Source organism: Urocitellus parryii, chromosome 3 (assembly GCF_045843805.1).
Source record: "Urocitellus parryii isolate mUroPar1 chromosome 3, mUroPar1.hap1, whole genome shotgun sequence".
In the NCBI taxonomy this organism is placed as follows: domain Eukaryota; kingdom Metazoa; phylum Chordata; class Mammalia; order Rodentia; family Sciuridae; genus Urocitellus; species Urocitellus parryii.
Window position 1 is genome coordinate 200,666,210 of NC_135533.1, and position 243,793 is coordinate 200,910,002.

At 43.2% G+C, this 243,793-nt stretch overlaps 1 protein-coding gene and 1 non-coding gene across 5 annotated transcripts; both read left to right on the forward strand.

The window, feature by feature from the left end:
* The first annotated feature begins 103,659 nt into the window (after nucleotides 1–103,659).
* Lars2 (leucyl-tRNA synthetase 2, mitochondrial) lies at nucleotides 103,660–243,301 on the forward strand. Of its 4 annotated transcripts, XM_077796292.1 has the most exons (22): nucleotides 103,660–103,746; nucleotides 105,449–105,529; nucleotides 108,091–108,345; nucleotides 114,688–114,816; nucleotides 130,528–130,619; nucleotides 132,947–133,007; nucleotides 158,255–158,344; nucleotides 167,389–167,532; nucleotides 177,793–177,900; nucleotides 179,968–180,127; nucleotides 189,612–189,716; nucleotides 192,743–192,858; nucleotides 195,869–196,152; nucleotides 198,830–198,928; nucleotides 201,706–201,843; nucleotides 214,883–214,983; nucleotides 218,242–218,424; nucleotides 220,094–220,263; nucleotides 222,157–222,234; nucleotides 225,159–225,270; nucleotides 235,321–235,448; nucleotides 239,232–243,301. In XM_077796292.1, exons 3-22 carry the CDS (start codon nucleotides 108,112–108,114, stop codon nucleotides 239,409–239,411), a joined length of 2,712 nt encoding a protein of 903 aa, XP_077652418.1. In that variant the 5' UTR covers nucleotides 103,660–103,746; nucleotides 105,449–105,529; nucleotides 108,091–108,111; the 3' UTR covers nucleotides 239,412–243,301. The 4 variants fall into 4 exon arrangements, with proteins under 4 accessions (XP_077652418.1, XP_026245703.2, XP_077652420.1 ...); XM_026389918.2 differs by lacking the exon at nucleotides 105,449–105,529; XM_077796293.1 differs by lacking the exons at nucleotides 103,660–103,746; nucleotides 105,449–105,529 and adding an exon at nucleotides 106,093–106,143.
* On the forward strand, nucleotides 158,881–158,952 carry Trnaa-agc (transfer RNA alanine (anticodon AGC)). The gene has a single exon. It is a non-coding gene; the product is annotated as a tRNA-Ala (tRNA).
* Nucleotides 243,302–243,793: the final 492 nt, after the last annotated feature.

The window sequence follows — 243,793 nt, forward strand, 5'->3', positions numbered from 1 at the left end:
CTTAACAAGCTCCAGACTCCAGAAGATCCTGGGCCAGTGAGGGCTTGGGTCTGGAAGATACCAGGTTGTCGGGAAGTACACCATTTGCCAACAAGCTGTATGGCCTGGGGCCCAGTACTTACCATTTCAAGCATTAGACTTCTCAGCTGTAAAATGGGAATTATACAAGGTTCTGTTGTCTGGATCTTGAGTGTCCCCCAAAGGCCCATGTGTTAAAGTCTTGGTCCCCAGTTTGGTACTATTGGGAGGTATAGAACCTTTAAGAGGTGGGGTCTACTGGAAGGTCTTTAGGTCATTGGGGGTGTGCCTTTGAAAGGGGTTGTGGGGCTCTGTTCTTTTTCTTTTTCTCTCTTTTGCTTCCTAGCCATGAGAGAAGTGGTTTTGCTCTGCCAAATGAACTTACTATGATGTGCTGCCTCACCACAGGTCCAAAAGCAACAGGCCAACGGATCATGAACTGGAACCTCTGAAACCATGAATCAAAATAAAACTTTGCTCTTTGTAAATCGATTATCTCAGCCATTTGTCATAGTAATGGAAAGCTGACTAATGCAGTGGGCACTCACTCCATTGAATTATGAGGATTGAATGAGTTAACATCTTTAAAGCTTTTGGAACTATACATGACACATAGTAGTGTTAAATAAGTGTTCAATGAACAAATAAATAAATCCACTAGGTCCCTGAAGAGCTATAGGAACTTCTGGAGACTTCTGTCGTTGGCCACTAGGACTCAGGGCCCTGCTCCTCATTCATCCTCCTCCCCTGGTAGGATTGAGGCTGACTCAACACCACATTCTGGTTAAGGGGCTGGGATTGTTGTCCCCTCTCTCTCTTCTGCCCATTTCTGCCATCAGTGTGATCTAGTCGGGTCACGCTTCCTGGTAACTGGGCTTCCTGCAGCTCCTCAGACAGTATCAGAACTCCAAGTGTGGCTACCTGCTTGAAGGTATGGCCAGACCACCTGGGCCTGCTGGGCCCTGTCCCTGCATCTGCCATCCAGGCTGTACCCTCAATGACAGCCTACACCTTGATTGTGCCTGGGTTTGCTCTGCCCACTGCACTTTGGAGATGCATGTCACCAGACAAGAATCCAGTGCTACCCTGGGGCTGAGACCCTCTGCTGAGCATGGCTATCCCCTTTGGCTGGCCAATGACCAGGGGAGGGAGGTGTGGGTGGGAGGAGTGAGACCTCTCCTGAAGATGAGCCCCTGTGGAGATCTAGATGAATGACACCCAGAGATGTCTTGAGAGCTGCCCATTTGTGACAAGCTTTTGAGTAATAGTGATGGAAAGAAAACACATTACAAAGCCTCCTGTGGGCAAATCAGAGAGGCTACCATGTCCCACATTCCACCAAACGCCAGACCATCTCACTGTCCACAAAGACTTACAGTCCTAGAGGGGGCATTTCCAGAGCCAGCCGGTGAAGCTTCTGAACTCTCCCAACTGTGGCCTTCTCCTTTCTTAAATGTGCACACCTGAAATTTTGTTTTAAGCTTCCACATGTCAAGTTGCTTTATTTTATAGGCTAACTAGATTGTGACTGCCTGAGTACAGTGTTAAGAAGGATTCTGAGGAATTGGAACACTTGTACATTGTTGTAAACATAAAGGGTAAAACGATGCAGCTGTTATGGAAGACAGTGTGGTAGTTCCTCAAACAAAAAATAGAAACTACCATATGATCCAGCAATCCCACTCCTGGAGATACATCTATGTCTATAATCTATATTTATATAAAGAATTGAAGGCAGAATCTCAAAGAGATAGCTCAACTCCTCATGCAACATTGTTCACAATAGCCAAGACATGGAAAAAACCCAGAGGTCTATCTACAGACAAATGGATAATGTGTTATATATATGAAATGGAATATTTGTGTTTTCAGCCTTTAAGTGGAAGGCAATTCTTTTTCACCCATGCCTGTTCATCCATGCAACATCCATGCCACAACATGGGTGAACCTGGAAGGCATCATGCTAAGTGAAATGAATCAGAACAAAGACTGCATGATCCCACTTATTTGAGGCATTTAAAGTAGACTCATCAAGGCAGAAAATAGAACAGTAGTTTCCAGGGGGAGGGGGAGGGGGAGGGGGAGGGGGAGGGGAAGATGGAAAGTTATTCAATGGATATAAAGTTTCAGATACAAACGACGAATAGGTTCTAGAGATCTGCTACACAGCAGAGTGCTGATAGTTAACAATGTACTAATGTACACCTAAAAATTTGTTAGGAGGATGAATCACCAACAAACTTTTGGAGGGGATGGATATGCTTATAACTTTGATTGGGATTATGGTATCAAGGGTTGTGTGAGCACAGGTCCAAACTCATCAAATCATACACATTAAAAATATGCGATTATTTGTCTATCAGTTATTCCTCAATAAAGCTAGAAAAGAAAAAAAATGGGGTGGGAGGATTCCCGGGCTGTCTCTGTTGTAGCTCTTACAGACAAAGGAATAATCATGGGAAGCAGCAGTGGTTTTGTGTGTCCTACCTCCCTTCTCCACTTTCACTCTCCCCTGGAAAAGATGTCCCTTCTCTTGGGTCCATGCTGCTCACTCACTCCCTACTGTGTGGTGGGGCTACCTGTTACAGCACCTGGCCCCTGGCTCAATGATAGATAGATGAGCCAGGTCTAGCCAATCATGGGGCTTCAACCACACAGCCCCGCTGATTTGTTGAGGGGACAAGCATGTGACTCAAGCCAGCCAATCAGAGAACTTCCTTCAGTGAGCATGTGACTCAAGCCAGCCAATCAGAGACCTTCCTTCAGTGAGGCCAGAAGCAAGAAGGCTGCTCTTTCCTCTGGAATCACTAGCTGGGGATGAAGTAAGGCTGGAGTATTCTGTATCTCTGCACACCTTTTCCCCACCCCATTCCCTTTCTTCCTTTCCTTCCACACAGAAAGCCTATTTGCAGGAAGGGAAAAGGCCAACAGCAGGAGCTGAGACGTGCAGAAAGGCCTGACATCATCATCTGAAACCCTAGATCCAGCTGGACTTGACGCCAGTCTCTCCCCTATTGTGATCAGATTTTGAGCTTAAAAATGCAATCTCACTTATGCTAGCTTGAATTGAACCTAGTGTATCTGCAACCAAATACATGCAGATGTGAGAAAGAAAGTTGACAGCAGCAACTCCATTGTGGGACTCAGAATCCATCTTGTGCTGTGAACTTGCTGACATGCCCAGAGAAGGAACTTACTAAGAAGGAACATCCTGAGGATTGTATAAACTGAATTCTTTCCTAGTAGCAGTGATACGGTTTGAGCTGCTCTGTGCAGGACCAATGAATTAGAGAAGTAAATTTATCCAATTGTTGTTGTTGTGTGTATGTGGTGTGTGTTCCTGGGGATGGAACCAGGGCCTTCTGCGTGTTAGGCAAATGCTGTACCACTGAGCTGCACTCCCAGCATCAAACATAATTCTTGACAACTTCCCCCCTCCCCCCAATAACCACTGAAACTTCCTCCTTTTACTGAAACATTCTGCTTTCTACTAGAATCTGGGCTTCCTGGGTTGCCATTTCAAGACACCGCACTATCACCTTTGTGTGAAACAGATTGTCTGAGCCTGTCTGGATAATGCAGCAGCTATCTAGTTGTCCCTCAAAATGTCTCCACCTCTAACACAGCTTTGTCTTACTTATCTTGTGGTACTGGGAATTAAATCCAAGGACTTGCATCTTCGAGGCAAGTATTCTACCACTGAGCTACATCTCCAATTCTTTTATGTTTTATTTGAGACAAGAACTTGCTAAATTTCCCAGGCCGGCCTGGAACTTATGATCCTCCTGCCTCAGCCCCTAGTAGCTGGGATAACGGGTGTGTACCACCATGTCTGACTCTAACATGGCTTGAATCTTAACTAACCCTACTTCCTCTGCTGACACCCCCAGATGTTGCCAGCTGTACTCTTTGAACTCTCTAAAAGCAGGAATGCAATCATATTCATAAATGTCCTGGAGAACCTGCTGGATCTCAGGCGAAGTCTCTGTTCTCTGTGGTCCTTACCATTGAATCGAATCCATGAACTTTCATGCAGCTGGATTCCAAGGTCAGAATCACAAAAGGTTTTAGCTCTGGGATATTTATGATATGTTGTTAATGATTGGGAAAAACTAAAACAAACCAAATATCCACAAATAGGCAGATGGTTAAAGAAGCGTAGGCATATTCACATTATGAAATGGTGCATAGCCATTACAATGATATTGACAGAATTTTCTGATGAGCATAGTATTGAAACCACCAAGTAGAATTTAGCCCCTTACAGTGTCCAGAAGTAGTCTAGAACTGGAGGATGTGAAATTGTATAATATTTGCTGACAGGTTCTGAGCCTCAGAGGGTGCATTGCGTAGGCCTTGCAATTTTACTGAAACTCCTTCAATATATACTTTAGGGTGTCTCAGTGCTCTCACTCCCTCCTGTCTTTTCCCACTCAGCCATGGCCTCCCAATCTTCACTCCTTCCTCTGGATTTGCTCAAGTAATCTCCAAAGGTTTCCTTTCAGGCATGAGCAGCCATCTAGTCCTCTCCCCTGCTCCTAACCCCACTTCAATCTGCAAATCCCTGGGCCAGGGTCATCCAGGTAACCAGACCCTTCCTCCTTATAAGGTATGTGAGCCCCTGATATTACATATAACTCTAGTGCAGTGATAAAAATATATATATATATATATATTAAAGGTAGTTGAGCTTTGGGTTTTGCTGCTGGAACATATCCTTTGAGGTCCCTCCACCTCCCTGCAAATGACTTCTCAGTCTTTAACTGCAGCAGAATCCCCTGGAGGCCCCAAAGCTCAGCTGCTCCTCCCAGCCCAGGGCTTCCTGATCCAGCAGGTCTTGTGGGATCTGAGAATTTGCATCTCTAACAAAGTCCATGGAGGTGGCTCCCAGTGAGGCTAATGCCCTTGGTCTGGGGACCACACTTGGAGAAACACTGGCTTGGCAGATTTCTTCCCAACCAAAAAAGACCCTTCTTATATGCCCTTTAATGGATAAATGGATAAAGAAAACGTGGGACATATACACAATGGAATATTACTTGTCCATAAAGAAGAATAAAATTATGGCATTTGTCAGTAAATGGATGGAAATGGAGACTATTATGTTAAATGAAATAAGCCAATCTCAAAAAAACAAAGGCAGAATATCCTCTCTGATATGCAGAGGCTAACTCACAATGGAGGGGGAGGGAGAATAGAAGTTCATTGTGTTTGACAAAGGGGAATGAAGAGAAGGGAGAGGGAATAGGAATGGGAAAGATAGTGGAATGAAGGAATATAACTTTCCAATATTCACCTATGAATGCATTACCAGTGTAACTCCTCATCATGTACAACCACAAGAATGGGAAGTTAAACTCCATGTATGCACAATATGTCAAAATACATTCTACTGTCATAGAATGACATAAAAAGAACAAATAAAAAGTTTTTTTAAAAAAGAACATTTAAAAAGACCCTCCTTGTGTAGAGAATACCATTTTCTCCATGTTGTCACATATTATTATCATCCTTGGAAGACAAACAAAAGTTACATAAAAATACTCATGCCTGGGGGGGGTCTGCTTCCTATTTTCTCCAGACAAATAGAGAAGGGGATCCCAGACCACGCCTGCTGGGATTGCTTAACTGAAATGGCTCATAGACAATCTCTAGCAATTAAACAGGGCAATCTTCAAAACAAGAAGGTGCCAATGTTAGGAGCAGCTTTGGGCTTGTAGGAGCGGCCTCAGAGGCTGGGTTGGGGGAGTTAGGCCCGTCAGCACGGTGGCAGCTGTAGTCAGTTACCACTGTGCAGAGCAGGTCAGAGAGGACCAAGGACACAGCTGGCTGAGCCATGCTTGCCCCGAAGGTCTTGCTCTTTGTTGGGGGGACTAGTATGTTGCAAATATGAAGTCAAACTTGGACTCAGGTTGGGCACTGGAGGAAAAGGCAGGGGGTGTTGGCAATGTCCTGGAGATAGTAGCTGAGTCCTTGATTGTGAGTGTGTTATCCACTTCTTGGTGGTGTCTCACTGGTTAAAAAAGAAGGCGGCGCGGGGGGTGGGGGCTGTACTTAATGATGTTCTCTGCTTCATAAGATTCCACAGTCAATGGGTGGAATCCAAAGGGTCTTGGGTGATGTCATTTCCCTTTTCAGTTAGGATGGTCTTTTGTAGAGATGGGGCTGGGGGTGATCTGGGGAAGGAGGAACAGCTCAGATTTCATCATCACTTGGGCCCATAACCATATCTTGGTGTGTTTTGCAGCCTCTTCATGATAATGAGGGATGAGCAGACAGAGATCCAACACCCTGTGCTGGGTCCCTGAGTGCTCCTTTTCCTTTGACAAGTGTGAGCCAGGTGTGGGGGGAGCAAAGGTGTGGAGACAGGAGGCATACTTGGTTTCCAGATGTTGGGATGCCCAGCACAACTGACCTCACTTGGTCTCAGCTGATTGCGTGGTTGACAGGTGGGTGGGAAGACTGTCAGTAGCTTTCACTTTGCTGGTCTTTCTGTGAGTGGCAGCCCTGGCCTTTTAAAATGGTGGAAGATTGTGAGGGTGAAGTGTGTGTGTGTGGAGGGGGCGGCTTATTTGGGAGGAGATGGAACAACACTGTGGTCTGTGTGCATAAGAAATATGGCCTCTTCCAGGAGTCAGACTTGGGACTTGGCACTGGTGGGAATTTGGAGGTCATGAGTGTAGTTTCCCCAGATTCTCTAATCAGACCTGTTCCAGGGCATCAGGGACAAGTCTGACTCTAGGGGCTGCTGGCTGTGGTGGCTTCTGGCCGCGTGCTTTGTCAGGCCAGGGCCAGTGAGGCTGGCTCCCAATCTTGGGAGTCAGACCCAGTTACCCAGGTTTTTCTCCTTCTCCTTTACCTTGTCCCTCTTCTCTGCTATCTTGGGATTGTCTTGGCTGACAGCTAGATGAGCGGCTTCACACCTCATTGAAAAGTCACCACAGTAATTACCAGATCATTAACAGGGGATTTTGAAAAGGCACTTCAAAGGCTCTCTCCTGGAATTGCTGAGACAGGTGTAGAAGTCTATCTGGATGAAGGGTAGCAAGTTTAAAGGGAAGTTGGGGATGGAGGGGTAGGTGTTAATTAAACTGGGCTGAGCAGCAGCAGAGATAGGAAACCTTTTGATCCGGGGACATGTGTAACAAATCACACAGTGGTGAGGAGGCCATTTTCAGACAAATTTCAAGAGGCACTGACTTCCCTGCTCCTCTTGTACCTAATTGAAGAATTTGACCTAAATCTTAGGTCAAAACACGTGCACACCTATTCTGGCAAGAATAAATATAGATCATCTGGCACCAGGGGCTTCAGGATTAAATTTACTAGTGAAGGTTTATAAAGTGACATAACTGCAAATGAAATGTTGAAATGGCTAGAGTTGGGGTGGGTGCTTAGACTTTATCAAAATTCTTACAGGAAGGAAGATTGACAAATGGTTACATCACAAGTAGCAGATGGTTAGATTGCTACCCACAAAAGACACCTCTGTACCGTAACTTAGCATTAGTTGTGGCATCTTGACACAAACATTGTTTGCATGGATATATACCCTTTCCCTATTCCAGGACCTTGTATTTAGAGATCCTTGTCCACTTGCAATTGATTTCCAGGAAGCAACAGACCCCCATTCAGTTCTTTATCTTTCTGGTATTGGATGGGTCCCTGGATTTCATCTTTAGCTGCATATCAGAATCATCTGTGATGCTTTTGGGGACTGACTTCAACACTCACCCAATTCATGTGGAATCAGTGTCTCTGGGGACAAAGACCTGGCATCTGTATTTTAAAATCCTTATCAAGATGATTCTGGTGTTTAGGAATTACAGGAAACTGAAAATATATTTTGTGAGGGTTTGTTTGTTTGTTTTGTTTTGTTTGGGGGAGAGTTATTTTGCACATTCCAAGATACTTCAGAGGACAACTGCTTTAAAACAACTGCCCGGCTGTGGGACTTCAAAAGACCTGATTTGCAAGACATTTTTTCTAGATTCCAGACAGGAAATGCGAGGTCATCCCAGTTGCCTCCATCACCAAGTCCCACCATCTCAAAGCTTTGGGTAGACTTCCAGGCTCAGTTTAGCAGAGCCTGGGGACTTTACAAGGACTTCTCTGCCCTCAGCCTGGCCAGATCCTTTACACCATCACTGTCCCTTGTGCTATAAAAGCAAAGCATGCATCCCTAGACTTCCCTCCTCATCCAGCTTACCTCTTAGGGATATTGGAGACCCACCCACAGGGTGCCCAGACCTCCAGGTTGAAAGAGAAAATGGAGAGATTGATTGAGGGAGGGAGAGGAGATAACCCTGGAGTGTCTCATTGCTGTGGCTTCAACATTAAAATCAAATAGCCAGAGATCACATTCTGCAGGCAAAAGCCAATGATATGCAAATTTCAGGCAAATCATATGCAAGTAACACATGTGACTCTGCCCTGGCTGGTGCCTACTTCATTGTGTCTCTTTGAAGCAGGCAAGTAGAGATAATTGGTAAAATGAATTCCAGGTGTAGTGGCCACAGGGCAAGAGAGGACATGGTGGATTCTTAACCCCCAGCTGTATGCTAGGAAGTGTGATCTACGTCATTTGCCCCAGTAGCATTTACTGAGTGGCTGCTGTGTGCCTGGCTCGGTAATGGGGACAGGGAGATAAATGAGAAGCAGTGCACCCCCTCAGGGACTCAGATGCATCAAGACCCAACAGGTTGACAGAAGGGGTGAACAGGAGCTTGGAAAGGCAACGAGGGTGACGTGAACAGGTGCTACGGAGCAGGTGCAGGCCCTCCTTCTAAATCAGACTGGGCCATCAAGACGCTTCCTGGAGGCAGTGAGCCTGGGCTTCTTTGAAGAACGAATAAGAGCTTGGCATGGTGGCGCACACCTGTAATCCCAGTGGCTCTCGAGCCTGAGACAGGAGGATTGTGAGTTCAAATCCAGCCTCAGCAAAAGCAATGTGTTGAACAACTCAGTGAGACCCTATCTCTAAATAAAAAACAAAACAAGGGCTTGGGACTGTGGCTCAGTGGTAGCGCACTTGCCTGCGGGTGGGAGGCACTGGGTTTGATTCTCAGCACCCCATATAAATAAATAAAATAAAAGATCTATCCACAATTATGAAAAAAATTAAAACCAAACAAAACCATAGGGCTGAGATGTGGCTCAGTAGTTGAGTGCCCCTGAGTTCAATCCCCATTATCCACTCCCCCCGGCAAAAAAAAGAATGAATAAGAGAGTGGACCTTCAGTGAGAAGAAGGAGGCTCAGGGCTTAATAAGTGGATTAATAAGTGGATTATGGTGGCAAGGGGAGGGTATGAGGTGAGGGCCGAGGAGAAGGGGCTGATGAGACTCCAGCTGGATCCTCAGGGCCTTGCAGCACTAAGTCCAGAAGGTGGAGTTTGATCCTGAAAAGTGAGATGTAGGCCACTGAGGAATGGGATAGTGTGGGGCAGGGGCTGGAGTGGGTCCTGAGGAGGCAAAGCACCCAGACAGAGGGACAGACCAGGCAATGGTGGGAAAGACAAGGGCGTGGACATCATGGGGCCCCAAAGTTGTGGAACTCTGATGACTCAGCGGTGGAGGTGACGGTGACGGAGGCATCCTGGAGGACTAGCAGGGTGGGAAGCACGCAGGTGGGACAGCACTTCTGTTTGGATGCCCCTGGGTGTCCAAGAAGCCACATCCAAGACCCAACATTCTTCACTCTGTCTTAAGGCAGGTTCTCCAGGAGTGAGTGGTTTATATGAAGGCAGAGGTTTTCTTATGGGGGAGTGGGACGAGAAGGAGACCCAGCAGAGTATAATCTCAGGCAGAGTCACGGGGACGGTGGCCTTGGCCTGATTCCACAGGAGGCCTGGATCTAAGTGACATCTGAAAATGGGTTCCCATTCAAGGACAGGGTACTGAGGTTTCACACTGCCACTCATGTCCACCGAGAGCCTCAGGTAGCCCCCGCTGGGAGTGAAAAAGAAAGCAGCAGGCACTTTCAGGGCTCATTGCATGACGACAAAGACTCGTGGTTTGAAAGTGGTCCTCCCCAAAAGAGCAGAAGCAAAAGCCCATGAGTGGTGGAGAGGGCTACAGAGACACAGCCATCCGGAGGCATCTGCGCTGACTACATGATGTCCTCAGCCCTCCAGACTGATCTGCAGAGTGGGGGCACCCATGTTTTGCAGACAAGGGCATGAAGTTCAGAGGGGTTAGATAGCTTTCCCACAGTCACACAGCCAGAGTGGTGGTGATGCTTGGAACCCAGGGATTATGGATTTTCGCTCAGCCCAATGCATCACACAGAAGTCAGTTAACATACAATCGTCTAGAGTCTGGTCAAACCAATCCTATCTACTGTTTTAAGCAACCCTGTGAGCTATTTCCATTCCCAATTTGTAGGCAAAGAAGCAGAGTCTCCTGGTCAGAGACACAGGTTAGTAGACAGAAGACCTGAGACTTGAGTCCAAGCCCATCTGGCTCCTAGTCCTATCCACAGACCATCATCTATAGCCCTGGGTCTCCCAGGTGGGGCCACCATTCTATGTACTGCCCCAGATTATGCTGAAAAAAAAATGTGTGGAGCAAGGTCAGGAGAGGTGTTTTAGATTTGTTGAAGGTCTGTTAATGTCCTTTGGCAAGAAGATGGAAAGACCCAGAGACAGCTCTGTTGTGCAGACCGCCTTGGCCTCCACCCCAGCTTCAATCCGCAGAGAGAGGGCTGGGTGCTGTCAGCTCTGTTGCTCAAGGTTCCTGAAAGGGTAATTTGGCAAACAATGCGAAGAAGCTAGTTGTGGTAATAAATTACCATCTGAAATGGAATTATTTTTATCACTCTCAGTGTTCTGGGGCCCTGAAGAATGCAGCAAACAAAGGCAGGTTGAGTAGGATATTCTGTCTGTGTGGGCCAAGGCACAGATGGAATGGTGTATGCGTGTGTACACGTGTGTGTATGTGTGTGTGTGTGTGTGTGTGTGTGTGTGTGTGTGTGTGTGTGTCTCAATCCCTGCCTGCTCCTCAGCTGGATGGTATGCATCTATGTGGGCAAAAGGCCCATGCACCTCAGGAGGTCTCACAGAGGTTTGAGATGCTACATTTTCTCTGGAGAAACACCTGTCAGGGTGCAGCAGGAGGAATTGACATCAGGGAGACAGTGAGAGTATCAGAGGATGTCCTAAGAGCCCATGGTTAGTCTGGATCCGAGAGAAATCTGCTGGGGAGTCTGAGTTTCAAATTCTTCTCTCACGGATGACCAGGAAGGCCCTATCATAGAAGCATACCCTTGTTTGAGGAGAGCACATTGCAGAGCACTTCAACTTAGGTAGCTGATGCGATTTTCAAGCTTTCGACGGCAGCTCTCATTCTCAGAACCGAGCCTGCCTGTGCTAATGGCACCCAGGTAAAGAGAACAGAACATGACCACCTCACCCCTACCTTCAGAAACCCCTCCTGCCTCCTTCCAGTGGCTCCTCACCAGGGTTACCCTCTCCTGACTTGTGACAGCATAGAATGGCTTTGTTTGCTTTTGTGCATCATAGAAAAGAAATCATGCAGATGCATTTTGAAAGAATGATTGTAGGCTGAGTCCTGTGAAGCCAATGTGAGGTCTGCAATACTTAAAGCAATCTTGGTGATTGGATTACTGTACCTGAATCCAACCCTTGGGAGTACTAAGATGTCTTAATACTGAGCGCATCTTTCAGGACTGGGCATTCAGTTGAACAACATGTGGCTGGCAAAGCCCTCGGGAGGAATCACCAGCACAGGGCTATCTTGAATTTCTTTTTTGCCTGAGGTCACTGGTTCACATCCATAGATGTACATTGGAACCCCGCTCCCCGGGAGATTTAGAAAATACTGATGCAGGACCCTAGGGGCCCCAAGGGTTTGACTTTAGATCATTTTGTCCTTCTATGTTCTAAGAGTTGACCTATAGGGTTTGGTAATCTGGGTAGAGAGGGTTCAGGATTAAAAAGGCCTGCTGATGCTCAGATGAGGGAAAAATCAAGTAGTACACCTGCTGCCAAAATGCCGAGTCAAGCCAGACCTAGGGCTCACATCCCTCCTCCCCAGCTCTTCTATGACAGCCCAAGACTCACTGGACTGGAGATTGTTCTGGTGGATGATGGGAGTAGGCTGAGGAAGAAAAAGGTAAAAGCTAGAGAAAATTGTGTGGTTGTGGGAAAATTGTTCAATATTTCTAAGTATTGATTTTTTTAATCTATAAAGTGGGGAGTAATAATAATACCAGTAATAATACCAAACCCATAGGATTTCTGGGAATAGAAATTAGGTAAAGTTCTTAAGCCATTGAGCATAGTAGTAGGCACATGGTAAGCGCTCAGTAGAACATGTGCTCAGTAGAACAACATCGTTACTAGCCAGCGTTACAAACTGCTGCAGATGGCATAGTGCCTTTTATAGCCCTCAATTAAAATGTGCCCATTTGAACATGGCCAGAGAAGCAGTAAGTGACATCCCTCAATATTCTTTGAGGCAGATGGACCTCTGTTTTCCGTAATCTGCTCAAGGACCTTCAGGGGCCATAGTCATAGAAAATAATTTCTGGACAGTGTAACTGCAAACTATGCCTATGCCTGCTTCAAAACACAGGTGAAAAGAGAGAAATGTTGGTGGCCCCTTGCTGGCCCACCCCAAACCTGCAAATTGGAGGGGAGGAATAGTTCTCATGAAAAATAACAAGTCTCTTCCATCAACACAGAGAAAGGTAATGAATTCCAGCAGAACTCAAGGTTTTGTAGAATTGTGAAACAAAGAAGAAAAACTTCTCAACAACTGAAAATTTGAGTAACAGCTCCAATGTCTTCTTGGATTTGGATGAAACCAGGGTAAGTGGATCAAGAGCAGAAATGTCTATAGGGAAGGCAAGGTCACCCACTCACACTCTTTGGGCTAGCATCCAAGGTTAGCTGCATGATGTTACAAACCATTTCCTTTGGGCCTGTCACCGTCAATCACATAGCTTTTCTATTTCACAGAACTTTCAAAGACCATTTAGTTCTTTCACTTCCAATTCATAATCACCCTGTATGTGAAATCCTTGGTAGGATGGGTGTCATTTAACAGATATATTGTAGACCAGATCTTCATTTCTTCCTTTTAAAGAAAACCTCAGTTTTGTTTCCATATATGTCTCTTTCTGCCTCTGGTGGCTCAGAGAGGGGACCTATCTGCAGCTTCAAGGGTAGATCCTGACTTGATCACCTCAATCCTTCCCCAGTGATTGGTTGAAGAATGGACCTGTGACTCAGTTTTGGCCAATGGAATATGAGAGGAAGTTTGCTGGATGCCTCTAAAAGTTTTCTGTGTTTCTAAGAGAGTCAGTCTGGAAAATTCTGAGTCTGGCTTTGGCTCTTGGAACTGCTATTATAATCTTGCTACTAAACAGATAACACAACCAATTGAGATATCAGAGTGGAGCAATGGAAAGAACCTGGGTCCGGAGTAACACTGCTGAGCTGCAAAGTATACTGAATGCTGCCCAACCTCTAGACCCCCCAGCTGTGTGAACGAATGTTTTTCAGGATGGCTTGGAATTTTCTGTTGCTTAAAACCTAAAGCAGTGCATTATGGGTATTCTAGGACTCACAGGTTAAGTGAATGCTCATGGTCACTAGATGGAAAGTGGAGGAGAGCAGAGGGAAACCCATGTTTGCTCACCCGCTGTTCAGCTCTCTGTGTTCCTCCATCCCAAAGTGACAATTTTACCTTTCTGAAATCAACCGCAGGATTTACCATCATGGAATGGTGGTAAATCCTGGCATTGGACGAGTGATCCTCCTGCCTCTCCCTCTGCCGTCTTTGCTGGGACATCTGTCCCACCCCTTTTCTCAGCCCAAGCGTCCCACCTTCCAATTTCTGCTTCCTCCAACTCCTGCAGAATCAGCCCGTCTGTGCTTGTGACATTGTGCATTGATTTCTTCTGCAAGATGATTTATTGCAAGGTGATTTTACCCTTCATTCATAGAATACTTAAATCATTAAGGAATGTTTCCTCACTACCAAGTCCAGAGGTTGGTAATTCCAGAGCCAGTTCAGCCACTCTGTCCGCATCAAGGACGCTGGTCCTTTCCTGCCTTGAACATTCCCTGCCATGCTGTGTACACGGGCTGTGTCTACTCGTCATTTAAAGGTGGTTTCTTTTGCCTCAACCATCACGACATCACACAGTGAGGTCCAGAAGCCAGAAAAGAAAGGGGGAAAAATCCTCACACCTTTCTCTTGCTTTTATTTTTTCAGAGACGACATCTGTCTTCCAAATTACCCATTAATTTGCCCAAGATCACCGGGCTGAGGAAATAGTAAAGTACGTATTCAAATGGGGACAGTCCAACTCTAGACTGTCCAATAGAATTATAATGCAAACCACAAAGGAACTTTGAATTTTTGGTATCCACACTTAAAAAGTTAAAAGCAGCAGAAGAAATCGATGTTTTACTTTACTCCATGTAACCAAAAGACTATTTCTACGTATGATTGATATGTTATTAATGAGATATTTTACATTTTTCTATACTAAGTCTTTGAAATCCAGTGTGAATTTTATGCTTGCAGAGTATCTCAATTTGGCCACTAAAATTTCACCGGAAATATGTGATCTATATTTGGATTTCATACCGTGCACGAGAAAACATAAATTCGCATGCCCAGATCATTTCCAACAGGCTCCAACTTTCTCAGTAACAGAATTAAGTAATAGTGTTTTAATTTGCATTTAAGTTAATGAAACTCAAATAAAACTAAATATTCATGTCCAACGTCAAGCTAGCTAGGTTTCAGATGCTCAGAAGTCACATGTGGTTCATGGCTGCTGTGTTGAGCAGTGTGAGGACATTCTGGATACTTAAGCTCATCTTTATGGCACCGTGTTAATATGTGGTGCAGAGTGTACACTACAAGACTACAAGATTCACCTTGTAGCCACAGGTGAATCACCCTAATTTCTCTCTTTTTGGGAGGGGCACCCAGTAGACCACTGAGCCACATCCCTATTTTGTATTTTATTTAGAGACAGGGTCTCACTGAGTTGCTTAGCCCCTTGCTTTTGCTGAGGCTGGCATTGGACGAGTGATCCTCGAGGCTGCCTCAGCCTCCCGAGCTGCTGGGATTACAGTCACGCACCACCACACCCAGCACCCTAATTTCTCTCAGTCCTCCATTTACTCATCTGTCATGGAATGGAGTTTGATCTAAAACATCTCTTCCAGTTCTCAGATGCTGCCTTCTTTCTCTCTTCTGAAAGAGGAAGAACGACTTTTATCAAAGTCCTGAGCATACAAGGCATATTAAAATTCTTGTCTGCACTGGGTTTTCCTAGTTGTAACACGCCTTTGGGACACTGGTAGGAATGCAGCGGCCGCAGGCAAGGAGGGATGCCACAGTTTTAGAAGCACTGCTACTCCATTGCTCTGCTTAAATCCACCTGGACTTACATACCTAGATTCTATTGCTGGGTAGCAGATCACCCCCCAAACATGGTGTGTTATGTGACCATTTATTATGACACTCATGGATTCTGTGGGTCAGGAATTGGAGCAGGACTTAGAAAGTACTAGTTTCTCCATGCTGTCTTAGAGCCTCACAGGCAGACTCCAAGGCTGGGGTGACCTGACTGGCAGGAGCTGCCATTGCTGCAGGCCCAGTCAGTCACTCCTGTGTCTGGTGGTTGAGCCCTTAGGGGGGCTGTTGCCAGAACTCCTACAGGTGGCCTCTCCAGGTGGCCAGGCCTCCTCTTAACACTGCATGGGTTCCAGGACCAAGTGTCCCACAAGAGAAAGTCAGGCAGAGGTCTTTTCTAACCCTGCCTCAGTGATCAGACGTGTCATTTTCACCCCATTCTCTTTTACCAGGTCATCTGAAAGGACTTCTCAAGTTCCATATGAGGAGAAAGCAACTCTACCCCAATGGAGGAATGACAAGGTTCTGCAGGAGCATGTGGACCTCAAAATATTGCCGCAGCTGTGTTGGTAAATGCAATCGGCCACTTACCTCCTCTGCAGTCCCCTGAAATGTCTGCTCTTGGAAAAAAAACGACTGAAGCAAGTGTCTCCCTGATCACTTTGTGCCATGCTAAAGGAGCTGGGTTGGAGGAGCACAATTCTTCCGCTGCCCTATAGATTGACCATGACTTGTCACAGCAGGGGAGAGACCCATGTGCATTAGCATATGCCATGGAAGGGTCTGTGGGGCAAAGGGTGGGGGACCAAATATTAGGGACAAGACTTAATTGGAATCCTACATTATCTCTGAGAGGATGAGAAACCTCAAAAACTTTCATCCCAGTTCTGGTATTCTAAGACTTTGGTAAACACTGGAATGATAATGACGAGGAGAGAAAGGAGAGGAAGTTTCTCAGAGAGGAAAGGTAGAACCTATATGAAAGTAGAGGCTGCATTACATTAAGACCTGCAGGAGAGAAGAAACTTTGGGGACAGAGCACCATTGGTCATTGACTGTGTGAGGAGCAGTTCTGAATTTTAGCCAGAATCCACTTCCCTGAGTTATGCTGCTGATGCTAAGACGTTCCCAGGAACCCAGAAATCCCTCAAAATAGTTCAGGTCCAGATTATGGGCCGTTATATTTCATTCCAGAGCTAGCTCCCTAGGACATTAAACTAGCCAGCCATCAGCAAAAGTAAGGCATCCTATCTTAAAGTCAAGCAGCCAGAGTGTTTTCTGGGCAAGTTTTCCTCTTGGCAGTTAAGTCAGAGGAGCTTTAATGGAGATAAGTGTTCTGTGTCTTGCTCTGTGACTCTGGAAAACTGGAGAGGAGCTCCACAGGTATAACATCTGGATCCTGGGCTTCTGTAAAAGACACTGCAGGGCTGACAGCACAACCTGGAACTTCTGTTTTCTGAAAACTCCCTCCTCCAACAGGGAGGCAGCATATTTGTGCCAACTGAGGTGCCACTCGAGTAGCCACGGTAGGTTGGACCAGAAGCTACAGGATTCACACTCCCTCTCAAGGAGGGATTAGGATGCTCAGTCTTGGCTATTTTCTGTGCCAAGGATGATCAGCCAAACAACACCTGGGTAGCTGGGCTGCCATAGTGCCCAGTTCCAGAACATCTCCAAGACCATCTCTGACAGTTTTGTGGACCAGGAATTGGGAGAGCAGCTGGTCGGATGGTTCTGGCTCTGTGTCTTTCATGAGATTCCAGACAGGGATCAGCCAGGACTGAGGCCATCCGAAGGCTCTGGTCATAGGTACAACTTGGTAATGGATATTGGTTGGGAGGTCTCCATGCCTCTCCACTTGGTTGCTGGAGTATCCCCCACCACACAGCGTGTTTGGCTTCCCCAGAGCAAGGGATCCCAGAGACCAAAGAGCTTTTATGACCTCGCCTCAAAAATCACACCCATCAGGCAGGTGTGAGTAGCAGGAGTGAGGCTCCCATTTGGGAGGCTGGCTACCATAGCTCCTTACATTTGCACATATCCCATGATTTATCAGGATCCTTGATATATACCCATCTCCTCTAGATACTCAGAACAGCCCTGGCCCCTGCTTGTCTGTCTTCAGTCCTTCTATTTCTATCTACCTACTGTGCCTCCCAGGCCCAGCTCCTCAGTCTTCTAATTTCCTTACACACTGTGTATTTTCTCATACAGATGTTCCCCTTCCGTAAATGCTCTTCCTAATCTAGAATGCTCTTCTACTATCTCTTTGCCCAATGAATCCTTTCTCTTCTTGGGAGCTCTGCTTTAGACACCATGGTCTTGGTCTTTGGTCATGAGATTGCCATAGAGCCCTTCCTGACCCTCCGTGTCTGGTTTAAATGTCCTTCCTCTGGCTCCCCGACTTCCCTCATGGGTATGACTTAAAGATTCTGATATCTACTTCCTTGACCCGAATGCCAGTGCCAGAGGTGGTCTCAGTACCACCCCCAGCCTCTGACACAGGGCTTGATATGTTTGTCAGTTGACTGTATTAATGGGCTAGGTGAGCATCATTATTCCTATTATACAGAGGCAGAGGACAATAACATTCAGTCTGAGTCATGGTCAGTGTATGACAGAGCTGAGTCTAAGCCCAGATCACACCAACCCCCAGCACCCCCGAGGATACCAGAAACACGTCGCCAAGCAAATTTGCTGCAAAACCATTACTGCTTTGATCTTTGGTACCCTGACAGCTGTGTCCCCAATCTTTCCAGCTTGGACTTGCCAGGTTTCTGGGCCCATGGCAGAAGAAACCTGGTAATTAGCCTTTTTAAATTCATTTGCCTGTGAACCTCCCAAGGGGAGAATATGTACATGTTTTGTTGAGACACAGAGACTCAAGCTCTATTCCCATTGTTAAGACCCCTCCAAAACCTAAATATTGCTCTTCATTAAGAAACAAGGCCTAGGTATTAGGGGACAGTGGCAGGAGGATGTGGGGACAACAGGCTGCCATGAGAAGACGGGAAGATGGCAGTTCCGTCTGTTGCCAGCCTTTTTTGGATCCCACTTAGAGCCATGACAAATAGTTTTCTTTTTGTCATCTGCGAAATTACTTCACTCAGGGAAAAGGAAAAAAAAAAAAAAAAACCAAACAACTAGAACAAACCTGACAGCCAGACAATGGGATCACCCTATGGCCTTGGCCTTAGCGGCTGCTTTTAACAGGTGTTGAACCCATACATGGAACCCACAGACTTCCCAGAGTGGACACTTCCAGCTGCGTGTCTCTAAGCCAGGGGGAGCTGGGAAGGGAGGCAGGGCTGGATCAACCAGAGCTGGGCCTGAGAGACAGTAACCAAGCAACAGGCCCAACTTGCTCTGAAGGGCAGGGCGGCCAGGAGCTTGGGGTGGGATGGCAGTCAGAAGGCAAGACAGTGGCCATCGAAGCAGGGAAAGAGAGAGGTCCCTGCTCAGGGAGCTGAAAGGTCCAGCAATACAAGAGGAAAGTGCACCTGGTTATTAGAGATGAGCAATGCAGACAGTCAGGCACGGGGATTTATGAATTTAACAGCAACCAAATGATATGGAAGCCAGATCCCTCTCTACAGAGGAGCTTCCCAGACACTTCCTTTTAAGGATAAAGTTATTTTAATACTCAATAAATAACACATGAGAACGCTTAACAAAAGAAACTGTCCATGTGGCTTCTAAACATATGAGGCAGCCCTCAATGTTTTTAGTCACCGGAGAAATAAAAAATTAAAATACCATTTCATGCTACTGGGATGGCTAAAATCAGAACAACGCTGGGGTTGGTGAACATGTGGAACGATTGCTGGTGGGAATGCAAGATGGTGCGACCACTTGAGGAAACGGTTGAACAGTTTCTCATGAAATCAAACTTATGTACAGCTTCCTTATGATCCATTAATTCCATTCTTAGATCTCCACTCAACAGAGGCGGAAGCACAGGCCCATGAAGCGATTTGTATATGAATGTTCATGAACAACTTTATTCAGAATAATCCTGAGCTGAGAACAATCCACATGTCCATACAGGAAAATGGCTAAGTCCTTTTTCCACCAGGGAAATATACTCTGCAATGTATAATGAACTAATAGGATATGCAAAAGGATGAATGAATTTCACAGACACTAAGCTGAGTCTAGGAAACCAGATCACAGGAATCCCTATTCACTTTGATGCCGTCCAAGAATAATCAAACGTTAATCCATGGTGGTTGGAAGATGGTTGGCGGATGAGGATGATGACTTGGAGGTGACATGGCAGAACTTGCCAGGAGGCTGAAAATGTTCTATGCTTCATTTTGGGTGATGGTTCGAGGGTTGTAGATATTTGTCAAAATCCATCAAGCTGAACAACCAAGATCACTACCCTTTGCTGTGTCCTAATTATGCCTTGATTTAAAAATTAATAAGACGTGGGCACACAGGAGTCTCTAGGTCTACAATGGCAAAAACAAAGCTCACATTCAGCTACTTCCACTTCTGCTCTTGTGGCACACTGTGAACTGATTTCAACATTCTGTGCCCCTGAGCTTCAGTGAGACTTAAAATACATCACAATGTAAGCCCGGCACAGTGGCACACGCCTATCATCTCAGCAACTCAGGAGGCTGTGGTAGGAGGATCCCAAGTTTCAGGCAAGCCTCAGTGACTTAGTGAGACCCTGTCTTGAAATACAAAATGGAAAGTGCTAGGGATGTGGCTCAGTGGTGAAGTTCCCCTGGGTTCAATCCCCAGCGCCAAAGCAAAACCAAACCAGTGTAGCTTTCTAAGCAACCCTATCAATGCACAGATCTGTTTGGAGTCAAAGCCAATGAGACTTACTACAGCTACTCTGACCTTCAACCTGTTTCTCTGGTTTGGTGAGGCCTGGGGGAGTTCAAGCTATCCATTAAAAAAAAAAATCCATTACAGAAAATTTTTTCAATAATTCAAAATCCTGTTCCACAATTACTACCTCTAAAACCCATTTAAATGTGCCTTCCTTCTTTTATGTTGTCATAGGCATAATTTAACATCGTGTGGGTCCTGATTTCACTACTCTTAAGTATTTTTCTGAATTACTTATTAGTTTTCTTATTTCTTCTTTATTTTAATGGTGGTATAATTCTCTGAGCAGCCATACTATCAATGACTGACTCTTCCCTGTGATTTCAACTACTCCTGCTTCTATTTCATTTATACATTTTGGGGGGGCTGGTTTTGGGTTATGCGCTATGGTTAACCTTCATTGAGCACCTGCATATGTAGGCACTTGATAAATATTTTATTTACTCTTTAAAACCACCCTATAGATAGCTACAACTTAGGTCTTACACATAGGGAAACTCTTACTTATGGTGGCTTGCTTAGGTGGGACATTTTATGATATTATATTGTGAGTTCATAAGGGATGAGACTTTCCCTGAGGGAACTTTATGAGGCCTGGGCTGAGGATGCATGCTTGACTGGCAGGAGTTTTGGGAACTGCAGACCTAGATTCCTTTTCTATTTGGGGGGGGGGTATCAGAGATTGAACTCAGGGGCATTGGACCACTGAGCCACATCCCCAGCCCTATTTTGTATTTTATTTAGAGACAGGGTCTCACTGAGTTGCTAGGTGCCTTGCCTTTGCTGAGGCTGGCTTTGAAATCACAATCCTCCTGCCTCAGTCTCCCAAGCTGCTGGGATTACAGGCCTGCGCCGTTATATCTGGCCACCTGGATTCCTTTAAATTAAGTTCTCATTTTGGAAATTTGGGGTATATTTCAGTGTACATTCACCTCATACCTATAGGAAGATAAGCCAATGACCTTGAAATCTCAAGGGAAGCATTTTTCTTTTTCTCCTCTCTCCTTCACCAGAATTGACTCTGAGTCACTGTTTCTTATAGTCAGCCTCTGGTAGACAGAATTTTTTCTACTTCACCTGTTTTCTCAAGATGTAACCCCTTTTGAATCCTAAATTTATGCAAGGTTTTGCTGCTCCAGATCTGTGTTACTGCTTAGGTGTAAGGCTTGATATTTGTCCCTGATCCCCTGTCCCTTCAATCTGCTGGCCTGTAGAGTAACTGTAGGCCAATTATCTCTAAAGAAAACCCCAAGTTATATGGTACTTTTGGGTTCTTATCTACCTTCAAAGACTGATGTTTCTATTGATTTTCCAAATCACAGATTTATTTTCTTGCAGACTATTTTATTGCCATAAGAGAGATAGTGTCTGCATGCATGTGTATGTGTATCTAGAATATTAAAATATTTTTTAGCTAAAAGGTTTCAGGATGTTTCAATTTTTGTCTTTTTGGGGCATTCCAATTTTCTTTTTGTTGGTTCATCTCTGTGTATGATATTATTATTCTCTAACTGCATTAATACCTTTGTAATTTTCCTTTGCATCATTATGATTATGATAGCAATTTGGTTTTGAACCTTATATCTTCTGTTTATTATTGTTTATCTTTATTAATTCCTTAATTGTCGCGACCCCTTGCCCGCAAGGAAGACGCAACTCAGGAATCTTCTCTCAGCAGTTTATTCAGGTCCTTGATACTTTTTCTTCTCTCCCCTGGATGCCCCTCCCAGCCTTAATAAAGCACCTCAAGCCCCAATGCGAAGCTGCCACGTGGACTTTTCTCACAGGGTACCAAGTCACAGCGTGCCAACTCATTCTGATAAGGAGTTGTTTGTCACAGACTACAGGGGAAACCAGCGCCATCTTGTAATGGCGGCCACAGTTCACAGAAACGGCTCACCACACTTAATGGTCTTGTTTTGGTCCTCAATTTGTTTTCTTCATTCTGGGAGATCTATTTCGATTCAGTCAATGGATTTATCAACTCACCTTTCAGTTCTTGTCTTATTGACTTCATGTCTCATTAGAAGTAGCAACCCATGTGAAATTTTCTTCTGTTCTTGAGTTGTGTTTTCTGTTAGAATGTGTTCCTCAGCTATCTCTGGTGTGCCTTGTTCTTGACTTTCTGTTTGTTTATTATGATATGTTTTCACAGTTACCATGATGTTCCCATTGATTTGATCATGTGCATAGAGCTACATCCACACAGACTGTATTCTATGAGAAGTTTCCTGTTGGAACTTAAAATTGTTGATGGTGAACACTCCTCCCATGATTAGAAGAGATACAAAATGGAAATAAAGACTTTATGACTTTCAGGTCCTAGATGGGGAGCAGCATACTTTGAGGCCACACACAGAGGTCAGATAGGGCAAGCAGAGAGAGAGAAAGAAAGGGAGGGAGGGAGGGAAAGGAACTTTGGGGACAAGGCTTCTATTGGATCCAAAACATTATCCAAATAGGTTTCTCATGAAGAATTTAAATGAACGGACTTAAGCAAGCAGATGTGAGTTCCAAGAGGTCACAGTGATAGTCACTGCGTAGTCCACAGGTGGTGTTGGGGATAGTGGGGACCGAACAAGTGGCATCCATCCAACTGTCCTGCAGGGAAGTGGTCCACATCAAGGAACCGGAGGAAACTGCAGCTGGGGGTGTTGAACTGGAAACTGTGTCAAAGGTGACTGAACCCTGGTTCCAATATGAGATAGTGCATGTTCTCTCTGCTTTTCTGGAAACTGAGAGCCTGGGGTGAGGACAAGTGTCCTATTTCACTGTGGAGTCCTGAAGCCCTTGCTTTTATCTGAGAAATCATCTCCCCAGTTTTAGGAGAGAAATTCTCTCTCAGTGACTGAGAAGCCCCTCTTCTCTCTCTCTCCCACTTCCCACCCAAACAGAAAGAGGAAAAGAGAATGTCGCTTCTCTCCAGAGGGGACTCTGAGAATTCTCAGGATTGTTGTCCCGCCAGAGCCAGGAGTGGGAGGGATGGATGACATCTTCTGAGTTACTTTTCCCTCTGTCCCCACTTCTTGAATTCTTGGATTCAAAAATTCATTAAATTATATACCCTTGCCTGACTCCTATTGGTAAATATTCCTGATATATATATATATATATATATATATTTTCACTGTTTTTGACCTTTCCCTGGGAGTGAAGACAGCTTCTGTGATCCTGCTTCTCTTTGCCAACCTGCCCAGACTCACGCTTTCTATATTCCAGAATTCTCTCAAATGTCCTGTTTGCTGGAAGGTACCATTCTCACCTCCCAGGACATTTGTCGTTTCATTCCTCACACACACAAACACACACACCACAGACACACACAAGCCTCTTGCTACTTTTCAATGCAATATTAAGCGGAAGGTAGGGGACATGTCTTGGTCTCCATCTTGAGTTCAAAGTCTTTTGGCTTTTCTTGGGGGTTGAGACATTAAGGGATCGTGGGAGGACCACAGTAGCACTCTGTAGATAACACTGTCCCTCCTGTTATTCAGCATCCTTTGATACCCTCAGGACACGTCCCTCTCAGAGCTACTGGTATACCACAGTCCTTCCCAGTATTAATCAAGGAGGCAACAATGTAATCTATGTTTCCTTTCCTTCTTTTCTTTGGATACCAAGAAATTAAGATACATGTTTCATTTCTCAGAAGAAGCTTTCTGCATTCTAGGATTTTTTTCTATTATCATTACTTTTTTGTGACTAAGATTCAATATTTTATGCTTTTTTTTTGGGGGGGGGGAAGGTAGTTTTCGCTTGTTGCTACTAAACAAATCTAAAATATATGATATATGAGGACTATTTTCCCCCTTTTAAATTGTCACACCTCCTGCAGCACATAACATACTATGTCCCTGAATATTTATTGAATAAACCAGCACACACGGAAGAAGGAGTTTGCTGTTTCTTCTTTATTAGTAATGTTTGATTTTAAGCTTATGACAAGAAAGATCATAAAGATTTCTGGACTGGGTAGATGTTAAAAGGTTTGCCTTCAGCCCTCTCTTTATAACAACTACTAGCAGTCTTGAGCAAGTTACCTATCCAATCTGGATCTCAGTTTCTTTGTCTATATTTCAGCCATCCATCCATCCGTTCATTCATTCATGCACTCACTTACTCAACAGACATCTTGTACATCCCTACAGCATCCCATCTCAGCTTTGAAACTCTAATAATTTAGCACACGTTGGTGTAGTTCATCCTCATAACAATCTTTTGAATTTCCAATTTAAAGATGGGGGATACTGAGTCCTAGACAGATTATGCAACCTGGCCAGGATCCCTTAACCCCAAGTTCAGTACACTTTGCCAAGAACTGGAGGGGTGTATCTGTTTAAAGCTTACTCACGGTTCCCAGCAAGAGGCTGGGCACCCAGAACAGGCTGAGCATTTGTTTGCTAAGAAAAGATCTTTTCTTTAAGATCTCATCAAAAGAAAGAATTACCTGAGTCTGACTTCCTAATGAGGTTCACAGGACTTGAGAAAAGCAAATGCATTTCCATTGGCTGACTATATTTAAAGAGGCAACAACTTCTCCTTACAGAGCTGAACAGTGTTTGTGCCTCTTGAACAAAAGAGCTGTGTAAACTAAAATGCACAGGAGTAGTTGCCTGGCCACTCTTCTGCTGCCACGGGTCTGCTTGCACCCTTGGTGGAGCAGCTGGAGAACAGGAGAAACACGAGCCACGTTGCTCCAGCCTCTGGGATTCAGGTTTAGTCTGTCGCACAGCACTAGCTGATTCTTTCCCCCAAACAGGTCCAGGCTAAATATAATGAAGATGCCCTATGGCACATCTTGCCAATCTTGCAGGTGAGTCATAGACCTTCCCTTAAGGTCGCTCCGGGGATACAGGAGGCAAAACCATGCTATTTAAAATAGCTACCATGCTGGAATCTGATAGCCCAGGTGGATTTAATGAGCCCACTTGGGTCCTCCAGAGACTCATAGAAGCATGAGTTGAGCCTGGGTGGGTGGGTTTGCTCTGGATCCCCTCTGAGCCACAAGAGGCTTGCTAACACTCACACAGGAAGCTAGGCAAGGGGTCAGAGCAGCAGGAAGGTAGCCCCAACCCATGCACTTGTTCTGTTCTGCAGAGTCTTCTTCCTCTGACAACCCCAGAAGCACACAGCCCAAGATAGGGACTGACTGGGGACTCTCCAGGTGAAACCAGTATTAAATAAGTTAATATGTAAAAAATTTTGCAGCTATATTGCATACATATTTGCTGTTATAATTTTCCTTTCTGATTCATACTGAAAACTCCCCTAAGGGAGTGAGAGACCAAGGGGGGTCTAAATGGTGCAGAGAAGAAGCTGAAAAAGCATGTTGGTTCAGCTCAAGTCTAACTCAGTCTGATCCCCTGGGGAGCTCAGAAGCACTAGTTGTTCTGCTGCAGGTAAAGACTTTAGCTTTTTGACCCCATAGCAGTCATCCCTGGCTGTGGACTTCCCCTGGGGCTTTTTTGAGTGAGGGGAGGGCAAATCTGTGCAGATGTGATCAGCTGGGAGCCAGTGGTAGTTGACACTCACTGGGACACCGGTATGCTGGCCAGGTAAAGAGGAGCTAGTTGGACACCAGCTATATCTACCACCAATACCATTTCTAATGTGTCTTGGAGACCAAAGTGATGTCAAGCTAATCATTCATAGCAAATCATCATTTTCTATCTATCCCAAAGACAGGAAGAAGCCAAGAATGGCATCTACTCATTTGACTTGCTGTACATCTGATTTTTGCACTGTGCAAACCCCATGACTGAGGAGGGAGCAAAGCAAAAATGCACTGACTCATTCCTCCCCCTTTCACACTGAGCTCCTACTGTCCCTGCTCCCTCTCACAGGGTATATGTCCCAGGTTGCTCCCTTGCCCACATTCAGGTCAGTCACAATTGCCTTGGCTATGGTCAGAGGTCTGCCCAATAGCACAATGCTTTCCCCATGTCCAGGCTTAATATTACTCCAGACCAAGTTCAAACCCAGTCACCTACTCCCTGAGCACTACAGCCCAGCAGCAGCCATAGTTGAAGAAAGAAGTAGCCCTTGACCATGGCATTGATGCAGTAATATAAACCACTTTATGTTAATGCTCACAAAGAGAAGGATCCCATATGCCAAGCCCTGTTCTAATTGTGATTTACTTAACTGCATTTACTTAGTGGAGCATTCAAGTATCAATTAAGGCATATTTGGCCATCATTAATTCTCTGGGTTGCAGATAGTGTAAACAATAAGGAAGAATCCTAGTTTACATAACAAGGAGTCTAGAAGTCAGACAGCTCAAACTGACATCAGTTACTGCATCTAACTCTAAAGCCAGATTACCTAGTTTAACACATATGCCCCCTCTGAGGTCCTCACCATCCTATTCTAATACCCTATTACCCATGGAAGAAATCATAAAAAACAGAAAGGGAACAGGTAAGGGGAAAAAGAACTGTAAAACATACATACATGGTAAAAAATATGGATAGATATTAGCCTCATTCCCCCCCCCCACCTCCACTTTGCCTTAGTTGGTTTTTATGACCTCCATCCTTTCATGGAACTTACTGTATGTTCCCCCTCTCTTTGGGGAACCACAGCTGGACAGAGTTCTTGATCCAGGGAGATGCTTCAAACGGTGCTTTGAGGAGTCAGCCTTTGGTGCTCCTACTTGAGTGGAGTCATCACAGACTTCTATTAACGTTTCTGTTTTTAAACCTGGGACCTGACACAACCAGGTGTTATGTTACCCTCCCTATCATGTGGGTGCCATTGCTCCCAGCCCCTTTTATATAACAGCATCTGTCACCATACCCTCCCTCTTACCCTCTTTATGCCTGTTCATCATATGGCATGGAGATACAGAGATGGACGGGAGGCAGCCTGTTTTTAATATAATGAAATTATTCTTTTGTCTCTTTTCTAAGGTCTTAGCCCTTGATGCCAGCAGAAATAACGTGTCAGTCAGGATTCCAGCAGGGAAACAGAATTCAACTCATTTGATTTAAATGAAGAGACTTCACTGAGGCACCACATATAGAAGTGTGGGCAGGATTAAGGGAATTAACAAAGGGTGTGGAGGCACCCGGAAGCCAACAAAGAGCTGGAAGCCATTACCAGCCCTAGGTTTGAGAGGATATGAGGAGGAAATGGTGCTAGCTGAACCCAATGAGTAAGGAGCGGAGCTGAAAGCACCCAATGGTAGCTATACAGTTACAGGAAGAAGTAGCCCTTGACAAAAATGCAATTCTAAGCAGGTGGTGTATGGAAAAAAAAAACCAAAACATCCTGCTCATCCCTCTGCCCTGCACTTACCTGTGATGCTGATATAACAGAAAATGACTGACCTGGCAATCACAGGAAGTATGGGTCTGGGGGAAGAAACACAAGAGAACCAACAAAAACAGGAAATAAAAGCATTGGCCAACGCTAATATGAAATACTAAGAGCCACCATCCCACTTTACCTACTGGCTCCCCAGACTGGTGTATTCTGTCTGTGGGAGACCCTGAGCCTTAAACCGGTCTCTAGTTCAGAGCATGAACTCATTCTATAGGACAGCAGCTCAACCTTAAATGGGTGTTTTTCTTAGAAAATGCAATCACTGCATTTTGTCAGCTACTCTAACCCTCTGAAACCCAGTGGATGCCCTGTTTTTTTTGTGTGTTTTTTTAAAATCTCATTTCCTTACTTTTTTCACTCTGAAATAAATTCCTTGCAGAGATACAATGCAGAATGGGAATATGGTGATGATGGACATGTGCTTGAAAGACATATGGCAGCCACAGAAAGCTAAGTCAAATCTGGAGTATAACTAAGGAAGAACAAACCCCAGTCCCCTTCAAGACGAAAAGGGACCAAAGGGACCAATATAAAGCATCTGCCACCAGGTAGCTGACTATTCTCCTGCAGTAGGTGCTAAACAGGTGCTCAGTAATGGCCTTTGCTGCCGGCAAATTGGGGAAATAGTAATCGCAGATTGCTTGATACGGAAGAGTCTCTGTTAGAGATGTGCATAATCTCTGAGCTACATTGTTCAAGAGTCCACTTGGTTGGCAGAAATGATTGGCATCAACAGTCAGATTGTCCATCTCATGTTTGAAAGTACTTCACAGAAGGAGCCTTTTTCTGAATATTTACACATTGGCTCCTACTGTCCATGCTCTGTCTCACAGGGTATATGTCCCAGGTTGCTCCCTTGCCCACATTCAGGTCGTTCACAATTGCCTTGGCTATGGTCAGATTTTATATAACTAATCCAATGTTATCTATCACATGTTCATATCATTCTTACAGTCCTGTTCACATACCTCCTTCCCAAATTTCCTTTAATACCAATTCTCCAATAGTGTCTCATTAAATGTCTTCTCTTGGTTGAAAAAAAAATATGGAACATAGTGTGCATGCAAGAGAGCAGCTTTTTACAGATAGCATCGGCCTTCCTGAATTCCCAGCATGCATGAGAGAAAGCCAGTGTTCTTATTTTACCTAGAAATTCTGGACTGGACTCGTTCCCACTGTTCCCTTGGCTTGGACGAGGTTCTTGAGAATGGAGAGGGGAATTTCAGGGACACACTGTTTTATTGTTCTCTTTTCTCCAAGGATGATACACTCATCAATGGAATTCTTAATATTTTGGCAAAGGCTGTCTTTGGGTACATATTTTAATCACATGGGGACTTTGGGAAAATACTGATTTCCAGGCTCTGTGCACCAATATTCTGATTTAACTGGACTCATGGGGGACCTTGGCATCAGTATTCTGGAAAAGCTCCTTCGGCCATGCTAATGAGCAGCCAGGTTTGAGAGGTGCCGTTCTACCTCCTGCTGTGGAATTTCTGGAACTTCGTTTCATGTTGGCTGCCATTAAATCTAGGATTTGGTTAGCTAATCAATTAGAACTGCAGCCACCTGTCGAGAAAGCATATTACACACAGAATCTGGTTACTCCTACTCATAAATCCAGCTCTCACTAAAGTATGTTCCTCCCTCCTTGGTTTAGCATCTTGAGAATCAGTTTCCATACACACCTCCATGCTTATTTCTGGCACAAACTAGCAAGTACTTGCAATTCTTTATATATATATATATATACTTTCTTTCTAGGTGTGGCTTTGTATTGGGCCCTCTGTGATGACTGGGGTCTGATTCTAGGCTTTGAAGCTCTTAAGACAGGGGCAGTGGCAGGGATGGGGGGAGTTTGAAAGATATGGCTGTCCTCAGCAAAGTCACTACTGTGAGTGAGGCATTACAGGGCCTCAGGCAAAGCAAGGAGAGCTTCTTGGAACAGGGCTGGAGTGGGTACTGTTATAACACAAGTGGATTCGTGGGGCTTGGAGCCTCTTCTTAAACTGCTCAGTGTAGCTGGAAGCATCCAGTTTATCCCCACAGGCCTCGAATCCCTCATTCTTACCATACCATAGATGGCTGCACCACTAGATCCCTCCTGAGCTTTGCCTTCAATGTGTACTTTATTCCAGGTCAGTTCATACCCACTAGGGCATTCTTTAATACTAGATCTGTTCCTGATCTAGTGTTGTGATTGGGATGTAAGGCGTCCCCCCAGAAGCTCACATATGAAACACTGCAAGAAGTTTCAGAGGAGAAATGATTGGGTTGTGAGAGCCTGAACCCAATCAGTGAATTAATCCCCCGATAGGAATTAACTGATCGGTAACTGAGGTGGTAGGGTGCCGCTGGAGGAGGTGGGAATTAGGCATGGTCATGGGGTATATGTTTTGTATCTGGAGGGTAGAGTCTGTCTTTCTCTCTGTGCTTCCTGATCACCATGTAAGCTACTTCCCTCTGCCACACTCTTCTGCCATGGAGGATGGAGCTGGTTGTCCATGGATTGAGACCTCTGAAACTGCACGAGGCCTCAAACTCTTCCTCCTCTACAGTTGTTCTTGTGGGTCATTTAGTCACAGCGGTGAAAACGCTGACTAAAACACCTAGCATTAGAAGTGAACACCACTCCTTTCCACCAGGTCAGATAACCAGGCCAATGCCCCCACAGGTTAGATGGCCGGCAATGACTTCTGATCCCAATCTTGTGATGTTAGGTGTCTCATGGTGGGAAGCAGATTCTAGGTAGGAGTTTAGTAAGAAGATCTCGTCTAGCTCACAGAAGTGTTGTGAGGTTGGAGACCCATACTCAAGGCTAAGCTTCCAGAATCACCCTGCAGAAATGACCTGGTGGAGACACCCCCACCTCTGGCTGAAAAGAACCCCACTGACGCCCCTTCACCCCAGGAAGTGACCTTGCCATCACTGTTGACCTTGAAAGTCAGAAATTTTTAAAATTAATTTATTTAAATTAATAGATATACATGACAACAAAATGCATTTTGATTCATTGAACACAACTGCAGCACAATTTTACATTTCTGTGATGGCACATGATGTAGTGTCGCACCCTATGTACAGTCATACATGTACCTAGGGTAATGATGTCCATCTCATTCCACCATCTTTCCTGCCCCCATGCCCCCTTCCTATCCTCCCTCCCCTTTGCCCAATCAATGTTCTTCCATTTTCCCATGCCTCCTCCCTCCCCATTATGGATCAGCATCCATTTATCAGAGAGAACATTCGGCCCTTTGTTTTTGGGGGATTGGCTTACTTTACTTAGCATGATATGCTCTATGAAAATGCCATAATTTTATTCTCTTTTAATGCTGAGTATTATTCCATTGTGTATATATACCACACTTTCTTTATCCATTAATCTATTGAAGGGCATTTAGGTTGCTTCCACAGTTTAGCTATTGTGAATTGAGCCACTATGAACATTGGTGTGGCTGTGTTACTAGAGTATGCTGATTTTAAGTCCTTTGGGTATAGACCAGGGAGTGGGATAGCTGGGTCAAATGGTGGTTCCATTCCAAGGAATCTTCATACTGCTTTCCAGATTGGTTGCACCAATTTGCAGTACCACCAGAAAAAAGTCAGAAACTTTGGCCACTACCCTGCAGAAGGTTCTAGATGCAGTCTCTTTGAGGTTGTTCATTTCTGAAATCTCACACAGATAAGTCTCAGAATTAGAAAATAGGTCATATGCCTGTGTTCCAGCAGCACAGGAGGATGGGGAACCAAGTTTTTTGGGTCCTACCCTGGATGGGTAGAATTAACAAGGTTGATACATGAGACTGAGTTCAAGAAATTGGCATATGTGATTGCATGCCTGAACCCGTAGGACAGTTCAGCAAGCTAGAAACTTTTAGGTAAGAACTATGGCTGAAGTCTTGATGCAGAACTTTTTCTTCCTCTGAGAAAATTTAGTTTTTCTCTTAAGAATTTTCTGTGGATTAGATAATCCTGCTTGAATCAACTGATGGTAGATGTTTACAAAATATACAGAACTCATCCACAGCAATACTTAGAGGAGTATTTGCATAACTAGGTACTACAGCTGACCACATTGACACATAAACTATCCACATAGCTGGTTATTTCCCAAAGTTAGCAATGGTGTCCAAAAGGGAAGCCAGAGGCATGGCTAGTGTTTAACCAAATACTCCAAACTCATGGCTAAAGACAATGCTGCTGCTGGATATGGCAGTTTCTATTACGACTTGGCCAATGATTTGTTAAGCCCTAACTCTGCAAGAAAGGCCTGTCACATTATCTCAATTAATCTTTTCAATAATCCCATAGAGTGTTCAAATTGTTTCTGTGTTATTAATAAGGGATGCAAGGCTCAGAAAGGTTCATTTGTGGTCCCAATACAAGTGAGATCCACTCTACCAGAGTTTAAAGCTTATTGCTGTCCCCACCCTGAATGGTGTCTCCCCATATGTCATGTGAAGCCTCTTTGGTAATTTAGCAAGTTCTCAATACTGAGCAGGGAAGGAAGGAAATGGTTTAAAACAGTGAGTCTCAAGCTTTAATGCAGATCAGTGTTGCCTGGTGAGGTCATTAAAGCACTGATTTCTGATTTAATCTTTCTCCCAGTAAAGATTTTGACCTAGGCTGGGTGTGGTAGCATATGCCTGTCATCCCAGCAGCTTGTGAGGCTGAGGCAGGAGGATATTGAGTTCAAAACCAGCCTCAGCAACTCAGAGGGGCCCTAAGCAACTCAGCAAGAACCTGTCTCTAAATTAAAAAAAAAAAAAAAAGTGCTGGGGTTGTGGCTCAGTAGTTCAGTGCCCCTGGGTTCAGTTCCCAGATGATTTTGGCTTAGTGGGTGAGGCCTCTTAGAGGCAGAGGCCTGAGATTCTGAATTTTCAACAAACTCCCAGATGATGCTGATGTTGCTGCCCCTGGACCAGAATTTGCATAGCAGTTGGATAAAGAACTTCGTGTGTAATGTGAGCATTTCTCCCCAGTGACACTGTTAAGGGCGACACCTGTCAACAGCAAAAAGGCTGACAGGAGCGGCCTCCTCCCCTGCCTCAGGCTGACAGGGAACTGATCAGAAGTCAGAGGGTGAACAAGGAAGAGGAGACACGACAAGGACAGCTTGCTAATCTCTTCGTCAAAGAATGGTCGGCTGTCAGAGAGGGGAGAAAACAGATTTTCAGTTTTGTGAGTCTTTCTGCAAGCCAGCTCCTTGTTCTGAGGACCCCTCCCTGGTCAGAGAAGAGTTGACCCAGCCCCACTTTCCCCACTGCAGAAACGCACGGCAGATCAGCTCTCAGAGGAGAGAGAATGGGCTCAGTGCAAAGAGAAAGGTCAAAGCCTCCTCCGTTATGTTCTGTAAACTGTAAGTGGGGGCTAATTTCCACTTCCGTCCCTGATCTCCCAGTTCACAGACTGTTCTTTCTTACACACAATACTCTTTTGCAATCTTTCTACCTTGATCTGATTTCAGTTTTTACCTCCCACATTTCTGCACAGTGTCCTCTAACCCTTTAGTGGCTATACAGGGCACTCCATGGTTCTTCCAATTCTGAAAGGGGAGGTGAGCTAGGACAGCAGAGGCTGAGCTGTGGACCACAGGAGAGAGGGAAGGAGGCCATCAAGGGAACCTGAGAAGGGGTACCAGGGTCCCTGTGGACACAAAGTTCCAGACTAACTCATGTCTGTGTTTCAGAATTGACTCCAATCACACCACAAAGCTTTATTCTGTCAGTGGGGAGGAAGCCTAAAGAAGAGAACTCATTCTGGACTCTCAGATTCCTGCACATGAAATCTTCCAAACTGGAAAAACTCCAGTTTTTCTCAAAGGACTTTTAATGACCAGGCTCCCCAATGTCCTCATCCTCATGGCTCTGAGAGTCCACGCTTTTCAGACTCAGACCCTTGACTTGGCCCGTGCACAGTACCCAAAATGAGGAAGAGCCTTATCACGGCTGCTCCCAGTCTCAGTCTTTGGCAAGGTTCATAAATTGGTCTGGATGAGTCCCAGATCCTGATTGATATTGGCCATTCTTTTCACAAAGACAGATCACAGGAACGTGAGCCCTCCATCGCCAGGTGTCACAAGTTTGCTTTACCATCTGTATTTGTCTGCTAGGATTGCCACAACAAACCCCATCTTGTTGGGTGGCTTATACAACAGAAATTCATTGCTCATAGATCTGAAGGCTGGAAGTACCAGATGCAGGTCTGGCAGAGTTGGTCTGTGCTGAGGGCTCTCTTTCAAGCTTGCAGATGGGAGCCTCCCTGCTCTATTGACACATGGCCTTTTCTTGGGGTATTTACCAGAGTTGGGCTGGTGTGGGGATGACAGCCCCTCCAGTGGGTCTTCCAATAAGGTCACTAATTCTATTGTGTTATGGCGCCACCCTTGTGACTACATTTCACCTAATTACTTCCTTTCTTTAGGGTACTGGGGATGGAACACAGGGCACTTTAAACATAGGGCACTCTACCATTGAGCTACATTCCAGTTATTTTTATGTTTTATTTTGAGACAGAGTCTCACAAAGTTGCTAAGAGTCTTACTAGCTTGCTGAGAATCTCACTAAGTTTTTTCTGAGTCTGGCATGGAACTTGAGATCCTCCTGCCTCAGCCTCCTGAGTCTCTGGGATTACAGGCATGCTCCACCATGCCTGGCCCTAATTACTTTCTTAAAGACTTTATCTACATAGCCACAATGTGGGTTAGGCTTCCAGTGCATGGAATTTTCCCCCTTAACACTCTGATCAAATAAACCACATTATTTTATTGATTCAAAGAGTGGTCCATGAACCCCTAGTTCAGATTCTCAACAGAAGGTTTTTGAGGGGGATACAAATATTTGGTCTATAACACCATCCATAGACAAGAAAGTACATGCACCATCTGACAGTTATTCCACAAAGCCTGCCAGAAATTGTTGAATTTCAAACATGTGAAGGGCATATATAAAGCATACACACTCTCTTTCTCCCATCCTTTGCCTAAAGCAGACATTGCTAATCAAACAGCATTTTCTCCACTGATCCAGGATGCAGCCTTAACTGAGCTTCAGGCAGCTGCTACCAATTGGCTGGTGTTGGCATCTACATTGCAAATCTTTCATGTGTAAGTGATAGAAACACCACTTACACTGACTTAAGTATAGAGGGGACTTTACTGGCTCCTATAACTAGGAACTCAAATGACATGATTAGTACCTCAAATACCACCATCTATGACTCTTCTCTCTGATGGCAAAGATGATTAACAGCTGCTGCAGGCTTTACCAGCTAAGCAACATCACTGGAAACGGTGGGATACATTTTCAGAATTTTCTGACAGCCTCCCTGGCTTTCTGGTTGGCCTGGCTCAGGTCTCATGGGCCTTCTTGGGTCATGTGCCTACAGCTGAACCAATTAAGAGGCCAGGGGCATGTAGCACTCCCATTGGCCACACTTGGGCCACATGGCCAACTAGGATGAGTCCCACTTGAGTCAATGATGAAGCAAGGATGCAGGACGAGTTCCAAAAGGAACTATGGAGTGAAGATTCCAGAGGAAGGGCAAGGGAGTCTTGGCCACCTAAACAAATTCAAGCTCTAGTGGCTAGCAAAGGGCCACCCCAGTGTTGGAGCCCTCTGATAAGCATGGGTCCCCACACAGTGGGGAGCCATAGCAGGGACCCCAGACCTGTTGCATATAGAATGGGATCTGGAAAGCTCTGGTTCTCCTCTGCCATTCCTACTACTTGTACCTCTCCCGTTAGAGTATTGGCAGGGCACCTGCCCAGCCTCTATCTCAGAAGCATTCCATGGCCCCGTGTGCTCTTTCCCTGCTCTCACATTTTGAAGGTGAAACCCAGTATTCACCCCAAATTTCTTATTGCTCATCTCTGTCCACTTCATCATTGTATACCAAACCTCATAAATAATAATAATAATAATATAAAAAAAATGACTAGCCCTTACAACCAGGGTTCCAATCAGCAGAAGTTCCTGTGTTCCGGAAACGGGGACATGAGGGTTCAAATACTGGCTCTGTCATCTACCAACATTATAGCCTTGATCAAGTTTTTCTATGCATTGTCTTCTTATTCGTAAAATGGGGATGTTAATTAGAGATCATTGTGAAGATGAAGTGAATATTCATGTATGAAAGTCACTTGGTAGAGTTGAGAAGACACAGTAAATTATTAATCGGTTATAATTAGAATCATGATAATCCCTAGCTCCATTTCCTTGAAGCTCAGAAAAAAAACAATGGGAGAATAAGACTGGGGGTTATGAGAGGTTTTGGGGGAGAAGGTGAAAAACTAAGGCAGGATTATATCAGATTCAGGGCTTACAATACTGAATTAGCATCAAAGCAAAACGTCTTTCTTTAGGTGGAATGAAGAATTCATGAATTTCCGGGATTGTTCCAAGTAGACATATATTGCTTTGTTTGCCCAGAATAGCATTTTCTTCTTTCTCCTGAGAAATGCCCTATGTCCTAATCAAAGGTGCTTTGATTAGGAGCTGCCATATTGGAATATGACTCAGCTTCCCTAACCAGATTGATCTGAATTGGGTATTAGAACCAATCTGGGCCAATAAAATAAGGATTTTGGCAATGAAGAGAGAGAGAGAGAGAGAGAGAGAGAGAGAGAGAGAGAGAGAGAGAATCTGTTTGCAGAGGTGCATTTGGAGGATAATCCAATGGCCCAGTTCTGTACACAAGGAGAAACAGGAAATGAAGAAAGAGATAGAGACCAAAGGTGGAGAGAAATCTGACAGGACTCAAATCATATTTCTCTAGCCTGACTGCTAAGGCAGCAGGATATGTATGGAATTGATAATGGGGCTGGAGAGAAATAGAGAGACACAGAGAGAGCATTTGCACACATCCATGATGGTAGCTGACCCACATTAAATAATGTCAATTTAATCCCGAGTGTACAAACAAAGCTTTAAAAATTAAAAGAGAGAAGTTTCCCGTGTGAACTCTGCCATTCTTTTCATTTCTTTTTCTGTTCCCTCAATCCTTCTTCCCCTTCACCCTGCGTGTGCTTTTTTAAAGTCTCCAGGCTAGAGTTCCAATATTCCCTTAAGCCATCTCTCTCCTCGCATTGAGCTCAACTTCTCTATAGGAGGAGTTTACAAGGTCATCTTCATGAAAGGTGGGGGAACGGGAGTGAGGGATGCAAGCGTGTTTCACAGCATGATTAGGAGCTTTATTTGGGGTGTTCTATGTTGGTGTGATTTTCTCCAAATGTAGCCTCTCTCCCTTGGTGTTCCCACTAATGCAAGCTAAGGGGGGAAAGGCTTTACCTCCTTCAGTCTTTTGTGTTTTGTAAATATGGGCTTCTCAGGCTTTGGCTAGATATTAATTGATGTTCCCTGGCCCTTTTAGTAAGGGTGATGGTGAATGCTCATTCCACTCCAGTGTCCCCACCATGAGAGCTACAGTTGGTTGCCTCAATAGTTATCCTTGAAGCAGGCAAACTTACCAAGGCAAACACTGGCCTGGTTTGCCTAGAGACAAATCCAGTCTCAATATTGGAAAAGTCTCAGGGCTGGGGCTGGGGCTCAGCGGTAGTGCACTTACCTAGCATGTGTTCAATTGGGTTCAATTCTCAGCACCAAATATAAATAAAAAAATAAAGGTCTATCAACAACTAAAAAAAAAAAAAGTCTCTTCTTCCATGAGCACAAGAGGCATGGCCCTGGTATAAATATTCCAAGGAGCTTTAATATTTTCTTCCCTGAAGAGTTGCCAAAATGGCTTTGCTATCAGCCACCCGCATGGGTGATACCAGCTTGGATTAGAGTCTTCTTTTTTTTGCGGGGGCGGGTAAAGGGGCTTTAACCCAGTGGTGTTTAATCACTGAGCCACATCTCCAGCCCTTTTTAAAATATTTTATTTACAGATAGGGTCTTGCTGAGTTGCTTTGGGCCTCATTAAGTTGTTGGGGCTGGCTTTGAACTCCTGATCCTCCTGCCTCAGCCTCCTGAGCCGCCGGGATTACAAGCATGTGCCACTGTGCCCAGCTTAGAGTCTTCTTGATTCTAGTTCATTCTGATACAGTAGCTGATTCAAAAGATCTGCCTATCTATCTTTCTATATATGCATATGTATGTATATGTATACGTGTGTATTATTTATTTATTTATCCTTCATGACTTCTTATTTATGATGATATTGGTGGACAAATCATAAATAACCATCATCTCTTTCTCCTATCATCTGCTTTTTTTCTGCTTTGCCTCTGCTTTTGTTTCCAAACTCATCTTTGTTGTTTGACCTTTTCTTTGTGATTGTTGTGTATCTATTATAATTATGAAGTGGATAATTGGTGTTCGATTCTTGGGAAATTCCCACCAGAGAAGATTAAGAAATTTAAGGTCTGCCCTCCCCATCTCACCATGGAGCTTTGGTGCTGTTTGCATCAGTAGAGTTGTAGTCATAAAGGACTAAACAGCCCAGATTAATGCTTCAAACGGCTTCTATGTGGGTGGGCAAGGCAATTAAAAACTAGACATGCTCAAGTCTTTTAGCAGATGTCTAGGTGATAAAAGTGCTGTCGACACATTGAAGCAGAATTCTGCTAGCTTTTGTGGGAACCACACAATTCTGATGTCCGCCAAGGAAATTCTCATCTTCTCATCAAGTCTAATGTCAGACTGGAAAGGGGTATTAGTAGGAGTGGGAGAATAACAAGAGAACAAAGACAGCAGGTGGCTTTGTATTTAAAGGACAGCCAAAGAGATACCCACTTAAGTTGGGATTATGCTAACAGAACTTCTTAAACCAAAATTTCTAGATGGAAAATAGAAATGGGTTACTGTAGGATGTCTCCAAAGGCCTTCTTCAAACACTTTGAGGATCCTTCAGAACTCTCAGCCTGCAGCTTGGACTCATTCATTGTCATTGCCCTTTATGCAATTGAGCCTCTTTTCTGAACAGAGATGCTGCTGTGAGTTTCATGGATACCCTTTTACCTTGCCCAACAGTAGGCATCACGGTCTCCATTAGGCAGATGTTGAGAGTGGGTCTCACCAAAGTTCAGAAGTATGACCAAAATTACCCGGCTTCCAGAGTCAAGATTCCAATCTAGGACTGAGAACCAATTCCAATGCCGTGGAGGTATTTGACATTTCCATTTCCTTTCCATAACTTTGTGTTTGGAGCCTCCAAGCTCTTCTCCTCTAGGTGTTTGTAACATACTTAATAAGTCATTGCGAACAATAGTCACTCCACTGTACCCTAATGTGACCAGTACATATTATGTACATGTATTGAAATATCATGCAGTACTTCAAAATATGTGTGATTTTTACATTAGTAACTTTACAAAAAACATTTAAGGAAATGGAAATGTTAACTGCCCTGACTTGATCATTATACATTGTGTACATGTATTTAAATGGCATACTTACTCCTCCAAAAATACATATATACAATTAAACTAATGATTTTTTAAAAAACCCTTCATGTTCCCATCTTACCCACTTGTGGAGGGCCATTGTGCAGACACCAACGTCCTTCCTCAGGGGACTGACTTTTAGTGCTCCTGAATCTTTTAGGCTCTGGGAGCTAGAGAGGAGTTGGAATTCTCATACCCATATGTGCCACCCTCACCACCAGGCCATGAAGCAGCTCTGCTGGTCCCTCGAGCCTCCCTGAAGCATTGCTTTCTGAGGAAGTTTCAATTTCTGATTCTGTCACCACACCCAGGACCAAGACTGGCCCAAGAGCTGAGCAGAGAACAAACCCTATTCCATGTACTTCCTTTAACTCATCTCTCTACTCCTCTCACCCAACCCCCAGATCCTTCCTTCAATAGGCATCCAAGAAGGACTTCATACATATCAGCTAATTTAAATGGATAACTTAGGCACCTTGAAATGTCAGTTTATTCTTAACTAAGATACCTCTTAACCCCCTCCATGCACACACAAAGATAAACATTTGTTTCTGTGTTTTACCAAATTGTATGTATAGTTTTAGATTCCTTTTCCACTAAACATTGTATTGTGAACATTTCCCATATAATTAAATATTCTGTAAAAACATTTTTTACTAGTTGTATAACTTTTTAATCTCATGGTTAAATTATTATAATTTATTTAATAATTCCCCATGACAGTATATTTAGCCTTTTCTAATATCTAGTTATTACTCCAATGAACATTCTCTGGACATTTTCCATAAGATGAGATTCTTAGCAAGAACCACTACATGTAAGGATATGACCATTTTAGAGTACTTTAACAAATATTGTCAAATAGATTTCCAGAATGATTGCACCAATTTATAACCCAAAAAGAAATAAAGGAGTCCAAGGATTGGAAGTAGAGCTTAGTGTAAAGTAGTTTCCTAGCATTCTTGAGGCCCTGGGTTAATCCCCAGCACTGCAAAGCAAGCAAGCAGAGTCCAGCCTTGACATTGACTTTGAAAAAAATCTTTATCAATTTTATATGCAAAAGTGGTATCTTGATGTTGTTTTCATTTGTGTTGATGAATGAAAATATAATAAACCCTTTTGTGTTCCCACTTGAAAAAGCTATTCTGCAACTGATGAACATCAACATCACTTTTTCATGTCTCTGTTTTGTGGAAAACCTATATAAATTGAATGGTGCCATTTGTGTATTGTTCTTTACCTCACCCTGGTTTTGTAGGGAAGATCTGGGTGGAGCAGCTGGTGACACTACATAGCTGTTTTTCAGGAGAGCTGCTCCAGTGGACTCAACAGCCAAGTGACAACTCTAACATACCTCCAATTCCTAGGACCAAGACCTCTTCTGTGTAGCTTCAGTAGCCAATGAACATTAGCTGATCCTATCTTCTATGACTCTTAATTTCAGAAGATTCATACTGAATGGTGACAGCAACTTGCATTATTCCTGTCTCTATCTCCACTTTTTTCCTGTATCACAGGGAGGACCAGGGTGAGATATATGGTGAAGAATGAGTTCTCCAATTCCTACCCCCTCACCCAGCTCCTTAGAGCAGAGATTCTTCCCAGTAGAGAGTTGAAACAAGTCTCAAACCTAGCAACATTCTGCCCCAGCCTAAAGGCTTGACTTTGACTGAATCAAACAGTAATGGTGCATGTCCTCAGGCATCCTTGAAAATAGTAGACCAATTTGCTAGCAATCTGTGGAGGCTAATAACTGGGTGTGATACCATAGGTATAGACCCAGCCTAAATTTTATGGGGAGGTCAGAGAAAGAGATAGTCAAATAGAGCCTAGCTAAAACCATAATCACCTCTAGTGATCAAGAAGAAAATGTGCATGCCCAAGGCTATGCTTTTTGAAGAGCAACACCAGTGTGTGGAGGATGTAGACTTCACTGAACCAATCCAGTTAAGAAACTATACAAATAAGCAATTAACAGTCAGCTCTGGGGGAAGGAAGATCAGCATTTGGAGTTGACATGTTTTCTAAAATGTTCAGTTTTAAACAAGTAGTTGTCAGACCCGCCAAGAAACAGAAAACTGTGACCTGTATATACACAAGGTGGAAAAATGCAGGCACTAGACATGTCTTTGAGGGGACCCAGATGTTGGACTTAGCAGATAAAGATTTCAAAGCATCTATTGAACATATACTCAAAGATCTAAAGAAAATCATGCTTAAAGAATTAAGAAAAGGTATTATTACAATGTCTCCTCAAATAGAAAATATCAGCAAGGCTATAGAAAAGAATTTTTAAAAAAGGAACCAAATGAAAACTTTAGAGTTAAAAAGTGCAGTGACTTAAATGAAAAATTCAATAGCAGAGATCAACAATAGATTCAAGATACATAAAAATTAATCAGTCAACTTGAATATATATTGATAGAGACTCTGCAACCTCAAATATTGAAAGAGAAAGACAAAGGGAAAATCTTGAATGCAACAAGAGAGAACAACTCATTATGTATAAGTCACTCCAATAAGACTAACATGAATTTGTAATCAGAAACAACAGAGATCAAAGACAGTAAAATGATATACTCAGAATTCTGAAAGAGAAATCTGTGAATCAAGTACCTTTGCAAAACAAAGGGGAAAAAGCTAAAATAAAAGCATTCCAAGATAAACAAAAGCTGAGAGAAATTGCTGCTAGCAGGCCCACTTTACAAGAAATACTAAAGGTTCTTCAGGCTGAAAGCAAGTGATACTAGACAGTAATTGAAATCCACACAAGGAAAACAAGGAGTCTGGTAAATGTAATTATGTATGTAAATGCCTCATTTAAAAAAAACAGTATAATTTATTGTTTCTTCTACTATTCCATAAAGCAATGTTTTGCATAATTGCATTGCTGGATCCTTGCATAAAGAAATATAAGCTGGGCATATGCATATAGAGCCATCAACTTGGGAAGCTGAGGCAGGAGGATCAATTGAATCCATGAATACAAGACCATTTTGGGCAACATAGCAAGACTCTATCTCTAAATATATACATATATTGTATATATTATTATGTATGTACTAGGCATATTATAACATATGCATGTTATCTATACATGTGTAGTATGTCATAATACATTACATTAATATATTACACAAGATATATTGTATACTATAAATTACATATCATATATATTGTATGATACAGATGTAAATATGCTCATACTAACAATAGCAGTGCACATAAATGGCTTAAACAATCCAGTCGGAAGTCAGAGATAGTCAGAGATATTGCGTTTTTAAAAGGATCCGCCTATCTGTTCCCTATAGGAGACACACTTTGGATTCAGAGACATCAGTAAAATAAAGAGATAGAACATGCAAACAGCAATTAAAGCCGACATGGCTAGATAAGTATCAGACAAAATATTTCCTAGGATTAGATAAGGACTATAATGGTAATAGGGAAGATACAACAATTATGAACACATAGGTACATAACAACAGAAACCTAAATCCAAATTAACAGAATTGAAGAAACAGGACATTCAACAATAATATTTGGAAACCTCAATACCCCATTTGCAATAATGAACAGAACAACTAGGCAGAAGAGCATCGAGGATATAAGTCTTGAACAGCACTACAAATATGGGGTCCAACAGACATCTGTAGAACATTCCACCCAGGATATGCATTGTTCTCAAGCACAGGTGAAACATTTCCCAGGTTAAAGCACATGCTCCCCAATAAGACAAATTTCATTAGATTTAAAAGAATGAAATCATACAAAGTATGTTCTCAGCCACATTGTCAATCCCATTTTCTACCTATTCTCACATTACATCTTGACTCTCCCAAACATAGACCCTGTCCTCCCCTGGGCATCCTGGGTGGCTTTTCACACCTTAGTGTATTTGCTTATATACTGCTCTGTCTGCTGTGGTGGATCTCCCCTCCTGCTCTGTTTTCCCCCTACCTTTAGCACTTATGAGCCCACTCAGCCTTCATCTCTTCCCCGAAACCCTAGTTAATTCACAACTCTTTTGTGTTATAACCACACATTTTACACATTTCTCATTGTATGAATTATGTTGTAACCATCTATATACCAGTTCTTCCTGGTGGACTGCAGGTTCTTCTAAGACAGGGACCCTTTCTTATTTACTACAGTACTCTAGACATTAAATATTCATTGAACTGAACCATATGATCAGTATAGCTCTGTTCCTCTTGAACCAGAAAAAGCATCAAAGACAAGGTAAATTAATGCTTTGGTATATACTGGAAAGAGTTAAAGTTGGCATACTATAAAGATACCTTGCACACCCATGTTTATCACAGCCCAGTTCCCAATAGCTAAGTCACAGAATCAGCCAATTTTAGGACAAACAAATGAGGTATATAAACACAATAGAGTATTATTCAGTCATTAAGAAAAATGAAATAATGTCATTTGCAGGAAAATGGATGGCACTGGAGATTATCATGTTAAGTGAAATAAGCGAGACTCTAAGACAGTTATTACAGTTTTCCCCTCATATGTGGAATCTAGAGGGGCAGAGGGTGAGGGAAGATGACACCAAAGTAGAAAAGAGACCATTAGATAAGAGGAAGAGGATGGAGGGGGAGGGCAAAGGAGGGGAGGGGATGAACAACGTGTTATATGCATGTACAGATGTGCCACAATGTAACCCCTTATTCTATATCACTAAAATGCTCCAACAAAAAAGGAGAGAACGGTAGGTTAGCACATTGCAACTATGAGGTTACAAATTGGACACTAACTGGCCATGATTGTTGGCAACTCAATATCCCTGACCATCAGCTTCCTAACCTGGAAAAGGGGGTGATAATAGCAATCCCCAAAGAGCTGTTGTGAGGACTACACTGTGCATCAGTGTCTTTGACTCAGTAGCATTTGGGGAAAAGAATGAGATGCTTAAATGAGAGGCAAAGTCGACCCACAGAGTCTGCATGCCCACATGGTGTTGTAAAAACCTCTAATAAATGCAGTTGCTCTTTGGAGCCACGAAGGCCAAGGACAATAGAAGCCTGGTAGCAACCAATGCTACATTGTGTAGACTGAGATCATATCTATGACCAGGCATTTCTTGAAGCACCTCCCATATTACTCATCTACCTTCACTGCAAGCCTATAAAGTACATAACCTATTATAATTATCCTATTTTCTGATGAATAAGTAGAAATGAGCCTAACTGTGTGATGCATAAACTGAAACGCAGAGATGGGAAGTGGGTTGCTAGGGTAACACTGGAAATGGTGGTAGAGCAGAGCCCAGGCATCATGACTCCAGAGTCTAGGGCCTTAACAATTAAGCCAGTTAAGCAAGTTGAGCAGCTTCTCTGTGTCACAGACTGAACTGGGTGTTTTCCATAGACATATTGGCTCATTCAACACCATTTCTAACATCTTGCTTCAGTACCTTCCTATATGGCAAAGTCTGGAAAGCGATCGCAGTATAAGTTCCATGTGCCAGATGCTCTTGTGTGAGACTTTTATTTAGAATTGAGTTACCAGAATAGAAGAGCAGGGTGCAAGACATCCATTCTGCTGGCACACCTTGGGCAAGAGGTGACATGGTTCTGGGAGTCAGCAAGTGGCAGCCTCTTGACCCTGTAATTCCCCCATTAGGAGCAGCTCTTTAGTGGTCCAGTTCAGCAATATGGTTTTAGTAGCTGTTCATGGAAGCCCAGCCCAGATTTAATTGGTCAGTTTTCTATTGTTCTTAATAAATTCCTCAGCTAGAACAGATTCTACTGTCTGCCATCAAATATTCATTAATACACATAGGTTCCTTTCTCATGGGTCCAGAGCAATGGAGTTGGCCCACCATAGACTTAATCTCCGAAACTGAGCCCAAATAAGTTCTCTCTCCTCTTAAGTTGTTCTGTTTTGGATATTTTGGTCACAGCAACAAAAAGCTAATACTCTCTGTCAACAGTGGAACAGAGGAAGGTGAATGGCACTGGAGATGGGAGTCATACTGCTGGCTCATCACTGGCTTTATGGTTTCTGAATGAGATGTGTCACTCAGCCTCGATTTCCCCCTCAGTAGAATGAACGGATTAGATGGGCCACATCCACCATTGTTCTAACTTTGAATGAGACTTTGACTATGCTACTTGCCTTGATTATACTTATGTCTAGAGCAGGAATTTAAAAAAAAATTATCCTTTTTTCAAAAGACAGATTACCTGGAACACCAATATATTATACAGAGAGAAAGAGAGCTTCTCTGGTTGGAGGCAAGAGAGGAGATGGGAGCCCAGTCTCCTTGGCTTGCTGGTGTGCTATCCCAATTTTCTGGGGTGGCCCCTATAGGGTGTCCTGGGACCTTAGGTCCCTGTAAAGCATACTTGGAAAGCAGATGCTTAACCCACAATGGATGCCCCCAAATGTGAGTGCTTGCATCTCCCCAGGTAACCTCTGGTTTCATTATTTTACTCCTTCTTCCATTGAATCTTACCGAGTACCTATTTAGGGAGTAGGAAAGTGTAACAGGCAGGTGGTGCCAGAACCTGGGTGTAAGTCTTGAATCTGCTATTTAATCACCAACAGATTGGATTTTGTGTACGTTCTTTATGTCTATTTCAGTTTTCTCCTAGAATACGGGAAAATGATGACACTTCTCACCAGCTTGCTCTACCTGCTTCCTCAAGTTATCTTTCTCCTTAGCTCAGAACACCTCATACTATAGCATCTAATTTATTCACTCATCCTGCTTAGAGTCCATCTCCTCCATCAGAATGTCAACTGTACCAGAGCAGCTTCTTCTTTGTTCACGGAAATGGTAGCATGAAGGACTCCTTTTTCTTTTTTCCAGTGGGTAGAGGGCACTCAAAGATGTCCTCTCTGAGGCAAAACTGTTCCAGCTAAGCCAGGCACAGAGGTGCAATGCTCCAGGCAGGGGGAGCAGTGTGTGGGCCCTCAAGGAAAGAAAGAAGGTGAAGGGATCTGAAGGAAGACCAATGGGGCTGGCACCCATTCAGGGAAGGAAACAGAGACAGGAAACAGTCGGAGAGCTACAGAACCCCATAATCACCAGAGGGCTGAGTCTGCTCAACAAGGGGTCCAACGATTTGATTTAAGCAGAGGAGGACATGGTCATGTTCACAAGACCTTCTGGCTGCTGTGTGGAGAGCGAGCTGGAAGGGAAGAGGGAAGCAGCTTAGAGGCAGCAGTTCCCAAGCTGTGCCATGCTCCTTCTGTCACCCTTCTCTCTGCCATTTGTTTTTCCACAAGTTTTGAATTGCTTAGGCATAACTTTTTTTCTTAATGTTTACTATTGGAGTTCTAGGGCTTGATCTTGAAACTTCGGGCTTTTCTAACTGCTGAATGCTCATCATAAAGAAAGAAAAATGTTGCCTCCTCCCCTGCAGCAGCAGAAAAGCAGACACTATTCCACATCCTAAAACCGACTTTGAAAATGCTATTGCTAACAAAGTATTTTCTAAGATGCCTAGATTTGGAAGATGGATGCCCTGCCCTATAAGTAAGTTTGACTTTTAGCTTCTAAAATGTTTATATTTCTAATCAACTGACTTAGTAGATAAGATTTAAAAATGACTGCTTTATTTCTAAAAGCAATAGGGACCTGGGTATGGTGGCACACACCTGTACTCTCAGCAACTTGGGAAGCTGAGGCAGGAGGATGGCAAGTTCAAGGCAATCCTCAGTCATTTAGCAAGACCCTGTCTAAAAAAATCAAAAGGGATGGGGATGTAGCTGAGTGGTAGAGTGCCTCTGAGTTCAATCTCTAATACCACACACACACACACACACACAGACACACACAATCACACACACACACACACAGAGATTTTAAAATAAAAATAAAAAAGAAAAGCAATCGGCACTGAGTTTTTTTTTTTCTTAAACCTAGAGAAGCATATTAACTCTCCCCTCATTTTTCTTTATAAGAAAAATATAACACTTCTAGTTCTTATTTAAATAGAGTTTGGTACTTTCTATTGTTGAACCAAGGAGATTCCTAGGGCGCTTTTGCAAAAGCAGATGAGAGGTGCTACAGGTTTGGGGGTGGAGAGGATGAGAGAACTGGGAATTGGCTGGAATCAAGACAGATTTTAGAAGCAGAACTGATAGGACTTGGGAAAAAACTGAACTGAGCGTGGGAGGTGAGTGGGCAGTGAGGGATGATTCCCAGGTTCTTTGCATGAACAACATGGAACAATGCCCAGAATGACCCTTTGGAAATTTGTGTATCCCACAATCAGTGATATCAAGACACTCTTTATGCAAAATTTCACTCCTCAGAGGCCTCTGGGTGAAACTTAAAGGTCATTGGCTGAGTCTGCATGGCACTAAAGGAGATGGGGGTGGGTGAGGGTGACACAGCATCTCGGTGACTCAGGAGGTGGATTTTCCTCCACAGATGTCTCTGATGATGGATTGGGAAATGAATGGAGGCAGAACTCCCTTCCAGAGGCTCCAAAAAGGAGGAGTTTTGCTGGAGCTCCATTCAGTTGTCTCCTCTGAATGCTGGGAACTGGGGGTGGCATGAGGGTGGGGGAATATTTCACATGACATGGAAACTGTGACATCAGATTATTTGGGGGAAAAGTAAGAACAGGGCTGAACAGCCTAAGAGAAATGAATTCTCCTTGAAAGACTAAATATACAAACAGATAATGGCCAGACCATATGTAAAAATAGAACTTGGGCTCACAATCTGCAACCACCAGTTCAGGAAGTTATACCACAGCCCCTGTGACAATCAGCCCCGAATAGCTGGGACTTAATAACTGTCAGCTCCTCTAATTTGTGTCTTCCTTCCAAATTAGAACCAACCATGAAAAGCCAAATATGTGCCCCTAATCAAAAGGATGCACCACTTCTAGTTAGATTGCCCCAAGAGACCTCCATGCCAACCCCATTCAGTCAGGACACACCCAAAGCCTTCCCTTTGGTCCACTAACAAGCTTCCCAACCCCTCTGTCTGCCTTTGAGTCTCTATCAAATGCGGGTAGTGGTAACTGATTCCTTTGCTATTGCAAGCTCTGAGTAAATAGCCTTTATTTGCTTTCATTGTGTGTTCTTCATTTATTCCACACCTGGCCCCATTTGGGCCCTCATCAAAGCTACCTTGCTGGGGACTTGTGGAGGTGGAAGGCAGATGTTGGCCTTGAGCTCTATTTATCAGGCTGACTCTCCATCAGAGGCTATGTGGCAACATCTGGCAATCAGTAAAAACCTGCTCAGCATAGTACAGAAGGATGACAAATAGTAGGAGGGCTGTCTGCTGGGACAGGCTCCAAGAAACAGCTGTTTAAAGGTGTGTGTGCACACATGTGCTTTCCTGAAATCATTTGCTTTCTTTGTGGAAAGCAACCCCATATGGCTATGGGTATACTCCTAGTTGGAGCTATATGCATGGCTGCTTGGTTATGTTCTTCTCAGAGAACATGCAGAGTATGTGCATGGCCATTGGAAAATGAGTCTCAATCTGGCATTATCACTCTGTGGGACTTTGGACCAGTCGTTGGACTTGCTGGGTCTGAATTCTCTCATGCTTATTTCTATGCTGAAGTGTTGATCTAAGCGTGGTTCTTACTTCAGGTGCATGTGAGGTTCCTGGAGAACATGCTAAGCATTCCAATTTCTGGACTCTACCTCAGAATTAATGAACAGATCTTCTGGCAATGGGCTGGGAATCGGCATGACTGGCTCCCCAGATGACTTGTCTGCCCATTCAATTTTGAGAACTTCAGAGTTACTGCATCTTAGGTACACGAGAGATTATAATAATGATCAAGACCCAAGGCCCCTCCTCACTGAGGACTTAGGTACGAATACACCCAAGGCAAAACAAGCAGCAATAAACACAGAAATTGATAACCAAGTGCTGTGGATGAGATGGATTCCAGCCTGGGAACTCTGAAAAGGTGGCATTCCAGGAGGAGGTACAATTTCATTAATCATGCAGATTTGAGGAAAGACACAGAGGGGGCATCAAGCACAAAGATACTTTCTCTGTTAGCTTTTGCTGCCTAAAAAATTATCCCAATACTTTGTGCTTAAAAGACCCACTATTTATTAGGTACCTAAGTCCATGGGCCAATTGGGTGGTTCCATGGATTTGGACCAGGTATGACTACTGATTTCTTTATTTTTCTTCTTCTTCCTTCCTTCTTCTACCTCCTCCTTCTTTTCTCTCCTCTTCCTCCTTTCCCCTCCTCCTCCTCCTCCTCCTTCTCTTCCTTCTCCTCCTTTTTCTTTACTGGGGATTGAATCCAGAGGCTCTCTACCACTGAGCTACACCCTCAGCCCTTTTGATTTCTGAGACAGGGTCTCATTTAGGGCCTTGCTAAGTTGCTATGGTTGGCTTCAAACTTGTGATCCTCCTGCCTCGGTGTCCATAGCTGGGATTATAGGACTGTGTCTCCATGCCTGGCTGTATGGCTGGTTTCAACCTGACTTACTGAAGCCAGCTGGCAGGTCAGCTGGTGATTGGCAAGTCTAGAATGGGTAGACACCTCATTCACACCTCCAGGGTGGGTGACTTTTAACTGGGGTGATTGGGAATCCAAACCATGTGGTCATCCAGCAGAGTAGCCTGGGCTTCTGCACATGGTGGAAGCAGAGTTCCAAGAGTCAGAGAAGATCTTGCAAGGTTTCTTGATACCTAGGCTTTGAACTTACACATCATCACTTTTCTTGGTCAAAGCAAGTCATGGGCTAGAGCAGATTTTAGGTGTAGACAAATAGCCTCCTTGTCTTGCTGGGTCAAGATGCAAAATATGGTAGCTATCTTGGAAATGTACCACAGACCCTAAAGCAGGAAAATGCTGTGCAGTTTCCCAGAACACAGGAGAACAAGATATTGGTGGCAGCAATGAGAGACCTGAGAGCTATGACTGTGTCCAAAGCCTCACTGTAACTGGCTCTCTCCTTTAACTATTGAACACACAGAGGGAGGGGGCAGCTCCGTCAGAGGCCTGCTGGGAGAAGGGCATCCTAGAGGGGAGGAATGATTTTATCATTGACAAAGTTTAGAATCACCAATGCCGGGATTCTTTGAAAAACTCGACCAACTTTTAGCCAGTCTTATTTTTTTTCATTTTAAATTCCCTACAGAGTTGGTCCTTGTTGCTGGCTCCCAAAGCAGACCCTGTCTACAGAGCCTCCCTTGGTTCACTACTGTCAAAAGCAAGTCCCAATCCACAGATGGGAGCCCTTCCTGGAGAGCTGATATTAGGGAAGATGAAGGGTTTTTTGTTTTTGTTTTTTCCCTTCTTTAGTGAAAGAAACATAAATTCAATGCTGATTACAGGTCACTGATTACAGTTACATAAAGTTCGTCCAGGTGTCAGCTGCTCATGGGATGAACAGTATTATCTCTTTCATGGATCAGAAACCTGAGGGGCCCAGGGGCTTGCCCAAGGGCATCCAGCTAAGGAGAAAGAAACCTGGGGTTTGACTTGGAATAGGTGAATCTGGAGAAAGGGAGGTGTCTCTGTCCCACGGACCATTTGAGGAAATGGGAGCCCCTGTAGATGTGGTTTGTGGTGCTGAGTTGATACTGTGGAAAGCCTGGCCTCAAGTAGGGGAGGCAGATGCACAGTTAACAGCCTGCCCTGGGGAGAGCAGTGGTCCTGGCTTATAGTGTTTGCTGGTTACTGTGATGTAAATGCCCCCATCGTGGCCCATCTCATACTGTCCACGTGATGCCCCTGAATGAAGCTGAGCCTGCTGCAGCCCACTGGCCGAGGGGTGTGAGTTAAGAAGTGAGCCTGACGCCCCAGCAGGAATGAGGCGATGCTCCTGGCTGACGGTGGCCTCCAGCTGGTTCAGAGTGCCCAGAAGTCTCCAGCAGCCTGCACAGTCCTATGGCTTCTCGGTTACCCCTTTCTGAAGAGTTTGAACCACTGCAGCTAAGAAGCCCTGGCAGGGTATGGGGGAAAGAGGGGAGAGTGTTTCTTCTTATCCTCTACCTCAGAAGGAAAAGCATCCAAGATCCTGAAAAGTCTGAGTTTTAAAAAGAACTGGTTTCAAGATGGTGGAAAGGGAGGCAGGTCTGATGGAGGAGCCTGAGGAGGATGAGTTCCCGGGTTTCTGGGGCCCAGGAGGAGAAGGGGAGAGACAGGCAGCTAGAAGTAAAGGGAACCTCTGTTTTTGCTGTGTTTTCTTAGGCTCTGAATGTGTCTGAAACCCTGTCATCACAGGGTCAGTTGCATGAACTGTCTTCTTATTTCCTGTATTTTTGAGGTTCCTGGCATTTCTGGCCTTGTTGACTGAGGAGACCCTGCTCTTCCTAGGGCTACCCAATTCTTTTTTAAAAATATTTTTTAATTATACACAATACCTTTATTTATTTATTTTTTTTTTTGTGGTGCTGAGGATCGAACCCAGGGCCTCGCACGTGCTATGCGAGCGCTCTACCACTGAGCCACAACCCTAGCCCCTAATCAATTCTTAAAGCTCTCAGAGTTCCCAGAGTACAGCTTTCATGTGTAAACTAACCATCCCAGAGCCCTGGATTTATTATTACCCCTGTCCTAATCAACCGAGGAACCAAGTACCAGACAACTAGGGTCAGCTCCTCTGCCCCAAAGCCCACCGGGATGACTGGATCTCTCTAACCCCAAGCTGTTTACCCTCTCACGCCCGGCCTTACCCACAGAGGCCTCAGTGAGGCTCTGGCCCAGAACTTTCCTTCATTATTTGCTTTTGACTCAAGAATGACCTGACTTGAGGGGTAGTGAGGTGGCCCCAGGCCTAATGAGGGCTGTACAGGACCCTGGTGTAAGAAGTGTGATCCCCGGGGCTGTGAGGTCCAGGAGTCCCACCACAGTCCCAGGACTGGGCTTGGTCAGGGCCGAGGTGGGGACCACAACAGCCCCCTCTCCCTCCACACCCTGATGAAAGTATGTTGGGGTGGGGTGGGGCCCAACAAATCCTGTCTGACACAGGCTCAGTTGCTCAGCCTCCTCTGATAGCCTTAGTCCTGGTCTGTCTGGGAGCTGTGCTTAGACTAGGATCACTCCAAAGTCCAGGGGGCAGCTGATCCTCCGGGACCCCCGGGCACAGCAGACAGGACTGTAGATACTAAAAGGCGTGGTTCCAGTCGTTGACTTCACCGTTTAGCCTCAATGCCCCACACCCCACTCCATTTTCTCTCAAGGCCTCCTCACACGAGAACATTTTGTTCAATATACTCCCACGCACTGCTCCCTGTGCAGCGTGTTCCTGCCACTTAGCTCGTCACCAGGTCCCCTCCCTGGCATTGAGACAGAGGCAGAGTGAATGTCGTGTCAGCATCACTGGAGTGGGGGATGCAGTCCACAGGCTGCAGGACCCACGGTGGGCAGGTGTCTGAAAGATGCAGAAAGCTCCTCCCTATCCTTGCAGCCCTGCCCTGTCCTTAGAGTGGCTGCTCTGGAAAAGAGAAAGAGGCTTACCTGAGGATCCCTGTTCTATTCATTTCCTCCTTGTTCCCCAATAATTGACCAGGAGATGAAGATGAGCTCTGCCTCTGAGAAGGAGCCAGATGCTTCCAAAGGATTGTGGCTGCTGCTAACAGTGGGCCTGTTTGTCCTACAAAGCCTCCGTCCGATTGTCCCCAGTGCAGGTGGCAGCTGGTGTGATGGGACCCTAATTGGAAGAGGATCCTGTGACCTCCAAACCAATTAAATGATTTCTCCAGAGCTGGAAACAGCTGGTGTGGTCCAAGCCTGTGATTGCTCTGGGAAACAGGTGATTTTATTTTTTTTTTTCCTCCCACAGAAGTCATCTCTGCGATCTTAGGAGGTATTGACTGTGGGTGCTGTTCAGGTCCAGAAAATTGGCCTCAGGAGGAGCAAGAAGAGTGACATTAGCAACTTGGCTTTTTCAACAGCGGCTCTAATGAGGCAGAGCTGGATTGTTGGGTGAATCGTTGCTTCCAACTCTCAGAAAAGTGGTCCACGCTAGAAATAGAAGGTACCTGGGACACATTTCTTTCATGCAGAGGATTGGGGGTGGGGAGAATCGTGTTTGAAACCTAAACCGTGTCACTGGAACTGCATTGGAAAGCATCCCTTGAGAATATTTTGGGCAATAGAACTGATCCGAATCTTGACTGTAGCCATGATCACACAATTCTATCCATCCGTCAAAACTCACAAAGCTGTAAACATCAAAGGGTCAATTTTACTATCTGTAAATTATTCCTAATTTTAAACACACACAAAACACACAAACACAGTGGTCCGGAGCCAGTGACCCCAGTGTGGTCTGAGGTGAACCCTATGTCCCGCCCATACCTCCCAAGATTCCCTCGTGGACTTTTTAAAAAACAGAGAGAAGGAGTTAGAAGCACCAACATAGAACTATGAAAGCTCAGAGAGTAGATGTCCAGGCCACACCCAAAGGATGCAGTCAGGATCTTGGGATTTTTAATTGCCTCTGCCCCTTGGTAATAGATTGAGGCTGCTGCCATGAATTTAAGATGCTTAGTCTCTTCCCTCCTTCACCATATGGTCCTTGAGAACAGTGTCACTCTCTCCCCTGCCATATCTACCCTCAACCTTTCGTCTATCCCCACCCTTGCCCACAGAGGCTGGGATTCTCATGGTAACATTACAATAGGCTCCTCTCTCTCCCACACAGGGGTCAACCTGGAAGTGTGGCCCTGGGCTTTGACTGCCTCCTGCCACCCCTCCCTCATTCCCTGGGAATGTGTGTGTGTGTGTGTGTGTCCACAGAGGAAGGAGCATGGAACTTGGAACTGAGCTCTGCTCCAGCCCCTCCGGTGGGTGAGACTCCTTGATGTTGCTGGGTTGGAAGCAAATCACTAAGCCTCTTTGGTTTCTCTTCGGCGGGATGCGGGGAGTTGGATAAGAAACCTCCTAAGGACTCATTGTGGAGCACTTGAGCATTCAAGCCCTACTTAATATGTTTTACTGACAGCTCCCCAGAGGATGGGACCTCATGACTTTCATCTTTTGATTTCCTACAGGAAGCTCTGCGGTGTTCACACATGAATGCCCAATCGCTGTTTGCCAAATGAGTTATTAGTAAATCCATTTCTCACGGGAAAAAGAACCAAGGTATTGTGAGGCTGCTAGGGGTGAGCAGGAATGGGAGGGGGGGTAACGACAGAGGAAAGTGACTATAAAAAGACCCTGATTGGCAACTGACCCAGAGACGTCCATACCATCATACAACTCTATAAGGACATAAATCACCCTCTCCTGTGTGGGTGGGCTACAGAAAAAAGCCCGTCTTAGGAAGGTGGGCAGATTACTTGGAGTCACCAAAGGGTACCACTGGTCTTCCCCGAATTTCAGAAGGAGGCCCTGCACTCACTCCTGTGGTTTTACGGACATATGCTATATTTTCAAGGCAGTGCAGGTGCCCACAAGCTCCTCCTGCAAATGGTCAGCAGCTACACAACCTCCAGGCCCCAAAGAGGCGTGGCTACCTGCCCGTTTCACACCACTGCAGCTCCCACTCCCTCCTAATGCAAGCTTGAAACCTAACCACAGAGGCATGTTTCAGTCCCCAGCTGTCTGCCCACCCTCTCTCTGAGTTATATCTCACTTTTTTCTTGCCTTTCTCTTGCCTTGCTGTAAACCCACTCTCATTGCTGTCCCTGCCTCGCTGAGCAATGGCCCTAGTCTTAGGCATTCCACTCAAGGACCAAGGACCGCTCCGCAGCCGATTCGCAAACTCTGAAAACACTATGCCCCGCTTCCCAGGAAGAAGCAGTGGGTTCACTCAGAGCCCAGCGCAGGCCTCTGGAACAGCAGTTGGCTCCCCTGGACCATTTCTAACATGGCTGTATTTCTAAATGCTTCTGTCCTAATGGAAACTCTGGCTGTGACTATGCCCACTCACAGAAAGACAGACGGTGGCCCTGCCCTCCCCTGCGTTCTGTCCCTGGCACCAACACTGAATTATTCCATTCCCTGTGTAGCATTGATGGGGCCTGAGGTTGTCCCCTCTGGAGGGGAAAATTAGGAGGCACAGCAGAGAGCTATTTTGCAAAGCTTTCCTGGAATTGATTTGGCTAGGGGACATTAATTTTTAAAGTATCCCTTCTTGAACATTGGCAAAGCAGACAGACTGCCAAAAAAAAAAAAAAATAGCTAGGATAGGGACACCTTCCTTCTGCCTTTTAGATTCCCCGGGAGACTGCACATCTCTTAAAGGCATCGTGATTCCCCCTGTGATTCAGGAAGTGAGCTGTACCTGGCATAGCTACCCATTCTGCACCTGTGTTGGCTCCTTGGACTGCCGTCTGGTCATCGCAGTTCCAGAGGGTGAAAGTTAAAAATCAAGTGTCCCATGCTTTTTCTTTTCTATCTCTCTCTTCTTCCCTCACTCCCTCCCTCTCTTTCTTTCTGAACCAAGGGAGGATTCTCTCCCTTGAATCCTTCTCAAGAATTCTGAATTCTTCCTATCTTCTGGTGGTCACAGGCAGTCCTTGGCAGTCTTGACATCATGCCAGCCTGCATGATATGGCCATCATCTGTGTGTTTGTGTCTCTTCGTCCACATGACTTTCTTAGCAAAGAATATAAGATTTAGCCAGGTGTAGTGGTGCATGCCTGTAATCCCAGCGGCTGGGAAAGCTGAGGCAGGAGGATGGCGAGTTCAAAGCCAACCTCAGCAACAGCGAGGCCCTAAGCAACTCAGTGAGACCCTGTCGCTAAATAAAATACAAAATAATTTGGGGATGTGGCTTAGTGGTCAGTGCCCCTGAGTTCAATCCCTGGTACAAAAAATAAAAATAAAAATGAATACAGATTTAGACTTAGGGCTCAGGCTAATCCAGGATGGTTTCATCTGGGCTAACTACATCTATAAAGATCCTATTTTCCAAATAGGGTCCAAGTTGACCTAACTGGGAGTGGGGTCCCATTCAACCTCACACTGTCATCCTGCGATTCACTCACTCCAGGTCTGTGGAGGCTCTTGGCACCACATAGAGGTTATGTTGGAATCACAGTGAGGCACATTGCTTGCCATGAGTGACTCCATCTTGTGGGAACATTTTGTGGGAAGCGGCACAGGGGGAAAGGGTTATGTCAGGTTAAGGACGTCGCTGCCCACAGCCAAGATTTATCGAAGTTCGGCAAATAGAACATCCCAGAAAGATAGAATACTGCTCCAGAGAGAAAGTTTGTTAGACACAAAATATTAACATATTGTACTAAACCTTAGGGACGATGATTACCAGTTAGTTATTTTTGTCCTTCCACCCTCCAACAGAAGTTTTTGAATCAAATAACAGAAGTTAGTGAGATAAAATTGGCCACTTTATTGGGAAATTCTGGGCCTTGGACCAAAAGTTTCTACTGTTAATTAGAAACAGACACACCCACAACCTCCCCTGGGACCAGGATGGAGTCGGATGACGTCAGTGCGGTGGAGAGAAGCTGGTGTAGTGGTGGTGGGGTCTCCTCCATCTTCCTCTGGCCAGCCTCGTGCCTCCTGTCCCACCATATTGTGAGTCTTGGGAAGAACACACTTGTGCAAGCAGCTAAAAAAAACTGATGTTTCCTTGATGGGTACCAACGGAAGGTGTAGCAAATCTAAATTGATTTTAGGTAGGGTAGGTCCTGACAGGTATATTACGTAAAATGGATAAGAAAAATATGCTAGTTTGAAGTTGTGCAGAAATCTTTTCATGCTGGAGAACTTAATGTGATGGCTTCTCTGGGTATCTCTAATATGGATCACAGTCCTGCAGTGGGTGCAGGTCAGGGAGCTGCAATCTGTCCTGTGGCCGAGGGAGACAAAACATCAATCCATCAGATCTCCTACACCATCTCCACTGTGTCTTTCAGAGCCGGCTCTTCATCAGGACAGGACAAAGGTATAGATGCTTCATTGAAAACTGCCTTTCCCGAGTCATCTAGGATGACTCTCTAACCTGATTGTCCCTTGTCACACTGGTTTTTGGAACCAATGATCAGTTTCTTTATAGATAATGTCCTGCATTTTGTGAGATTGTTTCTTTATAGAGACAGTGTATTCCTCTTTCATGCAAACTGAAGTTGGGACTCAAGTCTTGATTCGATTCATTTTTTTTTGGGGGGGGGAAGAATACAAAATTTTTTAAATGATCTTTTTCTGATAACAAAACTAATTCAAATTCATTGTAGGAAATTTTAAAGCACGCGTACTCGAGCGCTCACACACACACACATACACACTAAAAATAGCCCATAATCCTATGATCCCAAGGAAAACTATGTTCAGTGAATTTCTTCCCAGTCTTTTCTTCTCTGCATGTATATAAAGAGAGAATGGCCAAAGAATGAATAAATATTCTTTTTAAGAACAAAATTCTGACTCTCATAGTTTCTCTGTGGCATAAGAGTGTGTGTGTTCTATCCATTGTTTGACCAGTTTTCCTACTGTAAGTTGTTTGAGTAATTCCCAATTTTTGCTCTAAAGATACAGATTGTATACACTGATGACAAACATCAATGTATACAACCTTATCTATCTTTTTTTACAAATGGAAATACTGGTCCAGTATAACGCATGAGACTTTCGATTCACATTGATAAAATGCCATTATTGTATAAACTGGTGCAGCTACTAGCCATGGACGAGCTCCTTTTACCAAAGCTTCACCATTTTACCAAAACTTCACCAAACCAGGATTTGCTTTAAAAAATTTATAAGAGATGAAAACATAATGGTGTCCAATTTTAGTTTTCATACCTGACTATTTAAGGAATCAGAGCAAACTTCCATATGTTCATTAGATGTGTTTCTTTTTAGTCTGATCTATAGATCTTGTTGATTTGTGGAATCTTAACCATAAAAGAAGAGTAAATCTGCGTAGAGGCATGGCACTGAGAAAGCTCTTGGCATGGTGCTTGGCACAGGTGAGATGCACACTGTCCTTGCAGAGGTCCAATCAGGGGATCTCAGTAACCCCCCAGGACATGTTCCCTCCTGCAATCACAGGGGCTCTGTAATCAACCCCCAGGATGAAGCTTGGCGCTCCTCCTGACCTTGCCTCCCCACCTCCCACTCCATTCTTTCCTCTCACTCCAGCTGTTCCTCCTGGGCTCAGACCCATCTGGATTTGCCTCTTGGCTGAATTGCAGATGAGCTGCCCATGTACACTGGCCTGATCTGCAAAGGTGCACCCAGCCCTGCCCTGAAATCACGGTCAGTATTAGATGCCTGGCTGAGACGACGTCACTTCTGAAAACAGCAGAGGGTGGGAGCTGGGGTGGGAAAGGAGGGAGGTGCTGATCTAAGGCACAAGGACATCCTGGGCAGCCCAGTAATATCCCACCAGGATACTTTTTAAAATTCTGTAATGGGAAGTAGAGAGAAAGTCATTTTCTATTTTAAAAAAAATAGCATGCCGAGAGAGCATTTTTTCCCCTCTGTGTTCCCAGAGTGGTTTCTCTACAGCTTTCTTCTGAGGTTTCTACACCGCAGTCACTGCCAACTTGTCTGTCTCCTCCAATCAGACTGTGAGTGCCAGGAAGATGGAGGACACTTTCCCTGTTTATCTTACAGTCTCTGTCGCCCTGTGCAGTATCTGGCACCTAGAACGTTCTGGAATGAATCACTGACTCTCTTTCTGTAAAAGGCTAGAGTCGTCAGAAGGCTCGAAGGAAAGAGCAAGAAACCCAGACATTACTGACGTCAGGTCCCTTCAGACATGGATGCGCTGCTCTTGATGGCTGTCCATCTGCAAACAGCAGAGTGAAGTCCAGGGACCCCCGTATCTCCAGCTGTTCCCAGGTCTTCACCTCCGCATCCCAAGTCACATGCAGCTCATCTTGTCATGGATACAGCACTTCAGCTCAGAGAAAGAGAGAGACAAAGAAAGATGGGAGGGCAACTAGGGAGGGCCACCGAGCTGCCCTGGTGGCCACCAGGAACAGGGAATTAGATTCAAAGCAAAGAATATGTAGGTGGAGGGGGCTTTGGAGAGGGCGTTGGGCTAGCTTGACAGCCTGATCTGGTTCCTCCCCACCCACCTGCAAGTTTTAAATCATTTAAGCTCTCTTCATAGTAAATGTTCTCCAAAGAAAACAGTCTTGTCAGAAACCCACGGTAGACAAAGAGAGAAATAGAAATCAATCACTTCCCTCTTTATTTTCACTCCTGGCCCCCAAGTTGGAAAAATACTCTCCCCATATCTGGGCTCTTCCCCGGATAGAGTCAGCTGCTAGGAATAGGTTCAGGAACATGCCCACCATCACAGTCCAGACCGGAACAATTCCCTCACCCTAAGAAATCGCCCTGCCTCAGTGGAGCTGTTCCCTCCCCCACCAGACTCAGGCGCCTCTGATCTGCTTTCTGCCATTAGAGTTTCTAGAATATCACATAAATGTACTCATGTAACACATCATCTTTTGTGTTTGATCTCTTTGACTTGGGCATTTTATTTTGGAGATTCATCTGTGTTCCATAGATTGCTATCTTTTCCCTTTTTATTGCCAAGTGGTATTCCATTATGTGCATATGTACAAGTTAAATTTGAATATTTATTTTTAAACTGAAAATAAATTATGTTGTAAAATAAATAATTTCTGTTTAAATTTATTAAAAACATAAAAACTATATATCAATGGGATACCAAGTGATGTTTCAATAATGCATACATTATATAATATTTAAATCAGGGTAAACATCTAACTCTTCAGACATTTATCATTTCTTTTTAGTGAAAAGATTCAAAATCTCTTTATCAAGGGGAGAAGTGCTGGGGAGTGATATCGGACAAATTATGTTGTTATTTGGGTGCATGCATGGATATGTAACAAATCCATCATTATATGCAACTATAATGCACCAATAAAAATGTGGAAAAAATAAACCTATTAAAATAAAAATAAATCACTTTTTCTAGTTTTTTAAAAAATGTATAGTACACTATTATTCTCTGTAATTTGCAATTTATTGGATAATTCACCAATTGATGGAGACTTGGGCTCTTCCCAGTTGGGGGGGGGGTGACTATTTCAGATGTTTGGCCATTTGTATATCTTCCTCAATGAAATGTCTGTTCAAATATTCTACTTATTTTACTGCTGGATTGTTTTTTTTATTATTAAATTATATTATGCTAAATTTTTGCCAACTGAATTTTCCCTATGCCCAGTCTGAGAAATAAATATCTGATTTCTGACTTACCTGCTTTATAGTACTTAAAGAGACAGATTTAATAAGAATAAAATTCAAAATATGTCCCCAGGCAAGTCTCGCTGACCTTCACAAAGTTATCTCCAATTAATTTTATGCATTTAAAAACCACACACACACAAAGTGTGTGAGTCTGAGCCCTAAACCTGGTCAACATGACTTCTGTTTCCCTTTTTCAAGAACAAACACATAACAATTACCTGTGTAGGAAAAACCCTAGTAGTCACTGACAGCTACTTTTTCTTGTGTCAACAAATCTGACCAACCACTACCAAATCCCTCAGCTTCTTGGCACACTCATGGGTCAATGCTGCAAGTGAGACAATTCTTAGCTGCAAGAAATTTATACCTTGGCTTACATTCCTGGAGTTTCTGATCCTAACAGAGTCCTACACATTCCAGAGGACTTTTCTGTACAGGTCATCTCTGCCTCTGTGTTTCATCCAAATCCCTACATGACAGGACGCAGAATAAACTTCGTAAGGTTGATAACTTAATAGAAGTTCCCATCCGCAGGCTGCTTACTGTGTGCCTGACCCTGGGGACTTTGAGTTCACTGCCTCACTTTAGTCTTCACATAAACCCTGACCCTGAGAAGGGGCTGCTAATACTGTTCCCACTCACAGATGTGGAAGCTGAGGGTTAAAGAGAAGTAACTGACCATTCCAAGATCCTGCAGCTGGCGCAGGACCAGAGTTCAACCACCAGACTTCCCCCCCAGAACTGCTGACCACCGTGGGGCACTATCTCTCATTCTGTGTATCACCATTGCATAATCTATTCAGCCAGACATGGCGGTGCTTACACGGTAGCCTCTGGTGATGGGCGCATGGGTTGGGCTCTCCTCGCTTTATTTGCCCTCACTGTATTTGGAGAGTTGGAAAACTGACCCTGCATTTCCCAGTCTGCCTGGCTGCAGATCTGGAGGTGACTGAGGTTCTGCGGGTGAGCTGCTTCCATACAGTTTAGAAAAGATCCGTGAGTTAAATTGTGTCCCCTAGAAGGATATGTTGAAGTTCTAAAGTTGAATGCCCAGGGATGTGACCTTGTTTAGAAATAGGGTTTTTGCAGACGTCGTCAAGTTAAAATGAGATCCTAGGGTGGACTTCCCTCTCATATGACTGGTCTCTTTATAGGAAGAGGAAAATGCCCAGGGAAGACACATGGGGACAGTGCCATGTGATGACAGGGGCAGAGTTCAGAGCAATGTGCTGTAAATCAAGGAATGCCGTGAATTGGTGGCCACCCTCACACTAGCAAGAGGCAGGGAAGGTTTCTACCCAGAGTCTCTGAGGGTCTCAAGACAGCCTTGTGGTGACCTTGACTTCAGAGGTCTAGCCTCCCAAACTGTGAAGGAATCATCCCCTATTGTTTCAGGTCACCCAGTTGGTGGTACTTCGTTTTGGAAGGCACAGGAAAGAATCCAGGAGGTGGCATGGGACAGAAAGGGTGACGGTCAAGCTGCAATAGGTCTGAGCAACTGCAGGAGCCAGTTCCAGCTGCTGTCATTACAGCTTCATGGCAACAGTGACCTGACTCAACCACAGGATCTGGAAACCTCCAATCTAGCACTGGCCTCTGGACTCCACTTCCCCACTGCTTCTAATGACTTGTGTGCACGCCCACTTCCCTGTATTAGATCCTTTTCGGCTCTGTTTCCTGTACTGAACCCTGACTGACACACACACTCACGCTACTAAATGTCTGGAAGACTTAAAAGAGAAGAGTCTCATACAGAAGTCCAGGTGAGCTGAAATAGAAACGCAGACGTGGGGCGGAGGATGTCATTCCTGCCCTGACCTGCCGCTCTCCCCTCTCTGATCTCCAGGTGAAGCGTCCTTGCCTCCCTCTGACAGACTGTAGACAGACTGCATTTTTATTTTCCAGAGCTCATACCCTAATCGTGCCCTCACCTCAGTTTGGTTTGCAACCTGGGTCAGCTTGTTCTTCTGTTAACCTGTTCACTCTGGAAACTATGTCGTTCAAAATCCTGCGCTAGCCGGATGCAGGATGCAGTGGTGGCGGCACATCTGTAATCCCAGTGGCTCAGGAGGCTGAGGCAGGAGGATTGTGAGTTCAAAGCCAGCCTCAGCAACTTAGCGAGGTCCTCAGCAATTTAGCAAGACTTGTCTTAAAATAAAAACTGTTGGGAAAGTTGGCTCAGTGGTTAAGCACCCCTGGGTTCCATCCCCAGTATCAAAACCACCACCAACAAATTCTATCCTTTGTGCAGTTTTAAGTTCCATTTGGCCAAAATGGAAGTTCTACATGATCTGAGAGGTAGAAGCAAAGCAGCAACTCCGAAGGTTGTGGTTGGGGCAGAAGTACAAGAAAGGGACTGGGGGCACACTCCCGTCTGCCCCGATGTCCCAGTTCTCCCCACCAGTGCCAGACCCACTGGCCACACTGCCCAGTCATGCTTTACTGTGAACTCCGCTGTGTGGTTCACACTTTACAATGGCAAATCCCTTCTCTCGATGCCCTATTTTTCCTTGTGTCCTAAGACGAAGGGCTCCCTCTGCTTGGAATCCCTGCATTTTTACCTTTTTCGGGGCTTCATACCCTTCCTCCTGGAAACAGGATGCAAGAAGGTAGATTTAGTTCCAAGCCGTCATCTTTCCTCTCTTGGCTTCATGTGATTAATGTGGCTGTGACCCTTGTCATATTTTGAGGTCAGAAGCTGAGTGACAGAGGACAGGCAGGAATTTAAGGGTCATTATTATTGGCAGTAGGATCCACGGGGGGAAGATCACGGGGCTAATTAATGCAGGTTCTGCATCTCAAGATGCCAAGAAAGCACAAAAAGATTAGAGGGTTGAGAACCACCCCCCCCACACACACACACATACACACTGAGAATCATCTCACCTCCTCATTATCTTTCTTGTGAGTTGCTGTTTTTATCAGGGGATGGAATCAGGAGTCTGATGATGGAAAAGGGCTGAATCAGAAAGGGTTTCTATCCAATGCTATCATTTATCGTCAGGAAAATAACCTATATGGACTCTTACAAAGGATTTCTTCTTTGAGCTGGACCTGAGTCACGTTGCCTTACCACGAGTGGACATTAGCAGGGAAGAGGCTGGTCATGTTGTCAGGATTCCAGAGCCAAGTCACCCTCTATCTTCATGGCATTGTCCCCAAACCCCTGGGGAGGAAACAGGAATGACAGATGGCCTTGTGACTAGGCCCTGACACATTTTATCAGTCATTTTTCATGCACCTCTTTGGACTCTAAATTGCATGCATTTTAATGGAGTGTGTGACTAAACTGGCCACGACCCCTGGATGAGGACAAACTGTTTGGGCTCACCAAAGAGACAGGGTCTGACTGGAGAACTCACTTGTCAGGCTTGGGTCATCTGTCCTCAAAGAGATTCCTGGACTATGGAAATCCTTTCTGGATACCAAATTTATTTACCTATTTGGGAATCCTTGGAAATACTCGCAGTAGCAATGGCCACACATCTGTCTCCACCTGCAATCTGTCTCCACCATCCCTTCTCACCCTTGGTGTCCATGACTCAGGGAAGAACCACGTCTCTCCCAGCTCCAGGAAGGCTTGGGCTTGCTTCGTGCACAATCCACTTGACTGCTGGCATTATCCTCGGGAGACAGAATCTGTAATTATACCAGTCACTCTGCTGGGTAGACCTGGAGTATCCCCATGATTAGTGGAAAAGATTTACTCAAAACACAAGATGGCTCATTTTCTAGTTGGGTGTACGAGCAAAACACTGTAGAATCATAGCCCCCACTCTTCCAGCTGAAATGCCTCGGCAGCCTTCCTTTTGTTCCCAGGCCATTGAAAGCAGCAGGGATGTCTCCTTAGAATCCAGCAGAAAATTTAGGATGGTGGAGGGCAGTCCTTAGAGGCCTTTTGGGGGTGGGGGTGGGGTACCAGGGATTGAACTCAGGGGCACTCAACCCCTGAGCCACATCCCCAGCCCTATTTTGTATTTTATTTAGAGACAGGGTCTCACTGAGTTGCTTAGAGCCTCACTTTTGCTGAAGCTGGCTTTGAATTTGCAATCCTCCTGCCTCAGCCTCCTGAGCTGCGGGGGATTACAGGCATGCACCACCATGCCCAGCCTTCTTTTCTTTTCCCCCTCAAAAATTCTTAAAATATCTAATTTCCAAAGTCATTTTATATGAGTTCAGAATACAAGTTGGAAATTACAGGAAAAAAAATATGTAAAATAGACTAAAAGTTCTCCATAATCTCATCCAGCCACAGATACCACTGACTGGCATTTTAAAATATCTATTTCCATCTTTTTTCAGTATGTGTGTGTGCACATGTGTATGGATACATGTGTATATCCTCACCTGTGTATATTCCCACCTGTGATCTGGCTTGCAGTGCCAGCTCCTCCACCAGTGAGCTACTAAGTCTTGGTTCTGCTGGGCACAGCCCGTCCAGGCCTGGTACCAAGGCATGCTGTGAGAACCTGCTCTATGCAAAGTGCTGCCCCTAAAATTTTAATGAAAGCATGGGCCTGTTGCCGAGCACCTCAAAATCTATAAGGAGACAAACACCATTTCCTAAAGCATGTCCTCGCTCTCATGGTGGGAAGCCAGGAAATTCATGGAAAGACTTCCACAGTGATTCCTGGAGGGGAGAGTGAGGGCAGGGACCTGTTGTTGAGGTGACCTCCAAGGCTGACCAGCAGCCCAGCTCTCAGTACCTGAGAAGAGTTGTGGATCTTCTCGGGGTCCACCTGGACAGCTCAGGGCAGTGGTGGCATTTAGAATTAGGTGATAGAAGTACCATGGGTCTGAGCGATCCATCTGTTGCCATGGTACCCAGACAGCAGGAGGGGACCAGCAAGAGACAGCATCCGCTGTGTCTTCTGCCCCTTCGGCAGGAGGCAAATTATCAGGGGAGGGCCAGCCCCAGGTAGGAGTCAGGGCCCAAATCCAACCCAGGGAGACATTCCTGGCCACAGTCAGGTCTCATACTTGAGGACTCTGGAAAGCTGAGCTTCGTGTGTGTGACAAGGATGCTCAGGGCTCACCGTGCCACACTGCCAGTCATGGCTGGGCTGCTCTCCTTAGAGCTCACAACAGAGTGAGACAGCTCCCCTCCTTCATCCATGAATCCTACTTACCTCACTGAGGAGCTATGCAGATGACAGGAAGCGGAAATATGGAAATGCTTGGAACCGCTGAAAGTAGTCAGCCAACAAAAAGTGTCTAAAGGGGCACTTGTGTCTGCAAAATGTAGGTCATCTTCGTTAATGCATGGCTCTTAGAAATTGAACCTGGTCCCTTCCAGGTGGGTGGCTGAGCTGGGTCCTCTGTTGTCAGGGAAGTGCTACTGTCAGGGAAGCATCTGGTGGCCATATGTTCCTGTTAGTAAGGGTCATGACGGTGGCCCCCAGACACTTCTTCCAGGTAGGCTGGAGGCCAAGAACCTCAGGTACACTGTCTCACAGGTACACAGTCTCCACCCTCTAAAACAGGTAAGGAAACGAGACTCAGAGAAGCCAGGCTCCTAGGCCACTTGGTTACTGAGGGGCAAAGTCCAGACTCAAACCCGGAGCAGTCTGACCACAAATGGCTCCCTTAGCTGTGATGCGGGACTGTGTCCAAGTGTGACACACGGAGCTCCCTTCCACCTGGGAACAACCCAAAACTTAAAAATCCCTCAGGCTCATTTGGGTTCCTCTTATTCAGGGAAAAGTGTTCCTGGGCCTGGAGAAGTGGTAACTAGAGAGGTAGAGGGTGGGTTCTGTTTCCATCCATTCTGCAGATACCTGCAATTCTAGTCCCACTTCAGCCCCACCCATGGCTCCCAGGAGAGCTCTGTCCTGGCCCAGAACCTGCCATGCATTCAGCGCTCCACCAGCACACACTGCATAGAGGCTGCAGACCTTCCCATCCAGTGGCCAAGCTGGTTCTCATTCTATGCCCTAAGTCCTTGCTCCACCGAAAGCCATCTACAGCCTGCCTCTGTCCCTCTGATTCCCTTTGCTTATGACATCCTTCCTACCAGGCATGCACCTCTGCACACCCTGTCACCAAGCAGAGCCCAAACTCTTCCTCCTGAACAAAACTTGCCACAGGACTGATCTCTTGCACACCATCCTTGGCACACCTGTCCAGCCCATCCCTCCAGAAGAGCCTCTCTCTTCTCACTCTTCCCCTCCACCCTCCCACTTCCAAGGTCACTGTGACCATTTCCTCCTTGTAAAGAACTGGGCTTTGGTACTATTGTATTGTCACAGGAAGTGGGAAATTATCGAGACGCTGCATTTTTGCCACCATGTTTGCAGAATAAAACTAACACTCGGCATATTTTAGTCCTAGCTTCTTTTAAAAATAAGATCATATGTTCCAAGACTAATTTTTATATACGCATTAAGAAATTTCTCATGAGCCCGCGTGGTTACCATCCCCGCTTTCCTGTAAGAGCTATAAAGTCCAACTCTCTGTGCTTCAGGCTTACTCCCTGCCGGACACACAGCCTCATGGAGATATCTCCAAACATATGCCAGGGCCTGTCTCTGTAAAGAGATCTAAGTCAAAGCAATGAGAATAACACCCAGGCTCCCTTCATTCATCCACTCACTCATTCACCAGACATTTGCTGAGCATCTACTACTACATGCCAGGCACTGTTGTGGGGACTCAGCTCTGAATGGATGTTCTGTCCAGGGAGCCAGAGAGGAGCAAGCAGGTGAGTGAGCAGACAGATGGCTCTGGGAGGAAGGAGATGCAGAGAGCAATAGAGTCAGGGACACAGAACCAGGAGCCCGGAGCCCAGTGCTGTGGAGTGAAGAGGTCTTGCTGCGAGACCCTGGACAGAGATCGGAAGGAGTCAGGAGCCCATGATGTGCTCCAATAGAGGGATGCACAGAAGCAGAGGCCCTGGAGTGGGCGGGTGCTCTGAAAGCCAGGCACACTAGAAAGCGGTGAACCAGGTAGAGAGAGGGCCTCAGCGCAGGCCAGGAGAGCAGCAGACCACCAGAACCTGGCAGATGACTTGAAGCGTCTTTGGCTTCTGTCCACCTGAGCCACTGGAGGATGATTGCTGTCTCCCCCCATACTAGGGTTTGAACCCATGGTGGTCATGTTTTAATTTATACTTTTAAAAAATGTCTCTTGCAGCCCAGTGAGGTGGCACACACCTGTAATCCCAGTAGCTTGGGAGGCTGAGGCAGGAGGATCATGAGGTCAAAGGCAGCCTCAGCAAAAGTGAGGCACTTAGCAACTCAGTGAGACCCTGACTCTAAATAAAATACAAAATAGGGCTGGGGATGTGGCTTAGTGGTTAAGTGCCCCTGAGTTCAATTCCCGGTTTCCCCACCCCAAATTCCTCTTGCTGTTTGGTGGAGAGCAGACTTGGGGGGGCAGGGACACAAATAAAGATAGGAAATCCAGTTTGGAGGCTATTGGTGCAGTGCTACCTGCATTATAGGGACATCTTGAAGGTCCAGCTGGCAGGATTTCCTGAGAACTTGGATGTGAGGTATCAGAGAAGAAGGGGCCGCACCGGTGATGCAAAAATAATTTTCAAAGTGCCCTGATGCATGCATTTACACTGAAGTCTAGGGTAACCCCTGGGAGGGAAGGGTAGGCAGGGCATCTCTTTATAGATAGGGAAACTGGGGCCCAGGGTGTGAAGGGGCTCATCACACATTGCAGGTTGTAAGAGGTTGCCTAGGGATCAGAATGGAGTTTTCCCAGGGCCAGGTACCTTGCCTCATTGCCTTGCTTTCTGTTTTGAAAGAGCCCCGGAAGCAGGGCTGTGCAGGACAGAGAGGGAGGAGAAGAGGTTTCACAGGGGCCAGCGAGTAGGACTGAGCACACCAGAGCAAGTGCTGAGGAGGTGGGGGGCATGGCTGGAGGTTGTCTCTGCAGCCCCCACCACACTCTGCAAACGTCCTTCCCCATCCATTGAGGGACCACAGATGAGTGCTGTCTATTCCATCATCTCCCCCTGACACTAGACAGTGAAGTAGATTGTGCCTGTGATCACTCATGACTTCCATTCCAGAAGCTTCTCCATGGTGGCACAGCAGCACAGTTGTCCATGGAAGCCCTGCTGATCTCGGAACAAACGGGGAAGCCTCGACCTTTGGAGGTAACCCAGGGAGCAAATGGGATACACCTGATACCTGATGGAGTCCCCTGATGCTGGCCAATGCTAACAGGCTTCAGACATCTTGTCACCCTGCTCCTCAGGCAGAATTCTGCCTGGAAACAGAATCCAGCCCTTAGGGTTCAGAGACTTCAGTGATGGGGCTGTTTAGAGAGTGTGGGCAGGTTAAGGAAACCCAGAGTTCACCCACAGTCAGGGCTGCTGCCACTTCTGGTCCTGAAGACTCCAGAGAAGAAAAGATATTCTCAGAGACCCGAGAAAACTGGCACCATGAGGAGGGAGCCACCCGACAGGAGCTGAGATCATGGGGCCACCACCGTGGTCCGAGTCACGACCCAACAGAGAAGACCTCTCTGTCTTCTGTCTCCTCCTCTGTGCCAGTGCCTCCCGTGGGCCGACTCTCAGAATCCAGAGGCAAAGGGACCCCTGGCATTGCCGTCCTCAGGCCTCCTGGTGCCCACGCAGAGCAGAGAACAGAGGAGGGGAGAGGTGGAGACGGCATGACCAGCACACCCAGAGATGCCGTCGCCCTGGGAGAGACATGTACTTAAAACCACGTCGATTATTCATTACTGCTTCCCATAGGACCTGTGCTTAAGTTGCAGCTGGAGAAAATCAACTTCTCTGCAAAGAACATCCTGGTAAGAATGATGATTAGGTACTAAAAACCAGACACTGTGAGATCCAGATTCTGGAGGGCTTTCCAAAACAGAATTAAGCTGTCACTGGGCTTCAGATGTTGGTGATCTTCCAGGAGGCACAGGCACAAAAGCTGCCAGACTCTTGAAGTCATTCCTAGCTTCAATATTAGCATAGATGGGTCAGTGTTTTCCAAAATGGCTTGTATTATTTCTATATTTCTATAATGGAAATTGATGTCATCTAGCAAATTGATGTCTTCCAGCAAGTCATCTACTAGAGTATAAACTGAGACTGCTCTGCAAATCTTTTCAGGGAAGGCACATCTTGATAATCGGGATGGAGTAGATGGGTCTTCAAGTCCCTATAAATTCCAAATAATTAAGATGTTTTAAGACCAAAAGGAGCTGACACCATGGCACAAGGCTGTAATCCCAGCGACTTGGGTGGCTGAAGCAGGAGGATCACAAGTTCAAAGCCAGCCTCAGCAAAAGCGAGGCACTAAGCAACTCAATGAGACTCTGTCTCCAAATAAAATACAAAAATGGGGATGTGACTCAGGGTTGAGTGCCCCTGAGTTCAATCCCTGGTAGCCCCTCAAAACCAAACAAACAAAAGGAGCTGGCACCATGGCACATGCCAGTGACTCAGGAGGCTGAGGCAGGAGGATCACAAGTCCAAGGCCAGCCTCAGCAATTTAGTGAGACTCTGTCTCAAAATAAAAATATGAATGAATGAATAAATAAATAAATAAATAAATAAATAAAAGAACTGGGGATGTAGTTCAGTAGTAAAGCACCCCTGGAAGAAAAAGAAGGAGAAGGAGGAGGAGGAGGAGGTGGAGGAGGAGGAGGAGAAGGAGGAGAAGGTGGAGGAGGAGGAGGAGAAGGAGGAGGAGGTGGAGGAGGAGGAGGAGGAGGTGGAGGAGGAGGAGGAGGAGGGAGAGAAGGGAGAGAGAGAGAAAAAAAAAACACCAAAAGGAATTTATTGCATGCTATGAATACATTGTCTTATTAGTTTAAAATATAATTTTTAAGCATAATCCTTTTTTAATTCCTTTTTCCCCCCAACTAAAATCTAGGTTCCCACAAGAGACCAGCTGGCCTTTGGATTTGAGCAGAATTTGCAACCGATTATAAAGTCAAAGATCAATGTCTAACAAAGATCAAGTCAGCCTGGAAATCTTGTCTTTTTGTGAGCCGCGTAGGCAGCTTTCCTGATAACGTGCCCTTGCTCTCTGCTGGCATTTTGAAGGTGTTCTGCATCTGAAAAGCGCCTGCAATCTGATTTTCCTCTCAAGGCTCAGGCAGGGTGCAGGAGCACTTTCCATCTGTCCTTTCTAGACTGGTTCACCAACTCTGGACTCATTTCGCAGATCCAGAGCAAGATGGGTTCCAGTGCTTCCAGAGGTGCATCATCTTTAGCTTTCCATCTCCTCTGCCTTCTCCCTATTTCTACAGCACAGTATTTCTATCTTCTCACTCATTTTTCAAATTTCTCCTGTGACAAGCATTATTTTAAGAAAAATGAAGTTTTTCTTTTTTTTTGTTTGTTCATTTTAGTTATACATGACAGTAGAGTGTGTTTTGACATATCATACATACATGGAGTACAACTTCCCATTCTTGTGGTTGTACATCATGTGGAGTTACACTGGTCGTGTGTTCATATATGAACACAGGAAAGTTATGTCCAATTCATTCTACTGTCTTTCCTATTTCCATCCCCCCTTCCTCCCATTACCCCCCTGTCCAATATAATGAACCTCCACTCCCCACCTCCCCCACCCCCCCACCCAAGCCTATTGTGAGTCAACATCTGCACATCAGAGAGAACATTCAGGCTTTGGTTTTGGGGGATTGGCTTATTTCACTTAGCATGATAGTCTCCAGTTCCATCCATTTACCTGCAAATACCATACTCTTCTTTATGGATGAGTAATATTCCGTTGTGTATATACCACATTTCCTTTATCCATTCATCTATTGAAGAGCACCTAGGTTGGTTCCATAGTTAGCTACTGTGAATTGAGCTGCTGTGAACATTGATGTGGCCGAGTCATAGGCTGCTGTTTTTAAGTCCTTTGGGCATACCACGAGGAGTGGGATAACTGGGTCAAATGATGTTTCCATTTGAAGTTTTCTAAGGAATCTCCACACTGCTTTCCAGAGTGGTTGCACCAATTTGCAGTCCCACCAGCAATGTATGAGTATACCTTTCTCCCCACATCCTCACCAACATCAATTATTACTTGATAATTGCCATTCTTACTGAAGTGAGATGAAAATCTCGGTGTAGTTTTAATTTGAATAAGATAAGATTTTCAATTATAAGAGTTTGCACTCCAGTTCCTTCTAAGGAGGGAGGATTTGGGGTTGACGGATCAGCTGGGCACAAGGAGGAAACGGCCCTTCTCCCTAGTGCTATTCAGTTGGTGGCAAGTCCCAGGACTTACCAAAAGACAGGAAAGATGGACCTAGGACCAGCATCTCAGGGCACTCACTTTTTACCAAAACACTCAGCCGGACCCCCTTTCCAGGCCACCTATGCTTCTTCAGGTTCCCTGGCAGCACCACTACTGGTTAGCCCCAGGCCCTTGGATCTACTGACCCCAACTCTAGAATCAAGAGCCCAGCACTTCCCATGAAAGCCATGTGATGATATAAAAAACATACTTTCCTAACAGCAGATGTCTGAAGTCTTCCTAGGGAAGCCAGCCTCTAAAAAATACCCAGATGAACTTAGTGAGGGCAGAGGGGAGAGTCTCCAGGGGAAGAACCCAAGGGGATGGATGGTTGAAGGAATGGATTGTGCTCCGAGAGGAGAAAGGAGGCCAAGGCAGAGGGAAGACCTGGGGAGAGAGAAACCAGACAGCCACTGAGAGGTGGGTCCCAGGCCCCAGGCTAAAGAGAATGTCTAAGAGCAAGATGCCCAGTGGCAACTATGAGTGTGAAACCCTTCTACACATCCCACCCTTCTCCCAACACACACACACACACACACACACACACACACACACACACACACGGATATAATACATTCACTAATGCCTTGAGCTCTTTTTTTTTTTTTTTTTTTTTTTTTGGTGAATGGTCTCAGTCTCCTACCTGGGGTGAGATGCAGAGGCAGATCAAGATTTCACAGAACCTAAAGCTCATGCATTGGTGAGATCTCCATCAAAGAAAAAGAATATAAAAATGTCAAACCTGGGCACAGCTTACAAAAACAATATGACTTTGCTGAGGCCTCCCATCCGTGAGTGGCCCTCGAGTGACAGCCTCATTATCTTCCCATAAATCTTCCTCTGAACCAATATGACCAGGGGAAAGCCAGGCCCCACCTGGAAATTCTCAGGAATCTCAGAAGGGGGCTTTGGGCTGTCACGCTCCGTGCGCTGGGGGAGTTCGAGCCAAGCTGACCTGGACCGTCGGGCCTGGCTGGGTACAAGTGACAGCTGGCTCATCATCATTTTCCCAATCTCAACAGCAAAGGATTATCTCCGTGGAAAGACCCAGGAGAAGGAGAAGCTAAGCAGCCATTGCCATGCTGGGAGGGTAACTCTGAGAATTCATGTTTACAGAGGGGCTGACAGCAAGATGACCGGAGGCCTGCAGGGTGACATCGGCCTGCTTTTTAGCAGCTCTTACTGTCTTATTGGAAAATTGCTATGGAGAGATCCCCTGCCCTCTCCTCCCTCCAGCACACATGGTCAGATCTTTGCTCCACTCTGATTACCCTCGTTTCGGAGTTCAGGAAAAAAGCTAATCAGAGGGCTAACATCGCACAAGCTACTTCAAGTGCAATCTAGACTCCAGCCGGTTGAAGGGAGTCATCGGGTGTGTGATTGTAAGGAAGCATTTCCAAGTAATTAAGGTGGGAAGGTGCGGGCTCAGTATCCAGGAATGGGAGAGTGGCTGGGGGGTGGTCTGGAGAAAGGGGGACACAGCTCATCTTGATCAGATCCCTCTGCACACCAGCTCACCAGGACAGCCAGCTTCTTTCATTCTGACCACATGTCCAGCAGTGTTTCCTACAATTCTTGAGAATACCCACCGTCTGAGATGGGTGTATTAGTTCCCCACTGCTGCTGTAACAAACTATCACAGATTTAGTGGCTTAAAACAACACAAATTATTTTTCTTAACATCCTGGATATCAGAAGGGAACATGAGTCTCTCTGGGCTTAAAGCATCAGCAGGGCTGTGTCCCCTCTGGAGGCTCCAAGGGAGAATTTGTTTTCTCACCCTTTCCAGCTTCCAGAAGCCACCCGCATTCCTCTGGAAAGCCATCCTGCAAGTGGGCGACATCATGTTCCTGTGGCACGTGCTCTCCTGCCTTCCTCTTCCACGTTTAGGGGCCCTTGTGATTAGGTTCATCCCACTGGAATCATCTGGAATAATCTCTTTGAAGTCAGCTGATTAGCGACCTTGGCTCCTCTTTGCCCTAGAGTCTCACATACTCACATGTCCGGGGGATTCGGGGATTAGGATGTGGACACTTTTAGGGTTGTTATTCTGCTTGTTATGATACTGGCAGTGAGTTACTGTCTCATCTTCCTGGAAGGTAGAGTTAAACTAGCCTCTCCTGGGACACTTGTTGGCCCCTTGACCTGGAAAGCAAGGAGAAGCCTTGATTGACTGTCCCTGCAGAGCCTCTCCAGAGGACAGGGTGGGATTCCCCAAAGGAGAGCCCAATAAAGGATAATGGAAATGGATGCCAGCAACATCACCCCTGCACATCTTACACAGCCTCCCCAATCCAGGCCCCTCCTCCAAAACATTGGCATTCCCAGATTCCTTCTATTTTTAGTGCAAAATTCAATTTTTAACTATTGCCATGAATTGATATAATTAAGAAAAAATAAAACAAGAAAAAGGAAGGCTTCATGCTTCTTGTGCTTACGAGAGGGAAATACTTTATTTATGTTTCATTACAGAGCCCACCAAGTTTGGTCCAGATGGAACTTTTTTTTTTTATATTTTTTAGTTGCCAATGGACCTTTATTTAATTTATTTATATGCAGTGCTGAGGATTGAACCCAATGCCTCACAAATGCTTGGCAAAAGCTCTACCACTGAGCCACAACCCCAGCCCCCAGATGGAACTGTTAACATAGCAGCTTCTTGTGGAGTCAATCTGGAGAAAAAGGAACTAGAATGTGCTTGGCTGTGACAAAGGTCAATCTGGCTTAGCTCCTTACTTTATGATCTGAGAGGTTAAGTGACCTACTCAAGGTCATGCAGCAATGCAGAGGCAGTACCAGTACCAACTCCTTCCAGTGAACAACCTTGCTCTGTAGGGTTGCAAGTGCCTTATAGAGAGTAGGGCCTTCCCTTATCTGTCAGGCACAGCTTTGCCCCCATCATGGAGGAGGCTGCAGATGGCAGCAATATGGATTGTGCAATATGGTGCAATATGGAGTGTGCAATGGGCCCATGGAGCTGGGTTAACTGCGCATGGGGTTTGCACACAGGCAAGCTAGAGCCAAGCTGGGGGGTCCCAAGTCAGACCCACTGTCTTCACAGTCAGTGTCTCTTATGGTTTAAAAAAGGAGAGAAAGAGATAGAAAAGAGGAACCCCTCCAGTCTCTAATCTTACTAAACAGGGCAAATCCTTTGTTGTTATAGAATCAAACCCAAATCTGTCTTACAAAAGACCAAAGGAAGAGACAAAGTTTGGTACATTCTTTTTTCCTTAAACACTTGAAAGGGAAAGGATTTCATTCTTTAGCAGGAGAAATAAGTAAAATAAGTATCCCTCTAACATCAAGAATTCAGAAGCATGGCTTGTCCCCAGGTACCCAGAACCAGAGGGCTGGTGGGCGTGTTTCAGAGTATGGTTGACAGGTCATTTGGGCAGAGTCCCTGAGCCCCACCTACAACCCTTGAGCTTAACTGTCTTGCTCCAAAGTAGAGGGAATCTAAACCTGATCTCTAGGCTGTCCTTTCTTTCCCAGGTCACAGAGTCCACCAAATGTCACAGACTGGGGCTTATACCTAAGACTGGCTACTTAAGGCACCATGTCCATCAACTGATACTAATGGGTAGAGACAGTGCTGAGACTCCAATGAGACCAACCAGTGTCCTTTCCTGGAATTGCAAGGGCTTTGGGAGAAAGGTGGACCCCCTCACGGTGGTTTCAATACAAGCCCCACAAATTCTTTGTGACACTCCACCCTTAGAACGATAGCCTGTGTAGCCCACCGGGCTCTTCTTGAATCTGGGCGGAATTGTAACTGCTTGGACGGCAGAATATGATGGAAGTCAAATCATTTGACATTTGAGGCTCCAGTCTTAAAGATCTTGTGGCCTCTACTTTGCTGAAACACTCGCTCTCAGAGCCCTAAAGCCCTGAACCACGGGCTGAAGGAGGGAGGGAAAGAGACCTTAAGTCATTTGTCATGCTGTTCATGGTGACAGACATAGAGTGAATAAGCACTTAGGTGAAACCAGCCCTCGGCTACTTGAGTCTTCCCAACTGTCGGCTCTTAAGGGCATGTACGCCCCTAGCCCCTACAGGAATATTTTGGAGCCCTAGTGCTCGGTGTGATCAGTGTGACTGGTATGATCCTGTTTGAAGATGCAGCCTTAAGAACATAAGGGTTAGATTAGATCAGAAGAGTAGGGCCCTCATTTCCTATTGGTATGCAATTCAGACCATAGCATTTGTTATGCAGTAATAGGTCAAGAACACTCCCTTCCAGAACGTGGGTACTGAGAACCATTAGGGACCTTGAGTTGCCAAATATGCTATCAACGAAGAAGTGGAAAGTAAGAAAGAGCCGGCCTAGGAAATAAGCTGGCAGGGAGATAGTGAGAGAGAAAAGGAAAGATCCAATCCTATTGGAAGGTACCATTCAAACCTTTGGATCAAGCTGGACCAAATCTCCCCCTCGACTCTTCGGTTACAGGAGTCTATAAATTCCTTTATTTGGGGAAAAAAATGTTGTTGTTGTAGATGGACAGAATGCCTTTATTTTATTTGTTTATTTTGTGTGGTGCTAAGGATCAAACCCAGTGCCTGACACATGCTAGGCAAGTGCTCTGCCACAGTTACAGCCCCAACCCAAAAAAAATTCCTTTTAAAAATTAAGCCAGTGTGATTGGCTTATGTCCCCTGGGATTGTGACTAGGACAAAGAGATAAGAAGGATAAAAAGGAGCAGTAAAGAAATGGAAGATGGGGCTGGGAAATGGCCCAGGGGGAGAGCCATTGCCTAGCCTTTGTAAGGCCCTGAGTTCAATCCCCAGCACTGAAAAAAAGAAATGGAAAATGGGGAAACAGAACAGACACATCCCATTTTCCACATAAATGTAAATGCTATGTATAGCAGATACTGTTGGTTGCCTACTTAACACCCATCTCCATCCTTCTCCTTCCTTAACAGAACCTTTGCCAATGATTCAGGGGAAGGTGATTCCATTAAATTCAGAGTGGTTCCAAGCTAATCAAATTGTCTCATACCCCTTGCCAGGCTTAGGAGGAAGTCTGCCTCCAGTAAGATGTGAGGGGCAATCTCTGGGAGGAGCCATTGCAAAAAGCTTCCTTCTTTCCACAAGGAGATTTCCAGGTGAGTTGGGCCTCTCCACATCTGAACAATACTGATCAGAATGTGAAATCCAATGTATTAGTCAGCTTTTTGTCCCTGTGACAAAATATCCCAAAATAGGATACGTGTGAAGAAAAAAGGTCTATTTAACTCAATTTGGGAGGCTCAAAGGCATGTGCCTTCATTGACTCAGCTCTGGTGAGGACCTCATGAAAAATGGTGGCCAGTTGAGCCTGTGGAAAAGAGGATCACAATTAGAGCCATGGAACATGATAAGGAACAATGAGAAAGGCTGGCCTTCTTTTTAAAAAACCTTCTCTGAAGACCTCCCAAGGGGTCACTTGTGACCTATTTATACACCACAATGACCTAAAAGCTTCTCACTAGCCTCACCTCTTAAAAGATTCCACCACCTCCCAGTAGCATCACCCTGGGGATCAAGTTCCCAGTACATGAACCTTTGGTGGGGTTGGGGGGGAAATAAAGCATGTTCAAACCATAGCACCTGAATGGCCGGCCACAGCACCATGTGACCACAAGGCAATTCTGAACAGGATAGCTAGCAGAAAAGGAACCTGAACCTCTGATGATATCAGTCTGCTGATGGAACCCTACTCAAGACCACCTCTGGTGACTAATCAGTCTGAACTGGGATTTCCAGTTGCTTACAGCCCTAATATTGCAGAACCGGAGGAAAGCTCACTCACCATCTTATTTTACTGAGAAAGGAATGAATGACCAGAGGGATAGCTGGGTGTTCAGGTCACACAGCTAACTATGGCAGCATGAGAAACTTTCCTCCCTTCTTTTAACACAGGCCTCATCCCATCACACCACTGGTTTTAGAATCTTCCCAGTTATGGTAATCCCCCATCTCCACTTATACTCCCACCATCAGCCCAATCAGTACCTTGGGAAGTTCATCTGATTTGCATCCAACCAGCAATATTCTCTACCAAGCGGCCTGCGCAGTGGTTTCATTAATGAGGTTCTAGGCATAAAGTTAGTTAGACGAGATCGAAATAAAAACACAAGACTCAATTACCTTAATTCTATTGCTAGGTCCGAGACGGCTCCCCTCTCTGGTTCGCTCCTCTAGCCGCCCAGCAGGGCAGCAAGGATTACTCAGGGCTAGCAGGAGAGAGAGAGCGAGCACGCCGGGGAGTAGCCTTTTATTAGGGAACCAGAGATTCAGGGGAGAATTCCATCCAATGAAGGTTGAGGGGGGGCTGCACTCCAAGGTCAGGGTCAGCGATTGGGTCCCCGGGGTCAGTGGTCAGGCACACCCCCACACGGATGGGCTCTCTCATCAGGAGAGGGACGGGAAAAACTTCGACATTTGCCAAAGTGCCTCAGACCCTTAACGGGAGGCACCCGATCACGTGTGAGAATGGCGTCCCACAATATTCCATCTTTAAGCAATTAGGAGTCGGAAGATTTCATCTCTGGAGCCTTCCTACACTCTGTGATGTACCTCTATAAACCTTTCCTGATTATGTGACCAATACTGGTGGCTGCAGAGATCTCTGGAATCAACATCCTGTGGGGTTTCCGTGGGAGCTGTGGCTGTCCATAGCATCCATTCTGCATTTGGCTAATTATCTCCATGTGATTGTCAGATTAATGTCACCTGGGCCAGAAGATCTGTTTTTTTTTTTTTTTTTTTTTTTTTTTTTGCTTAAGGGAGAAACAAACAAACAAAACAAAAACCCTCTGGAAATGCCCATTGACTGTGAACTTGGAAACAGCCAGCCTGACTCCTAAAAGTGAGGGATCCACTGTGGTGAGGCCAGAACACAGCCTCATGGTCAATGCCAACAACAGCTTGAACAAGGGCGCTTGCGGATGAGTTAGGAGGAGTCATCTGCTTCCCTCTCACAACACACTTACCCACATCCATACACAAACTCCAAAGTGTGTGAAAGCAGTGGGCTTCTGATTATGGTACCCTCTGTCATGGAGGACCACTGTCAAGAAGAATTCAGGCTGGGAGAGTCAGGTGCTGGAGAAGCTACTTCCATCTTGGACATGAGAACTATTGGAGTCACCCAAGGTCAGACCTTCAGCTCAGATGCATAGGCAGAAACTTTCCAGCACCCAGGCAGGGGGTCCTTCCCTCCGAAAAATTCCTCAAAGGAACTTGTGCTGATGGTAAAGGCACAACCTGTCACTTACTTGGCCAGACATATCAACGCTGATCTGTGCATTAGAAGCACCCAACAGATGCTCTCAGATAGAATTTTCCCTTGAGGCCAATGAAGAGGGACAAGGTCCTCAGGTAGTACCCCGTGGAAAGGACTGGGGCATCGTGGACCCTTGTGACCCAGGAGCCTGTTTCCCTGATTGGCTGGGTATACGGTGTGGGCATACGACATAACAGGAGCAGAGGATGTAAGTGACTATTTGAGTTTGGATCTTAAATGTCCCCCAAAGGTTCATAGGCCTCGTCTCTAGTCTGGGGCATTGGGGGGGGTGGTTGATGGAACCCTTAGGAGGTGGAGTCTAATGGAGGCAAGTTAGGTCACTGGGGCATTGAGGGCACTGAGACCCTGGACTCTTTTCTCTCTCTTTGTTTCCTGCCATGAAGTAAGTAGTCTTCCTGCCATGATGTACTATATGCCCCAGACCCCACGCAACCAGGTCAAGTGACTATGAATTGACATCCCTCAAACCATGATCCAGAAGAAATCTTTCCTCCTTTAAGGTGACTTTTATAAAGGATTTTGTCATAATGACAGAAAGCTAACATAGCAACCCTGTATGAGATGGGATTGTGTGTTTGTGTGCATGTGTGTGTGTAACTTGCATAAAGGAACCTATAGGGATTTGTGTATTCCTGAATATGGAAAATGCCTGGTGCTTGAGGCGGGGGATCCCTAAAGGAGCCCAGGGCCACGGGTTGATAGAAACAGAATGTGAGCTAGATAATGTGACTTTTAATCGCTACACTAGAAATAAATGAAACCCCTGAAATCCATTTTAAAAATATACTGTCATTGTCATTTCAATATATAACCTATATAAAATCACAAATAAGATAGTCTACATTTTTTTTCTCCTTATTAAGTTTTCAAAATCTGGCGGATGCTTTGCACTTTACAGCAACGTCTCAGTTTGAACATGTCGAGTGTTCAATAGTCACTGTGTGGCTTATGGACAGTGCAGGTCTGCAGACTCAAATTTGGAACCCCTGATCTTTCTTTCCAACTTTATGACATTGAGAAAATGATTTTTCTGTTCTGAGCCTCGCTGTTTCCATCTATGCAATGCTGTTCACAATAGCCCACCTCACGACAGGTGTTTTACTTACTTAGTTTCTTTCTAATCCAAACTGGGTTCTTGTTCCCTCTCACAGTCATGAGAACAATTAAAAAAAAAAGGGCCAATTATGCAGTGAAAGAATGTTTATTGTTTGGCTTGAGAATAAGGAAAAGCCCAGAGAAATAACTTGCAAATTAGCTTCTCACCTGAACAAAGGATGAAGGTTCTTTTAAGAGAAGAAATCTTAAGAGTAGTTTTGATTTGCATTTCTCTAATTACTAGAGATATTGAACATTTTTTCATATATTTGTGGATCAAATGTATATCTCCTGAGAAATGTTTGTTCTGCTCCTTAGCCCATTTATTGATTGGGTTGTTTGTGTTTTGGTGTTAAGTTTTTTGAGTCCTCTATATATCCTGGAGATGAAGATTTCATCTCACACCAGTCAGAGTGGCAGTTATCAAAATACAGACAACAATAAATGTTGGCGAAGATGTGGGGGAAAAGGCACACTCATTCATTCCTGGTGGGACCACAAATTGGTGCAACCACTCTGGAAAGCAGTATGGAAATTCCTTAGAAAACTTGGAATGGAACCACTATTTGACTCAGCTATCCCACTCCTGGTCTGTATCCTAAGGACTTAAAATCAGCATACCAGAGTAATGCAGCCACATCAATGTTTATAGCAGCTCAATTCACAACAGCTAAACTGTGGAAGCAACCTAAATGCCCTTCAATAGATGAATGGATAAAGAAACTGGTATATGTATACAATGAAATATCACTCAGCATTACAAGAGAATAAAATTATGACTTTTGCAGGTAAATGGATGGAGTTGGTGAATATCATGCTAAATGAAGTAAGCCAATCCCAAAGCTGAATGTTCTCTCTGATAAGTGGATGCTGATCCATAAGGCAGGGGGAAAAATGGAAGAACTTTTATGGGGCAAAGGGGAGGGAAGGATGGTGAGGGGAGAATGGTGGAATGAGATGGACATATTACCCTAGGTACATGTATGACTGCACAAATGGTGCAACACTGCATTGTGTACAACCATAGAAAAGTAAAATTGTGCTGCATTTGTGTACAATGAATCAAAATGCATTATGCTGTCATATATACCTAATTAAAAGAAATATAAAAAAAAAAGAGTAAGGTGAGGCCCGGTGCTGTGGCGCAGTGGTACAAAATAGTGCTGGAGATGTGGCTCAGTAGTCGAGTACCCCTGAGTTCAGTCTCCAGTACCCCTCACCCCCCCAAAGAAAGAGTAAGGGAAGAAAAATCTATTGCCAAAGGATACTTTCACTGATTAAAAAAAAAAAAAAGAATAAGGGGAGAAAGTAGAGGATGTTGTTAGTTAAAAAGCAGGACTATCCATGACTTCTTGGGGAAGAGGTTGTCTCTCCTGGAACTGAGGGCTTGCTTTTTTTCCATGCTTGCATGGGTTAGTTTCAGTCTGGGTCAGAAGTGGATCAGATTTAGAATGCACTGGCAGGTGGGAATTTTATTAGGGTCATATATTACAATGAGATGATAATTAGTCTGGGGTGAGTAGCAGGACCACACTGTGGCCTTTATGACTAGAACCCGTTCCACCTGGTTCCATTTGGCAGCCACTGAGTTCCCAGATGTTGCATGGCTGGCTAGGTGGGTATCAAGTCTGGAACAGAGCATTAGTTAGCAGAAAGAATTGTTTCTCAGGGTTTGAGAGAGTGTTTGTCCAATGACAAGTGTCTAGCATGTTACTTGGAATCTAAGGGGACCCACAGGTGCTATTGGACTGGCTTGTACAATAGTGTGTGGAAGACAATTCATACAGGACCACAAGAACCCATTGTCAAATATTCAGGAAATTTTGCAAATTGGTGCCAAAGTATTGGTCCCTTGAAATCCGCCATCGCGGGAGTACATTTACACCATGGAAATTGGCAAACACATCAGGCTCCATCACTCCAGAAAGAGGATTGTCAAGCCTTCATGTGCACACCACTGAACTTGGGGACGTGTGTGTGTGTGTGTGTGTGTGTGTGTGTGTGTGTGTGTGTGTGTGTCTGGAGGGGAAAATGTGGGCAAGAGGCTGCTTTCCTGGCTGACTTTCCCTCACCAGGCCTCCTTGTCTCCTTGAAGTATGCCGTTTAGTAATAGCCCCTTCCCATTACTCTCACCCACTTCCAGAGGCCCCGGAAGTAAAGGCAGGCCTAGGGGCTCCTCCACAAGCCCTGTCATCTGGCTTCCTGAATTTCCAGGGATTTCTTGAAGACATATCCCAAATCATTTGCATGGAAAGAAAAACCAACCCATCTGGGTGACTCTGGAAACATTGCTGAGAACTGCAGGTGTCAAAGGATTTGGGGCTGGAAATTTCCAGGCCTCCTCTTCTTTTCTTTCACTGTTGACAGCATTGAGTGTATATCTTGCTCTTAAAACGAGTCCTGCCCACTGGGCCAGTCTGGAGATGGAGACTCTCAGATTCCAGCCCAGCCCAGAGGATTGTCCCTTCCTTCTCCACCCTACTCTGCTCCTGACCTACTCTCTATGCATCCTGTTTCCTCTAGGCTCCAAGGTGTTTTTTTCCACCCCAAAGATATTGCTTGATTATTCTTACCCATAAGAACTCATAAAGGAACCCCCACCTCCTACCTAACTTCTCCAGGAACTCTGGCTCTGATGTTGGCCATTGACTGATGGGACAGGGAGACCTCAAAGAAGCTGAAGAGTTTTTCCTAAAGGGGCTTTGAAGTATGTTATATCTGCCATCATTGATTTTAAAAATGCCCAAACTAGAGCTGATCATATTCTGGTTTGTCTTCAGACCAAATAAATCTTTCACCTTTTAACAAATTAGAGCTTGTTAGAACGCGGAAAACTACTCCATGCCAAACTCAGAAACTTTCAGAGAGAACAGACTGTTCTGGTCAATTTGCTCCACACCCTGAATTCTCTTCCATTCCAGACCCATTTGTCTCTGGGTGTCTCTCCCTTGCCCAGTTCCTTAAGGATCATTATTAGCATCTGAACAAAGTCCTGAGAATGACATTCTTTTTTGGGGGGTGGAGGGGCAAACCGGAGTTGAACTCAGGCGCACTTGACCACGGAGCCACATCCCCAGCCCTATTTTGAATTTTATTTAGAGACAGGGTCTCACTAAGTTCTTAGTGCCTTGCTTTTGCTGAGGCTAGCTTTGAACTTACAATCCTCCTTCCTTAACCTCCTGAGCTGCTGGGATTACAGTTGTGTGTGACCGCATCTGGCTGAGAATGACATTCTATCAGTGCTTCTATCCCCTTTGGGACCATTCTGACAATGACTTCTGATGTGGAAATGATGTTTTAAATGTAAACTTCTTAACTATGAAAATAGTTTCACTGAAAAAAAAATTTTAAATGGAGAAAAGGGGAAAAATCCACTCATAATTCTTCCACCCTAACACAACTCCTGCCATTGTACTAGGATCTTCTTTTGCATTCTCTATGAATACATTTTTTTCCCCTAATGTCCTGATGTTTGCTTTGGCCTACTTTTCCCAAATAGCAGAGACTAAGACAATGATTTTTGTGCAGGAATTTTTCATCAGAAATGTGATTCCAGCCAGGTATAGTGGCGCACGCCTATAATCCCAGCAGCTCAGGAGGCTGAGACAGGAGGATCACAAGTTCAAAGCTAGCCTCAGCAAAAGTGAGGCCCTAAGCAACTCAGTGAAACCCTGTCTGTAAATAAAATACAAAATAAGGCTGGGGATGTGGCTCAGTGGATGAAAAAAAAAAAGAAAAAAAAAGAAATGTGATTCCAGGGAGCAAGAATGAGACATGAGGAAACAAAGAGCACAAAGATGTATGATGGAGTAGACTGAAGCTGAATGACACCAGGTACTGGCTCTGGAACCATCTGGGGAGCCATATGAAGATCTCCAAGGGAGGAGAGAGAAAGTGGCATTTTCCATTGGCTGTCAATCCCCATCACTCAAAGGCTTGCCCTGTAGAGTGTTAATTCCCCACTCACTGGGTTTCCCTTCCTGGTGCTGAGGGGGTTCCTCTAGGCCACAGGCAATGGTATCAATAGAGAAGCCCCTGGGGCAAGAGGCAAGGGGCATGGGGTGTAGATCAGGCTACCCCTGGGGAAAGGTGATTGGAGTTGACGCAGTTTCAGTTTCCCTGGTAGTGACTAAGGGACAGATGGAGCCAGGAGGACCTGAAGAGCTGTCCCACACAGTCATCATGATGCACGTGTAATATTATCCCTGCTTTTCCCACTGAAAATTATATATTTTACATATGGATCAATAGTTCTCATGATTTTTAAATTATGAATTATGGTTGCTTAGTAATTTTCTAATGAAGTGGAGAGAAGATTGTGTGTGTGTGTGTGTGTGTGTGTGTGTGTGTGTGTGAGTGGTATCCAGGGTCTTGCATATGCTAGGCAAGTGCTCTGCCACTAAGCTGCATTGCCAGCCCTATTCAAAATTTTATTTTGAGACAGGGTCTTACTAAGTTGCCTAGGCTGGCCTTGAGTTTGTGATCCTCCTCCTCAGCTTCCCAAGTAGCTGGAATTACGGGCATGCACCATCACACCTGAATAAGAAGCACATTTTGAATGTACCTGATTTCTGAACATTGTGAGCTTTCCCTGCCAAACCAATAATAAGTAGGTTCTCTGAAGTGACCTCTGAAGGGTCACTTTATACCATTGTGATTTAGAAGAAAGTGCTATTTCCTCACCCCAAGTGGGCTGTGGGAGGACATTGATTGCCTTACTAAACACATCTGCTTCTATTTCGAATACCTGTGGAACACACTGATTGGAAATTAAAAGAAATAATGATTTCAGGGTTCTAAATATCCATCCCTTTTCCTTCTCCCCACTGGCACTATTTTGTAGGATTGTTTCAAATCCTACAAAGATAAAGAGAGGTTTAAAGGGCTGGAGCTGTAGCTCAGTGATAAAGCACTTGACTCGCATGTGTGAGGTGCTGGGTTTGATCCTCAGCACGGACATAAAAATAAATAAAGATACTGTGTGTCATTCTACAACTAAATAAATGTGTTTTTAAAAAGGTATAAGATTCCAATTCTCTCTATATACTCATCCATTCGACAAATATTTATTAAGTACCTGTCTATGTTAAGTATGACAGCAGAGTCTAGGCACCAGGATATAAAGGACCATCTCTGTCTTCAGGGGATACAGGCATGTAAACAACTAAATATGGTCATGACAAACCTATGATAGGAAACGTGGGGCACAGGAGGGTAAAAGGAGGTCTGACATTCATTCATTCATTGTATTATTTATTGCTGCACAAATTACCCCAATACTTAGCCGCCTAAAACAACAAGTGTTATCTCACACAGTGTTAGCAGGTCAGGAATTTGGGAGTGGTTTGGCTAGGTCGTTCTGGCTCTGGGTTTCTCATGCTATTGAGACAAGATGCCAGCCAGAATGCAGAATGCTTGACTGGGACTCCAGGATCTGCTTAAAAATGGCTCCTTTCAGTGACTGTCAGCAGGAGGGTTCCATTTCTCACCAAAATAAATAAGGAGAAGGGACAGTTCTTCTCCACAGTAAAACTCCAACTAATAAATGTATAAGTAATGATGGCTTCAAGAAATCAGCATCAGGCAAACAGCACAGTAGTAACTTATCAGAAATCATCACCAATGGATGTGAATCCATGGGTGTCCTTGTGATATGGCAGCTACCTGTCCCAAAGCTGGTGATTCCAGAAAATGAGGCTGAAGTCACAATGCTTTTTATGATCTAGCCTCAGAGTACACACGCTATCACTTCCACCATATCATATTAGTTTCACAAGACAATTCAATAGAGGGAGCAACTCCCCAGCGTGTGAGGCAGGAACTGGAGATCACTGCGGCCATCTTGGAGGCTGACTACTACCCTGAGTAATGGACTTGCCTAGAGCCTGGCACTCTGCTTAGGACCAGAAATACCAACACAGTTGTTAGTAATTGAGTTCAGGGAACAAGTCTTTGTTTAAGTCTTTATCTCCAGTGTCTGGAACACAGAAAGTCTCAATAGATGCTTATTGATTTGTCAAATGCAAGCAAAATGTAGCATGTAGGTTCGAATCACAATTCTTCTTCCCCGCCTGGGTGCTTTCATAATAAACTTTTTTCTAACCCCAAAGTCAGTTTCTGTTGCTTACAACCAAGACTCTACTTTGTGTACAACCAGAGAAATGAAAAATTGTGCTCCATTTGTGTACTATGAACTGAAATGCATTCTGCTGTCAGGTACAAAAAATTAGAGCAAATTTTTAAAAGGGCTTTGACAAAAAATTATTCATTTCAAATGAAAAACATGTAACCAAGCAGACCTCACCTTAAGCAAGGTATCAAAGACAACATCACCAGGAGTCAAACATATCGAGATCAGGTATCCCTGATGTAATTCACAATACGACTTCTGTTGTATCCCTTTCCAAAAAGCATTACCTCAACCTAATCATGAGAAAATCTCAGATAAACCCAGACTGAGGAGAATTCTACCCAGTACCTGAAACAGGACTTGTCAGAGTGGCACAGTCATAAAAGACCAGCAAGATTGAAGAGGTGTCTTAGATGAAAGGAGACTCAGGAAACAAGACAGTGACATGCAATGTGAGATCCGGGACTGGACCCTGAGCGAGGTAAAGGACACAAGTGGAAAATCCCCACCAGCGAGATGGGGATTAATAAAACCATGAACACGCCCTGCGGCCTTCTGTGCATCCACCCCACACCCTCAGCACCCCCTCCACCATTACGTGCTGGGGAGGGTGGTGTGGCCAGTGCTGATCAGCCAGAGCACTGAAAGAATCTCAGGGGAGTGTGTCAGGGAGAAAAAGCGAAGCTAGTAAACAGGAGTTAAGCTGGTAAAATCAGAATATGTGCAGGTCAGGCGGAGTTTGCAGAAAGTAGGAGGGAGAATGGAGAGGAGGAAGGAGATGTTATCAGAAGGGAGAAAACCTCCAGAAAATGTCAGATTTTTACATTCTTGCTACCAGAAAGGAGGGCAGCAGAACCCAGTGGGTGTTTCACCAAACAGGGTTAAGGTTTCAGTCAAGGATGGACTTCCTGCCTCCTCTCTGGGTTGCCCTGACAACCTCCTCCTTCTGGTATTGACATTAGAGTGAGAGAAGGAAAATCAAGCAAATGAAGAAATCAGTAATTAGAGGTGGAACCAGCTGTGGTCTGGCTCTTTTCATCTTGGAGGAGGGTGTGGGGAGGAGTTGGGAGCAGCAGGGGGCTCTGGGGCTGGTGTTGCAGAGGCCTGAGGACTGGAGGTACAGAACGGGTTTTCAGGACAATTGGCGAACTTGAATTTGCTTGCTAGGGATATCTGAGGCCTCTCTTCAAATTCCTGGGTGCAGTCAGTGGTGTCAATTAAATCTCAGTGGCTCTATATCCTCATTGTCTCGCCTGCTGTCTTTGAAGTAGTCCAAGATGTTCAGAGAGAAACCCCCAGAATCCCAGGTTCATGAAGTGGGGGCTGCTCATTCTTCCCGGTGGACTCAGCTTGGGGCTTCCCTCTCTCCTTTTCCATCACCCAGAAGGGTTAGGACCACCCTAGGAGGGGATAGGAATAGCAGAGAGAGTCAGCAATAGTTACTACTCTTTTTTTCCCCCTGCAGATGGGGAAACTGAAACTGAGATGTTAAGTAACTCCCTAAAGTGACAAAACCAAGAGATGGTCAGGATTCAAAGCTAAGACTGAGCAATTCAAACAATTTACTTGGTAATGACCTCCCTCTGTAAAATAGAGCAGCGGTTCTCAAAATGTAGCTTGCATTAGAATCCCCTGGAAGAATTTTTGATTTGGTAGCTACAGGGTTTGGTTAGAGAATTTGCATTTCTAACAAGTTTCCAGATGTGAGACCACACTTTGAGAACTACCTACATAAAGCAAGCCATTAAATCTTTGGACCGCTAGTATGTTCTTTGTAAAACAAGATATAGTTTAGGCTAACTGGACCCAAAATGAGGATCCCTACATTTTTTTTTTCAGAGATACCTTAGCCACAAGACAGGGATAAGGAGTTTGAGGGAAGTTGGATGTGGTGGCACACACCTGTAACTCCAGCAACTTGGGAGACTGAGACAGGATTATCACAAAGTTTGAAATCAGCCTCAGCCACTGAGCGAGACCCTATCTCAAAATAAAAAAAAAATAAAAAGGATTGGGGATAGAGCTCAAAGTGTCCCTGGGTTCAATCCCCAACAAAATAAAAAAATAAATAAAGTTTGAGTGAGTTCCAGACCCTGTTCCTGACTCCTGACTTCAGGCAAAGTAAATCCTTTTGGATCTCTTCATATGTTAGGATTCCATGTGAGATTTTATTGGGAAAGAAGTTTCTGCTATAAAACATAAAACCAAGAATTATAAACAACTGAACTAAAAGATGTTAGAATACTGTTTGTTTCTGTTATTATCTCTTTATCTATGAAAACTATTTTAATGTAGCTCATGCTTTTGTGGGTGAGGAATTTGGGCAGGGCTCCACTAGTCAGGTCTGTGACTCATGGTGCCCAGGAAGGTTTTCAGTGTGGTCCTCAGCAGGTGCCTGGGCTGGTCTGGGGGGGGGGGTCTGAGATGGCTTTGGGGCGGGGGTCATGTTTGGATCCTTGCTGGGGTGGTTGGATGACTGGGATCAGCAGTGACAGTTAACTGGAGCATCTGTAGGTGGCCTCTTCAGCACAGTGGTCTTCGGGGTGATTAGAATGCAGCGTGCTTCCAGTCCACAGTAAGTGTTCCAAGAGACAGAGAGTAGAAAGCCCCAGTCTCTTAAGGCCCAGGTCCAGGGTCACCTTGCTGTCTTCTATTTGTCAACATGGTCAACAGAGCTCTCCTCCCAGGTTTTTTTTTTTTTTTTTTTTTTTGTATCCAGGATTGAACCCAGGGGTGCTTACCACTGAGCCACATCCCCAGCCCTATTTTGTATTTTATTTAGAGACTGGGTCTCGCTGAGTTGCTCAGTGCCTCGCCATTGCTGAGGCTGGCTTTGAACTTGATCCTCCTGCCTCAGCCTCCTGAACCACTGGGATTACAAGCATGTGCCACCACACTCACTTCCTCCCAGATTTAAGGGGAGAGGAGATGATGGTGGAAGGTGTGTTGTGGCCATTTTTGAACTGCACCTGGGAAGCCACATCCACACCCAACCTTATTTAGATGATGAGATTTACTCCTCAAGCCTGATACGGGAGAGGGATGAGCCTTTTGGGAGTGAGTGTATTTTGCATGTGAGGAAAATATAAATAACTGAGGTTGGAGGATGGGTTGCAATATGTCATAGAACCTATGAAGTCCCGTCTCCTTGCCAGAGGAAGCTCAGGCAGTCCCAGGAAGAAGCCCATGGAGAGAAACTAGGCCAGCTGAGATCCAGCCCTCAGCCAGCTCAGACTGGCCGGGCATCACAGTGAGCCCACTTAGAAGGTTTGGCTCCTCCTGCCCCAGTTGGACTCCCTTGCTAATACCACGTGGAGGAACATGACATGACATGAGGCACTGTGATGGTTAATTTTAAGCGTTAACTTTGGGTCCTGGTGTCTAGATATTTGGTCAAACATTATTCTACTGTGTGCATGTACAAACAGGTAACAGCAAATCTCACCATTATGTACAATGATAATGTACCAATAAAAAAATATGGAAAAATTATTTTAGCTATTTCTTGTGAAGGCACTTTAGATGAGGTTAACATTTAAATCAGTGGACTTTCAGAAAAGCAGATTACCCTCTGTAATGTTGGGGATGGGCCTCATCCAATTAGTTGAAGTTCTTAAGAGAAAAAGACTGGCAGGGGAACAAAGGTAACAAGTGTAGAAGAAGGGTGAATGGACATGATCAATGCACAATATATGCATGTATGGAAATATCATAGTAAATTCCCTTAATCTGCACAGTTCATAGGTGTCAGCAATTCATAATAGCTAAGCCATGGAGCCAATCTAGGTACCCTTTGACAGATGAATGAATACAGAAAATGTAGTATGTATATACAACGGAGTATTACTCAACCATTAAGAAGAATGACTTTATGACATTTGCCAGTAAATGGAAGAATCTGGAGACTATGTGAAAAAAGCCAATCCCCCAAATCCAAAGGTTGAATGTTTTCACTGATATATGGAAGTTAATCCACAATAAGTGTGTGTGGGGGGGGGCGGAGAATAGAAGATCAACAGATTAGACAAAAGGGAATAGAGGGATGGTGGAGGGATGGAAAAATAAAAATAATATAAAAAATCTGACATGATTTTTCTAGGTACATGTATGAGAACACCTCAGTGAGTCCCACCATCATGTACATCCGCAAGAATGGTGTCCTAATTAGAATAAGATATATTCCATGCTTGTCTAATTATATCAAAATAGATTCTACTGTCATGTATAACTAAATAGAACCAGTTTAAAAAAATGAGTTGATACTTTAGAAAATGGAAAAAGCCCAACCTCCCTGAGTAAGAGGGAAATCCGCCAGCAGACTGCTTTTGAAATTGAACTTCAACTTTTCCCTGGATCTCCAGCCTACTCGCTTGTCCTGCAAATTTTGGACTCCACAGACATGTGAGCCAATCCCTTAAAATCTCTATCTCGAGTCCTGATTAATACTGGAAGCTAGGCAGCACCCCTAGGGTAAACTCCACAGAATGCTAGTTTCCAATGAATGATAATAAGTCCTCAGCTATTAAAAAAAAAAAAAAAAAAAAAAAAAGGAAGGCTGCAGATGTAGCTCAGTGCTAGAGCACTTGCCTAGCCTGTGTGAGGCCCTGGGTTCCACCTCCAGCACCTTAAAAAAAAAATAGGGCAAGATATTAGTGTATAGCAGTACAATCTATCACAGTAATATAGTCCCCCTCAATAATTGTACAAGATAAAAACCCAATTCCATGGCCAATCATGTTTGGGATGCCCTTCGTTAAATGCTGTGTGAAAGCTCTCTGTGAGGCCAAGTTGGTCATGGATGTCTTTCTGTATAGCACATCTGGCACCTCAAGGAAGGCAGGGCCAGGCTTATTTTCAGCTTCATGACACTGAATATTCTGTTGGGAAAGTGGTCACCTTGGTTCATGGCCCCTTTTCTGCAGGTCTCCTTTCTAGGTCTCTTTGGGAAGCGGCTGAATTGCTTTGGCTTGGTTTATCAGAGCAGCCCTGCTGCCCCAGGGAAGCCTCCCCGGGCTAGGAACAGGACAGCCTTCCCCAGCTCCTGAGGCTTGGCCTTTCTGCAGGGGAGTTCAGACCCCTTGGTTATTCTAGAGCAAAACCAATGAATTATTTACAAGCTGTCTTCTGACAGAGAGTGTTAATGAGATGCTGGTGCATACATTAGTGTAATTTCAATGCAATTCCTGGAGACTTCTGCTCATGGAGACTCTTGGTGGGGCAAGGGGCCTGAAGATGTCTCAGCCAGCTCTTCATGACTAGAGAAGCCAGAGGACTCCACAGACTTCGCTACCCATCTTTTTTTTTTCTTAATCCTTATCATTTGCTCAATATTTTAGATACTATAAAATGAAGTAAAACTTCAACATCCAGTATTTTTGCTTAAATATAAATGTACTATTATTTGACTTTTAAGGTTACAATAGAAGTATTTTGTGAAAGTACAACTAATCATGCTTCCTTTTTTATAATAATATTTCCTATTATTTTATAATAATATTAAATTTGACAATGCATTTTTATGAATTGGTATAATATCACAAAAATATAATATTTAATGAAACTATTAATTTTATATGTTTATTTTATGGAGATGGTGCTTAGAACAATACAAGATGTTGGGACACGGTTGGATGGATTGAATTGAAGAGATGATCTTCGACTAGCACAAGTCAGTCCAAATCTTGGTTATTTTGATTGGGATTAGTCGTTGTCTTCAGATCTGTTGAGCAGAGTTAATATGGTGAAAAAAAATGGTAAACACTCTTAAAAAAAAATCCCTTCCACCAGGCACTTTGGCAGTCTCCATTCCATGAACAGTCGCCTAATGTCAGACTATTTAAAAAGATTTATTAAAATAGGATCAACAGGACCAACCTCTACTTGGGAAAATTATTGTCAGCATTTTTTCTTTTCTTTTTACTGTTTGGGCTTAGAAGTGATTCACTTACATTTGGTTTCTCTCCCTCCCTCCCTCCCTTCCTCCTTTCCTTTTCCCTTTTTAAAATTTCATTATTCAAGCTCCCCATTCATTCAGATGGGCCTTCCCCTCCAACACTTCACAGAACAAGGAAGCACTGGGAAGGAAATTAGTGCTAATGTACCTTGGCTTGACTTCTGCATTGCTTTGATTTTGCTGCTGACTCTGCCAGCTCTGTTGCACCAGCCATATCTGTTAGCTCTTTGCTGCTGACAGCATTGCTCCTGGGTCATAGGCATGAATATAGACATTTGACAAGCAGAAGTTGAACCGAGACAAGGACCCTGCCCCAGCCCATGCTTTGTAGATGAGTGAGGACCGACCAAGGAGAAGGGTGTTGAATGGGCTTCTCTCTGCAACTTGTCATCCCGAATGATCTGGCACCTTTGCTCGAAGTACACACTGCAGGCCTTGCCTGCCTCACTCACACAGAAGGGGCAGCCCCACATGGAATACCAGGGCTGGCCATATTGGGAGCTCCCATTGTGCCAGGCACTGCACCGACTGCTCCATATATGTTCTCTTGGTCCCCACCTGATGAGGATGGAAAGAAGAAACTGCTCACTATCTCTCAGTGCAACCCAAGACCCGGCCTGTGATGGGGGCTCTATAAGGAGGGCTGTTAACATCCTTCTCCTCCTTCTGGCAACAGAGTGGACCAGATTTAAATGGCTACATACCAGTCCCATTGATGATGGACAGCATCACGGTGGTCATCTGCTGTTTTCAACCCCTTGTGGGCTCTAGAATGGCATTTCCCTTCCCTGGACTGAGGGCCAGGAGAGTCAAAGCTCATTTCCTACCCCGTGTCATGGAACTGTCTCTTCCTCAACTCTGCCCGTCTTTTCCTTCTAGTTCTTCTCCTCCTTCCATTCTTTTTTTTTAGTTGGTTTTTTTTTTTTTTAGTTGTCATTGGATCTTTATTTATTATATGTGGTGCTAAGGATCGAACCCTGTGCCTCTCACATGCTAGGCAAGTGCTCTACCACTGAGCCGAGACCTCAGCCCCCCATTCTTTCTCCTCTTCTATTTCTTCCTCCTTTTCTTGTCTTCCTCCCCCACCTTCTCTCTTTTTTTTCTTCTCCTTCTTTGACCAGGCATTGGACTAAGCTCAAGTTCTCTTTTCTCCTTCCCTTCCTTCCCTCCTTGTTTCTTGGGCTCCAGGTAAAGAACTGAGATGCTAATGATGGTGACAGTGATTTTGTACCTGTTATTGTTCCAGTCACTTCTTCTCCTTGATTCTTATCTCTCCATCCCCTGTGAAAAGGAGATCACTCAGCTTATTGAAGGGCAATCACTATTAGGAAGAGAAAAGCTGGTTTGTCTTATAGATTTAGAAACTATGTCTGGGGGGTGGGGGGGGAGCAGGGAGGACAAAAGGGTAAAAAAAAAAAGAAACTATGGGATATGAGAAGGAAGAGAAGAGACTAGAAAGAAGGGACTTCAGTGATCCTTAGATATGAATTCTGAAGGGTAATTAGTTAGAGGCAAGAAAAAGTACAGCCATATTTGATACTGTCCTCTCTATCTGAGATGTTTGTCATCAGCCACTGGGAAGCCACAGACAGGTAAGGGACACGCCAGAGCCCTTCCAGCCACTGAAAATTATCATGGGGAATTGCGTTATTGTTATTATTAATTGATATCAACTGGCCAGATCCCAAACATCTGGCACTGGTTACATTCTTTGCACACCCAATCTCTACACCCCACAAATTAAGCAGAGTAGGAAACTGAGACCTGTGAGTTCTGTATTTGTCATTTGGGACGGACCATTGGAAGTAACCAGATCTTTGGAAGTAACTTTGTTGACCTCTGTGTATGAAATTATTGCTGATTGAGGATCAGAGGAGTGTGATAATGGATTGCATTAATTTATAGACTACTTGGAAGACAAGATACATGCACACAAATTCAGAGGCTAATTAGCTCTACAAGAATACAAGAGGTGCCAAAAGGTGGTATGACTGAATGCCAAATCATTGGTGGAAATATAAGAGCTACAAGATCTTAGGGAAATTTATTCGTTAAAATTGAAGATATCACCAAAGAATGGGGAATATATATTTAATATCCTTGGGGGAAAAAAAGTGTGTCAACTATAGCCCCTTCTGAGACTAACAATAATGAATTCTGAATATCTTTAGGTCAAATGTAACTCAGTATTGTTTTATAAATTTGGTATATCTTCAAATAGGATTATCTTTTTCTAGAAGCAATCACAAGGCCTAAGGAGATTTGCGGCAATGGAAAGGATTTTCTCCTCCCCTGTAATAAACAGATTATAAGCTTAATCCCAAAGTCTGTTTCTGTGTCCAAGAATAATTGTGATGTGAGTCACTCAGTGAGTTTTTTTTTCCTATACACTCAAAAACTATAAAGCATTTGGGGGAAAATAACCAAAAGTTTTAAAAGTTAATGAAAGAGGTAACTTTCAGTAGTGGGTCCTTTCTTTAGTATCAGGCTCTCAGTAAAACACGATTTGATTTCTGTACCCTCAAGGTCCAAAGGCTTTGTAACAAATTTCAGAAGGGCACTCATTCCCATTTTCTTAATTACTGACCTCTGGGACTTTAGATTTATAAAAGTCACCGTGAGTCTTTGGACCCAGAGATGCCAGTCTTAACCTTCAGGTCAGTAAGAACCAAGGTGAAGACACGGTTCATCCAAGCCCTGAGTTTATTTCCTAAGAAGAAAGGTAATAGCTAGTAGGAAACTGTTTTTTTTTAGTCAGTGCCTTACAGTGATGGTTTGAAGAAGCTGAGGCTTGACTTGAAGAGAACCAGGACAGATGATCTTTGGAACAAGAAAGAAAGTGTCCCTTTCATCTTTGCCTTTGCCTGTGCAGGGGGCAGGCTGGCCAGGTGGGATGATGGCCAGTTGACAGGTGTGTTGCTTTCTTTTTCAGCACATGTTTCACTCGTCTTCAACAAGAAGGTATGTGCAGCAGCAGGAAGGGAGGCAGCCTGGTGCTAGTGGTTAGAACAGAGGCTCTGGAGCCACACTGCCAGGGTTCAAATCCCAGTTCTAGCACTTAGTAGCTGTGCTCCCTTGAACAATCTTTTAAATCTCCATGTCCCAGCCAACTGACTCCACCCAGAGTATGAGCTCTTGATGACACGATGTGTCCTTAGAAGGACGGAGTCTCTTAGTTGCTACATATAATCAGTAGTCTCTTGTGGTTCATTGTAGTCACGATCTATAAAGTCACCTCAACTCTGAATTAGCAGACTCTCAGCCACTTTTCCTAGGGATACACAAGGCTAGGGTCCCATGAGCCTCTGCTCGTAACGTTTTTGTCAATCAATCAGTTCATAACCTTCTTTTCTGCATGTTTCTGTCTCAGAACACCTTTTTAGTATGTGCTGTTGATTTGTTCACGGTTGGCAACAGCTCTGTGCATTTAGATTCCTTCTCATGTTGCAGAACACCAGACTGCACTTCAGCGCTAAGCTTGGGAACCATTTTAAATGGCAAAAATCACTGACAGATACCGAAAAAATGTGAAAACCATGACACTGAATATACCACAGAAAGGACACTTTACAGTATAAGAGCTGAAATGAAGAAGTAGAGCGTCACCTTGTTCAGCTTCTGCTGAGAATATACACATCGGGGAACTCTTCTTTCATTTCTTCGTTCATGTCAGGAAATCACCCCGAGAACACCATGAATACTATCAATTTGGGGGGTCATGCATCATTTTAGCAACTGGAGAAATTCTCAAAGACATCATCTTTGACTAATGAGAATCAATGGTACTTCTATTTTAAAAGATTGCATTTAAAAGACAGGTACCGAATACTACTGAATGGTGAAGAGAGAGTCTGTTGCGACAGTCCAGATCAAGGTGGGGGACAAAAGCCAGAATTGGAAGATTGTTATAGGTGCAGAAGGCAGTGGAGGAATACAGAAGATATTTGAGGGAATAGTTAACACAACTTGGAGACCAGTTCTGCATGGAAACTGGAGAAACGCAGAGACTTTGTTAGTTGGGTACATGGGTATAGAGGTATATTTTTTTTATTTCGATAAACCGAAAACTCAAGTGAAGTGGCTTGGACAATTAAGAGATGGCATCAGCTCCTCTGCCTGGGAAATCAAGGGGCAATTTGGATCTCAGGCAGGGCTTGATCCAGCATACCCTTTCACGGTGCCAAGTCCCAACTCCTCTATCAGCTTCTTTCTTCCAACTTTAGCAGTCTCCCCATTGTGGCTCTGGAATGGTAGCTTCTGGGGGTTTTATTCCCACACAACAGGAGAGAGAATCCAGAATCTATTATTCCCAGCAGAGGTCCTGTACTGTACTTGGATTGCTCTGGCTTTGGTCACTGTGACTAGCTGAACTGTTGCCATGTTCAGGGGTCGGAATGAGCTCATTGATTGAAGCCAGACCTTAGACCTGGAGGTAGAGGTCAAGTCCACAGATTAAATGACTCAGAGTCGGGTAAAGGAAAGTTCAGGAGCAGCAATCAAGAAAAATGGAAGAATAGATGATAAGCCTATCTCCACCTTGAATCATTTGATTATTATAGATATGGTATTTTAATAGAAAAAAAAACACTTCTGCTCATTTAGTAGCATGAATTTGGGGGGCTTGGCTTCATCTCTTCAAAATGAAAGACTGAAAATTGTTCCCAGAAGATCTGAATCAATGTCTGCAATGTGACAGCTCAGGTAGGGATTTCTAGCCAAGCATGCCAGGGATCTGTTTTTGGAATGGTCGTAAAAGCGTGGAAATTAATATCCAGTTGGGATTTATTTACGACTCTGGCATTTCTAGGTTGTTTCTAGTGAGTTCGCCTTGCCTAGTGAGGTAAGAAGGGAGGAATGATCTTGCTTTTACACTCAAGGTAAGAATTGTCAAGGTGACAGAGACTCCCACTCCTGAAGATGTTTGTCACAGGTTTTATACTATAAGAGTGCAGAGAAGAAGCAGGAAAGGAAGGAAACTGAACAGAGAGGAGAGAAGTGACACTTGTACCACTTCAAATGACACTCCTGATGTTAAGGGAGGCCAAACAGAACTCAACAAATTGGCCATTAAAATTTTTATAGTACTACCTGTTGAGAGCTGTCCGTGGGCTGTGTTGCATTGTAGCCTAGAGAGGGGATAAGGCTGGCATTGAGGACTTCCTTTGGCACCCCCACAGGGATAGATCGCCTGATGCAGGTGAACTTCCCCCTCACACTCTGCCAAAGATCCCACACAGCACCTGAGATGGATGTGAGCTACCGAGATGCCAAGCAACCTGCTGACGGCAAGACATCACAAGCAAGACTCCACCCTTGAAGCCTTATCCCTGCCTTTGATGTACCCCCTTAAATAAACCACTGGGGCCATCGTTCCTTTGTCTAGTTTCAGCATCCATGTGGACTAGATCTATCAGGGGCTCTGCTTTATGAAAATATATTTGTGACTATTTGTGTTTTGTTCTTCATTAATTATTTGAAACATTAAGTTTCCAGGTGGCTCACACCCTCCTCGGCAGGAAGAAGAACCCTCCAATGAGACACAGGCCAACACCCTAATTCTTCCAGAATGTCTAACCTTTAGCATGTTCCAATAGGAAGAGGGTGAAGAGGTGGCAGGGTAGGGGAACAGATAACCTGAGAAGATGTTTGGAAGGAAACAGCGTGTGTGTCTGTGTGTGTGTGTGTGTGTGTGTGTGTGTGAGAGAGAGAGAGAGAGAGAGAGAGAGAGAGAGAGAGAGAGAGAGGGAGAAACTTGAAGGATCAGGTCCCATAATAAGGAAGACACAGAGATGGGGAGAAAGGCAAGGCACCCAGGCAGTGAGGAGAAGTAGGGAGGCAAAGACCCGAGCTTGAGTCTCCCTGAGGTCAGGGAGCCTGACCTTGTCGGTGTCCACCCACTTCCCGATCTGGGGCATGGCTGGAATGAAAACCAAGGCAGAGGAGGCAACCAGAGAAGGACAACAGGAAAGTGGAGGGGGACACACGAGGGTGGGAGGAGTGGTTCCTGTTGAAGATGAAGTGCCCGAGAAGAAACAGGAGTAAACGTGTTGGAAGGTTTTCCAAGTGTCCACTGCTATAGAAACCTCTTAGGCTATGTAAAGAAAGGCAATGCTATTATTTTTGAGAAAGGGCTGAGCCTAGAGTTAAAATAATAATAATAATAATAATAATAATAATAATAATAATAAACACTTTTTGTCTTTTAATCATGAAAGCATCTCTGTTGCCAAAATCTTCAATGTCTTAATACAGAGAATAAAATAGTAAGTTCATGAGCTTCCAGTTCCTTTGAAATGCACAGACAAAGATGCAACCTTCACTCTGGTGGTAGCTCGGCTAAAATGAAAACTCAGGAGAGACACTCTGCAAAATACCTGACCAGTCCTCATTAGAAGTGTCCAGGTCATGAAGGGCAAGTGAAGATGGAGGAGCTGTCCCAGACCAGAGGTGACAAAGGACAGGTAATAACCAATGAAAGGTGGCCCCTGGACTGGATCCTGGACCAGATGATAGAAGGAAACAGTATATTTGTCTTTTTCGGAGAAACCAATTATCTCGAAATGTAGCAGCTTACAAACTCTACATATGTATCATGTCTCACGGTTTCTGGGAATGGCTGAGCTGGTAGTTCTGCCTAGGGTCCTTCATCAAGTTTTGGTCAAACTGTCAGCTGGGGTTGCTTGCAGTGTTTGAAGACTGAATGTGATTGGAGGGTTCCTCACCTTACAGCTCTCTCCATAGGGTAACTCCTGGCAAGGCCACCCTCCCCGACCCATGTAAATGATGCAAGATGGGGAAGGGGAATGCAAGATGGAAGCTATAATACCTTTTTATAATCTACTCTAGAAAATAACATTCCATTACTTTTGCTTGATTCTATCGTCATACCAACAGCCTACAGTACAATGTAGGAAGGATTGATACAAGTATTTGGATACTAGTAGGTGGGGCTCATTGGAGGTTATCTTGGATGTGGGAAACCACATACACACAAAAACTACTTAAAACTTACTTATTTATACTGGGGATCAAACCCAGGGGTACTTTATCACTTCGTTTTTAAAAATCTTTTGGGACAGGGCCTGGCATGGTGGCGCACACCTGTAATCCCAGCAGCTTGGGAGGCTGAGGCAGGAGGATCACAAGTTCAAAGCCAGTCTCAGCAACAGTGAGGTGCTAAGCAACTCAGGGAGACCTTGTCTCTAAATAAAATACAAAACAGGGCTGGAGATGTGGCTCAGTGGTTGAGTGCCCCTGAGTTCAATCCCTTGTAGCAAAAAAGAAGGAAAAGAAAAGAAAAGAAAAGAAAAAGAAAGAAAGAAAGAAAGAAAGAAAGAAAGAAAGAAAGAAAGAAAGAAAGAAAGAAAGAAAGAAAGAAAGAAAAAATTGGGACAGGGTCTTGCTAAATTGCTGAGGCTATCTCCAAACTGGTGATCCTCCTGCCTCAGCTGCCTGAGTACTAGGATTACAGGTGTGAATGTACCACCACATCTGGCCAGATTGGCGATTTCAAAGTTACTTTCCTTCTAAGGCAGGGACAGAGAAAAAGAACACTAGGAAAATAACTGATCAGTTAACATCAGGTTATTTCAGGTTGTTTCTTTTGTGTAAGGATTAAAGCACAGGGAACTTGATTATCATTCCAATTTGGGCCTGTTTGGGAAATTTGCCTGTTACTTCTCTAATCCTGATTTCTCAGAAGGTCAGATAAATAGCTTAGTTTCAGTTTAGTGATGTGGAACTTTAGTGTGACTCCACTTCGATTTTAAGCCTGCTCTGTTGGGGCCTCGTGTAGGAGTTTTGTCCAAACAATAGCCTCTTGTGACTCATATTTAACAACAGGAACACACTCCCTATGGAAGCTGCAGAAGATCTGTTTTCTTTTCTTTTCTTTCTTTTTATTTTTGGCCAGACTGGGGATTGAATCTAGGGTCTTGTACATGATCGTTATGTGCTCCCACTGAGCTACACCCCCAGTTCTTCTTAAAATTTATTTTGAGACAGAGTCTCACTAAATTGCTGAGGTTGGCCTGGATCTGTGATCTTCCTCCCTCAGCCTCTGGAATAGCTGGGATTCTAGGACGGGGCCACCATACCCAGTTTCTTTTGTTTTTAAAATTGTGATAAACTACATAAACATGTGATTTACTTTCTTAACCATTTTTAAGAATACAGTTCAGTGACATTAATTGTATTCGAATTATTATAGAAATATCACCACTATCCATTCCTGGAACTTTATGCCTTCCCCGACTGAAATTCTGTACCTGTTAAAAACAAACAAAAAAGCTGCCCAGTCATTCCCAGTTCTTCCACCCTCTAGCAACTTCCATTCTAATTTAAGATCTACAAACTTGACTGCTCTAAGTACCTTATATGAGAGGAATCTTAGAATACTTTTCCTTGGGTGCCTTAGCATTAGATTCATCCATGCTGTGGCACATGTCAGAATTTCTTCCCCTTTTAAGGCTGAATCATAGTCCATTCTATGTATATACCACGTTTTGTTTATCTGTTCATCGGCTGATGAACACATGGGGTTGCTTGCACCTTTTGACTCTTGTGAATAGTGCTAGTAGGACCATAGTGTACAAACGTCTTTTTGCAATCCTGCTTTCAATTCTTTTAAGTGTACATGGAAAGCAGAGCTGCTGGACTATATGGGAGAATCTGTGTGCTTGCCTTTTTCATCTCTTAGAGCAATACTCCTTGTCTTCCTTGGCTCATGCTCTCTTCCTTCATCTTCTAAGCCAGCAACATAGTGTCTTGTGTCAGTGGTCACATTGCCTCTTCTTCTGTCTCAAATTTCCCTCTGGCTACCTTTTATAAGAACATTTTGGCCAGATGTGGTGGTGCACATCTGCAATCCCAGCAAACTGGGAGGCTGAGGCAGAAGGATTACAAGTTCAAAGCCAGCCTCAGCAACTTAGCAAGGCCCTAAGCAATTTTGCAAGATCCTGTCTCAAAATAAAATAAAAATAAAAGGGCTGAGGATGCAGCTTAGTGGTTAAACATTTATGGGTTTAATCCCAGTAAACCCCTCTTCACAACCCCCCCCCCCCAAAAAAAAAAGTGCTTGTTGAGCTGGGGAAGTATTTCAGTGGTAGAACATGTGCCTAACATTTTCATGGCTCTGGGTTCTATCTCCCAGTACCAGGAAAGAAAAAAAAAAAAAAAGACACTTGTGATTACATTGCATTCAGGGCTACCAGTACAATCTCCACCTAAAGATCTCTAATTTAATCACATGTACAAAAACTTTTGGGGGGCATATAAGGTAACATTCACAGGTTCTAAGGAATAGAACCTGGGTTTCTTTGGGGGTCATTCTTCAGCCCCATATAAGCTACTAAAAGAGTAAAAGAAACACAGATACCATAAAGGAAAGGCCCATTCAATCCCATTGTCCCTAGGAAAAAAAAGTAGTTTGAGACATTTATTTTTTTTCTGTATTTCCTTCCATACTTATTTCATATTGTTAAAAAGGTATGACATTCTATATAATCCAGCAACTTGTCTCTTTCATTTAATAATGTATCCTTGCAGCAAGCTCCTTAACAGTGAAAGAATTTACTTCAATGCTTCTGTCTTGTTTGATGTAAAAACAGCAACTTTTCTATAAGGCAAATGACTTTTAGAAAAATTCCACTTGAAATAATCTTCTAGAAATGTCAATGTTAACTTTAATCCATAAGAAGAAAATGCTTTTGAACCAGAATAAGGGTAGAGGTTGTGTTTTGGGTACAATAGAGATAGGGGCAACTCTAGTTAAGTATAGATGCATGCCTTATGTGTGGCAGGTTAATATGCCAGTCAATTCCATAGTATCAGCTTAAATTAAGTATCCCATGTTGTAGGATAGAGAGATCAACAGACCTGGATTGGAATCCTGGCTCTGCCATTAACTAGATATATGACCTTAGGCAAGTTGTGTCTGATCTTTGGGTCTTAGAATCATCATCTTTGAAGTAAGAGGATTGGACTAGAAATTCTACTTATAATCTCTAATTCTTCTATTTGGTCAGAGCACTATTCTGGTAGGCACCATGACCTTGAGCAAGACAGCTCCACTGGGCCTCAGTTTATACATCCTTAAAATGAGCAGGTTGGACTCCAATTTTCTTGGGCAGGTTTTTCAATATCTTTTCTAATTTTTACATTCTAGAACAGGAACCCTCAAACTTGAATGTGACTGAAATCACTTGTGGATCTTGTTAAATACTGACTTTGATGGTCTGGGGTACAGGCTGACAGCCCAATTTTTAGTAAGTTCCTAGGTGAGGCTGCTGCTGATCTGGAGCCCACTTTTGGAGTAATAAAGTATATAGGTGTTGAACTGTCAGGAAACTTGATAAGCCTGGAAAGGGGCAAAAGAGATGACTGTGTATCCCTTGGCTGGAGTGTAGGTTGAAGTCTTTGACTACAAAAAGAAACTATCTTTTTCTTGACTTCCTAATGACTATTGTTCATTTTAAGAATAGAAGCAAAGATATAGAATATAGATAATAATGAGCCCATAGGGGTGGCACACTCCTGTAATCCCAGCAGCTCTGGAGGCCTAGTCAGGAGGATCGTGAGTTCAAAGCCAGCCTCAGCAAAAGTGAAGTGTGTACAATGAATCAAAATGCATTCTACTGTCATATGTACCTAATTAAAAGGAAAAAAAAAATAGTGTAAGGTGAGGTTAGGCATGGTGGCAGAGCGGCTGGGGAGACTCAGGCAGGAAGATTGCAAGTTCAAAGCCAGCCTCAACAATTGCTTGGCCCTAAGCAACTCAGTGAGACCCTGTCTCAAAATAGAATACAAAAATAGGGCTGGGGATGTGGCTCAGTGGTTGAGTGCCCCTGAATTCAATCCCCAGTATAATAATAATAATAATAGTAATGGGATGAATTTTGGCTGATAAAGGTACAAATGATTTCAGAAAAAGATGGTTCTGGAACATTATTTTTTTTTCTTGAACTATAGGATATCAACCATTTTGCATGATTAGCAACTTAATTTCAGTATCCCTGATTGCCAGTGTGTATGTGTGTGTGTGTGTGTGTGTGTGTGTGTGCGTGTGTGTTTTCGGTTTCCAAATTCTCCTTTCAACAGATTTTTTCCTTTTTGAAAAGTATACTTTCACACCATCGGTTCTTGGCAATTCATCACTCATTGATTTATTACAAGCAAGAAATATTTGCTGGTGTGCATGCAGTAGCTTGGTGGGTTTGGATACAATAATTTCTCCAGAGGAAGATGGTTGGTCAGGTATCCTGCTTTCACACCTCCCCTCCCATTTACTGGGTGAGAAAAGTATTTTGCCCCTAATCTGGTTTTGGCCAGCAATTCCCCTCCCAGGATTAGAAGATCAGAGAATACTGAAGAAGAAGATGCCTCCGGGATCAGGAGGTGGAGACCTGCCCAAGTCCAGTAGACGGTTGTTGCTAAACTAGAGTTTTAACCCAGGTCTCCAGATTATCCCAGCGCTTTTCGCCACCTGATGCTTTGTTTATACTGGTGTCAATAACCTAAGGATTTTCACGCCATCTGCTGCATTGCCCCCCTGGAACTGGGGATTGAACCCAATCGCCCTCTATCATTGAGTCCTCTAGCATTCTACACCCCAGTCCTTTTTATTTTTTTGAGACAGGGTCTCATTAAACTGCCCAAACAGGTTTGGAACTTGGTGATCTTCCGGCCCCGGCTACATTGTAATAATTTGACCCGCAAACAAGAGGCACGGCCGGTGGGCGGGGCAACCGCCAGACGCCCCGCCCGCATGCTGCTGGGAGCCGCCCACAGGCCAAGCTCCTTGTCCCAGGCCCCGCCCGCCTGTCCGTGTCTGCGACGGCCTCGACCGATAAAGTTGTTGTTCTGCCAAGATGGCGGCGCCCATGGTGACTGACGGGGCCGTGTGTGTCTAAAGGTTTGAGAAACGAGGCATAGAGGAGCTGCAGGCCAGAGCCTGTGAGCAGGTAAATCCCTGCCGGAGCTCAGCGGGACGAGAGACAGGCCCGATTGATATTCTCATCCCGGATCGGGAGATTCCGTTTTGCTGGGGCAAGAAGGAAAGGTGGGGGCTGGGTTACGTGGTCCTGAAACCTTGCAGTTTCCGAACTGGAAAAGTCTTTGAGATCCTAGTCTTCTGACGCTTTAAGCCTTGGATCCCGTTGCTCTGGACCCCTTCCCAGAGAAAACGCACATCTTCACATGGTTATATACTCGAAATTCCTCTCTCTGCAGCTTCTCTACCTTGGTTCATTCCTGGCTCTTTACCTCTGGACCGGATTGGGGCTTGGATCCAGTCAGAGATAATTCATTGCATCTTTGGGGCTCACAGGTCATTGCCACAGCATGTTAGAACCTGAAGCTCCTTAAAAATCATCTGGGTCCACATCTTTAGCTTATAGAGAGGGAAGATGAAGTTCCAGATAGGAAACAAGTTGCCTGAGGTCACACAGGGAACTAGCTGCAAAACACAAGCATGTCTTTTTAAAACTTAGTTTCATTAAGAGGAATTTTCCCAGAGACTTGCTTGCACTTTATTTTGGGTGTAAAGAAATGCCTTCCTGTAATTCTCCCATGTGGCTGTTTCTTTTTATCTTCTACTCTTCTAGGTTTCTCTGTCTGTGTGATCATTATTTTGAGTACAGTTCTCAGATCCCTTCTATTCTCAGAAACTTCAACCTCAAGCTCCAAGTTAGATGAGGTCAGGACTGAGAAGGATGGAGTAGCAGGAATTGTTGCTTTGAAAGGAGGGAGAAGACAAGATCACAAACAAGTGAAGGAACTGGATGAGCTAGAGTTAGGGAAGATAAAAGCCAATTTGAACATAAGCATAGAACATGAGCTACACCTTTCACATTCATTGTATCCACATAGTTCTCTGATACAATTGTGGCTCCTTGATATCAGGAAGAGGCAGTACCCATTAGGCCTTCCATGGAGAGATATTTGAAATGACCTAGAACAGGGCCTGGGAAGTAAAGGAAGGGAATAAGGCAGAGACCCAGGAAGTTCTGTAAAAATCAGAGCCATGAGTACAGACTGGTTCCTAGTGAGTCCTGGTAGTGTGTAATAATCTGAGAATGGTATGGGGACCTCTAAGATAAAGGGTGTGACTTTATTTTTGCATGCTGGGGATGGAAGCCAGAGCCAGGCATATGCTAGGCAAACACCATAACACTGAGCTACTTCCCCAGCCCCAAAACTTAAACAGTATTTCCTGTGCATCTTTGTTCTTTAGTGCTGGGTATTGACCCCAGGGCCTCACAAATGCTGAGGGGGGGTGCTCTACCACTGAACCATACCCCTATCCCTTGGACTTTTATTCTTAAAAGTGTGTGTGTGTGTGTGTGTGTGTGTGTGTGTGTGTGTGTGGTGAGGTATCAAATTCAGGACCTTGGGCATGCTCAGCAGTTGTTCTACTACTGAGCTATACCTCCAGCCCATACCTTTGCCCTTTTTTAACATTAGGTTTTGAGTGTTTCTCTTCTCATGTGAACTTTTTGTAGTGTTAGATAACCTTGTATGATTGTAGTTTTGGTCTTTCAGAATTGTTTGCCCTCTAGTAATTTTGTTCAGATTTTTTTTTTTTTTTTTTGGTACTAGGAATTAAATCCAGGAGTGCTCTGCCTCTGAGCTATACTCCCAACCCTTTTTATTTTTCACTTTCAGACTAAATCTCACTAAGTTGTCCAGCCTGGCCTCCAACTTGAGATCCTCCTGCCTTAATCTCCTGAGCTGCTGGGATGACAGGTGTGCACCACTGTGCCTGGCTCATGACATTTTGATATACAGACATTATTACATTTTTAGAGCTATGTTTATTAATATTTTCCTTTGTGAAATTTTCCATTGTTTTTATGATCAGGATAGAACATTGTGTGCCTTGTAAAAGTTTATTAAATACTCATCTGTTTTTATCTTGTTTTATGTTTAAGAAAAACATTCTTTATCTGGGATTTACTCCAGTGTATGATTTGAGGTGGCGCTCCAGTTCGAAAGTTGCCCCCATTCATTGAATAACCTTTCATTTTCTAATCAGTTTGTGCTTTTTTCTTTATAAACTTCAAATTCATTTATATACCCAGTTATGTTTCAGGATTCTTTGGTCCATTGATTTATGCAAAGGAGAGGTTATTAGGGAGCCGGTATTATATAAAGTTTATTCTTATGTAGACAGGGAGTTGTACTCTGTATTGCTTATGATTTGTTGTATAGAATAAGTAAGTTCTAGAGACAGGATTAGAATTTTGAGTGAAGGAATGCCCTTCATGTTACTCCTATTGGTGATCTGTCTATTCTCATATTTCATTCATCACGATGGCTAACCAGCAATGAAACCAAAACCTTGTCAGATTGCAGTTCAGGTCAGTTTGTGTTTTTATGATTTTGTTACTTTTCATTCTTTCTGTTTGTGAGGACAGCCCAGAACACTCTCCTTACATAAAAGACAGGTATCTATGTGCCTTCTGTTAAACAGACATTGTTTGACTTACGAAAGTATGGAAATGCTGACTTAGCAAGAAAACCATAAACTCTATGACGCCTCTAGATAATTCTAATTATATAGAAACCTAAACCCTAAAAATAAAATGTAACAGATGTCATTATACAAAGTCTATGTACATTAGGTTGGTTATATAGAATTGCTAATATTTAACCAGTTTCATGTGGTTCACCCTAATGCCTATAGTCCCATCTACATATTGTAATATAGTCAAACCCAGTTGATAGGGAGAATTTTTTTCAGTCTGTCTTTGATTTCATCCCTAAAAAAGCAAGAGGTGTTAAATGCAGTGAGAATTGGTATGTCAAGAGCTTTGGCAGATAAACTGGTAAAGTGCCAACACTGCGATGCCATTTTATGTGAGTGTGAATCCCACTTTTATAAACCTTTAATGACCCTCCTGGCAACATTTGTGATCCAGTATCTTTGTGGAACAGGCCAAACTCTAGAAGCTATGGAAAGAATTTTGAGAGAATCAGAATTAACATCAGTTTGGAGTACCAACTTTGTTTTTCTTTTGTTAAGACCTATTTTCGTCTGTTGTTTTTCCCCGCCCTCACCCTAGCAGCTCTCCAAAGCTATTATGCAAGAAGGCAGAAAGTGTAGGGTATTTACTGGTCCATCTTAAATATTCGATGAAATTGTACCTCAACCCTTTAAACAGCAGTAAAAACAGAAAGAAACTTCTTCAATGAGGTCATTTCCAGAATTTGCTTAGGGAGGAAACCAGTGACACACTAAAGTTAAATTTTGAATTACAAACATATTCTGGTGGGTCCAATATATGGGTTGTATTCTAAAATGTTACATAGTACTCCCCACTGCGACACATTATGTTTATTTGTTGGTTTCTTTTCCAGTATATAATTGCCCTGAAAGAAAGGACTTCATTTGCTTTTGTTTTTTTTTTGCCATGCTGAGGGTTGAACCTAAGTCCTCCTGCAAGCTAAGCACATGCTCCGCCACTGAGCTGCACCCGCAGCCTGGGACTATTTTTTTGTTGTTGAAGTTGTTCCCAGCTGTATCCATTAGGTCCATAGGCACTGAATAAATAAATATTTGGTAAATGAATGAAGAATCAAATGAATAAATAATTTTCTAAATAATGAGGATTCCTGGTAATAAAGTCTATTTAACTTAGAATATGTATGAAGGGGCTGGGGTTGTGGCTCAGTGGTAGAGTGCTTGCCTTGCATGTGCGGGACCCTGTGTTTGATCCTCATCACCACATAAAAAAATAAATAAGTGAAATAAAGGTATTGTGTCCAACTACAACTAAAAAAAAAGAAGAAGAAGAAGAATATGTATGAAAAAAAAATGCTATAAATAGCTTAGAATCTCTGCTTCTTCTAGATTTGTGTTCAGATCTCTTCTGCTCTTTGAGCCTTGGGCCAAGGCAGATGTGCTTAGAGTTCTGCTGAGGCCAGGAGAGGAGGCAAGTGAAGCCTGCTGGACAGATCTTGGGCTGGCAGAGAAGGAAGGGAGGGAGGAGGCACCATTGCCTTCCTGTAATCTGTAATCTGTGAGGTTGTGCAGGAGCTGGCCCAGGCAGCAGGCTCCCTTTCTTCCTATAGGTTATTTGTGTCTTTGGTGTTTGGGGGCATGAATCACTTTTATATTTTCCATTCAGGAATTTGTATGAGCTGAATTGAACTTCTAAAATATTCTTTTCGGGAAAAAACAAATGAAGAAGAAGAGGAGAAAGCAAGTGAGCAGGCAGGAAACACAGGGCTGTGCTGATAGGAAAGAAGATCCTTTGGGAAGGTTCTAGGCAGCTTGTGAGCTTGTCTTCTGTCCTCTTTTTCAGTGCCTTCCTGTGTTCTGAAGAATGGCTCCTGCTTGGCAGAGACTGGGTTTATATGCTTCTCTTCTGAGAAGGCAGCTAAAGGGTGGGCCAGACATCATCAAATGGGAAAGGCGAGTAATTCCAGAATGTACCAGAAGTATTTACAGTGCCACTGGGAAATGGACGAAAGAATATACATTGCAGACAAGAAAGGATGTTGAGGAATGGTGGCATCAACGAATAAAAGAACAGGCCTCCAAAATTTCAGAAGCTGATGTGAGTACTGGGCTGGGGGCATAAAGCAGAGGGCATAGGGACTTGGATTCTATGGTCAGACTGCCTGGCTTCTGTGTTCTTATCTAAAACAAGCAGCAGTGTTCACCTGCTTGCTGGGTGGAATGTGAGGAATAAATGAGATGAACCAAGGATAATGCTTAGAAGAGTTCCCAGCGTGTGCGTGTGTACGGGGCAATATTGTCCACAAGGTGCATGGCAGACAGCACCACACCAGGCATTCGGGAGTAGCATTTGTCAGGGGAAACTCATCAAAACAAGAGCATCAACAGGTTTGGGGTCCTTCGTGGTTCTTTGTGGGCAGCACACAGAGATCTAGCAGCCAGATGTAAGGCTCCAGAAGAGGAGCCTGGACCCCTCAAAGGAGCATGTGTTGAACAGGATCTGCCCCTCCCCTGGCATGACCTTGGCCTCCAATCCTGTTCTCTCACTTCATCATGGTTTGGGTGGGGAGGGTCCCAGCCTTCTTCCTATGTGATCTGTAAGGCAAGTGAAGGCTGCTGGACAGATCTTTGGCTGGCAGAGAGAAGGGAGGGAGGAGGCACCATTGCCTTCCTGTAATCTGTGAGGGATTACAGGCATGTGCCATCTTGCAGAAGCGGTCAAAGAGTTAGTGGACCCTTGGCTTCTGGTCCACATGTACCAACTTGATACTCTGCCAGAATTGGTTGTGTTAAGTACTTGGCAATGGCTGATTTCCATGGAGAGCTCTTTGCTCCTCCTCTGGGAGGCCAGCCCATTGGGAAGGAGTCTTAGACATATTGATCCTTTCTTCTTGATATTGGTCAGAATGACAAATGGGAGATAATGATTTGTTACATGATATATTTAAGGGTTTATTATTATTATTTAGTTGTAGATGGACACAATATGTTTATTTATTTGTTTTTAAGTGGTGCTGAGGATCACACCCAGTCCCTCATGTAAGCGAGGCAAGTGCTCTACCACTAAGCTACAACCCCAATCTGATCAGAGAAATGCACTGTAAGAGTTTTACTCTTAAATTCTGACTGTCCCTTTGTATTATTAATAGTCAAATAGTCCTGCTGTGTTGAATTAGTGATTAGGTCCCAGGCAAGCCGTTGAATGTGGCTATGCCAGGCACACTCCATGAACTTGGCTTTCCCACCACCTGGTTCCCACCCTGTCACACTCCTCCTTGTGAGATGGATGCTTAAGAAAAACGGACTTGAGGAGGGGAGCTACTGTGTTCACCTGATAGATGATTTTGGCACTGGGTAGGAAGAAAATCTAAAATCAAGAGAGGTGTAGCATATAACAAAATGAAATGATAAAAAGATAGGCTTGAATTTAATGCATTATTTTACAGTAAAAGCTTGACTTTTACCTCATTAGGAAGTGAAAAGCTTTTGGGTCAACATGACCAGACTAACATAACTAAGTGTGTTTTAGACTCTAGGGAGCAGTTTAGTTCTGAACAAGTAAAATAAGATTTACTTTTTTTTTTTCCGTTTCAGTTTAGATTATAATTTAGTGACTTCTAAACATTTTGAAGTTGTAGCTTACTGCCTTTGTGACGTCTCATTCATCTTAAGCATATAATTTTTAAAAAATATTAAATGGAAGAAAATAAACTATGGTTTGATATTGTGGGAAATGGCCTAAAGGATATTGTGTGGGACCCTGTGGGTACCATGTCAGGAAGAGGGAAGTAGAGAGTGCACCCAGTGAGGACCTGAGGGGTTGTCACACTGCACATCCCAAGAAGTGATTTCTTATGATCTAGGGCTATCATTTTACCTCCTTGATTCTCAAGCTCTTTGCATTGTTTATCTCACAGAATTGTTTTGAAAATGAAATAAGAAAATGTGTCTGACCACATTTTACAAACTGAAGTGTTATATAAATAAAAGATACAAGAACATGTAGTTTATCTTTATCAGGAGCTGAGACTCTGATTGGGTGCTGGGGGATTTTTGAAGCATTTATATATAGTCAGTCTCCTTGTGGTATTGGGTACATTTGAAATCCACCCCAGTGAGTCAGATGTCTTATCATCTCATCCTAATCACCATTTAAAAAAGAATTGCCATTTGATGAGCTCTTTACCATGTGCCAGGTGCCATCTTTCCATCAATTATTTCATTTTAATCCTGGAACAACCCTGAGTGTAGGTATTGTTCTTCTCATTTGGGGAGTAAGAGAGCCAAAGCTCAGTTGTCATTTGCCAAGATGCACAGCTAGCCTATGGCAGGGCTAGGATTCCAACCCAGGCCTGTTGCATTCCTGAGTTTGTGCTTTTACTTAGAACTTTCTTTTTCTTTTTTCTTTTTGGTACCAGAGATTGAACCCAGGGGTGCTTAACCACTGAGCCACATCCCCAGCCTGTTTTATATTTTATTTTGAGACAAGGTCTCATTGAGTTGCTTAGGGCCTCACTAAGTTGCTGAGGCTGGCTTTGAACTTGTGATCCTCCTGCCTCAGCCTCCCATGCCACTGGGATTACAAGCATGTGCTACCGCACCCAGCTGCTTGGAACTTTCTTTTGCCTCTCTTTTGATTAACAGGTAACAAACTGAGCCCAGAAAGGCACAGGAATTTGTCTAAGGCCTTACAGCTGGTAGCTAAGCTAGGATAACAGCTAGGGCCCTGCACTCCTGTGGGGTGCTCCTTTGATTCTGCCACCCTCTAGTCTTAGCTATAGCTTCAGAGCATGAGCCACACAGAGGCAGACGTCATCTTTTGAAGTCAGAAGCTGACAAAAATAATAGGACCCAGTTATAAAAATCCTCCTCTCCCCAATGCTTATAATCTTAATTTCTCTTAAAGGCTTAAATTTTTAGACTTTTATATAATTTTGAAAATTTCCCTTTCAATCAGATTTCTGCTTAATCATAACCAAGCCCCATAACTTCTCCTTTCCACCCCCAGATGATAGAACTCATTTCATTGTCATAGAGGAAAATGACTTAATTCAAATAGAAAAGCAAAAGGCAGAGAGGCAGGCAGTAGGCTGAATACATTTATTGCAATAAACAAAAATATTTATGAATATTAAAGACTTGCTAGCAATCCTTCTCTGTACATCTTTTATAAGTTTGGAGTTTGACTTAGTTTGATTTTGCTACTAATTAAATCTTCATTGAACAAACAGGAGATGCTAGAGAAGAAGATGTATATGGAAAATGTTTGAGGCAAGATTGTTAAATAAGGGTAATGTAACAAAGTAAATATTAGTATAATAAAATAAGGTAATTATAAATAAGGAAAATGTTTTAGGAAAAACTAGAAATAGCATATGTCAACAAATAACATTCTATTTCTTTCATTCCCAAAGAACTCTAACAAGGTATTTTCCCATATCCCTAAAAATTGAAAGACAATAGGCCTCATCCATTGCAGGAAAGAATAAGATTTTAAGCCAGGTGTGGTGGCGTATACCTGTAATCCCAGTGGCTGAGGAGGCTGAGGCAGGAGGATTATGAGTTTAATAAGCCAGCCTCAACAAAAGTGAGGCACTAAGCAACTCAATGAGACCCTGTCCCTAAATAAAAATACAAAATAGGGCTGGGGATGTGGTTCAGGGGTCGAGTGTTCCTGAGTTCAATCTCCAGTACCAAAAAAAAAAAAAAAAATTTTGAAAAAATGAAGAGTTTTCTTGCTTTGATTTTTGCATTAAGTTAAAGAATGAGTTGTTGCCTCTCCCTTGAGGGACTTGTTTATAAGCTGAGAGGATTTTCTGTCACCTGTTATGTTTGCCTGGTGCCGTGGATAGAAACCTGGGGCTCTGTGTGATAGGCACACGCTCCACCCCTGAGCCACATCCCCAGCCCCACTCCCCTTCTTAATACCTGAATTCCCACTGACCCCTGAATCTCAGCTCTCACACTCCTGAGTTTTTTGTAATGAAAGGGCATGACCTGTATCCTGCTTACCACCCCGTTTGGTTGTCATTTCAGCAGTTTTAGATGATTTTCTAGATTTTCCAGATGCCTTATTTGTTCTCTTCCTCCTCTTCCTCCAGGCAGTATTCCTTACCTTGGTAACTTCTAAAGGATAGTCAGTGCAAGGAGATGTTCCATTTTAGTTGTTTTTTCCACATATTAGCACTTCTGTTAAAGTTTTTTGCCTTCTTTGTTGAAGGAAGTCAAAGAACTTGGCAAGAACTGGGTGCTGTGGTGCATACCTGCAATCCTAGCTGATCCCAGTCTCTAGGGAGGCTGAGGCAGGAGGATCCCAAATTTGAGGGCAGCCTCAGCAATTTAGTGAGATCCTGTTTGTTTTAGTTAGCTTTTTTGTTGCTGTGACTAAGAGACCTGACAAAAACAATGTAGAGGAGGGAAAGTTATTTGGGACTCGTGGTTTCAGAGGTTCTGTCCATTGGTGGCTGACTCCATAGCTCTGTGCCTGAGTTGAGGCATGGAAGAGAAAAGCAGTTCAGGACATGGCAACAAGGAAACAGAGAGCTCTTGCTCACCAGGAACAAAATGTAAACCCCAAAGTCACACCTGCAGTGACCTACCTCCCCTAGCCACACCCTTTCTGCCTGCAGTTATCTCTTAGTGGATTAATCCAGTGATTAAGTTAAGGCTCTCGCCACCCAATCATTTCACTTCTGAAAATTCTTGCATTGTCTCACACATGAGCTTTTAGGGGACACCTCATATCTAAACCATAAAATGCCTTAAATAAACTGGACTGGGGATGTAGCTCAGGGGTGAATTGCCCTTGGATTTTATCTCCAGAACTGCAAAAAATGGAGAAAGGGCCGAGGATGAAGCTGGAGGGTAGCATGCCCCTGGGTTCAACCCCCAGTGCCACCAAAAATAGAAAAAAAAGGAAAGACAAGAACTTGGCAAGAGCCTGATTTCTTGTGTCTTCTACTCACCTGAGTTCAGTTGGCTCTGTCCGTTGTCAGTTATGCATGTGCTTGGCAAACAATATTTTAAAACCATTCTCCTATACCTGTACACAAGAAAGGTTATGAATATTCTGTTTTTCCTTTGTTTCTATTACTTTGGGGAAAACAAAGCCTCAAAGAAGTCTTGCAATCCTCTAGGAAGAGACTAAGGACCAAAAGGGAGACCTAGAAGGCAGAGAGAAACCCAACAGAGGTGGCAGCAGATGGCCCCCTTCAGTGACCAACAGAAGCAGTTCCTGTTGCTTTTCCTTTTGTCTGGGGACCTCCCACCCCTAACACACACCCTGGGAGGGTTTAAGGAAAGCCTCCCATTACCCAGACAGGATTTGTAAAGTTTTTCTGGGGGAAAATGCCCTTTGGTAAAAAGTGTTCCCACAGAGGCCAACAAAACATTTATCCAATGGTTATTAAACTCCTGTTGGGAGGCTGGAGAGGTGGAGAAAGATGATTAAATCTGTCCTTGGGCTGGGGTGGAACTCAGTGGTGGAGCACTTGCCTAGTATGCACAGGGCCCCAGTTTCCATCCAGAGGACACACAGACACAAACAAACAAACAAAAATGAAACCACAGTATTTGCCCTTGAACAACAGGTTCCCCTAAGAAGGTTCCCCTAAGAAGAATCAATTCAGTGACTCCCACCTTTCCCTTGGAGCGTTTTTTCCTCATGTGTACAGATCCTTGACAACATTTACCATTTTACCAATGCAATAGCCCAGGTACCAAAAGTCAGTGACCCAGTAAAAACCACCTGCTCTGTCTTCACTCTGTTTAGGCCAATGTACAGATTTCCTGTGTTTCTCATGATCTTGGTGCTTTGGAAGCTGGAGAGTCCCATAATTCTGTCTGTCATCCCTGGAAAATAGCAACCTTTAGCCTTTGTTGGTTAAGATTTTTCTCATGACTTTCTACTTCAATTTTTTTCTATTGAAAGATAAGCTCACAATACAGTGGGGAAATTCAGGATCCAAACTGGTATTCATGATCCTGCTCTTAATGTTGAATGCAGCCAAAGGGAATTTAGGAAGGGGCTCCATTTTTAGAGATGTCTCATCTGTGTAATTCACCTATTGTTTCCTTGAATCATATGGATATATATGTTAGAGCTTCATTTGGAAAAACAGTTCTTTATGACCTAGATAGAAGCTGTCTTAAAAAAAAAAGAAGTTTTTAGAAGAGAAAAAACAAAATTAAAAATATATACAGGTAATTAGTACTTTGAGGTTGTTCAGTGTTATTTTGGACATTTTTTAGCTTAAACCAGGGCTTTGAATTTTGGTTTTTAATGTTTTTGTCAATTTACATAACGAGAAGAGTTATTCAAAGGAAATTTTTTAAATGTTAAATTGATACCTTGAATAAAGTGCCAAAGTATTATTGCATGCAGAGTTCCCAGAAAATGCTTAATAAATACTCATTGTCCTCCTTTGTTATTCTTTCCTAGAAGTCAAAGCCCAAGTTTTATGTGCTTTCCATGTTCCCTTATCCTTCTGGCAAGCTGCATATGGGCCACGTGCGTGTCTACACTATCAGTGACACCATCGCACGGTTCCAGAAGATGAGAGGAATGCAGGTAAGGAAAGATGCCTGCTGAGACAGCCCTCTTCTGCCCACTCAGGACAAGAGTGTAGTGGCATGTGCTCAAGATAAATGATGACAGCCAACTTTAGTTATGATTAGAATGACTTTGAGGATTGAATTGAAAAGCTTGGTGTTTCCTTTTATGCATAGAAGACATCATAATCAAGCACCTACATTAATTGGGAAGACAGCCATGAATTGCATGTTGCGCTAAGGGTGCAGATACAAATGTGGGTAACCCTCATGTCTTCCCAGAAGGAGTCACCCCATCCATAAATAATCATTATATAGGGGAATGAAACCCACAATAGAAAAATGAATCAAATCCTGTGTGTAGTCAATTTTCTAGCACTTTGACAAATATCTGAGATCATCAACTTATAGAGAAGAAAAGGTTTATTTTGGTCGTGACTTTAGAGTTTCGTTCTTACCATCAGGTGGACCCACTGCTTTTAGACCTCTGCTGCAGATGGCAAATGGTGGGCAGCACATGGCACAGCATGGTTCATCTCATGGGCCAGGAAGTGAAACATAGGAAGGAAAGGGTCTGGGTCTCACTGTCCCCTTCAAGGGAACACCCTCAGCCCCTGAAGACCTCTCACTAGGCCCTACCTCTTAAAGGTTCCATCAGCTCCCAATACCACTAATATATGGGCCTTTGGGTGACATTTAAGATGCAAACTAGAGCATGCTGTGAATGGCATATGGGGCCACGAGAGAGATTTTTCCCTTTATGTTAGATGTTTTTACATTCTCTAATGAGCAAGCATTTATTTTATAATGGGAAAAAATAAAATTTTATAAGAAAATATATTTGGAAAATATTATTTGGGGAATTGGGAAAGCTCTGATAAAGAGGAAACTTCTGACATGAATCTTAAAGGGCAAGGTGAAATTTATCAGGAGAGAGGAGGACAAACGCCCTTCTGTGGCTGATGTAGGTCGGTCCTATTTACCCCACTGCCCACTAGCCTAGAACCTGCTCTTTACTCTTTAGCAAGACATCAACTATAAGATGGGGTGATAGTAACCAAATTATCTTTTAACCACCTATGGAAAGAGGCAAGATGGAGGAGGAGCTGAGAGCTTGGACCATTGAAATAGACCCCCAGGATTCAAATGCCAGTGCAAACTTTGACTAGTTAATTAACCTCTTCAAGACCTAGTTTTCTCTCATCTTTAAAATGAGGATAAAATTGTACCTGCCCTATTGGCCATGACTAGGGACCACAGTATGTTACCAATAAATATTGGCAGTTGCCATCTGTGGGCAGGATCCTACTCACATCAGATCCTGAAAGCTGGTAGTATACATCCCTATTCGATTTTGTTTTTAGTCATCTGGGTAGTTTGAAATCCACTATGGTGGGAGTATTTACACCTTGGAAATCAGCAAATCTACAAATGAGTGCTTTTCCCCCTGAAAGCCAGTTGTTCAACATTTACTGGCTCTCCACTGGTGTTTGCTGTTATTAACTTGTCAGGGTCTATACAGGTGTTATCTGCCACCTCCCAGTTTTTTTATAAAGCTTTTTTTCTTTAGAGAGGTAAGTGCATCTTATGTCATAATTAGTTTGAAGGTTTTTGCTGAACTAAAATTGACAGCAAGAAGTATTCCTTAAAAATGAGGTCAAGTTGTGATGTGTCTGTCGAGGAGTTAATAGCTATATACTGCCAAACTTAGAGATTTGCATTCTGTCTCAGATGGTCAAAAGATTTATGGTTATATCACATGTTATTTTTCCCTCATATTGCTTGCCATTATTTCTGTGGTTTGTTAGAAAGAGACAGGTCAGAATGAATTGGCTTTTTTACTAAAATAAAATTTCTTTTCTTCCTTCCTTCCTTCCTTCCTTCCTTCCTTCCTTCCTCCCTTCCCTCCCTTTGTTCCTTTCTTTCTTCCATCCTTCCTTGACTGGAGATGGAACCTAGGGCCTTGCAGATGCTAGGCAAATACACTATTGCTAAGCCACGCCCCTAGTCCCTTAAAATTCAGTTCCTTAACTAACAGTGATCCTTCAACTAGATTTGTCTTGCTGTTATTGTTATTATTACTTATGCCAACTTATTTTGAACAATTAGTGAGTGCAGGCAAATTGTTGAAGGTTAAGTATTTGCAGCAAAGCATAAGCATTGATGATAGGGAACGGGGAAGGTTGAGGGTTTATATGTGGGATTCTAATTCCTTTGAATGAGATGAGATGCTGCAGAAGAAGCTCATGATAGAGCCCTAGGCCCAGAGGAGCTGGATCCTTCCAGGCAGCTCAGACTCAAAAGACAAGTGTTAAATGGTGTCTTCCTGCCATCGCTGAAGTTCACAGTCAGGCTGGACCCAGGAATTGGACATTTTTTGAATGGTGTTATACCACTTTCCCGCTGTGTGATCCTGTTTAGTCATTTAGTGTTTCTGAATCCCACTTTGCGCATTTTAAAAATAGGGATGGACCAGGGCTGTAGCTCAGTAGTAGAATGCTGTCTAGCATGTGCAAGGCGCTTGATCCCCAGCATGAAAAAAAAGAAAAAGAAAAAAGAAAGAAAGAGAAGAAGAAAGGAATGAAAAGGAAAGAGGAAAATAATGATAACAATAATTCCTCCCTCTAGGGTTGTTGGAAGGGTTAAATGAGATGGTGCACGTATGGTGCTTATATTTAGCACATAATCCTTTATTAAGTGATAGCTGTAATTATTATTTATACTGATCTAATTTACTCTGAGCTGCTCAGGAAAGTGATTCACTACCATTTAATAAATGAATCCCCGCTCTCTTCTGCGTGGTGTCTGCTGCACAAAGCTGCCCTCTGAGAAGCAGCTTGACTGCATATTCTTGTTTACAGTTCATAGTGTCTGTGCTCAGCCTGGATCTGGGCCTTATTCTTGAAGTCACTATTTGTTATTTGGTTTAAGTATCTTAGGCTATGTGATCAGCAGACTCCTAGGTTTTTTGTTTTCTGTTCATCGATTTAGTTGTTCTGTTTTAAGATGACAAGCTGTCCTTTGGAGATGTCCTTTTAAGTTACATTGCAATTAATTTCTTGCTAATTTTCATACTTCATGTTAAGTCAGAGCATTCCATATGTAACCAGCAAACTTGGTCAGGCTGTTTTTAAGTGATGTGGAAAGGGGGTGGGGAAAAGAAAAAAGGAAAAAAAAAAACAAAACCTCACCTCAGTTTAACTGTCAACCATATGAAAGAAGACTTATTCAACTTCCCTGACATTTTCAAATCCTACCCAGTGTCTGGACAAGTCCTTGAATCACTTGGACTTGAACTCAAGTTGAGCTTAATGATCCTCACTCTAAAGAGGGCAGGAATATCTAATCTGGGACTGCCAAACAGGATCTGAAATGTGTATTGATTAATTCATCAATAAATGGTCAATGAACACCAGTTTTATTCTAAACCCTTGATTTTCTACTCTATTAAATAGAAACACTGGAATTTTAGGTTGAAAATCAGGCAGTAGGCCTATGAAAAATGTAGCCAACTCTGCCCTATTAATTTGTTAGTTTGTTGGCTTGCTTTGTTCTTGAATGAAGATGTGTGAAGTACTTCTAAGACACACCAAGAACAGCATTATGGGAAGTATAATGTGGAGTACCTCATGTAGTGAGTCTTTCTGGCCACAGTGACCTCTGCAGAAGTGTCCCCTGTCCTCATCTTCCTCAGCCTCGGCGATATGCAATTGGTGGCACGTTTCTTCCTTGAACCATTCTGTTCTCTTGGCATCAGACTCTACTCTCTGAGTTTTCTTCTTGTATCTTGGCTTCTTCCTCCCAACTTACTCCACAATTTCCCCCATTTCATTCCGTCTTTGCATACTCACAGTCAGGTTCAGGAAGTTCTCTTTTATTACTAACTTGCTAAGAATTTTTATCATGAATGTTGATTTTCATCAAATGCCCTTTCTTATCCATTAATGTGGTATATTATCTTAATTTACTTTTAACAATAGTAAACCATTCTTGAGAAACATTACCTTTTTTCCATGATTTAAAGATGTTTAGGGGCTGGGGTTGTGGCTCAGCAGTAGAGTACTAGCCTAGCACACACGAGGCCCTGGGTTCGATCCTCAGCACCACATAAAAATAAACAAATGAAATGGAGATATTGTGTCCAATTACAACTAAAAATAAATAAATATTTTAAAAGATGTTTATATTGTTATATTCAATTTGCTAATTTCCCTGTGTACATGAGAAATATTGATCTGACATTTTCTTGGGAATTAAGATTATGCTGGCTTCATAAAACAAGCTATGGAATTTTCCCCTCTTTCTAGGCAACATAGAGGGGAGTCCTGGGGATTAAGCCCACAGCCTTATGCGTACTAGGTAGACATTCTATCACTGACCCACAACCCGAGCCCTTTTTATTTTATTTTGAGACAGGGTGTTGGTATGTCACCCAAGCTGGCTTTAAACTTTGAGATTCTCCTGCCTCAGCCTACTGAGCAGCTGGGGTTACAGGCATGCATCACTTTGACCTACAAAGTCTTCCCTTCTTCCTATTTTCTGAAAGTGGTATATGTTATTATTATTTCTTTCTTAATTGTTTGTTAGCATTCATGAGTGATGCTGTCTGGGCCTAGAGTTTTCTTTGGGGCAAGTTTTAAAATTACAAATTCTATTTCTCTAATAGGACTATTTAGATTGTCTATTTCTTTCTATGTCAGTATTAAGATTCTGTGTTTTTCAAGGAATTTGGCCACCCTGCCTCAGATTCTGTTCTGGAGCACTTCATCTTTTTTTCTCTACTTACTTTCCCAGGTAGTCTCATCTGTTCCTTTTATTTCAATGTGATACTTTTAAAACTATGGACATTTCCAACATAGAAGTATTCAGGTCCACAGATACTCAAACCTACCATCCTAATGTAACATATAGTACCATTTAATCCTGTTAGCCTCAATACTTTAAAAAAAAGTATTCAGCTGTTCCTCTCAACAGTCACATTCCCATCCTTCACTGCTAAGTAACCACTCTCCCAAGGCTTTGACTATATTTTCATGTGTTCACTCTATATATTGTTTAAGGATACACACACATACCACACACACATTTACATGCAGTTTTGTATTTTTAATTTAATATAGAAGGTATCTGATTCGTATTTACATACATTTTTACTCACTAGTTCCAGATTTATCCTTTCTGTGGCTCTAGAGTTAGTTCATCCATTTTGGGTGCTATTTGACAATATTTAATTAACCATTTTCACATTGATTTTCAAGTTGTTTCCCAAGGATGTTCAGTGAACACCCTTGTGCTGGACCTGTCAGCCTGTGGAAGTGGCCTCAGCATTACTCCATCCCACCCAATTGCTTTCCAAAGTCTTGGTGATTTATATGTCCATTAGCAAAGAGTGATATATATATTTTTTCTGTTATATATCCTTGACAACAAATAGTAGTGTTGACTTTTTAATCTCTGCTATTAGTATATAGGAATTAGCAACCAACTGTGTTTGTTTGTTTGTTTGGTGCTGGGGATTGAACCCAGAATGCCAACGGAACTATACCCCCAGTTTTCACTTGTGCTTTTAGTTTATACTTTCCTGATTATCGTCTGTGGGAGACTGAGATGTTTTTCTTGTTTATTGTCTATGTAAGCTTCCTCTTCCCTGATTGGCTTGCTCACGTTATTTCTAAATTCCTCTTGCATTGTGTGTCTTCTTCCTATTGCTCTATAGGAGTTTTTATATAGTCTGGATTATTGATTCCTTGTTAGCTGAATGTAGTATCAATATCTTCTTTCAGTCTGTGGTTTGTCTTTGCATTTTGTGAGGCTGGCCAGACTATGGATCATAGTTTAGCTTTGAGAATGGGCAAGAATGATGACTCAAAGTTCAAGGTAGCTTTTTCTGTGGTTTCTTCCCATAGCAACTAATAGATTGTACAAGAAGAATGAGATCAGAGTGCAATTAACTACCCTCGCCCCTAGTGACCTTCTGTGCCTTCACAAACATGCCTGAAAGCTGGGATCATCTCAGTTCCCCCAGTGAGAGATGAGTCCCCCATCCTGCCGCACCACCCAAGAGTGAAAGAGAACTAGGGTGTGACTCTGAGCTGTTGGGTCCCAGTGGTCCCGCACTCAAGCATGCTGTCATGCCTCATTAAAAGGCAACTCTGTCACTTGAGAAGCTATGTTATTTGGGCTCAGATTTCAGCCTTTGGTATTTTTACCGTGCCAGCAATGGAGCAGTCTTTCTTGTCTCCGCCAGTAACCAGGAAGCACCCGTGCCACTCTCCCTAATTGCATCCCTCCTCTCTACTACCCTTAAACTATGTCCTGCATGCTTCATATAAATATTTTTAACAGAATCCAGAGTTGTTCACTGCTTCAGTTTTCTTTTTGCAATGATCCTACCTGACCTGTCCTCCTAGGCCTTCTGAATCCACAACCCCTAACTAAGTACAAACTCGTCTCAAAATAGAGGAACGTCCTTGTTCTCACTTCTGTGGTTTTTACCCGTGTTTCTCCTTCATGGAGAACCTCTCACTGTCCTCTGTAAGCAAGCCTCATCATTCTTCAAGGTCCCTTAAATTTATACTTCTACCATCAATTTATACTTCAATTCTCCAGCTCACATTTATCAAGAAGTACACTTACAGTCACTTTTATCAAGAAGTACACTAAACTCACTTTAGCTAAGTCCCTGTGTTCTCCATGTGTTGTTTTTATCTGTCCAATAGTATATTGTAAGCTTCACAGGGGCAGGAAAGGTCTCTCTAACTCTTTTTGTGTTTAATGCACGTCAAGTGTTAATGGTGACGGGGACCATCATTTTTGGTATATCTGCACCCTATGGGGTCCTTTTGCTGTGGAGTTCACAGTTTGGTAAGCCTCAACCATTTTTGAGTTGATGGAGTCCCTGGATATTCTTTAAAGCATACAACTTCTTTATTTAAGTCTAGAATAAGTTCTAGAATAAGTGTTTATTACTCAAATATAATTTTTTTTTCAAATTTGAAAACTCTCAAATGCCCATGACAAAGTCTTTGGGCTCATGTATGGCAAATAATGAATGAAAAGTTAAAACTCTGTGGGGTGCAGTGGCACACACCTGCTGGAGAGGCTGAGGGAGGAGGGTCACAAGTTTGAGGCCAGTAAAGAAAGACCTGTTTTAAAATTAAACAAAAAAATAAAAAGGGCGAGGGATGTAGCTCAGTGGTGGAGTGCTTGCTTAGCATGTGCGGGGCCCTGGAGTTTGAGCCTGTAAAATTTGAAACATTGCCCAGAACACAAAGTTGCTGCTGCCAGTTTGGGCATAGAGGCATTTATGCTTGGTCAGCTTTTCTATGTCCAGCAAGTGGTTCTTAAACATTAAGTTCTTAAACATAATGATCCCCTGAGGAGTTTGCTGGAAAGGCAGGCATGGGGCCCAGGAATCTGCAGTTTAAATGATCCATCAGGTAATTATGACACAAGTCCTCCTCCAGGTTTGGCACTGAAATGAATAGGATGGAGTACTCTGCAGGGCAAAAAGTGGATGTGGTTCTCTAGGTTCAAACATAGCTCACAGCCGGGCATGGTGGCACACTCCTGTAATCCCAGTGACTCAGGAGGCTGAGGTAGGAGGATTGCAAGTTCAAAGCCAGCTTCAGCAACATAATGAGGCCCTAAGCAACTTAGTGAGACCCTGCCTCTAAATAAGATATAAAAAAGGGCTGGGGATGTGGCTCCGTGGTTAAGCCCCTCCGAGTTCAATCCCCAGTACTTAAAAAAAAAAAAAAAAAAAAAAAACAACACACAGCTCACATGGAAGTGAGAAGAAAGCTAAAGGTCATAAGCAGCTAGCTGAACCTGATGGGAACATGGATGAGATGTGGACTGTGTAAACAGAGTGGCACAAGTCAATCAGGAATCAGCAGTGACGACACCTGCCTTACCCATCTCACAGATTTGTTGCAAGATTTGTGTGAGACAATCGATGAGAAAACCCTTTAGAAGCTATAGTGCACTTTTTGAGGATAACCCAATTAATAATAGCCATTAAAGGGCGTCTTGAGCTCTGCATATTTGAACATGGCCATTTGAAGCCAGAGGTAAATCTCTCAGTAATCAGCAAAGGCTGCAGTGCCAATCGGTTGCTTCTCAAACTCATAGAACGTCTGATGACATATTTAAAGCTCAGCTCCATATGGTGATTTTGTTGTGTTTTCATATGTTGTATGCACAGATGGTTAGAAAATAAAATTGCCCGCCTCCCACCTCGGCTGGTCTCCCCAGCACCTTCTGGTCCAGAATCCTGGGTGATGAAAGCATCAAAGTGCCAAGTCCCCCTCACAGAGTTGGGCTTGGACTAATTAGTCTTAGGCAAAAAGCCACCAGGCATTGTCCAAATAGTTTTCTGCTTGGGCCTTTTTGCTATTCACTGTGGAGGAGGAGGAAAATTGAGGCTATGAGTCTGGCAGCTGCATAACCATAATGTAATTACCCACAAATATCAGGAAGCGAGGGGAGTTCTTAGCGAGTGAACGGTAGTGTACATCTCCTCGGCCTTTCGGTTGCCAGTCAGTGAACAGGTGTTTATGAAGTGCCCAGAGAGTGCAGCGTATGGCATTTAGTTTTCAAATTTTCAAATCTCTGTAGCATCAGAAAGTAGATAGTGGATTTCCAGGGCTTATCCTTGCAGATGTAATTTCAAGGGGAGGCTGAATTGCCAGTCCAGGCCCTTGATTGGAAACTGACTGATTCATCTGCCCATCACGTCCCTCCACATTCCCAGAGGAGGTCTGCTGCTTTGAGTTTGGGTACCATCATTTGTTTTGTTTTTTATTCTGAAATATTCATTTGATTTTTATATCCAATCTGTAATAATGCTGGGTTATTGTACTTGCTAACAAAATTAAATGTTCTGTTTCTTATTTCTTGGAAATAGTGTTGAACCTACTCCAAAGACACCACGGTACTCTGAGAATAGCCATTTTTGAGAAGCAGTAACCATGGTTGCTCTTAGTCTGAAGCTGCACCGATTTCAGATGTAAAGTTTTGTCTTATAGAGGGAGAGAGCTGGCTATTTCCAGGGAACTGGCTGGTCCTTGGTAGTGACATGGCACTACCTCTGTCCACTGGGCAATTTCTTTCCCATCGGCCTCCACACTCTTTCGCTCTCTCTGCTCTTGCTTGCTTCCTGTGTTGGAGGAACAACTGTCCATTTGCCTGTTTATTTATTTTTTCTTCTTAAAGTATTTTTAAATTGTACGTAAAATTCTGTAGTGCCCCTGTTAAAAAAGAAACACAACATAGATAAAGCTTGGCCTCCTTTGACCACCCTCCCACTTTGAGGAGACTCCTCCAGCCAGTGACCCTGACATTTTCCACAGCATGTCCTGCCAGAGTCTTTTCTGTACTCTTTCATATGGAACCTGCTCTCTCCTCTATCCCCCTCTTCTAGTCTGCTTGTCCTCTAACCACCTGCCAACCCCGAGACACCTGGGCTCAGCGTAGGAAGGCAGGCAGTCTTGCCCGGATGGCTGTTAGCCAGCTCCCAGGCCTCTCCAGGGCTGGACCTTGAGCTCTGCCCTAGCCTCTCCAGGGTTCTACCACCATTTGCCTCCATCCTTGATTTCTGGCCTGTGTCTTAACTTCCCTGACTCCTCTGAGATCTCACATCATGGTAGGGTTGTGGTTCTAATAGTGTTCCCACACTGTCCTTGACCAGTTTGCTGTCAGAGCCATTCCTTGCTTTGATTTCTGTGGCAGAAGGCTGACCCCTCTGGTTCTGTTTCCCAAGCTGTGATGTCCATTGGCCTCTATCTGGTTTTGAACAATAGGAAATCTGGGTGAGATTGGAGGGCAGGAGGAAGGGAGAATCCAGGGAATTTCTGGCTCTCTCTCCCTGCCCTGGTTCCATCTCTCCCACTAATCCAGTCCTGTCCAGGAGTCTGTTCGAGCTGCTGAGCTGATGTCTCCCTTTGGGCTCTGCTGAATGCTTCTCCCTTTGTCTCAGTGCAGACAGTGTAGTGGTGTCTTGTTCTTCTGACTTTCTGGATGGTCAGAAATTATTGGCTTCTCACTCAGTTTAACAAACTTTAAGTATTTGTTATAAGAACTTGGTGGAATTGATGGTTTTTCAGACTTTGGAAGTTTATTGTATGGGTTTTTTGTTCAGCTATTGGGACTTCTTAATTCAGTCTCTGAATATTTTTGCATTTATTATTTTAAAATTATCATTCTAGTCATCTGCCTCTCTCTGCAATGTCATGTTCCCGTTGTTCCAAATTGATATGATGTATGTCTCAAAGTATGTCTTCAATAGATGTAAAAAAGAAATGAATATCTGGAAAAATATTCTGCAGCTGCAGAAAGTACTCATACCAAGAATAGGTTAACTCCTAGGAAACTGAGACCACTCAGGCGAGCCCTAGTATATAAATCCAGATGCCAGTTTTTTTTTTGTGTGTGTGTGTGGGAGTGGGGTGGGGTAAATTGCCTAGTTAGAACATGTAAGTTAGAGGTACAGTTAATTCTTTAAAAAAATATATATATTTTTTTTAGTGGATGGACCTTTTATTTATTATTTATATGCGGTGACTGAGAATCGGACCCAGTGCTTCACACATGCTAGACAAGTGCTCTACCACTGAGCCCCAGCCCCAGCCCCCTGCAGTTACTTTTTTAACTATGGAAGAATTAAAACAAGTTAGGGTGATAGAAAGGATTATGAATTTTAAAACCAAAAGGAGGGTTTAAAGTTTTGATTTTTCTTTTTCTTTTTTTTTTTTTTTTGCGGCTGGGAATCGAACCCAGGGCCTTGTGCACTTGTGCATGCAAGCAAGCACTCTACCAACTGAGCTATATCCTCAGCCTGAGGGTTTAAAGTTCTAGTGAATGATTTGGACAGTCTTGGTATAGAGAAACGAAGGACAAGAAACTGAAGAAACTACAGGTTTTTTGGTTTTTTTCCTGCAGGGCTGGGGATCAGGTCATGGCCTCTGCATGCTAAGAACATGTTCTACCACTAAACTACTTCCCCAGCCCAGAAGCAGCATCTGATGCCTAGAATGGGGTAATTAGTCTGAATAACATTTAAGAGACCAAGACATGAATGAGGCTGGCAAAGGAAGCATCTGTCACATTGTCTCTCACGTAAAAGAGCCATAACAATTTTACCAGAAAATAGAATCTGCTGTCTGAGAGACAGAAGCAGGTTTGAGTATGTTGTAAGGCTGCTGCAGGTCCTCGCTTTATCCCCCACCCCAACAGGAGTGAATCATTTTATAGCATAAGAGTGAGCTCTGCACCTGCTTATGGGGCTCTGGGAAGCCCAGGATATAAAATCAAGGGGACCCTTCCCAGATCACTGGATCTTTATTTCAGTGATCTGACCTGTGGTGGACAGAACTTGCCACTTGACTTCATGATGCAGAAGGTCTTTCTCACTCTGTCTTCTTTTCTTCTGCCTAGTGTGAATTTTTTTTTAATTTCTATAAGAATCTGAAATATTAAGAAACTTTGAAGATTTTTCTAACTTTATATTCATAGACAGCTTGGAAAACATGTGAACTAAGAATATCTTTTCATGTTCATTCCATCTGAAAACAGAAATAGAAGTGAATAAGTTTATTACGTAAATCCAGACAGGTTTTTTGTGACAGTCTCTGTATTGACTTTATTTAAAAATATGGATGGCGCCTAACAGAATGTTAATAGGCAGAAACATTGAATCCGTGCCATTTTGGCAGTTCTGACAAAGACACCAAGTGGTAATTAAGTTTTCCCCTTTCTGTGGAACAGTTACACAACAGTTACATTATTCTGCCAGTGAAGCAGTCCTAAGAGACTCTCAGCGCAGCTGGAAGCAGAACTCAGGTGTTGTCCGTGGAAGTATTATAGAACTTTCAAGTAATCCAGAACATGTCCCCCAGCATTGGATTTTTTTTTCTTCTGAAACTTTAAAAGAAAAAGAGAAAGAAGTGCAAAACTTAATTGCGATCACAGGAGAGTGTTTGTCATCTATGGATCAAGCAATATTCAGGGGAAAGCTGTGTCCCAAAGGGTACTTTTCTTAGGATTCTTGGCTACCAGGGACTGTAACCCAATTCAGATCCTCTTAAACAGAAAGGGAAGTTTTGATTGTTTGGTTTTACAGATCCTGATGTAACTCACAGGATCCAAGGAAATGCTGCAGGAACAGGCCCACCAGGATTGGGACCAGTTCCTTGAATCCAGCTGCAATCCAACACTCCTAGCTCCTTCTTTTTTCTCAGACATCTCCATGAGGTGAGGCAGAGTCACCTGGAGCTCTTGGGGAGCCACGTGGACTAAGGAGAAAAGAGAGTCTCCTCCTGTCCTAGCACTCAGCCTGGCTTCAGACCAGCCTGGAATAGGAAGGATTCAGGCATATGCTTCCCCTGTAGCCAGAGGAAGGGTCTTTATGATTGGCGGTCCAGGCCAGAACCCTGTGAGATTGGAAAAACAGTTTCCAGATGAAGAGATGCTGTTTGGAAGGATGAAACCCCGGGTCTGTCACATTTCACAAGAGAAAAATAGACCTCAGGTTCTCAGCTGAAGTAGGGTGTGTCCAATTAGGTTGCTAAAACTGCATGTATCTGTTCAGGGATTGGTAGAACTTTAAATAAAAAGACATATATACATATTTTCAGATTTTATAAAGAAATCCACAATATAATGTTAAATGAAAAAATGCAGGTCATAAAGTGATATATTATAAATAGGTTCTATTTCCATAGACATAAGCAAGTTCCTATACATGCCTTTGTGTTTGTATCTGTGTTTGAGGGTGGAGGCTTTGAAGAATACAAAGGCTGGGGTTATTGGTTATACTAAGGAGCTGGGAATGGGCAGAGTAGTGGGTGAGGGTCAGCCTGGCCTTAATTTGTCATTGTGTTGTGTTGTTCTACTTGTTAAAAGCAGTTTGTTTACGCTAAGTGAATAAGCCAGTCCCCCAAAACCAAAAGCTGAATGTTCTGTCTGATATGCGGATGGTGACTCACAATAGGGGTGGAGGGAGGAGTGGAGGTTCACTGGGGTGGACAGGGAGGAATCGGGGAAAGGTGGGGGGGGGGAATGGGAAAGACAGTAGAATGAATCAGACATAACTTTCCTGTGTTCATATATGAATATACAACCAATGAAACTCCACATCGTGTATAACCACAAAAATGAGAAGTTATACTGCATATAATATGTCAAAATTCATTCTACTGTCATGTGTAACCCAAAAGAACAAATTAAAATTTTTTTTAAAGAAAGCAGGAAATTCAGATGCAGGAACTGAAGATAGTAGCTTAGGAGTCATCTCAGGGAAGTCCAGGGCTTCCCTGATGGCCCAAACTGGGAAATACAGCACAGAACCTGGCAAACCAGGCTGCCCTAGAGCAAGAACAAGCATGAGAGATCCACAGCATGTTTGTTTACTGAGCCTGTGTCCCTTCCAGAGAGCAGGTCTGGGTGAGACCAGTCTCCCACCACCTCCAATATGGTGACATCTACTTCAGGGCAGTGTCCTTGCCCAGGGCCATCAGACAGGCTCCTCCCTGACCAATTCACAGATGGCTGCCTTCTGCTGATGGACTGCTCTGCTCCAACCAGCTGCGACAAGAACAGCTGGGCTGCTTTCCATCGAAGCACCTGGTGTGAACCATTAACTATGTGGGAAAGAAGAACTGTTCTGTCCCTTTCTCTGAAAGGAGGGCCAAGGACCTCTCCCTTTGAGCCTGTGTGGTCTGCTCTGTTTGGGTAAAAATTTCTGATGCCTGGCACTAACCTTCTGCTGAGGCTCCCCGTAAGCAACCCACCCTTAGGGAAGTACATGGGTGTATCTCACATGAATATATGTGAAGTAGAATTTTAAGTGAGTCTTATTTCTTATGTTGTATGTCTTTAGTTGAAAATGTCCCATCCTGATGTAGGGGTAGGTGATGAGGTGGTGCCAGCAAGTGCCTCTGAATATTCACTATCCCAGGAAGTGGGAGCATGAGCTCAGGTTCTCTGCATGGTTACACACACCCCTGCTGGCGGCAGTGGACAGCCAGTCAGATGGCCCACTGGAAGGGGCTGCTTTCTAGAAATCCTAGAAACTGTGTCTGCGGCATTGTGGCTGGATCACTTTCAGAGACTAGTGGGGACTGATGGGGCAGAGACCTGGCTGTCTGAGGCCATCCTTGGTGTCTGTAAACAGTGTTTCACATCATTGTTTCTATATGCAGCATGTTAAGTTAGGTTTAGAGAATTTGCTATTGAAGCTGCCAACTACACTCCAGCTGATCATCCATTTGGAGAAAGGAGTTTCTTAGTGGCCTATCCTGGCTCAAAGTGGTTGCTCCTCAGTCTTGCTGGGCCACAGTTGCTTACACTTCAAATAAGGGGGTAAAATAGAGGATGTGTCTCAAAAGCATCTTTAAGCTCCAAGATCTTGAGATTTTGCTCTTAAGAGAATGGAAATATCTTATAGGAAGTGGTTTGAAGGCAGTAATCTTTAGGAATAAAAGTAATAATGGTCAACACTACACACAGCACTTTACTTACTACCTGGCAGGCACTATTCTCCGTGCTTCTCCTATATTAACTCATTTAATCCTCACGATGATCTGATGAAGTTACCAATTTATCCCCATTTATGGAAGACAGACTGAGGAAAGATGAGGAAACTACATGTAGACCATTCCTTATGCCCAAGGCATAGCTGGTAGTTTGCAATTAATTTAAAATATATAGGACATTTTACAAATTAGTATAAATTCTGCATAGGGCTTGCTCAAAAGATCTACTTAGATACAGTCTCAGTGGTTACTATGTGGAGACCTACTGTCTGCTGCTCTGTGTTCCCACATCCCTGGTAGTTGTGTATTCCCTTCCTTACTGTAGGAAGAAAGGGATGGATTTCAGGAAGAAATGGGGAGGGGGCCTTTCAAAAGAGTGTGTTTGTGCAGGTAGGGGAAAAAGAGGGAGAGGAAGAGAGAGGAACAACAGAACTCTCGGACCTGGAGTGAGCTCAGGTAAGGTGTTGAGTGACACTCAAAAGATGGGAATGGGTGCTGGACTCAGGTGAGTTCAGGAGAAAGACAGTGGCCTGGGCCTCTCTAGATGGACCTGCTTAGGTGAAGGTAGAGCTGGATCTCTGGTTATCAGTCATGGTGCACATTCAGTGCAGCTCTGTCCAACAGGACTTTCTGTGGCGATGGCATATTGTATATCTCCACCATCTGATTATGTAGCCATCGGCCATTGTGGCTATTGCATATGTGGAAAGTGGCTAATGAGCCTGAAGAACCAACTTTAAAATTTTATTTTGATTAAACTTGAATGTATAGCCACATATATGGCTACCATATTGGACAACACAGCCCCTTAACTGGAAAATTCTGACATGAATGAGTATTTTGAAAGCCTATAAATTTTATGTGCACATATTTTTGAAATTGAAGAAAGCTTTTTGTAATTTCAGAAAAACAGTTTGGGTTCATTACAGACAATACAAACAGGAAAAAGTAAAAAGTACTTATGAGAACAACTAACGACTCAAGAGATGACTGCCATTGGCGCTTTGGCGTATAACCTTAATTCTCTTCCATGCGAACATCACAGGCAGCCTGCTGGCTCTCAGACACATAGTTAGAAATCACCCAGAAGGAATCAAGAATGTTAGCAGGAGGGGATGCAGTTTGTTGCCCAGAAGAGAATACCCACATAGCTCTTAGTGATTTGCCATGGCTGATGTTTGTCTTCTCGGTGCTAGGTCATCAACCCCATGGGATGGGATGCATTTGGATTGCCTGCTGAAAATGCTGCCATAGAGAGGAATTTGCACCCAGAAAGTTGGACCCAAAGGTATGTGTTGACAGGCATATTCAAACACTTGTATACAAAAACCTGAAACATTTTTTTTTTTTTTAGGCTATGCATGAAAAATAAAGCAAGCAAACAAAACACTTCAGCCTGCCAAGAAATAAACAGGATTGTCTGTATTGGTGTTTGTCTTCTAACACACTGTGTTCTCATCTAAGAAATATCAGAGAAGGAGGGGTATTTTCATGAAGATGCTCTTTTGATGTTTGTTATTTACCAAGTTACTCTTCCTTTGAGCGTTTCATTTGGGAGAAAAAAGGACAGTTACATTTGTTAAATTTCTCTAATGCTTCTTGTCTTGTTGATCATAGTTTGACCTGTATTCAAACACTACATTGTAATTTCTCTAAACATTCATTTTGTCTTCATCATTGACAAGCAAAGGGAACTTAGTCAATATGGAAATACATGGCACTTGATGCTGGGTGTGACTTTCTCCCAAGCGCCACCCCCCGCCCCCCACCTGCCATCTTCCATGTACAGTGGGCCAACAGTGTCCATCCCTCTTCTTCCTGGTAAAGTCTTGAGCTCCTCACACCAGAACACAGCCGAATCTTCTGGGCCTACAGCATCAGCCCCTTTTACAAAGACTTGAGACCTTTTTCTCCTCACTCCTCAGAGATGTAAAAGGGCACTTCCTGGGTTTGTCCCCAGTGTCTTTCATCTCCCTCTGCTTTCCCTTGTTCTGGAAAGGCTACTTTCTAGAACTATTGGACTTCTACTGTTATATCTACTTTTCTTTTCTTCTTCTTAACCCCTAGTTTCTATTCTTCCACTTATGGTGAATTCTAGATTAATAGGAGTAATAAAAAAAGGAGATGATATTTTAAATAAAATGATCAAATATACCTCAAATTTGATGTAAACTATAGTAGGGGTTGGGAAACTATGACCTATGGGCCAAATCCATCCCTACTTCTTTATATAAATAAAGTTTTATTGGGGGCTGGGGATGTGGCTCAAGCGGTAGCGCGCTCGCCTGGCATGCGTGCGGCCCAGGTTCGATCCTCAGCACCACATACCAACAAGGATGTTGTGTCCACCGAGAACTAAAACAAATAAATATTTAAAAATTCTCTCTCTCTCTCAAAAAAAAAGTTTTATTGGAACACAGTTATGTGCATTTATTTATATATTGCCTCTCGCTGCTTGCATGATAACAATGGTGGAGTTGAGTAGTTGTGTCAGAGACTATGTGACTTACAAATCTAAAAACATTCCTCTAGCCCGTTACAGAAAGTTTGGTGCCCCTTTAGTATAGTAGTTAGCACCTAGATTCGAATCCTGCCTTTCCTTCTTGCTAGCTGTTTATTCTGAGCACACTTCTTAACTTTTCTGTGCCTTTGTTTACCTAGCTATAAAACTAGCATAGTCATAATTCCTACCTCATGTGACTAGATAAAGATTAGCACTTTTCTACAAAGTGTTTGGCTCATAAATAAGCTATTATTAGCTAATCAGAGATGACATAGAAGACTTTTCATGGTTTTTCATATTTTCAAGTCTGCTTGAATTGAAAGAGGCAGCATTGAAATGTGTTAGTCCTTTTAAAAAATGATGCATTTCCTTATTCCATATTATAAATTAATTAACTCAGTTTCCTCCCTACTTCATAGATATTGAACAGTTTTAGTTTTCGTTTTTTGATTGACAAAGTACTCTTATGATTTTCTTTGAATTCCCGCAATTTGTACATTTAGATTTTTAATTTTCTTATAGTTCTTGGGATTGAACCCAGGGCCTTGTACATGCTAGACAAACATTCTATCGCAAGCCATATCCCCAGCTACCTGCCACATTCACACACATTTTTTTTTTTTAAATTTTGAAACAAGCTCTTCACTAAATTGCCCATGCTGGCCTCAAACTTGCAGTCCTCCTGTGTTGGCCTTCTGAGTTGCTGGGATTATAGGCATCCACCACTATACCCAGCTCTAATCACTTTAAGACTTGTAATTGTTTGATTTAAATCTGTGCTAAATTCAGGCATGTGGATAGGCCAGGAGTTGTTGTCTATCTGATTGGCCCAGGAAGGAGCATCTCCCAGGGCCAAGACCACTGTTATTTCTATTGATTGTGTATGTCTCCAAATAATGAGTCTCTTCTAATCCAAGAAGATAGTAACTCTCAAAAAAGAAAAAAAAAAGTATTTTCTAATACATTGGTATTTTCACTGATTCTTAGTGGTTATTTTATTTCTTTTTTGCCAGAGCAAAATAACACTTAGAGCCCCTCCATGTTCTCAAAGAATAGTTTCTTTATGGTTTTAACCCCTCTCAGAATCAAACTTGCTTTCCTTTGTTTCACAGTAATATTAAACACATGAGGAAACAGCTGGACCAACTGGGCCTGTGTTTCAGCTGGGACAGGGTAAGTCAGCCCTTCCTCTTGGGAGGTCAATATTCTCAGGAAGGGCCTGATTGAGGGGACTCTTGTTTGGATTGGGAGAAGAGAAGGGAGGGAGGTGGGGAGCTGGAGGGAAGGACTAGCTCTCCACAAATACCAAAGTATCCTGAGTGGATAATTTCTCTGCAAACAAGTAATTTTCTGTGGGATTAAGCTAAGAGAATTAACTTCTTATTTAACTATGTTTATTTTGTGTGTGTGGCAAAAGCTTTGAACAAGGATTTCTTTTGCTCTCTGCAATGGTTTAAAAAGTCTGTTGGAATCTACATAAAAGTGATTAAATACCAACCCACTGGTCCTTTAGGTGATTAGTGTTGTTGATTGACCATTTAGTTACATTTTTGTACCAAGTTCATAATTGAGGCTCATAACAGCCTATAATGATTCAGTCACATATTACCTTTTTGGTGTATAACAGTTTTAAACTGTTATGCCCCCGCAAACAGTGGAAAATTCCAGACCCAGGAGGAATTCATGGAAGACTGTGAAGTGAGTCTTTCAAAGCTCTGGTCAGAGACTACTTCTTAGACATGAAGGAGTACCTGTTAGATATGGTGGACTGCTGCTTGTCCCCTCCACTAAGGGCCCCTTCCATGCCATGATACCTCTCAGCATCTCCTGTACTCCACAGAATATTGGGGTTTCATTGCTTGTCCCAATAAGTTTTTAGCCCTTTACTCAAGAGAGCCCTGAAATAAACCTAGGTGAGATCTCTTCCTCCCCCAACAATTTCTTAAATGATTAAAATTTAATGAGTACAGTGAAAAGGCCTTGAATTTTTTTCATCACTCCTTTAGATTAAGGAGGGTTCAAATCAATTTCTAATTGCACCTCGGATGCCCTCTCTATCACCGAGTTGCAAGACCATCAGTGTTTCATTTGACGGAGGTGTTAAAAAGGCCTGGTGTCTGGGCCAGGCTGTCCTAAGGTGTTAGTGGAAAATCATTGATAGAGAATGAAATACAATCTCATGCAGAGAGAGCTGAGTCATGTCCAGAACATGTTACATGTTAATATTCCTTAAGGGAAAAGGTAGATTCTCTAGTCCCCTAGAACGATAACTGACCTAGTCCTATACAGGAGAGTCAAACATAAATGACTTGAAAATTTTTTCCTGATTATCATAGAATATTATACAGAAAAGTATAAGGAACATAGTATAGCTAAGTTAATATCCTGGTATGGTTCCTTGTGTTCTTTTTTCTGCAATTATAAACATTTATATGATTTACTTTTATAAAATTTAATTTGGTGTGTGTGTGGGGGGCCTCGTATACACTGTTCAAGTAGTCCATAACTGAGCTATGCCCTTTCTTACATAATGCATATTTTTAAATCTTGCTTATATTTTACCTAGTATTCATGAATATTTCACATTTTGTTAAATATTCTTTGAAAAAGCTATTTTTGCAGCTATGGATTTTTCCTTTTTATGAATATAACTTTTAAAATCTACCCCTTATTCATATGCATTTAGATAGATTCTAATATTTCTGCTATAAATACAGGTTCTCAGTCCCTCTTTTGCAAATCTGAAGTCCAGAAAGCTCCGAAAAAATGAAAGTATTTTTGTAACTTATTGGACTGCAACACCTGACCTGAATTGATATTTCACTGAAAATTAATATTCAAAGATTTTAAAGTAGGAATAGTAAAGTTATCAGCTATTACCCCAGACCTAGTTAGGTAATTGTACTGTTATTTTTGTTTTAATATCCAAAAAAGGTCTTAATTCTAAAGCACATTGGGCAGCAGGGGTTTCACATAAAGGATTTTGAACTTCTAGTGCTATGGCCAAACATCACTGCTCTCTACTGCTGTCCCTGACAGTTGCTGTGCCAGATACCATGTAGGTTATGATTATCTCAAGGCTCTAAAAGCAGATACTTTTACTGATGTCATTTTATGGCTGGTCACCCAGTTGGCAGGCTGGGGTAATCCACTGACCACACTATGGCTGCTCTGCACATTCTCCACACTTGGAGCAGAAATCTAAAATCTCAAAAAAAAAAAAAAAAAAACCACAAGAATAGGCTTAAGACTGGTGGTACTTAGTGCCAAATTATCCTCCATAAAGGTTGTATAGGCTTCCACTCCCAAGATACTGTGCAGTGTTTCATTGTTTCATTTGTATTTCTTTTATTATTTGTGATAGGAGGGGTGGTTTTTTTTCGTTTGTTTGTTTGTTTTGGTGGTGCTGGGGATTGAACCCAGGGCCTTGTACATGCAAGGGAAGCACTCTACCAACTGAGCTATACCCTCAGCCCTTGATAGGAAGTTTTTTTCATGTGTTTAATGAATCTTTGAATTTAGGATGTATGTGAATGATCTAAACAAATCTTTTGCCCATATAGGTAGAGGGTATTTGTCCTTTTCTTCCTTCTTTCCTTTCTTTTTTTTTTTTTTTTTTGGTATTGGGGATCTAACCCAGGGCTGTTTTACCACTGAGCTGCATCCCCAGCCCTTTTTTATTTTTTATTTTGAGATGGAGTCTTGTTAAGTTGCTTAGGGCCTTGTTAAATTGCTGAGGCTGGCTTAGAACTTGTGATCCTCCTGTCTCAGCCTCCTAAGCCACTGGGATTACAGGTGTGCTCACTGCACCTGGCTTATATTTCCTTTTCTTAATGATTTTTATTTTGTTACAAATACTACTTTTTCTATATTATCACTTGTTTCTGAGTTAGGGTTTTATGAGTCATTTTTGTATTTTCCAATAATCCTTTTTCTCCTCATTGACTAAAAGGCTACCTTTATTGTAGAATAGAGTCTTTTATACTATCATTAAACACTAAGTTCTATTTCTGTTTATTTGATCTACTTGTTATGTCTTTATGAAACTACTTTTTGACTATAATTGCTTTATAACTCATTTTAATACCTGACAACAGAAGTTTTTTCATTGTATATTAACAGTGCCATTTCTATTTTTTTTGTGTTTCTGTTTCCCTGATATGTTTACCCATTTTAAAAAATAAAATAAACAATTTGGGCTTTATTTATTGATTTCTTTTGGTATATCAATTAGTAGATGTAATTAATCTAAAAATCTAAAATACAAGCAAAATACATGGAGAAATCTCTTGACTTATCTGGAATCCTTGTATCTAATAGTAAAGTGAAAATTATTTTCATAACATACTTATTTTCCAACTAGACTTTTTAAAACATAGTTTTAAGTGTTCTTCTTTTGTCATAGTATTTGAAATTTGAATTTTTTTCTCTAGAGATTTAAAAAATATTAATTCTATTTTGTACTCTGCTAAGAGATAATTTTAAGGGTTTTTGTTTTGTTCTTAAACAACACATCCTTGGTATCAACATAAAAAATAAAGCAGTATATTTTTCTTGGTCCCCTTGTAACATAAAGAAAGTAGTGGGCTCAAGCGGTAGCGTGCTCGCCTGGCATGCGTGCAGCCTGGGTTCGATCCTCAGCACCACATACAAACAAAGATGTTGTGTCCGCCAAAAACTAAAAAATAAATATTAAAAAAAAAAAGAAAGTAGTAACACTTCCACTTTCTTAATCTATTCTAAGGGTTTGTTTTTGTTTGTTTTTATATTCTGAGATCCTAGGCCTAACGTTGTGTTACAATTTTTTAGATCATGTCTATTTCTTCAAACATTATATTTGATATTTGCTTCCAGTTTTATAATCATATCCATAACAATTAGTTAAATTTAATGATCTTAAATTCAGTGCTTAGCAGTAGACCTTTTACAACTGTCCTATAAAAACTGTTTTTTGCATCTTGTTTTAAGTCTTCCTTCGGATCCTCTAACATCACTCACTGTTTTCTTAACCAAGAATGACTCTCTGCTGAATATGAATAGCAATATTTGGGTTTTATCTTTTTATATTTTTTCTTTCACATTTTTGTGGTGGATCTCAGTCAATTTTCTTCTTTTTTTTAATACTTACAGGCTCACAGGAAGTTGTCAGGATCATAACAGAAATCATTTGGCAAAATATAATATTGAAATCAGGAAATTGATACCAGCATAATACTAGTAACGAGAGCATAAATCTTATTCAGATTTCTTCAGTTTTTACTTGCGGTCACTTGTGTGTTCATATTTATGATAGTAATAGTAGTTGTTTTATGCAATTTAATCACATGTAGAGATTTACGTAGCCACCACTACCTGACCCATTCATTGTCTTTTGATGGAGAAGTCTAAGGCCAGCCAGAATTGTGTCTGTGTGTATAGTACTCTTTCTACTCCATTTTGATGCTTGTTGGGTTCTTTCTTTCTCTGCCTTGGCCATTTGACATTCTCATCAGAATGTATCTCAGAGTCAGTCCTTTGGCTTTAATTTGCCTAGGGCTTGGTCTATGACTTGTGATTCATAGTTGAGGGTGGATCTTTCCTGTGGGGCTTGCATGGAATCCTCTGCAGAGTGCTGACCATACCTGTGCACTCACTGACCTTCATGAGTTTGATTTCCCAGGTCTGTCATGATTTTGGTCACCTTGTGCTCAATTTGGCAGTTCATACACTAAGATTTTGGTCATCTTTTTTTTCTCCGCCTTCTAGAAGAACTACTCATGTTTGGTTTCACTGGTTCTGTTTATGTAGAGTCAATGTTGTTGAGCATAGCTTTTTAGTAGAAATATTAATTTTGCTGTTATATTTTTAGATTTATTAGAATTTTTCCTTATCTTGTTCAATTCCCATTTTCTTTCTCAGGAAAAGAAGTGGTGCTTTTTCTAGATCAGCTCCTGCTGCTGCTTCCCCCTCTCCTCCTCCTCTTTCTTCCCTCTTCATCTCCACCTCTTCACCTTCTCTCCTTCTCCTTCTTCTCCTCTTCCTTCTCCTCTTCCTCCTCCTCCTTCTTCTCCTCCTCCTACTCCTTCTTCTTCTCCTTCTCCTCTTAGTCATCTGTTAAGACCCTTTATCTTCAAAAGTATTCTTCAACACAAGGAGATGCTCTTGAAAATGTGTTTGGGCTTCTTATAATAAGTCTTGTTTTACAGTTTGGAATGCTATGTTCTCCTCATTTGTTCCAGAATCTTGTAGACACTTCGTGGACTGCTCCCTTCCCCCATTCCCAAGTAAGGTGGACTAGTATACCAATTCAGAGATTCCTTCAGCCCCAGGGGAGGGGAGGGGAAGCGCTGTTATGCTCTCTGCTTCATTCCCTTAGGTCTGGGTTTGGAGAACCTACTGCTCTGGTGCATCTTTCTCTTAGGTCTGACCTATGCTCACGTATGAGTTGGTGTCATGGATGTACTCTGAACATGAGTGCTCAAAGTGTTGCTGAACCACCATGCCAGAGGGGTCCAATTTATAGACTTTGCCTCTGCCCAGAGCCCTATGGCCTCCTCTGTCTTCCCCTTTGAGAGCCCTGCTTCTCAAGAATCAGCCAGTTCCTAAGAAGGGGATATGCTTTTAGCTTGTGGCATTTTTCTTCTGGACCTATTTGCTATAATTCCTTGGCATTTCTGGCATGTTGATGGAACCTTCTGTTGTTCCCAGCATTGGCATAGCCCTGTTGAACACCCTCACCTCCATCTTTATATTCTGTTAGTCATTTTAATGAGAGTAATGGAAGCAAGTTTAGATGTGTGTGTTCATGATGCCCTCTTGCCCAAAAGTCCATAAGCATTTTTTTATTAAACCTTTGCCATCTGCTTGGTGCATACAAAGCATCAAAGTGAGGAGAGAGAGGAAACTGTTTATTGAATTGTTGATGCAAATCTGTCCCCTTCACAAACAATATTCCTAAAGTCTCATTAAAAAATAAAAATAAAAAGATCATTCAGCAGATGGCTAGCCAACAATAAAAAGAATTTTTAAAATACAGTGGCTCGGAAATGTTATCTTCCTCCTCCAGACAGAAAGCCATCTTTAAACCCAACTCGTGCCAGCCTTCTTCCTGCCTCTCCTTGGGCGAGGAGTCCCGTAGAGTGGTCCTGCTCTTGAAATGCATCCTCGTCTTCCTTACATAAAAAAGCTTAATTCTCTGGATTGAAAAACATGTATGCATTCCTGGAATAAATGCATTTCTGGTGAGCCAGAATGATAATCAGACATCCTCTCTTAGCATGATACTGTGTATCACTTTCTCAGATGTTAGTCCCCAAACAGCTTGTATCATACTGAGGAGAAGGAAAGTAACAAATTGGAAGCTGAATGTGAATAGTTGAACATCTACTGAGAGAAGAGTAAAGAAGAAATGAAATTTCAAACTGTGCATTAAGAGAGAAAGGTGGGGTGGAGAGTAGGATGTTTCTTTGTGGAACACTCAGTCCCTTTTGGGAATAGTCAGCAGCCTTCCTGAGAAGGTGTGAATTGCATTTGTGTTAGTCAGCTTTACATTACTGAAATACCTGAGACAATCAACTTACAAAGAGAAAAGGTTTATTTTGGTTCACATTTTGGAGGTTCTAGTTCATGATTTGATGGGCCCAATAGCACTGGGCCTGTGGCAAGTCAGCATGTCATGGTAGGAAGCATGTGGCATGGCAAAGCTGTTTATCTCATGGCCAGGAACAAAAGAGAAAAGAAAAAGCAACCAGGGACCCACAATCCTCTTTGAGGACACCCTCTTCCATAACCTAAAACCTCCCACTAGACCCTATCTTCTAAAGGTTACCCACCTCCAAATAGTGCCAAACTGGAGATGAACACCTGGTCTTTAATATATGGGCTTTGGGGGACATTTAAGATCCAAACTGTAGCAGCTTTCTATATTTTAAGGTTCAATTATAACTGGGTGATAATGAACTGACCCACAGGGATGGTTTTGTGAGTTCCATTTCATGTTACAGAGTTAGCCTCTAAGTCATTTGATGAGGCCCTTTGAAGCCGATGTGGCTCTGACTTTGATCTCTGCCACCTCCCCAATGTCCTGGTGCCTGAGGTGGTTCTGGTGATGATTCTTGATTGGAATAGACTCGGGCCTGGTTTTCATCAGGAATCATCTGAACAGTCATTTTAGGAACAGTCCCTAGGAGTTCCCTTCAAAATCAGACAAGTATAAAAAGAAAAAGAAAAAAAAAAGCTCAAACCAAATAAGATTCAAAGTATTGACTGGAACTTTCCAGAGGAGAGCCTTGTTGTTTGTTTATGGTGCTTACTGAGCAATCTCCAAACAGCCATACTTCATTGAAAATTAAAGCAAAGAGGGAATATTCCAGGACTGAGCATAAATGATGTTTGGATTAACTCAACTCTTCTGGTTTTCTGTCAATGACATAATCAAAAGTTGACTATTTTCTGAGTTTATTGCAGAGATCTTTCGTTTTTATTTGCACTCATTTTTATTGTGTTTGTGTCTGATTTCTTTCTCCTAGTCTGTCTCAGTCTTCTGTAATTCTTGTGCCCAGCAATAAGGTTGACTGCTTTGCCTATTTCTAGGCCAGGCGAACACAGAATTGCTGCCCCCTAAGACTATTATCCATTAAAACAAACTGAAGTGTGACCTTGTACTCTCCCCATGAGCTAAGAGGGACTTGTCTGCAGAACTATGGGAGAGGTCACATGTGAAGGGAAGCCAGGGATGGCAGAGCCACATGAGTGCTGTACTCTACCCGAATTTCTCATGAGAATAGGGCTTTGGGTGACTTTGACCTCTTTCAGGTTTTGACTATCAGTACCTTAAAGCCTGCATAAAGTAGGGTGACTTCTTAGGGTCATGGCATCCGTAGCACATGTATCTTCATTTCTGTTTCTCTCTGTTCATGATACAATTCCATCTGTAAAAAATTTAGTATATGTTGCTAAAAATGCAAACTCTCTTATCTGTCTTACTTGCTCATTTTCTTGTAATCACAACTCGAATATCACAGCATAGAACAGTTAACAGTACCTTAGGTCATGGAATACCAGTTTGCACATTTCTGTAGTTATGTTAGATATCTTTTTTTTTTCCTACTGTGGACTCATTTGCTTGAGTCTGCAAGTCTTTGTTTGAGCCTTTCTTCCCCACCCACATGTTGTTATGATGGTGGAGGAGCATACCCTTTTTCCATCCCCAAAACAGTCTCTTTGCATCATTCATACCTGAGTTTATTTTCAAAGACAGCCAATTTATATAATTGCAAAGTGAAAATTATTATTGTTCTCGGAGTGCTTTGCCACTTCATGTAGAGGACTGTCTGATAGGAAGGACTCGACTCTAAGAAATAATGAGGCCTCCAGAAGAATAGGGAGATATATTTTTTAAAAAAATTTTAAAAAAATATTTAAAGAATAGCTTAAAACAAAAAGAACTTGGGAGCCGGTGAGCACCTGAAAACATGGTCTAGAAGCTTCCATTGTGAGAGCCCTGAGCTGGTTGCCTTGACAACTGGTAACAGGCACTGGGAGTGCTTTACTCTCCTAGTCCCCTTTCAAGTCCTCACAGAGGTGAAGCAGTTTGTCTGGCAGATCTCTGGCTCTGGATTACTGGTTCTCCCTCAGAGTCATTTACCAGAGGATTTCCCTTTGGTTGGGACTGGATGTTGGGAGGGGACAGTGTTGTCTTTATTTTAGCTGAAATGACTTGGCTGGTTTTCTCTGGGCACTTACCTGTTTATTTACAGGAAGGTCCATGCTGCTGCAGAATGGTTGGTGTTCTGATCTGTGCCATCATCCTGAGGTCAGGACCTTGTCTCCTCATTGATAAGTGGCACCATCCAGTTGACCTCTGTGATCAGGCCAGCTCAGTGCTTGCCAGTCTTAAACATGGAAGGCGGGTTTTTCTTCGCCTCTGCCAAGGTAGTAGTTTTCTTGGACTCTTTGACCCTACCTAAAGAAAGAGGTCTCCTGAGGATGCTCAGTAAATGTGGCCATTTAAGGAAATTCTTTGTTTTGTCCACAGTCCTGGCTGGTAGTCATGAGCCCATGCAGGCTGTCCCTATCAAAGGGGACATCTGACTAATGGAAGAAAACTTCCCCATTTAATGCTTGATACTTGTTTTCAGGAGGCAAGACCTATGCCTATCTTGAAGGCCTGGATTTTGGTGATGGATCGTGCCTTTAACACATGGTCAGCATGATCTATTTCCCCTCTGAGCCATGGCTTCTTTCCAAGAGAATGCTTCTTGTTATTGGGAGACATTAGATTACTCTTTAAATGCCTTTGAAAATAAGTGCACAAAACCTCTCTCCCTACGGCTGAATTAGCCTGCAGATTAGTTTTGCACATCAGCCAGCTACAAGCTCTGATAGAATGCATGAGTGTGAATGGATGGTATAGTGAGCTTTAGGTATGGTGGAAGCAATATTTAAAAGGTCTGGAAGATGAAGTCGTTATTCCATGAAAATAATAAAGATGATTTTTTTTTTTTTTTTTTTTTTTTTAGTGTACTTAGACCAGTATGAGCACCAGAATCACCAGGAGAACTGGTTAAAACTTAGATTTCTAGGCTCCACCCCCCAGAATTTCAGTGATTTTGTTTCTCTTCTTTAGAAAAAAGAAACATAGGAAAGAGTAAATATAAACAAATAATAAAATCAAAACTTAAAAGATAAGCCTGGCACAGTGGCTTATGCCTGTACATAGTCCCAGCTACTCTGGAAGCTCATGTAGGAGAGTCCCTTGAGCCTAGGAGTTTAAGGACAGCCTGCTCAACACAGTGAGACCCATCTCCAGAAAAAGAAGGGCCAGGAGGCAGATAAATATTAGACAGTATTTTTCTAAATACAGGAATTATTTTTATTTATATTTATTTTTATCACTTCCTTTCACTATGAAATATAGACTAGAGCATAAACCATGTACATATAGTGTAATACATTGTCATATAGAAATAAGAAAAGCACAGTGGTGCATACCCATAATCCCAGCAGCTTGAGAGGCTGAGGAAGGAGGATAGTGAGTTCAAAGCCAGCCTCAGCAACGTAGTTAGGCCCTAAGCAATTTAGCAAGACCCTGTCTCAAAATAAAATATAAAGAAGGGCTAAGAATTTGGGGCTCAGTGGGTAAGTACCCCTGGGTTCAATCCCTGCCACCAGAGGGGGAAAAAAAGAAAGAAAGAAAACATCACCAGCTCCCAGAAGTTCAAAATATGCCCCCGCCCTTTTATACTCCATCTCTCCTCACTGCAGGTGACCTCTGTTTTGACATTCATGATCATACTGATAGTACAATCAATATAGTTTTATCACCTACATATGTGTTTCTTTTAATTTTTTTTCCAGAGTATTTTTTGTTGTGGTAATATGCACACAACATAAACTTGACCAGTTCAGTGGTATCAAGTACATTCATATTTTTGCGCAGGTCTCTCTACCTGTATCTCTAGAACTTTTTATTTACATCTGTGTTTTGTTTGATTTTTTTTAACAGATGTTAACAAAAGTTAAAGAAATTGAATTACTTGGTATGTGTTCTTTGATGTCTACCTTCTTTACAACAATTTTTCTTCAGTTTTTTATTATAAAAATAAAAATTTTTTAAACATTCAGAAAGGTTGAAGAAATAGTGCAACCACCATGTGCTTTCTGCCTAGATTTAATAACTGTTGCCATATTTGCTTTTTTATAAATTCATTTTATTTTTTTCTCTGAATTATTCAAGTGTAACTTGTAGACCTCATGGCACGTTATCCTGTGTACTTCAGCATTCCTGTCTCCTATTAACCACAGTGCTATTTAGACAACCCAGAAAATTAACAGTAACTCCATAATATCTAATCTCCAGTCTATATGTGAATTCTCACTTGTCCCAGGAAAGTCTTTTATTGCTGGTTTTAATCTAGACAAGTCCCCTGCATTTGTTAACTATTGCCACCACAGCAAAGTACCATAAGGCTCGCCTCTTAAAACAGCGTAAACTTATTATCTCACAGCTTGTGTAGGTCAGAAATCTGGGTGGGCTCATTGGGGACATCTGCCAGGGTCTTAAAAGGCCACATTCCAGGTGTAGACAGGTGGATACTCTGGGGGCGGGGGGAATCCACTTCCAAACTCATTTGGGATATTGACTGAATTCATCTCTTCAGCATTTGTAGGGTGGCTCCCTGTGTCCCTGCCACTGTTGACCAGGGCTGGTCTTCGCTCCTGGAGGCTGCCTGCATATCTCCTCCAGCTTTCCACAGGGCCCTCCAGTAATACATTCATTCCCTCTTATGCTATAAATCTTTCTGACTCCAGTTAAAGAAAGATATCAACTTTTATAGGCACATTTGATTATTATGGGCTCACCTGGATAATTGAGTATACTCCCTATTTTAATTATAGCTGTAAAATCCTTTTTGCCATTTTATAATGGCGTGAAAGCTATACACATTCATTTGAAATGGTACTTTGAATTTTGAAATTTGCTCTCTTCCCAGGCTAGCAATATGCACTGTGATACTCTGTGTAGATGCTGGGTGGCTACAGCAAGCAAAAGTTCCCAGTCAGCTGTGATCACAAGAGAAAAGAGCTGATATGTGCAGTGTTGCTAAGCTGTGCTCTTTGGTGGTTTAGATGTATGCATTTGCATTTGATTTTTTTTTTTTTTTTAAAGGCAGGGCCTTGCTAAGTTGCCCAGGCTGGCCTTGGGCTTGTGATCCTCCTGCCTCACCCTCCTGAGGTGTGTGCCACCAGCTGGTACCACTGCCTCTCTTAAAGAATTATTCCATCCATCACTTTCTTTTTATGTTTAAAAGTAAGTTTTAGGGGGCTGAGATTGTGGCTCAGTGGTAGAGTGCTTGCCTAGCGTGTGTGAGGCACTGGGTTTGATCCTCAGCACCACATAAAAAATAAAATAAAGATATTGTGTCTATCTTTTAAAAAAAAAATCTTAAAAAAAAAGTAAGTTTTAGAAGTGGCTGATCATCTCCTGGCTCCTTCAGCTTTAAAATAGTAGTTAGAGGCCATTTCTAAATCCCACCCATCTTATCACCCAGAAACTAACATTGCTTTGCTAACAATGATGACCACCAACCACTAGGGCCAAGGCAGTGGCTGCAATGCTACAATGAGACTTTACCTACATGAGTTCCTGAATTTATGAGGCAGACAGCAGCTGTTGCCCAATGTGCCACCTTCTTCCCTAGACCACCTCAAGCTGCAACCACAACCGCCATGGTTCCTCGTTATTTCTCTTCTCCCGCATTTGCATTTTTGAATTATCATATTTTCAACTTTGGATAGATTTATTAGGACATAGCTCATTGTAAATCAAGAAGTATCTGTATATGTAGAACTCCCAAAACTCAACAAGAAAAACCTAAACAACCTTTTTCAAAAATGAGTCAAGAACTTGGATAGATGCTGCTCCAAAGATAAGATGTTCAGCATCACTGATCATTAAGAAACTGCAAATCAAAAACACAGTGAGATACTACCTCACTCCCATTAGGATGGCTACTATCAAAAATGAAACAAAACAGAAAATAATAAGTGTTGATGGGGACATGGAAATATTGGGATCCTTGTGCATTGTTGGTAGAATGTAAAATGATCCAGCTTCTGTTGAAAACAGTACAGCAGATCCTTCAAAAGTTAAAAATAGAATTCCAACAATTATCAGCAATTCCACTTCTGGGTATATCTCCCCAAAATTGAAATAAAGGTCTCAAAAAGATGTGTACACTAATGCTCTGTTGCATTATTCACAATAGCTAAAATGAGAGGTAACCCAAGTAACCATCAGTGGACGAATGGCTAAACAAAATGGCATATACATACAGTGAAGTATCATTCAGTTTTTAAAAGAAAGGGATACTGGCATAATGGTACATCATAGATTAAAATTGTAGACATTATGCTAGATGAAATAAGCCAGTCGCAGGAAGACAAATTGTATGATTCCATTCATATGAGGTACCTAGAGTGATCATATTCATAGAGATTGAAGGAAGAATGATGGTTGCCAGGAACTAGGGGGAGAGGGAAGTGGGGACTTACAATTTAATAGGCATGGAGTTTTAGTTTGCAAGATGGAAAGAATTCTGGAGATGGATGGTGGTGACAGTTGCACAATAATAAGAATGCACTCAATTCCACTGAACTGTACACTTTAAAGTGGTTAAGATAGTGAATTTTAAGTCATGTATATTTTACCAAATATTGGTAGGGGGACACTTTGGGCTGTGAAAATAAAAGCTGGAAAGCTGTTTCCTATGCAGAAAGGATAAAACTTGCTCAAGGACATAATATTTCAAAGTCCATAAAAAGCTGCTAACTCCATAAGATTGTTTAAGGTGCTCCGACTCAGCCCCCTTTCTCTTCTTCATATTCTTGTTGCCCTCCCTCTCCCCTCATTCTTCCATTTTGCCTACTTTGACTTTTATAATTTCTCTCAAAGATATAGTCATTTGTATATGTTCATTTTTCTATCTATTTTTCTGTTTTATATTAATTTCATAACCAGGAATCTTGCTAACCCCTTACTAATTCCAATGTCTTTTGCAGATTCTTGACAGTTTTCTGAGTCCATTAATACAGATTTCTCTTCATTTTTTTAGGTCCTAAATTTTTGTTACCAATGTTTGAAAAAAAAATCCAGTCTTTTATTATTATATGATTTCAGTTTGGATAGATACTCTTCATCAAGTTGAGATAGTTCCCTCTGTCTGATTTTCTGAGTTTTTAATCATGAACGGGTGTTGAATTTTGTCAGATGCTTTTTCTGCATCAAATGAATTGATTTTTCTTTAGCCTCCTGAGATGGTAGATTGATTTTGAATACTGATATAACCTTTCATCTGTAGTATAAGCCCCACTTGGCCAGGGTATATAAATACTACAGTTTGCTCAATTCTATTCGCTAATATTTTGTTGAGAATTTTGCATCTGTATTCACAAGGGGTATTGGTCTATAGTTTTTGGTTCTTGGGATGTCTGTCTGGTTTTGATATTAGGGTAATACTGGCTTCAGAACAACTTGGGAGGTGTTCCGACTTCTATTTTCCAGAAGAGAATATAAAGATTAAGAGTTAATTCTTATAAACATTGGGTAAAATTCTCCAGTGAAATCATCTGGTCCCAGGAATTTGTTTTTCTAGAGGTTCTTAATTATGACTTCAATTTCCTTAGTAGCTATAGGCTATTCCAATTATTTGTTTCATATTGGGTGAACTGTGGTATTCTATGCTCCTTGAGGAATTGGTCTGTTTCATCTTAGATGTCAGATTCATGAAGGTAGAGTTGCTAGTGGTATTCTGTTTTCTTTTGATGTCTATGGAGTCTAGTTGTCTTATTCCTGATATTAGTAATTTGTAGCTTCTGTTTTTCTTTTCCCTTTTTCTTTGTTAATTTTATTGATCCCTTCAAAGAATAAATCTTCTTGTTTGATCAATTTTCCTATTGTTTTTCTATTTTCAATTTCATTGATAACCACTTTCTTATATTTTCTCCCTTGTTTACTTTGAGTCGATTTTGTTCTTAATTCGGTCACTGATTTGAGACTTCTAACATAAGCACTGCTTTAGCTGGGTCCCACAGAATTTTATCTTTTTTATTTTAATTCCCATTTCATTAACTATGTTGAAACTTCCTCTTTGACTCATGGATTCTTCTGATATGTGTTTAGTTTCCAAATATTTGGTATTAGGGTAATACCAAATATTACCTGATCTTAATTTCTTGCTTGATTCCACTATGAGAATCAGAGAATATAATGTGTATGATTTCAAGGTGTTTTTTGAGTTTGGGTTTTTTTTTTGCACAGGGATTGAACCCAGAGGCACTTAACCACTGAGTCATATCCCCAGCCCTTTTTATTTTATTATTATTATTTTTAAATTTTATTTTTTTTTAGAAACAGGTCTTCCTATGTTGCTCAGTGCCTTGCTAAGTTGCTGAGTCTGGCTTTGAACTTCGATCCTCCTGCTTCAGCCTCCTGCACTGCTGTGATTACAAGCGAGCACCACCACAACTGGCTATGATTTCTGTACCTGAGGTTTGTTTTATGGCCAGGGATATGGTTTGTTGTGGTACCTGACTTGAGAACAACTTGTATCCTGCTATTGCTGGGTGTCTTGTTCTCTAAATGATCAGTTAGATCTTATTGGGTGATGATGAACTCTTCTGTTTCCTGTCTAGTTAGGTTCTATTGAGAGAACTGTTGAAGTCTTCACTGTAACTGTGGACTTGTCCATTTCTCCTCTCAGTTTTATACTTCTTGCTTCACATAGGATTGCTCTGTCTTCTTGCTGATTAATCTTTTCATCATGGCATGATGCCCTTCTGTCACTGGTTTTGCTCTGAAGTCTGTTTACCATATTTTACTGCGAAGTGCATTTTTCTTTGAACATACATGCAGCATACTTTATGATATGCTAATATAACCCCTCCCCTTAGTCTTCTTTATCTTACATTAATATAAACACTCTTTCTTTTGATTAGTTTTTGCATGGCTTTCTTTTTTCAACCTTTTAGTTTCAGTCTGCCTATATCATTGTATTTGAAGTGGATTTCTCATAAACAGAATATCCTAGCATGCACAAGGCCCTGAATTCAGTCCTCAGCCCTGGGGAGAAAAAAAAAAGGAAGAAAAAAGTCCAAAAAAAAAATAAAATATGCAGAATATGAGCAGGGCTTTTTTTTTTTAATCCATTTTGCCACTCTGTCTTTTAATGGGTATATGTAGACCATTTATATTCATTATAATTAAGTCTACGTTGGTACAGTGCTTGCCTCCAATGCACAAGGCCCTGGGTTCAATCCCCAGCACCACAAACAAACAAAAAAACAACCCGGAAATAATGGCTGAAATATTCTCAATGTGGCACAATAACATAAAGGGACAGATTCAAGAAGTCAAGTGAATCCTAAGCCAGATAAGTCTAGCTTAAGTCTAGCATTTAATTTATTTTCTAGGTTTTTGTTATTGTTGTTGTTGTTTTTATTTTTCTGTCTTTCTATGGTTATTTGAATTTCTTTTCTAGAATTTTATCCTGACTTAGCTGAAGTGCTTTGTGTATCTCATTGTATCAGCTTTTTAGTGACTGCTTAGGTATTGCATGTATTTACGGTATCACAGTCTACTGGTAGGACCACTTTACTACTTCAATTGAAATGTAGAAACTTTGCTTTCCTTTACATACCCTTCCTTAATCTTCCCCTTGGGTATTATAATATTTTAAATGTACCTTTAGAATCACCTGCAGCAGCATTATAATCTTTGCTTTGGCCATCAAATATAGTTCAGAAAACTCAAGAGAAACAAATTTTATTTATATACCCACATTATAGTTTCTCTCCTTCTTCATTTCTGGTGTTCTTAGTTCCTTCTTTTATAACATTCTAAATAGAGGACTTTCTTCAGCCGTTCTTTTAGGGTAGGTCTGCTCATGGCAGAGTCTGTTTTTCTTTGTTTTAAAATATCTTGATTTCTCCTTCATTCCTGAAGAATATTTTCATGGAGGACAATTCTGGATGGGCAGTTCTTTTCTTTCAGCACTTGAGAAATAGTGTGCCACTTCTTTCTGGCCTCTGTGGTTTCTGATGACCAATCTGTCTTTTGAATTGTTTTCTCCCTAAAGGTGATACATTATTTATGTCTGGCTGCTTTGAAGGTATTTTTTTCTTTGTCTTAATTTTCAGAAGTTTGATTATGGTGTGTTTTGGAGTGGGTTTCTTTAGGTTTATCTGGTTTAGGATTCACTTGGCTTCTTGAATTTGTCACTTTTATACTTCTAAGATATAATGGCACAAGATAAACATTCCCATTCCAAAAGAGAGGATTAAGGGAATAGAAGGGAAGAATCAGACCAAGGCAGATATGAAAACCAGCAGGGCAAACCCTAAACTCTCTAGCTCCTAAGCCAACACCTGGGGCACACTATGGCAGGAAGTGGGTTTCCAGGGGCTTGGGCAGCCCATCCCTATGGCTCTGCTGGTTGCAGCCCACATGATCTCTCTCTTGGGCAGGTTTTGAGGCTGCCTTCAGCTTCCCTCAGCAAGCAGTCCACATTCCTAGCATCTCTTCCTTCCTGGGGTCTCTATTGCAGCTTAAGCTTCACTCTTAACATTCTACACATCGCCCTATTGGGAGCTGCTTGCAGGGATGCTGATGGCTGCCATAGACTGCCTGGCCTCCCAGGCTTTCCTCTGAAATCTTGGTGGAAGCCTCTTGCATTCTGCATGCCTGCAAAACCAGCATCACGTGGCTGACACTGGGGTCTGCTACCGTTGCCAAATGTACCTGGTCCCACTCAAACCACAGCTGCAGCAGCCCCTCTATGCTTGAGTAGCTGAAGAAGGGAAGAAGTATCCCCAGGTGCTTTGGGGCATATGGGGCATTCCCAGGGATCCCTTCTCAAATGACTATGACCTGGAAAGTCTTTGAAACAAATTTGGTTTTCCACCTTTGAACCTGCAGTGGGTGTGGTCTTGCTGATCCCTGAGAAGACCTCCAGGGATTTTTCCTGCCCCTGTTGTTCCTTAAACATCCTTGTTCCTAAGCCTCAGTTTTTAAAATTTTTTTTAAAGCCTTATTATTGTTAAGCTTCATTAAGGCATCTCCTTTGAATATGTAAACCTTGTGCCCCTCCCCCATTCCCCTTTCTTTCTTTTCTTTTTTTTGCACTCATTGGTGCTTCTAGAGTATTGGCTTCATTAGCTATAATTCTGGGACTTATGGGGCATTTAAAAAAATTATGGAATTCAACACTGTCATTCCCTGGATTCTAAGATCCCTAACCATTCTTCCTTCTCTTTACCTTTTAGGGTGTTATGTTTATTCATACTTAGTGTATGTGTACACACGCACAATACATGTGTGTATTCGTGCACACACGCCCACAAGCATGTGTAGATACTAAGCATAGCTAATAACTCTGGACAAATATAGCCTAGAGTTTTTGATTGTATTTGGTAGCAAGAACAGTGAAAAATACAGCTATTCCATCTTCCCAGAAGCAGAAGAAGGTATGGGCAGTTCTAAAATTCCACCCCCTACCACCTCCTGGGAGATTCTGATCTAGGCTTCCCCACTCCTGGCTTGTCCCTTAAAAATCACTGGGCTAGCAAAATGATTTTCTAAGTTTCTGGTTTTATTTTTTGGTCTGCGTCTCATGAAATCTTTAAGCCATAGCCAGTTTCTACTGCTCATTGCTTAATGGAGCTTGCAGACAGCCGAACAGCTCCTTTTGGGTTCTGCTGTCACTGTTTGCTTCCATGGGATTGATGGATTGGTATTTCCTCTTCCTCTGAATCCATGTCCATATCTAACAAGTAGTCCTCATATTACTCGGGAAACCTAGAGGACAGGCCTCATGAAAACATCTTTTAGATGATTCTGTCCTGTCGATGCTGAAATTTTTAAGGATGTTGCAAATTACAACTAATGCTCTTATCCTTCTAGAAAAATGGAGCAATTATAAAGAGCTCATGTTGCTTGGGCAGCTGAAATACTGGCATCTGCCCAACTAGACCGATAATAAATTACAACTCAAACCAATTAATCTCATCTGTAGCTTAATGGAAGGGTGTTTTGTTCCCAAATGTCTAGTTAGAAAAGCTGTCTGTATTGTTAAGCTTCCTTGATGAGATTCTTGTCAGCTGGCAAAGAACAATTACCAAGAAATTCAACAAATTGCTGCTCATCTGACTATGGATATTCCATAGAATCTCATGTAGTGTGCGTGGGATCACTTTCAGGTCACCATAAAAATGATCATATTCAAAATATTGATCAAAAAAAAATACCAGAAAAAAAGGGTTCTCTGATCAAGCCACTTTCAGTAAGAAAGACAGTATCTTTAAACTACAAAGATCATGATTGCCCTGCCATTAACACTCGCTCTAAATTGGCCTCAAGAGCCTGTGGAACACGAACCTTTCAAATTACGTAAGAATTTCGCTTGTAGTCCTAGATTTGAAAAGCAAGACCTTTAAGAATAAAATGCAGACTCTATAAAAGCACAGTGTCTAGCACTTGTCATTTGCACTTTTCTTTAAATGCTCATTTTCAGTCTAAAGTTGGTCCTGAGTAGAGGAACATAATGGCATAAAAATGAGCTCCTAGACAAATGTTAGGTTCAAGATTAATTAACTACCCTGATCTTAACACTTGTTCCCTCGGTTCTGCAAAGAGGGGAACAAGGAAGGTAAGAGGGGCCAGAGGCAGAACCTTGGCGAAAATGGAACCTGAAAAAAGAGAAAAAGAAGAAGAGGCCAGACAGTGAGGCTGAGAGCGCCTGGCCGCAGGACACCCGGGGATTCATAGTTCAGAAAGGAGGAGGGGGTGGCCAGGTGTTCTAGGCTGGGGACCCTGGCTGTAAATGACAAGGAAAGATACAAATGAGACAGAATGCCTCAGGACCTGGAGAGGTGGGAGGGTCCAGGGCCCAGAGTGCTGGTGGGGTGCAGGTGTGCAGTAGATTGCTTGTCTTTTCCCTCAGAAAGAAATGGGAAGGAATGGGATGGGTGGGGGATGAAAATGCTGAGGGACTTTGCTGGAGAGTGGTGAGACTGCAAAGGCCTACTGTGGGTGGCTGATCTGCTCAGTAATGGAGGAAGCTCATCTTCATGTGCCTAGTTGAAATTCAATTAGTCTGTGGAAGGACTCTGAGCGAATGAACATGCAAAGCCTTGAGTTGGGTAGAAAATCTCTTTCAGTTCTCTGCATCACCGTTTTCTGGGCAGCAGATCCTTGGTGGTGTTCTCTCATTGGTGTCCTAAGTGGGGGAGGACATACAATGCTACACCAGTATGACACCAAGGCATTGAGACCTGCTCTAACTGCACCCTCCTTCTGAAAGGCCATCGTTTTTTTGGTGGTGTGGAAATTGTTAACGGAGATAAATGTGATTCTCTCATTTTCCTTTGGAGTTTTGAAGGTTTTTGTTTTGTTTTGTTGTTTTGTTTGCAGAACTAGAGATTGAAGCCAGGGGCACTCTACCACTGAGCCACATCCCTAGCCCTTTATATTTTGCATTTTGAGACAGGGTCTTTTTATGTTGCTGAGGCTGGCCTTGAACTTGTGGTCCTCCTGCCTCGGCCTCTTGAGCTTCTGGGATTATAAGCCTGCACCACAGTGCTGGGCTCAAGTTTTAGATATTCTGCACCCAGGTTTCCTCAAGCACTGTGACTGAGTGTGAATTGAGATGGCATTTCTTATGTGAACCTATATTTGACAGTCTTCAGTGTTCCAAGAACAATGGCACTCTTGTTTAGAAAGCCTATTATAGTTAAGAAATATAAATCCTGAAATCCTGTCTCTAGGATTTCATTTTACTTTTTAAAATGTGGTGACTCTTGGTCACCTAAATTAACCTTAATTAATTAATTAAAAATTTTTTGCTTTAATGAACATCTACTATGCACCTAAAGGGGCTACCAGTGTTGGAAAGGCGGGCCAACCCTCTTCAGATCCCTTGATCCTTACAGCAGTTATAGTATCTTGGTTTTCAAATGAGGAAAGAGAGGCCCAGAGAGACAAGTCATTTTTTGGAATAGCGGGTGAGTCCCTGGCAGAGCCAGTGTGCAGGCCCAGCCCTTCAGCCTGCCCACCCTTCCTTCCCAGTGTGCAGGCCCAGCCCTTCACCTGCCCATTGGAGCTGACAGCCTGTTTGAGAAGGTGAACAAGATTTGGGGGCTTAAATGACACAGCCAAATGGTCTGTTTTAGGTCCTAAATGAGGAAAAGATAGTTGGCATTTAAGACCCAGCTCAGTTGGGCAGGAACCTGGAGTACCAGGTCTCCTGTCATGTTTTTGTACCCTGGGCAGCAAACTGATTCTGCCCCACATATTCTCTTATCCTTCCCACGATTTTGTCTATTTATTGGCCCCTCTTACTAATGTATCAGTATATCGATTCAAGCTAAATTGTAACTTAAATTTAGTAGCTTAAAATAATAAGCATTTATTATGTCACAGTCTCTGCAGACTGTGAATGCAGCGAGGCCTACCCGGGGCCTCCAGCACAGGTCCCTCACAGGGCTGCTGTCAAGGCTGAGGCTGAGGCTGAGGCTGAGGACTTGTGGGAAAGCTTGGCTTGGGTAGGATCTGCCTCCAGGCTTGTTGCATGGTTTTCAGCAGCTGACTGAGAGCTGGCTCCTTGCTGGCCTGTTGGCTGGAGGCCTCTCTTAGTTCCTTGCCACATAAGCATCTCCCTAGGGCAGCTCATGACAGCTAACTTTCTTCAGAATAAGAGAAAAAGAGAAAGGCCCAGATAGAAACCTCAGGAGGGGCTCATTCTGATTGGAAGCCAGGGCTGTGGGAGCTGTCTACTCTTACTCTCTGGGTCCCTCTTCTGCCTGAGGATCATTTAGGAGCATATGAGTGAGGAACTAACCATCTTCTCACTTCCTCTTCTCTGGAAGCCCCAGGCCAGGCTTCTCTTCCAGGAAGAGAAATGAGCTGTCAGAAGGTGCAGCCTTTTAAACAGCTAGTCACTGAGTACAGGTAGTTGCCTAGTAAAATTTGTGTATCTGTTGCCATGAAGGTGGGCTTAAAGTGGTTTTTCTTATTTGTAGACTTGGTTTTCTTATTATATCCATTTTCTGAAAACAGGGTAGGACCTAAGAGAATCTGAGTTAGGATGGGGTTGAGCCGCACAGGGAGGGTGTGGATCAAGGGCAGGCTTATAGAGAGACCCTTAGCACAGAGTCCCGGGACCCTGGTGGAAATGCCACAGGGATTGAACAGTGCCCTTAGCTCCTGTTGAGCTGGACTCTGCTTTCAGAATCCCTCCTCTTCAGAATTGAAGAACCGGGGACGGGATAAAAGCCAAGCTCATCACCACATGTCTCCTTTTGATCTGTGGCAATAGAGAACAGATGACAAGAATGCACATTACCAAAGATCACTTTTTAAGAAAAGTCTGTGAGTATCTTTCTCCTGTTTCCAAGATTCATTGTTTTGATGGCAGGAGGCTCACAGGGAGGAGAGGGGGAGGCAGTCTCATCACTGGGAACAGTGATGCATGGTGGCTGCTCAGCTTTCTAACTGTGCTTATTTTCCAGTGCACAGGGCCACCAAATGACTGGCTTGATAAACATGTTGCGTCAGGTTTTTGTTTGTTCTTTTAGATCCCTGATTGTGAGGTGGCGATACCTTCCTAATGCATGATGGCCTTGAGTGGTTTGGGCTGTTCTGTGATCTGGGACCAATCACTATCGAAGATACAAGTGGACCAGGAAACAAGGACCCAACTAAATCTTGCAAGAGCATAAGAGGGTGGGGGCAGAAGTGATCTCGCAGCCTACATGCAGTGGGTCACCATCAGAGCTGCCTGGGAGCAGCGTGGGCCGCGTGCTTTGGTCTTTGCTCATAAACACCATCTCTTTTTTACTGAGGAAGCCAGTGCCTGGTAAGGGGTAGTAAGCTGTTTTTCTCCCTCTTGCCTGGCCCCAGGAGCCTCACGGTTATATCAACCCTCCTTTGGGTGGTGTGGGGCCGCACCAGCCTCACCCTGTCATAACACATTCTGACTCATGTCAAGAGGATGGCACCCCTTAGTCCCTCCCACGTGCCCAGCCTGGGCTTTATATCCGTTATTGCATTCTATACCACCTCTGTTTTCTAGACCGTGTGGCATGGCCACCAAGCTAGTGATAATGCAAAGACTTGAACCCAAGTCACATGACTCCAGAGTGGATGTCTTTCCCCAGGATCATGTTCTTCCAGATACTTCCAGGTTGAAGAGATCCCACCTGGGTACTCAGACAGTGGCCTGGAGGGATTCCTCCTCACAGAGCAAGTGTTGTTTTTATCAGGGATGGAAGTAGGCTCTGTGGCTGAGCCTTCCTGGACTTTGTCATTGTCATATCACTGTGCCACAGGAACTACTGGCCAGGCTGGCTTAGTTATTAAATTATGGGAGCAGTGATGCATGGTGGCTGCTCAGCTTTCTAACTGTGCTTATTTTCCAGTGCACAGGGCCACCAAATGACTGGCTTGATAAACATGGTACATCGGGTTTTTTCTTTGTTCTCTTCAATCTCTGATAGATGACCTAAATATTTGGGCCACTGAGGTGTGGGCAGCCAGGTAGGTGTCTGTTCAAAGAGCATGCATTGAGCCTCTCGTGTTCTGAGAGAGCTCACTTTCTGTGTTGGGCTCTGTATTTGCCTATAAATATGCAAAATATTTTTAATGCTAAAACCAGATATCGTAGGATGTAAAATTGCAGTGTGGAGGAATCATTTTAGTTGAGATCCCAGATGCGTAAATTGAGTCTCTTGGCAGCTAGATTGCACTTTCTAGAGCTCAGGAGGATATAAAGCTGACACCTTGATAGAAATCTATGTGAAGTGTGGCTGAATCGCAATTGCTTTTACAGCCATAGGTTTGAATTACCTGACTTTTCGTATTAAAAACAATGGTACCTTTACATAGATGTGGGCTTATTTGAAAGCAGGAAAAAGGAAAGTTCAGGAATGGAAAGAGGTTTTGGAACACAGTGAACAGCCCTGGTCTTTTTTTGTAGCCTCACCAAGAAATCTTACCAAGTTGGTGCCGTAGACACAGCTTGTAGACAGAAGTGGGCAATAGGGAGCCCCCGCCCCAGACACAGAACTCCCCCTTGGGGATGCAGACAGGGTTGGGTTTGAACATATGGGTATGGTGCTGGATTGTGTTTTTTTCTTTAATTTCTAGTTATAGATGAACACAATAATCTTTATTTTCTTTACTTATTTTTATATGGTGCTGAGGATCAAGCCCAGTGCCTCACATGTATGAAGCAAGCGTTCTGCCACTGAGCCACAACCCCAGCCCGGTGCTGGATTTTTATGGATGATCTTTTTCTTCTTTTTTTTCTGGTTAAATGGATGATCTTTAAACAGTTCAACAACTGTTTCATGGGAGGGATAAACTGTCGTATCAAGAGAAACCATATGCCTCTCTCACTTCAAAATAGAAAATTTATTACATGAATCTATTATGTGAAATTTTCCAAGTCAGACCACTACTTGGAGGCATATTAAATGATTTAAAATCTAGATGGTAAAATCAGCCGCTCATTCTCAGCGAACAGCATTATGCATGCATAATAGAGCTTCAGAATTGTATCCATCTGCATCTCCAGCCCTGACTGTCTGTCTCTGCTTGGTGTGTGACTCGGAGGAGGGCTGGTGGTGGCATCGTGTAGCATTTCCGTGTGCATTACAAGTCGTGCTCAAAGAAATAGGACCACATCTAATGGAGAGGCGTACTAAGTTAACTGACTCCATATTTCCACTTTGCCCAATGATACTTTATCCTTTGATCACTTTTTTATGAAATGCCCACCAGAGAGTTGCCTGGTTAATTCCCCTTTAATCTGCCTGTAGTTTCAGAATCAAATGGAAATAGTTTAAACCCTTAGATCAAGATTTCTCCACTGTGGCACTATTAACATTGCAGCTGGTTAATTTTTTTGTTCTGGAAATTGTCTTGTGCATTACAGATTTTTTATAGCATCTCTGGTTTCTACCCACTACATGATGGATAGCACATGTATGTACACACACACGTGCACGCGAGCGCATGCACACACACACACAAAATTGTGACAAAGAAATGTTCCCTGGGAAGGACTGTGAACATCTCTGTGGGCACTAAAACCCCCAGTAAACTCTTGTCTATGGAACTGGGTTTGAATAAGTAGTTCCTAGTGAAAATATGAAGAGGGTCTCAATTTCTAGCCAGTTGGGTAAAATAAAATCTTTTAAGCAATTTAATTCAGAAGGATGTCTTCAAGATAAAGTGTTAGAAGTCTAAAAATAACTTTTTGTTTTGTTTTAATGAGCATTTAAGAGAAAGTTCCAGAAGGGCTGTATAACTCAGAAACTGTGTCTCTGAGCAGTGTCTATCCCTGACCATGTCCCCAGCCTTCCTAATTAGACAACAGCCTGATTCATATAATGTAATACCTGGAAAATAATGAATCTACAGGAGCCACCAGGCCCCAGTTACATGTAGAAACACAAAATTTGTTTTGAAATAAGGACTATGTAAAAGTGGGGAAATATTCCTCTTGAATTTTGTGATTGTTTTCCAAATGAGCTTATATTCATGGTCCCCAATGTATGTTTATGCTGACAGAACTGTAATATCTTTTCCTACAGTATAATTCACCTTTTAATTGATGGGTGGGGTGGGGAAGGGATGTACAAAAGATTTAAAGTTGTTTGTCACCATTGAACATGACTTAGGAAAGGGAGGAGGCGTGTCCACAACATCTCTCCTTCATGAACAAATGGCTATGTCCCGTACTTTATGAATTAGAGGAAATACTATAGGCTGATAGCTATTTTTGCAATTTAATTGTTTTCAAAACCAAATAGCAAGGGTGAAGCATACATTGCAGGGGAATGCTTACAAAGGCCTTTACGTGATTTTTTTTCCACATTGACAGGAAATAACTACATGTTCGCCAGAGTACTACAAGTGGACTCAGTACCTGTTTATTAAACTCTATGAAGCTGGACTGGCTTATCAAAAGGAGGTAAGTTAAAGTTAGCTGCAGTTGGAAAATTTTACAATTGTTCTCCTTGTCCTTGAAATACATCATTTTTATGTAAGAAGAATAAACCTTGTTTGCACAGTAGCAGTGAAAATGGATACTACTTCAAGTTCATGGGATCAATTGCAGCAGACCCAGAAAGTGACTACTGCCTTGCCCAGTTTAGTGCCTCCAACACCGGGTCTGGATGTCTTTCACCCTTGACTTCCTAACACATGACACAGTGTCTGGTACTTGTGATGAGATCAAAGGGAGAGAGCATAGGAGGAAATGCAGGCTTCTTAGCTCTGTTTCCTCTCCTAGCTTTTGTGACCAGTTGGGCAACAGAATCTCCAGGAAACATGGTTTCCCATCTGTTCAATGGGAGTGCTAATTTTCTTGGGAAAATTAGAGGTACTCTTTATTTTATTTGCAGTGCTGGGATAGAACCCAGGGCCTCATGCATGCTGAGCAAGTGCTCTAACTCTGAGCTATAGCCCTAGCCCTAGAGGCACTATTTACTGAACAGCTGCCAGGCTGGAGGTGTAGCTGAGTGGTAAAGCACATGCTTAGCATGCATGAGGCCCTGGGTTCAATTGCCAGTACCACCTGCTAGACAGAAATCCCAGTACCTACACGGAAATGGACATGCATGTTATGGCAGGGAGCTCGATAAGTAGATAAAGCTTGGAATGGTGGGAAACAAGACAAGAGTATCATAGAGGCTTAGAACTGCACTCTCATGTGATTGATGGCCACTAGCTGCTTGTGGTTGTTAAATTTAAATTAACTAAAATTAAATAAAGTTAAAAAGCCAAGTTTTTAGACACACTAGCCAAATTCCAAGTGCTCAATGCCCTCATTGCTGGTTGGTAGTGTTGGGCAGTACAGATGTAGAACATTCCCATCCTCACAGACCATCCCATCAGACAGCACTGGTCTAGAAGGTTGAGAAGTAACAAGTAGGAAATCTACTCTGCCTTTATGCTTGGCACATTCTCCTTTGATCAGGGGGATCTGATGGCACCGAATCATGATTTCTTTCTGTGAGTCCCACTGCATTGCTTGTCTTACAGTGAATAATATGTACATAATTATTATGTGCTAAGATTTTAAATTTAATTTTTTGAGAGTGAAAGGAATAGGATTTATTTAAGTGAGAAGAAAAGAAACTGCTTACCAGGTGAGGGGGATCTGATAGCAGGTTTTCCCAGATTTAAAAATTTTTGGAATCAATATGGAGATAGACACAGAATTTCAAAATAAAACAAAAATGTCCTAAGCCTTGACAATATAAAAATAATTACAGAAATCTAAGGGAAAGGAGAGGGGTTAGGAATAGGAAAGACAGTAGAATGAATCGGACACATAACCTTCCTGATTGTATACTCATATATTCATATGCAACACATAACTGGTTATATCTTCATATGTGAATATACAACCAGTATAACTCCACATCATGTACAGCCACAAAATGGGAATTTATATTCCATGTATGTAGGATTGTCAAAATACACTCTACAGTCATGTATATCTAAAAAGAACAGAAAATAAATAAATAAATAAAACTTTCAAACTCCTTTAAAAAAAAAAATAACAAAAATCAAGAGGTAAAATGGGGAGAGAGAAGTAGAAGAAAGAATGATGACGGGAAAGACTAAACAATTCTATGAAGAGTGTGGACAGTTGTGTGTGACATCAATAAGATTATCTAGTGTTTCCTATCCTTAGTTGTCTGGGTGCCGCTTATTATTTATATGCATGGAATATGAAATGATGTGACATATTAATATAATAGCATCAACATTTCTCACAGGGAGCCCTATATGTATGTTTAATATTCCTGTACGAGACAGTTTATTTCTGTGTCTATTACATATACAAGTTGAATTTTGAATTTATTGCATATTTATTATAATTTCCCTTTTCAGGACACTTGCTTCTCTCTGTCTCTACACTCAGGGTTTGTGCATGCTACCTCAATTCTACAGCCCTCAAACCCCAATAGGAAACTGAACCTCATCACTGTTGGATTAGATCCAAAGCCAGCCACATTCAGCATCTTAGGAACTGAGAAACTTTTCTAAAGATGTAAGAGGTTATGGGAGGATCCCATTACGCATGCACAGCCTTCTGGCTGGCTCCAGAACATCTCTCTTGTTTTCCAAATCAGTGTGACGGACGCTCCTTCCACCTCCCCCAATAGGGGTGCCCTGGGGAACATAACAGTTGCATTCGGCTCACCTGGTAATGGACAGTCTCCCCGTCCCAAGAGCCTTCACTTTATCACATCTGCATGTAGGTAATGTGTTTATAGGTTCTAGGGATTAGGACGTGGACATCCTTGGGAGGTTGTTATTCTGCTCACCACAGCACTTTCTCCCTATTTCGTAGAGTTGTTATTGAGGACTAAACAAGTGAATGCTCTCGAAGAACCCAGAATGGTGCCTGGAACAGACTAGGTACTCAGGAAATGCCCCACCTGAGCATACCGTTGGAGTTATGATATAGAGTGCTTATGGTGTTTAAATTGGAAAAACAGGAAACAAACCAACCTAAGGTTACCTGGCTAATTCTGAGGCAGCCTATTCATGGTAAGGTATTAGGAAAGAATAATTTAGATTATTTTATTTTTATTTTTTTTAACTTAAACCATTTATTTATTCTGATTTGTTATACATGATGGCAGAATAAAATTCCATTTTTTTAAAAAAATGATGTTTTTGTTATCAATTGCTGATTTAAATTGGTTTGGGAGCATTGATTTTTTTTTTTTTTTTTTTTTTTTTTTAGTCATAGATGAACACAGTATCTTTATTTTATTTATTTATTTTTTGTATGTGGTGCCGAGGATCGAACCCAGTGCTTCACATATGCGAGGCAAGTGCTCTACCACTGAGCCACAGCCCCGGCCCCTGGAGTGCTGATTTTTTAAATTTATTTTTAAATTTTAATTTGTTATATATGACAGTAGAATGCATTACAATTCATACTACACATATAGAGCACAATGTTTCATATCTCTGTTTGAACACAAAGTACAGTCACACCATTTGTGTCTTCGTACATGTACTTAGGGTAATGATGTCCATCTCATTCCACTGTCTTTCATGCCCCCACTCCCCCTCCCTTCCCCTCTTTCCCTTCCCTTCCCTCCCCTTTGCTGTATCTAGAGTACATCTAATCCTCCCATGCCCCACTTAACCCCATTATGAATTAGCATCCTTAAATCAGAGAACACATTCGACATTTGGCTTTTTGGGATTGGCCAACTTCACTTAACATTATATTCTCCAACTTCATCCATTTATCTGCAAATGCCATGATTTTATTCTCTTTTAATGCTGAGTAATATTCCGTTGTATATATATATATATACCACATTTTCTTTATCCATTCATGTAGGTTGGTTCCACAGTTTAGCTATTGTGAGTTGTGCTGCTATAAATGGAGCACTGATTTTTTAAGTCACCATTAATGTATCATGATCTTAAGGGAAAAAAATAATAAATAGAATGTAAAAAATGTATCTTTGGTGCATTGTTCAAAGATCAGTCCTGATTCAAGATATTTTTATCAGATAGATCCCCTTTTATTGGATAACTATCTTCAAATTGACTTTAAAACATAAAACATTGTGCTGGGGTTGTGGCTCAGTGGTAGAGTGCTTGCCTAGCACATGTGAGGCACTGGGTTTGATTCTCAGCCCCACATATAAATAAATGAATAAGATAAAGGTCATCAACATCTTAAAAAAAAAGTATTAAAGAAAAAAACATAAAACATTGCCATGGGCATTCTCAGTTTGTGGTTTATTCCTAACTATAAACTTTTGAAATTAATTTTAGAAAGTTAATTGATTTTAGAAGGTACCTGATATACTTTATAAAGTATACCATCTATCAGGTAATGATGTTATATATATATCATATTCAACCAAAAGTAAATCAAATATTAGTACTTTTCCTGTAACAACATTGTCATAACTTTTTATTTAATAAAAGATAGCTTCAGCCTTTAAATTTGCTTCTCACATAGCATTTAGGGTAGGGATTAGATCAGCATTACTGAATGTACTGGGAGGCAGTAAGTGTTTTGTTCCAAATCGGCATTGTTCATGGAATACTCAGTTCTACTGCAAAAGGAATCTACTCTTGTTCTCACAAAACAAAAACATTTTCAGTAATAGATATGAATGTAAAGATCTCCTTACTTGACGCAACATTAATTGCACCTCTGGTTTAAAAAAAAATGGTTTTATTCTGTGGATATTGTTGTTAGACAAAGAAGGATGCTTGCATGTTATGTGTGGACATCCTAGGAGATTGTAGAGAATCCCTTGATGGGAGTTTGTGTTTGACTGTCTCTGTGTTTTCAGTGGCAGCTGGCTAGTGCTAACTCACCCCCCTAAGCTAGGTCTGCAGCATGGCTCCAGCTTCAGGAAGTGCCCTGAAAGATCACTATGCAAACACATCCTCTTCCACTGTACACCTGTGGCTTATGGAGGTGGCGACAGTAACAGATGAATGGTAACCTTGGGGACCTCGCCTGAATTCAATCCAAATTCAGGCCCATTTTGGATGGAGTGGAGCTGGATGGATTTTGAGAGCAAGGTCCTTGAATGAGTTCAACATGATGTTACTTAGTGAAGCATGCTTTTATCAAGAGGAAGCAAGTTGATCTAAATCTATTTGCTAGAATATATACTTTACCAGACTTCTGGAACCTGAAACTGTTTGACAGTAGATTCAGAAAAGATCTCAGGTAGGGAAAAAGCAGAGTTTGAGGAAAAAGAAGCGAGGAGAACAGTGATGAGTAGCCAAGGGCCTGGGAGTGATGTGTTCATTGCCAGGGACCAAAGCATGCTGATGTTTATGTGTGCTGGGAGGCACTGGCACCTTGTGCGAAGGCTTAGGTCCAGGGAGGCCAGGACCCTCAGCAAGATGAGAGACAGCAAGGGTTGGAACAGGACATCTGACAGTGGCCACAGGCACCACAGTTACTGTATAGTGAAATAAGGATGATGCCCAGATAGTTCCCAAGGGAGTCCAAGGAGTCCCCAGCAGCAGAGGACAGAGGGAAGAGACAAAAGTGATGGGACGGAGCTGGCACATGCCTGTAATCTCAGCAATTTAGGAAGCTGAGGCAGGAAGATTACAAGTTCAAGGCCAACCTGAGCAACTTAGCAAGGCCCTGTCTCAATATAAAAGAAAAGGGGCTGGGGGTGAGGGGTGACTCAGTGGTTGAGCACTTGCCTAGCATGTGCAAGGCCCTAGTTCCATCCTGAAGACCACAAAAGAAGTTTTTAAATAATGGATGTGGGACATCACTGCAAATTTGAACTCTTGTGAACATGGCTTCTTCACATTTGCAATGGTGTGCATTTCTGAAATGCTTTCAAAAAGCTTCTTCTAACATATTAATCTAGTGTTCAGTCCTTGATTAACTAGGAAATTTTCTTATTTGGAATGACTCTTTCTGTGACATTGCTGGGTAACTGTTAAGAGGGAGGCAGTGGGTAAACCTACTCAGAGTTCAGTGTGGTTTCTTTTTGGTTTTGTTATTTTTTTTTTCAGTATGCTTTCAGGTGTTTTAACGATGTCCATCTTGAAGAAGATTGATTTCAAAATACAGATATGAAAACAGTATTTTACAAATAAGACTAGTTATCAACCACGGACTATAGAATTGGCTCCAGTAGGTGACAGACAACATAGATGTCAACCAGGGAAACATGTCATTAGTAAAATTGTATACAAATTAGATTCTATTTGCCAAGACTGTACTTGCTTAAAAATCAGGGTGTCCATCACAGTAAATATTCAAAACTGAAACTCTAGGCAAAGGGAAGTCCTGGTTTCAAGGGAAACAGTCGGAGGAGAGGAGACCTGGGGAAAGGGATTTGGGAAATGACTTCTGGGCTTCTCAGGCTGCACCCACTGTGCTTCCTGGACCCTGGGGGCCCTGGATTTTGACCAGCCCTACTGCGAGTCTCAGCCTGCCTCTGCAGCTGTGAGTTGAGGTGGACCGAAGCCTGTGGCTTCCTGTAGCCTCCAGCCTCTGCATCTTTCATCTGAGACTGTTTTCTGTGGCGTTTTACCTCCTCCCTGGAGTCTTTTATTGGGGAAAAAACATTGCTTTTGTGTCATGCTTTGATTTGTCTTTCATCAACACCCAGGGTTTATCATAATGTGTAAACCTCTTAGGAGCCCCTCTTCCTCCTTGCGCTTAGTTACCTACAGCCTGAGAGATGCCAGACCGTGTGGGAAATGTCCATAAGGAAATAAAGTCCTATTTGTTTTTGCAAATCTGCAGTACCAAGCATTTGCTTCTCCTGTATCCTCTGAGGTTTGCAGAGAGCAGGAGGCAGAGGTGGAGGTAAATAGTGCTTTCCCCCCTCTTTTATATATTATACAATTTTAGCTGTGTGTGGGTTTGGTATTTTTTGTGTGTTTGAGTGGAGGTTTGTTCCTTGAATAACTTAAGTTAATACTTGCCCCTCCCAATGCTTTTTGGGTTTTTTTTTTTTTTTTTTTTAATGGTGCTGGGGCTTGAACTCAGCGCCTCATGCATGCTAGGCAAGCTGGTGAGCTACATTCTCAACCTTGGGCCTTTCTTTTCTACCTAAGTAGAACCTTTTTCTCCAACTCCTTGATATAGGCAGTGATAGACAAAGAAGTCATCTTTGGTTTATTAACCTAGAATTTTTAGGTCTAAGGTACTTTGTCCTATGTTTTATCTCTGTTTATTTATCAATTCAAGGCTTAGGGGGGCTGTATTGAAGGAAATAAATTATTCAATGCATGTCTTTCCTACCCCAACTCTAGACTTCACAACCTTAAATTTTTCAGTGGATGCACTACTTTCAGTTGTAAAATCACACCCTGTAAATCACAACCCAGAGATAGGTTAGACTCCCTAGATTTTCTGTAATTGTTGGTTAGCTATGACTCTGAATCAGCCAGTTCCCAGCAGGAAATAGAGGGTGCACCCAAAAGGAGTCATTGAAGAAAATGTAATAAAGGGACTATTTGTACCAACTTCAGGGAGATTCAGAGATGCTGGAAAACAACTGTCAGCAGCAACAGAAGGAAGTCTGTACCACCCACTGCTAGGCTCAGGGACAGTGTCAGGGAACAGTTACAGGAACCTGGCAGAGCAGGAGAGGCAGCAGCAGGAAAGGCCTGCCCAAAGGGGATGTGGCCTTTGGTAGCAGGAAGCAGCCACTGCTAGCCCACAGCCCCACCAGGAAGAAGCCAGGGCACCTTTCATGGGTCAAACCCAGACAGAGGGAAGTATCTAAGTTAACCTGTGTTAACTGGTCAAAGAACAGGATGGAAAGAGGGCCTGGAGGGGCAGATGGATAAGAGTTAGCACCTTCTCTTATTAGAATGACTTTTCTTTCCCCCCTTGCAGTACTAGAAATTGAACCCCTGGGTGCTCTACCACTAAGACCACTGAGCTACATCCTCAGCTTTTTTATTTTTTATTTTGAGACAGGGTCTTGCTAAGTTAGTGAGGTTGGCCTCCCTTGCAATCCTTCTGCCTCAACCTCCCAATTTACTGGTATTAGAGGTATGCACCACCATGCCCCCACAGAATTATTTATTTAAAAAATAAATTTATGGGAGGATGGTGCTGAGGATTGAACCCAAGGCTTTGTGCACACCAAGCACATGGTATATCAAAAAAAAAAAAAAAAAACATTTAAAACAACTTGTATCAGGTCAGGGTAACTGAATGCCCAACCACATCTTTCAGTGCTCATCACCTTCTTGGACCCAGTGACACCTGAATGTCATAAAGCAATGGATATAGATGACAGAGGTGGGCTGGGGATGTGGCTCAAGCGGTAGCGCGCTCGCCTGGCATGCGTGCGGCCCGGGTTCGATCCTCAGCACCACATACCAACAAAGATGTTGTGTCCGCCGAGAACTAAAAAAAAATAAATATTAAAAAAAAAAAATTCTCTCTCTCTCCTCTCTCCTCTCTCACTCTTTAAAAAAAAAAATAGATGACAGAGGTATTTATTTTAAATAGAGATAGAAACAAACTAGAACTCTGTGAGGGAATTTTCATAACATTTAAGATTGCATATTCTATTGGCCAAATGGAGCCAAAATTCCAGAGTAGTTACCTTGTGGGGGACAGATGTTGATTGATAGAAAGCCTAAGAGTTTCCTGTGGTTTGAGTGAGGGTTATGAGTGTCAACCTGTGCAAAAATTCTTCAGTTATACACGTAAGAATTTTTCATTTTATGTATGTTACACCTCAATTTAAATAAACATAAAAAATTTAAATTTAAAAAATTACTAAAATAGTTTAGTTTCTAGAGACCTAAGTTTTGCCCCTGTCACTCGCTGAGTGGGTTGGGTAAGTTAACTTCTCTAGTCCTCAAAGTCCTTATCTGCAATATGAGGGTAAGAATATACTTATCTCAGAGGGTGGTTGTGAGAATTAAAGACCCATAGTCACCCACTCAGCACAGCAACTGGTACATGGTAATCTCTCAGTCAAAATTAACAATTTTATTAAAATTAATACAGGTATTTCCTCTACAATAATCCCAGTTTGCTAAATGCAAAGTAGTTCCATTTTTTTTCTTTTTTCTCTGTTTACTAAAATTTCTAAACCCTTCTAATTCATTCTTTCTTTCAATAAGATACAACAGGTCTGAAGGCACAGCTTACTGGTAGAGTGCTTGCTTAGTATACTTAAGGCCTAACCTCCATCCCTATCCCTGCAAAATAGTAATAATGATAATGATGATGGAAGAAGAAGACATCAAAGTTGAGTTAGACACATGCTTAAAGGTTTCCTTCCCAGCCCTTTCTAATGAGAAGTAAGAACAGAGGCAGTCCACCTCTTCTTTTGACAGCTTGCTAGTGGTTTCCTGGCCAAGCAGGCCTTCTGGGAGATGCCTTTAGGCCTCAGAGCAAAGCTGCTACATTCACAGGTTTCTTTACGTGTTAGAAAACACCTTGAAATGATCCTAGTAACAGCTGTCACCAGAGTACATCATTTTGTCTCCTGAATTTTCCAGGCCTTGGTTAACTGGGACCCCGTGGATGAGACAGTGCTTGCCAACGAGCAGGTGGATGAACATGGCTGTTCATGGCGCTCTGGAGCAAAGGTGGAACAGAAGTACCTCAAACAGTGGTTTATTAAAACAACTGCTTATGCAAAGGTGAGTGTCCTTGGTCCTGCCTGGTGAGTTGGCAGTTACATCAAGGTCTTCTGAGTGTTGGGAAGCCCACGGGGAGGGTGCTGTAAGAGGGGCCACCAGAGCTGTGGTAGACAGATGGGAAGCAGACAAACCTCAGCTTCGCCCACTCAAAGGGTGATGGGTTTGGGTCACAATTTTAAAGTTAAGAATGGCACACTGTTGTGCATTATTTGCTGATCCTGAACTCACTGCCACAGAGGTTAAAAAAAAATCTGTTAATTACATCAGCAATTATATATAAAAGATGAATTGTATATTTTAAAAAGTGAAAAGTGTCTTTCTCTCTGGTTCTGATAAGACCTACAGAAGGAGAGAATGATATTTCAGAGGGTCCAGCAAAGATCCTCTGGAAGGACTGAAGACATGGCTGTCTCCCTTTGAGAAGCCAGAGTGAGGAGGAAGAAACTGAAGACCAAAGTTCTGGTGCCAACTCCTCCTATGTCCCTGGTTGACAGTGTAAACTGGCCCTTGGCCTTGGTTTTCTCATCAGTAAAATAAGGGTTTGGGGCCAGCTGGCTTTGAAGGTGCCTTCTGGCTTTTTCTATGTTCATAGATTCAAGGCAGAGCCAACAATTGTAAGCAGGGACTTGGTTATTAAATCACAATCACCTGAGCAAAATGATCAGTTCCATATGTACTGGAATCACTCTGGGAGCATCCTGTGAGCTCACGCAGATCCCAAGGTAGTCACCACAGCAGCCCATGTTTGCTCTGCCAGAGACAGGGTGTTAGTCTGAAGTGGACTTTAGGTCAGATCCAATACTGCAGTCTCATGAGCAAGGAAAGCACAAATCTCTGAATAACCTCTGATCACTGCAAAACTGCTCAATTAAAACTGCAGTCCACCTCCTCACAATACCCTTGCCATATGGAAGTGTGACCTCCAGTTTTCACACTCAAAGACACATCTTAAATGAGGCTCTTTTTCCATTATAATTTATTCAGAATGCAGCAGAGACTAGCATATGGACCCAGGAAAGTGCTCATTAGAACTTGTTAGCACAGTGCCCTGCTCCTTTTGAGCACAGTAATATTGGAGACTGAATAAGAAGAACAAAGCTGGGATGTTGCTTTCTGTATCATCCCAGGCAGTGCGCGCCCCTGTCTGCTGGCAGTTGGGGTCTGCTGCATTACTGAGAGGATGCCAGGTCATCTCCTGGACCTGTCAGATGATTTTGTAATAGGCATTATTGGAAAGGCCACCTGATTAGCTCTTTTGTTTTGACCTCTGCCTCTAGTTGGAAATGTAATAACCTAACTGAGAGGCATTATTCTTTAAATTGTCAGCTGTGAATTTTCAGCTGTTCAGCAGAAATGGTTAGTTTCCATGGTGACTTGCCTGGTTCTTACTGAACTCCTGTGCAGATTTATTGAAAAAGCTGTCTTTGGAGGTCAGTGCTGAAAATCAGGAGAAGAGTGAGCACAGGGCTCCAAAAGGCCTAACAGAAAACAATTGCTATGGGGCTGAGAGCAGAACAGAGACACCAGAGGGCTGCACAGTACTGGAACACCATGGAGTGATGGCCTAGCCAGTGATATAATTGAGACCCCACAAAGGTCATGTATTAGAAATATAAATGACACCTTAACACTGAAGACAAAATCAAAACAGACTTGCCTTAATAAAAAATAAAAGCAAAGCTGAGAGGTTCAAAAGAAATTTCTGTAACAAAAATCAAATCTTTAAAGGGGGACAACATAATTCAGACTGCCTACAAGGTTTCATCTGCAATGTCCAACATGTAACAAAAAATTACTAGACTTGCTGAGAAGCAATAAATATTGATCCCATAATCAAGGAAAAAAACTTAGCCCAATAGAAATAGACCCTGAGATAACCCAGATATTGGAATTAGAAGATTAAGCCAAAAGCATCTGTTATATAAATGGCCTGAGACTTAAAGGATAAGATGGTCTTAATGAGCGGGAAGATGGGGACTCTCAGAAGAGAGTGGAAACTATTTTTAAAAATGAACCAATTGGAAATCTAGAGCAGAAAAGCACAGTATCTGAAATAAACAATTCACTGTTGGGGCTGCAGAGGGATAAGTAGAACTAAGTAGACCATAAAGCTGGAGGAGCACCCCCCCCCATATAGGAAAAAGCATGTGTGGTGTCTCTAAAACAGAAATAGGGGAGATGGCTTTGAGAAGTTGAAAGGGCTCTACAGCTTCCAGAGAGCCAGGTGGGGAGAGGTGCAGAGGGGTCAGATCAGGCCTTCAGTCTTGAGGAGTTTGGACTTTACCATGGGGAGTGTATGTAATCATTAAAAGAGTCTGAGGAAGAGTAGGACATGGTTAGACTTATGTTTTTGTATGATCACTGTGGAAAGTGCAAGGTGCAGAGAGAGCAATTAGAATGCTGTTATAATGGTCCGGGCATGCACAACTTAGACTCAGGTAGGAGCCCTAGAGAAAAGTGAGCAGCTTAGGAAAATATTCAGGAGGCAGAATCCATGGAATTTGGTGATATGGTGGATGATAGGTCAGCAATGGCAGCCATCAAAGAAGACCCTGGCTTGAACAGTTGGTGGATGGTTAATGCTACTCACTGGAGGTAGGGACTCCTGGAAAAGGCATCACCTTACCCTTTTGAGTTTAAGATGACTGTCAGACATTTGAGAAGAGATGTAAAATTAATAGGTCCTTGGAAAATTAAATAGGTCCAAAATTAATAAAATTAATAGGTTCAAAATTTCAAAAAAAAAATCAAATGAGGGAGGACATCTGCTCTAACACATAGTATATGGATTGAAGGTGTAACTCAGTGGTAGAGCTCTTGCCTACCATTCACAAGGCTCTGAGTTCTATCCCAAGCAGGACAACAAAATTAAAATTAAATAAGTAAATAAATGAAATGAAACAGCTTAGAATTAACAAAGAGGTGCTACTGTATAAACAAGGATGAGATGTTGAATTGGTTGCAGTGCTTTTAGTTTCAAGTAACTGAAAACCCAAGTCATGATTGCTTACATGGGTAAGTTGCGTTTTGCACTTAGCAAGCATCAGTTGCTGGGACTGAGCTAGGATAGGGCTTTGACTTTCATCTCAGTGCTTCTCTTGTCCTTTTCCTTCCTGCTTGTGATCTTATGGTTGCATGGTGACTGCTGCACTTCTAGATGTCACATCTCCATTCAAAACAGAAGGAGAAAAGGAGCAATGCAAGTGAATTCTTCTTGTCTGGAAAGAAAGAACTTTTGCCAAAACTCCCAACTGATGATCCATTAGCCCCAATTGTGTCATATGGCCGCCCTCAGCTTCAAAGGAAAATAGGAAAGTAGGCTTGTTTTTTTTTTTTTAGCTTCTGTGGTTGAGGTGAAAGGGTAGGGGAATGATGGGCAGTGGGTGCTGAGATAGCCAGGGAATTGTGCCCACCACAGTTGTATCTGCACCTGGTTTCGAGCTCTGAGGGCTGCCTCTGTGATGTATGGCTTGTGATTGTCTTGGTAGCACAGCTGTGTTGAGGAGCCCGCCTTCCCTTCCCTTCCCTTACAGAGAAGTCTGAAATTAATAAAAATGCTTTATTAGGGCTGCTCTGAGATACATATGTGATTTTTCTCCTCTTACCCCCTCCCACTCTCCTGGATTGTTTGCTCTGTGAGAATGAACGTGATTTTGGCCTCCCATTCTGTGCAAAAGCAGCTTGCAGTAGGAGGCTCCGGAGCAGGTGAATTAATCTTGGCAGAGCTGTGTGGGCGGCAGCTGGTGGGCGGCAGCACTGAGGTTTGTCAGGGGAGGGTGGATCGGAGCCTTCCATCCAGAGGGGAAAAGGGATTCCTACAGCAAGGTGACAAATGGCCAGAGACTGAGAGGGCTGTCATTTGAACTCCATAAGAACCTGGGGTTTGGTTTCCACTGGTGCCTCCTCTGCCCTCTGCTGGCTACACCACAGGCCTGCACCCTGGGCACCATGAAGAAGGACACAGCCAAACCTGGTGCCAGCTTAGTCTCCACCCCAAATTGGTAGTTATGTTTTCCAAATTTTCAGGAATTACTTGGAAACTGTGGTAACATGGATGAAGTCTGTGTTCACCTTTCGTTCCTTCACTGGTCACCCTCTCTGAGCTCAGGTCTTTATTGACACCGTCTTACTTGAACCTGTACAGTCATGCTTAGAGGGTTTGTCCTGCTGTTAATTACAGCTCTGGGATTCAAATCAGAGTGACCAGCCTCTTCCCTGGTGATCTCTACTGTCTCTATGCATTTAGAAACTCATGGTGTTGCTACATAACAGAGATGATAGGGGCCATTAGCGATCCTCTCCCTAAGTGCAGGCCTTCCTACCCACCTCTGGAATGTCCCCTCAAAGCCCATCCCATCTGCTGAGGTTGCTATTAGATCCGCTCTCTCAGACTATTTTGTTTCCCTTTCTGTCCTTGCTTTCAGTCCACACCTCACTTTCTCCCTGTTAGGGAAGTAAAGAAAGACAGCTGTGTGCGCTGTACCCTCTCTGGAGCCTTCGAGAAGGAGAGAGAACTTCTACAGGGAGCTCAGTCTCCAGAGGCAGCACATACTCTGTGAATAGGAAGGTTCTCTCATTTTGTTTTGTTTCCAAAAGGGAAGGAATAACTGCAAAGGGAAAAATGGAACAGATAAATCAATGGTTTACTTCTCAGGGTATACTGTCAATAAAATAAATAGTAAAGTTATATAGAACTTAACATTAGGACTTGCTTTAAACCCTAAGTAGCCTTTCTGAGCTGTTAGCCAGGTCCTTTGATGCATGGAGACCTCCTTCCTTCCTGAGGTGTAGCTTGTATCCAGGGGAACAAAGAGATGGATTTACCACCTCAAACTCTGAGGGATCTCGCAGTTTCCAGGGAGGGCTGGCAACTGTTGCCAGTGAGCCTCTTGAGTTTGGAGAGTCATTTTAATTTTAAAGATAGAAGAAACTTGAGTCCCCACACTTCTTTAATCCCTTTCCTTATCTGAAAACAATAGGAAACAAACAGAAAACCCTCATTACTGCTGCTTAAAATTACAGAATCCATATGTCGTCTAAAAACAAATTTTAAAGGATTGGGGCTGGGGGTGGCACTCAGTGGTTGAGCGCTTGCCTAGCATGTGCGAGGCCCTGGTTTCCATCCGTGGCACTGCAAAAAATCAAAATCAAAAACTAAAAAGATAAGGTATTACTTTATTTTAAGCAACCTACATCCTGCCCTCCTCCCTCGGGGTGACTGCTGCATCCTTGCAAGGAGTGTGCCCACATTTTTGAAGACGACTGACCCAGCCCAAGCCTCATCATATAATTAAGGCATCCATGCCCAAGACAGAGCCAGGACCCAGCTGGGTCTCCTCAGTCCCAGTTCTGCATCCTTCCCACCTGCTCCTGAGGACTGGCTTCTCAGCAAACAAGCATTTTTGAGAACGTGTGCAGACAGTAGCCGGTGCATTGTGGGAGGGTGGTCATTAGCAACTTAGGCAACACAGCAGGCCTGGGAGAGGGCACCAGTGGCCTGTTCCAGTGGCCAGGTAATGGCAAGTACAGTGATGAGAGGTTTTCTGGTTTGTTCTTATTGGCCTCTCAGAGCTAGAGCTGTGTCATGCTTTGCTACATCATTCTCTGTTGAGCGCCCTGTCCTGACCCCGGGGCCTTCTGGGCCCAGCTGCTTGGAGAACAGAGCGACTCATCCAATGGCTGCTGCTCCCTCATCAGAAGCGAATAGTCATTAACAGACATACCCATAGCCACACTTTTTTTTTTTTCCAAAATAAGTGTCATAGAAAGTAACAATTCTCCACGGTATCATTCTGTTCCACTCTATATTTTGCATACTATTTCAGGATGGCTGACTTTTAAGTATCAAAAATGCTTAAAATACAGAATTATTCCTTTTTGGAGCTGTAATAAGCTGAGAACTTGGGTAAAGTGCACTCTAGCAGTTTTAAGAGCATTTTAACATGATCTTCGCTGTTAAAAATGTGTACACAAGCACACACGTAGGGGAAAAAAAACGTCATCTCACTGGACAGATAGGTGGCTGTGTTGTTATGGCAGTTCAGCCTCTGTCATCCACATTCTAAGAGTGTGGTGGTGACAGTCAGAACCTGTAGTCACCACGTCCTGGAAGTTAGTGGAATTTAAAAGGTTCTGTTGCTGAAAAGATGGGGTGACCAGAGTCAGTGGCAGAAAGAAAAGAAAGACTGGCAAGTTGGCCTGAGTTAATGCATGGGTGCGTGGATAAGAGAAGATGGACCAATTGGCTGCTCCCATGGCTTCCTGGGTCTCTTTATTTCTTCCTCTCCCACAGAACACACATGGGGCTCACATTATGGCCCCTGATAATCATCCTCAGCAAGGGTGGTCCTTCTTTACAGCATCCCTGTTACATTGTTACGTGTGTTCAGTTCTCTTTATTGGAAGCTTGTGTGTGTGTGTGTGTGTGTGTGTGTGTGTGTGTGTTTAGGATTGAACCCAGGCCCCCAGGCATGCTAGACGAGTGCTCTACCACTGAGCTATACCCCCTGCCTTGGAAGCACTTGGTCTGTCCCTCCCATTCACATAGCTCTGAGACATGCACTTGTTGGTGAGGAACTGGTTGGTCCCTCCTTTCCTCTTGCCCCTGCAGTCCCCTGGATCCACACCTGGCTGGCAAGTGATATATTAGCCGCAAAATACGTTGCTCAGAACTGATTCTTTCCATGCTTGATAAACAGCACCTTTACTGGAATTGAAACTTTTAGCATATAACTCAATACAATAGTATAGTTGTTTGAATAACTGTTTTGTGTTGAGATGCCACAATAAGTGGATATTGCTAAAAAATGCATATCCTATTTTAGATAGAGGTTAAAGGAGAGTGTCATAGGAAGGGTATTTTTTATATTTACTTGTTGTGCCTTTCCTAAATTTAAACACGGTAGACATCATGCCAAATGCAGTTTTTTGTTTTGTTTTGTTTTGTTACTAGGTATTGAACCCAAGGGCCCTCTATGACTGAGTCACTTCCCCAGCCCTTTTTTTATTTTGAGACAGGATCTCACTAAGTTGCAGAGACTGGCTTCAAATTTTCGATCCTCCTGCCTCAGCCTCCTGAGTCACTGGGATTATAGGTGTGGTGGCTGGCTTCCAAATGAGTTTTTTATAACAAATAAATCCTCATGCATAATTTCATGCCAAAATCAAAGCAGGAGAGAAAGACTAGTTATGAGTGAAAGTTTATTCCTCTAGAATATATTCCCAAGGGGCTATCTGGATGTTCCAGCTCCTTATTGCCTTCACAATTGGTTTTCCTTACTTAGACCTGAAGCACACATAGTGTCTTTAAAGTGATTGGATGGAAATGATTCCAAAAGGAGAATAAAGAATTACTGGCAACAAGAGTATGTTTTAGAAAAAGACATACAAAGTATAATTCAAAAGGAATTGCTAATCAAATCATACTGATTCAGAAGTATGCAAGCTTTTTCAAAACATCCATTTTAGCTGCAAGTTGACATCAGACCTTCTCATTTCCATTGTGTCTCAAACTGTGTCAGCTCTCGGGGTTCTTGTTTCTCAGTTGTTCCCTTAGTAGCTAATACAGCTTCTTGTTTTAAAAAGATTTGTTCTTCTCTATTTTCACAGGTCTCCTAAAAGTTGATCATTTTTTAAAACCACTTCTAGAATTCTTACCGTAGTCAGGTTGCATCTTGGTCAATTCCTCAGTTCATGTACTTCCTCTTTGGGGAAGTATGGATTTATCCGTAACTTTACTTTCCCTTCTTTGAAGAGAGAGCCAGAATAGCCATGTTATATTCAATCCTCTTTTTATCCCCAGCTTTTTAGTTTTAGAGTTTCTCTTTCTTAGTTCTGATTATATTTTGTTACTCAGACTGTTTGACTGGATGTTGCTTCAGCCTGTCTCACTGATTCATGTTCTTAAATGCTGGCTCATTCTCAGACTCAGTAAGCCAGTAGGATTTCTATAAGTTGGAGTTGGCCAGGATGGGGAGGAGGGACACTGCCAACTGTTTGCCAAGTGTGAAGACATGAATCGAGACCAGTACCACCCACCTCATTCAGGTGTGCACCTAGCAACCAGCAGCACCTGTCTTTTCAGATCATCCTAGTGAAAATGTCTACACAGTCTCTTTGCAAACCCAAAATACTTCTATGTGTGTTAAATAAGGGAAACTCCCCAGTGTTGCTTCAGATAAGTTTTTTTAAATGTTTTATTTGGTCTTTTTAGTCATACGTGACAGTAGAGTATGTTTTGACATATTGTACATACATGGAGTATAACTTCCCATTCTTGTGGTTGTACATGATGTGGAGTTACACTGGTCATGTATTCATATATGAACGCAGGAAAGTTATGTCTGATTCATTCTACTGTCTTTCCTATTTCCATCCCTCTCTCCCTTCCCTTCAGTCCCCTTTGTCTAATCCAGTGAACTTCTACTCTTCCCTCCCTCCACCCTTATTTTGAGTTAGCATCCATATATCAGAGAGAACATTCATCCATTGGTTTGGGGGGATTGGCTTATTTCATTTAGCATGATAGTCTCCAGTTTCATCCACTTACTGGCAAACGCCATAATTTCGTTCTTCTTTATGGCTGAGTAATATTTCATGTAATATTTCACATGTTCTTGCAGATAAGTTTTAAATATAGTAATTCATATACTACATTTAATTCTTAAAATAGTATTCCCACTTTTGCATCTGGAAGAAGTTGTCTTTTGTTTAATTTACATAAATAGAGACTCCTGAAAACTGAGTACAGTAGTCTCAGAATAATAAGAACATCTGGATTATTTGTCATGTTGGATCTGCTGCTTGTCGGTTGAGTCAGATGACCTCTTAGAACCCCATGGTTTTCATTGATTAAAAGAGGGAAGTTCAATGAGGTAATGGTTTCCAGATTGTGCCCAAGCCCTGAGAATCAATGGGGGAAATTAAAGAGAGAGAGAGATGCTGCTTTTTTCAACTCTGACACATCGGGTTTCTCAGATTTTATTGAACAGGGATTTCGTAGCACTTTTTAAAAACGAGTCTATAAACCTGCTGTTTCCCCCAGGTATTTGGATTCTGTGAGCCAGTAGGATTTCTTTAAGTTGGGGTTGGCCAGGATGGGGAGGAGGGACATTGCTAACTGTTTGCCAAGTGTAAGGACATGAAATGAGACTAGTACCAACCACTGTCACTATAATTGCAACATCCAAAAAATCATCATTAAACAAAACAAGCTCTTTAGGTTGAGCGTTACAAATCCTCTGTAACTATCTGCATCATTCCTATTCTGGTGGAGCCCAGGCTAGGCCAGCCCTGGGATGAAGGAGAGCTAGTTGGGAGCCGGTGGGCAAGGTGCTGCCTAAAGCCCTGTTTCATCAAAAAGCAGCCATGAATAATGTGTTTATTAGGCAAGTGGGATAAAAAGAACTTGCTGGGGGGTTCAAGATGTTGGTTTCATTTGGCCAATTCTGAAGATTTCTTTTGGTTTTTAAAAATATTCATAGGTTTGTTAGTTTTAAGCAGGCATCTTTCCAGAATTAGCATATGAAAACATTCATATTTCATTCTATTTGAATCTTTTGTGCTCATCCAGATCTGAATATTTTAAGCAAAGCACCTCCACCAGAAGTTTCCCAGCCTCAACAATTCAATCAAGAAGAAAAAACACAGTGAGGGTTTCTATAGAAGTGGTTCAATAATGCAGGGAGAGGGTAGGATGTCAGAACTGAACCCAGTCAACTCCAAATTTTCTTTTTTTTTAATATTTATTTCTTAGCTTTAGGAATACACAATATCTTTATTTTATTTTTATGTGGTGCTGAGGATTGAACCCAGTGCCTCACACACATGCCAGGCGAGTGCACTACTACTTGAGCCATATCCCCAGCCCCAACTCCAAATTTTTTATGGCAGGGAAAGATAGAGCAGGAGGTGGAGCCAATCTTCAGATCCTGATCTTATTTTACTTCCAGACCATGGGCGAGAGTACCCTAAACACATTTGTCAAAGACATGAATTATGATCTTTCTTTGTTAATTTTCCTTTTTCCATGAAACTCTGGCTTCCTCCAAATGGAGAAAATGGTCAAACCCATCTCATGCAATTGAGTCAAGATGGGTACATCTTTTTCTAACCTTCGCTGGCCTCTTCCAACAGCAAGCAACCGAGAAGAAGCTAAATCCTGAACCTCCTCTATGACCTACCTTAAAAAACCCAGATCATTTGCTTTCTCTTAAACAAGTTCTGTGTTTTTACTTCTCTCTCCTCTTTTCATTCCCACAGGCCATGCAGGACGCGTTGGCAGACCTTCCAGAATGGTATGGGATAAAAGGCATGCAGGCCCACTGGATTGGGGACTGTGTGGGCTGCCATCTGGACTTTGCACTAAAGGTGATCAAACAATAGCAACTCCAGTAATTCATGCTCACAAATCTCCTTCTGCATTTTGGTGCTCATTGAGTAAACCAACTACTTGGAATTCTGAGCAGGACTGTCCAGTAGAAAGACACTGCAAGCCACATGCATAATTTTTAAATTTTCTAGTAACCACATTTTTCAAAAGCACAAAGAAACAGGTCACATTAATTTTTATAACATTGTATTTAACCCATTTTACCCCAAATACTAACATTTCAAGATGGGATTGGAAGAAATTTATTAAAGAAATATTTTAAATTCATATTTTAGTGCAGTCTTCAGAACCCACCATATTCTCTGCATACAGTGCATATTTGCCACATTTTAAGCCATTGCTGCCACACTGGACAGGATACATAGTCTTTTGGAGTCCACGAGCCCCCTGAAATTATGCTCATTAAACAAAATGAGCTCTTTAGGTTGATACTCAACCTAAAGAGCATTTCCCTGAGCAGTGGGTCTGTTGCACTCGTATTCTCAGAGGGGTTCATGTTACAAAGCAGGTTGAAAAGCAGGGGAATGACTAATCGGAACTTCCTTCCTAACCTAGACAGATCTCAAGCTGCTCAGGGTTATGTTCAAAACAGGCAGCCTATGGAAACATTGCTGAGAGGTCACAACTTGGTCTCTATCAAAACCTTTGGGAGGAAGAAGCAGCAGCCAAGAGACAAAGTTGACACAGCTTTCTAGACACTTCTACACTGACAACCATAACTTTTTTTTGGTGGGGGGTGGTACTGAGGATGGAACCCAGGCCCTTGCTCATGCCAGGTAAGCGCTTTACCACTGAACTATGTCCCCAGTCACTGATAACATACGTGCTATCTGCTGAGTACCTGCTGCTTACTGCTGAACTCATAGTTCTCTATTCAGTCCCCTCACAAAAATGATCCAGCTCACTTCAAACACATACAGGGGAGCACAGGAGGCTTCCTGTAAGGAACGACAGCTTTGGAAACCTTTCAGTAGCAAATCCTGAGCTGAGTTTTTCCTTTTACTGCTTTCCCAAGAAAATAGCAATAGTTCTCAAATTCAGTCCAGCATGACTTTTGCTTAGACTTGCAGAACCTTCTCTTTTGGGTTCCTGTGCATTAGCCTGGGTCTGGCTCCCAGGTCAAGGATCTTTGCTTCTCAACCAAGATGAAGGACATGGATCTCAGAGCCCCTTGGCTGCTGTAGCATGGGCTGTCTTCTGCACACCTTCCCTTGTCCAACATTTAATTATGCAGATGATTCCATCTCCATTCTGGACCCACCTGAAAATAGGATGGGACACTGGCTATCTCTAGAGAGGAAACATTCTCAGCCCTACAGGGCAGGCCATTGTGGCTGTGTTTCTGTCTCCGTAGGTGACCCCCATTGGTCCTCGAGCCATATTTTGGACCATCTTTAGTTCATCACTAATCCCTGTCAATGCATGAAGTACCACCTGTCCTCTGTGTCCTCCATAGTCTGTACATAATGGACACTCAATTTGTGCCTAAAAATGCCACTTTGAAAGGCATTTTAACCAGCTAGGGATATTCAACTGTGTACACAGATCAGGCTTTTCTTTCTCTCTTCAAAACAGTAATAACCTCAGTTAAAACCTCAGTAATAACCTGTTTTTCTGGTTTGAAAAATAAAGATGCCTTTATTTATTTATTTTTAATATCCCCTGAAGTCCCTAAGGAAAATAAAGCTCCATTCGCAGGACAGAAACAATATAACACTGACAGTGATGTTTTTTATTTGTTGCACAAAGGAGCCAAGAAAACTAGGAAAGTACCTTTCTGAGCATGCCCAGATCACCTTCAATTTGGGATCCCCAACATGCCTGGTACGGGAAATGGGTGTGGGAACTCCGACAGAGGAGCTGCAGTTCTCCTCCCTCTCTTCTCAGCCCCTGCCAGGCACCATCTCATTCCCCCACATGCCTGGCCCTGTGGTCAGAAGCTGTCACCACTGTTTACAAATGAGGGAAGGGCCAGGGGATGTGACTGAGGAGCCACACAGCCCTGAGGAAGGGAGGAGAAATTAAGACCTATTTCATCTTGCCAGGTTGATGGACAAGACACAGGAGAAAAGCTGACTGCGTACACGGCCACCCCTGAGGCCATTTATGGCACTTCCCACGTGGCCATCTCTCCTAGCCACAGACTCTTAAACGGCCACAGCTCTTTGAAGGAAGCCCTTCAGAAGGCTCTCATCCCTGGAGAAGGTGAGTTGGTGCCCCTAAGCAGAGGTGCTTGCTGTCTTCCAGCTGGACCCCCCTTCACAGGTCAAGGTCTTCTCACATGTGGCGCCTCATGCTCTTTGTTCTTCACCTTGGCCTTACTTCTTTTTTTTTTTTTTTTAATATTCTATTAGTTGTTGATGGACCTTTATTTATTTATATGTGGTGCTGAGAATCAAACCCAGTGCCTCGCACATGCTAGGCAAGTGCTCTACCACTGAGCCACAACCTCATCCCCTTGGCCTTACTTCTTAATTTTTTATTTTAAAACAGGAGGACAAAGAACTCTGGAAACATTTGAGTCATTTACCCCTGGTTTTGCTGTGGGTTACTAGTTTGTCTGCGCCTGGAGCTTGTAACTGAAAGCTCAGCTCTTTCTCTTTCAGTGTAATCTCTATTTAAACCTCTTTTCTAATTGGAGTAAAATCTTCTCCTTAATTTATAATTCCACCTGCAAATAAAACTATACCAAAAGGGACTAGAGGGAAGCCAGTGAGAGTAAGAGAGAACTTTTCCAACAGCTTAACTTTATTATTTTAAAGAATTCAACGGGCTGGGGATGTGGCTCAAGCGGTAGCGCGCTCGCCTTGCATGCGTGCGGCCCGGGTTCGATCCTCAGCACCACATACAAACGAAGATGTTGTGTCCGCCAAATACTAAAAAATAAATATTAAAAATATTTAAAAAAAAAAAAAAAAAGAATTCATGTGGTCTTCTGCACAGATGAACAGTCCTGCTCAGGACAGGTGTCTAACAGATCTACTTGTGAGTGGGTTGGGCTGACCTGGAGTTGACATGTCACCTTATTCACTAATGAAGATTTCAGGAGTGTTTACGCTTCAGTCAAGATTCTGTGGTTTCGAGCAGCAGAATCCATCTGTGACTTGTCCATAGGAAAGAAGGGAAATAGTGGAAAGCTGTAGGAAATTTTCGTCTAGAGGAACAGCTAAAGAGCTGGTCTAAAAGACTTGGACCAGGCAGCCACTGCAGGGGACAGAGGATAGCAACAGGAGCTAATAAACTGTTCCTCAAGTGCTTCTGCCAGAATCTCTTCTGATTCCACTGCCAGTGTTTGGAGCACTTGGTGCAAGATTCCTAATGCAGGAGCCAGACAGGAGGCCATGCACCTGTAGGGTAGCTATTCAGGAGGCTGAGGCAGGAGGATCACTGGAGCCCAGGAGCTTGAGACCAGCCTAGGCAACATAGAGGGAAGGAGAGGGGAGTGGAGGAGAGGAGAAGATTTCTATTAGAGGGCTGCCTGGCTTTTTCTTTGGCCAATGCAAGGGTGGGCACCTTCCTTGATTGAACCAGTGAGGGAGAGTAGCTCTCTAAAGACAAAGTCAGGATGCTCTTCCCAGAGGAAGGAAACGTGAGGATATGGAGTGAAAGGAAGTCTTTTCTCAATGAGAAGTAGGTCTTTGGAGTAATTTTAATATTTCTACCGAAACTTCATCCCTATTCTCTTTCATAGAATATAAAATTCAGCCCAGAGTATCTAATCTGAGTGACTGGAGGTTGAATAATAAGTATGATTTGACTAAGAATACTGTTTTGATAGAGATGTAAACTTGACATTTTTTAAATAAACAGAAGGAAATGTTTCCTAGTATCAGGTTGGAGAGACAGTGTCATCATAGATGACCTCTGCTTCAGACTTCTGATTGCTTACTGAGAACATCAAAGCCAGCATTCAAATCAGTGAGTGCTTCCTAAGAGCCTGCTGTGAGCCCACCCCTTAGACGAGCCCCTCTCAGTTCTAACGGAGAGTGTTTCTGGGGGACAGCAGAGAAGATAGCCGAATGGATGCCATAGTCTTTCATGACACAGGTGGCTTGCTGCAGCTGGTCCCACCTCTTTTTCCCTCCTCTATGTGGAAAGAGAGAAGACTTTTGAGTTAAAACTTCAGTATATGCTTATAAGCTCACTATAGCTCGCTCTCTCTCAGGTTTATTTTCTCTACTTACTGAAAAGAAAAATTGGATTCTTTTCAACTGTTTAGTTTAAATGGAAAACTCATAGATAGTTTCTACCCTCCTAAGCAATTCGAGCTTCCTTGAGGGCTATGATGGTTGAATAATATCCAGAATTGAAAAACAAAACTATAAATGTCTAGTCCTTACATTTTTTCTTATGGTTCATTTGGGGATGCAAATTAAAATGAGGTAATTTTAATAGGAGATTAATGGGCTAATAAATTATAGAAGATGGAGTTCCTGAGATGAAAGACATTATAAATTAAAAACATTTCCATATGTAAAAACATTGAGGAATCACTTTAATATATGCACAGAACAGTGTTTTCATGACCACTTGGGCATTGGCACACCTGACTGGCCTGGCTGTTCCATTTTGGTAAATTTAGTGCCAAGTGTAGTGTCTCATTTGGCATGGCTCATAAGCTGATTTTTCCCTATTTTTAATTGTCTCTGAAATCATTCCAAATGGAACATTATACTTGGCACTAAATCTTTCCAGTTCTAATTTTCAGAGTGGAAATATTCTTTTTGCAGATGTCAATTTATTCAGAGTCTTTAGATTAATTTGCACAGCAAGACCCTGGATTTTGTCATGTGACTCTCTAGTCACCTAAAGCCAGTGTGGAGCATCTAATATAATGCAGTTTTCCCAAAAGGTAAATTAAATGACCCTAGGAATAAGGACTTAGCCTCCTCTGGCCTTTAGGATTACTTTTTAATCATGAATGTTGTATCACTGCAGTCACTTAGTATTACTGGTTGGCTTGTTTTTTCCTTGAATGTCAGGTTTTAAGGGTGATTAGTGTTAAAGCACTGACCACTGAGGGTCATAGTAGCACACAGTTGTTTTGAACTTATCACCGCAGGAGTTTAAATTCTCAAATATCAGTTCCTGCTGTTGTTGGATGGGTTTCTACATATTATCTCTTGGTTTGCACCAAGATGACCAAATATGGGTCCCAGATCAATCCTTATGACCTAAGGAGGGTCACATAACATAACGTGTGAGTTTAGCGTTCTCACAGAGCAAGTGATGGGGCCGTCAGGCATGGTGGTCTTGGAGGGTCTTTGGGAAGAGAAGGAGCCCTGAGGGGCTGTGAGGAGGAGGGTGACACTCGTGGACATGGTGATGCTAAAGTGGCAGGGTGGAAGCAGGCAGACCAGCTTATCCCATTAGTGATGGGAAGAGGTGGTGAAGACCACGGAGCCCCAAGAGTCAGAAGGGAAAGGAGGGACCAGCTCTGAGAAGTGTTTGGAAGGCAGCAAGGGTGGAGCATCCTGGGAAATTCCCTTATTGCTGGCCTGGCTGATGGGTTGTCAAATGTTATTGAGTAAATGTATAGTTTTCTGCTTAGCAAATTTGGCAACAGATTCCTTTAAGAGAGGAATTACATACCCTGTTTCCCTAGAGTTCTTAGAATTTAGTTTATTTCTACAGTCACTGACATTGCCTCCTTCTTGGTGGACCACCTCTGACTTGAGTCTTAAGATGTCAACTCTGACTGTGTAGTCACCAGAAAAAAACATCAATAGGGAATTGTCATCAGAGCTCTAGAAGCTGTTCTGTCTTCTCCGGTAATCATTTCTGTCCAGACCCTGGGGCTCTGGGAGTCACACATTTCAGCTCTGACTCACAGACTGTCTACATGGTGCTTTTTGTTTTGTTTTGTTTTCCTCCAAAGGGTAAATGAGGTCTCCCTAAAGGGTAACTCAGAACCCTGCTGTTATCAATATATTGGAGAGCAAGAACCTCCCTAGGAAGCCCCTAGAACATTAAATAATTTATTGTTCACTATCATTTGCCCTGTCTCCATAATCTCAGCCTGGGGGGTGGCACAAAGGGATGAGAAACAGATCCATATTCTCAGGGCAATAGTTTTGTTTGGGTTTTTGTTGTTGTTGTTGTTGTTTTAGTTGTCAATGGACCTTTATTTCATTTATTGATATGTGATGCTAAGGATCAAACCCTGTGCCTCTCACTTGCTAGGCAAGCGTTCTACCACTGAGTCACAACTCCAGCCCCAGTGGTTTGGTTTTTATCCACTTTTTCTGGCATATTCTTTCAGCACATGTTAATAGATGTTCTATAGAGGGAAAAGCTTCTGTGCTCCAGAAATCTGGAATAAACCAAAATATTCAGGTCTTTTTGCTCCTGACTTGAAACCTTTGATGTGCTGTTATGCACTGTGAATGTCCAAGGGAGGAGGTCTTCTGTGACGCTTGTCACCTTCACTGAGCCACAGAGCCCCATTGCCACAGAGCATCCCTGAGAAGTGGTTGCATGAACACTGCTCTGGTGAACACCAGATGAAAATCATGTGTCTGTTTTCTCCCAAGGGCAGGAGAAACCTGCCTTCTTCACAGAGGGCACCCTGAGAGCAGAGGGCACCTCTGGGCCTGGAATGTTTCCTTTGTGATTTCTAAAACATTCAACTGTTTTTTCACTGCTCTGTGAGATGGTTCTTTGGGTTTCTCCATGACTCTCTTAAATTCCTGCTTCATGTTACCAGCACAAGATTTAGGAGAAATGTGGAGAACACAAGACCTAGTCAGGAATTTCAGATTTTAGTTTCTTTTATAAGAAATAAATTTTGACAGGTACAGAATGCAAGTTGATGTTGTACATTCAGTGCAAACCTATTTAAATATTTAGGTTTAAAGACTAATTTTTTCCCCTAATTGAAAAACTGGCATAACTACTTTAATATGGAATGGAAAAATCCAACCCTTTAATGCAATTCTCTACGTTTTTTAGCATATTAAAAATTTCCCGGGCTGGGGATGTGGCTCAAGCGTTAGCGCGCTCTCCTGGCATGCATGGGGCTCTGAGTTCGATCCTCAGCACCACATAAAAATAAAATAAAGGTGTTGTGTCCACCAAAAACTAAAAAATAAAAAAATAAAATAAAATAAAATTTCCCTTATAACAAGCTTATTTAAATAAAATTAACAAACATACAAGTCATCCACTCAATATTCAGTTGATATAATTCAGTGGTTTTTAGAATAGGCACAGAGTTGTACAACCATCACCACAATCAATTTTAGAACGTTTTCATCATCCTCAGAAGAAATTCCATATCCTTTTAGCAGTCACACACCCTCATTCCTTCCTAATCTCAGTCCTAGGCTTTCTGTCTCCATTTATTTGCCTATTTGGGACATTTCATGTAAGTGGAATCATATGACATTTCTCCTCTATGTCTGACTTCTTTTCGTTTATGATAATGTTTTTAGGGTTCTTCCATGTGTAGAATGTGCTTTATTCTTTCTTTCTTTATTGGTGGGCGGGTGTTCACTGGGGATTTTAACCCAGGGGGTGCTTTAGCACTGAGCCACATCCCCAGCCTTTTTTTTTTTTTTTTTTTTTTTTTTTTTTGAGACAGGGTATCACTAAGTTGCTTAGGGCCTCGCTAAGTTACTGAGGCTGGTCTCAAATTTGCAATCCTCCTGCATCAGCCTCCCCAATTGCTGGGATTACAGGCATGTGCCACCACACCAGGCTCATTCTTTTTCTTATTTCCAATATGGATACTACAGCATATGGCTATACCTCATTTTATTTAATCACCCATTAATTGATGGACATTTGGGTTATTTCCACTTTTTTTACCTTTATGAATAATACTGCTGTGAACAGTCATACAGATTTTTGTGTGGACATGTATTTTTATTTCCTTGAGTATATACCTGGGAGTGGAATTGCGGGGTCATTTAGGAACTATTTGAGGAACTCCAAGACTGTTTCCAAAGCAGCTTCAAACACCAGCTGTGTGTGAGCATTCCAGTTCCCCCATACCCTTGCCAACATTTGCTGTCATCTGTGTTTTTGATTATGATCATCCTAGTAGGTGTCAAGTGCTGTCTCATTGTGGTTTGGGTTTGCATTTCCTTGATGGCTAGTATCATCAGGAATCCTTTCATTTATTAATTGGCCATTTATATGTCCTCTTTAAAGAAATGTCTTTTCAGATTTGACACCTTTCAATAATTCTTTACATATTCTAGACATAGTCCCTTATCAGATATGTAACTTTCAAAAATGTTCTCCAGTAATGGAGTTGTCATTTCATTTTCTTGATGGTGCCCTTGGAAGCACAAAAGTTTAATGAAATCCAATTTATATATTTTTTTCTCTTATTGATTTTTTTGCTTTGGATTTTAAAGCTAAAAAATGATTTTATACGTATGCTTTCTTTGAAGAATTGTAGTTTTACTTACTTACTTTATTTATTTGTTTGTTTGTTTATTATTTATTTATTTTTGGTGGTGCTGGGGATTGAAGCCAGGGCCTTGTTGTGCCTGCGAGGTGAGCACGATACCAACTCAGCTATATCCCCAGCCTGATGAATTGTAATTTTTGATCTTACATTAGGTCTTTAATCCCAATGGCATGAGGTTGGGGTCCGGCTTAACGCTTTTGTGTGTAGTCATCTTACTTTTTATATTCCCACACATATCTTAGAAATCAGACTGCTTCCCCCTCTTTATTTTCTGGTCTTCACTTAGTATTCTATCAGAAACTGTTTCTTTGGTTTTATGTAGGCTTCACAATTATTTTTTAATCCATATATAATACCTGTTAATCCATGTAGCATAATATTCTAAATCTTCCCTATTAAACCTTTGACTTTTTTAATGTCTGGGACTATCATAAGATAGCTGATGTGATCATTTGTGTCCTCATAGCTCTTTGCTTTTTTAGAATTTTCCTTAAGAATGGGATTTTTTTGTTATTATCCAAAGTTGTGAACATTTGTCTAGTTCTCTTCACATGCATGTATTGGTTTCTAAAAGGCTTTATCAGTTTGTAATGTTGAATCCAGAGAAATAGGAACTTCAACTTTACAGATGGGTGTTACCCTTTTAAAAGTTTTTGCTCATTTCTCAGATATAAAATGACAATATTTCAAAATTACTTTAATTTTCATCTCTTTTTTAGAAAAACAGTGTTTTTTAAAATCCAAGTGATATAAACTGAGCAGGCACAGTGGTGCATGCCTATAATTTCATTGACTCAGGAGACTAAGGCAGGAAAATAGCAAGTTTGAGACCAGCCTCAACAACTTAGGAAGACCCTGTCTTAAAAAGGGTTGGAGATATAACTCAGTGTAAAGCACCCCAGGGTTCAAACCCCAGAAACCCCCACCCCGCAAAATTCCAAGTAATATGTATATAAATTATAACCACAGCAATAATAGTCAACTCCTCATGAGTTGACTCCTCAGCCACTTCTAATGATTTTAGGTGTATGTTACTCAGGATGTAAGTTTGCGACTATGACATAGTCCTAGAGAAACAGGAGTTTCTTCCTTGCTCACATGAAGCTGGAGTGAGTTTGACAAGTCCACTGGGTGAGGTGATCAGCCCAGCGCTCTTTCTGTCATCTTCTCTGCCCTTCAAGGGTTTTCCAAGGTGCTCTACACCTCCTCTTTCCAGGAAGTAGGCAGGGACCTAACTTGATGAGAAGAAGGACATGCCCTTTCCTTTGACGGCATGACCCAGAAGTTACTTCTGCACATACCCAAATGGCCACAGCTCATTGCAAAAGAGGTGGGCCACTGCAGCCATTGCTGTGCAGCCTCAAGTCCAACTATATATTCTATTGCTGACCCAGAAGAGGGGGCAGATACAGGTAGACTGTGTCCCACACTCTTCTCTGCATCGGTCTCCATATCTGAATAACACACTTCTCCTGTACCAATTCTAGGTGTTACTTAGGTACTTTTACTCTTACCCCCCAGCTTCCTAATAACATTTTATCATAATGGCACAAGTTGCCAATATACATCTCATCTTTGAGAAGGGATGACAGGTAATCAGAAATAGGAGTCTCCACTTTGAGAAATGAGTCAGTACTGACCAGCAGGTGCCTCACCCCCATCTCATCTTTACCATCACTGCTGGGACCTCCTCTTCGGAACCGGTTTAGGTCACATGTCACTATGTCCACTATATCCCATGCTTCCTGACATGCAAAGCGAAAGAATTAAAAGTGGTCTTGATGCCTACAGAATCTATCTTTACCTCTTTCAAATATAAATCCTTATTCCTGGACTGGTGGGGTGTGGTTTTTTTTGTTTTTTTTTTTTGTTGTTGTTGTTGTTGTTGTTGTTTTGGGGGTTTTTTTGTTTTTTTTTTTGCGGGGAGGTTGCGGTGGGATACTGGGGATTAAAGCCAGAAACTATCACTGAGCTACATCCCCAGTCCTTTTTATTTTTCATTTTGAGCATGGTCTGAGTAAAGTTGCCAAGGCTAGTCTCAATCTTGCAATCCTCCTGCCTCAGCCTCCCAACTCACTGGGATTGCACCTAGTTTTTGGCTTATTTTAGTTTGGAGGTTTATATCTTTGAACTACATGAAGTCTTAAAAGTGAAAGTCGTAGTATCCATCAATTATAACTGCTGCTAATTGGTTATGTTGTTAAATAAACTCAGCTGAACCCATCCATTATTTGTTTACCATTTCTCATCCCTTCTTCCTTTGGGACTTTATTTAGGTCTTTATGCTTCTAAACCTACACATCGTCAGTAAAGACGTAAGCTTATATGGCTTGTCTCCCTGTTGTGGGAGTTGTAATAAGCTTCATTTAAAATGATACAAGGTTTGAATAAATCTAAATTAAATGTTCTATTAGACCACATAAATCATTCACAACTGAGCCAACTATATTATGATTGCATTTTCCTTCTTTCTGTTTTTCCTGATATTCATAATGTCCCTTTTTTTTTCCCCCATTTGCTTTGTGGTTTTTGAATTTCTGGCTGAGTCTTCCTGACACCACTTGAACTCCTCTCAATACAGTTTTCTGTGTAATACAACCTTCCGTATAACTTATTGATTCCCTTGTCTTCCTGAAGATGTGTCCCAGGGCTCTGGGTCCTGTTTAGACCTAACCTGGTCCCTCTCCAGGCCACTGCTGTACATCTGTCCTTCTAAGCCCTTCCCTCTGTCTTCATGCTATGAACGTCTCTGTTTCTTGGGTCCTGTGTCTGCTCTTTTTCTTCATCCTCCCGTGTCTTCTAAGAAAAGAGTACTAGCAAGGAGCTATTTTGCCTTAGCATTTCTGGAAGCCTCTCCCCCTTTCTTCTCAGCCATTCTCTCTACCTTATTCGTGACCATCTTCATGTGTTATTGTCTGGGGTTTCAGGTGTCTCCTGCTTTCATTAGAGATAGATTTTGTGTTTATTCTGTACGATGGAGGTAGTTTTTCAGAGGGAAAAGACAGGAGTGAGAACGTCTTTACTCCACCATCTGGAAACCAGATGCTGTCGCTGCTTTCCTTAGGAGCAGGAGGAACATTTCTCATGAGCTTGTTTAATCTTTTGGTTTTCCACTCATGTGAAGTATCTATGAATACCCTTCAAAGGACACGTTCTTTAACAATTAGTACCAAGCACAGAAGAGCTCTTGCTTGCTTCTCTCACATGCCTCCTCTGAGATTCAGGTGGTTGGTGTCACAGTTGACTAGCGCACAGTGTTCTCATTTTCAGATTGCCTCACTACCATCACAGCTGTCAACATGCTCACCCAGCAGGAGGTCCCTGTCGTGATTGCGGCCCGAGCTAACTTTGAAGGCTCTCTGGATTCAAAAATAGGTAAGCAGCTATTAAAATGTCATCATAATAATATATTTCACAGGTTTAAGATCAAGGTACTTGCCTATTGCTGTTACTTGAAAGAGCTGTCAAGTCCAAGACTCTTCATAAAATGAGTACTTTTTCTTTTTTTTCCTGCTTTTTTTTGGCAGTGCTAGAACTGAAGCCAGGGCCTCTTGCATGCTAGGCATATACATGTATATGTGTGCTCTACCATGAGCTACATCCCCAGCCCCTTACTTTTTCATTTAATCATTCTTTATGTAAGAAACTATATTTTAAAAACATAAGTATATCACAACTGGCCAGTTGCTATTGAAATAATAAAAAATGTCTGGCCCATGGATCAAGAGTTAGTTGGTGAGACTTAGGCATATGATGCAAAGAACAATACAACTCAGATGGAAATCCAATTCAAAACTGGTAGAATCGTCAGCAGGTGATGAGATGGGGGTTCCAAGCACACATGATCAACGTGGGCTGGGCTTTTGGTGAAGGCTTTGTGGAGGAGGTGAACTTGAGCTATTCAAGAAAGAATTGTGAAACAGCAGCAAAATTGGAGGCATATTTAGAACTGTAAATTGGATGTCCTTGGCAGCCTTACTCATTCGTGAGTGTTCTAAACTATCACCATGTAACAGGAAGTCTGGGAATGAGCAAAGGACAGGAATCTAAAGACAGCTCTGTCCAAAATCATCTTTCTTTAGGGCAGGCTGCGCATCTCTCTTCCACAGTAGATTCCAGCCAGTCTCCAAAATGCCAAAACCTTCAGAGACAGTTATTTCCCTCTGTTTTCCTAGCAGAAGAAATAGTGTTTCTTATTAAAATCACATTTCCCCCCTATAATGCCCAGGTGGGTTTTTGATGAAGTGGTTTGAAGGGACATCAAACCAGAAAAGCAATACTAAGCCATCCGGGTCATCCTCTTCTGACCACTTGAGCCTAGAAAGTGTGCGTTGGTCAAGGAAATACCTCCATTACCTGAAGCATTTTATAATCTAAAAATTCATAATATGACCAGCCAGGACAAATATTAAAGGAAGCTCTTGTGAATATGACTATTTGGCATTTTCTTGTTTGTTTTTTTGGGTATTTTGAGTTAGATCACTTGATACAATGTGGGGAGCTCTAAAGAAAAAAAAATAGATTTTTTTTTTTTAGATGTGCATGGAAAATTGTTTTTCCTATTGTCCTGATTTCCCACAGTTACGTAATTATCATTTTCTAAATTATTGCTTCTTGCCCTCTAAGAAAGACAGAAGCAAAAATAAATAAGAGATAAGTGATATTTTTGCCATCTCACCTGCACTGTTGCAAGCAATTCACATTCTACTGAATTTCATAGAACCAACACCGGGTCCCAGATCATTCTTTATATGGCCAAATAAGTTTTGTGGTCACAGTGTCTCCTTTCCTTTTTTTTTTTCTTATTTTTTCTTTTTTTTATTATTAGTTGTTCAAAACATTACAAAGCTTTTGACATATCATATTTCATACATTTGATTCAAGTGGATTATGAACTCCCATTTTTACCCCGTACACATATTGCAGAATCACATCGGTTACACATCCACGTTTTTACATACTGTCATACTAGTGTCTGTTGTATTCTGCTCCCCTTCCTATCCCCTTCCTATCCCCCACAGTGTCTCCTTTCGAACATCAATCCTTCTAACTCCTACTCGTACACATTAGAATGTAGTAAATGACTTGTTTCCTTCCTTGACCATGAATACTTTAATTTATTTATAAATAAATAAATTGGGGTTGAACCCAGAGGTTGTCTGCCAGTGAGCTACATCCCCAGCCCTTTTTTTTTGTTTTAAAACTGGATATTGCTAAGTTGCCAAGGCTGGTTTCAAATTTTCAATCCTCCTGCCTCAGCCTCCGAGGTAGCTGGAATGACAGAAATACACCACCACATCGGGCCCATGAACACTTTTTGATAATATTTATTGCTTACCATTTATTTTAGCCCTTCAGGTCACCCAACATTATTCACTTTCTTAGGTGCTTTCTGTCATAATCCCATCTGGAACAACACAGAATTTTGCATCCTATCACAGAGCCTTCTATGATTCCAAGGAGAATCATGAAAAAAAATCATTCCTTCCAACTTGTCTCCCAATCATTAAATCACCCTTCTAGGACAATGTTCTGGAGAAGATGTTCCAAGATCTTACTCAGCCTTCTGCTCATTACCCTCACTTTTCAACATAAAATATTGAATCCACAAATATGGCAGCAGTTTCAACAGATAGCTCTATAGCAGGGGTTCTCAACCAGGGGCTCTGCCATCAGGAGACCTTTGGTACTTTGGTAGACTGTCCCAGCTACCAGTGCTACTAGTAAGAGCCAGGGAAGCTACTCACCATCCCAGAATGGACAGAACAGCCCCCACATTAGAGTCCATAATGCCAGCAGTACAGAGGTTGAGCAAATCTATGCCTGCAGAATCAATAACTGGGAAAACCTGTTCAGCAAAGCAGCAGGCCTTGGGCCCCTCTGCTGAGTGAATTCTTTATGCTCAACTTGTTTCCTCAAGGATGTATGTGGGTGAAAAAATGCATTCAGAATGTACTATTGCCTTCAGGAACAAAACACAGCTTTCAGCTTCCTGAGTGGATTTTTGTGGGGTTCTAGGAAATGCTGAAGAAGTCAGCTGTACTTACCAACAAAAAACTCAGTATCCTTTGTCACTGAGGGAATTTGAAGAAAAGGTTTCCCTAAATGCTCATGTCATGTTTCATTGACCAAAAAATAATAATAATAATGTATATTTTAAGATGTACATTATTTTTTAAAAAGAAACTAAGCAAAGGAAAATAAAACTAACATGGTAAACTGATCGTATTAGGGTATTAGAGTGTGTTCCATTCTCCCAGTGAATCTGATGCAATTTTACGACTTCTAAATTAAATGAGATCGTCTCCTTTAAGAAGCTAAATCCAGGTGTTGAAGCCATCAATTATTTTGTGATTTGGGTGCTTACAAAAAAGGTGTTCTTTTTCTCCCCCTCTGAATAGGAATTCCCAGCACCAGCTTGGAGGACACCAGCTTAGCCCAAGCCCTAGGCCTGGCCTACTCTGCAGTCATTGAAACTTTGCCAGATGGCACAGAGAGACTGAGCAACTCTGCTGAGGTTGGTGCCCCATGGCATGTACCTGTGGACCTTCTTCTAAAATCCTGACCTTGATATGAGTTCCGTGAGACATTTTTCCTTCAGATGCAAATTATAATCTGCCCTTTCAATTATCCTTGCAACTAACTAACAGTCTTATACCCTTGTTTCTCTATGAAAACAAAACACTTATTCTTCATCAAGATCTAGAAGTTTGTAAGCTCTGAATCCAACCCAACCCTAGAATAGTGTACCATCATGGGAATCTAGTTCTTGAAAGAGGTGACTAAACTTGATTCTTCTTCCTGAAGAACATTTCTGTTGTCTCCAGGTTATTAACTTTGTTTCCAGCCAAAGTTTAACTCATTTATAAAAATGAACAGAGAAGTTGAGAATCACAGTCATTTGGTCAAGGTTATCTCTTGCCAACATTAGACAGCAGCACTTGACGATGGTACATCTGGCAGGATTTGAGTCCAGCCTTTGTGCCAAATCAAACCAGAAAGTGATGGAAGAAGTAGGGTGAGGGATGGGGGGAGTAGGAAATGGCTTAGAGCAGCACTATTATGGTTTGGATATGAGGAGTCCCCTGAAAGCTCCTATGTTAATACAGGAAATTCAGAGGTGAAATGATTAGGTTATGGGAGCAGTAACCAAATCGATCCATCCTAATTTAAGTGGGTTGACTAGGTGGTAACTTCAGACAGGTGGGACGTGGCTAGAAGAGGTAGGTCACTGGTAGTGTACCCTGGAAAGGTTCATCTTGTCCTCAGCCCCTTCCTCTCCCTCTCTCTACTTCCTGGCTGCTGTGAATGAAGCAGCACTCACCATGAGCTGGGTCTCTGGAGCCATGAGCCAAAATGAACTTTCCCTCCTCTATTAATTATTTTGGTCATAGCATGAAAAGCTGCTTAACACAAATAGTGAGTCTCAGCATCACCTGCTGGCCTTGTTAAAATGCAGGTTGCCTGGTCCCACCCAGCCAGGAACTTGCATTTCCAGCCATTCTGCAGGTGCTGCTGCTGCTGGTGGTCCAGGGACTATATTTTTAAAATTACCAGCTTGGAACTTTGTTACTCAAAGGCTGGTCCCTGGCCCATTATCATTGGCATTACTTGTTAGAAATGTGGATACTTGGACCCCACCCTAGTCAAGTAAGACCTTTGTGTGATTTTTATGCACACTAAAGTTACAGAGTACTGGCTTAGAGCACTCTGCATTAAACTAGACTGCACACTAGAGACACCTGAAATACTTAGGTCTAAAATACTTAGGTCCCACCCCAGAGATTCTGATGTAATGACTATTGATGATGAGGGTGTGAATTGGACATCAAGAGTGTTCAGAGATCCCCAAATGATTCTTCTGTGAAGCAGAATCTGGGAACTACTGGCCTAACATAGTGATTCCACATCTGGTCATGTCTCTGAATCACTGGGGAGGTGCTGCTTACTGGCCCCACCCAGGGTGATCCTGATCCAATTAGACCTAAAGATTCAGCTTTTACAGGTTTGGGACCACTGTCTATCAGATGTTTTATTTTTCTATAAATAAGAGAATTGTGACCAGGTTTTTCTTTTTCCTTTATAAGGAGTGACAGCATTTTCTGACCTCATATTTGTATCTTCACTTCATAAATTGCATCTCCAGACATGACTCACACTCTAAGATCGTGAACCTTTATTTAGACCTTATTGAGCGGGCCCCCTGGAGGTGGAACAGAGCCAGCTAAGGAGTTGTAAGGGACCTGGGCTAACGCTCTACGTTAGGGCACGAGAGAGGATATCCATGGCCAAAATGAGGCTTCACTGCCCAGAGAAATATCCACTCCTTAATATAGACTCGTGAGTGTTAGTTATACTCCTTGGCTTCTTTCACATAGCTTCAGATGGCCTGTTGAATCCTCTCCTGGCTCTAGGCTAAATAGCTGGGATAGAGGAATTTCTCCAATGAATAGAAAGAGAATGGATGGTCAAAAGCCATTTCCTCCTTGACCTTCTGGATCATAAAGATAGTGGTGTGTGGAGAGATAGACTTTCAAGAAAGCTTTTAAAAGTGCATCATAACTATATGGTAACAGGAGGATGGAGCTTAGTTAGGGACTGTCCCCAGGCGCAGGTACTTTAGACAACACATCAGACTGCTGAAGAAAATCACTGCTCTTGGTCAACATGGCTGTATTTTCTTACTCTTTGTGTCTCATGACTATGAGCTCCTTGAGAACATAGACAGACGGTATTTATCTTTGTGCCAAGGCCTAGCATAAGCCCAACACATAGTAGGTACACCTTATGCCTTCACTGAACCAATTCCAGGGCAACAGTCTGGTTGTTCACAAATCCCACTGGCTCATTTTGTACAATTAATTTGGCTCTCTGAAAAGGATCAGTAAAAAGAGAATTTCTCTTTGTACTATTCCTGTTCAGCCCTGCTCTCTGTGAAATGGGAGCATTTAAATATAAAAGGTGTGGTCTGTGTCTTTAAGGCATGGTACGCGGATTGTCTTTATAATATTGCCTTTATAATTCCTTCTCTGGATATCTTTTCCTCTAACAGGGGACAGGTCATTAAAAATACATATCATGCAATTCTTCACTGGCAGCAAAATGCTGATATTTGATTATCCCTATAGGTATCACAGGGTTCTAGAATAAGGAGAGCCACAGAACCAGGGCTAACTTACCAACTGGATATAGACAGGATACATAGTGCCCAGGCCCATAGTACTTTTAGAGGGTTTTTAAGTTCTTTTAAAATTTAAAGAGAAAAAAATGAATTTTTTAGTGTCAAAAATTATACTTGTCTTTATATCAAAACAGTCATAAAATATAATTTTTGATATTATCTTAAGGAGGAAGGGACCCACAAGGCAAAAGCACTTGGAGCTCAAGAGAGTCCAAATGCGACCCTGCATAGAACCGATCGATCCCTTGGGAGAGCCACACGTAAACACAGCAGTATGGGGTGGCAGTGTGGGGGTGGTACCTTGTCTTACGCAGAGAAGATCAGCCATTTCTCCTTTGCCTCTCAGTTCACAGGTATGACCCGGCAGGATGCCTTCCTAGCCCTGACTCAGAAAGCCCGAGGGAAGAGAGTGGGTGGAGATGTGACAAGTGACAAACTGAAAGACTGGCTGATCTCACGGCAGCGGTACTGGGGCACACCAATCCCCATTGTCCACTGTGTAGCCTGTGGCCCAGTGCCTGTGCCCCTGGAGGACTTGCCCGTGACCTTGCCCAACATCACATCTTTCACCGGCAAAGGAGGCTCCCCACTAGCAGCAGCTTCGGAGTGGGTGAACTGCTCCTGCCCACGGTAAGGAGCCACTTCCTGCAGCAGCGACTGAGCCTGTGACCCCAGCACCCTGAAAATGCCTCAAACCCCCTTCCTCTCTCCTGGTGCTAACTCAGCTCTCTTTTCCCATGACTTCCACTGCCTGGAAGGAATGCCACAGGTCTTTTGGGACCCTTGAGAGAAGGGTCTGGAATCTGGCTCAGTCACTGTGACGGGTGCCTTCCCCTCTCCTCTGAGTTTTTTTTTTTTTTTCTTTTGGGTACTGGGGACTGAACTCAGGGGCACTCGACCACTGAGCCACATCCCCAGTCCTATTTTGCATTTTATTTAGAGACAGGGTCTCACTGAGTTGCTTAGTGCCTCACTTTTGCTGGGGCTGGCTTAGAACTCATGATCCTCCTGCCTCAGCCTCCTGAGCTGCTGGGATTACAGGCATGCACCACCACACCCGGCTCCTCTGAGCCTCTGGAAGCAGCCATGACATTTCAGATCTTTTCTAGAAACATCTGATCCAGGGAGTGGAAAAGCACAAGTTTTCATCATATTTGGTAAAAGGCCACTGTCTTCCATTTCATATTCCGAGAGGATGTGTTCTCTCGTGTCTGTGGTTTCCTTTCAGTGCTGTGACAGTGGAGATCTTATCAGCAGTGGCAGAGCAGGGGCGAAGCCACCAGTGTTCTCTAAGGCCCTGAAGCAGCTCTGATTTCCCCTCTCCATTTCTGGAAGTGGATTGTTGTTCTGTCAGTTCACAGGGATGTCTCAAGTGTGATTTTGATGTTGCCGAATCAGCCGATTAAACAAATAAGTCACAGACATCAAGCTCCAGTGTTTTCCTCTTCCTTCTGTGGAGAAACCATTTTTCTTTGCTCCTAGATTGTGATGGGGAGGTTTTAAAATAGTTTAGTCTTCTGCCAGAGGAGTGCTGAGTTCCTGGTGGCAATCAAGTGGCCACATGGTGCAGGTGAAAGGCTCAGGCTGAGGAATTAGTCAGTAATGGATTCAAGTACTGGCTCCGTGTCTGAACTTGCTGTTTGGCCTCAGGAAAGTCACCTGACTTGCCACAGCTTCAGTTCCCTCCTCAGGAATTAGAGTAACCTCCTCCAAGGGCCATTCTGAGGACCAGAATGAACACAGGTGAGGCTACACAGAGGCACCTAGCGGGCGTTTTGTAGGTGAAGCCTGACAGTTGTCCTCTGGGGCCTCACCCAGGTGGTTCTGAAATTTGAAATGGAGCTGGTAGGGAGGAACATAAGAAGCCACAGGCCACCTTAGGCTAGAAATGTAGACTCCAAGCCAGGTGCGCGTCACATATCTGTAATCCCGGCGGCTCAGGAGGCTGAGGAAGGAAGGTTGTGAGTTCAGAGCCAGCCTCAGCAAGTTAGTGAGGCCCTAAGCAACTTAGTGAGACCCTGTCTCAAAATAAAATATAAAAAGGGCTGGGGGAGACTGGAATCGTGGCCCAGTGGTAGAGCGCTTGCTTGGCATGTGTGAGGCCCTGGGTTCGATCCTCAGCACCACATATAAATAAGGAAAAGATCCATTGACAACTAAAAGAAAAGGAAAAAGAAAAGGGTTAAGCACCCTGGAGTTCAATCCAGGTACCAAAAACAAATGTGGACTCCAGGAGGAAAATAGCACACCCTCTTTGTTAAGCAGTGACCATGGGCTTCCCTGCCAGAGCCCCAAAGTCCCCTCTTGTGCATGGCTTGACCAACGGCACCTCCTCTCAGTTTCCTAGAGGGAGTGGCTTCTGGCACCTGGCTCTCTTTTTAGTCCCATAGTCTTGGAATCTTAAGAATTAGTGTAGCATATGGCCCTTGTAGGCCTTGGTACTCCCCAGGCTCCTCCATTCCTAGGTCAGGGCTGCATTTTCTTTTCAACCCTTTACACTCCAAGGATCTCACTTCATTCTCTGTCTCCAACACCAGGGCTCTCTTCAGCTTACAGTAAGGAACCCACAGTAGGCAGTGGTATCCTTACAAATGTGTAGCAGCCAGCTCACTGCCAGGGGCTTCTGATTTAAGGTGTTTGCCAATTTCTGTGGTATCATACTCCCACCAGAGCTAATTTCAAGTGACCAACTCAAAGTCACTTGTCACAGAGCTGAGAAGATATACTGGTAATTGATTCCCACAAACTGGTACCACTGGGCTCCAGCCAGCACTGCCCTTAGGCTTTCCAAGGTAATATATCTCCTTAGATTGTCCAGGTGGATTTCTGCATCTTTCACCCTGGAGCAGAAATAGAAAAAAAATCTCAAGTTCATTTTTCAGCACATCTCACTTCTTTTGGTTTTCAATTTCTCTTCGTGCATTGATTTGCTTCAGAAGCATCATAAAGTAGGTGGTGGCTGAAGGCAGTCTTGACATGCCTGAAATAGAAGGTAATGCACAAAAGAGACAATCCCATCTTGTCCTTTCAAGTGATGAGATTTTTGTACCGGGTTAAATTCAAGAGAAGTGGAGAATAAGGCTTTTAATTGTGGAAGATTGAAATTTTTATTCTATAAATTCCTTCAAAACATCATGTACTGTACAATCCAAAAAGAGAACCTTCTCTGAATTGTCTTTTTATGATGTGGCATTATTCTTATGCCATTTTATATTCATACTCATTGTCATGACTTTCTCAAATGCTGGTGGAAGACTGCATTAAAATTTAAAAAGAAACCAACCGATGAACCTCATTTATTTCTTAGATGCCAGGGGGCAGCCAAAAGAGAGACAGACACCATGGATACCTTTGTCGACTCTGCTTGGTACTACTTCCGATACACAGACCCTCAGAATGCTCACAGGTAATGCCCCTGCTCTGGTCAGCCTGGGTCCTCCAGCAAGAAATGGTCCTCCAAGATGAGGTTAGCTTCGCAAGAGGTTTGCTTGGAGAGACACCTATGCAGGCCAGAGAGAGAGGAGCAGGGTAAGCAAGGAGAGCCCTTAGCTGCCATGCAGGTGACAGGTGCCAAGGAGGAGCAGAAGGAGAGATAAGGGGAAGACCACAGTGCAGCCTTGAGAGCATCAAAGCTGCTGGGAAGTTCATCTCGGAGTCCCAGGCAGGCAGAAGTGGTTTTGCCCTAGTGCCTCCCTCTTGCCCTTGGGAGCAGCTGGGAGAGCAAGGGCTGGCATGAACACCAGAGTGACTGAAGGTTCTGCAGCCAACGCTGTTGGTCAGCTGTGCTCCTAAAAGCAGGCTCTCTTGAACTGGAAGATGCTGCTCAGCGGTTGAGCACTTGCTTGGCATGTATGAGGCCCTGGGTTCCATCGCTAGTATCAAAACTCAAACAGTCTCTCTTAGAGTGTGTTGAACTATTAAATAAGATTTTACACAGCCAAGTAAATCTCAAATACAAGACAAATAAAAGTCCAAAAACAAAAGGTAGCGCTCTCGTGATGCTTGCCTTGCAGGACATTGCATTTCTATGATGGTAAGAGTGCTGTGCTATGTATTTAACTAGAAATAATGATGTGACTATATAGGGAGGGTGGGGTGAGGAGTGTGAAAGAGCTAAGCAGCATCTCCTGTTATCACATATAGTCACTAGATAATTCCCCAAGTTGGCAAATCAGTGAAAAGTATAAACATGTTTTTTTTTTTTTTTTTTAAATAATTGCCAGAAGAAACAGCTAAGAATTAAAAGCAGCTAAGGGACATACCTGGGTGGGGACATTGGGACTGGACACCATTGTTCTTCTTGATTAACCTTTCAATACTATATGATTCTTCAGTTATATTTATGTTTCTTTGCCAAAAGAAAGGAAGGGAGGGAGGGAAGGAAGGAAGAAGGAAGGAAGAAAAGAAAAAAGCGAAAATAAAAAAAAAATATGAAGGGAAAGAGCATTTGGTAACTAGGCAAAAAAAAAAAAAAAAAAAAGATTGGGAGCTGAACTATTCCAGAGCTCAGGAAAAAACGCAAATACTCTGCTTAAAAGGACCTTGTCAGATTGCTCTTGTCCATGGTAGAAATATTCTGGAACCCTAAACTCTACATATAAAAATGCCCCCTTATTGGTTGTAAAATACTATACTTCTGGAGAGATGGATGCTCCTGTCCTCCCCCACTATCATCCTGACCTGCAGAATTATGATTCTGTCATTTGAGTTCATTTCAGAAATGAGTGGGATCCAAAGTCAATAATCCCCCGCGAAGGTAGAAAGGTCACAGTGACTCCTGAGGCTGTGAGTCACCAGGGTGGCCCCATCTAACCCACAGAAGGGCTCCTCTCCTAGGCCTTCCCCCTGGAAGGCATCTCATTTGGTAACATCTGGCTCGGAATGCAAGGAGGCAGGCTCTTCACCTTCCCACCTTTACAGATGGCAGAGACTAAATTATAAGAGGGATCCTCGACTGGTACCTGGCCTTCATCCTGGGCCTTCAGAGCCCCTCTTTGGTGAAGAGTGCAGTGCACTTCATTTCCCCCCCTGCTGTTGCTTTCTGCAGCCTCTGGCTTGAGCTCCCACTGGGATGGCTTCCTGGGTGGATCATAAATCCTCTCTACAGCTATTTTTGTCATTTCACACCTTAATTCTTCCCAAACTAGTTTTTGAACTAAATACCATCCTTCGCTTTCCCTTCTTTCCCCTCACCTGGATCAGCAGTTGGATTTCTGTAGGGAATCATTTTTCACAAAGGAAAAAATTATGTATTATTATTTTTTAATTTACCAAATGCTGGCACAGTAACGGGAGGTGAGAGACTAACCTACACTAAGATGCAAACGTGCACTGGTTGGCCAGACTTCCACCTGCCTGAGCTGGAGCCACCACCTCCCTGCAGAGAAAGTACCTAGAGATGAGGGGAGAGAATTCACAAATATCTGAAACCATGGAGCACACATCTTCAAAAGGCAAAGGGCCACTTGATTGGCTGACCTCAAGAGAGGGGCCAGTGCCTCTCTTTCCCAAGGATCCCTGCAGAACAGAGGGAAATGGAGTTTCTCCTCTCCCCATGTCCACCAGGGCCAAGAGTCTGAGGAAGCCTGTCTTTCAGTGTCTGTGCTGTAATGGCACATGGTAGGTGAGAGTGTTATTGAGCTATTGACTACTTATCCTAAGTAGTCTTCATTGCATTCAGTAAGCCATGCACAGGCTCTTTCTGACTATTTTAAAGCTACTTTAAAAAATAAGGTTGAATTTCTGTTTTAAAATGAACATTTAGTAGCTGCATGTCAGTCTGCATCGTAAATGCCACATTGCCCTCTATTGGTAAGAACTCAGAAATCTCCATTGTCTAATCATAATAAAAACTGAAATAAATCTAGATATTTAAACGTGCATTGTACTGAGATGCCTTTTTTTGCTGATATGTTTTTCTCTTATTCCCATTTTGTATGAAAATTGCATTTTTAAAATATTTGTCACTAATGTCTTCCATAGCTGTTATTGTAAGTTTTCTAAGTTAGCACTGATCTGATTTTTCCTCCCTTTATTACATAAGCTTTTCTCTTATTCTTAAAAGAAAATCTCTGGTTTTTCCTGCCGTGATTCATCTCAGGGCATATGCAAATTACGACGTTCTGTTTAATTTGTGCAGTGTGGTGAGCAGGTTTTTTAAATGCCCATTTCTCTTTCTTCCAGCCCTTTTAGCACAACACTAGCCAATTACTGGATGCCTGTGGATCTGTACATTGGAGGGAAGGAACATGCCGTCATGCACTTGTTCTACGCAAGATTCCTCAGTCATTTTTGTCATGATCAAAAAATGGTCAAACACAGGTAAGCATTTATACTCATTCTACAAAGAGCAACTTGAAGCAGGTGTCTGAAGCAAGGTCAATGTATGTGGCAGAAAAATATTGTTTTTCAAGTGTACTCCAGAGGCCATTTAGCCTTAACAGTTTGAAGTGCGATTATCCATATTGCTTAAGAGTTCCGGTGTGTGCACTGAGTGCTCACATGAATCTAGCCTTCAGTGCATCTCTGCTTAAGTGAGTTAGGTAATTTGAGATTTTTACTTGTGAGGCAGAGAGAAATGGGCCAGATGGTCCATGGCCTTTTCTAGGATCTCATATGAGGTCATGTTTATCATCTGAGGCCTCGGTACAAGCTCTGTTTCTAAGCTTGGCTGAATCCTGCCTTAATATTGCCACGCTGATAAGTGTATTATTGGAGTGGAAAATAGAGAATCACATTGTAAACCACTGATAAAACCTTTCCCATTGGCCTATAAACTTCTTCATATTCACAAGACATCAGTGTGTACTTTTTCCCCATGAAATACATCATATGTGTATAGTATATCATATAATTGAAAAAATTATATTAACATCCATGTCCCATGGCTCTGTGTAAGAAGTAGAATCTAACCTGGGCACTCCTTTCCAGTCCCATTAGCACTCTTCCCACACCCACCGCTCTTCCTCCAGGTAACACCCTGCATTTTTTATTTATTTTCTTGATTTTTCTTTGTAAACTTATCCCTACTGTATATATAGTTAAACAACAGATACTGTTTGGTTTTTCCACATTTGAACTGTGTAGAATCGTATTTCACACATTCTGTATTGCTTTCCTGGCCCAACATTTTTTGAGAGTCGGTGTTGTTCTTTTTGGTTTGGTTTGGTTTTTTTCAGAGTACTGGGATTGAACCCGGGGCTTCATGCATGCTAGGTGAGCACTGAGCTACATCCCCAGCCCTTCTGATTTTGAGACAGATTTGCACTAGTTGCCCAGGTGGGCCTTAAACTTGTAATCTTCCTGCCTTAGCCTCCCTAGTTGGTGATTTTCATCAGAACAATAATCAGACTCTCTCGTCTCCCTTGCTGCTAGTAGTAGAAATCCTGGAACATCCTTTAGCATATTTTTTACTTACAGAAAAGAAAGGTGGTGGAGGGGTGGTGTCCTAGTATCTCCCATTCTAGATTACCCATGATGACAATTTTTAAAAATGATCCATGCCTAAGATGAAAAGTTTTGCCTGCATAGGAACTGAACTTGGTGTCTCCCTCCCTGCAGGCCACTCTTTACCCCTTTCTTCAACTTTTAAATTTATTTGATTTTATGCAGAAAAATATTTTCCTTATTTCCACCTGTATGCTTTCATTGATACACTCATTTTAAATGTTACATATGTCACACATAGGTTTTTGCCTTTTTGATTTAACAATATAGCTTGGTAGTCTTTCCAAATCAGCACATACGGATCTCCCATTCTTTTAAATTTATGCATAGTATGCCACAATTTATTTAGATAGTCCTCTACTTTTCTATTATTTTTATCAAAAAAAAAAAAAAAAGTAACTTTTTTTTTTCTGTAGTACTGGGAATTGAACCCAGGGGTGCTATACCACTAAGCTACATCCACAACCCTTTTAATGCTTTATTTTAAGACAGGGTCTCACTAGGTTACCCAGGTTACCTTCAAACTTTTGATCCTCCTACCTCAGCCTCCCAGGTACTTGGGATTATAGACATGTACCACCATGTCCAGCCTGTGACTCTCTCTAGCTATATTCTTAGCAAGAATTGAGGAGCCTATCTGTTGGGTCAAGTCCAAACCCTGGGGTATCTTGGATGAAAGCATACATGTTCTTTACTTTTTGTTGGATTAAAAAAAAATATGTTGCTATTAAAACCTGAGCCAGGCATGGTGGCACACGTGTGCAACCCTGATGACCCTGGAGGCTGAGGAGAGAGAATCACAAGTTCAAGGCCAGCCTCATCAACTTAGATCCTCAACAACTGAGCAAGACCCTGTCTCAAAATAAAAAATAGAAGGTGCTAGATGTATAGCTCAGTGATAAAATGCCCCTGGGGTCAATCCCCAGTACTAAAAATAAATAAATAATTTTTTTAGAAAAAATAAAACCTCTGTAATACAGACAGAACTTCAAATTGACTATAGAGAAGTATATTGAAAGCTCCCTCCCCACTCACTGACTCTGCACTGCACACATGGATTAAGAGAAGTCATCTGTTCAGAAAACTAATTTAGGATATAAATTAAATGCTTAAACTAATTTTCTTCTCATTAGTCCCAGAGACCTCCATGTATAAAAATAAACTGATTTGCATCAGAAGGACACTAAACACATTAACAGCCCTGATCCTCAGGTAAACAAATTAGTTAAAATGTTTGCATTTAGGTTATAAAACCTGCCAGTTGTGCTTGGCATTTCTTACATATGAAAGTGAATTTACCTAAGTAAACATTATCCTTGAAGATGAGAATGGTGTCCTAGTCCTGTCACAGTCTCATGGATGTTATACATTCATAGGATATATTTGTTTAAATAAATTTTAGTTTAATGCCTTGATGTAAACAGTTAAAGTTATTGTTCTTGATAGAAATGGCCTCCACAAGATAACAAGAATTGGATAGAGGTTCAGTTTGTTTGTTTGATGTTTGTTTTAGTACTGAGGATTGAACCCAGAGGTGCTATACCACTGAGCTAAATCCCCAGCCCTTTTTATTTTTTATTTTGAAACAGAATCTTGCTAATTGCCAAGGCTAGCCTTGAACTCGAAATCCTCCTGCCTTGGCCTCCCAAATTGCTGGGATTACCAGTGTGCCTGGCAATAGAGGTTCTGTTTAAAGACAAAATACAACACAAGAAATATTTCATTCTTGCATAGGTCTAGAAACAGAGACCATTTGTAAGTGATTTCTGGCTCCTTAACTATAAGGCATATTTCTGCTAGTTTCTGAATAATTATTTGTGGAAATAATCAATCAACCAATTATTTAGTGGTTAGCTATCCTAAGGTATAGCACTCACAAGGTCTGAATTTCTTATGTCTTTTTTTTATATGTTAAAGAGCTTTTTATATTTTTACTAGTGGATTATACATAATAGTGGGGTTCATTGTGGCATTCATACATGCACATAATTTGCTCCAATTCATTCCCCAGTACTTCTCTTTTCCCTCCCTTCCTTCCTTACCTCTTCCTTTTCCTCTCCTTCTCTGGTCTTCCTTCTGTTTATTTGCATACTCTTAGTATGTGTGTGTATTTGGTTGGTACTGGGAATTGAACTGAGGCACACTCAACCACTGAGCCACATCCCCAGGAATTTTTGTATTTTATTTAGAGACAGGGTCTTACCGAGGTGCTTAGGGCCTAGATAAAGTGATGAGTCTGGCTTTGAACTTGAGATACTCCTGCCTCAGCCTCCTGAGCTGCTGGGATTACAGGCATGCACCACTGAGCCTGGCTTATTTGCATATTCTTTTCATTGCTGCATTGTAATTATACATAAAGATGGAATTAATTGTGATATATTTATGCATGCATATAGCATAATTTGGTCAATTTTATTTCCGTTTTCCCCTTTCCTCCATTCCTCCCTTCCTCCCTCCCCCTGGATCCTCTAAACCCTACTGATTTCCCCTTTTATTCATGAGTTTTAAAACCATAGTTGAGGAGGAAAAAAGCTTTGCTGCACTCAGATCTAATTCTGAAATACAGTTTCAGGTGTGGCTCTGTTTCTATCCAGATGGTTTTCTAATCTGAAAAGCTTCCGGGTACACCTAGAATTTGCTTTACCATCAGCTTTAAGGGACAGCTATATGATGTAAATAGAAATAGAGCTCTTCAGGTATTTGGGTTTTTAAGAATTCTTTTCTAGATGGTAAGATTCTGATTCCTGTTCCCCTCCCTCAAGAGATTGGCTTTCAGTTCTCAAAAGGCCAATCTTTTGGAAGAAGGAACAGAAGGTTACCTTAACCTTTGCTCTGCCCTCCTGTGAGCATTCTTCCTATTGAATCACATAGGGCAATGGCAGCCTCTGAAAACCATCCTGAGCATTACTTCTTTGTCAGAGGTGTTGGTAAACCAGTGAGTCGCAAGTGAGAGGAAAATCAGTACTTTCTGCTCGGAGTAATTCAGAATTATTCAATTTGAATTTTTTGGTACTGTCCCAGGGACACTTTATTACTGAGCTATACTCCCAGCCATTTTAATTTTTTATTTTGAGACAGGCTCTCAAGAGACCCTGAGGCTAGCCTTAAACTTGGCAATCCTCCTACCTCAGCCTCCCAAATTGCTAGGATTACAGGTATGGCCATTCCTGGCGCCAATTAGAATTTCTAAGAACCTCTAAACAACTTTATCAAGCTGGGCTGGAGGGAACATGGAGGCCTGTCAACCACATGTATGTTTGTGAAACCCATAAAAGTCAGAATTTTTAAGTTTATTTCTGTGATCCTTTTGGTTAGCGTTGTCATTTCAGTAGCGACTTGAAACTATAGCTATTTCACTTCAATTTTACATTTCTCAGCCCGTGGCCCTTATCTCAAGTAGTTACTCTGGACCAGTAACCATAGATCTCTGTTCATGCTAAGCATGCCACTAATGAGCTATGTTGACAAGAGATCTGAGTCTCAGTGGCCTCATCTATTAGGAATTCAGTCATTTCTGAGCCCCCTTTTCTCTCTCTGATTCTAAGTCTACATTTCGTTTCCTTTTTTTTGGTACTGAGGATTTAAACCAGGAGCACTTTAGCACTGAGCCATGTCCCCAGCCCACCTGCACCCCACACTTTTATTTTTGAGACTGGGTCTTACTAAGTAGCTTAGGGCCTCGAACTTACAATCCTCCTGTCTCCACCTTGTGAGCTGCTAGGATTATAGTCATGTGCACCCCGCCCAGCTAATTATAAATTTCTTCACATACAAACAGCAAATGTTTGCACACATCACATATTCCTTCTTATTTCTAAAGAGCCCTGGACATTTCACCTCTTAGTTATACACTTAGATTTGCAGCTGGAACTTCACAATGTCTCCTACTACTCATATGAGGCTGGTCTCTGTGCCACCCCACAAGATGGTAGGCAGGTATAGGTACCTTGGTGGTGTATGTGGAATACCATGAATAATTAACCTGGAATTAACATCAACAGGAAATTCACAAAAGGAGATATACAGATGGTCAATAATCGTTGTATAAAATGTTTCCCTCACTTGCAATCAAAGAAATCCAAACTAGTTAGCAGTGAGATGCCATTTTCCATGGAGCAAAGAGGCTAGAACCAGAGCAATACTCTCCCAATATATAAAGTGAAAACCTTAAAGATATTCTTCTTCTTTTTTTTTTTTTTTTTTTTTTTGGTACTGTGGATTGAACCCAGGGGCACTTAACCACCGAGCCACATCTCCAGACCTTTTTATATTTTATCTAGAGATAGGATCTTGCTGAATTGCTCAGTGCCTTACTATATTGCTGAGGCTTGCTTTGAACTCAAGATCCTCCTACCTCAGCCTCCTGAACTTCTGGGATTATAGGCATATGCCACCATACCCGGCAATAAGATATTCATTTTGAACACACTAATTGCACTTCTAGAACTCTAGCCCAAGGAAATAATCAGAAATGCAAACTTGTGCACCAAAATGTCCATATACATGTTGTTTCGAGTAGCTAAAAATGTGAATACAGCCTCAGTGCCCCAGAATGCAGAGACGGGATAAATTGACAATAACCCACCTATGTGGAGGACTCTTATTCAACTCTTCAGAATTAAATTATAAAGAATGTTTAAAAGCATGAAGGAATGTATCTGAAGCACAGAGAAGTGAAAAGAGCAAGATACAAAATTGTAGATAACAATGTGTTCATCTGCCTTTCTATATACATGCATAGTGACACACATCTGTTCACTTAACAAAAGAGAAAAGATTAGAAAGAATTATGGCAATGCTGGTCATCTATGAGCAATGAACTTCTTAATGATCTTATTATTTTTTAATGCACTTCTGATTGTTCTCAGATTTTTTTTCAATGATTTAGTAACTTTATGATTTTTCACAAGCAGTCATTTGCAGATTGTGATCTGCAGAAGGGAAATGAGGGAGCCTGGGGTTCTATTCCGGGCATGGGGCAGGCATGGGCTCTTGGCTTCCTTCACTTGGGCTAGTAGCACTGGGATGAGAGCCCCAGGGAGGGGCACAGGTCAGCGGGAGCCCTTGTCACAGCTCCTCTCACAGATCCCCCCCTTTCCTATCCTCCTGTACAAGACAGCTGCAAACGTGGACTCTTGCCTGTTCTTTCGTTGTTCTTCAATGCCACCCAGAGAGACACCGAATTCCCTGACCTGAAATTCTCCTTGCAACTTGCTGCCAACAGAGCGGTGGCCAGCAGAAACTGCTCCATGGGGAATAGCTGCTGGTGTTCCCTTTCTCTGTCACACCAGAACCAGGGCTTGGACAAAAGGAGCGGGCAGAAGAGAGACATGCTTTGCTGGGGTCTCAGCCTATTAATACGGCCTCCTTCTCTGCTCCTGGCTTCTCTGCAGTGATATTTTAAGAATGAGCATGGCTAACTTAGAAAACAGGCCTCACTGTGTGGACATAATGGACCTAGGCACCAAGCAAGGGAGAAGAGGAAAGACTGTGACTTGGACTGGCGCCGGTCCGTGGCCCTCTGCTTTATCCTTACTAGATCTACATAAGTAGCTGCCCGGCTGGGTCAGGAGAGTGGGCAACAGGGTGCCCAGGGCTTTATAAGTGGGCAAATATCATCTCAGAGACTAGTTAGGGCTCTGCCATGTCCTGAGATTGTTTGAGCCACATCTTAATTGGAACATTCCTTGCAGATGATGATTTATACCAGCACTTAAGTAGCCTGGCAATCCATGCTGGGAATTTCCTTGTTTGTTCTAATAATGAGCAGCCCTCCCTCTCAGCTGCTCTCCTTCCTTCCTTCCTTCCTTCCTTCCTTCCTTCCTTCCTTCCTTCCTCTCCTCCTTCCTTCCTGTCTCATGAGACAAAGGTGGCCTTCAATGCTCTGCAGGTATCAATTATAATTTCTGAATTCGCAGAGTCCCAGCTAAGCTGGAAATACTGACGATTCCATCACTTCTCCTCGTTCTGTTGCACGGTGGGCTCAAACATCATCTCCCTCCAGGGCGGGCTTGAGGGAGTAAGAAGAACACTGACTCCAAAAAATCCTGGGCCTTCAGGGCAGAAGTCCTGCTTAACCCCTCTGCCTTTGATGATCCTGGAGTCAGAAGCAGTTTGTTGGTGGTTTCAAGTTGCAGATTTTTCACTCTCTCATAAAGGTCCCTGCTGTGCAGTCTCTAAAATGAATGAATAACTCAACTGCTTATGTAAGTTTGTTCCTAGGTGCCATCTGTTGAGTGAGTAGTTGAATGAACAAATGGGAAATACTACACTGGTTGTGAATTTGATCATGAATACAGTGCGGTGTGAGTGAGCTCTACTCCAGCAGGGCTGAGTTCCAGGTTCAGTAGTGCCCCTCATTCCCCTGCACCTCACACCCCCATGTTGAACCTAGCACCCCATGTCACACCTGGCACCCCATGTCACACCTAGCACCCCGTTGTCACACCCAGCGCCTCCATGTAGCACCTAGCACCTCCATGTCGCACCTTGTGCCTCCATGTACCTTCATGGAGATTCCCTTCCTCCTCCTTCTCTCCAGAGAACGATGGACAGGTCAGCCACATACAATAAAATTTAAAAACCACCCAATACAGTTCCAGGTATCACACTGGACACATATACCAGAAAAGAGCAACTAATTCTAAGCAGGAAGTTCCAAGACACCTTACCAGTAGAGGTAGCATTGGAGCAGATCTGGAAGATGAAGTTGAACTTGACAGATGGGTGGTATGGATAGCAGTTTGGGGAATAGTGTGAGTAAGGATGTGGACACATTGGAGGGAAATAGCAGAGAATGTGAAAAGGAAGGGGAAGGAGTCCTTAATGACCAAGCTAAAGAATTTGGACTTGATTTGGAGGTACTCTTCAAACATGACTAGACTTTCTTTGCCTCCCTCACATTTTTGAGAATGGCCAGGCATTTGGAAACCACAAATCAGTGACAGCAAATAGACTTCCTCCCCAAGGACCAGGGTCGCTTTCTTACCATTGTATCCCTAAAGCCTAGTTCCTTCGGCATCAGTCACATAGCAAACACTCAGTAAGGTGTTTATAGAATAACTAAGTAACACACCTCACATAATAACTCTGTCCTTTCTGGTAATGTGGTACTGAGTTCCAAGACCTCACTGGCGTGGGCCAGGAAGTGCCAAGATCAGTGATGTCTGGATGGTCACAGGCGAGGGAACTGAGGCAGTCATGTGAGTTTTGCTATCCCTGCCCAGAAGATCCATCTGAGATGGCTTTGCCTTACTGTACCCGGGAGGAGCTACAGCTTGCAGATGGGCTCCAGTGTGGCCACCTCTTAGAAATGAAGATGCATGCATTTAACCAGGACTGGGTTCTGGTGCACTGCTGTTTTATGAGGTGACACCTGCCAGTTGAAAGCATGCCATGGTGACATACCAGAGACCCCTCATTCAGCAATGGTTGGAAGTAGTTCTGAAGCAGGCAAAACTAGACCATGGTGTTAGCAATCAGGCTCACAGTGCCCAGGGTGAGGAGGTAGCAGCTAGGGTGGGGGATTCGGGAGGTTGAGCTCAACCTCTGATTGATGTGGGTTCTGATTACACAGCAATGTTTAGTTTGTGAAAGCTCACCTAATTATATATCCCAAGGACTCACGCTTTTCAATATGTGCGCCATCTTTCATTTAGCAGTTTACTTTAAAAGAGAGAGGGGGGTGGCTCAGTGGTAGAGCACTTGTCTAGTATGTGTGAGGCCTGGGATTCAATCCCCAGCAGAGCAAAAAATAAATGAGAGAGAGAGACTGAGGGCATGAGAGGAAAGTCAGGAGGAGTGTAGTTTTAGGGCAGAATCCCAGCTGCCCCGAGATTGGGATGATTCTGGCCCATTGCAATTCTACACATTCCCAGAAGGTGGCAGTGGTGGGCCATTTGACAAAATGCAAAAAAAAAAAAAAAAGAAAGGATTCTGTGTTCCTCCTCCCCTTGAGTCTTAATGCTGCTGATTTTAATCATTCTACTCATCTTTATCTTTGAGTCCAGATTCTTCCTTCCTTCCTTCTGTCTCAAAGACATTTTTTTGCTTTGTTTTTGAGGCTCTTTGGGTTTTTTTTGCTGGGGACTGAACCCAGGGAGGTACATATGCTAAGCATGTGACCTGCCACAAGCTACAGCTCCAGTGCTCACACTGAGAAGAGGGTGGGGGAGCACCTTAAATCCTGAAGAGACAGTAGCGCCTAACACGGTAACAGCAAATTGAGCCTGCTGGCACCAAGTGCATCAGGAAAGGTCACTGTTTCTTTTCTGTTAGGCATGTAAAGTCATCTGAGACAAAAATTCCAATCTAAAAAATTAACAAAATTATGTGCCCCCATGTGCACAAATCAGCCCCGGTTTATCCCAGCAAGGCGCCCTGGGTGTTAGAGGACAGCACTGCATCTTGTAGAATACTTTAATTTGTTTTGTGTATATACCCAGCCTTGTCCCTCACCTGTTTGATCTCAAGTAGCCACAATGTTGTCTTTTGCTGAAATCTGATGTGTTATTTATGAAATGAGGTGAGAAATTCAGGTGCATGTCAATTTAGCTAGAATGACTTCAGGAACTAAGAAAGAGCCCACACCCAGGCTGTTCCTCTTCCATCCCACCATCCATTTACCTGTCCTTTTATTCATAAAACCATTTGATATTTTTAAACAAGGCTTCCCTGGGTTGAGCTCAGTGCCAGGGTTGGGAATGGAAGGAGGAATAAGAGAGGGGTCCTTGCCATGGGGAGCATAGAGCTGGGATGCGCTGGTCTTTTCATGGAATCACAAAACATCCTGGCCACATGTCTCCCGGCAAGGTGTGCTGGCTGCTGAGAACACAAAGGAGGGCCCAGAACTGTGAGAAGGGGACTGTGTACAGAGGATAGGGACAGCCAACCAGGAAAGGGAATGCCTGAGTGCAGAGATGTCTAAGAATGAATCTAGGCTTCTTGAGCCCGAGCTGGAAGGCATTCCTGCAGAGGGACACAGAGTGCTGAGGAGCATGGCATGTTCCAGCAGCCACCTCCATGTGGCCTCTGAAGAACAAGTGCATACGTGGCAGAGAAGACAGTCAATAGGGGCTGGAGGGATGGTAGAGAGAAGCCCACGTTTGGTCTGTTAGTATAGTTTTCTGAGCTCCTTGTGCGGTTTTATTGACTGGCTTGCTTTCCTGAATCAAAGAGGAGCTGGAAAAATATAGACCTGAGTCCTCGTGTGTCAAAAGTCTGGGGGACTTGAAAGGCCTGAGGACACAAAGTTCCTTATGATGTCTGGGCCAGCCTTCCTTCCTCAAAAATAGCTCAAACATAGCAGCATGGCCCTTCCTTCGTTGTGCTTCTGTGCTAAAAAGCAGTTTAAGAACCAAGTACCTTTGATTCATAAATCCTTCTATGTAAAAGAATCACAGTTTCTGGGAATCTTGCTGGGGACATGAACTGTGACACAAGATGACATCATTCTCCTGCCAATTGTGACCTTTCCAGAAGAATATATTAGAGGAAGTGGGAGTCACAGAAGTTTAAGACTAAAAAATTTATTTTAGGCCAGGCATAGTGGCATACGCCTGTAATCTCAGTGGCTTGGGAGGCTGAGGCAGGAGGATCCCGAGTTCAAAGCCAGCCTCAGCAAAAGAGAGGCACTAAGCAACTCAGTGAGACCCTGCCTCTAAATAAAATACAAAATAGGGCTGGGGGTGTGGCTCAGTGGTCCAGTGCCCCAGAGTTCAGTCCCTGGTACCCATCCCCCACCATTTTTTTGGAGCTGGAAAAGTGGTGTGATTACTTTTATGTGCACATGTGGAATGTCTTCCAGATTAATGCATAGTATGCTCAATGATCCTTTGACATTGAATAATGCAACCATATACTAGATAAGGTCTCTATTGTTTACGTTTCCATTTGAGTGTTAAGTATGTTGGATCTTTCCAACCTTGGAAAATGTACCCCCCTCCTGCCACCACCATTAATGACAAACATACATTTACACACATGCTCATAACAAGATTGTTAAATGCAAAACAGGAATTCTTTTCTTCTACTGTCACTGCATTTCTTTTCCAGTCTCTAGTTGCCTTCTCTATCCTCCTGAATCTACTGGAGAATTTCCTTCAAATCACTTCTTTCCATCCACACAACTGTTCAGTACAGAAATCAGGCAGAACCTTAACAGTATCAGTATCCATCTGAATCAGATATTTTTGCATGGAAAATTAGGAGCCTATTAACAAAGCCAGCTCTTGCTACCCACAGCACTAACGTTCGGGGTGTGTCCTGTGGGGCCTTTTCAAGGTCACTGTTTTGGGACCTCTAAATAGAAGATCCACCCTATCACCATGTAAGTGAATTTGAAGTGCCTCAGGGCTTCTATGTTTGGAAGGCATGTCATACTGCTGCTGACGTTCATGGAGATCACGAGGCCTTCACTTTGTGAACAGTCCTCCCCCTTCCCTGAACAACACAATCTTGTGTACATGTGAGCATTCGCAATAGCTGTTGCTGAAACATGTCAGAACTAAATCGGGCGGGTTCATAAGAATAAGCCATTTCAAATTTAAAATAATTTCAGCCCGAAGGTTAATCTCAACTTTTCCTCTTAAGAGAAGTTTCTGTTTCACTCTTCAGTCAGTAAGAGTGTGATTAAAACTACTTTTTAGTTGGGCACAGTGGCACATGCCTATAATCCTAGTGGCTCAGGAAGCCAAGGCAGGATGATCACAAGTTTGGGGCCAGCCTCAGCAACTTAATGAGACCTGTCTCAAATTAAGAAATAAAAAGAGCTGGGGATGTATCTCAGTGGTAGAGAGCCCCTAGATTCAATTCCCAGTGTGCCACACACACACACAAATTAAAAACACCTTTCTAAAAACCGACACTATAAGTAAATTATAATTCATCTAGACTGTAGAACACCTGGTAGGTATTTTAAAAATGAGATGGATCTATATAGACTATTATGGAAAAATTGATTCATACCATTATGTAAAAATACCACAAAGTAGTACATTTGGCATGATCCCACCTATTTCAATCAAGAAAAATCTTTAAAGCCATATGCAGGTATATACACATTCATGTACATAAACATGTTGAAAAAGTCTCCAGACTTCCAGGGATATAAACAAAACTAACAACTGCCTCCTCAAAGGGGCGTAGACCCAGCAAGGATTTGAACAGAAAGGATATGTTTGTGTTTAGCTTGTATGATTTAAAATGTTTTTAGAGAAAGTAGGCAGGCCCTGTATATCAAATTAAGGAACAAAGCAAGGAACCCTCTGGGCCCTCCCTTTGTGGAGCTGGGCCTGCAGCTGATATTTGTGCAGTTCTTGGACGTACAAGTTTTTTCATGCATTGTTCCATTCCCTCATCCTAGAAACACTTGAAGGCAGGCTTTCCTTTCCCATTTACAGATGAGCAGCCGGACTCTCAGAGCAAATAAGTGACTTGCCTGAGAAGCAGAATGAGATTCAAACCCAGGCCTTCCAAATCTGAGGCTCTTTCTGCTTTTGGTAGTAGCAAGTAGGACTGTTGCCAGGTGTGGTGGTGCACGCCTGTAATCCCAGCAGCTAGGGAGGCTGAGGCAGGAGGATCACGAGTTGAAAGCCAGCCTCAGCTACTTAGTGAGGCCCTACAACTTAGTGAGACCCTGTCTCAAAAGAAAAAAAAGCTGGGGATGTGGCTCAGTGGTTAAGTTCCCTGGGTTCAATCTCTGGTTACCAAAAAAGAAAAATATTAGGTCAGTCTTTAAAGAGAGCCAATCTGACTTAATGTCATCGCGTTTGTTCAAGCTGGTCTGCAAGTTGGTCGGCAGACTTGTTTTCACGAAGGGCGGTTCTTTCCACTCTTCAGCAAGGGTGGCATGTGTTGCTGATTTCTAGATGCCTCCTATCCCACCCCTTCTTCTTTTTTCCTTTTCTTTCCACAGGGAGCCTTTTCATAAGCTGCTGGCCCAGGGCCTCATCAAGGGGCAGACATTCCGCCTAGCTTCTGGACAGTATCTGCGGAGAGAGGAGGTAGACCTCACAGGTAAGCCCTGTCCCATCTGGTCCAGGCTATTGCAGAGAGCCAAGGCCAGACTGGGAGCTGTTCAGCTCGTAGGCATCTGCCCCTGGCCCTGGCTGGGTGGGAAATGCAGGAGATCTGTTGGCCCCCTGTTCTCTGCAGCTCAGCTGGGCCCTCTGCAGGCTGCTCCAGCCCACAGGTCACTTCAGCTCCTGGCAGGGTTCTCCTTCCTAGGTAACCCAGCATCCACTTGGGCATCGCCGGGTTGACAGCTCGTCTCAGGGGCAGAGCCCCAGGCCCAGGAGACATTCTTCTATGACTGAGGCTCTCCCATCTTCTCCCCACGAGGCCTAGCGGTGTGTGTGAGAGCCTTGGGGCCTCCACCCTGCCTACTCTGTCTGCAGCCCCTCAGCCCCTCGCACTTCTCACTAGACCCCTTTTCCCAGCTTCCCCAAGCCCTTTCCCTCCACTTGTGTCTTCAGCCTCCTCAAAGGCATCTCCTCCTAGCAGATCTTTAGGAGGCATCATAAGGATATGTCACGTGCACCCAACACACAAGTGACATGAACGACATGTTAGGAAATCGGGGGAGGGGTGTACATAGAGGGAGCTGTTAAAACCCCCAGCCCTTGGCCACTCAATTCAGAAAACCAGCACTTAATGGATGAGATCAGATTAGGATGTGGTGAACTTGTTGTAAGCCCCTGGGGAAGGGATCAAAAGGACACAGGACAAGACTCAGCCTCTTTCTTTCTTTCTTTCTTTCTTTCTTTCTTTCTTTCTTTCTTTCTTTCTTTCTTTCTTTTATTTTTTTACTTTTTAGTTGTAAGTGAACATAATATCTCTATTTTATTTATTTATGTGGTGCTGAGAATCGAACCCAGGGCCTCTCATGGGCAAGGCAAGCGCTCTACCGCTAAAGGCTCAGCCTCTTTCTGAGGAACTGGAGCTGAGAGACCCAGAAACTGTTTTGATGTTGGGCACTGGAACCATCAGGTACTAAGGAGTTAGGGCAAGACTCGCCACTGTGGCTACCCAAGGTCACTTTGTAAACTGACCCATCCGGACTTAGATGGTACAGAGTCCCCCAAGCCAAACACTAAAGAGACGGTTTAGCTGGAAGTAGTTGATAGAATTACCTAATCAAAGTAGAAATGTGTCAGGGTTTGGAATGGTTGGTGCAGTCCATGGGAAGCTGGAGAAACAAACAGTCAGTGTCTTTTCAGAACAGGCCATAGTCATATAAATTTTAGCTATTAGTAAAGTGCTCTCTGTGTTATGGGCAAGGCTGCCCACGTATAGCTGTACAGTTTGTGCACTGCACAAAGGCACCTGGCCAAGGCAATCAACAGGGCCTGATATCCAGACACTGCCAAACCATACCTCTGGGGCCTCATCTACTGAAAGAGAGCATCCCTCATGTGTTTGCTTGTGGGACTTCTAGTGGAGATTAAACCCAGGTCCTCGTACATGCTAGGTGAGTGAGTGCTCTACCCCTGAGCCACATCCCCAGCCCTTTTTAGTTATATTTTGAAACAGGGTCTCCATGAGCTGTCCAGGCTGGCATCAAACTTGCAATCTTCCTGCCTCAGCCTCCTGAGTCACTGGGATTACAGGCGTGTGCCACTATACCCAACTAAGAGAACACCATTTTCTATCTTCTCTACTTCTCTACCCAGAAAGATATATTTTCCTAATTTGCACAATAGTGCTATAAAAGCTGGTCCTAGCCCAGGGTGGGGTAGAGGAGGGAGTGGTTCCCTGAGCCTCACCACAGCCTGGAGGAAATGTGCTCCAGGACTTCAGGCTCCCTTTGCCCTGATGTCCTGGGACCAGTCAGAGATGTGAACATCCTTTCCCTCCCCAGGGACTTGCCAACTGGGCGAGAAAGCTTCAGTCAGCAAGGACAGGTTTCATCGTCTTAACAGACGGACTCTCAGGGCGTGTCCAGTTGGCTTTTAGGTGTATACATCAGTCCCTTGGGAGTTTGGTTGCTGTTGGAGTTAGGGACAGAACTCACCTAAAAGTGGGCTTAACACGGGGATGGGAGACAGGGAATCTGCAGCCCGTCCACAGCACACAGGAGGGCCCCAGACGCTTTTTCTCCATCTCTTCCCAAGCCTGCTGCCCTCCTCCTGCTGCTCTCTGTTCTTCTTTCTCTCCTCTGCCAGACTTGGACTGTACTCTGCCCTGGGTCAGTTTACAAAGTGACCTTGGGTAGCCACAGTGGCAAGTCTTGCCCTAACTCCTTAGTGCCTGATGGTTCCAGTGCCCAACATCAAAACAGTTTCTGGGTCTCTCAGCTCCAGTTCCTCAGAAAGAGGCTGAGCCTTGTCCTGTATCCTTTCAGTCCCTTCCCCAGGGGCATACAACAAGGTCACCACATCCCAACATGGGCCTCTTCTTTTGGCCGCATCTGGACAGTGGTGTGTGGGTAAGGGAGAAGACACTTCCCAAGGAGGGGTGTCATCATACCACAAAGGGACCACCACAGTGAGTCGCCCCATATGCCCAGATTACAAAAAATCAAGTTTGTTTGTTTTTTTTTCTTTTTTTTTTTCTTTTTCTTTTTGGTACTGGGGATTGAACCTAGGGGCGCTTCACCACTGAGCAACATCCCTAGCTCTTTTTATATTTTGAGACAGGATCTCACTGAGTTGCTCAGGGCCTTGCTAAGTTGCCGAGGCTGACTTTGAACTCATGATCCTCCTGCCTCAGCCTCCTGATCTGCTAGGATTACAGGTGTTCACCACCATGCCCAGCCAAGATCATGCTTTGATGACTATGGGATAAATAGAGGCAGCAGATCTCAGAGTGAAGTGACCACTTAGAGGACTCTGCTTTTCTAAGACCCTGAATCCATAGAGAAAACAGCAACTTGTGCAAGTTTCTGTTTTGTTTTGTTTCTGGTGCTGGGGGTGGAACCCAGGGCCTTGTGCGTGCAAGGCAAGCTCTCTACCACAAAGCCACACCCCTAGCCCTTCTTATTCTTTTTTTACTTTCCTATTTTTTTTTACAAAAATAATTTACTTACAAAGGGGATATTGTTTTGTTTTGCCGAAAAGCTGGCACAAGCCATCATATCTGTGTGTTTATTTATGAAAGGAAGGTTTGTGTTTTTATTTTAAAAACAACAGCACATATTTCATAACACGCAGAGGGAGAGAAAGAGGCGCGTTGACTGAAGGAGCGCCATTCTTGCTCCCTGGGATTTCTGATGAGCCCTGTGTTGTGGGAGACGTTCGGATCACATAGCATTCTATGTGTTCTTTTGGCCTCTAGGTTCTGCTCCTGTTCATGCAGAAACGAAGGAGAAGCTGGAGGTGTCGTGGGAGAAGATGAGTAAGTCCAAGCACAACGGGGTGGAGCCCGAAGAGGTCGTCTCTCAGTATGGCATCGACACCATTCGGCTCTACATCCTTTTTGCCTCCCCTCCAGAGAAGGATATCTTGTGGGATGTGAAGAGTAAGTCACCTTCCCCTTCCTGGCCTGCCACTTGTGATCTGCCCTGGACTGCAGGAATTGGGGGAAGGAAATGACTTCGCTGCAGACGGTAGTGGAGAATTCTAGGACTCGGCTCCATAGAGTAGGAAGCTGTTAGCCCAGCCTCCTGTGGCCCCCTCAGGCCAGTGTTCTCCAGTGTAAGCGAGCCTCAGGATCATTTGGGGAACTTGCTACAAATGCAGGTTCCCAGGCCTCACCCCAGACCTGCACAGCCTCCATGGTGAGGTCCGGAAATATGCCTTGCAGGGGACTCTGTGGTGATTCTGTAACTTCTACAAGACCACCCCTGGAGAGTGGTTGCCTCAGACACAGATGCCTTCAGAGCTGCTCCTAGGCCTGCTCTGGTACTGAGGCCTATCTCTGAATCTGCTCTGAAGGGTTTTTTTCTTTAAAAAGCAAAAACAAAAACAAAACCTGGGTGAGGGCAGTCCTCCCTTACCAATGCAGAAAACCTCAAGTGGGGACCTAGGTGGGATATTACCTGTGGTCTCCCAGCAACCTCAGTATCTCCATCTCCCCTTGGAGGTGTTTCTTTCTGTAGTGGTTCAGATTTAAGAGGATGTGAAGTAACCTAATCTTGAGCACCTGGCCATCCTAGGTTATCAACTTGTCCTTCCTGTGATCTGCCCCAAGTGTGTTTGTGGGAGAAGGAAAGGAAGTGCCTGGGACCTTGACCTTATGTAGAGCAAGTGTGTTATTTAAGGAATTCCCAGTTGTTTCAACACACCTGTCCGGTGGGAGTGTAGTCCAGTGGTGATGGATGCTAGTCCTCTCATATATTGCATCAGAACCACAGGGGACTTGGAAAGCAGAGATATAAGACACAGCCATGGGACAGGTTCCAGGAACCTATTTCAGTAAGCTTCCCAGAAAGCTCATCTGTGCACCCAGGCTTGAGAACACCTGGCCCAAACAGTACAGAAACCTGGACTGGCCTTTGTTTGGCCAGTCATGTGACCAAGAACCACCAGGTAAACCATTTGACTTCACCAGGTCACATTAACAAATTTGTCGAACGTGGCCAGTTGGGGCAGCACAGTCCTGTAATCCCAGGGGCTTAGGCAGCTGAGGCAGGAGGATTATAGCAATTTAGCAAGACCGTGTCTCAAATTTTTAAAAATTTAAAAAGGGACGCTCAATGGTAGAATGTCCCTGGGTTAAATCCCCAGCACCACCCACAGAAAGATCTGGTGAACGTGTTTGAACTGTTTAACGTATGCGTATCTGGCAAGGATGGGGATCGTGTTAGAGTTCTTCCCTCTACAGCAGCGTTGTTCCCAAGTGTCGGCTGCAGGCCATGCCACCATGTATCCCTACCCAAGTACCCCATTGGCTCCACAGCAAGCTCACTTAATCAAGGAAGCAGTGTGCTGATGCCCATCCTGACTGATCTGGTCCCAGGACAGTTGGCAGGCAAAATTTTGAGTAGCTCTGCTGTCCTGTACTTGGAATATCCGAGAGCTGAGAGATGCCCAAATCATTCCTGGTCTGACTTCCCAGACGCTGGAGACGTGGGCACAGGGAAGCATCTCGTCAATTCACAGGTGCATTTCTTGGCTCACTTATCATCAAATCGACCCTTCTTACAAGTGCTCTCTTTCTCTGTCTCCTTTACTGCCACTAAACCCAGCCGACGCTCTCCCTGGAGTGCTGAGATGGCAGCAGCGTCTGTGGTCCTTGGCAACCCGATTTATCGAGGCCAGGGCTTCTGGGAAGGATCCCCAACCCCAGCTGCTGAGCAGTGCAGAGAGAGCCGAGGCCAGGAAGCTCTGGGAGTACAAGAACTCCGTCATCTCTCAGGTCAGAAACTGCTGTGGACACTGACTGATTCTGTCACTGGGCTCTCTGTGGGAGACGTGGTCCCCTGCCTTGGGCTGAGCCATCCTGGGGCTTCTTCCTGCTTTGTTCCTACTTGTTCCTCCTACTGTGGATATTTCACAAAAACTGGGCAGCGGAACAGACATTCTACTGGAAAGAGATGGCCTCAGGAAATGGCTCTCTAATGCTGTGTCACGGAGTCCACCAGATCTCAGGGAGTTGCCCGCTTCCCCATGTGTTCACATCTGACACTTCAGCTGGAGGAGCTCATCCAGGACCTCACTGATGACATGTTGCTTGTGGTGTATTAACAGAAACAGAATTCTTTTGTTGTTGTTGTTGTTGTTGTTGTTGATGGACCTTTATTTATTTGTTTGTTGTTTTTTTTTTTTTTAATTATATGTGGTACTGAGAATCGAACCCAGTGCTTCACCACTGAGCCACAGCCCAACCCTAGCAACAGAATTCTTAATGGATGTCTCTTACCCCAAATTCTTAGGCTTTTTTTTTTTTTCTGTAAGATGTGCTGATTCAGGCCTGGGGGTGTAGCCCAGTGATTTGAGTGCTCACCAAACATGTGCCGGGCCCTGGGTTCAGTCCCCAGCACTGATCCAAAAAAAAAAAAAAAAAAAAGTTGTGTTGATTCAAACTTTCTAAGTTCAGCCATGGTCACTCATCTGGACTCAGGTTCAGATGACGGATGCCTTGGTGCCACAGCAGGGTTTTTCCTCTGTGGTTTGTGTAACCTGAAGTGGTGCGGGGTCTAGCATGGTCTCTGAGGACACTTCTTCTGCCTTGTCTCCACCCTCGGTCCCTCTCTGTGTGCAGAAGTAGAACTCACTGAATTGACCATAATGATCTGAGTGAGACCCAAGCAATTGTTTTCATAGCACATATTTTCTCTCTGGATCTGGCAAATTCTTCTCTTCTGTCAGATAATAGACTTGGGTTCTTGAAATCTTAAAGATGTGCTATTTTTCTATATTTTTGCCCATGGTCAGAATTGAAACAAAAACATGAAAAAGCTGACAAATCACATTAGTGTTTTTATGTTTTCTCTACATTTCAAAATGTAAAACTAACCTTGTCCTGAACACCAAGAACCTTCTTGTGAATTTAACCAAGGAGGGTGGGGTAGAGGGCTTGCTTAACATTCATGAGGCACTGGGTTCCATCCCCAGCACCACATAAAAAAACTAAATAAATAGCTGGGCATGGTGAGACACGCCTGTAATCCCAGCAGCTTGGGAGGCTGAGACAGGAGGATTGTGAGTTCAAAGCCAGCCTCACAGCAAAAGCGAGATGTTAAGCAACTCAAGTGGTCAACACTGAGGGTCAGTGCTAAGCAACTCAACAGAATCAATGAGACCCAGTTTCTAAATAAAATACAAAAATAGGGCTGGGGATGTGGCTCAGGAGTTGAGTGCTCCTGAGTTTAATCCTTGGTACCTCCCCCCCCCAAAAAAAAAAAAAACTAAATTAAATAAACAGAATTTAACCGAGGAGAAGTGACATCCCTGACCTGTCTCTGTTTACTGTTGTTTTGATGCTTGCTCATTAGTGATCCTGCCTCCTATTGAATAAACAACTAGCAATGTTTTGTAAGCACTTATGATGGGAACCCAAACTGTCTCAGATATATGGAAGATATATGGACAGTCTTACATAGTGAAAAAAGTCTTCAATAGTGGAAACAGCACTGTCTTTAAAATATATTTGTGCTGATGAAACATAGTGATGATTTGAGATAGTAAATACATTGATAAATGTCTTCACAGTCATTTAATTTCACTTTTTTGATAATTTGAGTTTATCTGGAAAGTTTAAAGGAATTTTTTGAGAAAAGTGAATTAATTATTAAACTTTTACCAATAGGTGACTGCCCATTTCACAGAGGACTTCTCACTGAACTCTGCAATCTCTCAGCTGATGGGACTCAGCAGTGCCCTCTTGGTAAGTGCCCTACATGCAAGTGATATAGCTCAGTGATAAATCACTTGTCTAGAATGCATGAGATCCTGGGTTAAATCTCCACTACCAAAAAAAAAAGGGGGGGGGAGGAGGTTTTTTGTTTTTTGTTTTTTTTCTCCATAGTCACAACCTTTTCTTATTGCTAGAATTTTTTTAAAAGATTGCATGATGCAAACTGATTTTTCCCCAGGAGTTTGCAGATAAAGACATGGAGGGTCTGGGATTGTGGCTCAGAAGTAGAGCACTTACCAGCTTGCATAAGGCTCTGGGTTCATCCCCAGCAGGCACACACACACAGAAAAAAAAAAAGAAAGAAAGAAAGAAGCCCAAGGAAGTTAGATGACATGCCCAGATCAGGCTTAGGCCTCTCTCCTCTCATCTGGCTCTTCATTCCCCCACTGCCTGAATAAATTGTGATACTTTCCTAACACTGTTATATTTTATATTTACTTAATTTATTTTTTTATTTTGTATTGGTTTTATTTTTTAAATACATGACAGCAGAATGCATCACAACTCTTATTACACATATAGAACAATTTTTCATATCTCTGGATATAAAGTATGTTCACACCAATTCATGTCTTCATACATGTACTTTGGATAATGTCCTATATTTACTTAATTTAGATGGATCAGAATTATTCTCATTGAAAACAAAAACCAATCTTTCAAGTACCATTCATCTTCTTGCTACACAAGACTCCCATTTTTCTTGCCAGCGGAAGAACTTGTCAGCATATGAGGTTAGCTATTAGACAACAAAAAGTGTGCATTAAAACTGTTAGCAGCAGGCAGGCCTGTAATCCCCACCACTCTTAGTGAGAAAAAAAGGGGCTGGGGGTGTAACTCAGTAGTAGAGAGCACGTGGGTTCAATAAAAATAAAATTAAAAAGTAGGGCTCATAAACTATATTCTTCTAGGTCCAGAGATACCAAAAATTTTATACGTGATTTTCTTTTTTTAAAAATGAGGGTATGCTGGGCATGGTGGTGTGTACTTGTAGTCCACCTATTTGGGAGGCTGAGGCAGGAGGATCCCTTGAGCCCAAAGAGTTCAAGGCCAGTCTGGGCAACACTGTGAGGTACTGTCTCAAAAATGAATAAGAAATAGAGGATGTATACATGATCTTTGTAAAACCACTTAAAAAGTTTGAACATGACTTCATGATTAAAGGCATAGAAAATTCGGCCAGAGAGGCTATGGACAGAAAAAGCTGCAAGGGGGCAGATATTTCATTTTTAATTCAATTTTTTATAATATTTGCCTCATTTTTTTTCCTGACTAAATAACAACACATAGCCCAGAACACTTGAGAAACACAAAACCACTCACAATTGTACCACCCAGAAAAAATATTTTATGCCGCTCTCCAAAAATGTGAAACTTTGTGTGTCTGTGCACTCAAATGCAAATCATGTTCATGAATGAGATTTTTAATCAAATGGACACTTTTTTTTTTTTTTTTTTTTTTTTTTGCAGTGCTGGGTATGGAATCCAAAGCCTTGAGCATGGTAGGCTAGCTCTCCACCACTGAGCTACATGCCCAGCCCAAAAGGACCCTTTCAAATCATGTGTTTACTTAGGCCTATTTCATGAACAGTTTCTGATATTAAGTATTCTTGGATGAAATCATGTTAATGATGGGGGCATATTTCCTTCTTATTGATATGACATAAGTCATTTTACTGTTTACCCATGGGAGAACATTTGGAGTTCCAAATCCTGTAATTAGAAATCATCAACAGGGGACACCTGGGTTGAAGGGTATACACAGGCACAGACTAAGGCCCTCACAGCTGGAGTATCCTGGTTGTAAACTGGCTATATCCCCAGCCCTTTTTTATTTTTTGTTTTGAAAAAGGTTCTCATTAGGTTGCCCAGACTGGCCTCAAACTTGCAGTCCTCCTGCTTCAGCCTCCCAATCTCTGGGGTTACAGGCATAGCCACCACACCCTGCTGGATCCTACTTTCAAGTTTTACAAACATACCATTAAACCAAAGTCATATTTGTCCTGGGGAGTTTTGAACTTGTACTGATTGCCACAACCTGGCCAGGCTGGTTTCTAGCATGGCTTCCCCAGGGCCATGAGAACTGCCCATCTCCTCAAAGTCCTTCTGGCAACATTCTTTATTAAACCACCTCAGAATAGCTTCTCTCCCTGGGCCACTCCTTGACTACACACCCAACTCACACCTGGCTATGTGGACCAGCCTGCTCCCTCCCACCCCCACGGAACCCTGTGACATCCCCAAGTCATTTGTCAGTTTCCTCCTTGAAAGCAGAGTCTGCCCTCTGGTCCTCTCATCCTGAAAGCCTGCCTGGAGTCATCCTCTGTGAGCTGAGAGGCTCTGACTAGGGTAGCTGATAAGCCTTGGGGAGGAATGAATGCTTACTGTACCTGGCACAGCTGTGTAAGGGAAGGGGTCTCTGAGAACCCTGGGAGGTGGAAAGGACCCCTGCCCTGGGGGGTCGGGGAATCTTTGAGCAGGTCTTGTGCCTTTGTCTGGGCCTGCAGTGCACAGGAAACCCGCAGAGAGGTTGGGAGTTTGACTAACTGCCTGCCCAGAAGCAGGTAGCCCTCCCTCTCTCTGATGCTCAGCTTATTCACCTGTCTAACAGGGTAAGAATACTGCCCTTGAAGGGTGTTGTGAGAACTAGGTGAGTTCCCGTCACACCAAGGGCATGGTCAATGCTCAGAAGAGCAGTGTATTTGATGTTGCTGCTCCTGTGCTATTTATACTGCTGATTAAGTGGAGGAATCCTTTGTCCTGAGCAAAATTGGGCAGTGAGGAGGATTTCTTCCTATCTCTGTCTCTGAACTTCAGATTAGTTAATGGCTTTTCTTAGTCATACTTATTTCAGACACCTCGGTCTTCTTACGCTGTTCTTTTTTCCTTATTAGCAAGCCTCTCAGAGAGTCGTTCTCCACAGCTCCGAATTTGAGGACGCTCTGTGTGCCCTGCTGGTGATGGCTGCCCCGATGGCCCCTCACATAACCTCGGAGCTTTGGGCAGGTAGGTGGGAGAGTCCTGTTTGACTGGTTGCTACTACCCCAGGGTGCCCCCCTCTTCCTGGAACATTATTCAGGGCTCTGATGTTCTTAGCCATGGGGCCCAATATGTGGCAGGTACACTCAGCACTCTCTCTGTCTTGTACTTTGTTGATGTGTTCACCCCTGCCAAAGAGAAAGACACTTCCACTTTGGGATAATGTGCTCAGACTAATGCGAGTATTGATGTCACCACAGAACATTCTTTCTAATGACTCAGTCCCCGAGTGTCCACACACCATGACCTTGTATATTCTTTTAAGATGGAAGCAAATGTTTGGTCCTACTTTACAGTTGGAGAAAGGGCATCTGGAATTAAACTACTGGTCTAATATGTTGTTTATACCAAGATTCAGTTCTCCACTCCAGATGGTTACTACTAAACTAGGCACCAAAGCAGGTCTGACTGTTCAGTCCCTAGAATGCTTTCCACATCAGTAGAGTGTTGGCCCAGGGAGAATCAGGACCTTCATATAAATCCTCAAATTGGGATTGGGCCAAACGCATAGGGATAGGCAAAGAGATATGTATTCAAGCCACCAAAGGTCATGTGTGGACGTCTTCAGATATTTCTAGAAATAGTCCATTGGTAATGCATTTGACTTAGCAGTTCATTTACCAAAAAAAGAGTTCTCCTAATTAAATTTATTGACATGACTTTCTAGCATGTGTGAGACCCTGGGTTCTATCTCCAGCTCTGCAATCAATCAATTTTAAAAATTACTAATTTAATAACACAGAAAAAAAAATGCATATTGACCAGTGAGGAAATCAAGAGTCACATTTGGTGTCTGAAACCACTTCAAAATGGTCAAATGCAGTGATTCTCCTTGATCTGTGGTTTCACTGTCCAAGGTTTCAGTTACCATGTCAACTGAGGTTCCAAAATATTAAATGAATCTGGTGTGATGGCACACGCTACTCCTTCATCCCAGCTACTCCCAGCCTGAGGCAGGAGGATCATAAGTTCAAGGCCAACTTGGACAACATGAGATCCCATCTCAAAGTAAAATTGAAGAAAAGGACTTAGGATATAGCTTAGTATGCAAGACTCTGGGTTCAGTCCCCAGTGCAGTTTCACAAAACAAACAAAACCAGAAAATATTAAATGGAAAATTCCAGAAATGAGTAACTCATAGCTTTTAAATCTCACATCATCCCACTCCATGCCACCTGGGTTTTGCTTTTTCTCACTTCATCATGGTTTCAGTGTGACCTTGCTGATGTTGGTGTCTGTGAGATCATCTGTGTCTAACAAGAGAATAATGTAGCCCAGCTGTGAGCACCAGGCAAACTTGTAATGACTCTGAGGCCAGCTGTGATTGCCAGGCCAGTTCTCAGATGCCAAGGACCGAAAATAAAAATTCCCTTCCTTTTGCCTTCTAGATAGAAGCAACCCCCATCATATCCTAATATTGGGCAGTGGTTATAGCCATGTACCTAATTTAGTTTGGCTTAGTTTTCTCGTGTATCCTTTATAAAATAAAATTTATGTAATGTGAAATTCACCCATTTTTTATATATGGCTGATGATGTAAGGACATCTGTACTCTTGTGTTAGCCTCTCCATAGTCCAGCATTAGAACACTTCCATTTCCCAAAAAGGTCCTTCCCACTGTCAGTCCCATGCTCTCTTCCACCCGCAGCATGACTGTTGTGCTCTCTGTCTCTAGAGTGTACCTTTTCCAGAAATGTCCTATAAGTGAAATCATACAATATGTAATCCTTTCTCTCTCACTTCTTTAGTATAAGATTCATCCATGTTACGTGTATAATGCTTGGTTTCTTTTTCTCTTTTTGATGATTTTGCTTTTATTTTTCTTGTTTTTATCTAGATGTCATATTATAATTGCTTTCATCACTTAAGTATTCCATGAGGATACTTATTTCTGAGTCACTAAATATTTTTCTATTGGCAGGTGTGGTAGTGCACATCTGTAATCCCAGCAGCTCAGGAGGCTGAGGCAGGAGGATCGCAAGTTCAAAGCCAGCCTCAGCAACTTAGTGAGGCCCTAACAATTCAATAAGACCCTGTCTCTAAATAAAAATACACAAAAGGGTTGAGGATGTGACTCAGTGGTTAAGAACCCCTGGGTTCAATCCCCAGTACCAAAAAAAAATTTCCACAACATCCATTTTTTAAGTTTTTGTTTTTGCAGAACCAGGGATTGATGTGAATTATGCCCAATTGATTACCTAATATGAATATATCCTGGGATAAATTCATCTTGACCTTGATGTAGTAGACTTTTAATATACTATTAACATTCAGTTTGAAGGAAAAATCTATTTGCTGGGGTTTTATTTAGAATTTTACAATTATTTTCCTAAGACCAGTTTTCTCAGCATGCGCTGTCAAGTTGGGGAGTGAGATTTTTGTTGCTGACTTCGTGGAGTGGACTGGTACCTCTGTGGTCTCACTAAGTTGTCATGACTGGCCTTGAACTTGTGATCCTTCTGCCTCAGCCTCCTGCATCACTGGGCTTATAGGCATGCCACGTTTTTTAAAATAATTTATTAATTAAGTTATTTTTTGGTACTGAGGATCAAACCCAGGGCCTAGCACATGCTAGGCAAGCGCAGTACCACTGAGTCACACCCCCTCCCTCTCTCCTGTACATTTGCACAGGCCCACTCCTTGCAGCATAGTTAGAACCTCTGTGGGAGATGGTGGTAGGCCCTGCCAGGCTCTAGCCATATGGTTACATTTTGTAGTCTTGTTATTTCCTTAAACAGGAGACATGGGTCTTTCACTTAGTCTCTGTGATCTAAAATGGCACACTTCTTCTTCCTTAACTTTTAATTTGTAGTAAACTCCCCTACTATCATCTAGCATGCACATGTCTTTCTCTTTCATCTTCTTTCTCCCACACTATCTGCTGCTGCCTTCATTTCAGTTCTTTCCAGAAGGACTCTTGTAAGTAGGATTTCAGAGGCTTCCTCCTACATTGCCCTCCATCTCTGCATCTGGAATGGGTACAGGGGGACAAGGATCTACTCTGTCGAGGTCCCTGTCCAGTCTGTCCTTCATTTCTGTGACAAATCTCTGGCATGACATATGCTAAAATGATGTGACAGAAACTAGCCCGTTTTATACTTTGCTCCATGGTTTTTCATGACCATGTGGTCATGGTTTTTCATGGCACGTGACCCCATTGTGGGTTTTTCGAGCTATTTGATCCTGAGAAGTGGATCAGATTAAAACTTACTTGTTCTATAGTGTTCCATTCAGTTATTTTACAAACACTTACTGAGCACACACTGTATGCCAGGTTCTGATGTGAGAATTGTGGGAAAGCTGGGGCAGGCAGTTGGAGGAGTGGGCACTGCAGTCTGTTCATTCAGTGGAGATCTTTCTTAAAGCTTTACAAATCCATAATGGCTTATTTTTCTGAATTCAATAAAAGCAGCATTTAACTTTTGCCTCCCACTCTTCCCAGTATGAGTGCCATCCTTTCTAAATGAGCAGCTGTGGATGCCACCAGCTGAGTGAGGAGTCCCATGCACCCGGCATGTCACCCTGGTTATTAACTCATAGGTGTAGTCAGGTGCCCTCAAGAAAGAATGGGGACATGATCCCTTCTTGCCTCTCCCAGCAGATGATCAAGGACAGGTAGCAAGATGCTGATGGTCCACAGCGAGCAGGAGCACTGTATCGTCAGGACATCGTTATCATCATCCCTCACTCTTAGGCATTTTCATTCTAAAGCTCTGGACAGTTTTTAGGCACCTTTCACTTATTCCAGAAGACTCACCTTTCATGTAGCTTCTGGTTGATTCTTGCATCTTAGAAAGATAACCTCACAAGGACTATAAAGAGAATGTGTTAAATCAGCGAGGCATATTCCAACTTTCTAGAGTCCCGGATGAAGCTAATTTTCCCAGGAGAGATTCTCCCTGCAGAGGAGCAGAAGTGAGATCTGTCTTCCAGGGCAGACTTGAAGCCTGTTGATACAGTGGCCATCACTGCCTGGATGGAAGGAGCATGTTGGAGAAGCCCACAGTTGGAGAGCCTTACAGTTCTCTGTCAGTCGCTAAAGGGTAAATGGGCACTTTGAGTAAGAAACAGAATCAGCAGCTTGGCAGTTTGCAAACTGGAACAGGATGAGGAAATCTTTCTTTTTCTTACTTCCTGAAGCCTGAAGCCTTGGGAAGCTAAAGACACCACATCTGAATTTGCAAACTTATCTTTTGTTTATGACTGTAGAATTATCCTATCCGGATGAGGGTGTTAGCTGCTTGCTTGGAAAAATTTTGAGTATTCAGAGTCACTGGTTCTGTTTCAGATGGAAGGCTGCTCAAGACTTCCTCCATTTGTGGACAGTAAGGAGCAGAAAATTGGGGATTGGAGGTAGGGCTCAGTAGTAGAGTACATGCTTGTCTTGTGCAAGGCCTGGGCATTGATCCCCACCAAGAGAAGAGGAGGAGAAGGAGGAAGAGAAAGGGAGGGGCGGGGGAGAGAGGAAGGAGATGAAGAGAAGAAGGACAGATCCAGGCACAGTGGCATATGTCCATAATCCCAGCTACTAGAAGTCTGAGGCAGGAGGATGGTGAGTTTGAGCTAGCCTTGGCAACATAGCAAGACTCCATCTCAAAAAAGAAAGCAAAAAATCAGAGACTCTGTTGGTCAGACTCTTGTTGAAAATGCAGTTTCATCATTGTCAAAAATGAACCATCTGGCTGGGTACGGTGGCACACGCCTATAATCCCAGCAACCTGGGAGGCTGAGACTGGATGATCACAAGTTCAAAGCCAGTCTCAGCAACAGTGAGGCACTAAGCAACTCAGTGAAATCCTATCTCTAAATAAAAGACAAAATAGGGCTGGGTATGTGGCTCAGTGGTCAAGTCCCCCTGGGTTCAATCCCCAATACCAAAAAAAAAAAAAAAAAAAAGATCTGACAGGAACAACTTGGATGAGTTTTAGGGAAATATGCTGAGTGAAAAAATCCAGGCTCAAACGTTTTTGTATTGTTATGATTCCATTTATATAACATTCCTGAAATTTCAAAAATTATAATGGGCTGGGGATATAGCTCAGTGGTAGAGCACTTGCCTTACTGGGTTCCATCCTCAGCACTGCCAAAAAAGAGAATTATAGAGATGGAAAACATAAGGTGGTAGTGAGGGGTCAGGCTGAGACTGGGTGATCACAAGTTCAAAGCCAGTCTCAGCCAACAGTGAGGCACTAAGCAACAGTGAGTGAAGGGGGCAGTGGCTGCGGAAGGGTAGCACAAGGGTACTTCCTTGCAGTGCTAGAACAGTCCTAGGTCTTGACTGGTGGTGAGCATGTGAAGCCACATATGGTTTCACTAAGCTACACACGCACGCACGCATGCACGCACATGCACGCGCACACGCACACAGAATTAATTCTTATAACTCTAATAAAATCTGAACAAACTCTGTGGATTAATTATACCAGCTTCCTGGTTTTGATATTGTGCTGTAACTATGCCAGATGGGGAGGATGGATGGAGGGCACAAGGTGCCTCCTTAACATTTCTTTGCAACTTCTGGTAAATCTATAATTATTTCACTATTATTTTTATAATTTTTTATAAAGTTGCTGCTGTTTTTAATTGCCTCTGTAAACTCACAAGTCCTGAGTGTTGAGATTCTAGTTCTGAGACATAGTGGGTCATAAGAGAAGAAGAAAGGGAGAAAGGAATTTATTTCTAGTTGCAGGTTTTGATTCACATGCTTGCACACACACACACATCACACATCTGGCCAGATGTTGCCATTCATCCCACTGCATCCAAGACAACCTCGTCTCCTGCAGCCCTGCAGCAGGGCCATATGAATTTCCAACAGGAGCACAGAGACAGGGACAGGCCTATCCTGGTGCCTAAAGAGCACCACTGCCTGTGTCCCTGAGCTTTTATACTGTCTGCTTCTAACGTGCCCAGAACCAGCTGCAGGAAACAAGTTCAACTTGCTGGGGAGGAGGTGTCTCAGAGCCCATGCCCTGAGGATGGGGGAAGAGGGGACTCTGCAGAGCACTGGTTGTTCATCTCATGATCATGTGACCGGGAGCTGCAGCTCCCTGAGACTACATGCCACATTGCTAGCCCAGAGAAGATCAAAATTCAAAATGTGGTTTCTGATGGATGTACAAGGCTTTCATACCACTATAAGATTGAGCCACTGTAAGCCAGAGGCCATGATGTTTAAAATGTGGTGATAGAGGGGCTGGAGTTGTAGCTCAGTGGTAGAGTGCTTGTCTAGCATGTGTGAGGCACTGGGTTTGATTCTCAGCATTGCATATAAATAAAATAATGGTCCATCAACAACTAAAACATAAAAAAATTATTTAAAAATATGGTGATTGGGCTGGGATTGTGGCTCAGCAGTGGAGCGCTCGCCTAGCAAGTGGCGGGACACTGGGTTCATTCCTCATCACCACATAAAAAGAAACAAAATAAAGGTACTGTGTCCCACTACAACTAAAAAAAAAAATATTAAAAAAAATAAAAATGAAAATGTGGTGATAGAACATTTCTGTTTTTCTGGCCCTTTTGGAACTCTACAGTGACTGTTCTTTCTTGACGTTTGCCTCAGTGTGTAACATACATGATCTCAAAGATGTCCTGCAGTACTTTACTGTCAAGACAGGGAGGGAGGCCCTGGAAGGAGCTCTTCCTCTTGAAGCATCAGTTTACCTGCACAAATCCATTTTCCTTCATAACATAATTTGAGATAACATTCTTTGCAACTTTTTATAAAAATGGCTGTGAGGCCTGAGGGGTGCAGCTCATAGTAGAGCACTTGCCTAGCACGTGTGAGGCCCTGGGTTCCATCCCCAGCATCTCAGAAAAAGAAGATATTGGCTGTGAAATCTTATAGCTGTAGTGTTTTGTTATATTCATTAATTCCAACAAAATTATCAACGTACCAATCATGTAGACGTCTGTGTACGTGAGAGAGAGAGAGAGAGAGAGAGAGAGAAGGCTTAAGAGATTATTTCAAGGGAGAAAATAAAATCTGTTGATACTCTGATGGTTTGGGCAGTGGTTGTTTGTTTGTTTTGTTTGGGTGTTTGTGTTTGCTGTGTGGATGATGTTATTTCAAAATCATGTCAATGAAACCATTTTTCTGGCAAAAGGCTAAAGTAGAGTAGCCTCACTTCCTGTGCCTTATTTGGGAATTATTGTCAAGGCTAATGGGGGAGACCCCAGGGTGACCAGACACCACAGAGCCCTTAGATCCCCCCTTCCAGTGTATATGAGGACAGGGGCCAGGGAGATGGGGGTGGAGGCAGACCCCAAGATGGTTATCAGGAGAGGACTGCCACCCCCACAGGAGCCATGACATGACACACACCCACCAGCGCTCACATTGGGGTGCCAAGGCAGCATGGTGACCTCACCAGCTCTCAGAAAGGGAAAGGCTGAGTGTCTCTGTTATTCCACAGGAAGCTCAGCTCTCCCCAAGGAGGGGAAGGAAGAGGGTGGGATGTGGGCCACAGGGGCCCTGCATGGTGGCCTTGCATTGCCAGGGCCATTCCATTTCCCAGCCTGTGTGCTTTCCCCATGTGCTTCTGAAAGGCCAACCTTCTACCTCATCTGTCACTTGGTTATCTGCCACGTAACGAAGCCCTTGTGTTTGCCATGCAAATGTCAGGTATTTTTACTTCCCTAAAAAGAGCAGGGAGGCAAGAACACTGTGATAAACCAGGATCCTGAGTTTCTGTTCCCTGCTCCACAGGATGGCCCCACTCCCATCTATATGGAAACGCTGGCAGGGGCCCAGGCAGCTATAAATAAGCATCCTGGTTGCTCCAGGAAGACTGGGCTTCCTCATTTTTTTCAAATGGAATTTATAACAGCTTCAGCCCAGAACATTTGTGTCCAAGGTCCTTTTATCTCACAGGCATCCTGTACAACTTCCATATAGAGGTTCTGGAAATCTTCCCACTGCAGCTGGGTCACGGGACAGGCCCCACTGGGCCAGCTCACTAAAATAAAGAAATGATTATCTGCCTCCTGTGACCTCTGTCTCATATTTAGATAGGAGTTTTAATAGAATCCCCTCAGAGGAACAAGCAGGAATCTCCTTTCTGTTTTTGCCAAAAGGCACGTCTGTTAGACATGGACTAGGTTCATTAAGAAGCGCAAAAGCTTCAGGCCACAGGAGCCAGCTGGGCATCAGGAGTATGTCATGTGTCTCTTAAACCACTTGCTCCTCAGCCCGAGCCTTCGCTTCCCTGCCATTGACCCATTAACCAGCAACACAGGCTCACAATGAAATGCCTGATGGTGAGACATTAAAAGCTGCAACAAATAAGTCTCTGATAGTAGCACAGAAATCAAGATGGAGGTCACTAGACTAGAATGGCCAGCTTTCCTCCTGATCTGGCACTTTGGTTATGCCACATAAAGAAGCTTTTGTATTTGCCATGCAAATGTCAGGTATTTTGGACCAGCACTATGCTGCTAGTCCAGGGACCCAAGGCTGGCCTGGGAACTGTCAGCTCCATTCTGTGACAAGATGAGGAGCTTGGCCCAGGATGTAAACCACCCACCACGAAGCACAGAGTTGAGGTGGGCTGGCTCTCTATGAGGAGGGGTGTGTGTATACATGTATACAAAATAAAACATTTTATATGTATTCTTTGTGTCTTTTCAAAGAGATATAAACATACACACACACACACACACACACACATATATATATATATTATTTTTTTTAACATAATAGTACTTTCTCAATGAAGGAAGCAGTATGTTAATTTGCATTCTGGCTCAAGTTCTTTACCTCACTGCACACATGCACATTGAATAGCTCTGAAACAATCCCCCTGGTATAATATATTTGCACCAATATAAGGATACAAACAATAGGGAAGGGAAAATTTGTTCAGCCAATTGGGTTGACTGGTTTTTTTTTAATGATTTGTTGCCATTATAAACAAAATTAATTACTAATAAATTCAAATGGTAACCTGGGAAGAAAATGAAACCTTTTAGAGAGACCAGAAGAAAATCTTTACTTCATCTCACAGTATGGAAAAACTTTGTGTGTGTGTGTGTGTGTGTGTGTGTGTTTGTTTATTTTTGGTACCAGGGATTGAACTCAGGGGCACTCAACCACTGAGCCATATCCCAGCCCTATTTTGTATCTTATTTAGAGACAGGATCTCACTGAGTTGCTTAGTGCCTCCCTTTTGCTGAGGCTGGCTTTGAACTCAGAATCCTCCTGTCCCAGCCTTCCAAGCCACTGGGATTACAGGTGTGCACCACTGTGCCCAGCTTAAAAACTTTATTTTAAAACATTTTTCCAAATTATAAAAGGGCTGGGGATGTGACTTAGTGGTAGAGCACTTGCCTGGGACCTACTCCTTTAACAAGGTCCCACCTCCTCCCACCTCCCATTAATGCCATCAAAATTGTTAATCCACTGATGAGGTCAGAGCCCTGGTGATCCAAACCCACCTTTGAACATCACTGTACTGGGAACCAGGCCTTCCACACACAAGTTTTTAGCAGACGCTTCCTGTCCTAGCCATAACAGAGGCCCAGAGGAAGTTTAGCCAGGAGGTTAGGCTTTCTCTGAGAAGGTCATTTGTCCACTGTTCCCCGCATCTGGCTCTAGTGATTATGTGTGAGGGGCTAGGTGGAAGGCCTCTCACACCGCAAGTATTTATGGGCATTACAGGAAGTAAAGGCCACTCAGTACTCAAGCTGGCTCCAAAGCATTCCTTCCCCATGAGAGCTGCAGAGAAATAACCCAGGAAAATTAGCAGCCTCTTTTTCCCAGATACTCTCCCTAGAGCAGCATGTCCCTTCTTCATTACAGCTCTGGGTGCTGTTTGCAAAGAGTTGCCTATAAACCCAAGATTATGAACCAGGCCAAGGTAAGTGGGAGACGTGGCAGGTTGCAGAGCCATGGCGTGGCCTTCCATACCCTCCTCCAACAGCTCCAAGCCGTGTCCAGGCCACAGCCTTCCATCCTGCTCTCATCAACCTCCCCTGTGTGCAGAGTGGCCGATCCTTCTGTGTCTTGCATTGCAGGTCTGGCACTGGTGCCCAAGAAGCTCTGTGACCACTATGCCTGGGACACTGCCGTGCTGCTTCAGGCCTGGCCCACGGTGGACCCACAATTCCATCAGAAGCCTGACGTGGTACAGATGGCGGTTCTGGTAAGTGTCTCTCCAGCCCCCTGACCAGGCACAGCGCACAGGGCTTCTTGCCTTTGCTGGTGCCCTTGGTTTTCTGCATCACCACGTAACAGAACCGTGTGAGTATTGTACTCTGGTAGCCATCAAGGGACTAGAAGGGCAGAAATCAACCTATCCTGCTTTACAGGTTCCGTTTGTCTTTTCCAACTGAGGACTATGCTCATTTAGCTGAGCTTGAGTGTGGGTTTTTGTTGGGGTGGTCCAAGGCACAGAGAGGGTGACGGTGAGGTCACTGGCAATGCAGGAAGACTTCGCACCGAAAAATCCACTTTAGAAAAACTTCATAAAGTCCATTTTCTTTTTCTTTCATCCTTTTTTATTTATTTTTTATTGGTAAATTGGAACAGCATACATACATGAGTAGTTTATTGGTTAAACCCTTTATGTCAGAAATGACTCCCTTAGTCTCTTTATAATGTTTGTATATTTGATTATTTAATATGAGACACATTTATAGGGAATGTCTCTTCTGTATGCTGATGTGGTTGAAGAGGGAAAGAGGCCAAGGGTGGACTTTTTACATCACTGCCTCTGAGTCCCTCGTGGGCCAGGTAATTTACAACCAAAATGTAATGTGACTCATGTCACCCTACAAGCATTACCATTCTCTTTGCAGTTGAAGAAACAAGCTCAGAGAAGTGGCCAGGTATATTCATTTACTCTTCAATAATTACCATGTACCTACTGGGTGCCAGGCACAGTGCTAGGTTGAGGGGATACAGAATCAAATAAGATAGGCATAGTGCCAAAGGACAGAGGTCTAGGGCACGTGAGTTTTCACACACACAGAGTTCCTGCCCTCATGGAGCTTAAAACCCACTAAGATAGAAAAGAATAAAAGAGAAAGAAGCCAAGCACAGTGGCACACACCTATAATCCCAGCAACTCATGAGTCTAATGCAAGAGAATCACAAGTTCAAGGCCAGCAACTTAGTGAGATCCTGCCTCAAATATAATTTATATTTTACAATTTTAAATTTAAATGTTATTTTTTCAAAGAGTTGGGGGTGTAGCTTTGTGGTAGAGTGCTTGCCTAGCATGTGCAAGGCCCTGGGTTCAATCCCCAGCATCTCTCTCTGTCTCTCTCTCACACACACACACACACACACACACACACACACACACTAACACACACAAGGAAAGAGAAAAATAATAAGATGAAAGCATGTTGTACAAGGTGCCACAGTCAAACCCGCCCAGGGGTGGAGGGAGAGCATGCCCATAGAGGCTCTGCCAGCCAGGCCCCAGCCCTTCTGCACCTGTGCAAACCTGGACCCAGTAAAAAGGTCATCATTTGGAAAGGCAGTGTTTGGCCCTAGAGTTGGGTTCTTGACAGCAGCTCAGTTCCCCACCACCTGCTCTGGAACTTAGGTCCCTGCCTCACCCACCTCCCTTCTGTCCCACCACAAGGCAAAAAATGTGGGGCTGCCTTAGAGGCTTCTTCTAAAACATCCTGTGGTACAGAGAGGACTCCTCCTCCTCCTTCTCCTCCTCCTCCTCCTCCTCCTCCTCCTCCTCCTCCTCCTTCTCCTCCTCCTGGAATTGACTCCAGGAGCACTTTCCCACTGAGCTACCTGCCTAGTCCTTTTATTTATTTATTTTTTTATTTTGAGACAGGGTCTTGCTAAGTTGCTGAAGCTCTTGCTAAATTACTAAGGCTGACCTTGAACTTCCAATCCTGCCTCAGCCTCCCAAGCTGCTGGAATTACAGGCGCCACCACACCCGGCTCAGGCTCAGAGAGGGCATTTCTTTAACTTGAATAATGTTTATGAGAAATTAGTAACTCACGTACCCTTGAGAACTTGGCCTCACACAGCTGAGAAGCAACAGCTTACAATTTCCATTGGTGGAAATGTATTTCTACTTTAAATTATCACAAAATTTCTGTTTAAAATATCACCAAATTGAGTTGTGATCATTAATAAAATAATTTTAGAAGATCATTGGACTGTAAACCCCAAATTAAAAATGCCTGAAGGCTCCCTGCATGCACCAGTTTGAGAAGGTAGGGTGGGGCAGCACTCCGACACAGGACGTCTGGGGAGGTCTCTTCTGACTCTGTGGAGAGATTTCAGGGTTGGTGCCTCATCTTGAAAGAGAAGCTGCAAGCACGGTTCAGTGCAATGTAGTCTAGCTAAACCCCGTGTGTTCTCTGTACCCAAGACATGCTGGACTCTGCCAAGTACCCAGGGAGCAGAGAAAAGGGCCTTCTCTTTGAGCATAGCTCCAAGGGACAGAGGTCTAGGGCACCTGGGTTGTCACACACACAGAGTTCATGCAGCAGCAAGGTTAAGATGTAAGAGCTTGGGATTTGGACTGTGCTGCGTGAGGGTCTCAGACACTCACCAAGCCTCAGTTTCCTTCGTTATAAAATAGAGACAAGCCCGTGCCAGCCTTACCCAGTTGTTGAGAGAAGTAGGCAGGATAATGACCAAAGTACTTCCCCTGCTTTTGTACATGCCAACGATGAGACCCACTAACTTGAAACCAGTGCAAACGAAGGGCCAGGTATGGCCTAGGACTTTCCAGATAGAAACTCATTTACTCCATACAGTGGCCCTGGGGGCGGGCCTGGACTCATCCCCTTTTACAGGTGAGGAAACAGTGGCAGAACAGGGCTTAATAACTCGCTGAAGGTCCTGCAGCTAGTCCAGAATTCGCTCAGTAAGTGGTGACTGCTGCCAGCTCCGCATTGCTGTTTCTGGCTGTTGGGAGATTAGAAGAGGTGTCACGAGGAGAAGAAGCTAGGTCTTGGCTTTGAAAGAGGAACAGCATGTCCCCAGTGGAGACAGAGATGTCAGAACATCAGGAGCTGTGGGGGCAGGGGGCCGGGAGAAGTCCCCAGGGACCCTGGACTGTGAGCCATGGAGCAGCTAAGGCAAAGGGCACAGGAAGGATGGCTGAAGGCTGGAAGAGTCCCTGCCTCAGAGGCCAGCCTCCATCCAGAGAGGCCTGGGGGCTGGGTGGGAGGGGGCTGGGCAGGAGAGAGAGGGTTCAGCAGATCATCCACTTTCCAGTACTTGCGGTGGGACCTCGGACAAATGACTTCTCCTCACCTACCTCTGCTTCCTCGCCTGAAAAATGGGGTGGGATAGTCGTGCATCTCCCCACAGGCTCATACAAGTAAATCGTATGGCACGTGCCTGGTACTCAGGCAGAGCTAAGGGGATGGCCCATTCCAGCCCAGATTTGGACTTAAACCTGATCTGCAGTGACCTGGTAATACTTCCCTCTGGATATGAGCCAAGCATATGTTTTGGGGGGTTTTGTTTGTTTGGTTGGTTGGTTGGTTTTGGTTTTGTTTTGGTACAAGGGGATTGAACTCAGGGGTGCTTACCACTGGGCCACTTTCACAGCCTCTTTTATTTTTTATTTATAGTCCGGGTCTCACTAAGTTGCTTTGAACCTGTGATCCTCCCGCCTCAGCCTCCTGAGTCACTGGGATTATAGACTTGCAGCACTGCACTCAGCCTGTCTAAGTTTTTAACATCCCACAACAACTGTGTTTGGGGCAGTGCTCAGGAAACTCAAGGTGGTAGTCACCTACAGGCAGCACTGGGGTCTCAGTGTCTGTCTGTCTGTCTGTCTGTCTCTCCCAGGTGCCCTCCTCCTTCCACCCCAAGGCAGGTGCCAGCTTCCCTTTCTCCTTCCTGTGGTGGCAATCCCCTAGCAGGCAGTGCAGATTGGGACATCCCCAAAGCAGGCTGTCCTCATGGTTCGTCTCTGGCTATTTTTCTTCTCAGATCAACAACAAAGCCTGTGGCAAGATCCCTGTGCCCCAGCAAGTTGCCCAGGACCAGGATAAAGTCCACGAACTTGTTCTCCAGAGTGAACTGGGAGCCAGGCTCTTGCAGGGGAGAAACATCAAGAAGGCCTTCCTCTCCCCCAGGACTGCCCTCATCAACTTCCTGGTGCAAGAGTGACACCTGGGGCCCCAGAGGAGCCTCCTTCCAGGCCTGGGTTGGAATACTGACCTTCATACTATGACAGGCTGGGGTCAATAGGGTGCCTGTGCAGGGGGCAGGGTGAGTGCAGGCAAAGGAGAAATCACAGGGAGGAAGAGGGACCATGTAGCTGTCTCTTGCCCTCCTGCACCCCCATGTCAGGGTTGAGGAAGCCATGCGACCCCATGTGAAGCCACCAGAGATACCACTGGCTGGGAGCAGGAAGGAGAAGAGAAGCAAGTGAGGACCGTGACTCTGGAACAGCCCAGGGGCTTCTGGATCCTGAGATGGCATCGAGTAGATGCTTCTTGAGAGCCAAAGGTGGACCTGAGGAACCCCACAGTCCCAGGAGCCATGTGCCAGACACTCTGAAGCAGGAACTCTGGAGAGTGGTGGATGGTCTCCTGGCCTTCAGACTAGGCCAAGAAGCATTCAGGTTATCCACAAATATCGGGCGTGTGGGGTTGGACCCTGGGTCCTTTTAGAGTGGCTCTGAACGGAAGACCAGCAGTGCTGGTGTCTCTGCACGTGTCTCCACCACGCCTCAGCTCTGCCACACAGGCCTCTTCCTCCCCCACCCCAGCTGGACGTGGCTGCTGGGCCTGTCCTGATACTGACGCACCAGCGCTCAGGCAGAGCGCCACTCCCTAGGATGATGAAGGAGCAGTGCATCAGAACCAGCCCTCAGTGTGTGGAAATTACCGCCCAGGGAAGCAGGTCCACTCAGGCTGCTGGCTGTCAACATTAGAGCCCACCACAGCCCCCCAGGGCAAAGGCCCTAAGGGCTCATGTGGATCCCAGATGGCGATGCCACCATGGTGGACAGACTCAGAGGAAGAGCAAGTGTAGCTGTGGCTGCTCAGTGTCACCTCCTGTGTCTAGGCCGCTGCTATCTGGCAGTGAGGAGGTGGCCAGGAATGGCCCAGTGTGTGGGTCCAATCCTGGTTCTATATGAAGTAAACATTGATGGGCTGTTATCAGAACTGACCTAGCCGTTGATTTAATGGAGGAAGAATGGAAAGAATCTAGCCATTTCATGATGCTGAAAATCTGTATTTGTTATTCAGTGCGATTATTCTGCAGCAGCTTCTGATGTGGTTCCCTGCGGTTCATCGGTTGAGAGATGACTTTTTTTTTTTTTTTTTTTTTTTACTGTAATAAAATGTTTACCACTTCAGGACATATCTGTGATCTTGGAATAGCCACCATATTCCAAGTCTTGGCATTAATCAGGAACAGACTGAGGTCTGCCATCATCATCAGAAGCTTGGCTGTGTGCCTGGCCCACATGGAATGCTGTGGAGATGCATGTGGTCCTTTCTCTCTGGAACTGACTGCAAGGCAGACAACACTGATTCAGGCACATTAGCACAGCTTGAAGTCACAGGTCCTCAAATTTTCTATTATGCCAGTTCCTGTGTCCAGAAATTCCAATTTAATTTGTCTGGGGTGTAGCTTGGCCATCAAGATTCTTTTAAAAGTCTCCAAGTGGGGCTGAGGGTGAAGCCTAATATGCTTAATATGCATAAGCCTTGGGTTTGATCCATAGCACTGCAAAGAAAGAGAGAAAGAAAAGAAAAAGAAGGAAAAACTCTACAAGTAATACTAAAATTTGAGAACCACTGGATTAACTGATGCATTTGAGCCATAATTTTTATTTAGTCTTTCCTCTCCCTAATCTTCAGCTTAGGGCTGGGGGCATAGCTCAGTGGTAGAGCACTTGCCTAGCATGTGTGAGGCCTTGGGTTTTAGTCCCCAGAACCAAAAACAAAAACAAATGTCTATTTTCTGACCTTTAGCTTACCCAGATAAAATTTGGCCCAGAACCATGATGAAGTAGAGTTGAAAAAGAGGGAAGCCAGAGACCAGAACTCTAGAGTGGGTATTTAAAATGTTCCCAGAGCTGACCTTGAATGTGCATAATCCCATTGCATGTCAGAACAAAGGTGGATTAAATATAAGCAAACAAGGAATTTGGTATAAGAAGGGGGAAGTGTTTTTGCTTGATTTTCTTGTTTTTTCCTAGGGTAAGCTAAGTAGTATTGAATGAGAAGAGGGTAAGAAGCCCTTTATTTGCACATTATTGAGCCACAGCAGTGGACCAAAAAAGTCTCATGGCTTCTGGACTGACCCATTGGCTGTGCCAGCATGGCCTTGGGGAACCTTCTCTCCAAGAGGATAAAATTGTTGAAAGGGAGAGCTCACTGGTACTTACTAAGAGGTACTAAATATCATGGAACAGTTGGACTGAAAGCTGTGTCCCTGCGGGCGAGTAGGTGGGGAGGGGAATGATCTCAGTCCTTTATTGACTGCTTCGATGATGTCAGAAACAACTGGACAAGTTCACATGCATTATCTCATTCAATTCCCGTGAAAACCCTAAAGAGAAGGAATGATTCTGTCATGAAGAATCCCAGGCTCGGAAGGTCAACAAATTGCTCAGTTTTGACAGCTGACAATTAGAAGAGCCAGGATCCAGACCTACATCTTCTGACTCCACTTAGGCTACCCTACCATGTCTATCGCCATGTCCCTCACCTGATTGCCTATCTTGCTTGATGTCTGACAATCAGGTGAAATGTTAACCAAAACTATTAGCATTTTGAGCAGAGGCAGGCTAGGGCTCCCCTCCTGTAAATCTAGGAAATCACAGAATCAGTGCCTTCTCTACAGAGGTGGGTGGTGGGTAAGAGGCCAAGAGCCTGGGTGTCACAATATGCGAGGGAATCAGGATCACTCCAGGTGGATTGGGCTGGCAACAGAAAAACCACACAAACACAGAAAATACCTTTTTCTGGGTTTAGGACAGCCCTGCAGCCTCACAAATCAAGCTCCCACACTGGAAGGCAAGGAGAGCAAGGGAGGCAAGAGAGCAAGCACACCTGAAAACCCCCTATTTATTGGGGTGAAGCTATTCACAGAATATCCCAACCAAATAAGGCAAGGAATTGGATTTTGGAGGGTGGAGTCTTACTTGGTGATGTCTTGTGGTCAGCAGTTTGGCTGACATCTTGGAAAGTCACACCTATCTCAGGTGCTGTGTGGGATCACAGGCAGAGCAAGAGAGACGGCACACATGCATCACACAGCCCAATCAGGCAGTGACGTCAATCCAGTCCCCTCATATGCTCAAATGCGCATAGCTCACACACAGCCCATGGATGGCTCGAAACACTTGTGATTGGGGTGAAGCCCTTTAAAGACCCAGGCTCAAGTGCAGATGTCTAGGTTTGGGAAAAAGAGTTAAGAAAGTAGTGCCCCACGGCAGATGCTGCTATAGTAGGAGTCTGCCAAAGAAATAAATCCCAAAGACTAAAACAGTGAGTAAGCTGGGAAACAGCATAGGCCTTCTGCATCCCAATAGGAAACTGGTCAAAAAGAGATAGGGCACATCCAATCAAAGACAGGCAGCAGCCAGGGGTGGTGACACATGCCTCTAATCCCAGCCACTCAGGAGGCTGAGGCTTGAGGACCCCAAATGCCTGGGCAAACTAGCAAGGCCCTAAGCAATTTAGCAAGACCCTGTCTCAAAATAAAAAAAATAAAAAGGGCTGGGGACATAACTCAGTGGTAGAATACCCTGGGGTTCAGTCCCAGTACCAAAAGGAATAATGAAAAGAAAGACTAGGCAGCCAGCAAAAGATGGCTTTTAAAAACATGAACCAGCTGAGTGTGGTGGTGCACGCCTATAATTCCAGCCTCTTGGGAGGCTGAGGCAGGAGGATCCCAAGTTCAAAGCCAGCCTCGGCAAAAGTGAGGTGCTAAACACAAAATAAATAAAATACAAAATAGGGCTGGGGATGTGGCTGAGTGACCAAGTGCCCTGAGTTCAATCCCCAGTACCTGCCCCTGCTAAAAAACAAAACAAAAACATGTACCACAGATATTTTTTTCATGAATAAAGCAAGATACATACACAATGTGATCCCAATCATAATTCTTTTTAAATTATTTTTTAGTTGTAATTGGACACAATATTTATTTATTTATTTTTATGTGGTGCTGAGGATTAAACCAAGGGCCTCGCATGTGCTAGGCGAGTCCTCTACCACTGAGCCACAACCCCAGTGCCCCCATGAGCCATAAACCCAGCCCCCCAACTATAATTTTTAAAACTCGTAACTCTTATAAACAAAAATGAGAAGAGGAAATTTGCCCAGAGATCATTGAATGGGAGTTCTACATGTTATTTTTTCCTCTTCTGTTTATTTTTTGACATTTTTAATTTTTATTGGCCATAAAGTATTTCAATAATGGGGGAAATATCAAAATGTACAATTTTATAAAGATCCACATGAACTAAGAACCTGTTCCCCTTGATATTTTTTTTTTTTTTATCCCATTTGGGATATCTAGCTTCC

Bases quoted from the DNA above. Each gene is read 5' to 3' on its own strand.
- Lars2 (XM_077796292.1), top strand. From the start codon at position 108,112: ATGGCTCCTGCTTGGCAGAGACTGGGTTTATATGCTTCTCTTCTGAGA. The intron at 114,817-130,527 runs GTAAGGAAAGAT...TCTCGGTGCTAG, and splicing joins AGAAGATGAGAGGAATGCAG to GTCATCAACCCCATGGGATG. The intron at 189,717-192,742 runs GTAAGCAGCTAT...CCCTCTGAATAG, and splicing joins CTCTCTGGATTCAAAAATAG to GAATTCCCAGCACCAGCTTG.